Below are 288,358 nucleotides of genomic sequence, written 5' to 3'. Positions count from 1 at the left end.
CATTCACAGTATTGCTGTTTTCTTCACCGTCACTTCGACGGTGAGGTTGCTACTTTGTCTCACATGCTCTTAGAGTGCGGGTCGCTGGGCCCGAAATTCACCATGGAGGAGTGGGACGCGCTCCTGCGAAGTCCTGTCTTTGAGGATCAAATCCTGGCCGTCCAGCGCGCCCGCGATCGGGCCGGCAGACTAGATCTGTCAGTCCCGTCGTGGGATTAGCCGGGTGCGCGTTTTATCGCGTTTTGCTGGACCCAATAAAAGTTTATTCACTCACTCACTCACTTGCACGTGCCAATATCAAGGCATTTGACTGCATATCGTTCAAATCTCGTGCCATCCGCCACTCAGCACCTCTTTTATTTCTCTTTCACGAACGTACCAACACGACATCTGCGGCCTCTCGAACCACCACAGCGCATATCCCAACGGCCACATGAGTTCTCGCTATTTTAGTGCATCTTATCAAAAACACACTCATTCAACTATCTAGTGATGCTATACGCGACTTCATACGGGTTCCGGGAAACAGCTTAATTCTTTTCGCGGCTTGGTAATGAAGCCTGATACGCATTACTGCAGTTCACACTTTATCGCAGCGATATCACAGTGCAGTCGTCAATATTCAGCGTGCGACTAAGGAACGAACAATTAAAATTTTATTCGACAAACCTGCGATCCCTACTACACTTTCGCTCACCGTTGTACGTTTCGTGAGCGTTTGTGCGGGCATTGAAAGACTTCATCCTCTTACATCATTGCATGTTTTGTGTAATCCTGCCCTATCTTTATATCGTTTTCTCGCCGTTCATAAAATGTACATTTCTTGTCTTTAAGCTTTTTTCTAAGCACTGTACAGTAGCCTTTAGCGTGAAATAAACAAATCAGTATATATTACATGCGAAAAGATGCAAAAAATGCAAAAAAGAAATATTCACAATCTGAGGAGTTTATTGCACAGCTCCACAGATGCAAGTGCACACAGCGATTAGTAGGGGAGCCGGGACACAATCCATGTCTTAGATACTCGTGAATCACAGACGGCATTTTCGCATTTTGGAACATAGTCGCGTACAACACTGCAGGGTTAATGTACCGGATACACTAAGCTGGGCAGCATTGTTATCGTTCTTGGCCCATCGGCACTTGTCGCTGACCCGCGCCATGGGGCTCAAATACTCAGCCCCTTTGTGGAACAGCCGAAGCATACGTGTGGTCGACTTTCGTCCTCAGACCACAACAACGAGACGAGAAGATACTAAAAAATGGAGTGTTACAGCGAGATCATACCGCCGTTGCAAGCAGCCCGACCTTAGCGGCAAGAAGAGCCATCGTGATCATCATCAACAGCAACAGCAGCCTGGTTACACCCACTGCAGGGCAAAGGCCTCTCTCATACGTCTCCAACTACCCCGGTCATGTACTAATTGTGGCCGTGTTGTCCTTGCAAACTTCTTAATCTCATCCGCCCACCTAACTTTCTGCCGCCCCCTGCTACGCTTCCCTTCCCTTGGAATCCAGTCCGTAACCCTTAATAACCGTCGGTTATCTTCCCTCCTCATTACATGTCCTGCCCATGCCCATTTCTTTTTCTTGATTTCAACTAAGATGTCATCAACTCGCGTTTGTTCCCTCACCCAATCCGCTCCTTTTTTTTTCCCTTAACGTTACACCCATCATTCTTCTTTCCATAGCTCGTTGCGTTGTCCTCGATTTAAGTAGAACCCTTTTCGTAAGCCTCCATGTTTCTGCTTCATACGTGAGTACTGGTAACACACAGCTCTTATACGTTTTTCTCTTGAGCGATAATGGCAGCCTGCTGTTCATGATCTGAGAATGCCTGACAAACGCACCCCAGCCCATTCTTATTCTTTTGATTATTTCAGTCTCATGATCCGGATCCGCGGTCATTACCTGTCTTAAGTAGATGTATTCCCTTACCACTTTCAGTGCCTCGCTACCTATCGTAAACTGCTGTTCTCTTCCGAGACTGTTAAACATTACTTTAGTTTTCTGCAGATTAATTTTCAGACCCACCCTTCTGCTTTGCCACTCCAGGTCAGTGAGCATGCATTGCAATTACAATCCCCTGAGTTACTAAGCAAGGCAATATCATCAGCGAATCGCAAGTTACTAAGGTATTCTCCATTAACTCTTATCGCCAATACTTCCCAATGCAGGTGTCTGAATATCTCCTGTAAGCACGCTGCGAATAGCATTGGAGAGATCGTATCTCCCTGCCTGACGCCTTTCTTTAATGGGGTTTTGTTGCTTCCTTTATGGAGGACTAGGTCGCTGTGGAGCCGCTATAGATATCTTTCAGTATTTTTGCATGCGGCCCGTCTACACCCTGAGTCCTTAATGCCTCCATGACTGCTGAGGTTTCGACTTAATCAAACGCTTTCTCGTAATCAATGAAAGCTATGTTTAGGGTTCGTTAAATTCCACACATTTCTGTATCACCTGATTGATAGTGTGAATATGGTCTATTGTTGAGTAGCCTTTACAGAATCCTGCCTGGTTCTTTCGTTGACCGAAGTCTAAGGTGTCTCTGATTCTATTTGCGATTACCTTAGTAAATATTTTGAAGGCAACGGACAGTAAGTTGATCGGTCTATAATTTTTCAAGTCTTTGTCGTCCCCTTTCTTATGGATTAGGATTATGTTAGCGTTCTTCCGAGATTCCAGTGCGCTCGAGGTCATAAGTCATTGCGTATACAGGGTGGCCAGTTTTTCCACAACAATCTGCCCACCATCCTTCAACAAAGAGCCAGACTCTCTAAAACAACTCGCGTACACTGGGAGGCGTACGGGTGCTCCAGTCCAATATTCGGTGCCATCAGCCCTCCTTACTAATGGACAGTGTTAAATGTGTGTCATCTGTGTGTGAGCCCTTTCTACTTGCGGCTGAGTGAACGAAGGTGCACGCGTTGTTGCGCTCTCTAGCCACGAAGGCGGAGTCCACTGCGCCTTCGACAACCTCATTCGAAGATAACATCACCGGGAAGACAGACGTGGTTTAAGACCAGACGATCGCTTTCTTAGGAAAAACTACAACTCGAGCTTCACCTGCTCGGAAATCACATCTGGTTACCAAGTATTCCCTGTAAACAATCTAAACATACGTCTGTTTTAAAAAGCCCTCAATGTGACACCAAGGCCTCCGGCCCTTACTCCATCATGGTGCATGAAATTTCACCAAACAACAGCACTACCTGGTTCATACTTCAAGCTGAACGGGCGAAACGATAGAGACGCGATAACACTTTGCAGACATTCGAGTAGACGCCACTTTTCCACGAGGGCTCTCTAGCACCACTAGCGGCCGTAGCAAAGAAACGGACATCAAATGTGAGATTTACTATAACACCCTCGCCCACTGACCAAAGCAACACTCATCCTGGCCACAGTGTTAATGCGATTAGCATTATTTCGATATTTCAAACGTTTTCCGGTCTGCCGGTGTCTAGCTTCTTTCACTGTGATTTTTCATCTTCTGCGAGCGCACTCCACAGATACATGTCCGATTGCAAAAAAAAGTGGAAACGCTTGCTCTTCTAGCTGACGATAAACGAGTTTTACGCCTGCAATAGACGCCTGTGCAATCGCGCCTTTGTTTTTTCGCTGTCAGGTTTCCTGAACCCCAATTCGAAAGTGGGAGCGGGACAAGAGCAGGCTGACATTTGGATGCCGCGTTTATTAAGGCCCTCTCTGTGGCGTCCAAAGGTAGGGCTAAGCGCTGCGGTCTGTGGGGGCAAGCGGGATAAAGGTGCCTGTGGGTGGGTGTCCATCTTTAGTGAAGCGCTTTTTTTCTGGCGCCCGAAGGTGTACACGTCGTGGTATGTGATGGCGCTGTGACGCATGCATGTATTAATGCGACCGACATTCTTAGCCTCCTCCTCTCACTACAGAGTGTATGGAAAAGGGACTTTAGCAATACGGTTTGTCACTACATCGCTGAAATGATAATCGCACTAACGTTAGCGATCATGGTGAGATGCATTGGGCCGGAATTTTTCGTGTTTCCCTCGAGTGGTTTTTCCTTAGTCAAAAGCATCTTTCGCGACAGCCTTTACTCTACCATTTGAATATTCGCGCTATGCTAAGTGCATACCTTCATTAGCAAAATTAGAAGACGAAAAGAAGGCCTTTACGACAATGTATGTTCTCAGGAAAAGTGTTTCCCTACATCATCAGCACCACAAATGTTCCCTGCACTATTCACAGTGTAGGCCGAAAGGCTGTGGCGAGAATAAAAAAACAGTGCGCCAGAGGCATGCGCGGTACATTTTGTCAATAATGCACGCTTAAGAAAAGGCGAGAAGCTTAAAGAATGGCGTACCAACCAGGTGCGAGACCAGGGCGACGATCGTGAGAGGCCACGAGGCAACCTCGTGAGAGGCGCCGTACGCGTCCATGAACCGCACGAAGAAGAAAGGTGCGTTGGTGATGAGCACGGTTGATAGGAACGCCACCACCGTCACCAGGACTGCCATGCCCCACAGGGAGTCCACGTCAGTCACACGGATGCCGTGCTTCGAAGACGTGCCCTTGCGTGATTCAGGCGAAATCTTTGGAAGCGATGCTGTCATGATTGGTGGACTTCAAGGTGCTAGAAACACTGTATGAGTACACACGTCAGTAGGCCAATTTTAGTGGGAGGTGTTGCAACTTTCGACTTATGCCTCGCTTACAGCGAAAGGCTTCAACACACGTTAATTTTTCTTGCAGCTACACGCAAATAAATTCATTCCGTCACATTTCTTTCTTGCACAGTTAGGGTACAGCTCTGAAACCGAATGAGCGCAATAACTGAGCTTGATCCCTCAAACTGATCACTGAATCATCACACGGCAACTACTTAAGTGGTCTCGCCAACACATGGGCATGATAGCATATACTCCGATAATGTTTTGACCAACAGTTTTCACAGTACCCATGCAGTGCCTTTCAGTGTCGCAATAAAGTTTATTTACTGCGCACAGTAGTGTTCTTATGCCAAATTCGCACCATATTAGAGCTTAATGTAGAGAATACTGCGTTCGGTAACGCCTCAGATCTTCTTCCAATAAATAACTGTATTTCTAAAAACGCAACAATTGTCTTTCTGTGTTTCAACCATTTCGACCGATACACACAAGTTGTTCGACCCTATAGCAATCACGGATAGCTAGCGTCCGGTTCATGGGACAAAGTGCAGTTTTCTTCGCAGCATTAGAAGCATATGCAATATGTTGTGTGCGTGTGCGTGTGTTTGTGTGCGTGTGTGTATGTCTATATGCATTCGTGCATCTTTGTCAGTGTTCGCACGTGTGTGTGTGTGTGTGTGTGTGTGTGTGTGTGTGTGTGTGTGTGTGTGTGTGTGTGTGTGTGTGTGTGTGTGTGTGTGTGTGTGTGTGTGCGTGTGTGTGTGTGTGTGTGTGTGTGTGGGTGGGTGGGTGTTTGTATGCGCGTCAATTTGGCAGTTTCGCGGTGTAACTTCTATTACACGCGAAAAAAGATTGTTCAAATTGCGATTTGCTCAATTCTAATGCTCAACGTCATGCAAGATACACATCGAACATCAAAGTAGCGAATGTGTTTAGCTTTCTCACGGTCATGTACATTAAAGAGAGTACACCAGTGTAGACCATGTATGAATTGGATGATCAAATATAGACTGGCTAGTTAGCTGTGTGATGCCTGAAGCGTCTGGATTGCTTGAAAACGTACTAAGGTTGTTCTGTTGTCGTTGTTTCGTTTCCGCTAGAGTACTACTTTTATAGTGTCCTAGCACCCCTTCCAAGGACCAAATACCCACCATCCGGTTGCTTCAAGATTCACTGCAGCATAAAAAATGTAGTCACCTTCTTAACTGAATAGCTATGGTTAAGTCAATTGGAAGAAAGTTGGAGTTTTTAATGGAGAAAAGACGGCTAGTTTTGTGCTCGACATTAATTAATGTTTCCAGCGCTATTATAAAAGTGCCTGGGAGCAGGACAGGACTAACGCCAGCTTTTCTCTCATCCTCGTTTTTTTTTCCATTTTAATGATATATAGCTTTTAACCAGTTGACATAAGTACGCAATCATTCATTACATCAAAAGATTTCCACATCAAAAGATTAGGAGAGACTTGCGTTAGCCATGCATCTTTGTCTCTGTTAGAATGCGAATTTCAGTAACTTCCCAACACGTGTGTTAATCTGAAGTAGTGTCTTTTTGTTCTTTCCCTTTTTTTTACTTCCCTACCTCCTGATACGTTTAGCTGATGTCTTTGTACTTTGCCATGTTCTTATGCTGCGGTCTTTTGCAATCTCACACGCACGCGCGCACGCACGCGCGCACGCGCACGCGCACGCGCACACGCACACGCAGACCCACACGCACACACATATATATATATATATATATATATATATATATATATATTATGTGTGTGTGTGTGTTCTTCGTTTAAGAAAAATTTAGTTTAGAGTTAGCGCTCGTCCTGTCTGCTTCTAGTCTGTGTCCGTGTCACTTCGCGCTACAATCCAAGTTCATGCTTTTTGCTAAACTCTATTTCTCGCCATAAATATCTATATAAATAGGTAGTAAAAGCCTTTACTAGAAAAGGTGCCTGTATTGTGGTGACGCGATGTAAACAGGCTGAACAAATATTAGTTTTTAGTCAACATTTCACGAATTACTTGCATGACTTTGTACATGTATACGCTATCGAGTAGCGAAATTAGATAGAGGTTCAGTGTGATCAGTTCATTTATAAAATGTTGTAGGCCTTGCTGCGAGTCCTTGCAGTAACTAGCGCTTCCAGATAGGTAGGATATTTGCCTCTTCAAAGTTCCATGCCGTAAGTTACATGCGCATGAGCAAATACGAAATCAACTAAAAGCAAAGCAAACGTAGACAAGCACTCACATGCCTTGAACTCACGCCTCATTCTCAGCTTTGTTACTCTTCGCTCGTCGCAGCCAGCGCTAAGAGAATATCGAAGCGCATATTGCAGCTGAGAAACTCGCGAACGCATCTAAAAGCATTGTTGCACCCCATCTCGAGTCGTGAAGGTACGCTGACGAATGAAGGGAGCAATAACGGGTGGCGGCATCTGGTGGAAACAACAGGGACGACCGTATCGCTCGAGGGGGTTTCAACGGCTTGTCACCGCTATTCAGACAGCGTTAACCTTAAGGTGGATAAAACATGGAAGTGGAAGTTAATAGCCGAGAAAAGGTTGAAAAGGCTAGAGGCCCAAGGAGAGGATGAAGAATATATGCCCTTGGAAGCAGAAAGCGCTAGAATACCCCCAGGAGCGGTAGGTGGTACAGTCAAGCGAACAGTGACAGGGGGTAGCAAGTCAGGGGGCAGCGACAATAATAATGGATAATAGAAATAGACTTAGTGTGTGGCAGTGGAACTGCAGAGGATTTCAGCAAAAAAGAGCGTCACTAGCACAGATAATCAAAACGGTTGAAAATAGGCCGAAATTAATAATGTTGCAGGAAACTCTAGCGGAGGAGATCGGGCTGTCCGGCTTCAACTCGGTCTGCAAAGGCAAAGAACCAGGCAGAGGAATTGCCACCCTAATTGACAAGAAAATTCCCTACATAGAGCACGATCTAAAATTAGGGGCGTGTAAAATTGAATACATATTGATAGAAATGGTCCTAAAAAGGCACAGAGGTAAAGCGCAAAGCTTGTTCTGCCTCAACATATATAGCAGTCCCAGAGAGATGAGACAGAGCTTCAGAGCAATTTTTAATAAGGCCATGAGGGTAGCCAAAACTGCGCCACTCATAATAGGAGGGGACTTCAACGCCCCACACCAATCTTGGGGTTACCGCTGGAGTAGTAAAAAAGGGGAAGGAATCTGGCATCTCGCCACAGATTTAGGCCTTTCTCTTATCACGGACCCAGCCTTTCCTACCAGGTGTGGCAGTTCCACGTGTAGGGACACTACCCCGGACTTATCCTTCACTTATAACTTACCCAGGGCAGACTGGATCAACTCTGGTACGGACCTAGGAAGCGACCATTACATACTACACATAATGGTGGAAACGACAGGGGGGGAGGTAAAGCATTTCACTTACATAGACTGGGAGCACTTTAGAAAAATCAGAAAAGACAGAGCAGACACAGATAGAAAGGGGCGCATCACACTACAAGAGTGGGTGGCTCAGCTTAGGGACGACTTGAATGCAGCAACTAAGGCTATAGAGACTGAGGAAGAGGTTGAACAAATTGATAGTAGATTGGCGCATTTGATCGAAGCCAAGCAATCGATTTTACAAAGATGGAAATCACAACGCCTAAACAGGAGACTTAGAAAACGAATTGCTCAGCTCAATAAGAATATAGAGGAACACGCACGATATTTGCAGAAACAAAAATGGGATGAGGTGTGTAAATGTCTAGACGGAAGGATAAAACGTGGAGGCAATTGGAGTCTGCTCAGGCATCTGCTCAACGAAAAAGGCACTAAATCGAATAGACGTACGGCAGTGGCGAAACTGGTACACCAGGAGAGTCAGACTGCAAGCGCAGAGAGCATAATGGAGCGATTGGCTACTAAATACTTGCCTCTCAGGAAAGAAGATCAGGATGTGAGTTATCCCGATTACTTAGGGGTAGAATGCAAATATATGGATCAGGAATTCACCGAAAGTGAGGTACGCACGGCACTGTATGATCTGAATAGTAGGTCAGCAGCTGGCCCGGATGGCATCTCTAACAGATTGCTTAAGAATTTGGACGACGATTCAATAAAATATCTGACCACATACATTAATGACCTATGGAAAAATGGGGTATATCCAGAAGAATGGAGGACGGCCAGTACTATCTTAATACCAAAGCCGGGCAAGCAACTCAACTTGGATAATCTGAGGCCAATTTCGTTAACATCATGTCTAGGGAAGACAATGGAGCATGTCATATTGAACAAGTTAACGAAATATGTGGAGGACAATGACATCCTACCGTACAATCTGATTGGTTTCAGATCAGGCTTGTCCACACAAGATGCCATGTTGTTAATCAAACATCAACTGCTATTAGCTAAACCAAAAAACACTCGAGCTCTCTTGGGGTTGGATGTCGAAAAAGCTTTTGACAGAATTAAGCATAGAGCAATACTTGAAGTGATTTCCGAACTGGGATTGGGGAGAAAACTCTATGAAGTGGTCAAAACCTTTCTTGGCAATCGTTCAGCTCACCTTAGATTCGGGGATATTAAATCAAAGAAGATGGATCTCGGTGACAGAGGGACGCCACAAGGGTCGGTCTTGTCACCTATGCTTTTCAACCTGGCCATGTCAAAAGTGGCAAAGGGACTAAAAGGGATAGAGGGCATTCACTTTACCATTTATGCAGACGATGTGACTATATGGACCGCTGAAGGAAGTATGGGACATGCGGAAAGCAGACTTCAGAAGAGCATTTATGAGGTAGAGTCTATTTTAGAAGGCATGGGACTCAAATGCTCTGCTAATAAGTCTGAACTCCTTGTACTTAAGAACAGAAGAAGGGGTAGAAAACCGAGGGGATACGTTCCCGAGGAAGAACCCAGGTTAGTACTGACCACGAAGGCAGGCGAATCTATTAAGCAAGTAGAATCCATTAGAGTCTTAGGGTTATTCCTGGAGGCAAACGGGGCAAATGGAAGAACAATACGACACATCACAAGCAAGACTGTGGAGGTAATAAGACTGCTAAGGAGAATCACTAACAGACACAGAGGGCTGGGAGAGGAGAGCGCCATGAGACTGGTCCACGCTTTCGCCTTGTGTCACTTCTCATATGTAGCTGGGATGCTCACTTGGACACAGACAGAGATAAACAAGTTGAACAGATTAATTAAAAGGCTAGTCAAAACAACAGTGGGGTTACCGATTAACACTCCGGATAACAAATTAATGAAACTCGGGCTCCACAACACAATAGCCGAGATAATTGAAGCTCAGCAAATTGCCCACAGAGAGAGGCTCTCTGGAACAAGGCCAGGTAGAGCAATACTAGAACAGGTAGGATGGTGCCCAACCGAATCCAAAATTTCAGGTGAAGGCACAGTAGAACTAAAAGATAGCATAAGAAAGGTAATCAAGACGACTCCTTTCCCCAGAAATATGCACCCGGTGCACAACCTGGAAAGACGAAAGGCAAGGGCCAAAGCTCTCCTACAAGAGATAGAACACGACAGAGAACATGCGGCATTTGTAGATGCTGCATGGGTCAGAGGAAAGAAAGCCTTTACGGCAGTAGTAGTAGATGCAGATGGTCTCACTCGGGATGCTATTACAATCATGACTAAAGACACGACAGTCGCGGAGCAAGTAGCCATAGCATTGGCTTTAAGGAATAATAAGTGGACGAAGATTTACAGTGACTCTAAGATGGCTATTAGACACTTTACCAATGGCTTTGTAACCAAAAGGGCTGCCCAGCTGATCGGTGAGTTGGACAGCCAAGAGATCGAAATCCGCTGGTTTCCTGCGCACATGGGGTCTGTCGATCCATCTCGGAAGAATTTAAACGAGATGGCTAACGCAGCTGCACGAGGACTTACTATCCGTGCACTACGCGACCAGGACCTTAATAATATACAGGAGGAGAACAGGGACCAATTACTAACATATAATGAAATCACGAGGCATTATTACATGAACAGAAGGGAATTCCCAGTGCCACACGCTAAGCTCAATAGAGCTCAAGCGGTGACTCTGAGATTGTTGCAAACAAGAACTTATCCAAGTCCAAACTTTATTAACAAGATATATCCTGAAAGAGAGATACCAATCAATTGCGAGAAGTGTAATGGCATCATTACTCTGGATCACATGCTTTGGCAGTGTCCTGTGACTTTCACAGACTGTGACAAGGAGAGAGACTGGTGGCAGCGAGTCCTACACAGTGGAGGTCTTTTCGATCAAGTACAGGCCGTCCAGAAGGCCCATGATACGGCGGTAAGGTTAAACCTTACTGTCCCGACGTGGGAGCCGCCTGCGTCAACCTAAGGGTTGATCTTCAGGACATTAAATAAAGTTCATCATACCATACCATACCGCTATTCATCATTGCCACTCTTCTTCGCATCATATAGCCACTATTTCTTTGAGCAAAATTGAAACGCTCACTGATGCTTAGAAAAGCGAAAACGTGTATTAAAGACCGCCATAATTATTTCTCACCATTGTCGCCATTCGCTCGTGGCTGCTAGCACTTCGGGATAATTGAAACACTCGCGTGACTTAGTCAAGCGGTACTCGACAAGCTGAGCGCAAGTGTGGCACTAAGCAGTGCTTTCATTAGACCGGTTCCCAGAGTGCGTGGACTACACGTCACTTTCTTTCTGAAGAGTTCGTTAGACTGAAAGGAAATCTTATTTATTCTGGAGAAGTGTGTGCACATTGCTGAATTGGCAAGGCACGCGCACAGCGCTTGTCCACCGACCCGGTTGTTGATGCAGCGCGACTTCACATAAACAGCTCTCGTTACAGCATAAAGATTTTGATTTTCTTTTCGGGATCTCTTGAAAGTACACCTCATTTGAGCAAGACGTGTATTTTTAATACTATTTGCATATGTTTTGTGTACTGTAGTACGCTATATATTGCTTTTGGAATACAAACAAGAACTAGCCACAATCAATGATTGCTACACTATGCGCTGACAGACAGCACTTGTTAAATTCTTTTCCTTGCTTCAAAAGAGGCTTGAGCACTAATTTTGTTCGTAACCTTTTAGCTTACCTAGAAATCTGGCCAATCGGGAAGTGCTGAGGAAGGTTAGGATATCCACACATAAAGTAAACTTATAATGAAAGAAACCACCAGTGTCTCCACTCAACCGCGAAGCATACCACGATGCCCTTACCGTTTATTGCACGTATTGAGCGAACAAGGCCGCCGTCTCCCGTGCTCACGTACGCTGCTGTGTTCTCGCTGATGGCATGGTTTCAAGAACCACGCCGCCCAGACCTTTCCACAAGCGCTTGTGTGCGCGTGGCAAGTCGTTCAGCTGGCGACCATGGGGCTGCAGGGGTCGTTGACATCGAACACCATGCGGCGCGGAAGCAAATGAAGCGGGGGGGTGGGGGTTAGTTCGGGGATGACTGCCCGCAACTGCCACCTGGCCCATTCAACCACACGCCGTGTTGTTATAGTGGACAGCTGTTTTAGCACCGCAATCCAGACCTGCTGCAACGGTTGCCCCTTTGGTGCAAGCGCGCGTCATTGCTATTTGCACAACTTAATGATTAGGCTCGAATCATGATCAATGCTGTACTCACCGATATCCATATTTCTCGATAAAATTGCGTATTTTTTTAGCATTCCTCGAATAAGTGATATGTGCAGTCAACTAAGCAAAGACTGGTAGAGCATTGGCCTCTCGTTTGTTTATATATATATGTATCCAACGTTATCAGGCCGAGGTAATGGGAGAAGTTATCCAGCTTTACAGCCAGGATGTTACGCTACTTCTATCGTCACATTTCACTGCTGGAATTGCCTCTCAATAGCACGGAATTCATTGTATACCATCAGTAAGAGAAATTGTAAGCACTCGTTCGTTGCGGAAATTACACGAGATCCTTACCATCTCGGTGAGCCTATATAGCACCTATTAAGACACTGAAATCACCCTGGGCTAGCCGATATTCTAATTGACTTAAGACGAAGAAATGAATCTGGACAGGCCATTCAAAGCGCGAGGCAGATAACCGGTAGACCGGTTATCTCTTTACCGGTTATTATAGTTAAAGAATGGGCGCCAAGAAAAGGGAAGCACAGTCAAGGACGGCAGAAAATTGGGTGGAGTGATTAAATTAGGAAATTTGCAGGCGCAAGTTGAAATCAGCTAGCACAAGACATCGAAGCAATCAATTCCAGATCGCTGGGAGACGTATTCGTCCTGCAGTGGACATAAAAATAAAATGATTATCATGATGATGAAGACTAGATGTTTCATTATTTGTGATAGAGAACTAAAAGTCAAACTAAAGCTTTGCAAGAAGAAAATGAACGTATTACAGAACTGCGAAGTCAACGGAAGAATTTAGAGACATTATTGAAATTACATGATTGTAGCGTGCCTCACAGATCACGGAGAAACGAAAGCAAGAGCATGAAAACTGACTCTCCGATCAGATTGACACTTCGCAGAAATACGGGAAATATTCTTGTGACATTGTATATTACGCTTTATATGCCTTCATGGTCGTAAATTTCAGAGCAAGCCACAGCCATTTTTTGGTCAGGAGGCGTGGAGAGTTGGGGCATCCCGTGACATCACATGGAAGTTGAATTCCCTGCTACTTGCATTTCGTGCTAGTTTCGCGAGCGAGCAAAACCAGCGCAGCACTACGCGGTAACAAAGCTGCTGAAACGCGAAAGCGTGGGCGGCGCGGAGGCGTGCGAAAACAAAACCTTTCGACCGCCGGCGTCTTTGCCAAGGGTAATTGTTCCCTTGCTTCCCGCACACCCAGTGGCATATGCTCAGTAACCCAAGTTGGCGAGAGGCTCATTGAAGGGCGGCGCATGCCCACTGTATTCATGGCGCATCTCGCTGAAGCGTTCGCGTGAAAGGCGTTCGTTGAAAAGCGACACGTCCCGAATGCATTTGTGGCACAGCCACAAATGCATTCGGGGCATTTGTGCATTTGTGGTATTTGTGGCATTTGTGGCACAGCCAGCAGCGAAAACGTTTTTCTTTAAGCTGCACACCTCCACACTGTCAGTGAAAACGTGGCTTCAGGAAAAAGGACTGTATCTACCCTGGAATACAAATTGTAGACTTTGCAATCAACCCGAGACAATAGAACACTGCTTTATATTTTGCCGTGACGCATTTCATTTTTGGGACATATTACAAAGAACTATCAAAAAAGACTTTCCTATCACATATTAGGGTATCCGGCTTTTTTCCTTTCAAAAAGACAGCCAGTAATACACCATACGATTTGTTTATGTTATTAGGATTTTATTCATTATGGAGAAGTCGAATGATCGACAGACATGCCAAGCCACCTCGCTCGACAAGGTCTATCTTCCGAGAAGAGACTGCTCAAGTCTGTAGTGTGGTTGCTACATATTGTCACGTGGTGGTGACGTTGGAGAAAGAACACAGTAGCAATACTGTGAACAAGAAAACTAACTTTTATTGGGCGAACCTGTGCCCACAAAACAGGCTACACTTATAGCGCAACGATAGCGGCGAACACGCTCGGCGATCGTCGAAAATCTGCTCAGCGGGTCAAGCGCGTCGGCTTTTATAGAGCAGTCGTCGAATGTTCCAGACTAATCGTTTGGACCCGCGTGCTTTCCACAAAGTTCTACACCATTCGCGCTACGCGATGAAATCAGATAACACAAGGTTCGGCGACAACAGACAGCCGGGTAGAAGCATCGATAACTTTCCAGAAACGTCGGATACATGCAGGCGCGTCCCGCGCTGTGCGATTGCATTTGTTAAGCGGCGAAACGTGGTCACCCGATAAAGATAAGCACACGTGTCAATACCCCCCTCTTAAAAAGCATCGACCCGATGCTGCAAACAAACGAAGGTAATAAACAAAAGCACTCGTAGCAAAGAAAAGAACAAAATGACGAAGTTCGTCAGCGTCCGTAAAAGGGTTTAAGGCGCACCACGTGGACCACTTCAGATCGTGCGCGGCGCCGCTGTGAATGCGAAATGCCGTCTGGCACGACCTCATAGTCCAGAGCGCCAATACGTCGGATGACCTTGTAGGGTCCGAAATAGCGTCGGAGTAGTTTCTCACTGAGTCCTCGTCGGCGTATCGGGGTCCAAACCCAAACACGGTCGCCGGGCTGGTACTCAACAAAGCGTCGTCGGAGGTTGTAGTGTCGGCTGTCGGTCCTCTGTTGGTTCTTGATCCGTAGGCGGGCGAGCTGTCGGGCTTCTTCGGCTCGCTGGAGATAGCTAGCGACGTCAACATTCTCTTCGTCAGTGACGTGGGGCAGCATGGCGTCGAGCGTCGTCGTCGGGTTCCTGCCGTAAACCAGCTTAAACGGCGTGATCTGTGTTGTTTCTTGCACCGCCGTGTTGTAAGCGAATGTTACGTACGGCAGGACGGCATCCCAGGTCTTGTGTTCGACGTCGACGTACATCGCTAGCATGTCGGCGAGGGTCTTATTCAGCCGCTCCGTAAGACCATTCGTCTGCGGGTGGTAGGCCGTGGTTCTCCTGTGCCTTGTCTGACTGTATTTCAGAATGGCTTGGGTGAGCTCCGCTGTAAAGGCCGTTCCTCTGTCGGCGATGAGGACTTCTGGGGCGCCATGTCGAAGCAGGATGTTTTCGACAAAGAATTTCGCCACTTCGGCTGCGCTACCTTTCGGCAGTGCTTTAGTTTCAGCGAAGCGGGTGAGGTAGTCTGTCGCCACGACGATCCACTTATTTCCGGTTGTTGACGTCGGAAAGGGTCCCAGCAAGTCCATCCCGATCTGCTGGAATGGTCGGCAAGGAGGCTCGATTGGCTGTAGTAATCCGGCTGGCCTTGTCGGCGGTGTCTTGCGTCGCTGACAGTCTCGGCATGTTCTGACATAACGGGCGACGTCGGCGGTCAGGCGCGGCCAATAATACTTTTCTTGTATCCTCGATAGTGTCCGGGAAAAACCGAGGTGTCCAGCGGTCGGATCGTCATGTAGGGCGTGCAATACTTCTGGACGAAGTCCTGACGGGACAACAAGAAGATAGTTGGCGCGGACTGGTGAAAAGTTCTTCTTCACGAGGAGATTGTTTTGAAGCGTGAAGGAAGATAATCCGCGCTTAAATGCCCTGGGGACAACGTCGGTGTGCCCTTCCAAATATTCCACCAGGCCTTTTAGCTCCGGGTCTGCCCGTTGCTGTTCAGCGAAGTCTTGCGCGCTTATCATGCCAAGGAAGGCGTCATCTTCGTCATCTTGCGGCGGCGGGTCAATGGGGGCGCGTGATAGGCAATCCGCATCGGAGTGTTTTCGTCCTGACTTGTAGGTTACAGTGATGTCGTATTCTTGTAGTCTGAGGCTCCACCGTGCCAGTCGTCCTGAAGGATCCTTTATACTCGCTAGCCAACACAACGCGTGATGGTCACTGACGACTTTGAATGGCCTGCCATAAAGATAAGGGCGAAATTTAGCTGTAGCCCAAACGATGGCGAGGCATTCCTTTTCGGTTGTAGAATAGTTGCCTTCCGCTTTTGACAGCGACCGGCTAGCGTAAGCTATCACCTGTTCGACTCCGTTTCTCCTCTGGACTAGAACGGCACCGAGGCCTAGGCTACTGGCGTCAGTATGGATTTCTGTATCGGCGTACTCGTCGAAGTGCGCAAGTACCGGCGGCGACTGCATGCGTCGTTTGAGTTCTTCAAATGCGTCGGCCTGCGGCGCTTCCCACTTGAACTCAACATCACATTTAGTTAGACGTGTCAACGGCTCGGCGATGCGTGAAAAGTCCTTGACAAAGCGCCTGTAGTAGGCACACATGCCAAGGAATCTACGCACTGCCTTCTTGTCGGTGGGCTGCGGGAACTTTGCGATGGCAGCTGTTTTCTGGGGGTCGGGGCGTACTCCGGATTTACTGATGACGTGGCCTAGGAACAGAAGCTCGTCGTAAGCGAAGCGGCATTTTTCTGGCTTCAGAGTGAGCCCTGATGACTTGATGGCCTCTAGTACTGTGGCAAGCCGCCTAAGGTGATCGTCGAAATTTCCGGCGAATACAACGACGTCATCCAAGTAAACGAGACAGGTCTGCCATTTCAATCCCGCTAAAACCGTGTCCATCACGCGCTGGAACGTTGCAGGCGCCGAGCACAGTCCAAATGGCATAACCTTGAACTCGTAGAGGCCGTCTGGGGTGATGAAGGCGGTCTTTTCGCGATCTCTTTCGTCGACTTCTATTTGCCAATAGCCAGACTTGAGGTCCATCGAGGAGAAGTACTTAGCGTTGCAGAGCCGATCCAATGCGTCGTCTATCCGTGGAAGGGGGTATACGTCCTTCTTCGTGATCTTGTTCAGACGACGATAATCGACGCAGAAACGTAGGGATCCGTCCTTTTTCTTCACCAGGACAACAGGGGATGCCCATGGGCTTTTCGACGGCTGGATGATGTCGCCGCGCAGCATTTCGTCGACTTGTTCTCTTATAGCTTCGCGTTCTCGCGGCGAAACTCGGTAAGGGCTTTGGCGGAGTGGTCGAGCGTACTCCTCGGTGATTATGCGATGCTTGGCGACTGGTGTTTGTCGAATCCTCGATGTCGTCGAAAAGCAGCTTTTGTATCGTCGGAGCAGACTTCTGAGCTGCTGTTGCTTAATCACTGGGAGACTTGGATTAATGTCGTAGTCTGGTTCGGGAACCATGGTCGTCGGGGTAGATGCGGCGGAATCCGAGAGGACAAACGCATTACTTGTTTCCAGAATTTCCTCGATGTACGCGATCGTCGTGCCCTTGTTGAGGTGCTTGAACTCCTGGCTGAAGTTTGTCAGCAACACTTCAGTTTTCCCTCCATGCAGTCGAGCGATCCCTCTTGCGACGCAAATTTCACGGTCTAGCAGTAGACGTTGGTCGCCTTCGATGACGCCTTCTACGTCAGCGGGTATTTCGGTGCCGACCGATATAACAATGCTGGAGCGGGGCGGGATGCTCACTTGGTCTTCGAGCACATTCAAGGCGTGGTGACTACGAGGGCTCTCCGGCGGTATCGCTTTATCTTCCGACAGCGTTATTGACTTCGACTTCAGGTTGATGATTGCGCCGTGTTGGTCCAGGAAGTCCATACCGAGAATGACGTCTCGTGAACACTGTTGGAGGATAACGAAGGTGACAGGGTAAGTCCGGTCGTGAATGGTAATTCTTGCCGTGCACATTCCTGTCGGCGTAATCAGGTGTCCTCCAGCGGTCCGAATTTGAGGGCCTTCCCATGCAGTCTTAACCTTCTTCATCTGGACGGCGATGTGTCCACTCATGACTGAGTAATCGGCGCCTGTGTCGATTAAGGCGGTGACTGCGTGGCCGTCTAGAAGCACGTCGAGGTCGGTGGTTCTTTGTCTTGCGTTGCAGTTGGGTCTTGGCGTCGGATCACGGCTGCGTCGTGTTGAATTGAAGCTAGTACGTCGCGTCGTGAAGTCGTCTTTCGTCGGTGCAGTCTTGGCTTCCTGACTTCCTCGGGACGGCGGCGCGTCGTCATTATGTCGTCGAGATGGTTTCTTCGGCGCTTTCGTCGGCGGCGGAGGATCTTCGTCAGTTCGACGAACAGCAACCGCACCTCCATCGGTTGCTGCTTTTAGTTTTCCGGATATGGGCTCGCTGACCGGCCCCGGGCTGGGCCACTGTATGGTCGGCGCTGCGGCGACAGGTAGCGGCCTGGTGATGGCGAACGCGACGGTCGTCGAGAGCTCCATTGAGTAGCGGCGAGGTAGTCGGCGATGTCACGTGGGCGCTCTCCAAACTGTGGACGCGGCGCGTTAACGGCGAAACCTCGCAGTCCCATCTCTCGGTATGGGCATCGTCGGTAGACGTGACCTGCCTCTCCGCAGTGGTAGCAGAGCGGGCGGTGGTCAGGAGCGCGCCGAACGTCAGTCTTCCTCGGGTAGCTTCGCTGGGCGACGGGTGGGCGTGCTGGCGGCGGCGGTGGTGGTCGACGGAATTGCGGCGTTACGGGGCCCTGGCGCGGTAGTGGAAAGGGACCTTGACGGCGGGCGACGGCGGCGTAGCTCATCGCTTGCGGCTGAGGCTGCGGTGGTTCTGGTTGCATCTCAGGAACTCCAAGCGATCGGTGCACCTCTTCTTTTACGATGTCGGCGATCGAAGCCACTTGAGGCTGCGACGAAGGCAAGACCTTGCGCAGTTCTTCGCGCACAATGGCCCTGATGGTCTCGCGCAGATCGTCCGTGGCCAGTGATTGAATTCCTGCGTAGGGGGTAGAGCTTGTACGGCGGTTGAATTGCCGGTTCCGCATTTCGAGTGTCTTCTCGATGTTCGTCGCCTCACGAAGAAACTCTTCGACGGTCTTCGGTGGGCTTCTTACCATCCCGGCGAAAAGTTCCTCCTTCACACCACGCATGAGTAGGCGAACTTTCTTTTCCTCGGCCATATCCGGGTCGGCGTGTCGGAACAGACGGGTCATTTCTTCCGTAAAGATGGCAACGTTCTCGTTTGGTAGCTGCACTCGGGCGTCCAGCATAGCTTCGGCCCTTTCCTTGCGCACGACACTTGTAAAGGTGCACAGGAAGCCGCTACGGAACAGGTCCCACGTAGTCAAGGTGGAGGTGCTGTCACGTGGTGGTGACGTTGGAGAAAGAACACAGTAGCAATACTGTGAACAAGAAAACTAACTTTTATTGGGCGAACCTGTGCCCACAAAACAGGCTACACTTATAGCGCAACGATAGCGGCGAACACGCTCGGCGATCGTCGAAAATCTGCTCAGCGGGTCAAGCGCGTCGGCTTTTAGAGAGCAGTCGTCGAATGTTCCAGACTAATCGTTTGGACCCGCGTGCTTTCCACAAAGTTCTACACCATTCGCGCTACGCGATGAAATCAGATAACACAAGGTTCGGCGACAACAGACAGCCGGGTAGAAGCATCGATAACTTTCCAGAAACGTCGGATACATGCAGGCGCGTCCCGCGCTGTGCGATTGCATTTGTTAAGCGGCGAAACGTGGTCACCCGATAAAGATAAGCACACGTGTGGATTTCGTCCCTGAATGGATTTCGCGTCTGGACGCTTGTGTTTGTTTGCCAGAATTTTGAACTGTCATTGGACTGCATACTATCTGTGAATTTGTTTCTCATATATGTTCATATGTAATGTAACTGCATTGGTTTGACAGTACCGATAATTCCATGCAATAAAGAAAAAAAATGCATTTGTGACACAGCCAGCTAATGCACCGGATTGCTGTCCTTGAGGAATCCGTGTGACGTAGATTCGATTCTGTTCAGCGTCGCATAAATTTAAGGAAGATAGCTTTTTTTTTTTGTCATTGCAGAGCGGTATATTCCCAGTGGAACATAAGTATTCACCCAAATTGTCGTGAGAGGCGTTCATTGAAGAGCGGTTCACACCTACTGGGACATACCCAGTGATCTTGTAACCATAGGAGGCAGGGTGTTTTTCAAGCTGCGTTCGCAGCTTGTTTCTCTGCCTTCACCAACCTGTGGAAACAAAATAAATTTTAAATTAGATCTCTAACGTTTAAGGACTGGATGCACATCTTAAACTGTTCTCTGTGTTTACTTAGGTTTTCATTCAACGTGATGTGTATTGACGTTATCTGTGTAGCGTGTTATTTGCAGTTTGTGTTTCCATTTATTAAAGAAAGGAAAAAAATGGGCTCCAATGCACGCTGTAAGGGTGGTTGGCAAGCGAAGCTGTTGCATCACCTGATTCCACAGAACAATGTGACGTAGCCTTGAACTGGGTCCTGCCGCGCCTGAGCACGACGCCGTTCTGCATACTGAGGTTGCTGTTGCGTTCGTCGCTCATCGTACTCGTGCTGCTCTTCGGGAGTCCTAACTATGCGTGGCCTTTCCATAGCGCTGTCAGAAAACAAATCAGTTCCTAGGGTTCTCTTTTTTCTTTACACATGAAAGTGTAGTTACATCACTACCTGCTTCGTATACTACAGTTGCCGCTTCGCGGCAACTGCAGTTTATGCAACCGCAATATTTACTGGGAAACGCTTGCGGCAAACGTAATGCGCGAAGGCCAGCTTTCTGGTTTTTTCTTTCTTGCTCTCACGGCCGGCGCTGCCTCGTTGGCCAGCGCCATCTGGTGGTGCTGCAAGGAACCCAGGGCGCACGCGGTGCGCACCTGCCGCTGTGATTGGTTGAGCTTTTGCCCACGGATACTACAAATGCATAAAGGAGAATGGGGGGGGGGGGGGGGGTGCGTATACAGCTTCGCCGTAAAGGTTGCGCGCCAGGGCAGTCGTTAGTACGCATCCGGTTGCGAAGGGCCATACTGCTGCAGTGACATCAGTTCCAATCTCCGTGCTGACGGTTGTGGACAAACCTTGCTTTTTCCTAGACCCACGGCGATTGTGAAGTTTGGGATTAGGGCGTGGCCTGACTACGAAAAAATCACGTCGATAACGACAACGGCTGTCAGCGTAACGCAACAGATGCACGGACGGACGAGCGGATAAGGCAAAACCGTTTTCGAGCACTTAACCACTGTCGGAGTAAAGCATTTACTGGGACATTAGCAATGTATTCGGTATATTGCTTGCTATGTATGAGAGTGCTTATTTCCAGCAGTTCTTTATGTTCCGTAAATCTAACCGCGTACACCCACGTGAGCGCTTTATGTGTTAACTCGCACCCTTACCATTCGAAAATTACATTTCGCATGATGTATTGTCCAGTGTGCCTTTTTAAGTTGTGCCTTCGCGTATCCTTATAACTCAAGTTGCGCCACAAATCCTCATCAAAATGTGGCCTTTCAAGAATAGTCGACCTCCTCGCAAATACACTCAAACTAATAAAAATCAATCCTGGGTTTCTACGAGCCAAAACCACGATAATATTATCAGGACAGCTTACACAGTGGAGAAGCTTGAGTTAAGTTTGGCAATATGGGGTTTCTTACTACGCACCAAAATCAGAGTAAACGGACACATTTGCATTTAGCTCCATTCAAAATTAAGCTGAAATTTACTACTGAAGGTATAGTAGATTTTTTAGCAATATTCGTTTAAATATTATCAACTGTAAATGTCCGCAGTGGGAAATATGCGTTAAGCGTTGGCACACGTCAACAGACAACTGTGTGCCACAACACAATGAGGACAAATTCAAGAATACAAGAAATACATTATGCCTCTACATTGCTCACACGCGCGTCAGAACTCCTACAAAAGCACGACCTCGTCATTTTTGCAGCTACGTCAGCCCTTCCGTCATTGTTCCAAAGCCTGATTTGCTCAGAGCTGTGAGAACCTCTATCGAAGAATCTGTTCTCGTATCTTTTTATAAAATGCAGTGGTTTATATTTTGACAGCTTTAAATTAAATTATGGGGTTTTACGTGCCAAAACCACGACATCATTATGAGGCACGCCGTAGTGGGGGACTCTGAAAATTTGGACCCCCTGTGGTTTTTAAACGTGCACCTAAATCTAAGTACATGGGTGCTCTCGCATTTCACCCCCATCGAAATGCGGCCGTCGTGGCAGGGATTCGATCCCGCGACCTCGTGCTCAGCAGCCCAACACCATAGCCACTAAGCAACCACGGCGAGTACTGAGAGCTTCCTTAAGATGCTTAGTTTTTATGTTTCGTCTTTTATAGCGTTTATAACGGGGAATCCTTTCTTCAAAAGAACGGCGTCTGTATTGGCTCCTGTGTTGCGCCGTTTCTATGTGATCTGTATTTAGCTCAATGTGACAAGCGCATAAAATCCCTGTATGATAAATCAAAAGTGGGCAAGAATTGTTAGATATGTTGACGGCTGTCTGTTTCTTAAATCGGAGGCTCCTGAGGAGAGAGAGAAAGAGAGAGAGATGTATTTATTATGATAGAAAAGCTGAGAAGTCGGCCTGAATCAATGTTCTGACCTGCTACTCGGCGTTGGAGGGAGGGGAAAGGTTGTAGGAAGAAAGAATAGAGAAGGCGTTGATTACGAGGATGATTACAGTCTGTTCTTTTCATCATGGCTGCTGTAAATTATTACGATCGGGTCATGCCCTGCGACATCAGCAACAGTGCGAACGCCAACAATTCTTTTTCCGCGGTGCATTTTAATATTCGTTCAATGAAAAATAAGCACGATCAGATTGAAAGTTATTTAGGTAACCTTGCATTGACGTTTGATTGTTTGTTATTCACTGAAACGTGATGTGAGCATGAAGCAGACGTACTCAAATTAACATCGTACGCCACCTTTTTCCTAAATAGGCCTTCCCGCGGAGGCGGAGTAGCTATTTATGTTAGGTCTTCCTTGAAGTGCAACATCATTCCGCAATTTACCGTTATAACCAATGACTATGAAGCTCTCGTGCTACAACACAACACTTACATTCTTTCTGTAATTTACAGGCCCCCTGGTGGAAACCATAACACCTTTTTCAAATTTTTGAATGTTCTTCTTAATTACTGTTCACAAAATAATTACACCCTATTGCTGGGCGGTGACTAATATTAATCTAAACGAAGTGAACGCTGATTCAGTAGAATTTCTTACGGCCATTGGATCCAATGGGTTCACCAACACCATCACATCTCCAACGAGAATCACGGTCTCTTCGTCAAGCATTATTGACTTGTTTATTGTTAATATAGATATCATGGTAAAATCTTCGGGTACACTGTCTTGTAATCTAAGCGATCATTGTCCTATTGTCCTATTTTTATAACAATAGAAAATCATCAACATGCACCTGTTCGAAGCAGACCGGTAACCTTTCGGGCAATTACTGATAACAAACTACAATCATTCAGGCGACTGATAAGTGAGACACCATGGACACAATGTCTCAACTATCGTTCAGTGGATGAGGCTTATAATGCGTTCATTGATAAATTTAAAGTGCTTTATGACTTAAGTTTCCCATTAAAAACGAGACAATCACCCAAAAAATTAAGAAACCATGGGTTTCACCTAGCCTTTTCAAAATGATTAAGAAAAAAAGATCGCCTGTATCACAGTTTTTCGGTAACCAGAAATCCTAATGATTACGTTGTGTTTAAGCAGTTTAGGAATAAATTAAATAATGAGTTGCGCAAAGCCAAGCGTAACTATTACTCGGTAATTTTCGCTGAAAGCAAGAATAATTGAAAGCTTATTTGGCGTGCAATAAATCAGGTAATTAACCATAGAAATGTATCTAATGACGTTGGCGAATTGATTATCGACGGGTCACCAAAAGCAGGCGTACTATTAGCCGATTGCTTTAACAACTTCTTCACCGAGCAAGCAACAGCAAAATATAACGCAGATGCGTGTTCTGTTATTTCAAATAAAACAACCAGCTCAGTATTTCTTAGCCCAACGGATCCATCAGAAGTATTTACCGTTCTCATATCCTTAAGAAATAATTCCAGCTCTGATGTAGAAGGCCGCACAATTAAACCAGTAAAGTTTGTTGCTGACTTTCTTGCACTACCTCTGTGTCATATTATTAACCTTTCAATAGAATCGTGTGTTTTCCCTGCAAGAATGAAACTCGCCAAGGTTGCAGTCATTTTCAAGTCAGGCTCGAAAAACGTCATGAGTAATTATCGCCCTATCTCAATTCTACCTCTTTTTTCGAAAGTGCTAGAAAAAATTCTGCTCAGACGTTTGCAGAACTTCTTTGATGCACATCAGTTAATATCACACTCTCAATTCGGCTTCCGTAAAGGTTTTTCTACAGAATCAGCTTTATTAGTCCAAAAAGAAATTATTTTACAGAATATTGAAAACAAACTCTTAACACTAGGAATCTTTGTGGATTTCAGTAAGGCCTTCGATTGTCTAGACCATAATATTCTCTTAGATAAGTTAAACAAGTACGGCGTTAGGGGAAGGACACTTCAAATTTTTAGTTCATACCTTAAAGACCGTGAACAAATAGTGAACATAGACGGTTTTTGTTCATCCAAACGTTATCTGAAATGCGGCGTCCCTCAGGGCAGCATATTAGGACCTTTTTCTTTTCAATGTCTATATAAACGATGTGATAACAACTTCGACAGAAGCTGATTTTGTAATTTATGCCGATGACGCTTCCCTATTTATCTCTGGTCTTTCGGCTACAGAAATAATTTCAAAAGCAAATAATGCCCTAAACAGCCTTTTAAATTGGTCTAAATTAAACAATCTCAAAATAAATACAACTAAGTCAAAGGCTGTTATTTTCGGCGCTATAAATCGTCACATAGGGACTAACTTAACCATTAACCTAGGCAATAATATTATTGATGTCGTTAGCCACCATAAAACACTGGGTGTTGTATTTGATGAGCACCTTCGATGGACAGAGCACACTAATTACGTATCCCTAAGTTTATCTAAAGCTGTTGGAGCACTTTCCCGGTGTCGTGGCATTCTTCCAGTGCACATTAAAAAACAGATATATGTTTCATTATTTCAATCACACATTGCATATTTTCATCTTGTTTGGGGCACAGCATCACCGACTAACATGAACAGAATTGTGAGCCTGCAAAAGAAAGCGATTCGTGTCATTGCAGACGAAGAGTACTGCGCACACTCCAAACCGCTTTTTATTCGGTTAAAAATTCTGCCCATCAGTGTTATGCTACCGCACATTATTGTTTCTTTATTCACCACTAAAACCACGCTTCGTACTAACTTCCTCATCAGAATATCAGCGCTCAAGGAACGTGTACCGGCAGCCAAACTCGACAATTAGAAAAGTGGTGTCTTCCCAAAACTCGAACGAATTACGGTCAACAAATGTTAAAGTATATAATACCTTACACCCTGAACAATAATACAACCTTAATTGATGGCCTCGCAATAAATAAACGTGCTTTAATTGAGTACTTTTTAAACAGTATAGCTTAATTGGCAACAGATTTATATCATACAGCTTACATTCGGCGTTGTGCGTTCTTTTGTGTGGATTAGTTTTGCAGGCATTGTCTAATTTCACTTTTTTTTTTCTCACTCCGTCTTTGTAACAGTTCATTCTTCATAAAATATTTACCTTAACGTCATACATGTGTGCACTTGAATGGTGTGTGTGTGTATATATGCCATGTACGCGTGTATATGTAAATGTATATGTAGGTGTACATATATGTATATATAGGGGCGTATGCGCGCCACTTCTACGGGTGTTTGCGTGTGTACGTGTGAATATAACATGTCAGTGTACAATATTGGTTTGTTATTGGTGTATGTATATGTAAATATTTTTTTTTCTCGTTCGTCACAGCTTGGTGCGAACAGTTTCTGCGTGGTGCGAACATACACTGCTGTTTTGCCGCTGTTGCCACTGCCTGTAGGGCCTCAGGCCTCGTCAAGCTGCTCAATGAGCAGCTTTTTGTCTGGGGTCCATTTTTTTCTTTCCTTGAGGAAAATAAAACTGGTTCTGATTCTGAAGATGGTGGTGAGAATCTTGCACGCTCCAAGACTCTTCGTAGTCTCTTGTCCAGTCCACTCTCATACAAAAATTGTTGAGAGCCTTCAGACTATTACGATTTAAAATAGCGTTCTTGAAGTGCTCGAGCGATATGCACTAGGTCTCTATTGTACCCATGAGATGACTACCGACGATTGCCCGCAGTTTTTTTACAGCGGAGCTGTATATGGCTCGGGCAGCATAGAATTTTCGTGTCCACACACAAAAACTATCATCATCAATGGCTGATACCCACGTAAGCACTAATGCCCACGTACGAAAGCAAAAAATACAATGACTCAAAGCCCCCTAAGGCAGAGGCTACAAACACTCAGCAAAGTGAAGCGAACAGTGCTTGCTTTCTTTGGAATTAGGCACACCACATACAAAATAGCACGTTGAAAACTGTCATTGGCTGTCTCTGAGAAACCTAGTTTGGTTAGGTAGTGCTGTGCATGAGTTGTGATGGTTAGGACTAGTTATGACCCCATGGTTAGGACTCTAGAAAGGTAGCTCGCTTACGAAGCGCTACGGCGCGAACTTAGACGACAGTAGGACGGCGGCGTCCGGCCAACATCACAGAAGATCGTGTCGAGAGGCTGACCGTAAGACGGGACGACGCATGTCGCGAACCGGAGAATGTGGCGAATGGCGAAGAGACTCAAAAGTATATTCGATATCGACGTGTGATGTCGAAAGGTTCATGGCTACTCACTGTGCGCGGGTTCGTTGCGATGACACTGCCCCTCCGGTGGTTGTCGGAGACCAAAAATGCAGTGCACTGCCGTGTTGGAGACATTTCGCTTGCGATGCCACACCGATCCGGCCCAACCGACCACCCAGCGACGTACATGCGTGGACTTGACGATTTAGAAGAAAGTGTCTGCAGTTTCGAGTATGCTGATTAGTGTATATCATAGCGACCACAAAGCCATTGTGACCGTTGTTACTAAATGACAATAAGTGGTGCAATAAAGTCTCTAGCGCAGGTTTTCTTACCACGATGTTTACAGCTCCGCTGGTCATCCACCTTCACAAGGCGGAATGGGCTTGAATTTATGACTTCAGGCTTTCCCTCGGAGAACGCGTTTGCTGGAAGTATCAACCGGGATCAAAAATTACTATCTTAAATTGCAATTCGGCTCACTCAAAGCTGGTTAAGCGTAGCATAGCTGCTGATTCCTTGCGATCAGCTCTCAATAAAAGTCTGCAAACACCGACTGGAAATGAGCTTGCAAGAGCAAGCCCAACGTCTCAGCAAGGCGGATTTCCCGCAACAGATCATCACCTGTGTGCTATAAGGCCTCCTCATAAAGAGCTCAACTACACAGGATCAAAAGAAAAAGGCGTCCAGACTCGGTCGAATAAACGACCGGTTCTTGGGCCTTGTGTGGACCATCTGTCACACTGATGAAAAGCGCGTCCTCCACGTGTGAACGAATGAGGGCACATTTGGTCCTGCCTGAAAGTAGCAGCACGCTACCCCTTTTGTTACGTGTAGCCCAGGGGTCGCTTACTGCATCCGCATATCATATGGCAAGTGCTACATCGGCCAGACCGGTCGCTGCATTTACGAAAGATGGAGAGAGCACCGTATGCAAATCTGGGTATTAACGGGATCTGGTCAGTCAGCCAATCATTGTAAATGATGCCACTGCACACCTATATTTAACAGCACACGTGTTCTGGGCCGGTAAAAGGACGACAGGTGCCGTCTGATTCATGAGTGTTTTTCGCATTCAAAGTGGAAATGACGTGTCAGCACAGCTTCTACCGCATTTTCAATGAAAGAACGCGATTACCTGTTTTAGAACCTGTTTGCCAAGCATCTGTGGCGAAGTCTGGCCACGGTGTGCGCGGTGCTGCCAAAAGAAGAGGCAGGAGAGGCGCAAGCCCTGCGTTCGAAAGAAATAAAAATCAGGGTGAAGGGTTAGCCTCGCAAGGAGGTCGTGTCCTGGGTCTTTCCTGTTCTCGCTACATTGGCGACCTCGGACCATAGACACAGCAGCACCTGACGCGGCGCCTCGACGGCTCAACTCGCCATCGCTGCTCCTCTTCCTAATCCTGTAGCGCACCACGCTGTCAAGCTGCCGCCGTACAGCCGCCAGCATCCTGACATCTGGTTCCTTTAGGTGGAGGCGAGCTACCAGGCCGCGCACGTCACCTCTCAGCACACCCGCCACGCCGGCATTCTAGCTGCCCTACTTGGTGACGTCGCCCTCCAAGTGCCTGGCCTCCTGACCACACCTCAGTCTCCAACGCCCCTACGACAACGTCAAGGCCGCTATCCTAGAGCGCAGGGCCCTTTCTGAGAGACGTCGCCTGCAACATCTATTCACCATAAAGCTCGGCAGTCGTCAGTCATCCCAGCTTCTTCGACATCTGCAGCATCTACTGGGACCGCAGGCCTCCCCCTTCGATGAGCCACTTCTCAAGCACCTGTTCCTTCAGCGCGTCCCAATTCTCGTCCAAATGCTGCTACTAGGCGCTTTCTGCTCTGGCGTCCTCGGCCGATAAAATCTGCCAGGTGTCATCTCCAAACTTCGTTGCTTCCCAAGTGACTGTGGTCGAAACCGGCAACGCCAGGGTTCAACCACCTACTTCGCAATCGTTTACAAACAAGCATACCATTCTCGATCCTTTGGTCTCACACCACGATGTTTTTTCGGCCCTTCAGAAGGACATTTGACACCTCTCAGATCTCGTCGCTGCTGCACGTAACGGTATGTCCACCGACCCACGTGCCCGCCATACGTTCCCCTATCAGTCATCGTCGCCGACATGCCGTTCCTCTCACGAGCAATCCAGTGGTCAGCTCCCATCACTATGCTGGTACCATCGACATTTTGGCGTTTCGGCACGCCGCTGAAAACAACCTTGTTCCAGGACGGGGAGCGATTTCCCGTTTTCATGAAAACGCGCTAAAGACGAAGACGAAAAGAACACATACGACAGGACTGGCGCTAGCGGAGCACTAGCGGCGACGAGTGACCCCCGAGAAAACTCTAGTCGCCTTCTCGTCCCTGACTCTGTCAATGGACTGAAATATCTCGTTGACACATGTGCTTCGGTGAGCGTGTGGACGGTAGGAGCGGAGAACAAACGCCGCACGCCCATTCTGCAATTGCAAGAATGGGTGTGCGGCCGTGGCCCATGGCGACTCGGCAAGCTGGGTTCACGTCCTCCTAGCAGTAATTTTGGCTCTCCGTGCTGTTTTTAAGGAAGACTTGCAGAGTTCCCTAACCCAGCTTGTTTATGGTACCACCCTGCGTCTTCCAGTCGAATTCATCCAGCGCCCCTCCCTCTTCACTACCTGGGACGCACCTTCATTCCTCCAATGACTGCAACACTCGTTCACCGCACTTCGACCCGTCCGGCCTTGCCACAAGACCCCAGAAGCACCCTTCACCTTCAAGGACATGAATACGACCTCCCATGTTTTTCTGCGGACCGGCGCCACTCGGCGGTCGTTGGAGCTTCCATATACGGGACCGTGTCTTCTCTTTAACCGCAAGCCCAACGCTTCACAGATAACGTCGGTGAGAAGCCAACAGTCGTGTCCACTGACAACACCGCCATTTAGAGTTAGACATTACTCCGTTTTCCCCATTTCCTAGTCCCTCGCCATCACTTTCTCCGGCCCGTCGAGGTTACGCGCTCACTGTCAGACTTCGTCTCTTCCAGGCGGGGGCCCCTGTGACGAAGTCTGGCCACGGAGCGCGCGGTGCCGGCAAAAGAATCGGTAGGAGAGGCGCGATCTCTGCGCTCGAAAGAAAATAAAATCAGTCTGAAGTTAGCCTTGCAAAAATGTCTTTCCTGTTCTCGAGACACGTCAATGATAAATGGCTTATGGCATGTGCTACAATTCATGTTCCGCCGCGATATATGTATATATACCCGCACCTTTTCATGTAATAAAACCAGTTGAAGATCAGCGTCCAACCTGTCCTTTCGCCTTTCTTCTTCTCTTAATGTTTTTCTATTTATTTAGAGCGCTGGAAATGCATGAAATGCCCATATTGGCATGTTTAGCTGTGCTTTCCCGAGCGGTGACACGAACAGTGGGCGGCTGTGCGCTCTCCATAAATACACGGTCATTTCGTAACATTTGAAAAACCTCTCGCACACACTGACATTTAATGGTAGAGAGCAAAAAAAATGTTAACTTACCACAACAAAAACAGCAAAACATTTTTCAACATTAACGCAGTAACACTCATCGGTCCTACTGTAAAGCAAAACGATACAAAGAAACACTCAATAAAGCCAAAAAAGGCGTCGCCTAACTTAACTGTTATTGTTAATTGAAATGTAGAAATAATAATGTAATCGAAAGTGAAATTAGACGAAAACATAACTCACCGCCGGTTGGAGCACAAGTCACATTTCTCGAATCATGCAAGCACTAACTAGGCTTGTTCACTTTCATTGTATTCTATCTTATTACGTCAACATTTTATATAACCACAATAAGCTTTCCCTATACTGCTGTAACTTCATACGCTTGTGACTTAAAAAAAGTTAAGCCCCTCAGATCCGCCTATTGTCCTCGTACATTGCCTTAAAGCAGACCCTTAGCGACGTTGCCACCTTTACTGCCTATATTCTACATAAATATTGTCTGCATGAATATTTTAATAATTTACGCACGCCGCAGTGACGTTTTATTGTGACAGTAAGTATATGGGCACTCCTGGCGCATTTCTTTCGTCGCCTTGATGTGCCGTATGAAGTCCAAAGACGATCACAGGCCTTCCTTCTCTGGACAAATGTTTAGAAGGGGGGTGGGCGGGCTGCTAGCATGAATGCAATAACGCAATTCGCATTATGCACAACATGTGTCACCTATCAACAATATATTCCCACACCATCATTAAATACAGAAATGCCTGCTGGTGCAGAGACATGAATGGCTGCCCTATATTCCCTTGACTTGCGGAAAGAAATGCGTTGGCCAAACAGGCAGCTGTTTTGAGCGATTGAAATGAGCGATTGAAAGAGCATTTCTACAATGTTTATACTGCCGTGCAAGGTCATCTTGGCATTCACTGCAGAGACTGCCATTGTGACCCTGAAGTTGAAAACTCTGCGCCGTAATTTCGAATCATAGAGGCTGACAAGATGCATCGGCTGGGTGACCTTTGCATCAGCATGCCGTCTATTGCCCTCACAAAAAACGAAATCAAGTATCTGGCTGTGATGCAATAGCGGCTCATGTGTGAATTAATGCAAAAGTTGTTTTTTCATTACTTTTGCTCATGGATATAGTTCTGGCGATTTCGGAAATAAAGATAAATAAAGTCAGCGCCTGTGTTGTGTTCTTCCTTCAGTCCTCGTCTTTCGCGCTGTGCAAACATGTCGCTATTGCCCTATATACTTGACATTCATTACATACAGCGTTTCTCTACCCGCAAGTTGAAAACACACTCCGCAGCCATCGGACTCTGCCGAGGTAGGCAGTAGTGCGACAACAATGCAAGTGTTGGGAAACTGTATGGCAAAATCTATGGAAATATAAAGGGTGGTGGGGAGGGTGGATAGCTTTTGATTCCGGTCAAGGTGACGTGACTCAGTGAAATATTCGTGAAACCTATAAATGTCCGTGTTTCTATCCAATATAGATCATTTTAGACAGTGCATTTCTGTCGGCATTGATGTTTGTACTACTGAGCACAAAAGTTTTCTTTTTTTTCCCTCGCCAAACAATTGTACGGATAGTAAAGGAACGAAGGGGGCTAGTTGATGGACGCTCATGATTGTACTGCGCTTTGTATTACACTAAGTGTAATACTAAGCTCAATTGAATCATGATCTATTTGAGTCATCATTATAGAAGTTTAACTCATTAATAGCCTTCTAACTGCCGACCCGAAAGCTGCAGATGTTGAGCTTATCCAAGCCACACATCCTTATTTCCTCACTGTTGCAGCTGTTTCAGGCTTTAGGGCCCAGTTTGCACAGTTCTGCATTTTCGGAGTTGTTTATGACATTTTCAGTATTGTGTGGTACGGCTGCTTTATTTCAACCTTGTGTTTGGAAGGAAAGCCTTTTTTTAATAAATTACGATTATCACTATTTTCTTGTGTTCACGAATTTGAGTTGTTTCGCGCAATCTTTCTGCATCGAGTGCGTGATTCTCTTTCCAAGCAGTCAGGCGCCTTCGCTTCCTCCTTGTACCCTTCTTGACGCCTTCTTTATGATGTCTGTCTCACTGATCACACGCCAAGGAAGGGCAAGGTGTACTTTGGCTTTATCGTTTTGATGCAGGTGGCTTCTCCCAGGGCTTAGTCTCCTTTATATGGAAGGCGGGGGACGGGGCGGCGACCACTACAGCGCGCGCATATATATATATATATATATATACATATATATATATATATATATATATATATATATATATATATATATATATATATATATATATATATATATATATATATATATATATATATATATATATATATATATATATATATTGTAAAGACGTTCATTAGTCACCGGCATTTGGGACCGACTGTTAGAGCAGGCACGGACTCTTAGCACGAGCGGCTTTCCCCGAGAACGGCGCTGGAGAGAATGGACCACTGTAGTGTTCCTCTTCTTCGCTACAGTTACTCCCGGGAATAAATAGGCACCCGTCCGGTGATCCAACAGCTATTCATTATGAATGGATTATAGTACGGCTTGAGGCGTTCGACGTTGACAATGTCTCGCGTCCACGACGCGGCACATGTCCGAACACAGTTCAATGTGTTCGATGACGCAGTTAACGGAAAGTGCACGCTCGACGATACCCTATGGCCGTTCCTACTTCGGCGGTAGTTTTGAAGAGAGCCCAGGTGCAGCGGAAGGAACGGAAAGCCCCACAAGCACTCCAGGAAGACACGTGGTTGCAGAGGTGGTGCTACCACCAGTGCTCCTCTGGCGCTCTTGGACATTGGAGGCAAAGGCCCGTGCGAGATCGCGACACTCTTCAGCATGTCTTGCCGTGGCAGAAATGGGCGCACATTCACATGCATCCGGCCGGTATGGAAGAATTATGTCTGTGGTGTGCGACGGGTGCCTACCGTACAGTAACAAAAAGGGCGAGAAGCCCGGCCTGTCCCAAGTGGAAGCAGGAACGACGGGTGGCCACCATCATGGCGTCCTCCACCACTGCACTGTCCAGGCGTGCGGTGCGGGCAGTGGTCCGCGAGGAGAGCCAGTTAGAGCAGGCCACTACACCCTCGTCGCGCTCCTATGCAAACGCAGTCAAGGGCATCGCTGATTTTCCAAGGCGTCCGGTACCAGCCCCACGCAGCTCCCAACTCCCGGTGTCGCAGGCCACTGCTGTCCTCTCGACCACACCCCCTACCACCCCCCTGGTGCAGACAACTGTGGAACAGCTGGTGGCAAACCTGCTGCTGACTATGCAGGCAGTCAGCACCATGCTTCCTGCTGACCACCCTTTCCACACCATCTGCCTATAGGCATTGGCACTCCAGAACCAGACCATCCAACATGGCTGATTCCTCTGCTACAAGGAAGGGCCGCCGTCGTCCAAGTGTTCTCCAGTGGAACGTCAACTCACTGCGGCGGCTTCATGCGGACCTCTCGCTACATCTCCTGCAGAGTGAATACGATGTGCTTGCTCTGCAGGAGGTGTACGTTGCTGCAGAGAAGCTGCGACTGCCAGGCTACGTGGGCTACAGTGCTCGCACTTCCTGCTCACAGGAATCACGCCAGGCCGCCCCCTGCCTCGATGACACACATCAGCAGGGAGCTCCCCGCTGCGCAGTGTACGTGAGGCGAGAGCTACCTCAGGCGGAGATACAAGTGGCTGACCTGACTGGCGGGCCGTTTGAGTGCTGTGCAGTGCGCGTAAGCATCGGGGGCGTGGACACTTCTATCGCCTGTGTGCATGTCCGACCCTGCCAGCCTTGGGACCCCTCCTGCCTGCTGCGTTTGGCCAGACACCTTGGCAAAGACTTCGTCCTCTGTGGCGATTTCAATGCCCACCACACAGCCTGGGGTGGCCGGCACTGCTGTCCTCGTGGCAAGGCACTACGGGATGCTGCTGACCAACTCGGCCTGCAGATTCTAAACACTGGCGCCCCCACTTTCATCTGGCGCGGAGCTCGTCCAACACAGACGGCGATCGACCTGAGCGTGACCACAGAGGACTGCGGGTACAGCTGGGAGACGCTTCCTGACACCTGGGGTTCCGACCATGTGCCCCTGCTCCTGACTCCTTTTCGAGGCAAGTCCCCCAGGAGCAGAGAGTGCCTCACAGCCAACTGGAAGGCCTTCTGTGAGCTCTGCCGGCAGGCGGACAACGACGGGGATCTGTTGCAGATGACCGTGGAGTGCGCCAATGCCGCTACCATACGCTCTACTGTCCCAGAGGGCAAACCAGTTCCGGATATACGCCATTTAGAACTGCTAGCTGCTCGGCGTCGTGTGGAACGCAGGGCCCGGCGCACCATGCTTCCGGAACAATGAACGGCCTACCGCCGCGTGGATGCTGTCTGCCGCCGCCACGCCCGACGACGCAGACGGCAAAGCTAGGAGAGCCTCTGCTCCACCATCAGTCGCAATCCAGATGGTGCTCGAGCTTGGCGCCTGCTAAGGTCACTGATGGATGCTCCAAGCGCGCAGCGCCAGTCCTTAACCGTGGCCGTCCTCATGGGCACCAGCGAGCGGGCCCTGGTCGAGCGCCTAGCCGACCGGTTGTCTGAGAGATCTCCAGTCCCGCAGATCCTGCCCTCGACGGTCGCCACAAGACGCTGCCTCCCTCCCTGCCACCATCCAGAGTGGGCGGCAGCACAGATCTCCGCCCTATGCAGCGAGCCTCTCCGCATGCACGACCTCGAGTCGGCGCTAGCTCTCACACGACGACGGAGTGCTCCAGGAGCCGACGGGATTACCTGTCAGATGCTGCGTAACCTTGCAGAGCCACAGCGGGTACGACTCCTGGAGCAGTTCAACTCCTACTGGAGCACCGGGGTACTGCCTGAGAGCTGGCTGACGGCTGTGGTGGTGCCTATGCTGAAGCGACGGAAGCCTGCGACTTCGCTCTCCTCCTACAGGCCAGTCTCCCTTACCTCTGCAGCATGCAAGCTGATGTAGAAGATGGCCCTATCACGGCTCGAATGGATAGCTGCCCAGCAGAAGTACTTTGCAGAACAGCAATCTGGCTTCAGGCAAAAGCGCTCAACGGCCGACTCCATCGCAGATGTGGTGGCCACCCTGGAGGATGCCAGGGGCAGTGGGGACGTCGCCATGCTGCTGCTCCTGGACGTCCAGAGTGCCTTTGACCGGCTGCCGCACGAGGTGATCGAGGCTGCACTGGACTGCTTAGGCGTCACCGGACGTCTGCGGGGCTTCATCTCTGCCTTCCTGGTGGGCCGGAGTTTTCGTGTACGGGTAGGCAAGGTGCTCAGCGATCCCAGAGACATCACCTCCGGTGTCCCGCAGGGATCAGTGCTGAGCCCTTTCCTCTTCAACCTGGCACTGGCAGGACTCGCAGCAGCACTACCGGCTGACAGTCGCTACCCAGTCTGCTGCGCTATCTACGCAGATGATGTGGCGCTGTGGATACGAGTACTCATGAGAAGCATCGCTGCCATCCGGGGCTCTCTACAGAGGGCATTAGAAGCGGTCATCTCCTTCCTCGGTGGCATTGGCCTCTCCATGTCCCCGGCAAAGACAGAGGCACTAATTGTACACCCGCTAGCCTCCGCACGCCTCTACGTGAAACAGCTGCGCATTGCAAACACCACCTTCCCATGGAAGCGGCAGGTCACGTATTTAGGCCTAACCATCGATCATCGGCTCTCCTGGATTCCTGCTGTCAAGGCTGTCACCTCCAAAGTCCGAAGAGTCCAGGGGCCAGTGAGCAAGATGCAGCAGCGTGGTCGGGGCTGCACCGTCAAGTGGGCGCTGCGGATGAACCAAGCGGCGGCCACATCCATCCTGCTATATGCCCTGCCGCTGGTTCTACTATCTCCAGCCAGGAAGTAACAACTCGAGAGACTGCACAGGAGTGCAGTTAGGAGCATCCTAGGTCTCCCCAAGCACTCTCGAATTGTTGCCACACTGGCTGAGGCTGGCGAATGGCCACTGTCACTGCACATGCTCCAACGTGCCCTTGGGCACATTGACCGTCTGCACCGTGCTCCAGATGGTGGGGCTCTGCTCTGCCGACTGCGGAGCCAGCCACTATCTCGCATGGGGGGCCTCTGTCAGCTCTACGAGGAGCTGATTGTACAGCGACCAGTGCCCATGGTCACACCTCCGCCACACGAGAAGCCTCCAGAGGTGCACCTATCCCTGAATGGAGCATCAAAGCGCCGGACGCCAGCAGCAGCACTACAACAGGCAGCTACTGGCAAACTCCTGGAAGAGCTGGACGGCAGGCAGCTCGTGTACACGGATGGCTCCGTGCTCTCCAATGGCTCCGCAGCGGCGGCATGTACCATCCCATCTGAGGGCAGGAGCAGGCAGTGCCGACTTCCTTTTCGCGCGAGCTGCACAGCAGCTGAGCTGGCGGGACTCCACCTGGCTGCAGACCTCCTGGCTGAGGACCCCCCGACAAAACCAGCGGCGGTGCTAAGTGACTCGCGACCGGCTCTCCAGGCACTCTCCGATCACCATCGACACGGAGTCACTGAGACCCTCCTGAGAGCAAAAATCTCGGCCCTCTCTGCAGTGGGGGTAGCCATCTCCTTCCACTGGCTGCCTTCCCACGTAGGGATCGCTGGAAACGAGGAGGCGGATGTCCTTGCTAAGGCCGCCCACCACCCGACCGTTCCACTCACCAGAGCAGTCGCAGCATCGGATTTCTCCAGGCAGAGACTCAAGCAGCTGCTCACATCCAGCCATCCGGATAGCAGGGTAGCTACCAACCGCGCCCCAAAACTCCTCCCTGAGAACGGCCTCTCGCGACGGGACCGTTCCACACTCCTTCGTCTGCGCACGGGCTCCGTGTGGACGGCAGCTAGGCTCCATGCCAAGGGACGCATCGCCTCGCCGGCCTGCAGAAGGTGCGGTGACGCCGAGACCCTCGAGCACCTACTCTGCACCTGTCCTGCATTAGCCCAGGAGCGCGATCCAGTCACTGCCACCTACCGACGGTATGGACTCCCGGCTACCTCAGAGACACACCTGCTCTTCCCGGCCCGCTACCACCTCCCAGCACTGGCAAGCCTGCTTGAATATGTGTACACAAACGGGCTCCTAGATCGCCAATAGACTTCGGCCTCGCACGGCCTCTGCCCGAGCGCCGGCCATCGCCCCTGGATGATGCTGACGTCTGCTGCCTGAAACCTACTCTCCCTTTCCGCCTCTATCCTCTCATCTTTCTTTCCCCGCCCCCATTCTCCATTACGCTGTGCCCTGCTCCCATATGGGCAGCAGAACTGAGCGTATTTTCCCTCTCCCAAATCACGAAGAATAAGAGAGAATGGACCACTGTAGTGTTCCTCTTCTTCGCTACAGTTACTCCCGGGAATAAATAGGCACCCGTCCGGTGATCCAACAGCTATTCATTATGAATGGATTATAGTACGGCTTGAGGCGTTCGACGTTGACAATGTCTCGCGTCCACGACGCGGCACATGTCCGAACACAGTTCAATGTGTTCGATGACGCAGTTAACGGAAACTGCACGCTCGACGATACCCTATGGCCGTTCATACTTCGGCGGTAGTTTTGAAGAGAGCTCAGATGCAGCGGAAGGAACGGAAAGCCCCACAAGCGCTCCAGGAAGACACGTGGTTGCAGAGGTGGTGCTACCGCCAGTGCTCCTCTGGCGCTCTTGGACATTGGAGGCAAAGGCCCGTGCGAGATCGCGACACTCTTCAGCATGTCTTGCCGTGGCAGAAATGGGCGCACATTCACATGCATCCGGCCGGTATGGAAGAATTCTGTCTGTGGTGTGTGACGGGTGCCTACCGTACAGTAACAAAAAGGGGCGAGAAGCCCCTGGTGCTCCGAGTAACGGTGTTGTAGGCATAGGCTACGAAGGGCAGAATAACATCCCAGTTTGTGTGGTCGGAGGCGACGTATATGTACACACATTGCAAGCCTGTTGCCGAGCCTACGGTGGAAGCATTCTGTAAGGCCATTGGTTTGAGGATGGTGCGCCGTCGTTGTGCGATAAGCAACGTGATACTCTTTAAGAACGGCTTCAACTACTTCGGATAGGAAGGCACGTCCGCGATGACTGAGCAGTTCATTAAGTGGCACGCAGTGCCAGCAGGATGAATCGATGAAGCATTAAAGAGGCAACATTGCGCGCTGTAGCGGCCGGGAGGGCGGCAGTCTAGGCGTATCGCGTGAGGTAGTCAACCACCACAATGTCCCAGCGGTTTCCAGCCCATGTCAGAGGAAGGGGCCCATATAAATCGATGCTGACGCGCCCAAACAGCCGGGTACAGTAGGGCCCCCTTGCGACATGCTGCAGCGCGTTGTCATTCAGCCTTCTCAAAGTATTTGGTCGTCGATCACCTGTCGTTCTAGTGCTTAAAAAAAGATTGCTCCATTCGATGCTGTATTGATTATTGCCGCCGAAACAGCATTCCGAGAAAAGACGTTTGCCCAGTGACTCGGATCTATGACGCTCTTGATTGTCTAGCACGTGACCAATAGTTCTCGTCTGATCTCCGCTCTGGCTATTGACAGGTTCCCATAGCTAAGGCTGACCGCCGAAAGACAGCTTTATCACTGCTGATGGCCTGTACGCGTTTAACGTATGCCGTTCGGGCTCTGAAATGCGCCCGCTACCTTTTAGCGCATGATTACCACCATCCTTCGCGTACGTACACAACTGGAAGACTTGTTTGTTACCTGCATATGACAGTTTTCTACGATTATTTTCCGACACAGCTCGTCCGTCTCCATGACATCCTAACCTGTCTCACCTCAGCTGGCCTACAGCTCAACATGAAGTACCATTTCGTTGCCCCAAAATCAACTGTCTTGGGTCACGTCTCGAAAGACGGCATCCTTCCCGATCCCGACAAGTTTCGCGCAGTCTCCAATTTTCCAGAGCCCACATCTATCAAGGCCCTGCGAAGTTTCATGGGCCTGTGCTCTTATTTTTGCCGCTTCGTCCGGAACTGCGCCTTTATCATCGCATCCTTGACGACGCTGTTTACCGCAAGCAAAGGCACTTCCCCGTGGTCATCAGCATGCGATGAAGCCTTTGAATGGTTGCACGGGTTGCTGACTTCACCACCGATTCTTCGCCATTACTACCCAACTGCGCCGACATAGGTTCACACGGACGCCAATGGTGTCGGCCTTGATGCGGTCGTGGGTGAACGGAAAGCCACGAATGAAGAATACGTCGAGGTTCATGCGAGCCATACCCTTAACAATAAAGCTGAGTTTAATTACACTGTTACAGAGAAGAAACGCTTAGCCATCATTTGAACATTGGGCAAGTTTCTTCCTTAGCTCTACAGTCGTCCTTTCAGCATCATCACTGACCATCACGCCCTTTGTTGGCTCTCCTCCTTAAAAGATCCGTTGGGCCAACTTGGCCGCTGGGCGCTTCGCCTTCAGGAAGACATTTGTCGTATACCGCTCCCGCCGAAAGCATTCCGACGCTCACGCGCTCTCCCGCTCGCCGATGACAGCTGATGTGACTTCTCTTTCCGTTCCCTTTACGACCTCAGACCCGTCACTACTGACTGCCATTGATATTCTCTCCGAGCAATGCAAGGACTGTGGTTGAATTTGTGGGTGAAGAAAAACCAGACAGAAGCTGGTGCTTGGTGTCCACCAGACAGACAGACAGACAGACAGACAGACAGACAGACAGACAGACAGACAGACAGACAGACAGACAGACAGACAGACAGACAGACAGACAGGCAACGAACTTTATTTAGTCCTGAGGAGCTACTGTCAGGACCTGCTAACGGGAGGCCATTGTAGCCGCTGGCCGCGCCCACGTAAAGGACAGAACGCCGTGACGCTCCGCTCTTTCCTGGGCCCTCTGGATAGCCTGGGCTTGCTTTCGGAGTACCGTGCTTCTGATGGCCTCCTCCCATTCGGCCTCGCTGGAGAGGAAGTCGTTAAGCAACGCGGGACATCGCCAGAGCATGTGAGCCATTGAGCAAAAGGTTTCAGTGCAGTCGGGACAACTAGGGTCCACATCCGAGTACATCCTACTGAGGAATCCCCGCGACGGGAAAGATCCCGTCTGCAGCATTCTAAGTGTAGCTGACTGACCTCTGTTGAGCTTCGGGTGAGGCAGAGGATAAATTCTCCGACCAAGTTGGTAATGTTTAGTAATTTCATTAAATGTGAGGAGTGGATCGTTCTGCTGAGTCCCTTCCTGCCCCTCCGGAGCCTCCAGACCGTCGCGGCGCGTGAGTTCTCGCGCACGGTCGTGGGCAAGCTCGTTGAGGTTTGGGAATCCCTCGAGAACGTTCGTCCCCATATGTGAGGGGAACCACGTGATATAATGAAAACCGGGGCAAGCCCTTTTTCTAAAATAGAGGCCGCTTCTCGTGCGAGGTTACCCGACTCGAAAGCTCTGATTGCGTCTCTCGGGTCGGTGTAAATGTAGGAACGCTCTGGGTCACACAAGGCCAGCGCAACCGCAATTTGCTCTGCTATACTCGCGGTGGCCGCTCTGACCGAGGCCGAGGACCGAAGCACCCCCCGCCCGTCTACAACCGATAGCGCGAACCCTCCTCTTTCCGTACTGCGCCGCATCGACAAAGACCGCGGAGTCTCTGTCATCTCTAACTTTCTTCAACATGGCTCGTGCACGGGCTTTACGTCAACCCTCGTTATGCTGCGGATGTACGTTCCGCGGGAAGCGCCTCATTAGGTAGGTCGCCCTCTTTTCTCGTGTCAATGTTATACGCCGGTCCTCCAATATCCTAGGAGCCATGCCAACCTCGTCGAGAATTCGCCTGCCAGCTTGGGTCGACGATAGCCTAACCACCTGGGCAGTGACCTGTGCCTCTATGATCTCGTCTATGCTATTGTGCATACCGAGTTGATCTAGCCTGTCGGAGCTCGTGGCAATAGGCAAGCCTAGCACTTTCTTGATGCTCTTGCGCATGAGTGTATTTAATTTGGTCTTTTCCGTTTTTGTCCACACTAGAGCTGACGCCACATAGTTAATATGGCTCATGAGGAACGCGTTGTACATCCGAAGGAGGTTGTCTTAACCTAACCCCTTCTTTCGGTTGGACACCCTAGCAATTAGCCGCAACATATTCTCCGTTTTGGCTGTAACGTGGGTAATTATTCTGGCATTACAGCCCCTCGCGTCTATAAGCGGGCCTAGCATCTTAACTGAGTCGACTCTAGGAATTTTCTGCCCATTATTCGCGTATAATACCACGGGTAGCTGGTTAAGGGGTGTCAGACCCCGAACCCCTTGCCTTGCGGGTCTGTAAAGCAACAGCTCCGATTTACTCGTAGACAGCTTGAGACCCGTGTCCGCGAGGTAAGCCTCCGTCTCGTCCAAGGCCGCTTGTAGAGCTTGCTCCATTTCAGCTAGGGAGCCCCCTGGGAACCAGATCGTGATGTCATCTGCGTAAAGTGCGTGACTTATGCCCTGGAGGCCGCCCAGCCTATCTGATAGACTTTTCATGACTATATTGAAGAGCAGTGGCGAGATGACTGATCCCTGAGGCGTACCCCGAGCTCCCAATCCGTACACGCTTGACCGAATCTGCCCCACCTGAATAGTAGCAGTTCTATTCATGAGAAATGACCTGACAAAGGCCTGGAATTTGACTCCCAGGCCTATCCCGGCCGTGGCTTGCAGAATGTATCTATGAAACACTGTGTCGAACGCCTTAGTGAGATCCAGGGCGAGAATCCATCTCACGTCTCGGGTGCCGCTATCAAAGATTTGCTTCCTTAGCATTAGCATAACCTCCTGCGTCGATAGGCCGGGCCGAAAACCAACCATATTATGTGGGAAGAGGTTTCTGCACTCTATGTACCCGGAAACCCTGTTCAAGACCGCGTGCTCCGCTACCTTGCCTATGCACGAGGTTAGTGATATCGGCCTCATGTTGTCCATATGAAGGGGCTTTCCTGGTTTAGGGATGAGTGTCACTATAGCCGACCTCCATCCGTCAGGCACCTGTCCTGTCTCCCATACCCTGTTGACCTCCTTAGTAAGTAGTTCCACTGCTTTATCGTCCAGGTTTCGTAATAGCCCGTTAGAAACTTTATCCGGACCCGGAGCCGATCTGCTGTTTAAATTGTAGATCACCGCCCTGATCTCCGATTCTGTGAAAGGCGCGTCCAGTTCCTCTACCCTCGCGCACTCGATCTGCGGATAATCATCTTCCTGCGTCGGCCCTATAGGAAGGTATCTATCCGCGATCGCATTCAAAAGTGACTCTTCAGTACCTCCCTCCTGTTTGTGCCGGTGTATGACTGTACTAAGTGTTTGCCTTTGATTATGCTTTGTCTGCGCGTCACCCAGGAGGTGCTTGAGGAGGTTCCACTTCCCTCCTGAGCGCATGGACCCGTCTACTGCCGCGCAGACCTCGTCCCATTGTAGCCTATTGAGCTCCGCACAATATCTCTCAATCTCTCTATTAAGCTCCGCAACCTTTTTCCTCAGCCTACGATTTAACCTTTGTGTTTTCCACCTCATCAGAATTGACGATTTCGCCTCCGACAGATGCGCTAGGAGCGGATCCATTCTTAGGACCTCCGCTTCTGTTTGTACTACCTTAGTAGCCCTCTCGACGTCCTCCGTTAGCGATTCGATAGCCTCGTCAAACGAGGAAAATGTGCTCGTTCACTCCTTCCTAAGTTTCCTGAACTCCTCCCAGTCCGTGACTCGAAATACCCTGGCCGGTCGGGCTTCCACCGTTAATGTTACCGCTACTATGAAGTGGTCACTGCCCAGGTTCTCCTGCTTATTGACCCACGTTACGTTACCTACGTTCCTTACACAGGCCAAATCAGGCGTTGTATCTCGCGCAACTGACGTGCCCAGCCTAGTGGGGAACCCTGGGTCAGTAATTACCGAAAACGCAAGATCATCCAGGATCCCCGCCAGGTTCTCTTCTTTTGCAGTCCGTCTGACGTAGCCCCATGCATTATGAGGGGCGTTAAAGTCCCCAGCAACTATCAGAGGAGATTGTTTGGCTATCGAAGCCGCCTTCCTAAGCAGGGAGTTAAACGTCTGTCTCTGGTCCGACGGCGGGCTATAGACATTAAGCACAAAGACGCTCTGCTTGAGACGCCCGTGCGGTATAACCTCCACGAAAAGGGCCTCCATCTTACCCCGTCCAGATTGGATTGGATGTTCAATAAAGGCTAGATTTTTTTTTGATCATCGTAGCTAGTCCTCTGCCTCCCTCGTTCCTGACCGACACAGTGTTGAAGCCAGAGAGGGTAGGATCGTCACATAGTGTCTCCTGTAATAACAAAATATGCGGTTGTTCCACCTCATTCGCCAAAAGTTGCCGTAGCGGAGCCTTGCGCCTTTGAAAACTAGCGCAGTTCCACTGCCATATTACCAGCTCTTTGTGATCGCCCGCCATGATGCTACAACATACCTTGCTCCACAGCGGGAGCAACCTCGGAGTGATTCACTGCCTTGCTTTGCGCTCGGACCTTGGCTTTGGCCTTAATCGCCGCCTATTTTTCTAGTACGGTCACTCTTTGGGCCAAAAGCTTTACGCTTTCCTGATTTTCTCTACTTATCCTAAGTAGTTCCTCCAACATCTTTCTTTGCTGGACCTCTCCCTCAGACGTTTCCGAGTCGCTCTCGTCGTTAGCAAGAGGGGCCTTACGCTTTGCTTTAGTGAGCCCTACGCGGGGTGTATGTTCGACTACCTGTGGCGTCTGGCCGCTCGCCTCTATTTCAATGGACTTTGGATTTGCCTTGGCGGCTTTGAGTCGGCGTACCTCCTCTCTAAATTCCTTAACTTCCTTAAGTAATGCGTCCACGTGCGACCTACTACCATGCTCTGGCGAAGCCGACCGCGTTACCTCCGTGGGTCTCTGTAGCTCCTTCGTCTTCTTCCCGTTGACACGATCCGCCCAGGTAGGCTCCTCCTGGATCCTCACGCTGGACACCGAGCGCCCTCTTGATATGGAGCGCTGCCTGATTGCACCGCGCTTCTGCACAGCTGGCGTACGCGAGCGGCTCCTGCCGCCCGCCGTGATGACGTCGGTTCCCAGCTTCAGCTGCTCGGCGCGTCGACGCCGCTGCCGCCGTCTTCTTCTTACAATATATGGAACTTGAAATTTGGCCCTACACTCTTTGGCCGCAGTGGGGTGCGGGCCACCGCACAACATGCATTGCGGATCGCACTGGTGATCTTCCGCCGGCGATCGTTTGCCGCAGGTGCGGCACCACTTGCTTCCCGGGTTGGGACACATGTCAGCCCGGTGTCCCAGTCCTCCGCAACCGTAGCAGACTTCCGTGTGGCGTCGGTACAGCGTGCAGCGTGCAGCGAAACATGCTCGCGCCGCATGCCACGTAGTTGGGCACCCTCATTCCCTCGAAAAGTACCACCACCGCTGTAGTGTTCTTGATCCGCCTGGCCTCCAAAGCGCCCGGATTCCGATTATTAACAATTCTCGATCTGAGTTGAGCCTCGCTGACTTCCACGTCGACTCCTCTTATGACTCCTCTACACGTATGCTCGGGTGGGACCAGGTACGCCGCCACCGCAAACGTGCCTTCACCGAGCCTGATTTGCTGCACTCGGGTGTACGCGTCCGCGTTTTTCTCGTGGGGAGTACACACGACAAAAATGTTCTGAACTCCATTGGGACACATCGTGTCCTCTTCGATTGCGGCCGGAGCCAAGGATGCCACCATGGCCAAGGCTTGCTCAAAGCGTATTTTACTGACCTTGTTGACATTCAGGCCGTCGCGTGGTCTGACAATAATGCGAAAAGTGTCCCTCGGCAGTCGAGGCAGCGGTGACGCGTCGTGTCGCGTCGCGTGGTGCGGCGGTGCGGCCGCCGTCCTTCCGTCTGCCACTTGTATTTCCACCGTCTTCACCCGAAGAATATTCTTCCCTGTGCCTGCCGGGTCGGCGGCCGTACGCCACCTTCCATCCCGCGTCGCATGCCTCTTCTTGAGTAATCTCTTCTCCTTCCACAACGTCCATCCTGGATTCAAAGTCTCACATGCGCGGGAGTAGGCCTAAGCCTACCCTCGCCGAGTTTCAAACACTCGCAGAACGGCAAAATGTCCTCCCACCGACGAAAATCCGGTATCGGCAGAGTCCTCTTGACGTGCCACGTCGATTAAGGCATAACTCGCCCGGTTTCGCAGGGAGACCCACAGGGAAATATTGATGAAAGCTGGAGCCGATGTCAAAGCGTCCGCACTAGTCGACTTCTTCTTCCTCCTCCTTGGTGTCCACCAATTATATTTTTTTCCAAGCCCGCTCAATAAGGCGAAAGCCTAATGCCACTGCTCGCGCACGGTTAGCGTGCTTGGCATGTGCGCGTCGTCTTTAGTGACCGGACCATCGTGGCACGTAGTAGTGCGCTACAGCCCCCCCCCCCCCCCCCCCCCCTTCAAGCGAGGAAGCCGTGAGCTGGACGAATGGCGGTGGTGCGAAACGCACATGGTGAGTAGTAATGGCCTAGCCCGGAGGGAATGTGGCAGCAGAAGTGCCTAAAGAGGCAGAGTCCAAGTAAGCAGGCTTCAGACGGTCAATGGAGACCGTATCTTCCCTGCCGTTGATGAGCAATAGAAAGTTTTAAGGTGAACGCTTGAGTACTTTGAACGGACCATCATCATACGGGGGCCGAAACGAAGGACGCACAGCATCGTGGCGCACAGCATCGTGGCGCACAAGGGCGTGCATGCAGTTCAAGGCCGGGGTCTTCCCCCCCACACGGCGGGAAGAACGTCGTTGTCGGGGAGAGCGACAGTACGCATAGCGCTGCGTAGACAATAGGCGTAGTTGGAAACGTCGGCAAGTACGGTGAGCGCGTCGTCGAAGAATTTGCCAGGGACTCGTATAATGGTGTATAATAGTGGTGGAAGAGTCACTGCGAAGAGCGGCGCGAATGCCAAGCATAACGAAAGGAAGGCGTTCGATCTATGAGAAGGAAAAGTCAAAGCTATGAGTGAAGCCTTCATTTGGCGGTGAAAACGTTCGGTGATCCCGCTGGATATCGGGTGGTAAGAGGTAGCTTCGATGTGATTGACGCCGAGTAGCCGAGATAAATTGGCGAACAATCTTGAATAGAACTGACGACCATGGTCAGTCGTAATGATGGAAGGGACACCGTATCGGCTAATCCAAAGTGTGATGAGTGCTCGAGCTATCGACTCCACCGCTATTTCCAGGAGGGGCATCGCTTCATGCCATTTGGTGAACCTGTCAATGGAGGTTAACAGGTCTAAAAGGGCCTTTAAGATGGTTATAGGGGCGGTCGACGGGCGGAGAGCGTAGAACATCGCGAACAATCGCAGCAGTAGTAGGTGGAAGAACTCCAACGATGTGGTAGAACATGGTCAACTGCGAACCGAGGGCGGCGGCGACGGAACAAGGATTCGATGGTAAAGAACCAAGGTTCCAAGCCCGACGACCACAACTCCGGGAGCATGAGAGCGGAGACCTCGGGAACGCGGCGTAGTGGCGCTGACGGCAGTACCATGGTTGGGAGAAAACGAGGCCATGACTGATTGGATAGAAGGCGGACTGTGAAGACAGCGGGGCTCGAGCTCCTTGCGGCGGAAGGCCCAGCGAAGCGGCTGAAGCATCCAGAGCTGACAGCGATGACGCGAAGTTGGGAGTCGCCAATCTGTGGGCGAAGAAAAACCAGACAGACGCAGGTGCCTGGTGCCCACAAATTATATTTTAAAGCGAAAGCTTTACTGGCCGCGAACTTGCGATTTCGCCGTTGCGGTGCTCCGAGGAGGCACATGACGTCACAACGCGCGCCTCGCAGCGGATATTTCTCTCTCTCGCTCGCTCCCTAGTCATTACTGCGCATGCGCCACTAGTAGCACCGAGCCACAGGTGTTCCGCCGTTGCGCAGCGCCGCGCTTTTCCGCCGCCGCCGTCGTTTGGTGTGACGTCCCACCGCGTTCCTCGTCGTTCGCTCGCCTCCGCTCTCGTGCCTGATAACATGTCGGAGGATTGAAAAGGAGAGCTTATGCTCCACAAGGTAATTAACTAATTGTGGAGCATAAACTTAGACCAGTAATATCTGACAATGAAGGTTATTTCGTAATTATGCCAGATGGCATGTTTTCAGAAAAAACGATTTCAGCCATAGAAAAGAATTTAAGCTAGTAAAACTCAAGCGTCGGCAGTTAAGCAACGTGCGGTTGACCTCCTGCCAAGACTTATCTTGATAGGGTTGTCTCTAATGTCAAGAAAGCAAAATCCCTCACTTTAGACCTATTTTTCTCGGCGAAGACCCATAAGCAAGAAATTCCTTTTCGTGCTATAGTGTCAGAGAAAGGGACGTGGCAGGTCTGTGTCGCTAGTTACCTACAGAACTACTTAGCTTCACTAGTTTTTTCAGACCCCTTTTGCTTGCGTAATTCTCAGGCACTAGTTTAGTATTTGAGAGAGGAAAATCCGGGTGCTTGTACAGCTTTTGGTATGGATATCGAAGACCTGTATTATTCCTTGCCGCATGACGGGTTGCTAAATTCCGTAAACGAGTGCATTAAAGAACAAGTGCAAGAGTTGGATTTTATTGACAGATGCGGTGTTTCCACGGGAGCTTTTCTAGAAATTCTTTTCATGTACTTGAAGTCGACGCTTATTGGGTGGAGAGATGGCGTTTTTCTGCAGAAATCAGGCATTTGTATTGGCTCAGATGTTGCCCCTATTCTTAGCCATATTTCTGAGTAAGGTTGACAGCTGCGTATAGAAAGCCTTAGGTGATAGCGTTATCAAGATTTCCGCTGCTACCTCACTAGCAATTTAAACTTTATGGAGGGCGGTTAAAGTTTACCAAGGAATTTCCCCAGCGACGCGTAATTCAGTTTCTTGACATTTCCTTGGTCTTTGAACAAAATCATGTTTGTTGGCAGTATTCCCCAAGATCTTCGAAGCCGTTGCTCAACTTTCAATCCAAGCATTCCAAAGTACTAAAAAACGGAATTGCCATGTCGTGCCTTAAGCCTTCTCTCACCAGATCCTGCATCCATAAAATGAGCGCGTTTTAATGCGCAGGTCTGGCGCCTATTATAAGCAGGTTATCCTAGTGTAGCAGTGGCCACTGTGGCTGAGCGCCTAAAGAAGTCGGTTTCGAGGGGGACGGACGTGATTACAGAAAGCAGTAATATCAAAAAAAGAGTAGTGGCTATTCCATACATTCATTCAGTGTCGCACAGGCTTAAAAAAGTTGCAAGTAGATATGATGTTAATGTTGCTTTCACTACTCCCAATAAGCTAGGTAAGGTATGCGCTGTCGTACAGAGGAAAAATGAGCAGGTAAAAGGCAAAAAAAGAACAGATATTTGTCCAGTGAACCACAATAAGAACAACAGTTTTACTGACTGTCGTATGGGTGTGGTTTATAAATTTCCCCTTAGCTGTGGCCAGTTCTACGTAGGGCAAACGGGACGGTGTATGAATCAGAGGCTAATGGAACATAAAAGGTCGTTAACCGGTGTATCGCTTTGTAATCTTTCCCTACATTGCCAAGATTGTAACTGCACGCCAGAAGATGAATGCGCGATATTGTACAGGCATAAGAACGAAGATACGCGTCTTATGGTAGAGGCATGGCATATTTATAATGGTGGAAGTGCATAGGCGAGTCAGCCTTCGATTACTTTACATAAGGAAGAGACTAAGTGCCCAGTTATCTCTCACGTATACCGGCACACGTACCCGATGAGTTTTGTGTCTTCTTTCTTTTTTCGCCTCAGTGCTCCCTTCAGTTGATAGTCGGCGGTCGTGTTGTCCATTTTTCTACTCTTGTGTCCTGTCTGCACGCCTCACCTCTTTTTTGCATTATGAATCCTGGGCGTGTCGTCGTCGTCTTTTGTGACCGGGCCATTGTGGCACGTAGTACGCGTAGTGCGCTACAGGCCCATCGCTGGCCCTGCTGCTCGACTACCTCGGTCATTCCTTAAATGCAGACGCAGCGCCGTCAAGCAGCCCACTTTGCTGTGTGAGGCAACACCCTATACCGCTGTAATTATGTGCCCGCCGGTCGGAAATTGCTTCTGGCTATCCCTCGTCCCATGCGCTCCGATATCTGCGCATACTTCCTTGCCGACCTTCAAAGCGCCCGCGCTGGCGTCCTACACACCTTCACAAGGCTGCGTCAACGATATTACTGGCGTGGAATGTACCGGTTTGTCCAGCAGTACGTTCGATCATGTACCGCATACTAACGAAGCAAGACCCCTCCACAGCGCCCTCCTCGCCTACTACAGCCGCTACCGTATCCCAGCTGGTCGACCGCGTCGGCTCGACCTCTATGGCCCGCTGCATGTGGACTCTGCTGGATTACTGCTGGCATCGATCGCGTCCTCGCCGGACCTGCAATAAAGATTATTCACTCACTCCCTCATCGATCACCTGATGCGCTACGCTGAGAGCGCGGCTCTTCCCGCCGCGACCGCGCGCGACGTTCATTCTTCGCAACTCCGTCCTTCTTCACGGTGCTTTTCGAGAACTATTGTCAGAAACATTACAATCCCTCCTTCACGTCTGCAAGATCATTTACCGGAATTAGACTGCGTATCACCCGCAAATGAACAGTCCTTCGGAGCGGTTCAACCGCACACTCGGCGACATGTTGAGGATCTACAGTCGGCTTCACACTTGAGTAGAGCACGGCAACGGCAGCCTCAGGGGCGCTCCTTAGGCAGCCAGCGCCGTCTAACGCTAGTTGCTGGGCCTGATGTCTAACAATAGCTGCTGGGAACGTGTGTACACATCAGCTACCATTAGACGCTGCTGGCTGGCTCCTGATCGTAAGGGCCCTGGAAAAAAAAATGATGTAACACCAAGTGTGCAGAAACCTCCTCTTCCGTGCGTTTTGTAGATTGTAAATCAAGTTAGTTGAGGTGCAAAGCCCGTGGAGCATGATCCTTGGCCGCAAAGATGGGCTTATGTGCAATTATCCCACTAGGGCACACCTGGGGCAATGTGGTTCGGAGTAGTGTAGTGGGAGAGGTTCGAGGGAAGGAAAAGTGTGAAAAATTAACATTGAGTACAACAATATAATGTATGTAGAAGCAAGTGGCATTTTTGTCGTGTCTCAATGTGTAAAAATATGCGGTATACAATTGGTCAATATACAGTAGTGCTCGTAGTGGGTTAAGATGCATGAGATAAAGCCCATTAAAAAGAATACTTTTTTAGGGGTTTTATACTGACAGGTTTATGCCAATGGTGCGGTTACCACTTGTTCACTATTTCAGGCATACACCGTGCCATGGAAGTGATTTATAGAAGATTTAAGTCAGCGAAACGTTTTTACTGGCAAAAACCATCCCTGCAAGCAAGGCCGGATGCAAGTGCGTTTGCATGCAAACATGCTCAGCGTTGACGCTCCCGAAGACGGTGCCACTGCGCTGGCAATGGGCATCCGGGTAGCGTATAAGAAAAACATATCCCACAATCCAGTGTAGGCTCGGTGGCGCTTAAAAATCGCAGGTTTTCAAATGTGACACACTATATTTTTAGAAGGTCAAGCAAGCGCCCTTTTAAATGCCCACTCGCTTTTGCGCCGAAGACGCAGCTCCAGCGACAGCGAGCGTGCAACAGTTGAGCCCTGCCTTTAGCCTGGCCAGGAACCTAGCCCAGCCGTGCTCGTGGCTCTCACGTCCGTAGCTTTCTTGTGGACACCATAGAGGTGCTAATGCAGCTGCTAGGAGAGAGGAGGCAAAGGGATGCACTTGGCACTACTTTAGTTTTTTTCCAGGGGCTTTACCTGTGCTTGGTGTTCCTGTATGTGAAAGAGGAGTCCCGCAGCAATACACGCCTCATACATAACTCGTTTTGACGGTGGCAATATGTAGTGTCGCTATATTGATTCACTGTTAACAGATTACTGTCGACAGTCATCATGAGATGCATTCTGCTGCATTTTTTTTTTGTCCTCCAAATGCAAGCTGGTACTCCAGAGGCAAGATTTCAGTGATGCAACAATTCAAAAGGAAGCAACATTATTGCTGCAGTGCCCAACAGAAAACTTCCAAGGATGCTTCGAGCAATGGAAAGGCAGAAACACTGGATTGTGCCTAACAGGGAGTATTTTGAAGGTTACCACATTGATGTATTTCAGAGCTTGTGAAATCAATTTTCATTAAATGTACTGCTCAAACTTTTGGGACAGACCTTGTATGCATGGGTACAAAGGTAGGACAGTGCACTAAGAAGTGAAAAGAACAAACTAAGAAATGGATACAAGAAACAATGTCATGAACATTAACCCCTTGACACCCTAACTTATTTAGATGTGATCAAGGAATTTTAAACTTTATGATTAGGCTTTTGCCCACAGACTAAAAAAGCTACGCTGTAAAATGTCATTAAACTGCTGTTTTTCTGAAAATTGGTATGTCGCTACTTTGGGACACTGGTCATTTGGTCTATCTCCGGCAAATGCAAAAAAATGTATGCAGAAGGGCACATACTTGGGGAATGCCTGTTTTTTTTTTCTTCTGAAATGCTTTTAATTTTAAGAAAACTTCTCATTTCACTCTTGCTGGCTCAAATGCCGATTGAAATTGAAAATGCAGTTTATGTATCTTTGTGGGGCAGAGATGAACATCACACTTGGAGCACATGAAAACTGCCTCTTCTTTAAAGTTAGGATGTTCGTCCCTTTGTCGCATGTCTTTTACAAGTAATCAGTGCCACACGCTCCCATCTTGACACCCGTAGTTGGAAATGGTTTCACAAGACCGCTCCTCTTCAGCACTAGGAATGTTTTAATGGACGATGACAACTTACCAGTCTGCTTTGGAATAGTGTCTATTTCCTATTATACAGCAAACTGCTTCACAGAAAAAGATTCAAAATATCACGTTACAGTGTTCACCGTCCGGCTCTCAGGCAGGTTATTGGCATCGCAGCATTTTGCATTTCTCAATGCAGGATGTGTTCGTCCATTCCACCCTTTCTATTGCTAAGAGGCGCGTGTTCGGAGCCACAGTATGTGAATATTGAAATTAGATAGTTATAATCCCGGGTAGTAAAGAGTTTCAAAAGTTGGTTTTTAGCATAGGTAGTAATTTTTATTTATTTTACCTGAAGGGCCCAATGCAATGGCGGATGGGTGGTCTTCTGGTCGTACAAATAATTTACACTTCAACAGTTGTGGATGTGTCATATTGAAAGCTTTAAGCATGGAACACAAAGAATGGCACCAAAAACTTTCAAAAGCAATTTATTTCCCTAAGAAACTTTCATTTTGTTGTTTCCAGCATTATATTATGTACAAAGCTTCTGGAATTAAGCTATAATGTATCTTCTGGTCATTACTAGCTCATACCCATTGCTTCACAGGGTGTTAAGGTCTTGGCCTGGGGCTGCAATAGTAGAAAAAGAGCAAAAAAAGCAGTCAGTGCCAATAGTCGCAGGGGAGATTTGACAGCAATAGTACCAGGCAGCAATGTTACTCTAGAGGTTAAATGGCGAGCCATAGTTGCACAGATATTTACATGTCAGTACTTACCTTTAAAAATGCCTCCCCCCTCTTAAAATATGGGTGAGTTATAACGACATACATGCAGTACTTGAGTGCACAACAATGAGCGATTATTGTATGTGCATTGTTTCTCTGGCGAGATTTTTTTTTAACTTTAGCAGCATAGTACCAAACACCAACAGATGTGGCTTGGCATTTGCATAGTTTCGCACAAATATACTAGAAAGAAATCTGGTGGTAATGGGCCTCTTCGATTTGTCATCTCAGAAAAATGCTGCTTTAAGTCGATAAGAGGATAGTCAGCAGATAGTCTTGGGCAGCCCAGGATAACAAATCAAAGAGGATTATTGTCTATGCATGCAGCTGGTACAGCGGCTCGACCAGTGTGGGAATAATAAGTTGTACATGGATTTCTCTAAGCTGTGTCTTTTTGGCTTCAGATAGCCTTCTGGCGTATAACCTTCTAACCTTCGTATAGCCTTCTGGCGTAAGCGTATAACAGCTGTGTCTTACCAGTACTCACGTACGGAGCAGAAACCTGGAGGCTTACGAAAAGGGTTCTACTTAAATTGAGGACTACGCAATGAGCTATGGAAAGAAGAATGATGGGTACTATAACATTAAGGGATAAGAAAAGAGCAGATTGGGCGAGGGAACAAATGCGAGTAAATGACATCTTAGTTGAAATAAAAAAAAAAGAAATGGGCATGGGCAGAACATGTAATGAGGAGGGAAGTTAACCGATGGTCATTAAGGGTTACAGACTGGATTCCAAGGGAAGGGAAGCGTAGCAGGGGGTGGCAGAAAGTTAGGTGGGCGGATGAGATTAAGAAGTTTGCAGGGACAACATAGCCACAACTAGTGCATGACCGGGGTAGTTGGAGAAGTATGGGAGAGGCCTTTGCCCTGCAGTGGGCGTAACCAGGCTGATGATGATGATGATGACGACACCCTCAAGTACAACACCCCAGAAAAAAAAACATTCACACATATTACCCGCACAAGTAAGAGCATACAACGCCCAAATCCCTGTAAAGACCGTCTACGGTTGTGAATGGAACCAAGTGAAAGCGAAAATGAAAGACCATCACAATGGAACAGAAGGCAACCATCTAAAGGCTGTCGCATCAGGTAAAGAAGTCACATGCTGCACAAGCCGCAGATTCCCTTCCTGTTTTATGAAAATGTCATCGCATTCATGGCCGTGTAGTTGCTCCACAGGTCGTAATGCCGTCTTATTTCCATGTTTGCAATTGTGCACCCCATTGGGCACATATTGTATTGTAGTAACTGGCAATTAATATAACGAAGGAATGGATGTAACAAAGTAATTTTGGCTCCCCCTTTAAGTTCGCTATAATGAGGTTTGAGTGTAATCCGCAGGCTGATTATACGTATCGCTAAATTTTCTTAAAAAGTTTCTCTGTGTTTGCAGAATGGAATACGTTAAGCTTACATGTAAATGGAACGCATCAACCTGAATTTATGCAATGCAGCATAAACTGCTGGTGTCATGCAGTCAGGGTCGCACTCCATAGCATTGCGACGATGCACCACACGTGAAAGGGAAATGCTATCTGCGGCCTCAACAACCACAAAACTATAATTAGACTGAAACACAACAGTGAGAAAGGGCCTGTAAACAAATTTTCTGTGCAACTGGAGTCGTAAGAAATGTTGAACTTGCATTTTGGCATGAGAATATTTGAATAACTATGCTTCGAAAACAAACCAACTCCAGAGATGAACACGTTTCGATTTTTATAGACAAGGAACCCACTTTTCTTAGATTTGTCTATATCTGTCTCCAATGTCAAAGCTTTATGCAAATCCCGCAACTACATGAAGTATTGACTTCAACTTTGCTTAGAACCAAGAAGTTTATATTCGCTCAAGCCTAGAACGGTTGAAACCAGCAAATAAGAAGCACAAAAGGCAAATTAAGGCACTGTAGCATGAAGTTTGGTGGACAGCAACTTGTCCTTTCACTAATGAAAGGAGTGCTGTCTTGTGTTATGTAAGCGCTTATGATTCACTATGCCCGGCAGGCAATGCTTCTTGCTAATGGTGAGCAGCCAGCAGTGGGTGATGCATGTTGCAATGTATGCAAATGGCATGGAATGCAAGGCCTCGAGTGGAAGTGTCTCAGCTCTTTATATTTTATTTACAATTGATTTCGGCACAAATGCAGTCTTGGATAGTCAGGCTAAAGACAGAAATTCATTGACCTACATCAGCCCTATCACTCACATACTGTTAAAGAGAAATTCGGCGCTAATAAAGTGAATAAAAATACATAGGGTGGTTGCTTGGGCTAGTTGGTAATTCATGATCAAAAATAACGTACAGCGCGAAGGACAAGGACTGCGAGAGATGACATACACAGCGCTGACTTCCAACAATATTTTATTGCGTTGCCACATCATGAGTACATAAATATACAAGAGGGGGCATGCGCAGAAAATGAAAAGCAGTCACAAGGGGTGTTCTAACAGCAAGTCACTGTACTAAGAGCATGGTTACTTGAAAAAAAAGAAGAAAACGAACATTACAATTTCTATCTGTTTAGATACCTGACTTCACTAGGGGTCAGCGCGATAGAGGGGGCACTAACGCGTATACTACCAAGTTTTCTGATGAAATCAGCTTCCACAATTTCCCAGGTGAGCTGTGAGCTGTGTCTCGCTGTGAGCTGTGTCATGCCTGTATGACACCTGGGAAATTGTGAAGCTGATTTCATCAGAAAACTTGGTAGTATGGGCGTTAGTGCCCCTCTATTGCGCTGACCCCTAGTGAAGTCACGTATCTAAACAGATAGAAATTGTAATGTTCGTTTTCTTTTTTTTCAAGTGACCATGCTCTTAGTACAGTGACTTGCTGTTAGAACACCCCTTGTAACTGCCTTTCATTTTCTGCGCATGCCCCCTCTTGTATATTTATATACACATGATGTGGCAACGCAATAAAATATTGTTGGAAGTCAGCGCTGTGTATGTCATCTCTCGCAGTCCTTGTCCTTCATGCTGTACGTTATTTTTGAAAAGTACACAAATACTTTAATGATGTGCAATACCAATACAAAAAAAAGTAAAGAAAAAATAATGGCAGTACTCATCTAACAGTGACAGTCAATAGTATAATGCGATTAGCATATGAGCAATGTAGCGACACATCATATTTCTGAAGTCACAGTTATTTAACATCTGTAGTGGTCATTCTGACACTTACGTTGCCTTGGCTGTGTGAGACATACTGTGGTATCATCCCACTTCACTAAGGCACTTGCTTGCCAAGGTCACCCATGAGCATGGCGCCATGACGATGCCTGTATGACACCGACACAGTGACAAGGATGGAATGATGAAGAAGGAATTACGTCAATGAACGACAAAGGTGATATGATGATGACAGCATAACGACAATGGTATGAAAATTCTTGAATTGAGTACAGCACTGCAGAACTAAGACAGACACACAACATGAACACGAGCACAGACATTTTATGCTGTGTATCTGTCTTGACTCTACGGAGCTGCACTCTAAGTTATTTAAACTAGCCCCAATGCAAGCCTTAATCGACAATTCTTAAATGATGATGATGGTATACCGATGACAGCATGATAACAGCATGATAACGAAATGAGGACAATGGGTTGATGACGAGTGTATGACCATGATAGTTAAGATGACAACCTGATAGCTAAGCTGGAATGAGAACGATAGCACAACTATGACAAGGTCTGTCTGATGACAATGCAATGATGGCGATGGCTTGACAACAGTGGTGTAATCAGGATTGAAGGATGACAGCGTGATTATGATAGACTGGCAGACAAGAAATGACGTCAATTGATTGATGAAGTTATGACGACGACGCTATGAAGACAGTGGGATGACGTTACTGAGGTGACAACGATGGTAACACGACAGTGTGACGACGACGGCATGATAAGATTTCGATGTTGAAGTCAGAATGACGACAAGGGAACCAATGACCGGCATGGTATCAAGATGACAGTATCATGACAACCGGATGATTAGGCTTGAATGACGACAATGGCATCACCCCAAATGCATGACAATGACCGTCTGAGGACGACACAATGACAACGATGGCTTTAAAATCATAATCATGATTGAATGATGACAACGTAATCATGATAAATGACAAGGAAAAAATGATTTCGATGGATAGATGAAGGCGGTATGACGACGCCGGCATGACAACAATGGTGTGACCCCGACAGCATGATGAGAGTCGGATATTAAAGTTAGGCGGCATGACGAAAGTCAAATCATGAAGCTAGAATGACGACAATGGAACAGCCATGATGCCATTACAAGCATGAGCACATACCTAGTGACCCAAGCTGGTAGATAATTTGGGCCACTCGACTGGCGCAAGAGGCTAGATAGATAAATAGATAGGCTCAAAATGGCTGAAGTAGGCAAAGAATGCTAATCGCATTAACAATAGTGGCTCATATACGAATAACATATGCAACAGGAATCTTCAGAATTACCAGAAATAAAAAGAGAGAAATAAAAATACTACTCCGAGAATACTACAAGAATGCAGCAGCAGCCTAGAATTCTATAGCAATATATAAGCTACTTGACAATTGACATTATTTTTTTCCAATATCAGTAGCATATTCACTGGCAGCATGATGAAGATGTGTGAGGGGCCTTTAGGGTATTCAAGATAAATAAATAAATATTGATGCCTTTTAATGTTTGGCATTAAATGATCGCTTAGTAAAGTGATACCTCGATATAATGAACATAGACATAACAAAGTAAATAAAAAATTTGCTCACCAATATCAGCATGTAAGGAATACATTCTTATAACAAACATGAGACATAATGAAGGCTTTTTCGTGTTCAGTGTGACTTTGTTATAATGAGGTTTAACTTTACCATAGCTTTTTCAGCAAAGGAGAATTTTAAAGCAGCCGCATCTGAGCAGGTGAACACTGTCTGACACCAGAGGGATAAGTTTTAAGAAGAGTGGCACTCATCTTTACCTACTTTACTGCATATGCAGTGGCGGGCTTCAACTCAATCGTGGGTAAATGGTGAGGGATTGTAGTATGCGAGACAAGAAAGAGCAATTCTTGGAGCAGCAGGACAAGGCCTCGTGTACACTACGAAAGCTGCCTGTAAGATTATGAGGTCAGCCTAGGCAGTGCAACTCACCATGATGAAGATGTGTGAGGGCAGCATCTCGTTGAGGAGGCCGTCGAGGGTGGAGGCAGCTGCAGTGCCTGGCCCCAGCACCAGGTGCATCCGGGGCAGAGGCACATATCCCGGCAGCAAGGGGTACAGGTTGTACGTCAGGGTCTGGCACTCTCGTGGGAGGATGCGGAAGTGCAGCTGCGCACACGGAAGCCAAGGACAAACAAGTCCAGAGAGAACATAAAATTTCACCACATTGCAGGTATTTTCAGTTGTAAGTGTAGTGATCGCGTTTGTCTCCTCTTGTGCTCTGCCTTCTTGCAGTACAGCTCAATATGATCAAGCTATACCATGTGCCCAATATTCTGTTTTGCTGCAGTGCAAGTATTTTACTATTTGCAAGCTTAAATTGAGGCAGTAATGCAAAGGACTTAGCAGCACTGACAGGTGTAACTGCTCAACTATCCTGCCCAAACAGTACTGTCACTAACCAATAATTCAGACATGCTCAGTTATTTGGACAACCTTATGGCACAGCCACTGACTCTGTAGACTTAATCTATTATGGGATGCTTAAATTTTAGACACCTTACAGCTTGTTCAATAATTCGAATTTCGCCTGCACGATCAAGTGCTTTAGCCACGAAATCTAGCAGAAAGGGTGATTTTTGTTAGCTACATCACCTGCATGGTCGCCGGCCATGATGCTGGCCATGATGCCGGTTGAAACTAGTGAAGCTTAATCGATCCAGCAGTTGTCGACAGTGCACAAACCACAGGACAAGCTGAGCCAAGCCACAAAATTGTAAAGGCTGTATTTACGGTTTTTCACATCTGTCGAATTTGTTCCCCTGTCAAAATGCGACACAGTCCAAGGCAACTTCCTTGATTTTTGTCACGCAGAATCTAAAGTGGCGGCATCTCTACTCTTGATGCTGGCGTCAACGAGAGCAGCAGTGAAGCGATAGAAGTGCTGAACAGTGACGGTTGTGAACAAGCTCACGATCATTCAGCTATCAGAGTTCTTCAGCAGCGGGCACTGCAGCAGCACAACTGGCATGATGCTAAAAAACCCATTCTGCTTTTTGCACTACAGTTAGTAACTAGTATTCGTGTTCTAAATGCTTCCGCAGTGATGACCATTGCTTGCTGCTGCTGCCCTGCCCACTGTGTGTCAAGCGTATTTTTAGCTGGGTGCCTTGTTTTCCTGGCGACCTCTTACTCTGCGGCGATATCGAGGAAAACCCTGGGCCAACCGAAACAGAAATGCTGCATAAATTACTGGATGGCCAGGGCAAGCTGCAGTCCACTATTGAAGAGATCAAGACATATCAAGTAAGCATGGAACAAAAAATTTCTGTCCTAACAAGTAGAATCGAGCTCTTTGAGAAGCAATTATTAACTGTGGCTGTGCTGGACAGCAAGGTAATGACATTGAGACCCCAGTATCAATATTGAACAAACAACTAACTTCCATCGTCGAAAAGGTTGACGACATCGAAAACTGGGGAAGGAGGAAGGAGGAAGAACTTGATCGTTTTCAGCGTAGACGAGTCTGACATCAGATTACCAAGGTGCTTGAAGGGTAGTGACAGAAGAACTTAGCAGGATATTGCGTGTAAACATTGCTAGTATCAAAAGGATACATAGATTAGGTCGAAAGATAGAAAATAAAATACGTCCAGTTACTTTACAATTCTTGGACTACCGCGACTTAGCATCCATACTGAATGCCTGTAGCAAACTAAAAGGCAGTAGATATTCTGTGTCAGAAGACTTTTCCATAAAGTGCATGAAATACACAAACAGTTATGGAAAAGCACCTCGGAGGAAAAAGCAAACGGAGTGAAAGTTCAGCTACTGTGTGATAAGTTAAGCATTGATGGTGTCGTGTGTGGATGGGATGAGCAAAAGGGTTTTCATTATCATCTCAATAAAAAAAAAAACGAAATTGACAATGCAGTCCAAAGCGTCGCTTGCTTATAATTCTCAGTGTTAACTGCAGGAGCATAGTAAACAAGGCTACTGGGTTTGAGGGACTTTTACTGGTACATAATCCAGATATTGCTATTCTAATGGAAATGTGGTTGACCGATGCAATATACAACAGTGAATTTGTCCTGCTGGGTTTTAGTGTGCTTAGAAAAGATTGCGGCACTAAAGGTGGTGGTTTGTGTATCATTTTCAAGGCGTCTTCAAATGTGCATAAAATGCCTGATGTACCTAATATGCAATGTGTCTTTGCAAGGTTTATTGTGCTAATGTTGGATATGTTTTGGGAGCAGTGTACAGACCCCCTGCGTCTACCATAACCGATCTAGAGGAATTACAGGAATGCATGAACACATATGTCAAGTCCGGTGATCGAATCATTTGGCAGAAGATTTTAGTTTACCTAACGTGAACTGGTCCTCCATGTCATAAGCACATGTGTAAACACAGCGATACCACAGCTGATGCACTCTTGGATATCGCCTTTGAATTTGATCTTTCGCAGGTAGTTGAAGAGCGTACGAGGGTGCAGGGTATGTCTAAAATGATTCTTTTTTTGTTAACAGAGACATTTTTCCTAAAGCGCACTGTGATGTAGCTCCTGGCATTTCTGATCGCCGTGCTGTATTACTTCATGTATCTTCTGCCTCTACAAAGGAAATCCGAAAAACTTCTATTTCCTAACTTTTCTAAAGCAGATGACCTGTCAACAATTGAGGCCCTTTCTTTTCATTCTGATGACTTTGCCAATAGTACTGATAACATACACATTCTAAGGCACCAGCTTAAGCATATTGTGAACTATATGCGTTTTGTGCTAAACATTGGTAAGAAAACAAAAAGTAAGAATCCGTGGATTTCCAGGGAGACAAATTATGGAGGCGGCTAAAGAGACTTAAAAAAGGAAAATCTTGCTCCTACGCATCATATCGTGATAACCTAATTTCAGATTTGTCCTCTGAAGTTGAAAACCAAGTGGCCATAGACAAAACAGGTTACTGCGGGGAATCACTACCTAGTTCTATTACAGTGTCATCAGAAAAGTTTTGGAGAACTGTTTCGCCTAAATCCTTGGACTGCGATACCTTCGAAATTATTGGGGAACAGGTAACTGATTTTGAATTAATATCTAATTCATTTAACGACCACTACAAATCTGTTTTTACTAAAGCTGATAATATCCTACCTTTTTTTGTTTTCTCCTTGGCACGTATGCCAGACCTCATAATCTCAGAACAAGGTATCTTCAACATGCTGTTAAAGCTGAATATAGAATTCACCAGGGCCAGACAACATCCCAAATTCGTTTCTTCGAAAATATGCTGAGTGGGTGTGTAAGTATTTGCGTGTTTTATTTAATAAATCATTACGCGACGGTGAACTACTGAATGACTGGGTGACAGCCACAATGCAGAGCAGCAGGACATGCAGCTGCATTTCTCCGGCGCACGCTGTTGCCCGTAGGCGGCGACACGTCCGGTGCCGAGCGCAAAAGTGATCATACCTCGTGTACCCGAAGGGTAAATGATCAAGATAACAGCCCTTTTGCATAAATCTACGTCCAGCACCGAATCCGCAAGCGATGCTTATCGGGTGGCACCAAAACCAGCATTCTTGAAGCAAGGTATGCGTATTCCCAGATGATCGCTCAATCATGACCCAATGTGTGACACTCCATATGCTGCAATCGCCATCTCAAGAGCCATAAACAACTCCGTGTCGGTGGGGTGTGGATTTCCTTGATTTTGCTGCATTTTTCTTGCTGAGGTGCACATTAGACAGTGCACTGCTGCTATTGGCGAGTGTTGTTCGAAACGCACGTTCAGTTTGCATTCAGTTTCACCTTATGTGATTAGCCTAGGCCTCACTAAGTCATCAGCCGCGGGAAACGCAAACTGAATGCGCGTTTCGTACAACGCTCTATGATCTCACCTAATAGGCTTGCAAAAGCTGTCATCAGATGTCGGTAGCAACATGCCTGCCGCTTCAAACGGGCGATCAACAAACAAGATGGCGGCCATGCCATGTTTCCAGTGCACTGATCGCTCTGGGCGCTTGGTTGTTTTTGTGAACAAAAATGGCAGCGCCCGCACAAGTGTAATGTGGAGATATTTTAGGCAATATTAGTGCAAAACAATCGCATTTGAGCGCATTTTGGAGCCTGCTAGCCTTACGCGAGTAGGTATTATGCGGAGTTACATTCCGGCGAATTTCGTTGATGTGGGATTGCAGTACAGCGACATTTCGTTGCCGGAAGGTACAAAATGCATTGAATTCTATGGCCGTTCGCTGGGGATACGAAAATGTTTTGTTGTCGTGAGAATTTTGTTGTTGCGGGATTTCGTTATCGCGGGTCTCGACTGTAGTACTTTTACCGGCCGTATCAACTTGTAAACATTACCTTGCTAACTAAAATACTAAGCATGGTGCCAGCGCGCACAGCGAACATGAACACATCCCACCCAATTACTATGGACACTCGCTGTCAAAACGCTGGCGTGAGAAAACGCAGCAACAGCAGCGAGCAAAGCGACAATCGTGCTGTCTATTGCTTCAATGCAAAGTGAGCGCCGAGAACACACAGCACGCGCAAAGCTACGAGTCGCCAATGCAACTAGACTCTGCCCCCAATGCAGAGCATATGCACAGTTGCAGCCGAAGAGAACAAACCCCCCCCCCCCCCCCCCCCCAGGTGCTTCGCAACGTTGGGTGCCCAACCTGCGAGAGAAGTCAGCGCACTTCCTCTTTGCGTTCATCTCTTTCGTGTGGGTGAGATTGAGCCCCGATCGTCTGCTCTCCTCGCACACTTTCACTCGAACCTACAGCGTAGTGCGTGCGGCGACGGTGACGCTGACAACAGAAATGCGCTTGGAGTGTCCATATAGTTGCTCTAGCAATTAAAAAATAAATAAATAAAAGACGCAGCACCACGTTCGTGTTTTTATCTTGAAGGTCTTGATAGAGGGAGAGAACCGATCTGCAGCAGACGGCCGCAGATGGAAAGGGCAAAGCTGCACGGCGACGATCGTCACCAATGTGCTCCCACACACTAGCACTCTCCCCATCTACGATGGCGCAGGGTTCGAATTATCGGTGGCGGTGCGGATTTCAGTGTGAATTAGCGGGGTGCATTACATATTTCTTTCAATACAGTGTTGGACGGACTGCGGCGGCTACTTCTTCGAATTATACAAAATTTCAAATTAACGAGTTGCAAATTAACGAGCTTTTACTGTAGCAGAGTCCTCCTGTGGGTGACACTATCAGCTGTGGGGGTACAGTGGATGCAAAAGTGTTGCTGGCTTCACTTCGTACCACCGATGTGGAGATATCAACACGGAATGAAACCGTATCTTTCATCGCCGACTCTGAAATTCAACAAAATGAACTTTTTTCTCATTGAAGTTTGCTTTTTGCGTCTGCCAGATAATTAAGAAGATATTAGGGCTCCTTCCGTGTAAGAAAAATCAATTGGTGACTGTACTTATCTGCATAAAAGGACAAATTTCAATATAACGAAATTTCGATATAGCAAAGCAAATTGCCAATTTTACTGAGTTGGTTATGTCAAAGTATAAGTATACATGTAGTGCAGCACCATGTAGTGGGATTTCCAAGGAGATGTTATGACTATCCGATATAGAGAATAATTCTGAATTTGATATATCCAGGATATATCCGAGTTCCGTATACATCCGGGATTGACTGTGCCTCCAATATGATAAGCCACGTGGGCCACGTATGCACATGTGGACAGCCATGCGCAGCCAAGGGCAGCAGTGTAAAGATGTGCGCTTGCTTGTCTCTCTCCGCCCAGCACAGGCTTGGTCACATGACCCCAACATTGGACACACAGGAGGACAGCATGCACCAAGCCACCATCCTTCTCGGCTCACCCACACATGCTTTGCCTCACAATGACAGCAAATGGTGCAAGATGTTATCACACTTGGACTTTACAACGAACCTGAGCTTTCTTCGGCACATGTAAGCGTGCGCTGATGGAGGAAAGATAAGACCTTTTTAAATGCGATCCAGGAACGGTTCTGGATTTGCAAGCTGTACCTCACAATTGATTGGGCGCTATATTCGAGGAGACTCTCCTTAGTTAGAACTCCGTTTCATTCAATAAATTGTCTTTTTGGTGTTCGAATTAAGGAGGTTCTACTGTACTTCCCTCTTTGGCATTTTTCCTGCATTATTTATTGTCCACTGCAAGCGAAAGCTATCTGTAATGGCTGGTCCTCGAGCACTAAGCTTTCAATGTTCACTACTTTAAAAGGGCAGAAAACTCCCAGTCATATTCTTTTATTGTCAAATGTGCGCACCTGTGCGGTCTATGTGTTTAGGCACATGTTGCAGATGTTGAAAATTGTTGTTTGGTTATAGTGCAGTACTGCTTATACTGCAAATATTTGTGACTCTGGTGATTTGTGTTATAAGCGGTATACACTGCAGTGCATCCTCTTTAATGGTGCGATAACAGAAACAACACAGAGAACATGACAAACATGAAAACAGCCACATGTCATGTCTGTTTTATCACCGTTAAAAAGAATGTACAGTAAACTGCACTAACTTGACCAGCAACAGTCCTTTTAGTTAGTAGTTAAACTACAGCTACTACCTAATCTCTCTTAAGCCTCAGCAAGCAATCGACCAATCAAACCAGATGGCCACACAAGCCCACTCTCACCAGTTTGTTGCCGGAGTACATGAAGGCATCGCTGGAGTCCATAACCAGCTCGACATCCTGCATGAGCAGGGTGCGGTTATGCAGCAAGTAGCTGACGGTCAGTGGGGTGCGCACCCGGCCATGCGCAGGCGCCACCAGCTCCAGCAGGAGTGGGCATGCTTGCACTGGCACTGCTGGGAGTGACACCGTGTGGGTTGCCATTGCGGGAGCGCCTTCCCTGTAAGGACAAGCCGCCGGCAAAATGCCATGAGAGTCCTCCTCTGACCCGTGGTTCCCCATACAATAGAACCTCGTTCATACGATCCCATTACGTACAATTTGCCGGCACCAACGTTCATGATCGAGAACAGAAAGAAATGACCCAGTACAGTTACGCTTCTGTTTACAGATTCATACATTCCCAGAAAACACAATCTTTTGGCAGCAACGTTCACTACAGTGCCAAACTGCCATCCTATGATATGTTTTCTGGCCGCTAGATCCCATGTAAACAAGAAAAGGCGCAAGGCATGTGTGATCTAGAACAGTACTGGCCTGCTGCAACAGCTTCCCTGCAGCCCACGCCCGCCTGTCTCATGTGAGAATGCCGGCGTGCACTCAGTTTCCTATTCTCATATCAGCAAATCTTTTCCCCGGTCATTGCATGCCTCATTCACACCTATTGCTACCAACCTTATTGCAATAAGCATATTCACCTATCTCTTCTACAGCACGTGCGAAGCATACTGAACGCCTTTAACAGGCAATAACCCAAATGCACTGTCATTGCTGGCTGCAGGAAGCGCTAAGTGAGTGTCATGTTTCACTCAGGCAGCATCGCAGACATTGTATTCCGGCATCACCCACAGGTTCCGTTTCATTTTGGTTTCGCAAAGGAAAATGACAATGTGCGATTGAACGACAATGGTTGCTCAGGCGCCACCAGCTACATGTGCATTGGCGTCTCGTGCCTCAACGACTCGCACTGGGTGGGCTCATCAAAACTTTCCGTCAAAAAGCCCCGCTCAACAAAGCTGCTGACTGAGGTTGAATTTGAGGAACACAAACATAAGCTTTGCTGAAGCCACGAAAACAACAATGCGCATCTCAGAAAGCTGAGCCCCCACCAAGTTGGGGCGAGTCCACGTCTTGTGCTGCAATGATTCATGCAACACTTTGCATTACGTAGATGTCAAATAAGTCTGTAAAATTTTTTTACGACTTTGGATCGTGTGCTTTCCTGTTTAGTCAGTTCTTTCTCGCGTTTTTCCCCAAAATGTATGAACAAGCTTCTACTGTATTCACGGACAACTTTCTGTGACAATGCAGGCAAAGTTATGAAGGCAGAGCTTCTGCATGTATTAGAACACCAATTAGTCTAGACCAGTTTGATAGTGCTTTCAGTTTTGCGCTCCAAATCTAGAGTACCACTGTTGCCCAAACTGAACTTAACATTTTTTTTATTATTTCCATTGTTTCATATTGCAACAACCAAATAAAACAATAAACAACAAAATGCAATACAGTCAACTCCTGATACGACGAATCCTGATAATTTGACAAAAAATTCCGTTTTATCCGAAGTCCATAATATCCGTAATGCCTCATTTCCGAAACTTTGGTCGCGATGTATAACAACATTATTGCAAAGAGTGAGTGATGAATGTCCAAAGTAAAAAGCAAAAAAAAAATTTGCAACTTCACCCAAGAGGTAAAGCATCGATTGCAAAGCAAATTAGTAGACAGCCATGCGAAGTAAGGATAGTAGTTTTATCGGCCGTATAAAGTTATAAACATTCACTTACTAACTAAATTAACAAGCACAGTGTCACACGCACACAGGTAAACATGAACAAATCCTGCTCGATGATTGCGGAAAATTGCTGTGAAAATGTTACGAGTGAGGAAGCGCGGTAGCAGCAGCGAGCGAATTGACCTTCGTGCTGTCTCTGGCTTCAATGCGAACTAAACGTCGAAAGCACAGCGCATATGAAGATACTAGCACTGGGTGCACTTTGTCCACATCGCAGATTGCTTTCAATATATGGCACCTGCATGGCTACACTGCAGGCAGCAGCTGCCAGAGTAGAACCCCCTCTCTCAAGCGCACAAGAGAAGATGGCACGTTTCTGCCCCGCCCTTCCTCCCTCGCACACGCGATACTGAGCTGCAATTGTTGGCTGACCCTCCCAAGTCAGTTGTCAGCCCATGTCGACACGGCAGCAGTCCGTTTTATACGCATGATTTTGACAAAAATTGCCGCAAATTTCATCTGCTGTAGCCGATAGTCCGTTGTATCGCGGTCCCATTAAAAGTAAACTTCGCTGCATTAATAAAATTCGTAGAGCAAACTAAAGTTAAAATATGGTCCATCACGTCCGAAAGTCTCTTGTACGAGGGTCCGTTGTAATGAGCATACACTCTATATTACTATTTCGATCTTGCAGTTTCTAGACAAAAGAAATTGCACATCTGCATGTTTCACTTTTTCTGATATGATGCTTCTATAGCAATGAGCCCTGTTAGGTTTTGAGATGCCGGAAATCATTATGCAATATTAAAAACAAAAATGTTTTATCAGACAGGCTTCATGATTGAGGTAGGATAGAAAATAGAGGCACCTGTGGCACCGTTCATTTGTTGCAAGTTACCACAGCCTGAGAATGACACCAAATTAATGGTTACGCAGGAGATACTGGTGCTGTAGCGAAGAATAGTAGCCGGTGCCTAAGCAGCCTCGCCACGTGCATGAGCTCGTGGTTGTTGTGCTTGGCTGAACATCTCCGACTGCAACCCGTTCGCCCGTGTCCCATTGCAATAAACCTCATTTCAAGTGGTGGAGGTGCTCCGCCTCATCCAATCTGAAACACCGAAGTTGCACGCTAACCCCCGTATCATGACCGACAACACAAGTGCCGTTCCTCCGCCAACCTCGTCCACTCTGTTATGTGCCGGCACATTGCATCAGCACATAACATCCATCCTCCATCCTCAGTGGCACAGATGACAAAGATGTTTAAGATTGGATCTCCTCCTAAAGTGTGTGAGTGCCCATAATAAATGGGACGACAATACCAAGCCGAAGAATGCCATTTTTTACTTATCGGACATTGCCAAGCTCTGGTTGCTTAACCATGAAGCTGACCTTACTACATGGGCTGTCTTTAGCCCTTTGAAGGTTTTTGCCGTACATGTACGGTGGCAGTTTTCTGTCCCGCAAGGTCTTCGCCGTACGGGTATGGTTCCAACCCTCCATTTGAAATTTCGCGCCATAATGACGATGCGTGCTCACCGGGAGGTGCTGCCGCCTCTTAGCCCTTACAAGATGCGTTTGAAATTGGTGCTACCTTCTTGGGAAAATAAACAGAGCTGATTGCTAGCTTCAGCGCGTTGTTCAGGCTGCGGCAACGCCCCTTTGGTGGTTTCGGTTCTGCCGTGTGATCGCGACGGAAGTGCGCGAAATGTGGTTTTTCTCTTTGTCGGCACGCTCTTGCAGGGGCGGCGGAAGTTGATTTCTATCTTGATTGGCACTGCTCTTAGCTTGTTTATCACCACCGCTCACGAGGTATTCTCGCTCTCTGCGGCAACGCGCTTAAGAGGGTGCCTCAGACTTCTGCCCAAGGCAGCCACACGAAGAGATGTGATGTGTGCGCCAACACAACTCCTCGCTCCAAGAGAATAGACATGCATTTTAGGTGTGCAGACTGCGATAAGGCGCTGTGCGTAGACCCGTGTTTCAAGGAGTACCATGCTCGGAAATACTATTGAACATTTTGCAGTTCTGAGTGATGCCGACACCAAAATACTGTTCCTAATTATTTTTTACTATTTATTCCCGACTTTATACATCTTGTACATTCAATATCCGCAATAAAGTAATTTGACCACCTGGGAAAGTTTTTTTCAAAATAATTCGACCCTCAAAGGGTTAAAACCAGCTTCACCCAAGTTTTTGGTTGCCCAGTGGTACAAAAGCTTCACGCGAGCATTGCTTGTGCACAAGATCCGAGCAGGTCGGTGAAAATTTTACAAGTTACATAAAAGAGATTGTTGACCTTTGCAAACGTGTGAACACGTCGATGGCCGAAGAGCACAAAATCAAACTTATCATGAAACGTAATGAAGACAATGCATTCCAAACGTTGCTGTCACAGAGTTCTCGCACAATCATCAAGGTAATTGGCCTTTGTCAAAGTTTTAATGAGTTGGACAGGCAACGCCTCCAAACCAGACACTGTCCTGCTCTAGACGATACCCTACTAAGCCTCATCCACCTCCAAACCAGACGCCCTTCTGCTCCAGACGATACCCTATCCAGCCTCATCATCACAGATGACTACGCCCCTCTGCTTTCGAAGATCCAGGAGTTTGCTTGTGCAGAGGTCGCTCGTCAGCTGTTTTTGGTCTCTTGCATGCTGCTGCCATCACCCTCACTCACACCTACGCTCTGCAACATCATCCTAAGTCTCTCAAGCGACCCCTCAAGCCCATGATCTACCATCAGTGACTGCACCTCTCATGTACGCAGAAACAGTTGCCCGACCTCAACTGCTGTCTTTCTCGTTGCCATGTATGCCGCTGCAAGAACGGTTGCATTTTCCAACCTTCCAGCAGTGACTTGGAGCATACCCTGCAGTGGAGAATCTCAGATGATCATCCGATATGTTTTGCTTGTGGTGATGCTGGTCACATGGCATGTCACTGTAGTCGTCGCATGCTTTCTTAATTGAACATCTGGCATTTGAACACGATATTCTCTGAGATGCTCTTCTTTGAGCACACCTATTATTTTGTCATCTTCAGGTTTTATCAAAAGGCAAAAATGTTCTGAGAAAACTGGAAGACACCAAGTACCATACGTTTGCTTACCATGCTTTCCTTGATCATAAAAGGAAATTAAAAGCATGAAACAACACAGACAAAAGGAAGCAGAAAAGGCATGAAAACATCCTATTTGCTTCAATTTGACAGTCCATGTCATTTCACACCTCCAATTTTCCAGTACAAACGTGCCCGAAATGACCCACCTGTCATTGCTGCAGTGGCCACAGAATCCACAGGAAGCACAGGGCAATAAAATTGTGTCTGATTTGGTTCTCCTTTTCTTTTTTTCTTTATGATACAGTAGAATTATGTGGAAGACTACACACCCCCTTCAGATTGGGAAAACAGCCAAGACACCTACACGGTCTAAGGGGTAATACTGGAAGAAGCCTTTTCCACACTACTAGATTGCCCTGCATGAGAGGGTTGACCTCCCGCTCATGGCACTAATGAGTCGAGGGTAGGCTTGCGAACAGCGAGGATGTAGGAAGGAAGAGATAGTGGCGTGGACAGTGGCACTTGCTTTATTTCTGCTTCTAAGACAATGTCTGCCATCTTGTGTGGGCCGAGCGAGATGTGCAGGGAAGCGCCCTTGCGGAATTTCGTATATCCCCTCATCATGCTGCCTTTGTTTTGTCCTCAGCAAAACGAGCACAGGGTGAAAGACAAGAACACACAAAGACATACATGGCACTGTGTGTTTCTGTTTTGTAACTTGCAATGCTTGGACCTGAGGGTCTCCAGTATGTATATTAAATAGAAGTGCTACAGCAGGATGACAACCGACTACGACAGTGTGAATCGAGCAGCTTACCTCTTCCACTGCAGGGTGTACTGTCCGAGGCAACTGAGTGCATCCACAGGGTTGGGAGCCACCAGGCACAATAGGTCCCGCACCACTTCACCACTGTTCAGTTTCACTGCAACACAAAGGAGCAGCAACGTTAGGCGCAGCAACAATACCACACTTCTACACAAACTTCGCAGAATTCTAAAGATACTAAAATCTTTCTTTCTTTCTTTTCCACACAATGTGGATACTGAAAGAGGCCTCGACATGTTTTATACCTCTGTCTGTGTGCTGCGTACATTTCGCTCGTGCACCACACATAAGCGGTTTAATAGAATGAAGCATAACCTGACAGTATCTTAGGTTTGGCTTAGCTTGCATTTATTTCATCCCAATAGATTATTGAGAAGAGGAGATAGCATGTAAGGAGCTTACAAGTGAGGTCAGGTTGGGGATCAGGCAAGGCTGCAGAACACACAGCTAACTAAAATTTTAATTACCTACAGCTAACAGCCACTCATCTCCAAGTGCAGAGAATGAGAACAACATCCTGTTTTAAAGGGACACTAAAGACCACAATAAGTTGCTCCGTATAACTATATTTTCCGGTGTATAAGTCGTGTTTTTTTTTTTTCTGAATTTTTTGTCGGTGCGTCCTATAACCTCTTATTTTTTTTTCAGAAAAAACTGCCGTCATAATTAGACTGGATGCTGTGGCCACGCGAAGCGCACTGGGTTGACCTCCTCTGGCAGTTGCCACGGGTTGTGTGCATGCTATGGAAGTACGAGGTCCTTCTCGTCCAAGTGCCATGCAAGAAGGACGGAGCAGCAACGCAAGTGGCTGCAGGCTGACCGCGAGTCGACCGGCTCCGAAGTCGTTGAATCTGCAGATCTGTTGTAGCGGGTGTGGTCTGTATACAGCAGTTCAGATTATCCGCAATTCACATTCCTCAAATTTATATCTTTCATAGAATTATTTTGTTGATTAGCATACAATCAAGATTCAAAAATCAAAACTTGCACACTCCCAGCATCACAAAGAGTAAGATTAACATTTATGCTGTAATGTGTAGTAGATATAGCAGCAAGTTTGGCCAAAAGATTTCATGTCAACTCAATCTAGTAATGGGAATGGGTATTCTAGGAAACAGCCATTATTCAGCCTCAGGGGCACAACGTGTGAAAAAAGAAATGAAGAACGATGACGCTTTCACTGGGATAATGACTTGTCACAACACAATGCATGTATGACTTGCACTTTTCACACCAGCTTACCAGGCCAATGTGGAACCTATGGACCACACCTGTCTTGCACTCTAGTGGAGAGCTATTTGTTATTAATATCTGTCATGCCTACAGTTGCTATTAATTGGATTCTCAATACTCATCCTTCTTTATTTATGCAGTTGTGACCAAGGGGGTGCTCTTGATTAGCATAAAACAAGGTCCCTAGCTATCTTTCAAGGTAGTGCCATTCCCCCATTCCAACTTCCCCTCTTCTCTAATCCTCCTCCTACACGAAGCACCACCAGAGCATCCAAAAGGTTCCAAACCTCTCCACATGCCTGCCAAAGCAAATAGCTTCCAGCTTGTGTTGTACTACATTTATTATCAACACTCATTTTGAAGCTATACCGTGCATTAAATATTTATTCATGCACATGTTGTCTTAAACCATGCTACAATAAAAAACGAACTTTTTGGGGATGATAGCGATCAGTTAGCGGCCAGTCAGCCAATGGATATGAAGAACTAAATTCGTCTCCGAAGCCAAAAAATACCCGACCGTTGCGTGCCGAGTACGTCACTTTCCCTGGGATTTGGCGCTCGTTCACAACAGCAGCTCATACCTCCCACATACCTGTGTAGAATACATTGTCGAGCGGCACTGATCTTTCTCAATGCCACTCGTAACTGTGCACCTGCGCACACGCAGCAGCCTGCTATCGTACTTCTCCAGTGACCTTTCTTTCTTGCGCGTGCCTCGCTGTGTGGCTATGCGTGGCAATGCAAAAGATTTGTGCATTCACTTCTGCGCGGTGCCCCACACAAGCAGGCGCAGCTTGGTGCGGCCTCCGAGATCTCCATGGCGCAATTTAGAGGGTCACGCGCAAGCTTGCATGAGTCGCGCCATGCTTCGTGGCTATGTGCAGCAGTGCAAAACATTAGTGCATTCACTTCTCTATTTCTCTACTGTGCACCATGCAGTCAGCTGCAGCTGGGCTGGCCTCAGAGACCACCCCGGCTCCTTCTCGGGGGTCACGCCCAGGCCGTGCATTCACTTCCCCTCTCTGCAGCATGCACCACACAGGCTGGCGGCTGGGTATGGCCTCCGAGATCGCATTGGCATCTGTGCAATCTCGGAGGCTACAAGCAGACCGAGTCAAGCTGGCATGGCGAAATTCGTTTACCTCTTCGATTACACAGAGGGGCGCTGTGTTGTGTGCCACGTGCTGCTGGACCCTGACAAGCCAAGTGGAAAGCGGGTGCGAAAGACCATCAAAATAGGAAAGAAGGCAGCCATCCAAAGGCTGTCGTGTCAGGTGCTAACAAGTCGCGTGACACGCCGACAATTTTTTATTTAAATTTCATTGCATGCGTGGCCATGTAGCTAGCGGCTCCGCGTACCGCAAGGCTGTCTACTTATTCACATGTTTACAATTGTGCACCCCATTGGGCATATATTCCAGTAACTGGCAACAATGGATATAATGAAGGAACGGATTTAAAGAAGTAATTTCAGCTCCCCCTCAACTTCGTTACCAGGTTGGAGTGTATTCATGCCACTCGATGGCATAATTGATGAGACCCGATGTCAGGAAGAAAAAAGGTAGGTATGTTCTTAGAGATGCCGCAGTAAAGGGCCTTCAGTTTAACTAGTTTAGCTTTGAACAGCTAGCTTCTTTATTGTCCACCTGCTTATAATTACAAAGGTGCTTGTGCATTCTGTCCCCATTGGAAGATGGTAGGCTTGTGCAAATATCAATCTTCTGGTTTGAAGCAAAGTCAAGGCAAATAGTAATAAGTGTAAAATCATTTCAAAGCAAATCATTCGAAAAGCAGTATTTGCATAAAAGCTTGACACAGGTGTCACATGTTGCCAAATCTAAAAAAAAGATAAATGGTTTTTTACTTGCAAAGAATAAAACAGTTTCACCCCTGGAATCACTGTAGTTTCAAAGTATTGTTATTCAGGTATATTCATGGAATAATACAAGTTGAATAATATTTTGCAACCCAATAGCACAAAAATTTCATTTACAGGCTTTTGTTCGGTGCTTTTCAGTCTACTTGATGCATTGTGATGGTCGAGGCCGCAGCAACATTTTGCATTAGCCCATTGCAATGTAGCTGATGGCACATCCTTAAAAAGCGTGACCGTAAATGCCGACGCCAACAGATTATGCTGCGTTACACTATTTCCTCGGGCCTTTCTGGCTACACACAAGATTAACCTATTCTGTTCAGTAAGCGTGCAGATGAACTAGGTAGCAAGGCATGTTCGCTGTCTCTCGGTCTAGACCGTGCTCATGATCTCAGGCCCGGTCACAGATGAGTTCCAAACTTACCACAACAGTTTGCTACCCACTGCCACACTTGTCTCGGCTTTTATGCTTTACAATAACTGCTCTGCTTAGTGTCAGCGACCAAGGTTACAGTTTCGTGCCGGGACAACTTATATTAACTCTCAGCAACTGTACAGGCTAGGCTGTGCGGCTCTCACGAGGCTGAGAAATGTTTTCACAAGTGAAAGTGAGGGTATGGGGGACAATCTGAATGGTGCGAACTTTCTTCACTGCTGACATTTTTAACGACATTGTGCGCGTGTATGATGTCCAGAAAAATTAAGCCAGACAACTTTTGGCATCCGGAACTTAGGTCACCGTTAGGCACTGGTTCAAGAAGGCAGCGGTGCGTGAAATCAATATTAGAATAATCGAGCAGGTGCAGAAGTCAGTCAGCAACTGTAAACGAATTCTCGTCTTTGGCTTGTCTTGGCTATGAACCACTTTATGGCATTGAAACTTGGTGACCAATACCAAAACTGTCAATTTTACAGATTTTTTAATTTATATTTGTTTGTTTCAAATGCATTGAAAACATTAAATTCCGAAATTTGAGCCAAACCAAATATTGACCGGCTTAATATTCCATCAAGTATTTGAAAATATAGAATATTTGCACATTGCAGCTGGGAATAAAAGCCATGGCCTTCTACTTTACAATGGAACACTACAGCTGCAGAGTGATGCAGCAGTAATGGCCAAACCTTGGCAAGTTGGACGCTTGGCCATGCACCTATCAAGAGTACGCACCTCCTTCAATGAGCGACTGGAACTCCTTGTCCACCGTGTTCACATGAGGACTCTGCAAGACAAGTTCACAATCTCTTTTGCCATTGACATCACAAGGCAGCAGGCAGGCACCAAAGCAGCGACGCTGCATAACGCGGGTGAATGACACATGCTGTGGAAAATCTGCCCCAATCTGGCATTGCCACGACACTTGGCCCAACTCCTTAGGCACTACAAAGCTTCATGCTTATCACCACAGCATTCCCTAAGTTTGGTGGCAAGGTGGCTACCTGTGCCCTCTTTATCTGTCTGATTACAAAAAGGTATAACAGAGCTAGAATGGGCACAGCTGTAACAACGCAAAAAAATAAAATAAAGAAGTGAAGTGAGAGGGTGCTAGATTCATTGCAAGAAGGTACCATGCATTCAAATAGAAGATACAGTAAAACCTCGTTAAACCATACCCGCTTAAACAGTAGTTTCGTTTGAAAGTAGTAAAGTCAAATCCCCAACTCAGCGGCTATTGAACACAACATGTTTTGTATCCGCATAAACCGTACCAGCTTATTGCATATGCATCAGTTAAAACGTAGCATTACCCCTTTTCGTCGTGCAAACACGGCGGTGCGTCGTCTCCATCGGGCAGCCCGGCAGAACAACAAGCCTCAGAGATCAGAACGACAGCCTCCAAGCGCCCTGTGCGTTCGTGCGTGAAGCCACATCAACATCAACATCATTTCAGCGCCGTGCCAGAGAGCGTTGTGGCGTCGTGCAACCAAGGACTCGTGTCATGCCGAAGCTCGGATAAAAAGGACGGCAGGTGCTCAGCATAGTAGAAAAATGAGACATTGTTCGTGCCATGTTCGTGTTATTGAACGCGACACTAAGAAGTCGGCGCTGGCACGTGTGGGGCTGCGCAACTCTCACGCGTCCTGATATGCTGTTTTCCCGCATAGCTCCCATCTCCTGCAATCCGGCTTCGCCGCGTGGCCTGCGTGATGCCCGCGGCAGTTGGTCTGGTTGAGGCGCAGTACGAGAGATGGCGCGAGTGTTGCACTGCTAACGCTGCCTACCGGCGGGGTTAGTTCGGCGCGGAAAGGACAAGGCGCTTCAAGTGGCTCGTCAAGTGGCGCGGACGTTCCGCGCGTGCGCCGATCCATGGTCTGTGAGACCATCTCATGAGGCCTCGTTCGAACGCGCCACCGTTCGCGTGACTGTACGCGCGAACAACCAGGCGATGGGATCCGGCATGGGGTGAACATATTCGCTCGTTATCCGGTCACAGTGAGTCGGACTTCTTAGATTTGTCGCGCACCCATCAGCATGTTTTGTGGATAGCAACTCAGCGAGCAGGCACTGATCTATGAAAGGTGCAATAAATACCCTCGTGATTGTTTGCACTGCTGTGTTGTCGTTCCTTTGTCCCAAGAGCACGGTTGAGAACCCCACACACGCAACAGGGATCTGCTGTTGACTACGGGGTGTGGCATTTGGAATGCAAAGAAGTTGCTCGGCAGCACTGCTGCGACCGCGAAGAGATGGCGGCTACGAGGTTCGACTTTTTGCCATCGTTGCCTGTGTCGTTGCCGAACTGTTGACTAGCGACAGTGATGAGGACGACACAGAAAGCGAAAACACGGTCCGACACGGCCCGACAGTGGCAGAAGCTACGCGTTACGTGAGCCTCACAAATGCAATCGTCGCAACGAGAACAGCGCCCCGCAATGAAAACGGCGCCCTGCGACTTCTGCAGCGCTACCGCGCGCATGCACGGAGATTGCATAACACCAACGACGAGTCTGCCATACGAGTGCTTGCAGAGAAGAAGGGGCTGGCTGAAAAGCTGGCTTGCAGCTTCAGTAAGTTTGAGGCTGCCGTCGTTGCTGCTAGGCTGCCGCGGCATCAAACGAAAATAACACTTTTGTGGCATGAAGTGAATAAATACTGCATGTTTTTTTCCCCTTTCATCGCACTCTCTCCGAGTTCCGTTTTTGACAGGTAAGTGGGCGATCTCATGCTATTCCGGTCAAGCAGTACTACCGTTTAGTACGTACTTTTTCCGAGCTCCGGTCAACTACGGTTTAACGAGGTTTCACTGTGATCTCATTGTCGCCATGCCGTCGTCATCACACCATCTTCGTCAATGCGTAGACGTCATTTCTTGTTCATCATTCTATCATAATCATGCTGCCGTCTTATTGGTTCGTAGCGCAAAGTGACGCAGACAAACACAAGAAAAACACAGCGTCACTTTGTCGACGACACTTCGCACTACAAACTAATACAGTAAAACCTCGTTAAACTATACCCACTTAAACAGTAGTTTCGTTTTAAAAGTAGTAAAGTCAAATCCCCGACTTGGCGGCCGTTGAACATAATGTGTTTTGTATCCGCATAAACTGCACCACTTTTCGTCGCGCAAGCATGGCGGTGCTTCGTCTCCATTGGGTGGCCCGGCAGAACAACAAGCCTCAGAGATCTGGACAATGTTTCCAAGCGCCCTGTGCGTTTGGAGGCCACATCAACATAATTTCGGCGCCATACCAGTGAGCGTTGTGACGTTGTGTAAGCGAGGAATCGTGCCACGCTGAAGCTGGGATAAAAAAGACGCCGGGTGCTCAGCATAGAATAGAAAAATAAGACATTGTTCGTGCTGTCGAACATCACATGAAGAAGTCGGCGCTGGCACGCGACATGGGTCTACTGTTGACTACGGTGTGTGGCATTTGGAATGTGAAGAAGTTGCTCGGCAGCGCTGCTCCAACTGCAAAGAGATGTCGGCTACGAGGTTCGACTTTTTGCCATCGTTGCCTGTGTCGTTGCCGAAGTGTTGACTAGCGACAGCGATGAGGACGACACAGAAAGTGACAGCACGGTCGATTCAGGCCCGACAGTGGCAGATGCTGTGTTACGTCAGCCTCACGAATGCAATCGTCGCGACGAGAACAGCACCCCACAATGAAAAGGTGCCCCGCGACTTCTGCAATGCTGCTGCACCTGCGCACGGAGAATATGCAACACTAATGAGGAATCTGCAATGCGAGTGTTAGCCAAGAAGAGGGGGCTGGTTGAAAAGCTGGCTCACAGCTTCAGTAAGTTTGAGGCTGCTGTCGCGTGAAGTAAATAAATACAGCATGTTTTCTCCCCTTTCATCACACTCTCTCTTCCATTTTTCACAGGTAAGTGGGCGATCTCATGCTATTTTGGTTAAGCAGTACTACCGTTTAGTACACACTTTTTGCAAGCTCTGGCCAACTACGGTTTAACCCTTTCGCTGTCGGACCTTTCTGGCCGTGACGCACCCCCAGTGTCGGCTTGGTTTCAGGGAACGAGCATAACAGGGAATGAACACAGCAATTTATTTTTGATTATGATTGGTATACAAATAACATAGTCAATGCTATATGCACATTTCAGTGTTCTGCAGCTGCTGTTAGTAAACATCATCATCATCATCAGCCTGACTATAAAATCCGTTCAACATCCGAATCTGACGATGCGCAACCCTCTTCCTCGCATGCGACTCTGTCCGAGTCCGAATCCGAGCTCGGCTCGTATTCTAAATCGGAATTGAGCCACCGCTCCAATGAGCAGACGAAGGTCCCGCGCGCTCAGCCATCCGAAAGTAACCGCGCGCAGGGAGGATGCGCTTTCAGTCGCCCGCACAACGGAGAGAAATGGGACGTTGCATGATCAAGAAGACAGAGGGAGATGGAAAAAGGCTAAACAAAGTTCGAAGGGCTTTACGTTACTGCTGCAAGTCGGAAGCGAGGGTGCGGCGAGAGAGCGAAAGCAGCAATCGAGTCACTCTTTTCGGAGAGGCAACGGCATGTGCGCCTGAACTTGACACGCCGTAGCAGACACACCAACAGAAGAAAAATAAAAATCTTCAAACCAGCGGAGATGGCAGAACAACCCTTGAACCTATAACCACACGCGCGCAAAGCATGATCCAGCAAACGCGGAGCCACCGCGCCACTCAGCAAAGAGAAAGTGGGGAGTGGCAGTCGCACCGTACTCTTCAATACATGGGTTAACACAGGTCGGGGAGAATATACGAAATTGTAGAAAGAGTCAACAGACGGCGTGGCCAATTCAGGAGCGCCAGCTTTGCCCTCAGGCGCGAAATTTTGAACGCACGATAGAGAACGTACCGGTACGTCAGTGACACTGTGGGGGGGAAGCACGATGACGTACCGGTACGTCCGTGACAGCGAAAGGGTTAACGAGGTTTCACTGTAATATGTTACCGTAACAACTTGCCTAACCATCCATCCTTTTGCATGTTGTCGCCATTAAATTGTGACTATGCCGTTGTCATTGCGTCGTCGTCACGCAGATACTATTCTGCATCTGTTGTCATACTGTCATCACCACGCTGTCTTGGACGTGCGATCGTCGCCATTCTCACTTCTACATCTGGTTGCTGTCATACAGTTGTCACCACACTATCGCTGTCATCTAACTGTCCTCATGTCATTGTCATCACATTGTTTTCATTTCACCATTGTCATAATTTAAGAATCGACATGTCATTGTCATCACGCCATCGTCTGTATAGGCCTTTGCCGTTATATCAATAACATTCCTTCTTCCTCATTCAACCCTCACTGCGTCAGCGTCACACAGTCGTCATCATGCCTCCATGCTCATGGGTGACCTGGGCAAGTGAGTGGCATAGCAGGGGCGTTAGCAAAGTCGGACGATATCTGGGTATCCTGTACATAGCCGAAGCAGCGGAATTCTCAGAATTGCCACTACACTTGTTAAATAAATGGGACTTCAGCGTTACAGTCTATCGCTACATTGCTCGACTGCTATTTGCATTACCATTGACAGTCATTGTGAGATAAGTGGTTCCGTAATTTTGTAATTTCTTTTCGTCCATGTTCATATGCCATCTGTGTAAATGCATCTGCAGCCGGGGGTCAGGGTGCTGTCCCATGATATTTTCGAGCCCACCATATAAATCCAAAGCTAGCGTTTTGACGAGTCGCTGGAAGCTATGAAAAGAGACTGTTGCATGCTTACAAATGGCATTCGGAACGGGGAGTCACCTTATCGTATTTTGCAAAGATGGTGGCCGTGAATATGCAACGGTCATGCCATGCACTCACTTACGCTGGGGAGGCAGTTTGTCGGCTTTCTGTGACTACCCGCTGTGATTAAAACTAACCGCTGTGACTAGATCTGTTTCGGTAATCGCACACCGCCGGTTAGGCCCAGTGAACTGGACAGTGTGGCCAATGGTGTGGCCGTGATGAAAATTCGCCGCCAGCCGATGTGATAATCGGCTGCAAACTGTCACAGAAAGCTTGTTGCTATTATGTTCCTACAGATGTCTCATCAGTGATTGGTTGTTAAATCACGCATATTGGTTTGGTTGACAGCCGCTGAAGCAGCATTCGGGTCCACGGTTGACCAGCCGGCAACTACCGTGGGCAGACATGACAAGTTGGTCTGTGTGCTCGAATCTGTGTGCGAGAACACTGAACTTACGTATTCAATGCGACTAGTGTGCCTTCCGGTGGCTAATCAGCCTGATCTTCACAAGTGCCTCTGTGCTTAGCATACGCGCTGCTTTTGTTGTTCCCTCTCTTCGAGTAGCGTTAATCGTTTTTATCGGTATCATTGACCTGGTCGAACCTTGCACGCATAGAGATTGCACGCTGTGGAACGTTGTGCCTGTCAAGGCATCAACTACAGCCAAGTCATTCACCGAAGGTACCGATATTTCGAAAATCGAATTATTTGGACTTTGCTATTCGATACGAAATTTAATATTTGAGTATTCACACACCTCAAGAATAAATGCTTCCCTTTAAACAAGAAAAAAAAAAGAAGTTGAGGTTTTGCAGTTTCAGTAAGCCACATTAAAAGCATGAGACAACATCAAAGCCAAATATACATGCAAATACATTATCAGACTTGAACAACCTCAAAAACAGGGAGCTGCCAATAAAACATTACAAATAATAATAATAATAATAATAATAAGGAAAGAAAAGGCTAGACCTCTCTGTATGTAAATAATTTGGCACTACATGTATGTCACTCTCTCTTAGGAATGCTACTGAAGCCAACCAGACTCAGTCCTGGTTAACCTCCCTGCCTTTCATTTATCATTTGCTCTCTCTCTCTCTCTCTCAAGAGAGAAAGCAGCTTTGCTGCACTGATGGATTACTGCTTGAAGACGACGCATTAGGCCACCAAGCTGTGCAGCTATACACACTTTTTCAAAGCGTGCTCACCAGCTTGACTGCACCCGAGATGAGTTCCAGGGGCAGTGGGCAGCATGACTCCATGTCCACCTGCACCACGAATTGCTCCTCCGCTCGCACCACCTCCACGGGCTCAAACTGGCACCACATGGAAACATGGGACAAGGAAGTGATTCTATATTTTAGGCATTCTTAATGCATAATCAAATGCCTCATGCATTGCATTAGACATTGAGAATACTGCAAATATGCGTTGCACTAGACTGCATTATGCAATGCATAATGACTCACTCGCATGGTTTGCCCACTTACATTGTGCTTAATGCACAATGAAAGTATGCAAGTCACGAGTACAAGTCTCAACATTTGAAGACATATAACTTACCTAATTACCTCAAGCTGATACAATGGTGTCGTCCTGACACTTTGTGTACAGAAGACATGCTCAGCCCATCTAAAAGAGGTTTGAGTGCCTATACTGGAAACAACGTGAGCTCATCAACTACTCTGTGCTTTTCCATAACGCTACCAGTAGTGCAAGGAAAATTTCTTGCCATCAGTGCGCAATGGCCTGATGCACTCCTTTCTATTGTTGTGTGTGCTAAACTTGACCTTGAAAACTGCCCTAAGGTTCTCTCCCGCAATAGCGCTGCCGTTGAGCCAAAGCTTTCTTTTACATTTATGTGAGATGCAATTGCTACATTTCTTTATTGCAAAATGCAAGTTACAAAAGTTACATATGTACAATGAAGCAAGTTTTATATTTTTGCAAGCCTTTGCAATCTTTGACCCGCCCTTAAAGGATTATAGCAAAGAGAAGCCTGTCCAAGGTGTCAGTAGTGCATACCTGCAAATGAGAGTTTAAGCAATACTCTGCAAACAGACCTTCCTGTTTGTGCAGGTTGTGCACGTGGGATGTGTTTTTATTAATTTCATTTTATGTGCAGCAAATCTTCGATTTTCTGATACTGTTTTCATGTGTTCAACCATTTCAAACCTATATAACTGAATGTTATGTGACTGCTAATTGGACGGTAATTTTATATGAATGTGTTATAGCATTGCTTCACTTTGACTGTTGGCTGCATCTTTTGTTTCTCTGACATGTGACATTTACTTACGTTAGGCCTCAAGTATGCTCAAGCTACAGTTTTAAAGCTTTTAGTCTGCAGACTTGCACGTTTTCACCGTACGATAAAAATAAAGACAATTTTCAACTGCCTTAGGCTCACCTTGAGGTTGAGCAGCCTGGCAGAGAAGCTCAACGGCTCGATGCACTCCAGGTCGAGGAAGATCTCGCGGCAGCAGCTGCAGCACAGCACACGACTGTCCACCTCCACCTCGGTCTTGTACTCGACCTGCGCTGACAAGGCAGCCGTTTGTGGCACTTGCCTGCCTGCTTAGGACAGTGCGTGCAGATTTGGCCCTTCCAGCTTCCTGCTAGCAGCCCTGCTCTTCGAGGCTTCTTTGTGCGAAAGCAGTATGTCCCTCTGTGCCCGAATGTTATCCCGTGAGCCAGGATAATGAGCCTGCTAGCTCAGGACCCCCAAACAATGGTCTACACTTTACAAGCAATAAAAATTATCTTCACTGCTCAAAGCATCACCAAGGGCTGTAGAGGGCGCAATAACTGTAAAGGGGTGACCCATACAGTGATAAGTTCATGCATTTTGCTGTGAAGACATTCAAATGGTCCAAACATATTGAAGCAACTTGTTCTAAAGCTCTAGCACGTCTAGGTTACCTAAAGCGTTCTCTGCGTTCAGCCCCTATAAAAACGAAATTGCTCACTTATAAAACCCTAGTGCGGCCCATCTTGGATTATGGGTGGGCCATTTTGAATCCATATCTAAAATCTTGCATAAAAAAACTCAAATCCGTCCAAAAAACAAAGCAATTCAATCTATATACCGGCGTTACGACAAGGACTTTTCCCCCTCTTCTAACCTTCCCTCCTTGAACTTCTCTTCGCTAGTAGAGCGGCGTCGTATAGAAAGCCTTAAACTGTTCTACACCACTGTTAACTCTGAATGTTGCTCATCTTTGGAATACATTGAGTTTGCTAAAGCGTCTAACACACCGAATTTTCACCCTCTAAATATAACACCCCTGTGTGCCCGGACTGATAAATTCAAATAGTTTTTTTTCCCAGATCCATTGAAATGTGGAACCAGCTTCCCCCTAACATACGAAAATTGACACTTGATAATTTTGTTAAGGAGATTCCTAGGGCATACCCGTGATTTCTAGGACCATGTATTATATACATGTACTATGTTTATATACATATACGTATGTACTGAGACCATTTTTTAAAACATATTTCTAGCACTAGTGCTTTCCTGTGTGCGTGGCACCTTTGGTTTTGTACCCCACTCCTGCAATAACCCTTTTGGGGTTGCAGTATGCATAAATAAATAAAACAAAATAAACTTAATCAGGACATTAATGTATATCAAAATATAGATTTATCAAATTATCTTGGAAATCACTTGAAATCCACATACTTGAGTTCAACAAAATGTGAAGTCCTATCAAGTGCAGTCTTTAAAAACTGTACACCCTTTTGTGAGAAAACTTGCAAGTCAAGAGTAATCGCCATCAAATTTACATGCAACTCTGTGCACTCGGTGCTTTCCTGCCAGGGACACCGTGCATGTGTCAGCATGTCATTGCCTTCCTGACAGGAAATTCCCCAGTCCAGATCATTAAATAGAGGGAATGCACAAGACTGATTACAATTACTGCTGCTGGGCAAATTTAAATCCTCAAAGCTGCAAACATTTTTTTTAGAGTGAACTCCACCAAATGTTTCGTTCCTTTGTAGGGATCATTTGCATATCTTAAGATTCACTAATGGCAGTGTTAAACTTTACTGCTCCTGCAGCAACATTCTTATCCAAAGTCCTCAAATGATCTTAAACCAGGCAGTAAGCTTTTTTGAAGGAGCTCATCTTATGAAAAGCTTTTAACTGTTCCAGGTTCACTGATGTACCAGTACATTTCCACATTTCTGTCCCGCAATATTCCTCTTGACATTCCTTTTGTCAGATAAAAATGTGAGGCCCATACCAAGAAAGCATTTCCTATTATTTGTGTTGTTTTTCATTGTTTTGTTTTTTCATTTCTGCACAACCAGAAATAAATCATGTTCATTTAATAATATTTGCGAAAAACCCTCCGCTGGGGGTTGCGTCACCTCCAAAAAACCAGACACTGAAAGGGTTAACAATATATAACTTGTTGTGAGGCTACTGCGACCATCTCACCTTGACAAAAACCCTCCGTGTGCCAACTTCTGAGTTCCTCAGCAGGACAGTCTGCTTTTTCTGTTGGGGCAAAAAAGAGCACAAGTGCATTAGGACATGGAGCAAACAGCTAGAGCACAGGCTCACATACCACTATGTTGCAGTACAATGGCTATCACATTCCCAAGCTGCATTGACTATGACAGCATGAAACCAACTGTCACATGCTGTCCATTTGCTCTTGCATGATCACGTTGCCATTCTAGTACGAGTCATGCATACTTTTGATCTTTGTGTTTGCCATGATGCATGTGGCACATTGTGGTGCTACTAAGACAACCAATGATCGCCCCACCGGCATGTACTGTCAAGAGCCAGCATGACTGCAGTGCAGTGACTCACTGGCATTGCCATCATCAGCCTATTTTACGTCCACTGCAACACAAAAGGCCTTTCTCTGTAATCGCCAATTGCCCATGTCCTGCGTTACCTTGTCTCATCATCCCCTCCGAATCCTTTGTCCTCCTCGATCGCACTACCCGTCCCTCTGCCGCAATAATAGACCACTGGTTCTCTCCTCTCGTGTTACAATGGCATCAAAACCTGCAATGATGTGTGACATCAAAATAGCTGTAATGTTTATGCAAAAGCTTTGCGACTTTCTCATGATGCTGCGTTCATTTGGTGATGCTGTTAAGATGTCGGCATTCCTCTTCATTAATTCAGTTCCCGTGGCCAACCAGCTGCTCCCCAATGACCTCCAAATAATTCAGCAACACAGAAGACTGATGCAAGATGTTTCGAACAGCTCTTCTGTTATATGGACTGTGGTTGCGGTATACGTCATCGAGTACTAGCTGTCAATAAATGCAATGGAAGATGACAGGTGACTCGGTGATGGCTCCTGGACAAACCATTTTATAAGTCGCTGTTGCAGTATCTCATGAAACTAGCCTCCATGCTTACAATAATTTCATTCCCACATTATGACGCATGGCAAAACACAGGCAAATAAAGAAATGGAATGTGAACATGCACTCGCAAAGGAAGTTTTTGCATGCGTGACCTAATTTAATGCAAGACGCAAGCTTTTGGCAATGAGGCCAGGCTGCCATACAAGGCCTGACAAATGGGTAATGCCGCACAGAACTTAGTACTTTTTCTAAAGAAAAATCAAGAGATATAAGAGGTTCATCATTTAGTGAGGTGAGATGCATAATAAGGCAGATACTGATGCCTAGAAAAACGCAAGAGATACAAACTTCTTTCATTAAATTACATGTATGTTGCTAGTGTAGTTATTACGCAGCAGGGATTAATCTACAGTAAAGGTTTGCTAATTCACGTCTCATTAATTCAAAACTATGAATAATTCAAACTGGCACAGCCTGACCAAGCTTTATAGTACTCCTTGTACTAAAGAAGTTCACCAACGATTACGATACTCCTAAATGCGAAATTTGAGCGCAGCTCTATATGTGTTTCATTTTGTAATATAGTGACTGGCGCAGACAATCTGTCCCATGTGGCACACTGCAAACGGAGCGAAGTGTGGTGCAACTGCCAGGATAACGGGAAGATCACGAGAGGCAGCGCGTGGGTGACGTGTGAGCGCGATTCACAGCAGGCGCCACAGACAGACCTCCGCTCATGCAGCGCTTCGTTTCCATATAGGGTATTGGTGGCGTCATTGGTGAACGGACGAAAAATGCTACTCTGGTGCCATCTCGTAGCCATCGTCGCCACAAAGCCTGTCTTGCGCAGTACTACACTTTTCTTCTCATGCCTTTGCCATACCCTCCTCCTCCACTTTCCTCCTCGCACTCTATTTGGCATCACTATCTTTCATCCCACACTGCGCTCTGCATTTTCTCTTTCATCCTTCGTTGTGCCGAGGACGCTGACGCTCGCTGCGCCAACAAGCACCTAGGAGCTGCCCTCTAAAAGCTCGTTAATTTGCATGCAAATTGGGTCTGCCATGGAGAATTCAAACTGCCCACTGCCGTGGCCTGCTCTTGGCTCGCGCTGGTGATCCCTATCCCAGCTCAGCAGCAGGTGGCGCGATGTGCTTATCACCATCGTGGTTGATATACGCCCCAGCGACAGCTCCCTCAGATCTCAAAGGCTACGATTTTTGTAGACCGCAGATATCAGAAAAAAATTTAGGGAGGCCGGAATCACGTCATGGCTGCCATGCTCTTACGTTTATTTTTGCAAATGGCTAGATGCATTAGCGTCAACAGTGGAGCATGCAGCTGATATGGCCTGTTGGGCAACCAGACAACAAGACAAGCAGATAGGCTGCGCTATTTCTTATCATCTTTATAGTGTCAGAGCGCCATTGTGCGTGTTGTGGGATGTTTATGTCGCGGCAACCAGACCTATACTGTATGCATGCCACCGTTTGTCGCGTGGCAAATAGCGGAGGCTAGTGGACCTGACAAGAACAATCACGTTCCTGTTCATGTGCAACAATGCGCAAGCACGTCGCCAGAAATATCATTCATGGACAGACTTCAGGTCTGTACAACAGCTTGAACTTGACCACGCAAACGACATCAACAGCTGCACCATGGTCTGCCGTGCCTTCATAGAGGATTACACCATCGCCCAACCAGTCAGTGATGACCACGCAGTGGAAGATGACAAGAATGATGCAGATGAGGCATATGAAGCACAGGAGCGGCCTTTGTTGTCACAGGTGATGCAAGAACTGAATCACCCATGGCTGTTCTTCAGTTTTGAAGAGGATGAGAAAGCTCCTTTCTGACACATTCGAGCTCTCGAAGATAAGCTTAGCAATCATTTTCAGAGAAAAAAAAAGTCTAAAAACGATCACGGATTTCTTTAGTAAATTAAAGGTGATGGTTCCAGAGGTGCTCCCACTCCTTTCATCATCATATGAAGCCTTTGGCTTATCGCTTTCATTAGTTGGAATTTAATTCAAATTCAGTGAGCGTCCTCGTGAAATTCAAATGAATGAGCTTTTACTTTAACCCTTTCGCTGTCATGGACGTACCGGTACATCATCGCGCTTCCCTCCCACAGTGTCACTGACGTACCGGTACGTTCTCTATCGCGCGTTCAAAATTTCGCCCCTGAGTGCAAAGCTGGCGCTCCTGGATTGGCCACGCCATCTGTTGACTCTTTCTACAAGTTCGTATATTCGCCTCGACCTGTGTTAATCCATGTATTGAAGAGTACGGTGCGACTGCCACTCCCCACTTTCTCTTTGCTGAGTGGCGCGGTGGCTCCGCGTTCGCTGGATCATGCGTCGTGCGCGTGTGGTTATGGGTTCAAAGGTTGTTCTGCCATCTCCGCTGGTTTGAAGGTTTTTATTTTTCTTCTGTTGGTGTTCCTGCTACCGCGTGTCAAGTTCAGGCGCACGTGCCGTTGCCTCTCCGAAAAGAGTGACTCGATTGCTGCTTTCGCTCTCTCGCCGCACCCTCGCTTCCGACTCGCAGCAGTAAACGTAAAGCCCTTCGAACTTTGTTTAGCCTTTTTCCATCTCCCTCTGTCTTCTTGATCACGCAACGTCCCATTTCTCTCCGTTGTGCGGGCGACTGAAAGCGCATCCTTCCTGCGCGCGGTTACTTTCGGATGGCTCAGCGCGCGGGGCCTTCGTCTGCTCATTGGAGCGGTGGCTCAATTCCGATTCAGAATACGAGCCGAGCTCGGATTCGGACTCGGACAGAGTCGCATGCGAGGAAGAGGGTTCCGCATCGTCAGATTCGGATGTTGAACGAATTTTATAGTCAGGCTGATGATGATGATGATGTTTACTAACAACAGCTGCAGAACACTGAAATGTGCATATTGCATTGACTATGTTATTTGTATACCAATCATAATCAAAAATAAATTGCTATGTACATTCCCTGTTATGCTCGTTCCCTGAAACCAAGCCGACACTGGGGGTGCGTCACGGCCAGAAAGGTCCGACAGCGAAAGGGTTAAATATTACCCCCTCCCAAATGACTCCAACAACTAAACCATAGCCTCAATTTAGTTTAACTCAAATTCAGTGAGCGTCCTCGTGAAATTCAAATGAATGAGCGTTTACTTTAACTATTACCCCCTCCCAAATGACTCCAACAACTAAACCATGGCCCTCAGTCCCCAGCAGCTGCGGAGCACCTGACCAAGGTGGTGGTCAGACCTGTAACACAGCAGAGGGTGATAAGAATCTCTGGGTCTGGACAGGCCGCCAATGAAAGCTGACCCTGTCAACCTTTAACGCCCGAACTCTGTCGAGTGAGGCTAGCTTAGCAGGACTGTTTGAGGAACTATCAGACATTATTTGGGATATCGTCAGCCTTAGTGAGATTAGAAATGGCGAGGCTTATACGTTGCTGAATAACAGCCATGTCCTCTGCTATAGAGGTCTCCCTAATAAGAAGCTATACGGAGTAGGATTCTTAATACATAAGGACATAGCGAGCAACATTGACGAATTCTGCAGCACTAATGAGAGGGTAGCAGTAGTCGTAATCAAACTTAATAAGAGGTATAGATTAAAGGTAGTACAAGCCTACACTCTAACATCCAGTCACGATGATGAGGAAGTAGATGAGTTTTATGAAGATGTTGAATTAGTGATGAGAAAAGTGGAAACTCGGTATACAGTAGTAATGGGTGACTTCAATGCAAAAGTGGGGAAAAAGCAGGCGGGTGAACAGGTAATTGGCAATATGGCGTCGATTCCAGAAATGCTAGGGGTGAGGTGCTGGTAGAATTCACAGAAAGGAAGAAGCTGAGAATAATGGATACCTTTTTCAGGAAGCGTAGCAACCGAAAGTGGACCTGGAAAAGCCCTAATGGTGAAACAAGAAATGAAATTGATTTCATGCTTTCTGCTGATCTCAGCATAGTGCAGGATGTAGAAGTGATAAGTAGGGTAAAGTGCAGTTATCATAGATTAGTGAGGGCTAGGATTCACCGCAATTTGAAGAGAGAAAGAGTAAAATTGGTCATAAAGAAACAGGTCAACCTAGAGGCAGTAAGGGTAAAAGGAGACAAATTCAGGCTGGTACTTATCAACAAATATGCAGCCTTAGAACAGAGAGATGAAAATGACATAGAGGTAATGAATGATACCGTTACTAGACTGGCTTCAGAGGCAGCAACTGGAGTGGGAGGCAAGGCACCAAGGCAACCAGTAGGCAAGCTCTCCCAAGTAACAAAGGACATAATAAAGAAATGACACAGAATGAAAGTGTCCAACTCAAGAGATAAGATAGAATATATGGAACTGTTAAAACTGTTAAAAAGAAATACCCTCGAGGATTCGAACTTCTGACAAAGACAACCGAGCATACAAGCTAGTTCAGTCAGATATTCCTGCAGGCTGTGAGGCTGTCTTATGGCGGAGAGTTTCAGTCAATTTCGTAAATCTTACATGCCTAAAAACTTCCTTGATTTATCCGCGATAGATGTGTTTTGCTGATCAGGATAGGTAACTCAATATAGAATGATTTCTAAACGGTTCTGACCTCATAGTTCCGGAATCTTACATACGCAGGTGGCCGTGAACTCAGCTAGGTAAACCAGGTGCTTCGACAACCTGTGAAAGCACTTAAAACGAGAAGGGGCAAAATAATGGTGGAACTGGTCGCTTCCCTCACCTCAGTTCAGCACTTCCATATTGTGCTGCGTCGAAGGACGAGCCGTCGAGAATGGATAAGCTGCACTTTCATATACACATACGTATATGTATGTGGAAACTTTCGCTCACGAACAAATCAGAAGACTCCGACAGCGGATTTTCTGCGACACAGAGCCCATAACACTACTCACGTTTAAAATGATAACAAAAATAATGACTTGCAAGATGCACTCGCTTCTACCACAAAAGGGGGTCATCTCAGTAGGCACGCCTCGGTAGTGCACTTTGGAAGTTACTGCAGCCCATTTCAAAACTTTTGCATGCCTAAAAACTTCGCTGATTTATCTGCGATAGATGTGTATTGCTGATCACGATCGGTAACTCAATATAGAATGATTTCTAAACGGTTCTGACCCTGTAGTTCCGGAATCTCACGTATGCAGGCGGCCGTGAACTCGGCTAGGACAACAAGGCATTTCGACGACATCTGACAGCACTTAAAATGAGAAAGGGGCAAAATAATGGTGGAACTGGTTGCTTCTCTCATCGAAAGGCGACGAGACACCGGTACTTCCATCTCGTGCTGCGTCGAAGGCCGAGTCATCGACAATGGATAGGCTACACTGTCATATACATATACGTATACCGTATTTACTCGCATAATGATCGCACTTGCGTAATGATCGCACCCTGAACTTGTCGCAGTGATATGTCGTGTGCCAAGTCTAGCTAATGATGATCGTGCTTACCATCTGTCGAATGCTATGCGAACAACTCTTGAAAACATACCAAGCGGTTTGCACGCACTCAGCATTCTTAAGCAGATGCACCATTTCATTCCTCTCATCACTTTCCGCACTTCCATGAAAAAAAAAATAGCTACAACCAAACTTGCCTCGGCTTTATCATTTGTAGGCTTCATAATGGTTTTTGTCAACAACAACAACATAAAGGGCGCCTTTGAATTCTTCTTGACTGCACTCGTGGGCACGCAACAAATCACGAGCGGCAACGATAGTGGCCTCGTTTACACCGATACGTTAAAAGTGTACCCTATTAATACGCCAACGCTTGTAATGCTGCTAAGATATTCGCCCACCCTTAGCAGAAACGTGCTGTATTAGGATAGCAGTGAAGACAAATGCCGCAGTTTCCGCAGCGTGCCCGCCATGTGTTTCTAGGTCACTGGCAGCTAAGCGTGCCCATCTCTGTTTCTGTCCCCTCAAAGTGTACATGGCTATGTTATTGTCGCAAACTTGCCGATATTAATGATATTATTCATTACTGATATTGGAAGAAACCGTTTCAATGCGCGGAATGTCTCACTAGAAGAAAAATAATCGCTTTCGGTGCGTTCGGCTTGCTCCGCCGGCTGCCATTTTTGTTTTGGTGTCCCGCACTGACAGCAGCAGCCACCTACCTGCTTGTCATCCCGCAGCAAATGCAGGACGAAAAAAGAAAATGTTTCTTTTCATGGGAAATTTAACCCACGTAATGATCGCAACCCTGAATTTGCGTAAATTTTTTTGACAAAAAAGTGCTATCATTATACGAGTAAGTACGGTATATATGTGGAAACTTTTGCTCATGAACGAATCAGAAGACTCCGACACCGGATTTTCTGCGACACAGAGCCCATAATGCTACTCGCATTTAAAATAATAATAAAAATAATAATAACGTGCACGATGCACTCGCTTCGACCACAAAAGAGAGGCATCTAAGTAGGCACGCCTTGGCAGCGCGCTTCGAAAGTTACTGCAGCCCATTTTGGAAATCTTATGCGTCTAAAGACTTCCTTGATTTATCTGCGATAGATGTGTATTGCTGATCGCGATCAGTAACTCAATATAGAATGATTTCTAAACGGTTCTGACCATGTAGTTCCGGAATCTCACGTTCTGGAATCTCACAGAATCTCGGGGCACAATATTTGCGTAAACAAAATTTTTATGAGCCATAAATCCTAGCAGAAAGAAATCTTCAATCAACACTGCTCTTAGGCACAGCAGACCAATATTTATTGCACCTTACTTGAAGCCACAGAAGGGCTCGTCCTCCAATGCACTATCAAAAACTTCTGCCACTTCAACCGGTAACATTGCAGGGTAATTGTCACTGGTCTTTGGATAACTGGATAACTTCTATGTGATGTTGTAGGAACATCACTGGCATTGTCTCTACAGTTTGACGTGCTTGGGACAAGCATGCGAAAGGTCCCAGCATGCTTGAAACATCTTGACTATGCGCTTGCAAAAAGCGGAATGAAGAAAGAAAGCCGGAAGTACTGAGACATTTCATGGGGGCAAGTGAAGATGATGATAACCAAGTGGCGCTTTTTATTGCGAAAGCAATTATATGGATACTCCAGGGCAATTTCCACTGCTGCTGCTGTCAGCATCAGTGTGATGTTCCGTATAAAGTCCAAGCGCAACAACCGCATGGCAGCGCACTGCATGCTGTAGGTGTGAGTGAAAGCGGGCGAGGGAAAAAGGTGGAGAGAGGAAGCATGCTGTCTTCCACCGCGTGCAAGGCACTGGGGAAAGGGGGGGGCTATTCTACACTGGTGACGGCTGCATATGGTGCGGCTGAGCACGGGGCTTGAAAGCAGTCTGCAATGAGAGCAGCGGAGGTGCGCTGTGTTCTCACTGCTTAGCAATTTGCTCGTTGCTGCTGCCGCTTTTGCTCATGCTAACATTTTGACAGCAGGTGTCGACGCTCACTGAGTGAGATGTGCTTGTGTTTGCCTGTGCGCACGTGACACCATGCTTGTCGACTTAGTTTGTAAGGAAATGTCTACGAGCTTATGCAGCTGATAAAACTACTATCTTTACTTTGTATAACTGTCTACTCATTTGTTATCACAATCTACACTTCACCTTTCAGGTGAAACTGCGACCTTTGTAATGGGTATACCTCAGGCACCACAATGCAGCAGTAAAATATTGTGGCACCATTTTATAGTGCAAGTTTCGTGAGCCTTTTCTTTTTTTTTTACTTCAAATCTTGGAGGCAACTATATCACGTAGCAGTAGCAGCCTTCACTGCTGCTACTCTACGAATGTCACTGTGCTGCCTGCACGACGAGCCTTAAGAGCTCACATCTGTACCAATGGTCACTCCACTGTTGATAGGTTCTTTTTTTTTTCCAGAATGCTGCAGCGCACAGTTTCTTGTAGTTGGCAAAAAAGAAAGAAAGCACATATAGGTCATGCGAGCATACACGGTATTATGCACATATAAGTCGCACCGTTGTATAAGATGCACCAACAAATATTTAGTATTTAGTGAAACAATGTGACCTGTACACCAGAATATAAAGTAACAACTTAAGATTGCAATTGGACACTACTACATATCCAGTCACAAAAAAACAATGCACGGTTGACTCTCTAAGTGGAACCTCAAGGGACCAGAGGAATTGGTTCCGTTTATCAGGAGTTGCATTTATTGAGAGACAAAGCTATACACAATTGCATGAATACAAAATCAACCAACCATGAGGATGGCATTCCGTTTAAGAGGCAGTTTCGTTTAAGCAGTTTCCATTTATCGATGTTCCGCTGTATGTACGAAACTAAGCCCACAAGCCAAACAAAATATAGTGACACATTACCTAACTTGGTTATGCATCATTTCCTTATAAAAGCAGCATTGGTGTGTCTAAATTTATGGACTGCAGGATCAGAGAAAACGTCAAGTTCCTGAGCAGTTTGTGATCACAACCAGTAAAGCAGTACAAGAGCATGTTGTTCACATAAGCTAGTACAGGTTGGAAATCTGTATACCAAGTTGCATGCTCAGAGTGTGAAAGCACTCAGCTTATCAAATTCTGCATTCTGCATACTTTTTACATTGGTTGTACAAAGAAAACTGTGCCGACTTAGGCTCATCTTATTTGGCTTCTGTATACCTTAGGGCCTTGTGTAATGGTTAGACCATTACATCTATAGAAGAAGTACAAAACCCAGAAAAAAGTTGCAGTCCTGATGACAACCATCACTGCTCTGTCAACAGCAGACAGCAATTGGGCCAGCCTACTGAATGCTTGGCTCGAGACCAAGATGTGCTTATATCTCAAGGATGCTGCATGCTTGCCCCCAGCACCAGCGCAGTGCCCTCCCCTGGGTGGGTAGCAGGCCGTGCAACTCACCCGACCTCCTGCAGGAATGTTGTCAATGTGAAAACCTCGAATCTTGCTGGCTGGCTGCTTGGGTACCACAGGTGTTGGCTCACACGTGAAGTGGGCTGCAGCACAGAAAGGATTTTTCTTCTTGGATGGCGACAACAGCAACTTGAGCAGACAAAGTTTAATAGCTTATGCCACCTTAAGAGTGGTAGCCAATACACATCCACGACACTACAGGACAGCCAAAAAGTCTTTTTCGAACACTCCATTATACACATATTTTTTAAATATTAAAGGGACACTAAGAATAATTTTGTGTGTCCTCGAAAAATTTCACTCTCGAACCTCTATACCAGATTTTATGGGCTTTGGCTTCTTCTGCACTTTAAAGCATACAATTTTCAGTCCATTATTTCAGGCACGTCAATTCAGTATTGTTTGCTGCACAAGTTGTAGATGATTGCTTCTAATGCTAAGGGAAGCTCATGGTCCACTCACTACTCTTGGCACACCGTAAATACTGCAAGGTCCAAGGAAGCAAGACTATCTTGTACTTAGGCAATCAACATGCAATTTTTGTAGCTTTTGAAATGCCACAAATGCTATTCTGACAAACTTTATATGTTAAAGGGGCAATGACACGATCGTTTGGCTATTCTCGGTCTATCATCGTAACTGAGAGTAGAGGACCTAATATGGTTATAAACTAGGGCTGTGCGAATGTTCAGAAATTTCGAATATGAATGGAATAGTCTTGGCTATTCCAGTCATATTCAATTTAATTTTTTGATGTTCGGAGTTGTCAAATATTCACTCAGTTCAAATAACATAAGGGACAACAGCAGCTGTTAGAGTCTGCAGGAAGAAAAATCAATACACATGGAGACAGTTCCAAATCATTCTGCTGCACGAGAGCTACAGTAGTTGCATAAGCAAACCAATTCATTAGCGAATGCGTGGAAATCATTTCTGCACATTAGTTTCTAGTCATTAAATAAACATGCCTGCCCCTAAGCTGCCTATGAATTTGTTATGATTTTAGCAAAAGAATTTTTTGGCCAATTTCCCAAATTTTAATACCTTTCAAACCGTGTGCATTACTGTAATATGACGGCTAGCTCCTTCAATGAGCACCCCACTCCGCTATGTGCATGTGGTGACGTGCTGTTCCTTTGCTTCATTACTGCCATTGTCATGCTATACCAGACGAACCACTATTCCTTTATTTCTCGTTTACAAGCTTCTCAGTTGAAAGGACTTTCAATTGTTGACATTAGTGGTATCAAATATAATGCAAATGAGCCTTTTGTTGCAGGCAGAGTGCATACAACCACTATATTTCCCTTTGTTTAGATATTCCAAATATTCAATATTCGATTTGATATTTGACACCCGTTCTTTTCGTATATTCATATTCAATATGATTTGAAAGTTTCACTTTCACTATTCACACATCTCCATTATACACACAAAAACTGCGCTCTCAGTACACATCTTAACTCAAAATATTAATTTGAAATCGCTGCCTCTATGCTCTTCTGAGTGACAGCCTGCCATTTTTCCATAAGCTGTGTGACATTGGGAAGTGAGGGGCCAATACTGTGTTGTCTGCTAAAAAACAATCTGAAACCATATTGGACATATTGCTGCAGGCTCTGGTGCCCAACAGCAGAGCAGGAGCGCTCGCAATTAGTTTCCTTATGCAGTAAAAAGCAGAGCAGAGTGCCAAGACGCACATTAAAAAAAATGAAACGATGCACAGTGGCTTTAATGTATTTCCAGCTCCTGTCAATTGCTTCCAATGCTTGCAGTACACGAAAGCATGGCCTTTAAGATCATATTCCGTTACTCTTGAGTGAACAGTTTCCAGGCATGCAATTTAATTTAGACACGACTCAGTGTTGCCAGACTGCTGTAGGTTAAACTGTGATATAAAAGAATCCAAAATGTAAATTTACTACAACACGGAATGCATTCAAATTTTGCCAGCTTCCGGTGGGACTTGTAAGGCTTAACGTGCAACACATAATACAAGCTTGAAAGTTTAATGTCATAGCCCCATAAACGCAAAACTTCACATCACTTGACGTCACATCCGACGTCTGACACGGCGCAATGATTTGAGCCAACCGTCACGCTCTGCAGAGCCAGGCTGCTACTTACTGGTGGTGTAGTACTTGGGGTCCAGGTCTTCAACCAGTCCAATGCTGAGGCAGACATCAGTGAGTGGTGCAATCTCCTCGCTCACGATCGTGATCGCCAGTTGGTAGAACTCATGCAGCAGCACAGGTGGCTTGTGGTCCAACACCAGTGACACCTGGGGGCGCCTTGGGTGAATCCTGTGGCCCACACCAGAAAGTTCCCTCTCAAACATTGTTGCTGTTTTGTTATTTGTAAAAGTGCGTTGTCGCTTTTGCTGCTAGCCTTCCTACTCCCGAAGCCCAGTCGTGCAAGGTGATCACTAAGGAGTTGGCCGTCAAGCTTAGGATTTTAAGCGCAAAGGCGGCTTAGTGAGAACTCTGTCCGAAAGCAAAACATGGTGGTAAAGGAACCACACTGTGATATGCTGCTCTGTCACAAATTTTGAATGCAACCAGGCCAATGAAGTAGTGTCATTTATATCCATGTCCTTTTTTTATACAACATTTCAGCATGCTCGTGTAGGTTTGTCACTTGAATGACTGGGCATAGCGCAGCGGCCAGACGAAGCGCAGCGAACCCTTTATTTCTCTGGGCAAAAGGTCCACGCAGCTAGAGCTGGAATGTGCCATAAAAGACTATGTGAAGGTAATATAATGCCACGAGTCTACCAATTGTGCAGACAACTGGGAGTGAAGCTCAAGTACTGAGTGATGTATTTAACTTAACTCACTTAACTTAACTCGCATACTTAAATCACTTAACATTAGAAAATAATGCAGCAATAATAATACTGCCCTGTAATGCACAAAACACAGCCTCCAAGTTGTTTTGCTGATAAGAGTAATGTACCAAGCCTAACACAACTGTACCAAATAACAATTTCTTATGTGATTTCTTCGTTACATTCTGCGTACGAGTCGTATCGCGTTGTCCATCTTTGTTTTCAGCTTGTGGAACATTTGAATGCTTGACCCGGCCACCTCGATTATCATTCCCAGGACTCGGATGGAGTCGACCCTGGGGATGGGGCGACCGTCTCTGGTGCAGACGGTGATGTTGTGCTCGGTCGAGGGTTTCCACCCCTTGGTCGAATATGAAATCTCAGAAAATGTTTCACAAGATATGATGCTTACAAACTTTGGACAAGAAAACACGGTGCTGCACATACTTGGGAATCTCCTAGCATTGCATAACAAGAATCTTGCAAGCTATTAGTAACTTGGGTAGTACATAGAAAGCAAGATACGGTATAGTCTTATTAAAGGAAACTACAAGTTAGTGTGCCAGCACTGATCACAGCTCTCAGTTCTATTTTACGAAGTTCTGGAAATTATGTATATTTATCAATGTCTGATGAGTAGAATTAAGTGCTTTTCTCCCCCTGAATTTAAAGAATTAGTGGTGCTATGCTGTACTAAATGCCCATGGGACTCTCAGATTAATAAAAAACCTGTGTTTTGTGGCAACCTTCTAGTGCATGAAAAGTTTTCCTTTCCAGTTTTCCTCAAAAATACCCAAGAGCTTCACCATTCTTGCGGCAGGTGGGTTATCATAAGGCCAATATGCACGACAGATAAAAGTGCTGACTGTGCATCATGCAACTCGATCACTGCTCCACACGTTGCCATCTTTGGCACTGTGCGAGTCAACTGCGGTCAGTGCCAATGGTAAAGAGCAGACACCATTTCATTGTCAGGCTCAGTGTGATTTGCCACCTGTGAAAGATTGTGAATTTTGGAGGGTCACGGCATGTTCGTGTGACACCCCCATTCATCCACCATCCACTCAAATGTATGCAGCGTGCTATAGTAACACTATACTTTTGCACCCACCATTTAAATCCAGATATAGCCGTGATAGTGAGCTTGAAGCTACAAAAAGAGACCAACGTGTGCCTACAAAAAGCATTGGGAACGAGAGGTCGCCACTCAGAGTGTCACAAAGCTGACGGCAGTGGACAACCTTGTCGCCATCCTGTACATTTGCTTTTGTTTGCGAGGCGGTTTGTTAACTTTCCAAGTGTAACACGACTGCTGTGAACAGATCTGCATTTATTCGCCACTAAACTGTTTAAGCCACCGACACACTGTAAATTAGTGCTGATTAGGCTTAATGGTCTAGGAAGTGTGGCCGTGACAAAAGTGAGCAGCTAGCTGATGTGGTAATGGGCTGCAAGCTGCCGCGGAATGCTTGACGCTATTATGTGTGCATACAGGTGGCTCATCAGTGATCGGTCCCGAGATTGCACATACAAGTTTGATTGACACCTGTTGCAGCGTCGTTCAGTTTGTCACTGCATATTCAATACGATCTACGTGCTTTCAGGCAAGTAGATCTTTGGGTTTTGAATAGATTGCTTGTCACTTATTTCTTCCCCCCTCCCCCTCCTCCTCCCCTAGTGCAATAACACCTAATTGTGCCCCACCTGGCAGCAGCCATCTGTGGCAGCTGGTGGAAGGCCACCTCCTCGCCGTGGCCAAAGGGCTTGCGAGGGATTGGGTCCCACGCCAGGCCCGGCCTTGCACTGCTGCCGCCAGAGCTGCTCGAAGTGCCCTCCCAGTTCCAGGCTAGCGTCAGACCAGTGGACGATTCGGACGAAGGAGGAGAACCCAGCCGCAGGTGCACCGAGCTCACCTGCCAACACACACACACACACACACTGCTGGAACAACCAATCACAACAGTACTCGCTGTAGCAGCCCAATGGCTATGGCATCATGCTGAGCACAAGGCAACAGGTTCGACTGCAAATACTGGTGGCTGCATTATGATGAGGGCACAATGAAAGACTTCATCTTAGATGGGTACTGCAGATGACAGAACAAAGAAAGGTGTTTTCCTCATGCCTGTCTTGTTAGAACTGTGCAGTGCAACTACGAATGCATGATCAAGAGCTAACTAGCATACACACAACCATTTACTGTGAACTGAGAGAACCGTTTATTGTGAAGTTAGAGATTGGAAATGCTTCTTGAGAGAAAGAACTCTCATCTACCGCAATAGTGCAGCCCAAAGCTGTGCAGGGATCCCACACAATTTTTTGGGGAAAGGAGCCTTTGAAGGTGACAACAACAAAACAAAAAAAGACCTGGTCAGGGGACTGAACTCGGAACCTACACCTTTTCAGAGCTGTCGCCATGCTGTCACAGCTGTCCACAAGGCTAGCAGATGACAATGTAATACCCAACTATAGATGCCACAGGAAATTTCAGGGTTTGTGTTCATTTTCGTGTGATGTGTATTTCAAACATGTGGTGCATGCTACCACCAACTAGACCATTTCATCACTCTACAATGAAACAATCCTCCTGTACCTCACTGCAATGCTTACATTCCTGTGTGGTTATTGTTATTTTGTTTATTTATTGATGCAGTCGCTGACCGATAATTCAGACTCAACGGGTACCGTCGAATATTCCAAAGATCAGGTTTTTCAGAAAATAAGTGAGCTTATTTCACCAACTGCAAAGAAGCTTCTCAACGCATTGCTGCACACGTACACTTGCCTATGACCTGGGGCGGCATTTTCGAGCTATCATTTCGGGGATAAGATCACTTTCACGAGATTTCAGACAACTCGGCACTGAATGCGTCAGCACTAGGCTGACTACCAAAGAAAATTATTTAATATCTTGAACTCAATCAAGCAAACAAAAAAGACAGGTGATAGTTTTGTGACCACTCATGTCCTTTCAATGTACTGTCTAAAGGACAAGTGCACGCAAGGTCAACAAGAGTAGTAGTCCAAGGGCTTCTCTTCTGTTTTTGGCAGCCATGTGCCATTTCTACATGGCAGGAGCTTTAAACTGAATCACATACGTAACACAAGAAGTACAAGCCACATTCTGTGTGCGATTCCCCTGCACATGTCTCCAAGAATTTGTTTTAGCAGAACAAAGCAGGGAGTCAATTCAATCATCGATGGCTTGAACTATCTTTCCTCTAAAGGGACAGACAAATGCTCCGAACATGAATCGAGATAACCTCACTGACGGAAAGATTGCCCATCGTATTAGCTAAAATGAGCCCCGTTTCTCTATCATAAATTCTTCACAAAATGTAGTGAGAAATGACCTTTGACGCCCCACGTGGCAAGAACATGAAGATGAATAAGTGACCTACTGCATGACCTTCTACTAGTACATGCAGTTCCTGGTCTTCTTATTAGTATTGAAATACAGTACCTTTTTTTCTATTTTAAGTATTTTCTAACTTTCATTTGCACATAAGCCTTCAATTGTAGCGAACAGAAAAGTGGAGCTGCTTTTGCCTTCGTTTTTGATGAGATGGCTTGGCTCGTCTATCGACAGAATAACGAAGCCAGGGGCCAGCCAGCCATGACGTAGGTGTGTACTTGGGGAAAAACACTGCACAAATATAAGAAAGGTCTGTACAGCAATGCAAAGCTTATTGCATTAGCTTTTTATTTTGAAAAGTGGTTGAAAAGCTCAAAATATAAGTGGTTGACCACAGTTTCACTGACTCCTGTGAAAGCAGAATAATGGGCAGCTTTCTCCATTTGCAAGACGGGCTATCGGCATCGCTCTCACTTCTGAACATTGCTGGAGGAGGGACTCTTACTTTTTTAGAGGTTTGTTCAGAAAAAAAATTATCCCTACAAAATATCTATGCACCTTTGGAAGTAACTGCTGCAGGTGTAAACACTATCGAAGGTGAGCTTTTAATTGCGCCATAAAAAACTGTGTCCTTAAAAATCGGTTGTCAGTCCTTTAAAGGCAGCAGTTGTAAGGCTAACATGATAGACAGGGAAAGGTGACAGGATGAACATTACACTCACGAGTGGTTTATTTCAGGAAGGAAGATGGCAATACAAATACTTGTACAAAAGTTCATGCACCAACTTAATGGCAGTTGTAAACAGCAGTCTCTCTGATTTTCATCAGGTTTTTCATTGATGAGAAGTTGTAACATTGCACATGGAATTAATAACAAACTGCTATTAAGCTGGCACACAATCCTTGATACGTTAACAGTAAAACCCACTTATAACAATATTCAAAGGCCAAGAAAATCCCACTGTTATAACCGGCCAGAGGACACAAATATCCAAACCTTTAATTTGACACGGAGAAGTACAATTGAACCCACTTATAGCATCACCAGTTTTGAAATTATTTGAATGTAACAATGAGCAGCCCTGGCACTGTGGACCTTTGTGAGTGTTCTATGGTAAAATAAACCATTTACTACAATGTTCCCATGCCTCATTACAGGCTACAATTGAATCTGGCTACCGGGTGTTTGTGGGGAAAGAAAAAGGAATCTGAAATCCAGGAGAAGAAAAAAAAATTACAGCAGAACTCATCTCACGATGACTGTCAACGGTAATACGAATAGCATTTGAGCAATGTAGCGACAGACCATATTCCTTAAAGGCAAACTGCAACGAAATTCTGGACCACGTAAAAATCCCCTTTTCAGATAATTTAGACATACAGTAGCCTCAGTGGAAAATTTTACGCTTGCAATGTGAGTAGGTGCATCAGAAAATCCTCACAAAAATCAGTGTTTTTATACTGAAAATCGAAGTTTCATACTGAAACGACATCCTATTTAGATGTAGAGAACCAGTGCCTGGGTCGTCTGCTTCCCTTGCTTGCACACTGTTCTTGTGTATCAGCGAACAGGTGCCATATGCCTGCTAGCCACAGAGTTAGTCTACTCCGCTAGCTGACGCACAGCATAGTTGCACTACACTGGCGAAAATTGCATGCTCTGCAGTCTAGCGTGGATAGTGCAGGAATAGAACATGTCCTATCTCATGCCCGAGCCACTGAAGCAGAGTGCATCATTCACTAGCCTGGCGGACCAGCAGCAAGCTGACCCATATACAGTTTCGTTTAACTGATGAGAGCACCTTCGACAAACAACAAAGTGCCCCCTTGTCACACACTTGTGTGCTTGTGCTGCAGCCACAACTGCTTGTCTCGCTGCTGTGGGTCACATTTAAAGCACAGGGTAAAATTTTTGCGATCTTAGCGTCTTGGGCACAACACATCCAACATCTCCGGCCACTGCTTGGCCCACTGAAAACGCTGGACTCGTCGACGGCTCAAACAACTACCACCATCTGGAGTAAAGGATGATCAGCAGCTGAGACTCGACATGGCTGGGCTAGAGGAGTCTACCCTCTAGCTCGGCTGTGGGCTCAGCACGAAGTGCGCGTGGAGCCATGGCCGGACAGGGTAGATAGCCGGCCGTGGTAAAGTTTTGCTCATTGCGCTCTGGTGACATCGTATCCCTGCATAACTTGCCGCTGCATCTACACAATGACCACTGCGTTGCATCCACCTTTGTGACAAATGCAACATGCAGTTCCTGCTGACAGCGTTTCTGGCGCTGTGTCAGAAAGGCTTTTGTTCATCCACTTTGATGTGTGCGATATAGAGATGCACGAAATGTATAATAGATGATGCACTACTGTAAATAATCGCTGGAGAACATTGCCCCTGAATACAACTTAAATTTACTTTTTTGTGCACCATCATGGCTTGTAGCACCCGAAAAAGTCAACCCGAAACCCGAAAGTCAACCCGAAACCCGAAAAAGCGTGTGGCAAGCAGAGCTTGCATGGGTAAGTGAGTGTGCTCATGAAATCTAGCTTGTGCAGCTTTGTCAAGTGCAGTTTACATGCTTTGTGAGTGTTGGCTGGTCCACGTCGCACTTGACTGCTGCAGCGTGGCACAGGCTTGCAACCTGAAAAAACTGAGACAGCAAGGTTGTGTTCTGCCTTCCTCTATGCAACGTTGTGTACTGGATAGCCATCGCTCATGTTCAAGCATTGTTCGAGCACCCAAGGACCATGGAAAAAGTAGGCATCTTTGCAACAGCTCAAATCACATACACTACGAGAAAGCGTGCCCATCAACTTGCAAATGTTGAGCAAGCGATGCACGTTGGCGTTTAGACGCACCTGAGAGATAAGCAGTCGTGGTTCTGAAACTTTTGCTATATCCGCATCCACGGTGTAAGAAGAAGCTTAGGTGAGAGGGTGTCGACGCAAGGCACACAGCGGTAAAGCTCTGCTTCTAGAGAGCGGCGACAGATGGCGCAAGAAACTGACATACTTTTGGCTATGGCTACCGCATGTCCCGTCACTGCGCCCCGCTCGCTGAGTAAAAGATGCAATTTGCTGAGGGCCTAGAAATTTCATTTTAACACGGCGCTTTCAATGACCTTCGAGCGGTTTGTACATATTGTGAGGTCTGGTCGTTTAATCATTGTTCATAATGAGTTGCAGGGTGCCTATAAGGTCCGACACCTAAATTGCAATCCACGTGCAGTATGAAGCAATTCAGGCCAAGGAACGGTTGTCGGCGTGTGGTTGTTTCGCTGGAGTCAGCATATAAGTCATTTACCTTTTCTTAATGACGTAAGCCAAGGCTTGAGCAATATGTTGATATTGACATGATGTTATAGGATTATGCAACAGCTACGGGTGCGACCGTGCGGGCTGTCGCAATTGTGTAATGATACAAGCTAGAACCGTTTTCTTTAATGATGAATGTAATATTTTAATCAACTTGATCCGGCGTCACTGGTTAAAAAGCCGTCAGCCTATCTCTTTGCTATTTCTCGCATACGTAGCATAACATCACATTGACACACTTTTTTTTTCTTGTCGTTTATTTACTGAATTTTAGAATCTTCAGGTAAGAAAGCAATCACACAAGAGGTCACATAACATGCTCTATAAAAGAAGTGTATGAAATGCATATAAGCAAGGAAAGCCATCTTCAGTTTGTTTATGTAGTCGCGCTTACACAAGCTTTGACAATTTGTGCGTGGCTTTTTTTTTCATGCTTGTTCTTCAGTTGCCTACAGCACTGACGCATGCGTAGGCAGATATAGTAATGTAGCAACTTGGCAAGCATTTCTTCTTTGTTCGTACTACAAGGGAACGAGAAGTGGAAATTCTTCAGCAGGGCATCAGCAGTTCTGTCGTATGCATCCCTGTCACCTGCATGCTTAGCAAACTTTTCCTCAGTGTATTTGAAGAAGTCAAAGAGGTGCATATTTGGATGCATTAGCCAGCCCGTGATTTTACATTTTACAAGATCAGCCTCGGGCACACTTGAGATACCTTTTTTTTTCCTTCAAGAGCATCCTTGCAAGTGGTGCAGGTTGTTCCATTGCGAAGTTTTCTAGACACGAACCCTGTAACGTAGTAGACAATGCAGTCAACTACAGCTGCATCTGCGTCAGGGTCGTCGAAATCGAAGACGTCGCACTCCAAGCTTCCTTCACTGATGCGCCCATCAACCCTTTGTTTCAGTTCATGCAACTTTCCTGCGCGTGGCACGGCTGAAACCTTGTATATTTCTCTGATGTCAGCCAAAGTCAGCCTGCAATGTGTTCCTACGGCCTCCACCAAAGTTGTCTGCTACAGCATCTGCCATTCACGTGCCCAACGCCATAGTAAATGGCGCAACTCTATACGAAGCGGTGGGCGAGGAGGACATCGAGGCACCCTAGCAGGCGCAAGTTTCTAGCGCCCTCTTTTGACACGTGGAGAAAAGAGAACTCCAAGCCTTCCCCTCCACTTTGCGCCCAGCCCGCGCCGCTCAGTCACCCAAGCTATTTCTTACACCGTGTCCGCATCACTACAGCTCACCGCCAGGTGCATGCATAATCTGCTTAGGCACTATTTAAAGGCTGCTAATAAGAAGATTGGGCAATTACCAGTCTTGCACATTTGTGATGATTACATTGATAGTATATGCCAAGCATTTATGTGCAAGTGAGCTCAAGTGAAATTTCATTGCAGCTGGCCTTTAAGTGAAGTTTATTTAACACACAGGTTGAATAAATGTGACTCAAAATTACCAATAGATGTAGTGGTAATTGTCATCCTTTCATTGCATCAGCTATATGACACAGGCTCCGTCATATAGCTGCGGCATGTCGTCGACTGTATGATGCTGATGCAGTGATGACGGAATGAAGAAGAAATCATATATATGGAATGACAAAGGCGGTATAGTGAGGAGAGCATGAGAACAATGAGATGTTGATATTTAAATTACTACGAAGTTATAACAATGACAGTGTGACGATGACGGCACGACGTAAATGAGAAGAAGTGACTGTCGCATCACTACGGCTGTGGATAGCATAGCCTGTGGATAACCACAGGCTATGCATGTAGCCTACATGGAAGAGATATGCTATGTATGCAGCCCATGAAAAGCCACGTGTTGCATATGTGGCCCGTGAAAAAGCCACATGCTATGTGAGTGGTTAGTGACAAAGACGCACGCCATGTATGTGACCCTGCATTCAACTGTAGTTTGTGACTTCTGCTAGTAAAATTTATTTAATTAATTAATTAAATTAATTTATTTATTTAATTAAATCTGAACATAGTTGTTAGATATAACGAGGTGAATCTAAAACATTTCTTGCTGATATTGATGTGTAACAAGTATCTGACTTAACGAAGGTATTTCAGTGTCAGATGTGGCTTTGTTATATAATGAGGTTCACTTGCACATCTAACCATTAGAAGCCCAAGGACTGCAAATTCCAGACCTGGATGTCGCTGTTGATGTCACATGACCGTGGCAGGAATGCAAAGGAGAAGGACTGTGTCCTCCGTGGCACCAAGTGTAGGCTGCCAATGGCTGCAGCTGGGTCACCATCCTCGACGATGCAGAAGTTGTTGTAGTGCTGTCAGCAGAAACCGATATACATGTATACATGCTGCTAGATGCATCGTGCACTAACTACAAAAAAAGCAACTGAAACAACTACAACAAGCACAAAAAAGGGTGACTAGGTATCCACTCATACGCATCTTAATGTAGTATTACCAGCATTACAGACTGCTACAAATCGACACAAGATAGCTGAATAAATTTCACCTCAGCAACGTTCCTAATACTGACTTCAATTAAAGAGTACTGATATTACATTTATGACCTTTCATTTTCTGTGCCAAATGAAGGTTGGGGAGCCTCAAAACACTAGAAAAAATACTGGGGAGCCACAAAATGCCTTGAATAATTTAATATGCTAATAGCTTTCCTATGAAACAGCTTCAGTTTTGCTTCCCAGCAGTTGTATGTGTGATGATGCCATTACGCAAATGGATTGTGACATGGTAACAGGACATCACAACATTTTGGTATTCACTCCGGCTCACTTGGCAGTCGGCTATGCTACTACTCAGTGCATGGCCCAATGTAGCAGGATGCCAGACCAGTGAGCAGATTGCAGTGAATCCCAAGAGGTTGTAATGTCCTGTTACCATGTGACCACTTTTCGCGTTATGACATCACGACACATACATCTGCTGGGAAACAAAACTGCAGCTTTTTCGTAGAAAAGCTATCAGCATAGTAAATTATTTAGGGTATTCTGAGGCTTGCCAGTATTTCTTTGTGTTTTGAGGCCTCGAACCTTCACTTAGCGCAGAAAATGGAAGGTCCAAAATGTAATGTTTATACTTTTTTTTAACATAGCAATGCCCCTCTGTCACATATATTATGCCACACTGTGAACTTCAGTGAACTTTGAGCCCTGAACTACACTTCAAAAAAAAAAAAAAAATGTGAAGCTGAAGCACTGAACATTCAAGTCAACAATACCTGGTTGTTGAAGTGCACCTTCAGCCCACTGGCCTTGATTGGAAGAGGACAGTTGGACCTGATCGCAAGGAAATGTGACGGCATGAGATCACACAGTCCTGACTTCAGATGCAAAAGTGCGAGTGACAACAAAGCGTTGCAGCTTTGCTTCTTAAAGGTCACCACATGATGTACAAATGTGTGCGCAATCATACGCACATGTGCCAGTGAAGTTCAGCATGCAGACATACTACATGCAATTCAGCGACAACTGTCTCCAATTATTTAACCAATAGAAGGGGGGCTCAAAATGAAAGGATAATGCAGCAGAACCTGGTTCATACATTTTGGAAAAAGCACGAGGAAAAGTGTACTAACCAGGAAAGCTTACAGCCCGAAGTCGTTAAAAATTTGGCAGACTCAACTGCATTGTCATTATTGCAGCTCTTATCAAGTTTACGTTTGCACGCCTTGAATTTGGCCTGGGTCAGCAGCTTCTTCGGGCAGGGCATTTTGGTGGTAAGTAAGTTCTGAAGGAGAATTACTGCAGCACAAGACAAGCTTTGAAGTTTTACTATTGCGTAGTGCTTTAGGACAGCCACGAAAAACCAAGCGAAAGCGAGCTGGCGGGGGAATATAATGACGCCAAAGCAAAACATGACACCCACTTTGCAATGCCTGCAGCAGCATCGGCAAGCGCATATGAGTTATCGCCTATGAAAAGCGAACCTATGCTTCCAATGGCACAATGCCATACGTGCTGTGAAACAAGTATGTGAAGGTGCCTATCGCAATAATGTTGGCGGCGATAGCTGTGAATGTGACGTGCGATGACTCACAGGGAGCTCTACCAGTACCAGAAGAGGAAACTAAGCACAGGGCGGAATTTTCACATGGCACGGGCAGACGAGTACTGCAGGGAAGCTGCCGTGGCAGCTGCCTGCAGTACTCGTCTGAATCACGCATGCAGTACTCGTCACTGAATCACGCATGCCTCACACCTTGTCTTCTTCATGAGGGATCTAGTGGCCAGAAAACGTATCGTACGATTGCAGTTTGATGATGTAATGACTGATGCCAGAAGATTATGTTTTCTGGAAACATATTAACGAGTAGAAAAGAAGCATAACTGTATTGGGTCATTTCCTGTGTTCTCAATCTCAAACTTTCGTGCCTGTAAATCAAACGAAACATGATTGTATCAACAAGGTTGTGCTGTATTTGCTGACCAAGGTTCATTGCAGTGGCAGACAATAGAAAAAGTGTGATTATTGAATTTGTAAGTTGATTTTTACAAATTAAATTCAGTTACTTTAGGGCATATGTTTCAATTAAGAAACCGAAACTGGACAAAGCTCAAGGTATGCCATCTCTGTATGACATCCCGATACGACTGTCAGCTTTGAACAGATGCTCGACTGTATTGTGTTAGCCCATTTTCGGCTATCCCATGTGGCTCTCACATCTTCTGATGTTCAGCTTCCCCGCATCGCACGTACACCATGGCAGCAACATTTTAGTGCTATCCCCACTTGACAGCGGGGATAACTTGGGCTCAGAAAGAACTTGCTTCAGGCTTTTTGGCTGTGGCACATCAGCCCACATAGACAGATTGTGCGCTCGTTAGTGCTTTTTATGCTACTTTATTTTCAACTGCAGTCGCTGTTTTTATTACCAGAAAGAAAATTACTACACCCAATGTAATGAAAGAATTGCACAGCCTTTGAAAACAACAGCAACAGAAGGCCAGTAAACAAGTGGACAAAACTGTTTGGGGCTGTTTCTGTTTAAAAGCACGTTGTGGCAAGCTAGACAATGAGTTTGCCTACTAAGTTAGCATAGTCAGAAGCACCAATAAGATGGCACTAATCATTACTTTCCGCTGAGTCTTCCATAATTTTTTCAGATCACTGGCACTGCAGAAGAGAATTTACCTGATGAAGACCTTGAGGCAGACACGCTGGTCGGCATAGAATGCGCTGTGCCCGAACTGGACCTTGCATTCAACTGGTGGAAGAAAAATAAAAGAAAGAAATAATGCAGAAACCATTCAGAATGATTGTCAACGTAAGCAAATAGCTGAACGGTCCTAAAAAAACTCTGATTTATTAAAGGAATGACGTGCTTAAAGGCTCATATTTGTTGCAGTGAAGATGTTCATTTCATAATGTAATTCTGCAGAGAACAAAACCATTAATCAACACATCTGCAGTGGTAGCATAGGTACACAGCCTGTGAGCTAAAGCACAGACCACTTATAAAGTAATTGCTTGTAGTGCAGTACTGGCTATAATGCGGTCTTTTCTGACTCCCATTTATGTTCCCATAGAAGTCAATGCATATGCGTAACGCTTATGGTGCAGCCATGCGACATGGAATACCGGTTATAATGCAGTTGTTAAAAATCTGGCATACAAGTGAGGCAGCAAGTGTGCTTCTTAACGAGGTGTGCCAGTCGAGGAGAGAGTGACGAGAACGATGCTGAGGAGGAAGAGGAGATGTGGAGTGAGTGAGCAAACAAGAAACACAAGATAAAAAGAGGAAAATGTGGCGGCAGCATGATGACTCAACGAGCAAGTGGGGCTTGCCTATGCAACGGAGAAGCCTCTCGCCTTTTGGCTCGTCAGTTTTTGTGCGGAAAGTAAATACTGTTGCCAATTGATGTTTTAGGACATGCATGCGGTTGCAAAAATGTCTGAGTTACAGAGCAGGCCTGAAAAAGAAACTTCGACAACAAAATTAATCTGTTGTTTTTTACAACTCCGGCACTCTGAAAAAAATCTGTTGAGCCTCTGAGCGCGTTTTGCGCTTGCCTGTCACAATGTGCATTGCCGTGAAGTGCAGATGTCGCACGTGCGGCCTTGGCTACCTTGACTCCGCAATGCTGTCGGTTTCAACTGGGTTCCACAAATTCAGCAGTTCGGAATGTTTTCCACATGCGAGCAACATACAACCACGAAATTGGGCAAAAGAGCCAAAGAAAGCTATTCGATTGAAAGTACGAGGCAGGTGGCCTCGCGTGATGAAAAACTTGAGCCACTTCAAAAAAATACCTTCCCCTGTATACTCGTCTGTGAGTGACGTGCCCCTCACCCCCTTTACTCTTGTGTCTTCATCCAATGATGTGGATGCACCTGCTCGCGAATCACAAAAGTGGTCGTGAGTCAACCATAAGATCTTGTACAAAAACTACTGGAGGTCAGTAGGGCACTGGCACTTGTTCAGCTATACCGTGAACGATGAGTAACACATGGACTTGTCTAATCTTTGGGCTTGTGGCTTCTAATATTCTTGCGGCATTACTTATTGCTGTTAATACCAAGACATGACCAGCACAAAGAACATTTACTGCCAGACCAGGCATGTCTATGAGTGCTTGGCCTTAAAAGGGAAAGGGGTAAAGGTAGAAGGAAAGAGGTGAGTGATAAAACAATTACGCAAGGATGCACAATTCAACTATTGACACGTGATCAGTGTTTCAATGTAGGTACAAACACCTCTGACAGCAGATTATAGTAGTCACATGTCACTGGCAAAAATGCAAGTTAGAATGCAGCACACGCTCTGCATTTGTAGTATTTGTTCGGTGGGCTTCAGGTCTGTGTAAGAATAGCTTTTGTTTTCTTTTCGAAAATTCTGCGATTATGATGGTTCGAAGAAAGTTAGGTGCCACATGACTAGTCATTCTTTTATCATGTGCGTACACCATAGGTGGACAGTTTTCATGTTCCTGGGGGGGGGGGGGCCGGGGCCCGCCCAGCTTTCCAATCCCCATATATATATATTTCTTGCACTTGAAGAAACTTCTTGTGACCTCCAAGAATTGAGCGCTGAAGTAACGGCATTATACGAGTATATACAAGACCTCATAGTAGGAGACAGTTCAATTTCACAGCCTGAGTCCTCGCGATGGGTAATCTTTCTTCGTGTAATTGTCGCATACCTGGCTCTCACTTACGCTGCTTTGCTTTTCCAGCAAAACTGCAGCCTCTCTCTCTCTTTCTTTGTGAGTTCGAGTATAGGCGCTGCTGCACATGACTGCTGTTGATTCTGATTTCGAGTGAATGTGGCTTGGCCTCATTTCGGCTACTGAAGGAATTATACAGTGCTCCCCAATTACCATGTACCAAGACTTAAAAAAAGACCAGTTGCATTACTCGAAGGAAACCTAATGCATCTTGTTTCCAGTACAGTGGAGTAGCCACCAGTAATTGTTTAGTTGTTGAGATTTAATTCAGTAATTGCAATTAATTATCTAACTCAAGAAGTACTGCACTAATTTTCGAAGTGTCAATGAGACATTTGTAGGCGCCTCAAAATGACATCTAAATGCAGTGTTTTCAGTGACGTACTAATTGCGTAAAATTTTTTCTGACTGGCAAAGAAACCTCACAAAGTATGAAAAATACCATGTGAGTGTGTTCCCACCCGCATGATAAAGCAGCACCCTCAAATAAGCTGATTGAAAGCAACTGCATTGCCTGTCGCGAACCGGAAGAGACAGCGCATCACCTTGATAATGAATGGCACGGAAGGAGCCCCAACAGCAGGTTTCGCGGCTTCGCAGCTATTTCTTCCCCTCATTTCTACGTCACACTTATTATCCGTCTCTCAAGGTCGATTGATCCAATCGATAACAATATCCCCTTGATAACGCAGCCGAAGCGCCTCTCTGACCACGCACAAAATGCGAGAAGCAATGGAATAGGCATAGAATTCCAGCATTGCTCGCACCGCATCAAAAGAGTGCACGCGAAGCTATATTTCGCACCAGAAACTTGCTTCGGACCAAAGCCAAATTAAATTTACCATATTATTTTTCATGATAGTGTATATGTGCTGCAAAAACAGGTTCGTGTCAAAAAATAAAAGCGAAATAAACGGACCCAGAAGCGACCAGCGTATAAAGAAAAAGCAACACCGATGCGTTCAAGAAAGTAAATATACCACTTCTAAATAAGCCAAATAGGCAAACAGGATGTCTGCAAAAGAAAAAAGAAGAAACGTCAGATTTCAGTGTGCCCTTGTCATCTGTGAATTCGTAAGCTCCGTTAAACACCAGCCTAGAGTATGTGTTCGAATAGGTCTCCTTTTGCAGCTACACAGTACTGTGTCCATTTTATCACATCTTCTGTGGCTTTCTTGATGACCGACGCCAGAAAAAAAGAGACATCCGTGCACTTTAGCTACGCTAAGACAACAACTACTCCCGCTTGTTTCCAACTAACACCAGTAGGGACGTGTTACCTCGGCCGGGGCGCAGCAGGTAAGGCACCAGCTTGATCACGATGTTTTTGTTTATTTGCTTTATTTCGTTCTGGATAACTCGGAGGGAGCCTGTTCGAGGGCGCTGCTCTATGATTAGGATGGAAGCGCAGTCACGTGGTATTCTCCATTATTCGTGGGGTTTATTTATCAACTGGGAAGAAATTACTCCGCAATTAGTATGTCATTTAATATACCGCAGTTGTATGTCCCTTGGTTGTTGACACCTTCATAATTAGGATAGTATGTCTTGAGTTAGATAATTAATTACAATTACCTAATTAAATCTCAGCAACGAAAAATTACTGGCAGTTACTTCATTGCACTGTAAACAACATGCACTAGGTTTTCTTCGCGTAATACATTGCACTTCTTTTAAAATCTTGGTGCATGATAGTTGATTGGAACGCCCTGTATATATTTATGACATTTGAATGCAACTGACAATGTTTCCACCCCTAATAAATGTTGTAAATTATTAGTGTAATGAAGAAGAAGCGCTGGTTTACCCAGCACATCTCCAGCGTATGAAATGTAAAGGAAAAGTGCTGGTCAGTCAGGTGCGCCCCCAGCGCTTTACACGCGGGGCCGGTTCTGACTGCTCGCAGGGTTTAGGACTACTGCACCGAGTTCGACCTCTCACTCCTTGCGAACTCTGTCAATAAACACCTTGACATTAGAAATATATATTTTTTTTTCATGAGTCATTAGCATTGCTTACTTGGAAGAGAAGAAATACTGGGACACAGAACATTCACGTACATTTCACACACAATTGATAAAAGACTGCTGAAGGGGTCACTGAAGTCTATAGATTTCTTTCACGGTCAAAAAAGCCAGCAAAGTAATTTGAAGCGTGGTGAACATACAACAACATATTCATTCTCTAGGCATAGGTTATCCATACCTTTAGAAATAATTTTTAACTGGCTACCTCCATCTCCTTCAAAAATATAATAAACATTGTTCTGTGTGTATATTAAAATATATTGTGTATGTGCGTGGTGTTTACAGTGGAAATTTAAAACAATGCTGAAGTGAGAAAATACGGATGAGGCAGCCGCCGCTAGTGCTTCTAATGCGCTTGTCCTAAGATTTGCAGAAATAAAGTGAAAGTACTAATTAAAAGCCGTGCACGTCCGCACCAACAATGATGCCGTAAGCTATTAGCCCCAGTAATATTTCAAGTGAAAAGGTCGAAGAAAGTCAAAAGAAACCCCAGACAATGTGGGTGGCAAATATCTAGTAATGGCACTTTAGGCGTGTAGGGCAGGGGGGGGGGGGGGGGGGGGAGCCCCTCTGGAGTCGGCACCTATGCCGTACACTATTCTGCACACTTTGCCAATTTTTAAATGTTTCAATTTGCTCAAAATAAAAGTTCCTTGAAGACAGTGTCAATACCATGGATGTTAAATCAAAATAAAATTAAATCCAAGTTTATTTATGTTGGAAAGTTTATTTATGTTGGAAATAAATAGTCGCATAAGCATTAATGAATGAAGGAGCCCCACAGCGTATAGCTTAAATAATATGCCAATAATGCATATTATTTAGGCATATTTTAAAATAAATATACAAATAATAATATGAAAGTCATGCAATATAATTAAATAACCATGTAAACTCAAACAAAAGATAATGTAAACAATAAAAATATAAATGCAACAAAATATAGCAATACAGATTAATTAATACTGGCTATTTAAGAGTACTAAAGGGGGAAAGGTTCAACTTAAGTGCCCCTAATGACAATAATTGCTTAGTACTTAATGGCATGTTATTAAAAAAACTTAACAGCAATGAATGTAGCAGTGTGTTTGCTGTAATTGGAGGGTACAAGTAGCAACAAAATATTGTTGTATCAGGCAAGCCTGGTCGAGTTAGAGCTTAATAATTGTGACTTTATAACAAATTTATTGATAGGGTGCCATTTTTTGGTTTGCGAACAAGAATTCATAATTAATGTTTGAATAAATTCTTCTTTCTCCCCTTGATGCCTGTGTTGCAGTTTGCGTTAATCATTCTTTCGTCAAGAGACTGTTCAGTTAAATTATGTGTTGCGCAGCCCACCTGACTGGATGATGTGGTCCATGTCCAAATTTTGCAATGGCTGCCCTGGCTGCTCCGACAGTGCCTCCTTCCAGGCGGCGTCAGCAACAGCGATGCTGGACGGTGACATGCCAGGAAATGCCACTGGATGGTTACCCTAGGTACGAAAAATGAGAGGAGGAGGAAAAGAAACGGATTTTTCTTGACAAAACTTGTGCGTTATTACAGTTGAACGGCAATATATCAAACCCACGTATAACAAATTATTGTATACATCAAACAGCTGTAAAATTCCCATGAAAATATTACTAAAAAAATTTATTTTATATATCGAATTACCTAGCTATATATCAAACTTTTTTGCGATTTCCTTCAGATTTGACACATCCGGGTTCGACTGTATACGACAGCTCTTGTAAGTCAGTTTCGGCTCCCTTTCCCAGGCAGTTCCTAGCTGTGTTGTGATGCAATGAGACACAAAGCGGTCACGTGAGAGCAGGACATAGCACTCGCTACGGCTCGTTCAGTCACCGCCTACTATGCCACTACTCTTTGTGAGAACCGGTGTAGCAGTATGGCAGAGAGTCGAGCTAGCCAGAGAGAGTGTCAAAGCGTTGCAACGTCCTGCTCTCACCACTCCAGGTGCACCGCTCCATGTACACTGTCCAGGACCACTTTGTGCATCCTGATGTCACAACATAGTAGAAACAAAACTGAAACTGGTTGTAGACAAGCTATTATATTGAAGTACTTAGAATGCTCCAAGGCTTGCAAATCCAAAATCAAGAAAGGGGCTGACAGATGGAATGGCACACTGTGGTATAAAGGTTATAAACCGAAATAAAGTGCCTCAGAAAGGCACTTTATCCTTGTTTATAACCTTTATACCAAGGCTTGCAAGTATTCCTTATGGGGTTAAGAGGTCCCGGACCTTTATTTAATGCCAGGAATGAAGTTGAAAATATTGTGTAGGTACGTCTTTAAATGGCGATGTTGTCTACTGCAGACCCCATTCATGCCAGGCATACCCTTGAGCTTTTCCTTTTTTCGAAGGATTACCACAGATAAGAATGAAGAATGGTAAAATGGCATAGATTGTAAAAGAGAGCCAACCTCAATGACATTGAAGACACTGGTCTGGATGGAGCTCTTCTCCTCCTGCGTCCCTAGGATCCCTGGTGAGCAACTTGTCAAGGTAGAGAGCGCAACGCCCCTCAACATGTAGCGCAAAGAAACACTCCAGCATCACTGGTGCCTATGCCAGGAAACGCACGTAGTAATAACACAGTGATCATTCCCACAGAGTAGAAATACCTGCTTGGAAATTCCAAATGGGACTGTTTCCGCATGGCGCCTTAACAGATGAAGACATTATCGTCCAAGTAGGAGGTAAGCAGTCTGTCACTGGATAGACAGGAGGCAAAGACAATGACGACAATGAGGAGGAGGTGGCACCTGTGCGTTGGCATCAGTGTGTGTGGGCATCGAAAGTCACTGAAACACCTAATGGCTTTAGAGCTCACTGGCAGCACAAAGGAAGAGCCGACAACCAGTGGAGGAAACGTTTATTTCAGCAATACTCGTCTGCCCAGACTGTGCCCAGACTTCTGCCACTGTCTCACCCAAAGACTGTTTTCAAAAACTCAGTCTAACTAGGTCAATCACCTAGCCAATCTTTACACCCCCCTGCGGAGTCACACAACAGCCACAACACAAAACAAGGATGCATACATTTTTTTGTTGTGCCTCCTTCCTCCCGCTCCTATGAGAGCCACACAACATTCTGTCAAACCCCACATGCATTTTAATTTGCTCGCTGCCAGTAGCCACCGGTCATCTCACTCTTGTGCAAGCAATTATCGGTCGTTGGTCCTCTGCAGCAGCAGGTTGACAGCGGCACCTAGTGGGAATTCCTCTCCTCCTTCACCAAGATCCCGCCGGCGTGGCTCGCCTCTACGAAGCGCACTCTGCATGCATGCTTTGTAATTTCCCTGCACAATGGTTTGGGGAATGCTGTTGCAGCTTTAAACATGATTTCTTCGATGACCCTCATACACATTGCTGAATGACCTTGGTGCCACTGCCGCCACATTCAGTACGAAGAACCTGTTTCCATAAAGACTGCTTAGGAAAACATGACGAACCGCAGTAGAGGCCCAATTCCTGAACTCCGAAACAGAATGTCGCAAGCCTAGTTCTAAGCTTTTAGTAGGAATAAGAGGACTCCCTGCATCAAGGTTGTGCGCCACAGCAGAGTGTGGCCCCTATAGCCTTCCAAGAAGAAAAAGAAAAGTAGAAAGTCATCACCGATATCTTTTAAATTTTTTTTTCAATAAATGTTTTTCATGCCCTCTGGGTCAAAAAAACGTGTCCGTTTGTGTTACTTTTGTTAGTTAAAAATTTTGTTTCGTTCGAACTGGCTTCACGGTCCCATGAAATTCAAATTAGCTAGCTTTTACTGTATAATTTTCGTGAGATTCTGAGATATTAAGTATGTGGCCGACAGTGTTCCTGGCACCGTGTGTAGATATCAAGCTTTGCACAGCCATATAGATGTGTGAAAAGCTGTAGAGCAGTGTAGCTCTTGTGGGAGATAAGGGGTGGTTCTCCTCCGTACTCTTGGGACAAAGGAACGACAACACACAGTAGTGCAAACAGTCACAAGGGCATTTATTGCACCTTTCATACCATGCCTGCTAGCCGAGTTGATATCCCCAAAACATGCCGATGGGCGCGCGACAAATCTAGAAATCCGACTTACCGCGACCGCATTGCGAGCGAATATGTTCGCCCCATGCTGGATCCCAACGCCTGGTCGTCCGCGTGTACAGTCACGCCAACGGTGTCCAAGGCGGCCACGCGAGACAGTCTCGCAGAAGCATGGTCGGCGCGCGCGTGCGGTACGTCCGGCGCTGTTCGCCGACCTGCCGGGAAAAACCAGCCCCTTGTCCCTCGGCGCCCGAGTAACCCCGCCGCGGCGCGACGGTCGCGACATCTCTCGCACCGCGCTTGTACCACGCCGCGGGCGCCAGGCCACGCGAGCCGTGCGGGAAAACAGCATATCAGGGGATGCGCTATGCGGGAAAAACATCAGGGGACGCGCGAGAGTCGCGCATCCCCACACTCTGTAGCCAAGAGCTGCGTAGAGATGTCGGCCGTATATGCCAACACGTCTGGCGCATAGTCGTGCAAAATCTTGCGAAAGTGAGATTTCACACCTCCACCAAACTGATGCGGGGATTATGCATATGTGAAGGAAAAGCAAAAGTGTGTATTCATACAATATATACAATGGTAAAAACAGTTGGCTTCATGCAGTGCTTCTTCACCACCTCGTCTTCTTTGTGCTCAAGGCATTGTTGTCATGTTCATGTGCAAGTGCCGCAAAATAGCACCTCCTAAATTGATTGGCCGAGAGTATTGCTCCAGACTGTAGTCGAACATGTGAACCCACATCAACCTTCACGAAAATGTGACTTTGTGATGGTGATGACACTGCCTCAGACAGCTGTGATGGTGGGCTGTTGCCTACACCACAAACACACATTTTGGTTTCATGTTCAGTTGTAACACGCAGACAATCTTAAGATTCACTTTCTTTGGAAAACGGTGCAAGTTAGATTCGGGTAAATATGATAACCATTAACACTATCACATAATTCGTTTCCCAGCACCTAGCAGTTTATGCCATCCCATTCACCGGCCGCACCATCTTTTGTACACAGCTGTGCACTCGTGCATGTGCACAACGTGCGTGGAAAAACTTCCGTGCTTCACACATCACTCCCATGCTGCCTGAAAAGTACGCCGGTGCTTCAATGCAACATTGCGTTCCCGTTTCGCTGAAAACCTACCACACAACCTTACAGCAGCACAAATTTCGAGGATGGCTTCACCATTGAAAACAAGTTATAGAGGCGCATAGGGGCATATTGCACTGCCCATCAGTCTCCTCTTCAGCTGTCTCTGCAGTTATCGACTAAGACCCTGCAAAATCGACAATCCTGGCAAAAGGCACCCCGAGGCTTGTCCTGCAGCAGTGTGCATATGCATCCAAGTAACATATGTAAGCCACTTGAAGTCGACCACTGGGTACACGCCATTCATCAATGAATCTCTTTCACGCCAGCTTGGGTCACTGGATATGTGCACCCTTAAAGGATAAAAAAAATTAAGGCAGAACCCATCTCACAACGGCTGTGGACGCTTGCCAAGGTTGGTCATGAGCACGACATGACAATGTGCAACAATGGCTGCATGACAGACACTTTCTGATGATGACGCAATGATGATGTTGGCATGACAGCAGTGGCATGATCACAATTGAATGACGACAGCAAGATTACAATATAATTACGAAGAAGGAATTGTGCCAACGGAACAATGAACGTGGTATGACGGTGATGGCGTGACGACAATGGGATGATGTTTCTGAAGTGATGATGGTATATGACAGCGTGACGACGATGGTCTGATGACCATTGGATGACCAAGTTGGAATGGTAACAATGGAACGATGTCAACTGCATGGCGAAGAAAGTATGACAATGAATGCATGATGACTATATTAATATGATGCAATGACAAAGATGGCATGACAACATTTTAGGCACAATGGGATTACGACTGTATGATGACAATGATGTGACAATGATTGTATCAAGAAGACTATGACAATGATAGCGTGACAACGACGGCATGATGACAACAGCATGACGAGTCTGATGAGGAAGCTGGAGTGCCGACAACATAATGAGTATGACAACATTATGATGACGGTATGACAACGTATGCATGACAACTGTTTGATAATGGTGCGACAACGACAGCATCACAAGTGACCCAAGCTGTTATAGAGAACTTCTGCCACTCGGTCAGCGTAAAAGGTGTGACGACGATAGTTGGAGGACGAAGGTGGAGTGACAACGATGGAACGACCGCGACGGAACATCGACGGTGGTATGACAACGAACGCACAACGACGACGGCACGACGAGAGTCGAGTGGATGACAAATCTGGAACGATGATGCAATGACCACGAGCACATGCATAGTGACCCAAGCTATTGGACAACTTGGGCCACTGGATCGACACAGAAGGCGAATGATGAAGCTGGAATGACTACAATAGAACGACTACAACAGCATCACGAAGACAACCACATACCTAGTGGTTCAAGCTGGTAGACAACTTGGGTCACTGGGTCAGCGTAAGAGGATGGATGGACGGACGGACAGACAGATAGACAGACAGATGGATAGATCAGCTCAAGATGTCTGAAGTAGGCAAACAATGTGAATCGCATCAAAGTAAATGGTTTAAAATTTTCCCAGTGCTGGCCAGAATCGAACCCATGTCATATTGTATGTAATCTCGAGCGAGGGCTGCACATGTGCATGGGCCACATGCCCAAGTTGGCAGTAAAAAATGTGGAAAAATAAATTACAACCACGAAAAAAAATTGCGTTTGGTGCCCTGATGCCACACATGCACATCAGTTAATTTCTCTGCCCAGCGTAAATTCCTGTGTTGCTACTAGACGGCAGGAGCTACACTCTGACCTCCATCAGCATGGGTGTGGCCATGATCGGCTCCTCTGTGTTCTTTCGTGGCAGCACGCGAGTCACCAGCACTATCTTGTTATCTTGTTGTTCTGCAGTTAGTCTTTGTAGCTAGCTAAGCCAGCTCCTTCAGCTCATCTGTCAGCTGCCAGGAATCCAGAATGAAGAGGAAGTGCTTGATGGCATACAACACTACATTTAAGCTCCGGGTTCTAACATACACTGAGGAGCATGGCAAGTGAGCAGCTGGTCGCAACTTCGGTGCCGACAACAGGTGCACGTGTCGGTGGCAGGAGCAGAAAGAGGAGCTCGCCACAATGAACAAATTGAGAAAGCATTCCGTGGGAAAATGTGCAAGTTTGTGAAACTTGTAGTTGGAAAAATTAGACCAAGTGGTGCGGTCCCATGTAAGTGCCACGCCTCATCAAAATCAAGAGAAAAAAAAGTGCAGCGCTTATACGAGTCTATATGGTATGTATGGTAGAACCTCACTGATATGTTCCCGTTACGTACATATTCACAGCGCCAACATTTGCAATCGAGAACAAAAAAAATTAGCCAATAAGGTTACGCTCATTTTTTACCAGTTCATACATTCCCAGAAAACACAATTTTTCGGCACCAACATTCAGTACGCCGCCAAATTGCAATCATATGATACATTTTCCAGTCACTAGATACCATGTAAACAAGAAAATGCGCTAGGCGTGTGCGATCGAGAACACTATATAGCTGCTCGCCACGGCAGCTTCACCACAATAGCCGCCCGCCCGTCTCAGGAGAAAACGCCGGCACGCGCTTGGTTTCTCATTTCGGTACCAGCAAATCTTCTCCAGGGTCATCGCACGCAGCATTCCCAGCTGTCACTGATCCTACTGCGACAAGCATCTTTACTATCCATTTCACGGCCTGCGGTGCCGTCGGCAGTGGAGCTCATGCTTTAAGAGGCGATAACCAAAACGCACTGCCGTTCCTTGCAGCAGACTGCGATCGTATACATTTTCCAGCCACTAGATCCCATCTGGACTAGAAAAGGCAGAAGGTGCGTGACCGAGAACAGAATATAGCCGCCCGTCTTATGTGAAAACGATGGCGCACCCAGTTTCTTATTCCGATAACAGCGAACCTCCGCCCTGGTCGTCGCACACCGCATTCACAGCTATCGTCGCCAAACCTATTACGACAAGCATCTTCATCGATCTGTTCTACAGGACATGATGCGTAGTGCCATTGGTAGCATAGTGCATGCTTTTAGCAGACAATAATCCAAACACACCGCCGCTCCCTGCTGCAGGTGGCACAATGTGGGCATCACACTTCACTTCTGTGGCATCCGGCATTGCCCCCCAGCTCGATTTCGTCTCGGTTTCCTGTCTCCCTCTTAAAACACTATGCAATAGGAAAACAACGAAATGCGCCTCAGCCGCCAGAGCACTACCAGCTCGATGCACGCCGGCATCTCCTGCTGCAACGATCCGCGTGATGCTTTGCCTTATGTAGATGTGAACAATAGTTGAGTCTGTCAATTTTTTTTTATATGGATCGTATGTTTTCCCTTAGTGTGTTTTTTTTTTTCTGAGACGTATCAACGAGGTTCTACTGTATTTAAACAATGCTGCCTAAATATATATTCACACACGCACCATGCGCGAACTTCGCAGAAGCGTTGTAGATGGCGCAGTGTGTGCAGAAGGGTGTGCAAGACTGGCCGCATACACGCCACATGCACAACACGTTTCAGCAGCGACACTAGTGTGTTGCTACGTTGCTTCAATGCTAACTGCATTCATGTTGGCATTCATCATGACAGGGGTTTTGTCGGAATCTTTTTACCTAAGATACAATTTATTTAATTTTTTACTCCTGTATGAGCCAAACCCAATAAAATTTCGGTCTTAAATTAATTTTTTTTAAAACTTACACAGGAATACTTGGTACATACATTGTTAAGCGACTGCATTATACAGTAAAATCTCATTATTACGAACACCGCATTAAAAACTTTTCAGATTTACAAACTTTTTTAAATCCCCGCCATACTGCCTATATTTTCAATGTAAACAACTTTCAGTACAGTGCAGTCCACTTATAACGATATCGAGAAAGACGAAAAATATGATCGTTATAACCGATGATCGCTATATCTGGACTGCAGTTATTAAAAAAAAAAAAAAACGCGAACATACCTTTGCAGCTTCGAATTCGCTACTTGCTCTAAAGAATAGATGATGTAGAAAGTAGGCCGTGAAAAACAAACTTTATTTCTAGCGCCAATGACCGTGTCAAGGGTTAGGCGCGCCGAAATAGTCCGAAATCGCACTTGCTGTTGCGGCTGCTTCAACTTTACAACCGCGGTGTGCATGGATTCCAGCTGCTGGGCGAACACTGGCGGCAATCGTTTAGCATGCATAAAATCAATTAAGGTGTCGATCGACGACAGTGCACTTTGCGTGGACATCGAGGTCGGGTCAAGGAGCCACTGTCAATCTCGTTGTCACTGTCGCTGCTGCCGTCGCCACCGTCGCACAACTTTGCCGTCTGTCAAGACAGCACATCGGCGATCGCCTCGTCGGTGACCTCATCGCAGAACGAGGCAGCACTGTCTGCAGTCAAAAACTCCACCATCGACGCACCACCTGTGTCACCAGTAGGAACGAGCTCCCAGAGCTCGGTTATGTCAGCGGCTTCCACCGTGTTGGTCTCAGTGGGTTGGGGAAGTTCGTCCTTACGCACAAAGCCCGCATTTTTGATGAAATTGGTGATGAACCACTGGTAAAGCGCCTCTTCAACATTGGCGTACAAAGGGTCTCTAACCCCTTTTCCGCTGATCGGCATGGCCGCTGATAGCTCCTGCCTTCACAATCGCGATGCTCCCGGCTTTCAAGATGGTTGATATCGTTAACTGGGCGAGCTCATACTTCTTCACAAGGGCGCTCACCTGAAGCCGCATCGAGAGTCCTGCAAAATATCCATCTTCATGTCAAGCGACACAGCTTTGCGCTTTGTCGGCGCCATCTTCGAACTGGGTTGAACCGTTGGTTGCCCGCTGAATCGGTGGCGTCAGCCTCCTATCGCGAGAGAGAGAGACGCGGGACGGGCGCCACCGCTTTGCTTTGCTTGTCGCCTTTTTTTTTTTCTCTATCTTTCGGAGCGACTGTGGCCGACGCGCATGTAAAAGGGGCTTTACGCGCATGAAGCAGCTAGCGCCATCTTGTGGCGCGCTGCGCCTACTCAGCTATTCTCCGGTGCGCGGGGGCGGGGCGGGACGCGCTACGCGGTAATGGCGGCAGATACGAACTTACGGAGGTAAACATCGCCTCGTCTCAACATCGTTCGTTTCAGGGAACTAAGCAACGCAAATGTTACGATTATTTGGCATGAAAAACGCCGTCCAGACGGCAAAATTTTGATCGTTATATCCGATATGCGGCGAATAACCTATCATTATAAATGGTTTTTTCCCCCATAGACCTAATGCATAAAATAACACTCTCATGTCGACCCATCGTTATAACCGATTTATCGTTATATGTGGTATCGTTATAAGTGGACTGCACTATACTACAAATTTCAGATTACCGAATATTTCAGAATAATGTACGTAATTTAATGCCATAATCACCAAAATGCTTCATTATTACGAAGTTCCGTTGAAGTTTCGGTACCAAATTCCTGAGGCTTACACCTATCATCATCATCTGCAGCAGCAGCAGCCATGCACTGGGGAACCCATTGCAACGGGTACAGCCCCAGCAGCATCGGCATCAGTGTGAGCGTCGCACATGGTCTTGTTTGGACTCTCCTACTACGTCGTAGGCCTAGTGTTCCTACGTTGATAGCGATCGGCAGGAGCTGCAAAGTTATCGGTGCTGTGATTGTGCTGTGCATACGCTTTTTGACAATGAGTTCTCCGCATTAAAAAGAAACGACGCCAGTTTTCGCTCAAAGAAAAAGTGGGCATTTTGACGCAGCTGAATGCTGGAAAAAGGCAAGCCGACCTGTGCAGAGAGTGTGATATTCCCCCGTCAACAATGGCAACAATGCTCAGATCGGGAAAAGATCAAGAAATTGCATCGAGAGTCACAGCTGGTTCCCTCAAGAAAATGCTTGCAGCTTGGCAACTACCAGAACATTGAAAACGCCGTCCTCACATTGTTTAAGGATGCTAGACAAAAATTGGAGGGCGCTTAAGCTTCGCCTTTAAGAGTGGAATGTGATAGTGTTATCGCACCCCGTTCGCGCCGCCCACTCATTCGCTCAGCATGCTCTTGAGTCACACAAAGACATAGTTTTCATATACAACACTTGTAAGTAAACAGCACAACTTTTTCTAATTATTTGTTCTAACAAGTGCTTCTCACAATCTACATTTCCGCACTGTGTTATGCACACTACAACGTTTCTTGCTCCCCTCCTGTTCCTTTAGCGTTCACATGCATTGAGTATCTTGGTCACTCAGCACACACATACACCACGCAGACGCATGACTCCTCACCAGCAGCACAGCACACATCGCAGGGGACGCTTTCCCACCAGATGCGCTACGGCGCAGCGATCACGTCAGTGGCGTCCCGCATCGGACGCTGCACCTAGCAATCGCGCTGTGAGCGGAAAGAGAAGCCGCGTCACCTAAACAAGAGGGTTCGAGTGATGCACACTGGAAGTTGGAAGGGGAGAGAGCAAGAAAACTTATTAAACGCAAGGGTATCGGGGCATCTTCGCACCGGTCCCCGCACGGCCCCAATGCGCTCAAACGAGACGAAGCGGAGAAGCGGGCGAGTGGCGCGCCACCTGTCAGGGCGGAGGGGGGTCTTGGATCTTGTACATTGTGAGGAGGGGGGTCTTCTGTGTTTGCCGCAAGATGGCTCTGCGTGTGCAAAGCGCAGAAGAAATGTAGCGGAAACGTACTTCGCTACTCGTTTAACTGCGACTTCTGTAATTTACATGCTCATAATTACTGATATACACCACAGTATAACTTTTTACAGCATGTTTCTAAGACAACACCGCATTCACTAGGGGCGCTTTTGTCCCGCTTTGAACCATCGAACTCATGGCTGAGCGGTAACGTCTCCGTCGGAGACCCTGGTTCGATTTCCACCCAGCCCATCTTGCGAGTTGTTTTATTTATGAATTGCCTTCCGGGATTTTTCGCTCACGGTCAACGCCGCCGACGCCGACGACACCAGCTTTTCTGCGACACGAGCTCCTTAACGCTGTCGCGTTAAAACGATGTACCCTTGTCAGGCTCGATTATCCAAGAGGAGTCACTACAGTTCGCGACCGCCTTGGACATCTCCGGTTTCGATGCAAGTGCCGGATGGCTTTTACTGCTTCCGGCAAAGGAATGGCATTGCATGGCAGGTTGCTTGTGGCGAAGAAAAGGCAGCAGATGCTGAGAGTGCGGTTCCCTGGTGAAACGAGCACTTTCAATAGATCATCGAGTCTAGCTCTGCAGATGACGTTTTCAACAGCGATGAAACGGCATTCTTGTATCAGTTGTTGCCTGATAAAACAATGAACTTCAAAGGTGACAGGTGCAAGGGCGGAAAGAAATCATGTCTCCGCGTATCAGTTCTGTCCTGCTGCAACTACACGGGCACGGAAAAACTCAAGCCGCTAGTTGTTGGCAAGTCTGCTAAGCCGCGCTGCTTGAAAAATGTTGTCTCATTGCCTTGCGACTACCGAGCCAACAAAAAAGTGTGGATGACGCGAGAATTGTTCACTCAGTGGCTGCTGCAGCTCGACAACACAATGAAAAAGAAAGACGGAAAAATTCTCCTCATCGTTGATAACTGCTCGGCGCATATCGTGAATGTGCGATTGAGCAATGTGCAACTTGAACTTATGCCCCCGAATTGTACTTCTTCGCTCTAACCTTTGCACCAGGGCGTCATCAGATGTGTGAAGGCCGAATTTCGGAAGCGTCTTGTGCGGCGCCTCCTGATCAATATTCGACTGAAGCTGCCCACACAGGTAAACATCCGTCAAGCTACAGAAATGCTTACAGGATCGTGGTGGAACGTGAAGGCAAGCACAATCAGCAACTGCTGGCGAAAGGCAGGCCTTTTAAAGGCTTCACCTATGCCACAAGACTGTGAGGACACAGAGGAGCTCCACACAGAACTGGAATGAGCTTACCGAGAAGCTCCCCGTCGACACCGCAGTGACCTTCGATAATTACATTGACAGCGACAGCATGGCGGCTACATCCGCGGAGCTCACGAACGAAGACATCATGAATAAAGTGCGTGAACAAGAAGATTGCAGTAGTGAAGAAAACGATGCCGACACTGGATCAATACGAAGAGGAAGAGACAGTTTTCAGCTTGGATGCTTTAGTTTTTCTAAAAAAGATGCGATCATTCCTCGGGTGCTGTAAATATGTCCCCGATGACGTTCAGAAAAAAGTCAAGGATGTGGAGGCGTTCATCCTACAGTGCTTGCTGTCTACTCACCAGAAGAAGATTACAGACTTCCTCAAGCAATAAATTGTAGTTAAACTGTGCCCAGTGTTCTCGTTTATTATTTACACATGGACACGACATCTGCTGCAAAGGTATGAAATTTCCGTTGTTGTTACATTATTAACATGAAAATATTGATTTTTCAGTACTACGATAAATCAAATTAACGAATTAAATTTGGCGGTCCCGCGAAGTTTGTTGTAATGAGATTCTACTGTGCTGGATGCGTTGGACTTCGTACAGGTCCTCCAGTTTTAAGCACATGGACAACAAGGCAATCGCATCTGGTGAAGAAGGTAATCAAAAAAGAACTGTGACTGCTCCCCAAGAGATGCGCAGTGGCATGTGATCTAGGCACACATGAGATTAGGATGCATCCAAAGAAAAAGTCACACTACAACAATAGCCCAAATGTCTAGCCAGGAATACAAAAATTCCCACGCAAGGATACAACTGGAGGTGAACTCCAGGCCCAGCATGAGGAAGGTCGGCACGCTGGCCGAGAGGTAGGCACACTTGAGGGCAGTGGTCAGGATGTTGGAAACCAAGGGTCGCCAGCGCTCAGCACGGTAGTCCCAGAGCACGTGTGTCAGGATGCTGCAAGCAGGGGAAGAGCACAGGGTAATGGCACCACATTGCAAGTTCCGTGATTTGTGCGGTCTTCCTAGCAGCATGATACAAGGCAGCAATAAGATCCTGCCATCATGCCATACAAAGAGTGGAGAATCAAGCAGAACAACATGTCAATTTGTTCAGTGGCACGCATTGTACTAAAAACACCGCAGGGAAGCTCCTATCTAAGTACATCAAAATGGAGAAATCGTTTTGCTCTATATCTACTACACCAATTTTGATGTGGTTTACTGCGTCTGAAACAAGTTGAAATGTAATGACTGTAGGCAGTACAGTTTTTATTTAGGCCATGAATATGTGGTGCAAAAACTCGTAAAAGAAAAAGTTAGAAACAAGGAGTCAAGCCTACAACTTTGTAACTGAGCCATAAAAAAGAATGTCAGAAATCTAAAGCCCACAAAGCCCACATCCATCTAAAGCCCACAATATTGTATAGCACGTTATGAAATTTACCAATAATTTGCGAGTTGGAACTTTTTCAACACTGTTGTAAGTACTGTACAATTCAACATAAACTGCAAACATACATCACATCTTTATGCTTTAGGTGTTCCAGCAGATGCAGAAGATGCATCTTACAGAACTGCATTAACTGTTTTTACTGCAGAGCTAACAATTTGTTAACTTTGCACTTTAGTTTTTTTAGCTTACCGATTTACCAATTCGTTTTAAAGTTTGAATAACAGAGCAAGGATAGCAGAGGGGACGGAAGAGAGAACAAAGCGCTCTGTTCTTCTCTGTCCCCTCTTCTGTTCTTGTGCGGTTATTCAAACTTTAAAGCATGTTTTACCAACAAGCCCAATCCTACACCCTTCTTACCAATTTTCAAAACATTTTGTAAAACATTTTATGTTCTAAATGAAAATACTACTTCTACAGTCAGCATAATTCAGCTTTCTTAAATGCAACATAATTCATTTAAGCTGGTTCAGCACTTGTGTAAAAGAGTGAAATTCTCTCATTAGTCATCTAGTCAAACCTTCTTATAATAATAATCAAGAGCCAAGAAAACTCAATTGTTATAACTGATAATTGTAACCGGGTTGCGTTAAAAAGGCAGAGTTGACAAATGCCAAAACATTTTAATTAAGCTTTAAAAAATTATGGGGTTTTACGTGCCAAAACTACTTTCTGATTATGAGGCACGCCGTAGTAGAGGACTCCGGAAATTTCAACCACTTGGGGTTTTTTAACGTGCACCTAAATCTAAGTACACGGGTGTTTTTGCATTTCGCCCCCATCGAAATGCGGCTGCCATGGCCGGGATTAAATCACGCGACCTCGTGCTCAGCAGCCCAACACCATAGCCACTGAGCAACCATGGCGGGTTTTAATTAAACTTTAATGTTAATTTAAACACAAGTGAAGTCAAGCCCACTTATAACATTACCGGTTTTAACAATATTTGGATGTAACAATCGTAAAGTTTTGTGTGTGTTCTATGGTAAAATAAACCGCTTACTACAGTGTTCCCACACCACATTATTGCTTATAAATATTAAATCTGCCTACTGGGTGTCTGCACCGAAATGAAAAGGAATGCAAAATCCCACAAAAGAAAAAAATTCCAGGAGAACCCATCTCACAACGACTGTCAATAGTAATGCAATTAGCATTCAAGCGATGTAGTGACACATCAAATTGCTAAATACACATTTTTTTAACAATCTGTAGGGGTCATTCTGTGACTTTCGTTGCTTCGACCATATGCGACCTACATTCTTTCCAGTATTGGCCCACAGCGACACAGTGTCAAGGAAAGAATTATGTCGATAAAACGAAGTCAGAGAACCTATAGAATCTGCAAAAAAGGACCTTTCGCAAGCGTGCCTGCAACAGCTTGTGTCCCCCAAAGGAACAGTTATAGCCCGCAAGGAAACTTCATGTCTTCTATCGCATTGTTGAGAGACTGGTTTGATGAACATGTGGTGAAGCACCGTAGTGATATTGTAAGAGAAGCTCGGGTGGAGCAATTGCCAGCCTTGATCACCAGGCTAAACCCGCCTGTTGCTAAAACCCACCACCATCACCAAGTTGGTAGTATGATGATGACGACATTTCAGTGACAATTCTAAAATATTGGGGATGACATAGCAATGATAGAGACATGGCAACGGTATGAGGACAATGGTATAACGACAACTGTGTGACAACGATGACGTGACGAAAACGCTATGACAAGAGTCAGATGACAAAGTTTGAACGATAACAATGGAGCACCCAGAATGGCGTCATGACGACGAACGTTTGACAATGAGTGTTTGGTGCATGAAGGCATAATGATGACTAAGGTTGAACATTAGGCTTGTTGATATGACACACTGCTGACGTCAGCAGTGATGATGGCTGTTTGACGACAGCACAGTGACGACAATAAAATGACAAAAAAACAAAGCATGTCCCTCATTTAACAATGAAATCAGTATTATGACGACGGCATGATGGCAATTAGATGACGATGCTATCATGACAACTGAATGATTGCAATAGCATGACTATGGTATGGCAAGAGTTGGATGACGAAGTCATGTTACCACAACAGCACCAAAGGAAGCATGACAACGAATGCATGATGACAAATGTCTGACGATGACGCAATTACGATGATGGCATAACAGCAGCAAAATCCTGAGTGAACGATGACAGCTTGATTGCAATAGAACGGTATAGAAGGAATGATGTCAATGGAACGATGAAGGCATTATGACGCCAACGGCATGACTACAGTAGTTTAACGACGACTGTGTTACAACAACATGACAACAATGGACTGGCAAGAGTGGGATGACGAAGTTACAATGACATCGAAGGAACGACCACAATAGCATCACAACAATGAATCACAGTGACTGCATGATGGGGACTGCATGATGACGACGAAATGATTACGATGGCATAACAGTAGGAGAACAATAAGATGACTATGAGAGTATGACAATGATGGAACAAGTGTGCGATGGTAATTGTATGTAGAGGACATGAAAATGACAGCATGACGAGAATTGAATGACAAAGCAGGAGAGACAACGATGGAGATACCACAATGGCATCACGAAGACGATATATATGACAATGGATGCATAACGACTGTGTGATGACGATGGTGTGACAGCGACAGCGTGACAAGAGTGGTAAGACTAAGCTAGAATGGTGAAGATGCAACACCCAGGATTGCATCATGACCATCAGCACATTCGTAGTGGCCCAAGCTATCAGACAACTGGGCCATTGGGTCAGCATTGGAGGGGTGACAACAACATGAAGAGTCAGATAACGAAGCTGAGATAAAGAGAATGGAACCATGACAGCATCACGACCCTGTGCACATACTTGTTGCTCATGTTAACAAAAACAGGCCATCTCATCTACATTGAATACATAAACTGCAGCGTAAGACTCAACCATTTCCTGGAAATGCTCCTCCCACCTCGTGGCTGCTGCTTCTTCATCTGCAGCCTTCTCCTGGCCAGACACAGTCTGCCAGGTTACTTCACTGTGCTGTCAAAAACAGTGGAGCTAGCCAGAAGACACATTGAAGCCAGTGATGTGCAGGATTGCAGCAAACTTCTGTGTCTTCCCCTGCAGCATGGGGTCTGACAAGGGCACATTCTGGGCTCTCACGTTTTTAAACCAAGTTAGCACAGCTGTGCCAATATTTTGGAAATCGCTGAACTGCAATCGTTTCCCTAATGGGGCAAGCCGAGATTCACCCTGATGCTTGAGTATTTTATCTTTATCCTCGACAATCATGGCGATCGTCAACCATGCCAATCCATGCTCTTTGGCCATGACAGCTTGTTTTCCCCTTGTATTTCACGAAGAATGTACACTTTCTCGCTCAAAGAAACTGCTTTCAGCCATAGGAAGAGTTCAACTCATGGTAACAAGAATGCCAAACGCACTTGCAACACAATAAAATACCAAGAAGAAAAATAAGATGGAGACATCTGATATAGCTGACAGAAGAACATGGACTGAGAAGGAAAGCAAGCAAGAAAAATGCGATGTGTCGCCTCCACAACAGAAAGAAAAAAGAACAAGCGAAACAAAAGGTCCCCTTTCAGCATTTGTTTTTCTGTGTGTCGTCTCAGGTTTCCAGAGCCCAGGCTTCCTGCCTCTCAGCTCACAAAACTTGTTGCATCATTGCATCCACAACAGCAAAAAAAAATATGCAGATCCCACTTACCGTAGGGATTGCATTCTGCAGGTGGCTGGCTATGGCATCAACCCTGCGGGGGCACGCCTCGACCGACTATTTGAGTGTCTCGATGATTTCAAGCAGGTGCTCATTGTGGAGCTCGGACATGCTGAGCGTCAGAAAGAATGTAGGCTTGCCTAGCCACTTGTTCCCCTTCCTTTGTGCCAAGTAAGCACCCCAGCGGTATGCCAATCTCCAGCTGCTCAAGTAAACCTCCGAAGAATGCATTGTCTGAGTCGATGCATTTCTTGACGATGCTGCGGTCTTCCAAGAGCTTCTTTGTGAGCACCAGGAGCCAGTTGGCTCTTGATAAACTTGCTTTTGAATCACTGTTTGTGCAAAGGCAACCACCACCCGGTGTTCCGCAGCCGACATGTCCAGAGCTTCTTACACGTGCCAGCTGGCTCAGCCCAGGTTAGTTTGTGAGAATCAGAGGCAAGAGATGGATGGTAGAGCTCAAATGATGATGATGCCGCAACCACGCCGGCAGAACATGAGCATATACCTAGCAGCTCAATCTGGTAGGCACTGCCAATCCTGCCGGTGTAAGAGGGTAGGTAAATAGATAGCTATATAGACACACTCAAAATGATTAAAGTTCGCAGAGGATTGTTCACATTAAAAAAAAGTCCCCCGTGCACATTTTTTCTCCTCCAGTACCGTCCCAGACTTTCTGCAGGAAGCAAGCTGCAAGACGGCCATTCGTGGCGCCATGTTGTCTGCCAGCTTACAGCTAGGAGCTGCGGGAGACTGCCCTGCGCAGCTCCGATCCCACCCTACAGGACCGAGTCCCGAGGTGGGTTGAGGAGGTAGCGGAGGCCTACCATGACTAGTAGACGGACTTCTAGCCACATAATGTGGTGACGGACGCCTGCTGGGACTGGAGTACTTAGACCTCCCACTCTCCCCCCGGCCCCTCCCCTCTCTTAAAATGGGAATAAAGTTCATTCATTCATTCATTCATACAGCTCTGGCTACCGTTACGAATACATAAAAATCTAAGAACTCTCGCATTGCAGAATATGAGTTCATAGTACTGAGGTGTTCTAACATGACACAAAAATTATATAACAATCATTATTCCGAAAAGTTGGTTATTCTGAAGTTCGTAGTACCAAAATATTTTTACATAACACTATAGGCAGTCGGCACAAGATTTCTCAAATGTTCATTAATCTGAAATGTTCATTAATGTGGTGTTCGTTGTAATGAGGCCTTACTGTATTTGAGTAGTAAAACCAGGGTTGGCCCGAGGTAATACTTCCTCTTAAGAATTACACACCGTGAAGGCTCAGTGTTTGTCATTCTGCTGCAGGTCACAAGGTTGTGGGTTCAACTCCAGGTTATACCAGCAGTGTTCCGATGAAGATATGATTAAAAAGCCATTGAGCAAAAAATTTTGGCGCTCATCTAGATTATGAGGTGGTCAAAATTTACCCGCCGTCCTCCAGTATGCCACCTACCATAGCAATCTCCTGCACATATGTTACATAAATTGTCCTAACAGTGGAAGCAGAGCTTTGCTGAAATAACATTACTATCTTTTGGTTTCTTCATGAGTAGCTAATATTTGCAGCAGATACCCAGTGCTTTGCATTTGACAACACAGCACCAACTCCACATAAGGTGCAGGCAATGCGACAGTCTCACCTGAGAGCCTTGTCGTAGTCCGAACTGGAGTAGTACTCCTCGGCTATCTGCACCACTGGGGAATGGGGCAAGGTGGTGGCGGGACACAAAAATAAGTAACAGCTTCGTCCCCGCAAGAGTCAAATGAATGAGATCAATTCATTATTTCGCCAATCTTTTACTCCATCAAAATAAAAAGCTCAGCTTTGCCATTTCCACAAAATATGACCTTTCAGCTTTCTTTCTATGTGACACTCTCGGTACTATCTCTATGTTTCTTCTCACAATGGCCACCGGTCTAAGGTTTTCACATTTTTATTCATTTCATCAGAATTATTTTTCTTCAGAATTAGAAGCCATAAGCATGGAGTGGGAGCAGCGTCCTGCCTTCATAAACACCCATCATTGCTACTATCACTTTCAAAATTGGCATCCACAGTTATTGCATAAGATTCTGCTATGCTGCACTTTCACAGCTTTTGTTTGTATGTACTATCCATTTCTCTGTAATGTTATGGCACTGAGAGCAAGCAAATGTAATCAAATCAATCAAATCAGTTTATTATTATTACATCATATGTTAATTACAGGAATTAAGATATACAGGCACGGGTCCCAAAGTATGAGACTACAATGGGACCCTCGTTGAAGATTATATTTAAATAATACAATGATAAGCAGCAGTGCGAACAATAGAATAGATACAGTATATCCAATAAGAAATAACAGTAAGTGTAATGGAATAGAAAACATAAAAACGCATGAAAGCAAAAAATGAACATATTTCGAAATAAATACTGTATATAAGAACACAAATCTACAGCAACTCAAACAACCAAGAACATCAAAAGTTTAATAAATATTCTTTTAATGAATTCTTGTAATTAGAGTGAAATAAAGGTTGCCCTAAGAAACTGGAGGGCAGAAGCAACTGGTGCTCATCTTTGACAATCTTACCCATCCTACCATTGAGGCCACTGCCTTAGAGGGGCCTAGCTTAAGAATAACAGTAGACACAAAGATAAGGAATGCAGCATGCAACAATACAACACAAAAATTTGTACTGGTATACAGCGAAATGGTTCCCAGCTGAGTTAGCTGGCTCTAACTATCTGGGAATTCTCCAGCCACTCGACAATATGGAAAGGAGACTACACACTGCTGAACTACCAACTAAATCTTCAATTACGTTCATAGGGTGTATATATAGTAACACAACAAGTACATGCACAAAAATGTGGCTCATACATGTACTAGTCTCTTTATTTATGGTTGTCCAATTTCGGCTGTGAATACATGTACATTCTTTTTCCTTCTCATTAAGGGTGATGCTTTGCTGCAAAGAATATATTCACAAGATTGGAAAGTAAATAATGCCGAACCCACTTATAACAGTATTCATGTGCCACGAAAATTCCATTGTTATAACTGATAATAGTTATAACTGGGTTGCATGAAAAAACACAAAATAGAGGGATGGCAGAGCTGTTGCGAGAAAGCTATAATGACAGGGTGGCCAGTGCCCCTCTACACCATCTTCCTCCATCTGGCTGCTGATTGTGTTGACTCATTTAACTGATTCACTCTGCTTCCTGCATGCTCTGATCACATGTAACAAGCCATGGCTGTCAGTGTTCAAGAATGGCACTGCAATAACAATTGCAAAGAGGGGTTACGCGCAGCAAGTGATGCGAGCTTCACCAAGGTATCATTTTGGCGACCAAAAAAGGGGCATATTAAATATTGAGAGGAGGTTGCCGCAGCAGCCTCTCAGCTTGAGAAATCCAGAAGAAACTCTGAGATGAGATTGCCACAAGCATCTTATCACGTATTTCTCATTGGCTTACTGAGAAAACCTCATGTCCATCAACCTTGCTTTCTTTATGCAAAGCTTGCCGACATCATTCTCTAAGGCATCCGGTGCTCCACATAGCGCAGCAGAAGGTCCCTCAAGAGAACGAAGTCCCAGAGGGACTGATCATCTGCAGGGCCTCCTTCGAGGACAACATTGAAGCAGCCTGCTCTAGCACGCCATCGCCGTCACCGTCCAATGCAAGCACATTCACAATGATTGCCTTATGGATTAGAAGTTCCGATGTTTCTAATGTGCCATGCACATGTGAAACTTCAAGTCCTGAAGCATCCTCATCAACTGCAAGACAAAGTTCAGGCATCACTTCGTCGGTGGGAGCTTTGCAGATTTTGTTAAAGTAACTGCTGCCTCGAACAAGGCATGCTTTCCTAAAGCAGTCCCTACTATAGAACTGCTTTTTTCGGACCACACAGCAAAGATAAACTGCACGGCCATCAATAGATTGATCTTCCAGTCTGGTTGCTCCATATTTGTCTTCGTGGCTATGTCCATTGACAATAACTTGTTCGGGACGTGGCGATGATACCTTAAAATTGACTATCATGAGAGCGTTCATGGGCTGCAAGCCTGCCATCATGTTCGGCGGCAGGAAAAAAAACTTCCACACTTGAAAGCTTAGGCATGGAATGATGGGCGCTACAATTATCTAGGATGAGTGCTACACCTTCCTCTTAGATCGCCCAATACATCGATAGAACTCGAAGAGCCACCACTCACAAAAAAGTTCTTGCGTCATCCGTGCCTTACAGTTGTGACGGTAGCTTACCAGTATCTTGGCAGCACCATGAAAGCAGTGGGGATATTTTTATTTCCAGATGACATATGCAGGGCATTTGTCACTCCTGACCATGTCGGAGCACAAGAACACTCCGAGGCACAGCTTGCTGTTTTTGCAGCCCTTACACGTGTCCCCTTTGAGTGCGTGCATCTTGGACAGCAACATCCAGAACAGTCCTGTTTCGTCACCCTTATATACGTCGGCGTCAACGTCGTTAAGAATATGGGCAGCGTTTCCTCGACCCACTTCTGCTTCGTGTCCACGTCAAGCGAAGCTCCCTCGTCAGTGACAGCTTTGCAAACAATGCCTCGCCTCTTCTTGAAGTGCGGTACCCAACCATCACTTGGTTGGAAGTCAACATTGTTGATGAGTAGGGCAAGCTTCTTTCCCTTTGTGGCCAGCATTGGCCTGGTGAAGGGCAAGTTTATGGCACAGCACCGAGAAACCATTCATCGAAGGCCCCTTTATACCTCCTTATAGGCCCTTTGCCGAACGCATTTGTGTCCGTTATCTACCTACCAGTTTGTTCTTTTTGTCGAACTTCTCTGCCGAGTGGATGACTGTCGACACTATCGTTTGTGGTAGTCCACACTTCTTCACCAAATCACTCACTTTTCTTTACCATCTTTCTTTTCACTGGCATCATCGGGCATTGCCGATGATCAGCGGGCGGATATGCCATCTTCCGTTTTGGCGGTGAGTCAAACGACGTGGACAAACCACATGGCCAGGCACAACCTGACAGCAACCAACAAAGACGAGCACGAGCGACTTAATCCGTTGGTAGAACTGCGCAGAATCAGGGGCCAGCGAGCAATCTGGGAGTAGCGTAGTTGGCGCAGCCCATTTGTGTTCAGAAGGGAGGAAGGGCAGCGGCAGAGTACAGCATGCAAGAATGGCGATACGAAGGCTGGAAAACAGATTGTATTGTACGAGCGTGCAGCAGCTGTTGGGGCGGTGGGCAGTCATGCAACGGCTCGACTTAATTTTTTTTTTTTTTCAAGGATTTTGCATTCCATTAACTTTTGGCATGGACATCCAGCAGCTAGACTTCATCGTTACAACCGATAATGCAACATGGGAGCATTGCAGTAAGCGGATTATTTCACCATAGAAAACATACAAAAGTTAACGGTGCAGCAGCTTCTCATTGTTGTAACCGATATATTGCTAGAACTGGTATTGTTATAAGTGGTTTAGGCAGTGTAGATAGAGCAGACTTCTGTTAATTTGGCTCTGCTTAATTCTATTGTTCAGTTAGTTTGATTCTCACCAAAGGTTATATCCGGCATCCATACATTTCTATTGGACGAAACTTTCATTATTTAGATCCTGAAATTAGCTAATTTGAAATTAGATAATTTGAAATTGGCTGGCCATCAAACACGCCTCTGACCCTAATAGTGACCGCAGAGGTCACTCCAATAGCAGCAACCTTCGTCATGGCAGCACTTAGGGTTCAGGTTATAGGGTGCAAGGTGCACGTTGTGGGGATGCGCGACTCTCACGCGTCCCCTGATATGTTGTTTTCCCGCACGGCTCGCGTGGCCTGGCGCCCGCGGCGGTCGGAGTGGTTGAGGCGCAGTACGAGAGATGGCGCGAGTGTTGCGCTGCTAACGCCGCCGACAGGCGCCGGAAGACAAGGCGCTTTCTCTTGGGTTCGGGAGAGCAAGCAGTGCAGACGTGCCGTGCCGCGCGTGCGCCGATCCATGCTTCTGCCGATCCATGCTCGCGTGGCCTGCCTTCGAACGCGCCACCGTTCGCGTGACCGTACGCACGAACGACCAGGCGTTGGGACCCAGCATGGGGCAAACATATTCGCTCGCTATCTGGTCGCGGTGAGTCGGACTTCCTAGATTTGTCGCGCGCCCATCGGCATGTTTTGGGGATAGCAACTCGGCTAGCAGGCATTGATCTATGAAAGGTGCAATAAATGCCCTTGTGATTGTTTGCACTACTGTGTTGTCGTTCCTTTGTCCCAAGAGCACGGAGGAGAACCCCACAACGTAACACCTGTGCCACCTTCAATAGTGCAAGCCAGCATATTGAGACACATATTGAGACACGTTAAGTCACTGGCATACACCACAGAACTCTAAGTGTCGTTTATACAGCCTCGACCCATCACTGAAACTTAAATTACCAGCAAACCTTTCACGGCCTGACGCAACACTGCTGTGTCAGCTATGGGTAGGAGTAGCATTCACCAACTCCTACACCTATCGTATTGGAATGGCGGACTCACCAATGTGCGCTAAGTGCAAGTGTGAAGAGACAATCAGTCATCTTCTGTGCCACTGTTCTCGCTTCGATAATCAACGTCAGATTTTCCAGTGTGCCTTGAATAGACTGGATGACAGGCTATTTACGGAAGCGAAGATCTTGGGAGCCTGGCATCACAGTTCATTAGCCCAGAAAGCAGTTAGAGCGCTTTTTCACTACCTGAAGGCAACAGACTTGAGTTCCCGACTATAGACATCCTACACCCAAGCTTCACACGTGTAGGGTAGCAAACTGGACTCAGTCTGGTTAACCTCCCTGCGTTTCCTTCTTCCCTTCTCTCTCTCTCTCTCTCGTGAGACACTTGGCATGCGAGTTGCATCACATGCCAATAATTTACCGATAAAAGTAAGAATGTGCTTTCTTCTATCAGAAAATTAACATTAAAGTATTATGCCTGAAAAAGAAGGCTGGAAAATCGGGCGAGTTAGTATAGCTTCATGGTTTCAATAACGCAACTGGACACTGACTGAGTAAAAGGAGGGGACACTACACGGCACTGACTACTAACTGAGGTTTATTTTTAAAAAACATCCCATATATGAAGCATAACAGACGAATGATGTTCAACTAGCCTCTTGGCAAAATGAAAGATGACTATCGAAAAACAACTTTCATCTTAAAAGTGTACAGCTTTCGAAGGTGCCACATCCTACGAAAAGGGGGGGAAAAGGCACTGAAAGAGCTTTATGCTTTATACAGTAAACTACCAATTTTTCAGAAGCCTTCGCGGCACCATCACATATACCAGAGAGCCAATGTATAAGGATGTTTGAAATTTCGGACGCTGAAACCCTTCGCCGTCCAATTTTCAAGACTTTTTCCCATGATCCAATAGAATATATCTATTCTATTGTTCGATGTATGCGTATGCACTACGATGCCAGTATAATGATAGCCCATCGTATCTCTGCAATGCTTTTGCAGGGAAATTGTGTGGCACGGGCGTAGGACTGATACCTATACCAGCGCCAGAACATCTGCTTAACCATAGAATAAATTCCGTCTCTGTCTTGTCTTGTACTGTCACAGCAGAGGCGTTGGCATCTGTGGTTGTGATGAATTGGAATGCATCATGAAACCGCGCAAACAACAAAGGACAAAGAAGGAAACACACAGGACAGGCGCGGAACTTTAACTGGGCTGAAGTTCTCAGTTAAAGTTCCACGCCTTTCCTGTGTGTTTCCTTCTTTGTCCTTTGTTGTTTGCGCGGTTACATGATGCATTCCAATATCGACCACCAACTAGCCCGCCTATCTCTGTTAAAAAAGTTGTGATGAAACCTTCCTCTGTCCTTGTCATCACTTTGAAAGAGACTCTATATAGGGCACACCACATCGGTGGCCTAGCTTGTGTAGTGAATAGTGTATAGTCCGAGAGCTGTTATTTGCGTTGGCCAAATATGACGACTGAAATGACTGTTGCGTGCTCTCTTTTTACAGTTCTCTCCTCTCTTCTATTTGTTTTGTTATTGTTTTCTCATATACCCTTTTTGTTATTCCTGTTCCAATTTTCAACATTTAGAATCACCAGCCGGCGCCACAAGGGTGTATTAATTTCTTTTGTGTGTAATCTAGCGTGTCCTTACCAAAGTTGGAATTGACATGCACACTGCTTAGAGGCATTAGTTCTCTCTCCTGTTGTGAAATATGCTCTTTTGAAGGTATATTGCGATCTAGTTAATTGATGTTACATTGTTGCTGCTGGGTATCTGTTTTCTTCTTCTTTTTATTTAATGCTGTTTTTTATGTATGTGCTTTACCAAGTATTATATAAATTATCATTTTCTTAGCAGAAGCACTGCTGTGTAAATGTGCTAAATAATTGATTTATATTTTAGTGCTATGCTAGAATAGCTTATTCACACTGATGTGTTTAGAAGGCCTTCAGCCCAGTTAAACATAGCCGAAACACAACTCATAAGTTGCCCGCCTCCCTGCTCCCCCGAAGGAACTCGCCTGTCGTCGGTGCCCACCCAGTAAAAAAATCCTCGCACCGTCCCTGCCTCACACACTGATCTGGTCGCAGCAGTAGCAATTGTAGCAATGCTAGGCCTAGCTGCTTCAATGTTCGCTACTAAATGCTCTCTCACACCTATCTGCCGGCAGCCATTGCCACCACGGCAACATAGGCCTAGCTGCTTTAACATTCACTACCAAGCACTTTTGCATGCTGATTCGTTTGCAGCCGTAGCTGCCACGGCAACGCTAAGCCTAACTGCTTCGACGTTTCGCAACCAAGCTACTCAATGCACTGTTTTTTATTGAAACACTTCGCCATTGTCAGCAATGGTGCTGACTCCGCCTTTGCCACCCTCACCGATAGCTTCAAAGCACAGAAAGTATGGCAAGAGTCAAGCATTGGATAACGTCAGTTCCTAAACGCCAGCTTTGCTGCAATACAAGGACTTGGTAAAGCAAATGCAATGTATTGCGGTGAAGCACAACAGAAATGGAAAGCAGCAACTGTCATGGGACAGAGTATGTATTCTTTAATTATGCACGCATGCATTTGCTATCTGCTGTTACATTACGAGCACTGATACGCCTAATAAGCGTACTGACAGGCCGTTAGAGTTATTCTGGACTTGTCTGTAGTGATTTCAGCCCTTGGAGGCAGTAAAAAGCATGCATTCATTCATTTTTTTTTTTCAGACTACCCATATTTTTGGATGCACTGGCAGCACCTAGGGAGTTCGAAAAGTCAGACGTCGACTGCATACTGGATGCTTTCCTTAAATAAACTTCAGTTGATAGTCAGCGCTGTGTGGTGTCCTCTCCTTTTACTCAGTCTGCGCCCAGCCACAGTGTTGCAACCATGAAGCTAAAAAGAAAGTATATATGCAATTGCACATAATTCAGATATGCTGAAACTCAGTTGCAAACACTACCAGCGAGACCAAAATGGCAGCATCAAGAGGGGGAGTCGCATTTCATGAAGCTTTTTTTTTTGCCATTAACATGAAGCAATGGAAATCTCCGAATGACCACCACAGATTGTAAAGACAGTGTCTTCAGAAATACAGTGTGTTGCCAGATTGCTTGAATACTAATCGGATTAATGTAGACAGTCACTGTGAGATGGGTTTGGCCAGAATTGTTTTGTCCATCATTGTATGCACTTGTTTCAAAAAGAACCGACACCAACTGGCTCAGCTCGCTGCTGTTCTCAGCTTCCTTGCTAGTTCATCCATCGGAAGAGGCACAACATGCAGCAACAGTGTCCACTCACTGAGGTGCCTCTTCATGCGGGGGCAGCGGTACTTCTTGAACTGAGCCACTGCACTGCTCAACAGGGGCACCACCAGACCCTGCAGGGATTTAACAGAACATTGACCCCTCGCGCACACAACACCGGAAAGCATTTGTAGGAACAGCCCAGGGCTGCCCCTGTGCTGTCCCTACAAATGTTTCTCCTTTTTAAGAAAAAAAGGGGGAATTGACTTACACGGATGCTAAAGAGAAATATTGAATCTATTTTTCAGAAACCTCACCTACATTTCCTTGGTGCAAAATTTACACTGCCATTTCTTTGTAATGGCACAACAAGAAAAAGAAAATCACGACATGGAAAGGTAGCAGTGTCAACATGAGCGCCAATATTTACATTTTCTCTGTGGCACTGTGGCCGCAGCTGAAAATGCAAGAAATGTCTAGAAGATTCCTAGACTTTGTTCATGCTATGGGAGCACGACTCCGTCAGAAAGTTAGAGAAATGCCGGCAGAAGCTATAAAAGCGCCGTGCTGTAATCAGGCAGAACATAACTGCCTTATTTGAAGAATATATTTTGTTGTGTTTTGGCAATTTGGGTTCTGACTCTGTCTTTGGACCACAACCGGTGTTCGGTGGCACACCAGAAGGCCCTTATTAATTGTCCGCGCTTTTGTGGGGTTATTTTCGGAAGTTGATAAGTCATCTTTGAATTTAGCTCGGTGTTGGCGCCTCGTTCATGGGGGTGTGACAATGACATAGTCAAGTGCTGAGTGTCTCTAAGTGACCTTGAAGGCCTAAGGACACAAGTGGCAAAGATGCGAATGTGAAAGCCACATCATGCCTTGCTCAAATGTTCTAGCAGACGACAAAAGAAGGACACAAACCGAGTGGTCCACTTCTTTCTTTTCCCTGAACTGGAGCGCTTGGATTCCAAGGTCCTCCGTCTGTGGATCCAGTGCTTCACTCCTTCCTGCGAACAAATGAAAGGAGCCAAGGAAGATGTCAGTCAAGACGAGGACAAGGACACCATGTCGTGAGTGCAAGCCTGTAAAAAACAACAACAAAACAAGCTACTCGATAGGCTTTGATGTCTCGGAGCTGTACAAATGTATGAAGCTGCGATAGTTCCAGTTCCATGTCACACAAATGCGACAGAGGACACGACAAAGCAAGTTGGATAACAGTAGCTCTGTGTTGTTCACCTTTATGATATTTCATGCACTGTTTGTATAAGCAGGCAATGAAGCTGCCCAGCGAGCTATGAGCAATGCTCTAGTGCAGCGCAGCCGACTAGTTATAAACACCTGAACATTTTGAACACCACTCTCGAGATAACTCGGCTCTCGAGTACAATAATTTTCTGTTTTCAGCAAGCTGCCTGCCTTTCCTGAAGCCACTTGTGCAAAAGAGTACATTGCGTACCCGTTGTGCCACCTATGGAGAGGCCATCTAAACACACACAAAACTTGTAAGTCACATTTCTCACAGCAAATGGAAAACATGTCTCTGTGCTCTGTCGCTTGGTCTTGGCAGCGTACCCATGGTGAGCCAGTGGGGCAGGTCCATCCGCACTTTCAAAAACGAAAGCTTTTATTAAATGTTTATGAATTCTCCATTGGGAGAATGTGATGATGAGGACCAGTTTCTTCGTGGCATGAAATGTCCACTGAACCAACATGCAAAAAAAAAAAAAGAAAAACCCAGCAGGCACCGAGGAGCAGTTGGACAAAAACGGCAGTCAAAGGGTAAAAAAGGGGCACTAGAAAAAAACAAGTTTAACTTTGTTAGCAAATCATGTTTCTGGAATATCAAAAATGCCACTCTTACTCTGAGAGGAGGCACAATAAGCTAGAAAAGGGTAAAAAATGAAAGATGGGCAATGACGTTGCCTTAAAGTTTCTGAACCAGGTTTGCTATTTTGTAGCATTGCCTTTTCTGATGTTAATGCCCTTTTGTGCTCTTCACGTTTGTGAATGGTCGCTCTGACCACTCAAGAACACAACACGCACAAAAAGGCATTAGCATCGAAGAAAGCATTGGTACAAAATAATGCCCAGCTTGGCTTCAAATAATGAATTTCAATGGCATCTACTAAGGCTCGGTCAGCTTTTTATCAGTAAAGATGAACTAATATTATGCTCTGAAAGAGCCAAAGACTAAGCTTTCCAAGTTTTGACAACCTTTACCGCACAACAACCAATCGCCCTATCCCCCCAAAATACCTTGGAATTTGTAATGTCACAGTGAAATACTGGTGCAGGGGAATCAGCAAAAATTTAAAATATGGTAATCTGGCCATCATTTTTCTCCTCTAGAATTCAACCTCTAATAGCGAATTTAGCAAAAGTAGTTATGGAAGTTCACCTTGCTTGTGTAAATTTATTCAGAGTTTCTCTTAAGTGGCCCCCTTTGATGCACAACAAAATCTAAGTACACTCGAACCTCATTATAACGAAATGGGATATAACGAAATTATGGATATAACAAAGTAAATTAAATTCCCCCTGACATCGCCATAGAGATCCATCTTTTTAACAAAGTGGAATTGTCCTGCCAATGGACATAACGAACTAGATTCACCTCCAAAGCCAAAAAATACCGTACCGTGGCATGCCGAGTACATTGCTTTCCACAGGCTTCAGCACTCAATTGCCATGGCAGCTCAATACTTTGGCATGCCCTTGTCGAATACACTGTCGAGCACTACTGGTCTTTCTCACAGCTGTGCGCACCTGCGCACAAGCAGCAACTCACTGTCGCACTTCTCCCCCGAGCTCTCTCTCTTGTATGTGCCTGGCTGTGTGAGATGTGCGGTGGTGTGACACATTAGTGCAATCACTTCTACTACACAGCGGGCTGCCCAGGTAAGCATAGCTGGGCATGGCCTCCGAGATCTCCCCGGCACAATCTCGGGGTTTACGTGCAAGCCTGTGTGAGTCGCACCATGCTGCGTGGCTACGTGTGATGGTGCAGAAGATTAGCGCATTCCCTAATCGTGCAGGCAGCCACAGCTGGGCCTGGCCTCCCAGATCTCCCTGGCGCAATCTCATGGGTAACACCCAGGCCATGCATCCACTTCTCCTTCTCCCTGTGACGTGCCGTGCCAGCTGAAAGCTGGGCATGGCCTCCGAGGTCACATTGGTATCGGTGCAATCACAGAGGCCACAAGCCGGCGGAGCCAAGCTGGCGCATCACAGTTCGCTTGCCTCCTCCATCACACAGCGCAGCGCTGCGTTGTGTGCTATGCGCTGGTCAGCCATGACGAGCCAAGTGGAAAGCGGATGCAAAAGACCATCAAAATAAAGCAAAAGGCCGCTAGCTACAGGCTGTTGTGTCAGGTGTTAAGTCAGATGTTGCGGACACTGAAGATTCTTTTGTTGTTTTTTACATATTTCATTGCATGCATGGCCATGCAGCGGTTCCACGGGTCGCAAAGCCATCTTCTTATTTCTATGTTTACAATTGTGCACCCCAATAGGCACATATTGCCTTAAATGGCAATAATGGATATAACGGAGTAATTTCGGTTCCTTCTTCAACTTCGTTTTAACAAGGTTCAAGTTGTGTCTGTATCCTGTCTACACAAGTTATGTCTCCATTGTGTCCGCTTTTGTTTGAAAAGAAAATTGAATACAGTGAAAGCCAGACACATAGAGCAGTCACCATCACAATTGCTGACAGAATCAAGGCTGAAGTTAGCTTTAATGAGGCAACCCTTTGCACTGCAATATGTTGTGCATTAAAGAAGGAAATAAGCTTCCTCTGTGCATCTCTGCCAATACATCCACGCTTTATGCGAATGGGCCACATTCGTGATTTTAATCGCTGCAATATCTTATGCCCAACTGCCTGCAAACATGGCAATGAAACATGCCATGCCATGCCATGTTGCAAACATGGCACGGCATTGCCTGCAACATGGCAATGAAATACTTATCAATGAAATTGATAAGTATTTAGTCTGTGTGGCAAAAGTTCTGTCCATAAACTTCAGGAGTCTTCAGCTGAGTTGCAAGCCATGCAAGTAAAACTTCGTAATGACATGAAAACAAAGACTCAGCGCTGCTGGCTTGATCTACAGCCATGCTTTCGTTACGTGTCAAGTGCACATTAGCACTGCCTTTTGGGCTACAAAATACCTTGCAGCATCCTTCGTGATTGTCACTTCCTATCAATCCTCTTGTGGAACGAAATGGACGACCTACTGAGGACCAAGACTGAGCAGCAGTTTCATTCAAAAGCTTCTATGGAGCCCATGACGCATGAGGGGCATGCAACGAAAATTCACAGATTCAGCTTGTATCTGCGTGACAAAAGAAGCCTCTCTACATTTGGCACTCATGCATTCCAATCTTGCAATATCTTTATGTGCGCAGAACTCCTATCATGCATGTAAAATTAAGAACCTGGTCGGTGAACCTCAATGGAAATGGACACGCACTCTTCCAAAAATAGCGGAGGAACACATTCCACTGAGACAATCTTGGAAAGGGTGCTTTGCGCACTGCAATGCAAGACAAGCAACCATTACCCAAGTCATGTAATAAAAATGCAGTAATTCAACTGCAGTGTCATTACTTTTTAAAGCAATGTCCAGATAAACTACTACACAATGATAATTTCCTAAGGAATTATTCTGCTCATTATAAATAGTGTGGGGATGCACAACTTTCACGCGTGCCTTGATATGTTGTTTTCTCGCATAGCTCCTGTCTCCTGGTGTCCCGTCTCCTGTAATCCGGCTTCGCCGCGTGGCTTTGCTGCAGTGGTCGGTATGCTTGCAGGGTAGTACGAGAGATGGCGCGAGTGTTGCTCTGCTAACGGCGGGGCCACTTGGGCGCAAAAAGGAGAAGGCTTTTCCTCTTTGGCTCGGGATCAGCAAGCGGCACGGACGTTCTGCGTGTGCGCCGATCCATACTTCTGCGAGACCCGTCTCGCGAGGCCTACCTCGGAATGGACAAACACGATAGTTTGAACGCGCCACCATTCGCGTGACCATACGTGCGAACGACCAGGCATTGGTGTCCAGCATGGGACGAACATATTCGTTCGTTATTCGGTCGCGGTGAGTCAGACTTTCGCGATTAGTTGCACACCCATCAGCATGTTTTGTGCATAGCAACTCGGCTAGCAGGCATTGATCTATGAAAGGTGCAATAAATGCCCTTGTGATTGTTTGCACTACTGTGTTGTCGTTCCTTTGACCCAAGAGCACGGGTGAATCTGGCACCCAACGTGGGGCTCTTGGGACATAGGACGATAGTTTTAACAGTTTTGCTTCGTTTGAGACTTCTGTTTCTTCTGTTTTGTCTATAGCGCTGTAGAACATTTGCGTACCTGTGGGGAACACCGATCTTTCTTCGTGGCCCGTTCAAGTATAATCTCAGGCCAGGGCATTTGCCATTGCATTCCCTTCATGCCCCGGGGTCCAGATAATCTATATTTATGGTAGTTTCTTGATGTTTACTAGTATGTGTATCAATTGCTTGACGATTCTTCCTTTATGGTAGTTTCTGCCCGCAATCTGTGAGTCAGTAAGTATTGTTGCTCTTTCGCTGCGGGCTGTTGCGCAGAGGGGCATGATTACTGATTTCACTGCGTCTACAACCTTTGTAAGTGCTGTTTCCACAGTTCTTTTGGTGCCATTGCAAATGCTGACAATGTGTTCTGCACTTCCTGAGTCTGTGTATTTTACGTGCGGGTTCTTTTTTGTATTCTTGTCCATCGTCAAGGCTTTGTAACGCGACACCATTGGCTATATTGAAGCTTTTCATGATTTGTGTGCTAAGCTTCTCTACTTCGGCCTTTTTGTGTCCCAGGTAGAGTGTCCTGGAGGTTACAGTGATGACAAGCAGTTTGACTATTTTGATGGCGTCCTGCTCTTCTAACCTGTGTCTCTTGCTTGCAACCCGTCTTTCATCGTGTTTCAAAAGCACAATCAGTTACTTCTTTGCACAGGACGCGGTGCCATTGGCAGATGCTGCTGTTATTGAAAACGCACTTGTCCATGTGACACAGCAAATTAAAGGGCACACGCTTGACTACACCGGGAAAGGAGTTGGGGAGCAGGGCACGCTGGGCACATGGCATCATGGTGCAGAGAAATTTCGGAGGGTGAAATGTGCCCAGTGTGCCCCCCCTCCCCCCCTTTCCAGACTATGTCTCAGCAAATACGTAAATCCTTGTATCGTCAATGTCAATTAAGCTTTGCAGACATGTTGCCATCTACCCGACAATGGTAGCAATGCCAGAAAAAGAAAATATCTGTTGCACCGCCAGGCGGGCACTTGGGACAAAACGTAGCATTTTGAGAAACCTGTACTATACAGACTGTAGCTTGGAAATATTGTTGATTGTACATTGTGCCATGGATGTGTTAGGGGGGAAGCTTGCAAAGTCCGCTGGAAGAAATGTCGACTGTAGTTATGCGGTCCTCTTTCCGTCGCCTTCGCTCCTTTTGTGGTTGTGCGTGCACAGAAGCTTATAGTGGCTTATATACATTCCGTAACAGGTGAGTAACAAATTCTGTTCCTCAATCGACCTTCCCCCGCTGTATTTATTTACATAAGTGTAAGTCACAAGGTACTTATTCCTGTGCTTCAAGGTGCGGTAAAAATCATGCGTTACTGTTGTTCTAAATTTAACAATGTCTTGTAAACATACACTATTCAGTGCTTGTTTTCTTACTGGAAGATCCATTCAATCCATTAGGCATACAATATAGCTACTCTTAGTAACCCTTTACTAGTGGCACATATAAATATGGGAAAAAATGTTTATTTTCTATCTAAATGTGCAAAACACATTGGGGATAAGCCCAATCAATGAAAAGAAAAAGATATTTTGCAGGAGCGTTTTTAGAAATAGAGGGGAAACACCGGGCAAAAAGCTTTACGTCAGCTTTACGCCAAGCCAACTACAGCGTCGTTTGGAATCTGTACAGACAGCTCTCGGCATAGGCGAACATTAGGTGCATATTTTATTTGCTTTACATCACGTGTTTGACACCACTGCAGACGGAGATGTTGCATCAGCCTGTCTCCTCAACTGTGCTTTCAAAAGAAAGAGAGTCACACGGCAAATTTCTTCGTCGTTGAGTGTTCCCGCTTTAAACTAACAAATTACGTTTGCTGCCTGTCAGTGAGCATTCGCCAAAGACATTGAGGAAGATACTTAGTACTCAATCTCGGAATTCCGCAAGAAAAAAAAAATTTTTTTTGGTATGTTGCCTGTAGGCAACACTTGTGAATAAAGAGGCAGCTTTGCTGGCGTATTTTGTGTTTTTCATGCTTGCTCCACCTGAAGCACCATTATAAGTGGGAAAGTTTGGCTATCGACCCTTTAAGGAAGTAAGATGAGTCAAGATCATCAAGCTCATTCTTGCTAAAAAGATGAACAACAAGACCACTCATCCACCACTTCTTGCTTTTCATGCAGGCCAGAAAACGATTTGAGATATTGCGTTGCTTCACATTTCTTCCAGATGGCAGGCGTTTATTTTGCATTCTTTATAAACAACATCAGGTGATGGAGGGAACTGTTGAAGAGTGAAATTGGGAACATAATAGACTCGCTTATGTGTAGTGGAGCCCGCTTTCATTATAGTGTAAAGTTCTTTTTTGTTTCATGGAAATGTTTTGCATGGTCTTGCTTCACATGGTCATCAGAAACCCTTGTGCATGAAGTTAGGAGCATAGGCTCACTTGTGTGCACTGAAGCCCACTTTGGAAAAAAAGTATTTTTTTTTCCTTGTAAAAGTGACCTTTGAGAGAGAACTCTTTTTTACATGGTTTTGCTTTATATGATCATAATAATCGCTTGAATGCAAAAACCAATTCCATCTTCTTGGCAAGTCTTCTAATTTTTTTGCCATCCTTAACGAGGCCCTGAATTACTTTTTATCAAAGTGTAGAAATGCATTTGAAGTTAAAATAGGCTATTTAAGTAATATTTTGTCACTAAAAGCAGTTTAAATGTTGAGCAACAGTCAACAAGCAAGCGAAGCCTCAGCCTCGAGAAAATATTTTAACGAGGACAGTTGTCATTGCTGCAACAGATGAGCCTGTTCCCTTGTCGAAATGTCGGTTCCAGCAAACTGAAGTTTCCCCTGTTTACCAACTGCTGATCACTCCAAGTCTCCATCTTCTTGCAATCCCTTTTGCCTTGCTTGGGTTTAACATGAGTGGCTCAACTGCATCTCATAGAGTGTCCAATAGGCACAAATAACCTCACGCTGCCTGCAAGCATACACACCCTTCAACTCTACGCTGAAGCAGTGCACCCACACTCCAAGAATCAGTGCGCATAAATCTGAGCACAAAAAGAAAGAAAGGGGGGGGGGGGCAAGGAATAGCTACTCAATCAAATTAGCTTCAATACAATTAGTTATAGTCTACAGCAGCACAATATTCGGAGAGCAATTAACTGCATTCACTTGGTTATGAGCATGGAAAGCTCTTCAGCACCTTTCTAGTTACGGTTTGTTCAGCACTGAAAAATCTTGAATGCATCTGCAATCACTACACTGCAAGAACTCCAAGATAACCATTGCAGACGTACCCTGTACTTTGGCCTGCCACGGCCTCTGACCGTAGAACTCGAGGGATTCTTCACCTTCAAGCATGTTGACGTCTGGAGGAGATGTCACATCCTGGAGGAGGAAGACATTCATTGCAAGTCATGGGGGAATGATAACATTTGCAGAAAACCTTTTGCTCTTCATTTTTCTGTAATGTAGAAACACGATAACCAGAAGAGCAATGCAATTTATAGTGCATTTAGAGTCTATATTTCTCCAACTTGATACTAAACACAGAGCTTCTACTGAATGGTTACTCTTTGTGCACTGGCCTAGTTCAATTCTGCAATTATTACAATGTGCAGAACAGAGCCATTAGTTGAAGTCAGTTGCTTAGTGGCTATGGTGTTCGGCTGCTAAGCACGAGGTCGGGGGATTGAAGCCCAGCCACGGCAGCTGCATTTAAATGGGGGCAAAATGCGAAAACACCTGTGTACTTAGATTCAGGTGCACGCTAAAGAACCCCTGGTGCTCCAAATTTCCATAGTCCCCACTACGGCGTGCCTTATAATCAGAAATTGGTTTCGGCACGTAAAACCCCATAATTTAATTTTTTTTAGTGAAGTCAATTTGAAAAATCTAGTTAATCATTGTATCAAATTTTATCACACAAATTCTGATGTCTGCTATTAATATAAGCTTTGGTCAGTAAAAGTAATCGCTTTGTCTAGAATCCCACACATTCAATAACCAGGAAGGATTGTAGATGACACAGCCCATATTATATATAATATACGAAAAAAAAAAAGAACGAACAAGGAAAGACACAGGATGGGTCCAACTATGTTCACACTGAAAGTCAAGCTTTTCTCCATCTGAGCAAATGGTTTGCTGAAGTTTCTTTTTGTTGGGGGGGGGAGGCAGATTTTATTTGGCTGATGCGATGAGGCATGTGCACTCTGTCCGGGAATGTGTCTGGTCACATTTTCACCCTGCAGTACTTGCAACAAACCTTCCAACTGATAAGTCACAGCACATCACAGGTCATTTCTGTTCCTGTCCTTGCACCACTTGTTCCCAACCAGCAGATGTCAAGTTCAATTGCCTTCTAATGAAGCGTGGCATGTAGGATACCAATCGAAGCTTGTTTATTATAACTAAGTCGTATCCAACATGATCCAAGATCGTTACATCCAATGTTCATTCTTTGTATATATTCAGTGCACATCTATATCAGCTGGAAACATTTTAAATGTATAATTTGTTACATCTGACAACTTGTTATTCAGTCAAAGTCCGATTTTTCAGACTCCCTAGAGACAGCCCTAGAGACTCCCTAGAGACTCCCTAGAGACGGACCCCCTAGAGACTCCCTAGAAATACTGGACAATCTGAAAAAACAAATGCTTGCCTTTTACAGCCTTAGCGACTTGAAAAATTACTTGATTCGGTTTTGCACAGCGTCCCACTTGCATGCGATGTCTGCTTGAATTTCAGCTAGGGTCGTGTCCCATACGTACACTGATGACAGCATCACCAGCGATCATGTCAATTCAGAGCTCGTTCCCAGCACAGGCACTGGCCCTTCAATTTCAGTTCTGAAGTCATCCTATTAGGACAACTTGGCAAACAATTCTATCATTGGGTAATTAATTGTGCAAAGAGGTTGAGCTCATTGTCAGTGTAAGCGAATCGTTGAAGTGTTATTTCAGTGGGAATTTCAACACCAGTGGGGCACAGGTCGCCAATCACAAAGTCCATGGAAGGAAATTGATCTGGCATGCTGTTGTTATCTTCAGATTAGGTCACAGTCTCAGTATTGAGTGTGAAGTCCACATGGGGAAAACATCTGTGAAACGTGTCTTGTCAACCCCTTCCACATGTCCAAAAGCATGCCACCAGCAGACCTGAAATCAATGCAACATATAACGCTTCTAGGATCTTCACCTTATTTTTGAGAAGATTTGAAATCATCTGGAAGTTTCGCACTTCTCGCTCACGTTAGCTTGTGATTGGCCGCTCTCAACTTGCTTGATGATGCCAGCTTCCTTTTTTTGGGTTTTCATTGGTTTCAGCATCCAAAACATCAAACATCCTGATACATTGGCTCTTGGAGTATGTGGCGGCGCCGCGACGGCGTACAAATTATCAGGCATGTCTGAAGAATCAGTCATTGACTGTATTTTTGTTTGTTATAACAAGGTTCAACTGCATTTGGTTCTTTATCATCAATGGGAAGTTGTGCTGCATTGCCTGTTGCAAAACACAAAGAAACAAAATCGCACACACAGGATGATCTGCAAGCTAACAGCTCTTTCATTTGCATTAAGGAGCTAAAATTAGAGATACGTAGCAAGAAAACAATCAGTTCAACTGGTGTATTAACCCTTTGAGGGTCGATTTTTTTTGCTATTTGCGACCACCCAGGGTCGATTATTTATGGCAGCTTCTAATTTTTCTGAGAAGCCTATTTCGAAAAAGATTTACCGTAATTTTTCTAGGGTGACTGTAAAGTGAGAAAAAGTATTTTGCATTAGTATATATGTGCTCTTTATTCACGAATAACAAGAATAAAAAAAAGAAATAAACTTATAAGAATTCAAAATTCGATGCATTGTTATATGCTTAGAATACGGGCACACAAGTATATTTCACAAGCCTCAAATGTTGCTGCTCTTACACTAATATTTACGTCCATAGTGTAATCGAACAGGGTAGGTGACTGCACTAAAGAAAACAGCGTGGTTGTGTGCCCGTCAAAAAAGCAAAACGTGGGACAAATTTCCGCTAATCATCTTATCCCCAACCAAAGGCAATTAGATATTGCGAGTGTCCCAGAAAGAAAGAAAAGAAAAGGAAACGCATGCCCAGTGGTATCCTTCCTATGCTCACCCCTGTGAGCACTAAACGAGCGATAAACGGGCAGCCGCCCTTTGAGCGATTAGTAACGAAATAGCCATCAGTTTTGCCAGCACAAGAAGACGAAACTGCCCGCAGAACAAAACCCAAACCGCCGCCTGCCTGCACGCGCGCGCCAATGAGCGAGTGGTACAGTAGTACATAGATGTGCCAGAGCAAACTAGCTCTAAAACAAACCGTGCAACGAAAACCGAGAGAGGGAGGCACGAGAAAAAAAGTTCCCTGTATTTCCACATAGTGGCAGCACATGCCAGGAAAGAAAAACATTAAGAAATTGGTGCGCTTCTTTAAACGTACAGACGGCTCCGTAAATATACGGCATCTACCATTTTGGACTCGTTTGCGGCGCCATATATTGTCATTGACCCTGAAAGGGTTAAGCCCCATCAAAACTGACATCCTTGTGCAAGAAGGCCACCAGCCACATACCTCGTACACAGGTGGAAAAACACTCGTGCGGTGTAAAATGCGGACAACTCCCGTTAATTCATCCCTTGCAGGACCACAAGATTTGGCCAGATTATTTGAAAGGTTGAAAACGAACAATCTTTTCATCTTTTTATTGTTTCATGTAAACTGTCAGATCGGAAGCGCAGGTACACCCCAAGGTTCCGTAATATCACCAATGCTGTTTAACCTGGCTCTTATTGGATTACCAGCAAAGCTACAGGAAATCGATGGCCTCAATCATACCATCTACGCTGACGATATCACCCTCTGGGTAAGCGATGGCAACGATGGACACGTTGAAAACACATTACAATGTGCCATAGAAGCAGTTGAACAATACCTAGCAGGAACCGGACTGGCGTGTCTGGCAGAGAAATTCGAGCTCCTCATTTATGTACCGTCGCGACGTGGCCGAAAACCCCGCAACTATGAGGAACAAAACAATCCGGAAATTCACCTAACTGCGGCAGAAGGTACGCCCATACCCAAGGTTGACAAGATCAGAGTATTGGGCCTCATCATTGAAAGTAACGGCTACAATGGAGAGACCATACGCAAATTAGACAATATAACATCTCAAATCATGCGGCTACTTAAACGAATAGCCAACAAACATAGTGGAATGAAAGAAGGCAATCTGATTCAGCAAGTCCAAGCGTTCGTAATAAGCAGAATAGTATACATGGCACCGTACCTACGATGGTACTCGTCAGAAAAATACAAATTAGACTGTTTAATCAGAAAAATCTACAAGCAAGCAATCGGACTCTCCATCACCACCAGCAACGATAGACTACTGCAGCTAGGTCTCCACAATACACTAGATGAGCTAATCGAGGCACAACGAATAGGACAATACGAACGCCTGTCCAAAACTAAAACAGGTAGGCAAATATTGAATCGCTTAGGTATAAGGTATCATGCCCAACATGGTGTCAAAGTAGATATGCCCAGACACATCAGAGACATGATAACCATCCCTCCAATACCCAAGAATATGCATCCTACCCACCATCAGGGTAGATGGGAAAGCAGAGCACGCAATATACAGAAGAAATTCGGTAACAGCAAGGATACCACATTTGTAGACGCAGCTAGATACAGACACAAGTGCACCTACGCAGCAGTGGTGATAAATTCCGAGGGAAAATGCACGACGAGCGCTACAGTCAACACGCTACATGCAGAAACCGCAGAGGACATAGCTATTGCGCTAGCCAAAGCACAGACACTAGCGGGTGTAATCATCAGTGATTCCCGGACGGCCATACGAAACTTCGCCAACGGTCGACTCTCCCCAGAGGCACTACGACTCCTAAAATTAGCTAATAACCGCGACAAAATTGTCGATCTCATCTGGACACCCGCTCACACACTACCAGACGGTAGCAATGAGGTGGCGCACCGCATGGCTCGAGAACTTACGGACCGAGCCTCGATTAACCCCGTCTCACGGACTACCGATGAGTGGGAGTGGGAAGATCGAATGACCAGATTTCACGAAATTACACAACACCATAGATTGCAGAGGCGTACATTCTCGCCGCCACACCCAAAATTAAGCAAAAACCAGTCTGTAGAATGGCGGCAGTTACAGACCAGATCCTATCCAAGTCCAGCTATTATGCACCTAATACATCCAGATTTATACCCAAAGAACAAGTGCAGACATTGCAACTATAGAGCCACCCTGGAGCATATCTTATGGGAATGTACAGCTGTAATACAGGGTAACGGTGATGCAGCCTCAAACAGCGACAGCCTCCGTGCATGCTGGGAGTCTGCGTTGCTCAGCTCGGACCTGCAGCACCAACTCTGGGCCGTCCAGCGAGCCGAGGAAGCTGCCAAGGTCCAACAACCCTTGGCTGAAACCTAGGCGGGGTCCAGGCACACCCCACCAAATCGCAGGGCACTGAATAAAGTTATTTGAATGAATGAATGTAATCTGTCAATGTCCGCAGACCATGTCAATACAGTATTACAGTAGAATCTCGCTGATATGATCACACCTGATACAAATTTTGGGATGATACAAATTTTTCGAAATTCCCGGCCCAAGTCCATTAGCTTACATGCTCAAGTTCACATGCTGCAAACTGCTTTTTGGGTCATGGCAGATGATACGAACAACCGAGCCACTTCATGATCTGCGGCCAAGCCTATGTCACTCTGCTTCTGCACGACCACTCGCACCCCCCCTTCCCTTCAAGTAAGCCAACAATTTTTCTCTTTTTTTGTTCTTTTTACGAAGCTTTCTTTGTTTTCTTTACATTTCTATGCAATGCTTGGGCTTCTTTAGCAGTATCATGCAGCTTGTCGGCCGTTTTCAAAAGCCTTGCAAGTTTAACAGGAGCTAGGAATCCCATGCAACCCCCTCTGGACACATCCGCAAGATCAGCCCCATTCGCTTCCATGGGTATTTATTTTATTTATTCCACTCCTTCTGTCGTCTTCAGTGCCCAATGACAAATCGAAACTTCCCTACCTCTGCATCTGTCAGACCGCAAGACACAAAGTAGCTTTGCCACTACAAAAAAAAAGTAAACATGTTCCCCTATCTTGCGCAAATAATGTCCTTATCAACATCAGGCTACACCGACGACGCAGCAACAAGCAAAACTCAAGATAATCAGGCAGACCTTTAATTGCTGGCCTTGGAACATGAAAAGTGCGCAGCCTGCTGCTGCCAGAATGAGCATGAAACAAGCACCCCAGTTATTCAGATACACGTCGGCCAATAGAGCGCTCCCTGCACGCCATGTGACTATAGTAACGAGTCGAGAACGCCAAATTTCCATTCTCGTGCCCCCCCTTCCCTTTTTTTATTTTAGTTTTGCATGGAGAAATATGGTGCTGCAGTTAGCTAAAGCTCCAATCTCTTGTGTCTACAGCGATATCAAGATGGCAGCACTGCGTGAATGGAAAGCTGCACGGTCATCAATGCAAAGCCAGATTTTCTTTCCAATTTTGAAGACAACGCACTACAAAAGTGACATTTTCACAAATTCTGCTGTGTAATATTCAATTCTTCATAATATTTCGCCATGAGATAAAGTAAGATCTAAGGATTCCAGAAAAATACTAATGAAAATATTGAAAATTAGACCAAGTCAGCAATTTCCCAAGTTTTTTATGCTTTTTGGGTGATACGAATTTTAGGTGATAGAAATCTTTTACACCGTCCCAAGATATTTGTATCATCAAGATTCTACTGCATAACTATATTATGTCGACAACGGTCAGTAGCCCACAAACCTCGCCACTGTCTTTGGCACTCTCCTTGGGACTCTCCTTCTACAGTGGTGGGCAACCAGAAAATAATGTTGACTAATCTAGACAAAGCCAAGAAGCAGCCACGACTGTGAACGTGCACGCTTGCTTCACATTATTTTCCTTCTAAAGTGACAGCTTTCTTTGGCTGCTTGCTCAGGTTTTCAAGGTTGGTGGATGGTGATCTAACACAGTAGAGGGCAGGAGGAGAAGGGTAAAGAGTGCAGAGGGAAGCATGGGCTTTGTTGGTGCAGGCAATGCTGTCATGCACACAGGACATGGGCAAGGAGGACGAGTACCTAGCTGCATCACCACCACATAAGAAATGCAGCAGGGTAATGAAATCAATGGTTTAACGATAATTCACCTGGTTGGGGGGAGGCATAATGAAAAGGAAAACAAAAAAATGCTAACCAAAAATGAATTGGTTTAAAAGATGTTTAATACGTTTCCCCTATGGAAGCCTCGTACAGAAGCTTTCCATATGAAAGCCGAAACATTTGAAAGTATTTTTTTTTTCTGGTCATTTAATTTTTGGTTGGCGTTTCTGTTTTCCTTTTCATTATGCAGCAGGGTAACCAGAGAGGCATCACTGACATTGATAATCAACCTTGACATTGTGGGTGAAGAAAAACCCGACAGACGCTGATGCCAGGCGTCCACAAATTACATCTTCAGCCGAGCCTGCTCAATCGGGCTTCCACCTGATTGAGCAGGCTGCTCGCACAACGTCAGCGTGTTGGGCATGTCCTCGTCGCCTTTTGTGAACAGGCCATTCTGGTACGTTGTAGTGCACTACCACAGTTTCTGCTGAATGTTTTGTTGTTTGTTACTTTTTTTTTCAACATGTACACTGTATATTTTATAGCCTTTTTGCAAATATAAATTTTTTTATTCGAAGCAAGGTTATACTAATAGTAATTAGTGTCGAATAAATTTTGAAGTGAACAGTTTGAATAGTTGTGGGATTTACATAAAGCCTGACACAAGTGCCAGATGTTGATAAAATCTAAAAAAAATATGGGTTCTTTACTTGCAAAGAAGAAAATAGATTCGTTCCTGGAATTGGCTTATCTTTAAAGTGCTGTTACAGTGAAACCTTGTTACTACTCACACCATTTAATGAACTTTTCAGATTAACTAGCTTTTTTAGAAATCCCCGGCCGACTTCTTGTAGATTGAAACTAAAAATATTTCAGTATTACGAACTTCAGAATAAAGATCATTATTCAGTTTCCCTGTGACATTAAGAATGCCTCGGTACTACGAACTAATATTCCAAAATCTGGGGATTCTTAGATTTCCACATATCCTTCACGGCAGCCGAAACAGTAGGCTAGCAGACGACAACATGCAGAGAGTGGATGTCGTGGCGCATGGTTCCAAAAACCTGAGATGGTGCCTGAACAAGAAAGAATGCAGGCAAGCAGAAGCGACGACAAATCAGGCTTTGCGAACACATGCTCTGCCCAGAAGTGTCACCTAGCATCAGAGGCACATCTCTTCCTTCTCTCCCCCTTCTTTCTGCACACGCCTCTTTCTTTCGCACTTCTTTCTGCGGCCGTACTAGCTACGCACACGGTGAAGTGTAACCTGCGTACTCGCGGGGATGCCACACGGTCGCAATTTGGCACTTTCCAGATGGTGTCGTTTACGAGTGCTTGCGCTTTGACATAGTTCTGGCGCCCGCCTCGAGCGAGACAGTTGCGGTGTCCATGGCAAGAAATGTGAAAAACAAACAAAACGCAAGAAACACTGCACTTTGGAGGCGACATGAAGCTACCTTTCTTGCCGGTAGTTTTCTCACCGTCAGCATCTGTTTAGTGCACGTCAGTCTTACTATACGGAGTTCCAGTGGTGCATGGTGGCGAAATCTATAAAAATATAGCAACAGCGCATGTCTAGAGTGAACAACGACGTTTTCGTGGATGGCTTATACAACTTATGAACGGGTTGATAGCATAACGGGTTGATAGGCAGAGCGGCTAATTTTGGGGCTTTTACTATAACAATTTTTCAGAATAACGAACAATTTACCGCAGTTCCTTGAAGGTTGTTATATGAAGACTTCACTGTATTCAGATATTTTCATGCAAACATAAAAGTTAAACATTTTCTGCCAACGGCACAGATAATTTGTCTACAGGTTTTTTTCTCACTGTTGTCCTTCGGTCTAATTAAAATTTTGTGATGATCGAGGCCAAAGGAGCGTTCAACCGTCGTGCATCGTGATAGCACAAGGTGTGACCTTGATAGCACGACGCTGGCAGTTTAGGCTGTGTTGTGCAAATTTAACTGAGTGCTTTTCATCTACTTGTGAGCATAACCCATTCTGTCCAGTAAGCACACAAACTTGGTGGGCATGCTCGCTGCTTCTGTGGCCCTCAGTCTAGCCTGTGCACATGATCTTGAGCCTACCACCGATAAGTAGCAAACTTCCAGTGATGCCTCGACACCTACTGCTATGCCTGGCTTGGCTGTTAGGCCTAATCAATGCTGCTTGACCGGATGTTGGCTACGAAATTTCAGGTCAGTGCGAGTCAATGCAAATCTATTTGCAGCAGACATCCATCTCTCGGGAAGCCAGAAACAATCTTGCCATCAAAAGAGGGTGTAAGGGGGGCAATCTGAATGGTGTTAACCGTATTAACAACTGCTATTTTTAAACACATTGTGCACATGAATCATGTCCGAAAAATTCAGCCTGAAAACTTATGGTGTCCGAAAGTTTGGTAACCATTATACAGTCGTTCAAAGAGAAGCTGGTAGTGCCATAGATTAAATATTAGAATTATTGAGCAAAAATTTGTCTGCAACTGTAAATGAATTCGTCGTTGATTTGTCTTGGTTATGACCCACGCGATGCGAGTTGCGAACCAAAACAAAAACTGCCGATTAAACATCTTTAAAATTTATATTAGTTCATTTTGAATACTTCAAACACTTCGAATACTGAAATTCGACCCGCAGCAAACATTGATTAGCATAATATTCTATTGAACATTCAGAAATATTGAATATTCACACAAGCCTAATATTCTGCCTGCTGAAAGCAAATAAAACAGCTTTAATTTGTGCATCATCCTGTGTGTGCAATTGTTTTTTTCGTTTGTGTCCTGTTGCAACCAGACGTGGGCACCCTCACCAGGGCCTTCCTCACCCTCCTCTGCCATCACCCACACGTGATGAGGCGAGAGTGAGAATCGCCTTAGGGAAGATTGGTGAGGGTGAGGTGAGGGCAAAGGAAGGTGCGGTGACATTGTGAGGTTGAATGAGGAAAAGGTGCTTTATATTGTTAAAGTACAGAAAGATCACTCGGATTGTATGCGTGATGTGTTTAAAGTCTAAGGTTTTAAAGTGCACTGACAGGAAGTCTCTCTAGCGCAGATGTGCATCGAAGCCCACTTTTAATTGACTAAAGTCATGTGACTGCACTGCAACTGCGATTTCTCCCTCCCCTTCCCGAATGCGCATCTTCACTTTTACCTGCACCTTTCGTGGAGCTCCGGTAGCGAATGTCGGCGCCATTGCATACCGACTACTGCTAATGCCCTTCCACTCCCCCCCCCCCCCCTCAACTTCTTCAACTCCCCACTCTTCCATGTATTTCCTCTACTTGGCATTAAGCAGGCTTGGAAGTGGGAGAAGGATTGCTGAAAAGCACAAAGCATCTGGGCACTTGCGAGAACAGTGCGTGCCGTGTAAGCATTCTCTTTTTCTCTTGCGGCCAAGGTCAAAGAAAGTGCACTGTAGGCTGCATTGTTATGACAAGTGAGCAAGTTCGATGCTGCCAGAATTTCTCCAGTTTACTAGGTTGCATCAGCGCAGTTACCATTCCTGTTCAGCATTCATTCAAACCCTCCCCTGCTTTACTTGGGTGCTCTATCGAGCCTTTGTGCTTAAGCAATGGTGGCTGCCACTCAGCATGACTTGACATCATGGCACTGCTCATTCGCTGGTCGTGCTGCTAAACTACGTTTGTGGCATTGCCTATGAAGAGTGGTACTACTGTTGCCTCTGTGGAATGACCGGTCATTCGAAATGCTCAATGTCCAGCGCAACCTTCGAGAAGAACAAGGTGAGGGGGACTTTCACCATTGCTCTCCTGAATTTTAGTTCGATTGAACCGTCGCTGATGTAGCTTTCATGCACACACTTGGTGCCTTGACGGATGGAATATGCAAATAGCAGGGAGCATGGAACCAGGCAGCTAGCCTCAGCAAGCCAGCCCCCTATAATGCCACCCCATGACATTCTCTCCAAAGCCAATCTGTGCAATGAGTCTTCCGGAGCAAGCCCTGCATTGTCATTGGGCTTTTTAAAACACTGTTTGGTCCATGGTAGGTTTCAGTGGCGCCCTCGTCATGCATTCTCCATTCCACGAGCTCAGTGGATAAAAATTATTGCTTCCGCATCATGTGGTGAGGGCCTCTATTTTTATAACTATGCTCCAAGATAATCACATGACGCTCCCCCTTAGATCTTTTCCACCCTCCGTGATTGATGCTCGCGGTCAGTGTGACTGACAGCAAATACAGTGAAACCTCGGCGATACAATCATGGCTGGTACGAATTTCGGGGTGATACGAATTCGTACTACTCCCCGGCCAAAGTGCACTGTACACTATTAGCCACATTTCAGATGTCCCGAACGCTCCTCCACGCCGGTTCGGGTGATACGAATGAGAGAGCTGCAACTGCCGTGACCGCCGACAGCAAAGTGGCGAGGAGGCTGCACCGAGCACGCCAAGACTAGTCAGCAGGTGGGTTGTTTCTGTGTTTGCAGGGCAGGGGGAGGCCAGCAGAAGGCAGCCGATAACACAGCGGCAACTGTATGCACTGTACAGAGTGGAAACGGTCCGGCACTGGCAGTCTCTCCCACGTCGTCTCACCGCTCGTGAGGCTCGCCCTCTGTGCTGCATCCAACGTTCTCGCGAAGCCGGTTTTGTGAAGTTTGCACACAACTTACAGAATTAGCTGCTAGTTGACCTGGCAAAGATGAAAACCCAGAAAAACATCCGGGACTTCTTCGATCATGAATAAATTTCAAGAAATTAGTTTCTGGCTCTTTAACATGCCGATGTCATTTGTTTTTTGGTGATACGAATTTCGGGTGATACGAATATCTTATGCTACCCCTTGAGATTCGTATCACCGAGGTTTTACTGTATAGTTGTCAGCAGTGTCCCTGCTAGAATTGTGCATCTACACTTATGGTACAGATGTAGTGTCAAAGACCAAACTACGGTTGATTTTATGGACCAATGAAGACGTACGAAATTCTCAGCGCCTAGTGTTCTGTCAGACACCTTAAAAAGCTACAGAAATTCTGAGAATTGTCAACTAATGCATAAGCATTCTTTGGCTCAGCTGTGACTTCGCTCTTGCTTAGTTTTGCTTACTTGCTTTTCCTAGCTTGTGCACATCTACCCATGGCCTTTCTGGTGGCAAAGAATGCTCAGGCTTTAGTAGACAATAGTAGGATTTTCTCACCACATCTGGCCCTTTTGATGCAATCGTACCAATTTAGCCGGAATGCCGAGCACGAGCGTGCCTCGATGGAGCAGAGCGGTGGAAAGGGATCGAACACCGGCTGCCGCAATAGTGCGTGAGGCATCGCGTGCGGGAAGAGTGCATCGCTGTGATGGCATGTCACCCTTGCTGTCGTTCTCGCAAGGCTGTGCTATGCACGCATTTCTCGTCCACGCAAGCTCTCGCCTGCATTCTGAATGCAGCTCAGTAAGGCCCAACAAAAACGCACCAAGCGCCTCAACACACTCGCTTGCCGCGAGGTGTTCATAACTCGAACGGCACCCAGCAGCGTCCAATTGGACATCGGGCCACCCCAAAATTCAAGTTGGCCCTATCCCAAATTTCATTTGGCTCACGTTCAAATTGCAAGTTGACCCACCCCAAAATTTAATGTGGCCCATGCCTAAATTTCAAGTTGGCCCACCTCCTAATTTAGGTCGGTCCACCCCAAATTTCAGTTGGCCCACCCCTACTAGAAGTTCCCCCATGCATTTTCCAAGAAGCCCTATGTATCTCTATGGGTATTCTCTTTCTTTTTTTTTTCTTTTTTTTTGCTTCAAGTTGTTCTTTATTGCTTAAAAGCTACAAATCATCTACATTTAGACTACCATAACAAGCAAATGTTTTAACTTTACAAATTATGCATTTTTGTGCAGGTACACCTTTAGCGTCTGGGGAGTTTGGCAAAGAATGCTTATACATTAAAAGCATTACAGCAAGATGGACCTCCTGTGGTTCTATAGTAAACTGCAGATAAGTGGCATTACGTATAGTCAAGCTTCCTTGTGCACAATTCCAGTAGGAAAAGGTTTAGGAGGCAAGCCTTCATTTAGCACAGTGCTAGAAAGAACTGTGATCTATCCCGAACTGCCAGAAATGCACCTCAAAAACAAAAGCATGTGCCCACCACATGCATGTACAAACCCATAAGAATTTGCACATTTTGTAAAAATCCATTTTGCACATTTCATCTTCAGGCGAAATAAATCTGGCACTACCAAGGTCGAATGTCGCGCTTATTTAGTTCTTACAAGACATCGGGATTAACAATAAATAAGAAAATTTCTTGTACATTAACGAATCTCATGCAGAGTCTTTTTCAAATTATTAGTGTTTGTAATTCCTCTGCATTCTCTATATGTTAGCCTGGTATGAAGGTAATTTTGTCATCGATATGTTCAATTCAAGAGAAGGTCTGGGTTCGTGAGAGCTGCCGATATCTCTCTGGGTCTGGTTGAATGAGCCCAAGTGAGACCAACGGAGTAAAGTTTTCGTGAATCTGAGTCCAAGTAAGCCCGGCCGAGTAGAATTTTGGCAAGTCTCACTCTGAGTGAGCTCTAAACAAAAAATATAGTTTGTGAGTGAGTCTGAGTGAGCTCCGTTTATTTTGCTGACCTATGGTCGAACACCTAAAAGCAAAGCAGTGTGGCGTGCTTTGACAATACAAATGGCACTAGGCTATCGGTGCTGTACATTAAGCTCGTAGGTCGTGCAAATGGTTTATTTGAAACTGTAGAAAACAGAAGGTAAGAGGAGGATGGTAGCCTTTTCAGCATGAGGGTGAGGGAGGGCGGGTAAAGCATACTGTGCTGAGGGTGAGCGTGAGGGAGGACAGATAGTTTTTTTTTGGTGAGGATGAGGGTGAGGGATGGCAGTAAAAATTTTCAACATGAGGGCAAGGTGAGAAAAACGAAAAACGAGGGCATTTGCCCACCTCAGCAGGCACTGTTCAGACGAACAGCACACACCTTGCACAGCCGGGCCGCTTGCTCCTTGCGTGCCATGGCGTGGTTGGCCGCCTGTTGGTAGTAGAAGCCCGGGTGCTGTGTCTGGATTGCAGTCAGGCCAAAGCTCACCGCTTCCTCAAACAGGTCACCGAAGTGGCTGAACCTGGACACCACAAAACACCGCCCACCGGAAATGCCGAGACTGCAAGGTGTTCCATGGAGCCATCTTCAGAAATATCATTGGCCTAGCTTAAGAGATGTGTTATTGGGCAAGTTGGTTCATTGTACAAAATAAATTGAAAGAGCACAAAAAGAAAACAAGGGACGCTGACAAGACAAGGAACAGTACAGGCACTCCACGAACAAGTAATGTACAGTAGTCCCTCATTATAACAAAATCACTTTGCTTGAAGTATCACGCTATTCGAAATTTCTCCCAGTGCCAACCAAAACGGATTACTTGAAGCATGATGATAGGCTACTCCGCTTTGAGCTAACTGTCAAGGGGTGTGAGTGCACTCACGATGGCCCTCGGTGCCTTTCGCACCGAGCAAGCGAGTGACCCTCTCACTTGCCAGCTATGTCATCACGTCGCCTGCGCACCCTTTCCCTCCATGCCGCGCCCACATGTTATCAGCAGTGAGCGGGTATGCTCTCACGATGGTGCTCATGGCCTCTCCTTCTCGTTGCACTGGCCTTCCTTCACTGCTCCCCCTCTCCGTTTGTTCTTTTTGATCGTGGAGATTGCGCTGCGTCACATGCCAATCGTCACAATCACCTGATCCACAATCACTGTGATTACGGGGCTGCGCACCGCAATCACGGGGCTGCACACTATGATCAAGAACAACTGTCATGATGCCAGCGCAAGTCAAAACAAAAAACCGAGAAAAAAAAATCGCAGCTGGCAGCACATAGACCGCTTGCATGCTTGTTTCCGTGCAAATGGCGTGTGCATAACCACCCTATTCCACTGCACCAACAGGAAGACGCGGATAAGCCCCAAACTTCCTCACCTGCCCTCGCTTGCTGGCTCGGGCAGCAAGATAAAAGAATTTTGCTACCTTTAGTTTTACTCAGGCGGCTTACTCGTACCGAGCAAGCGAGTGACTTGCTCCATAGTTGCACCCTTTTTTCTCCATGCTGCACCTGTGTATTAACAGCAGCTTGCAGCGATGCTGTTGAAGTAGTGCGCAATGGAACAGACACATGTTACTCTGCACCACCTTCCGCAAGCCCGGTGTGCCCAAAGGCACCAGAACCAAGACCCCATTGGCTCTCTCCCACAGCTTGCACAAAGGAACCAATCACAACCGAGAAATTTAATCCCGATTGGACTTGATAGCGATCAAAAATGCTCCATGTGACATCTGCATTAGGCTTGCACGGAGTTGTCCTATTTCAGCTCTACTTTTTTCTTCTATCATGTCGTTGCTTTTATTGAAATTACTGCTCATGTCAAATTTGATTGCCATCCTGCTCACTTCGTTAAAATGAGTACTGTATTTCAAAAAGCTGTAAAACGACAGTTGGTTGTCTGGATATGTACGGAAGAGAAGTGCCACCAGGGGTTATAAAACAAGAAAGCTAAGCCAGTTCTTTATCAGTAATAAGGACCCTGTATTTAAGACTTTCAAGAATTGACACTTGAAAGCAGCCAGATGATGTATTTCTTCGTGAAGTACATCAGTTGCTAGTGAGTGCCTTTGTGGTTGCCTGTCTTGTCTAGTGCGGTTTGTTTTTCAGTTTTTTTTTTTTTTTTAAGTTTGCAGTCTTCTGGCTCTTTCTGTCCAACAGGAAGTGATGAACAGTGCACCAAATTTCCCTGCAATTTCTAGGAATGTGGCCTCATGATGACTGCACTCGTCGACCGTAGAGGAAAGGTTCACTTATTGCACACTGGCCACGCTACCTGGTTTTTCCGGAAAGAAGGACAGAAGCTCGACAGTAAAAGAAAAAGTCATCAGTCCGATGATCGACCTTGGCCCTCTACAGCCCAGCTAACCAAGAGGTTAGAAGACCAGAGTGCGAGGGTGATTTCATGATTATTCAATTTTCTCTTTCCACTTTATTGGTGTAACTCAAGTGTCATGGCAGGGATGTAGAAAATGTAGAGCTGGTATCGAATACAAGGGCTGTGCGTTCTGAGGCTAGTAATTCAGAAAACTACAAAAGTGCTAATATCTGTGCAAGAAGCAGTGAGCTGTTGCCCTAGCTGTAATACTGCATTGAATGGTAGCGAGCCCAAATCCAAACTGAAACTCTGTGCTACTGCTTATAAGTTACTGTATAGCGCATGTGCCAATGAGAAACAATGCAGGATGGCGTACGCACTGCTTGGACAGCCAGGCACTGTGCTCGAAGGCAAGTCGGGGGTTGCCGATGCGGTCCTTGAAGATGTCCACATGCCGTCGAAACTGGTGGATAGCATCCAGCGGAATGTTTTGCATGAACGCCAGCTGGCACAACTGAAAGAGAGGCAAGGCGCAAGGTGATCATACACATCTTTGTGTGAACGCAGCTTGCAAGTGTGAGTGACATGCTTGCAACGCACAGCAGCTCGACGGTTCACCGTGAACAAGAGATAAAGACTACATTCTGTAGTTCGAAGAAGTTCTTGGCACAGAAGCCACAGTAGTCACCGCGACTAGCCCCTCAATGAACAAAAGTGGTGGTACATATTTCGAAGTCTGCCACCCCCATACTGGCCTCTCAACTGTTCTTCCTTCTTCACGCATCGAGCTGCGTGCGACAGATGCCAACCAAGGAATACAGAAGTACTAGTGTCTTAACTTTTGTGGGTTAGATCCAAGTTGCAAAAATTTTTTATCGCCTCTCGTACTGCACAAAACATCTCCAGCTGCTTTAGGTTATAGAAGGCACCGGCAACTCATATACGAAGCTCCACCATTCTTCTGGTTTGCCACAGCAGCCAAGTGTGCCCGCTGAAGTGCACGCAAAGTCTAAAAAATCGAACAATGTGCTACAATATTAGAAACATTTAGAGCGCTATAAACACACAGGACATTAGAAAAGCAACGCATATCACATACATTTTCTTTCTTCAAGTTTTTCTAATAATGCATCAGCAACTAGCCCACCTATCCATCCTTTCGCAATGTACTACAAGGCATCTGAAATATTGGTTATCCTTGCACCCTATCTCCATGAGGTGAATGATCCTGCTGCAAATACGATTGAATAGCTGAACATGTCCAAATTTTTGGTATCCAAAAAAAAAAGATCAGTCAATAACTTCTTGGACAACATTATAAAGCAGACTTATTTGCAACAAAGTACATGCAATTACTTACAATCAATCATGTTTACAGTAGTTTTATAATTTACAAATTACTTTTTTACTTGCTAGCACTCACTGTAGTTCAACTGCTTTTTTTTCAGTAACCGATTCCTTGTAAACAGTTTACTTCATATGAAATACAAGCTGCAACAGGCAACGCAGCTTTGAGCCCGGGAACTAGTGCAGCAGCCTCACGGATGCTGCACAGACAGGCAAACCTAGTCGCACAGTGTTTGTCCATTCGGCTAAACGACAGGTCACGCAGCCTGTAATGTTGGCAGCATACTGCATCTCCTGATGGTTCGACGTTTCCATGAAGCACGAGCGGCACCATGTCCAAACATTCATGTTTAGCGAGTTCAGACTTTGCTTTTTCCATTCTGAATGGACAGTTCTCAAACTATGTTCACTAATTTCCCCATCTCGTGTTTGTACCTTACAACACTACCCTTTCGTCCAGTGCACACCCGAGCAAGTATATTTAGTGTTGCTGCCTGATTTACTCACAAGAAAACAAGTGAAGGTGACGGACGAATATTCTGAAAAGCAATTTTTTTTTTAATATAAACAATGTGTGAACGGCTGCAGAGAACTAATAAAAATAGTGAAGCCAACTTTTTTTTTTGTGCAATACAAATACAAGGTTTGTCTGCAAGGTAAGGCAATAGAAGGGTGTAAACCTCCTGACTAAGGCCTTTACCTTGCTGGAGCAGCAGAAGTAGCAGCTTACAAGTATCAATACTAATAAAACCAAATACAATGACGGACAAAAGAGAAAACATCAAAACTATTCAGAGCACAATTTTTAAACATACTGCAAAGTGTCAACTGTTTGCAAAAGAGCAAGTAAATAAATTAATACAGCACTGCAAAAAAGAAGAAACATTCTGTTACAGGCATAAGTTATACATTTTAGAATGTAAGATTCACAACATCACTATTAACATCAAACAGTTGAAAACTCCATTAACATTCATTAAACACGTTGCGATAAAAAAAAAAAAACATGTTTAGTACTGCATATTTAAGTTTTCAATTGTTCTAGAATTTGCAGCTTCATCAATATAGTTAGGGCACATATAGCATAAACACAATTTCATATTCGATAGCTTACGTGCCATATTTTGTCCTTGTTTCCTTCATTACTATGGAAGTGCAACGTAGGCTGTACCCTGTGTGTCTACTCAGGTAGTGATAAGAAAATTGTTCAAAGTTCCTGGAGACCTCTTTAAATAGTCATACACAGATCTTTGTCTTGCAAGAGTCTCTAATACAGTTAAACCTCAATATAACGAACTTCAATATAACGAAATTATTGATATAATGAAGTATTTAACTTTTCATAACCGCTTGTCCATAGAACACCGTGTAATTAAGGCCTCAATATAATGAAGTGTGTCTGTATGCGATTTCAATAAAGTCGAATCTCGATACAGCCGAACCCACTTATAACAATATTCAAGTGCCACTAAAGTTCCATTGCTATAACCGAACAGCTCATCATTACAATACTGCCAGTTTTATTACCATTTCCCTATAACATGAGACAGTAGCTAAGATGTGAGTGTATAAGCAAAAAGTTCAGTTGTCTGAGAAGCCTAACATCGAATCTATTGTAGCAAGCCAACAAATCGTGCAACCTTTTGCATACCTTATATATGTGCTCTGACCAGCTTAGGTTTTTATGAAATGTAACACCTAGAAATGAATGGCTTGAGACATGTTCAAGTTGTGATCCACAATAGAAAATTCTTACATTGTAATTTATTTCCTTATTCTACGAATAAAGAACTGTAAACTTAAGTCTTTCTATGTTTAAGTCATGCTTATTTAGATATAGCCACTTGCTCAGTTCCTGTAACCAATGAGTTGCAGTAACTTCTAGTTCCTGAAGTCCCTAAACTCTGGAAAAAAAGAAATTAGTGTCATCAGCGTACAGTATTATTTCCTCTGTTAGTGGAACGTTTGCTATGTCATTTAAGTATATAATAAACAATCACTTGTTCTAGTTACTGCAGTTGTTCAATGTAACTAAATGTGAAGAGGAAAGTCATGTAAAAGTAAGATTACTTTTTAGTAATTGCTCCATTTCTTTTGTGGAGTAAATTGGCCACGGTAATCAATTACATGTTTGAATGACATAATTTTAATGGTAATCAGTCACTTTTTTTTTTCAACCTACACGAGTCCGTTACAAAGAAGCATTTGCAGTAGATTTCCATTAATTTGACTTTTATTTCACTCTCGACCGAAGGTCTCGGCCGGTGCCCCTAGATTTCTATGGAACCAAACTTCTGTTATTTCGATCCTGAATTTAACCTTCGCTGGATAATTTGAACTTGGCTGGCCATCACACACATGCCCATCTCTAATAGTGATCACAGTGACGACTCCGATAGCGACAGCTTCTGTTTTGGGTGGTGCTTAGGGTACAGAGAGTGCATCGAACACATGTCACCTACCGCCAAGAACACCTATGTTCAGCCTGCCCCAGGAAGGTCTTAAAGCAAGAACAGTAGCTCACAATTAATTATTAAAGCATTTACCCAGTTCTAATGCACACCTTTTTTCCCAAGATAATTCGTCCAAAAATTCTTTTGACGGCACAATCCGACACAGAAACAAAACTGCATTCGCATGTCAGAGCGAGCCTAGCTAATGCCATTGCCATTACCATTACAAGATGGTCGCCATAGGAGTCAACAGAACAAGTTCTCGTATAGCATGATGACACCGATGTGCTCCTTTCGGTGTGATTACAAAAGCACATTCAAACGATAAGTTATTTCACATGTTAAGCTAACAGCAACAGGTCGCGTCACGTGTTCGTGGTGCTCCAGCAAGCTGCATGAATCGCACGATGAACTAGCGAAGTGGTTAGTGTAAGCGTGGGCCACCACCCTGTTTGTCATTGTTGCAGAGTCATTTGATAAATGAAGAATATCAAACGCGCTACGGACCACACGGAAGATGACATTTTGTGGTTCTTCATAGACAGCGATAAAGCGTTGTCCGAGTGCAATGACGATGGCCATTGAGTAAATTAACTTTCATCCCGTGAAGGCAAAGTTCGCTGGTCTTGCCTTTTTTTTTTTTTCTGTCGGAGTAGGAGGCATACTACATTTTTCTTGCAAGAAAATTGGGAGCAGGTTCCATTTCTACATTGTTTAAGAGCTCTAGTGTCATTTTTATACTAGTCTTCTACTTTCAACCTATAAAACGTGTGTGTTCAATTCGCGGATCTGTTATAATTGGGGCAAATACTGCCAGTGTGTTTTGGTGTTTCTTATGCCTCTTGTTAAAGGGGGGAGGATACCCTTGAAAACCAACTAATGCAAAGCATTCTTTGCCTCAATCTTGGCACTTTGTGGTAGGTAATCAGGTAGGTAGGTGGGTTCCTGTGTAGCCTCGCTTTAATAAAATAAACACACATGTACACTCACGACCCACGCGACAAATACTGAGTTTGCACAAACACGATGGTTCATCTGGCAGCAGTTTGCAGATGCTAGAAAGCCAAACACCTGCAAAATGCTTCACACAACATCAATCTCCACAGTGCAAGAGATCTACACAATTTTCGTTCCTTGAGATATCTCAGTGAAATTTTCAGGGTAACGCAACACGCTAGTTTTGACTTTACAGGAGCACATCAAAATATTTAACACATGGGCCCCTAGACAAGGCCAGCAGAATTCCGGCACTGTGAAATTTGTTACGATGATCCCTAGATTTACCTAGATGATCCCTAGATTTAAATCTTTGTAGAAAAATTTCAGTGCACCATTGAATTTAGTGTTGTTGATTAAACTTGCATTTGCCAAATTTTAGTTGTTTATTACAATTTCCTGAAACAAAATCTGAGGGCTTATCTTCCCTCAGGAATTTATTTATGAACAAACCTGATAAAAATCCGATAAACAGTTCCTGAGATATTGCTGGTGCGAGCCGCCACACCAGGAAAAGAAAAGACATTTTGAGGAAACAGCCCTTCAAAGTTGTGTGCACAGTTCCAGGCCTAAAATGGCTTCACAGAATACCTAGAGCTGCCTGCACGCTTCTTTCCTCGGCTGCTTCTACTGCCGCCATTTTCCAGCCTAGCCCATGCACAGGCTGCGATCACCAATGCTGAGCTTGAGACTCCAGGCATACTTGCAATGATGCATTCCTGTACCAATGGTGCAGTAGATAAGTTGCTGGAAGTTTTGACGCAATCGCTATCCTGTACCGATATAACAGAAGCTGTGTCCCCAGGAAGGTTTACTTAATAGTAGTTATTGGTGGCCCGGATCTCCTAAACTTCGCTTTGAGGACAAACTTCACGCATCGCTTCCACACACCAAACCAATGACCAAACACGTGTAGCTTTGTTCCAGGCATCGAGTCCGACAACGCAACAATCAGGTTACATGAAACTATTAAAGTAGAAGGCAAGGTGAGGGATAGTAAAGACGGTGAAGACTTGAGAAAGTGTAGTGAGTGATTGTCATACTTTCTCACAGCACATGAAGAAAAGCAGCAACAAAGCAAGCAAACAGCCACAGCAGACAACGCACAGCGTGGCTGTCAGAGGAGACAACCACGTCATCTCACGCAGCAGCTAAAAGCAGCTGTGTGTTACCCAACTTGGTTGAGGAGTGTCCGCTTCGTCCAATCACAGCTTCACATTCAAGACACAGGAAACACAAAAGCCCCTGTAAGCCTCTGCAAACCCCACATCACATGCAAATGATTGTACCACGTAGCCACCAAAGATGGCAAAAAAACAACAAGAAATTCACCAACAAAACAAGACCAAGATGGCGCAAGAACGGCGCTCACCCATAGTTCGGGTTGTTCCAGTGGTCGCTTGTCGCTACCGCGACTCGTAATATATTTGGTTTGTATTAGTTTCATGATGAATTAGGCGCTGATAATTACAGAGCGCATAGTGTATGACGTATACAGACCAAGTATGACATTTTCCAAGCATCCAGCTTTTCATGAATTTTTGGCTTTTAGTGGCCGCATCACCCCCCCTTAATTTGACCCACCGGATAGGTATAGGTGTGTGTGTGTGTGTGTGTGTGTGTGTGCGTGTGTGTGTGTGTTTTGTGATGCACCCCACCACAATATACGAACTTACCTTGTAGTTAAGAATGCCTGCGACGGTTTTGACCTCAAGAATGTTGGCATCTGTGGTTTTCAGCTCCAGCAAGTCGACATAAGCTTGTTTGTAGTGGCTGCACAGAAGATTAAGACGCAAGTCTCAATATCTTGAAGAGCTATTCTCAACATCAAAGCTGAAAGCTGAACCCATCTAAAATAAGAATTATGAAATGACAGATTGAAAGGACCCTTGCTTAGCAAAAATTTGCCACATGCAAAGTTATGCTTCCTTGCACATCAGCTTCACTCACCTGAAAAGCAAGATCCACCTAAGTACTACACACACCAATGAAGACGACATATCTGCCGACAGCTCTGAGAGCCTGCGGGCAGTCCGGTACTTCCGGTCTGGAAAATGAATGCGATTCCGGCAGCTCTCCGACGGGCGGACTGAACTTCCAAAGCTGCCCAAGGAAATCGAATGCATGGCAGCAATCCCAAGCAGTTCGGGACTGTCAGGAACGGATAATCACTGGAGACTGGGCCGTGCAAGGGAAACCTCCGCATGAATACAATATGAACTGAGAGGCTTCAGCAGTTCTTCCATATCGAAATTAATCTATTGTGACAGCAGAGAGCTGTCAAGGTGACAGCACGATCTTGTCAAGAACGACCACCTCTATGTGATACAGACATCATTCTTGCACACATCACAGTTTGCCTGCTGTGGCTTTCAAAATACACTTGAACCTCGTTATAACGAAATGGGATGTAACGAAATAATGGATATAACACAGAAAATGAAATTTCATAGAGGTCCACGTATTTCAAAGCTCGTCTTAATCAAGTAAAATCATCCTGTCAACGGATACAATGGACTAGATTCGTATCCAAAACCAAAAAATACCCAACCCTTGTGCGCCGAGCATATCGCTTTCCGCAGGCTTCGGCACTTGTACACCGAGGCAGTTCAAAACTCCCTTATCCCCACGTTGAATACGCCATCAAGCCGCACTGGTCTTTCTCGTCAACATGCTTGGCTGTGCACAAGCAGTGGCTCACAATTACACTTCTTCACTGACCTCTCTCCATAGCGTTAATATAACGAACTTTAGAGGAAAGACTCGACATAGCGCCCATGCATTTAAATAGGCAACAGCAAGGGTGCTGCCATGTTGCTACAATGTGCAGACATGCAGGCGCAAACGACAAGTTGCGATTCAGATTAGATGCACAATCAACGTCACCCTCAGCCTCCCTCAGTATGGCGGTACCATCAAGTTCAAGCTCCTGCAAACACATCTTTTCAGGCACCATAAATTTTACATCTAAATTTTATAAATAGCCATTGAATCTTCCTGAAAAAGTATACAGAATGAACTCTAAACGTGGTCCAGGTGTACGCGCAGCGTGTAAAAGCTTGTTTTTGCATAATATCTTGAATATTCTTAGCGCTACAAAAATAAGTCAGAGCAAAATTGCAGCTGCCGCTTTTATCACCCTGCTTTTCCTCTAGAGTTAGTATACTGGCATGGCACACCACGCAGGCAGGCAGGAGCAGCTGGGTGTGGCGTCTGAGATCGCCGTGGCACAATCTCAGGGGTTGAAAGGGAAAAATTGGCATCCACCTGAATTTTAGCACGGAGCTACAGAGGAAAACCATAAGCGTTTCTCATAATCAAAGTCTCACAGTTGAAGAAAAATTCATCCTGATCGCAGACTCGAACCTGTGTAACGCCTGTCTGGGGCGGTCGCTCTACCATCTGAGCAAACCAGGAGGCAAGCCGATCACAGAGCGAGGGAGATTTAATCAACAATTTGAGGCACTGGGCCAATGAAGATGGCAAATCAGTTCTGTGGAAGCCCGCAAGGTGGAGGAAAGCACATGAAAGGGAAAATTGGGATCCACCCGAATTGTAGCATGGGGCTACAAAGGAAGCCCATATGCATTTCTCAGAAAGAGTCTCACAGTTAAAGAAAATTCATCCTGGTCCCGGACTCGAGCCTGCGACTAACGCCTTTCTGGGGCGGTTGCTCTACCATCTGAGCTAACCAGGAGGCTAGCCGATCGCAGAGCGAGGGCGAATTATTTCGGGTGGATGCCAATTTCTCCCTTTCATGTATTTTCCTCCATCTTGCGGGCTTCTGTAGAACTGATTTGCCAATCTCGGGGGTTACATCCACACTGTGCCAGCCTGCGCAGCTGTGCATGGTAGTGTGAAAGATTAGTTGCATTCACTTCTCTCTTTATCTGTGACAGACTGTACAGCCAAGCGTAGCTGGGCATAGCCTTTGAGATCTTCCCAGTGCAGTGAATCTCTGGGGCCATGTCCAGATCACGGTGGAAGAACAGGTAAGGTGTCTGAACGGCAGCGTCTGTCTGCAGAGAGAGACGACTATAACTCTGGTCAGGCTTCATCCATTTGCCAGCAGGAACGTTGCAGTGTTGCGGGGTCATGATTTCCTGTCGTCTGCTACCCTAGCCCATCATACGATCATACATCTGCCTAGTATCTGCACAAAAATGCATGATTTACGAAGTTGAGACATTTAATCGTCATAATACAGCATAGACCACTTACAGCGTAAGTCACTGGAGTCACGAATATCCACACTGTATGTGGTACTGCACTATAAGAAGAACATTTTTCTACGGGTGCAACGCGTGCAGAACATGTAGACCAAGCAGCCATGCATGTCCAAGAATTGAAGCATGCAACCGGGATGCTTGCCTCCGTTTAAATTCACAAACATTGAAAGGTTAATGTCCGAGAACCCGCAGTTTTCGCATGAAGCATTTCAGGCCTGCTCATTTATTCGAAATTCCATGCAGCATTGCCACCAACTCCACAGAACTGATGTAGAATGTCGAATGAAATTTTGGATGCTGTACAGAGCCTAGTTCAATTTCTCAGGCTAATCTGCGGTGTTGAAATCATGGCGACTGTGAACAAAGTTGCTGCCATTCAGGTGCTGTTCGTGCCATCTGTGTGCTCATTTTTGTTGTCGTAGTTTCTACACTTTCAACGTGCCGTACATCCACTGCGATGCTATGTCGTTGACTCGGCACCAAACCGCAACTTTGGTGGCTACTCCCGACAAGGCACGCTGTAGTCGGCAGCGGTGCCGAACCACATGCTGTCGCGAGAAGCTTGCCCTTGATACGCAACATGGGTACCATAGGGGATTGGGCATGTGATTACGCACATGGACTAAACTGACAGCAGTGGCGTTTGGTTTCTGGGGCAATCAGCCGCGGCTACTGCGAATGCCTGCCAAGCGTGTGTATGTGCACATACTGGTACAAACGGCTGAAACCCGCATGGGGGCACATAAAGCGTAAAAGATCCGTACTGAATTTGTGGAATGCACCTTAAACTGACAGCAGTCCAGTTTGCACGGCCGATATCTGCACTTCATGATGATGCGCATCACAAACTGAATGAAGAACAAAAGCCACCAATGAGCAACAATGTGCATGGGTCCAGTGCAGAGCGTGCCGATGATAAGCGGCCGACCAAAGGCTTCTCTGTTGTTGAGCTACCCCTGCATGGGCACATCACGCTGCAACCACTTTATTTTTATTTTTATTTTTCATTCCTTGTTCTCCTCTTCCTCTGCATTGCCCTCGTCACTCTCCCTTACCATCGGCAGGTGTATCTTGCTGAGAAGGCACTTGTTACCACACTTATGTGCGAGATTTTTCCGCAGAAGCAGCATTATAACTTGCATTTCGTATTGCCCGGCTGCACTATAAATAGTATGCGCATACGTGGTATTCTATGGCAAGGTAAACGGGAGTAAAAAAAGGCTGCATCATAGCCGGTTCTGCATAAGTAGTTACGTTATAAGTGGTCTAAGCTGTAGTGTAAATGTAGATGATTGCTAGCTTTATAGCGATAAAGAACAATTGAAACCAAAAAGAATAAAAATTGATCAGAGGTAATACCCATAGGGATACAAAGGCTCCATAGAAAATGCATGGGGAAGCTTATAGTAGAGGTGGGTCAACTTAGATTTGGAGGTGGCCCAACTTGAAACTTGGAGGTGGGCCAACCTAAATTTGGGGATGGGCCAACTTGAAATTTCGGTGTGGGCCACCCTAAATTTTGGGGCGGGCCAACTGAAATTTGAGGATGTGCTTACGAATACTTTGACAACTCCAGTGGGGTTTCTGCATACTTTTAAACATTGTTTTGGTCACAAACAATCGTTATCACATTATTCTAGCTATCACTTGCATCATCCTGACATTAATACATATCCCATTGGGAAATGCCTGTACAGCTGTGCATTTGTGTATCCTGAATTTTTTTTGTATTTCCTGAGTGTGCCGTGCTAACACTGTATAAATTAGGTGGACACTACTTCGTATAAATAAAAGGTTAGATGTAACTTGCACGGTTAGCAGCAATGTCTGTGCTTGGCATGCATGCTAATTACGAACACCACTGCAACTGGCAAGCCATGGCTTGTTGCCTTATATGTGCCCAACTTGCAAAACTTTACACTCAGCAATAGCTGGATGGTGTTGCATTAGTACCAAAGTTGAGCACAAGTAAACATGCCATCTCTGCAGTGGACTTCAACAATTTGCGAACCACAATAAAGTCTCGATAGCACTACTAAGAAGCTTAGATATTTAGGAGGGTGTACCCAAGCTCGCTTCTCAAAGGCTTGCCCGGCGCCTACACTGGTGCATAGGCATATATGGGACAATTTACCAGTGATTCCATTGAGGAGGAACCCCATGTTAGAGGAGCGCTGCACCAACTTGTGTGGTTGACCCCCGAAAGATCCACACCATCTGCCGAGACAGACATAACCCATGTCCAAAACAAATTTTTGGTGTGGCAGCCTCGTTCAGACACCTTATCAATTCTTTCACCGTGGTTCACACGGCGCATATGCCTGAATGTGCGAGCCATGCCACGCTGGGGGGCTAGGCACAGGTGCTAAATATTAGTGCATTCACTTCTCCCTCTCTCTACGGTTTGCCGCACGGGCTGGCAGCTGGGTGTGGCCTCAGAGACCGCATTGACCACGAGCCAGCCGAGTTAAGCCAGCGCGACAAAATTCGCTTGCCTCCTCGAACACACAGTGGAGCACTGCTCGACCCTGAAGTGCCAACTGGAAAGTGGAAGCGAAAGACCACCACATTGAAAACGAAGGCAGATATCCACAGGCTGTTGCATCAGAAGCTAAAAAAGTCACGTGTTACACACGTCTAAAATTCTTTTCTTGTTTTATTCAAGTTTCATCACACACGTGGCCATGTAGCGGTGCACACGCCTAAAATTCTTTTGTTGTTTTATTCAAGTTTCATCGCACACATGGCCATGCAGTGGTACTGCGGGCCACAAAGTAGTCTTCTTGTTTCCACATTTACAATTGGGCACCCTATTGGGCATATATTGCAGTAAATGGCAATAATGGATATAACGAAGCAGCGAAGTGATCTCAGCTCCCCCCTCAACTTTGTTATAATGAGGTTAGAGTGTACATGCACAGGCATCAGCCCTCTCAATGTCGGTGTGGGGCACAAAGCCCTATACACATTGCCAAGCGGAAAAGCTGCGCAACAGCACAGTGTTTACAGCACCAAGGTCCCAACTGCGTATTGCGACAAGAGCATGAGTTCGGCACAGCGGGCTAAGTTTTTTTTCCTTCAAGGGTAAAGCCAGGGTTTGAGGAAGTAGTGCTGCAATGGAAGATGCCGAGAAATCGAGGAAGTCCACTCTCATGCAAGGTTACTGAGTGATTGTTCACCCATACCCAACACTCAATCCCAAGTTGTTCGTGGGTGCGGTCTTGCGAGCAGAAGCACATCTGAACAATCATGCTAGCCCATGCCGGTGCCACTCTCCAAACCTGAACGAGAACCCTTTTGTGGGACAGTCCAACTAAAAGAACACCAATAAGCACGTGGTTCATCCATGCACTTATTCCTCTTTCGCCCATGTTATCCACGCCATCAGGCGTCACTTGTATTGGGATACACGCACCATCTCTCATCACGACTGTATAACTAGCGCACTGACTTCCAACATCATGAACCTGTCACACAGGGAAGCTAAACTTCAGGAGGTATGAACACCATGCAGGAAACACAAATGTCAGCAAGAAATATGCAAGGGACTCGAGCTCCCCGACAGTGCGCACACAAATGGCTTCACAGCAGCTATTTTTGAACTTCTAAATCAAGAAATGTTAAAGTAAAGCTGAAGACAAAAGGCTTTGGCAGAGACTATGTGCACAGAGAAACCCGCGACTTTTATCATCGATGGTTGTAGATTCAGCATCTCCGTAGCCCTTGTGAATGAGCAAAACAATTGCCTACCAAGTCAAAAAGCAAGAGCTATATCTTGTCTCTTTTTTGTAAGGTGGTGACCAGAGCAAATTGAGATGATGTTCCTCACCGAATAGCAACACCTGGGTCCTGTTTCAGTTCGTGCAGGAATGCAATCTTGAACTGGTGACGAATCAGGAGTTGCTGCACGAGACAAACATGGTAACAGAAGTGTAAAAAATGTGCTCACCAAATCAGTAATTAATGTTGGTGTGTTGAGCACCAACCCATAGAGTAACAGGCTCAGAAAAAGTGGAAAATAAGTGGTAGTGCTTAAAATTCTGTGTGGAAAACTTTAGACCTTTTTCCAGCTTAGTTATCATAAATCTTTTAAGCCTTTCTTTTTTCTGGTTCTATTCATTCATGTGATTGCCAGATTCAAAGTGTCTGACTAGATCATTATCATCATAAAGTAGTATGGGATGTCTAAAGGGGACATGAAACATGAGAAGTGCAGCATTACAGGAGTTTTGTTAAAGCTAATTAAGGCATAAAAAAATGTTCAAGAAATGGCTGTGTTTTATAGGCAAAGTGTGACCATGCATCCCTAGCTTTCATGTTGAGGCATGGTGGCTGGTCCATAATTAGGCGAGACAGTGCGAAAGAATGAAATGTGAGAAGGCAGTGCCAGCAACAGAGCCGTCATTTGTGAGGCAGCAGTGCTTGAGTATACAGTACTAGAATGGCGGAGTGGGTCCATTGGAAGCTGCAGTTAGTTCCGAAAGTAATACAAAAAATGGTAATATTGCGGCCGTCACCTTATCCTGAAGTTCCAGTGACTTCGGCTGTCCCCATTGTCTGTGCCAAGCTCATGGGCTCAGCCACTGTCTGCTCCACGTGCCACCGTGCTTGAATTGTTCTCGCTGTTCTCCCTCCCCTATTTTTACAGCACATTGGTGGGGAATAAAATCACACGCTGCTTGTGCCCTGATGCGTACTTCTCAGGAGAGCGAATATTCTACATGGTGCAGGCAAGATGCTTGTCACTACCATTCAATGATGCCGTCTGCATGATATTTGGGCAATATTTTCTCTGGTAACACGGACAGATGCGTAAACCCCAGCAAAGGAACTACTGTTTAGCCCCAAGTAGCAAAACTAGATATAGGAAAGAAAAATGCCTATACCAGGCTAAATGCAGCTGCGGTAGGATCTCTGATGTGCCACGGATCCGGCCAGCGTGCGGGGCCATTCACTTAGATGAAGGTAACAGTGGCACCACTAACATTTCAATAAAAAATGCATCAGCGTGGTGCTCGCTCTAAACCCACTCCATCCATCTAGTACACTCTAGCAATGCTTTCTCTTTTGTTTTTTACACACCCTTTTACGCACTCTTCTGTCTGATGAAGGACTTTGGCTAGCATTGACTTGTTTCGCTGTTACATGCTTCTCCTTTCCTATCCTGAACTGAGCATGCAAAACGAACTCTCAGGTTTGTATGAGTGTGTCCCCACCACACAAGTACATTTAAGTTCAACTGAAATGTTTTGTTCAGGCAAAAAAAAAAAAGTTGCAGTGACGCAATAGCTGGCACAATGCTAGGTGCAGAAAGTCTTGCAATGTTTCATTCAGTATCAGTTAGAGTAAATATCTGCAGATCCATGCAACCAATAACCTTCAAAGAGAAAAAGTTCATCCAGCGATGTCTACAACGTGCCTCCCTACCTCACACAGCCGTCGCAAGCCCAACCTTCGATGCATTCCCCACCTCAGCCAGGACCAGTGGGAGGCAGCACTGGTCAGCTCAGACTAACGCTGGAAACTCCAGCTGGTAAGGCGCGCACAGCAGGCGGTTGCTGCTGGAGGGCTTCTCAACTATGGAGCCTACTCACCGGCGAGCAAAGAAGCTCAAGCAGCTTCGACGCTCATTCTCTTTTCTGGCACAGCAAATGTTTTGCACTACACAACTAGGACAACTTACAGCTATCACTGTGAAATTCAGGCAATGAGGGCTTAACAGTGCTAAGGACTGTGCCACGGAAGAATAGCCTATTCTGGGGCGAGTTGGTGTTTTCTATACTGCATGATTTTGTAGCACAGAAATTCAAGAAAGGAAAAAAGAAACTGGCCAATAAAATTAGTAGTGCCTGTCTTTTTTTTTTCACTGTTTTCATATTTCTTTTCTTTTCCCTAATCTTTGCACAACTAAAATCATGTCAAATACTGTACCATGGGAAGACCTAGACAATAAGTGCAGATAAAACACAAGGGTCTTTGGGGTTGTGCTTTCATGCATATTGTTACAAGGCCTTGTGACACGCTTTTTAACAATATGACTGAAGCCTCTCATAGCCACTGCCATACTTTTCACGACGTGCCGTCAAACCTGACAGATATGCTAGCGGCAAGTAGCAGACATTGGTAGCCAGACCCCCTCACCTGGTGTGTGTTCTTGTTGGCAAAGTCCTTGTGAGCCTTGACCCGCTTGCACTCATTGAGGTAGTAGCCCTGGGTGATCTCCAAGAAGGCTGTCTCCAGCCTTGGTTGGCAACAAAAAACAGAGGGCAAGGCACTCTCAACATGTGTATCCGATATCAACAGCACGTGTCCTCCCACAAACTCATTTAGTGACAGTTAAATATAAATTTCAAATTCATCATCATCATTGTTGTCGTCGTTGTTGTTGTTGCTGCTGTTGTTGTTACTTTAAAGACATCTGTAGACCAGCTCCTGAAGCACTAGCCTGCTCCATAGAGAACAAATGACAATGCTCCAAATCTTCGTGTGAACAATGACAATGTTGTCTAGAGTGACATAAAACATTGAACTTGACGTTAAGCTTGCAACGCCTACTATATCCCATGCCAAGGACTCAAGCTAAGGAGACACCAAAGGCAAAAACTGAGTCAGCCTAAATTGATGGATTAATGTGACAATCAAGAAGGATGCCATTGTTGCCAAGTGCTATGCCAACATAAGGGGAGATGTGGGTCTGAGACCACAAATTTCAAAAGTCTTTATTCGTCAAGGTATGGCTCTGAAAACTTGCACATATATGCAATCGTGCATGCTTATTTTTATTTTTGTTTATTTTTGTTTATCTCCTTTGGTTCTAATTTTATGCAAGCTTCTATTTAATTACATAAAGATACCTGTTCCTTAGATTTCACTAACTAGGGTATCAATGGCTTTTATATGACTCAACGAATGTAGTAATACCAACCTTATTGCTCTACCTTACTAAGAACACAAGTTGCAAGATTTTGAAGTTTAAACTCGAAAGAATGCTTCTTTGTTCTTAATTTTGAAGTCTCGCACCCCTTGTTCTAGGTAAGGCAAAGCAAATAAGGTTGGTCTTACTAGTTTTGCAGAGTCATACAGAAGTCACTGACACCCTGTTTAGAGAAATTGGAGGAAGTGATTGTTTGCAAATCTTTGCAAAATAGTATTTCAAGGAAGCATACATAAAATCAGAACCAAAGGAGATAAACAAAAATGGAATGTATATTCAGAACAAGCATGTAATATTACATAAGTATATGTACAAGTTCTCAGCACCATACTTCGACGAATAAAAATTGTTTTTCTAAAACTCACTTCCCCCCCACATCCTCACTTTTGAAACATACTAGTAACCAGCTCCCATGAATGTGCACTCCCAGGTAACAACAATTTGTTAACAGAAATAAAGAATTATTAATATAAGGCACACTATGCTGGCCAGATTTTTCTTTATATTTTTAAACTTTCCTGCAACGAAACCACACTGGCGCCCTTTTTCCCCACTGATCTGTCAACACTATTTGCCAGTTTAACAACAACCGCCCTGTAACGCCCTCTGATTCAACATGGGAAAGAGCATGACCTCCCACAGGTGCACAAAAAAAGGGTTCCTCACTTGCAGCAACAACCAGAGGTCATTGATACTGCACAGATTATATACATGCTCTTGCACATGCGATTTCAATAACAGTAAGACTCTTCTAAAACCAATTTATAGTCACGCCTTGGTCAAGAACACTCAAGAGGTTTTTAGGACATACCTTATCATGCTAGCTAGTCTTAAAGGCACACTTATAAAATGAAATGAAGTAGAATCTTGGTGACACAATCCCGCCTAATACAAATTTTGGAATATTACCAATTTTACAAAAGTCCCGGCCCAAGTCTATCAGCTTACATTGTACAAAATTTGAACTGCTACAAATCCCTTTTCACACAGCAGCAGATGACACAAACAATGTAGCCGCCGTGCAATCCCCAGCGGAGCCGTTGAGGAGGCCCCAATGCGCCAGTAGCACCAGACACTGGCTGTTAGTTAGGCTGGAAAAGCGGCTGCGCTGATGTGCCAGTTGCATTCCTGTTGCCAAGGCGACCTTCGTCAATCCACCTAGACTTCACCAATGACTCCACTCCACATGTCCTCCCCACTCCCCAAAAAAGTTACTCAAGAACGTTTGCTTTCTGCAGTATTATGCAACTTGTGGCCTGTTTTCAAACTTCTTCCAACTTTATCAGGAGGCGGCAACAACACGCAACAAAATCTTCTCGTCAGCAGGATCGGCAGCATTCAATTCCAAGAGTAGCCTTATCTATTTATTCCACGCCTTCTGTCGTCTTCGGTGCCCAATCGCAATTCAAACTTTTCTACCTTTGTGCCCGTCAGATCGCACGATACAAAGTAGCTTCGCTGTCGCAAAGAAATGTAGATTCCCTTATCTTGGTCAAATCATGTCCTTATCACCATCAAGCAGCAGCTGGGACACAGCAACGAAAGAAACTCGGGATAACCCGGCGGACCTTTAAATGCCTGCTTCGAAACACGCTAAGCTTACAGCTGCCAAAATTTGTGCGAAACAATAGTAACAGTGGTTCAAAGTCACATCAGCCAATAGAAGCACTTCCTGTACGCACAAGACTACAGTAATGAATCACGATGTTAGTCACCCAAGTTTTCACATTTGCTTTATTTTTTCACAGTGCTGTATTTCTGCATGTAGAAATGTAGCTCTGTGGCTATCTGAATCTCCAATCTCATGTTTAAGGCAATACCAATATGGCAGCGCTGTGTCAATGGAAAGTCGTGCTCGCACGATCAGCGGTGTGGAGGTAGCACCTCCCAAAGCCCGAATTTCATGTCAATTTCAAAGACAACACTAAAGAAGTGTAACTACCCCATTCTGCTGCCTATTCCTTTCTAATATATCACCATGAAATAAAGGAAGGTCTTAAAGTGGCACAAAAAAAAATTGACAATTTTGAGCATTGCGGTCAATTTATTGAAGTGTTCCCCCCTCAATTTTAAGATTTTATTGTTTACCATCGCAAGACATTGGTATCATCGAGATTCTGCTGTATACTACTAAGTTTAGGCTGTTGGTTATTCTTTCAAAACTACATAAGAATTTATGGAATATTGTTCATACATTCTAAATAAGAAAATGCCAGGAAAACATTAATTAAGAAAATGCATTATCAGAGTCAGTACAGACACAAAACGAACGATGTACAAATGTGAGCATAGTGTGCAAATGTATATTTATAGGCACCTTACATTCTTGAAGATGTTTCTGGACAATGTCACACAAGCTGTGGGCGGTAAGTCGGCTCTAAATTGACGTGTTTCATTCCGTAAGCATTGTACATACAGAAATGGTTCATTACTCTCAAGCATAGGTCCAGCTGAATATCCAGATAGATAAGTGTTACCACAGCAGAACAGCTACTTCCAATGATCAAGGGTTGACAGGAAGATGAACAGTCGACGAACAAGGAAAGCCTTCGTTTGTAGTTAACGCATCGAAAAGGGGGACCTGCCTTCATCAAAGCAATGAGTGGTCGAATGACTGCAACCAAAGAGCAGCCCACCGGACAGGTGGCTCACCTCAGGATGAAGCCAAACAGGTGGTCAGAGTAGGGCAGAACAAACAGGGCCTTTGGCGGGAGCTCACAGGCATTGCACAGGGCGTGCGCCCGCTCCGTGGCCAGCACATTGTCTCCTGGTGCGGTGTGTGCACATCGCAAAAACGAGAGAACAAGACAACCAGGGAGAAGTGGTTCACCACACCGCTCGGTGACACAACATGCATCAGCTACTCAGGCAGTGAGTCAGCAAAATCATATTTTGATTGATTGATTGATTGATTGATTGATTGATTGATTGATTGATTGATTGATTGATTGATTGATTTTAACCTCTCAAATCAACACCATGGCTATGAAAGACACTGTAACGGAAGGCTACGGATTAGTTTCAAGCTCCCAAGATTATTCAATCCTTCGCTATCGTGCGGCAGGCCCTTCCCGACAAGCAGAAGTATTGATTCCAGTCAAATGTTGGCAAGTACTCGACACGCGCATAATTGCGTGCCCTGACTTCTGTGTGTTTGTTGCAGCACCTGATGGGCCCTTTTTCAACTATATTGATAATTGTTTTCCTTTGAGTGACCCTTGCCTTATTTTAATGGTGACTGTCATTCTACAGATCATAAATGGGTCTTTGCATAGTCTTTCCTTTGGCCAGTTTGTCGGGTGCTCAATTTAACAAAAAAAAAGTGTTTGTTTGTGAGGGAAACATTGTCTCAAAAAGTGAAAAAGTAAGGTCATTGACCGAGTTAGGATATCTTTTGACATTTTGGAACTGCTACAGGTTATTGCTCATAATGCAGTGGACACAGTGTTCTAGTCAGTTCATATTCACAGCACATGACCTAGTCAGCAGAGATAAGCTTGGGGTATGGTATTTTAATAAAACTTGTTGTTGGGATAGTTGGCACATGGTTTATAAACCAAAAAAGAGGCAAAACATCAAGGACACCCTTTCCTTTCGCCTATCTTTTCCTTCGTGTTTTACATCTTTTTCGGTGTATAGGGTATGATATTATTGGCCCTGTTGATGGTGTTAGGTGTCACCTGTATAAGTAATGATTTCAGCATAGATCGCACCATGACATTACTTTATTTGTGAGAATTATTTCTGATAATTATTTCTTTTCTTTTTCAACCTTTGTATGAGATTGTGTCCACTCCATTGCGAACAAAAAGCCCCGTATGGTTTCCAACACATTAACTATGTTTTTGAATAGGTCAGTGACCCTAATTTTTCAACATTGTAACACGCTACCTGACAAGACAAGCTTCTGGCAAACTTTTACTAAAGCCCCATCTCCAGGTAGCTCAAGCTTTTTCAGTTGTGAGCCCAGCATCCCAATTACTGTGCCACAGCAGTCCCGTAGAAGCAGCCGGTTAGCAGGAGCATGTTACCCAGCCTGTCACACGACAAGACAGGCAAGGAGGCACATCACACCTGGTGCCCGCCTTGTGGAGGATTAGAGTCTCCGCATCTTGTAAGTTCCGAGTGAGTGTTTGTATCATACTGCTTTGTTCTTTCCTTGCTACTAGTTCTATAGTCGCACTGTTTTTGGCAGTAACAATAACTTTATAACCAACTAGTCCCAGCCTGTTTTACTGAAGTCTTGCAGACCTACTGCCAACCTATTGCTGGCATCTGTTGTACCTCCAATGCCCTTTGCAAAGCTAAGTGGTTCGCCACTGGCTCGAGGAGACAGGCACCGTCAAGAGATGTAAGAAAATTCACATCTGACACTTCCAGGCCCATTCAGGAAAACTATGGATAGATACAAAGGGCAATGCCACTCACCAACGGGTATGGAGAGGTTGTTCTGCACCAGGACCAAGGCCACCTTGGTGTTTCTGCCCTGTAGGCTAGCTCTGGTACAAACAAAAAGAAAAAGGAAGGGGAGAGAAGAAGCACCACACCAATAAATTTGCATTTGTCAATCACAAGAACTTGTGATCAACGTTCCTTGGATGTTGGCTTTTGTCTGAATACTGGCCAGCAATATGAATCTGCCACCATGATTACAACCATAGAGTTTATTACAATCGCCCAGTGAAAAGACTTGCGCCATTGTACTGTTGAATGCATCAAGGCTTTGAATAGCCATCTGTCCCAGAGAACCAGGACATGTTCACGATACGCCTGGCGGCTAGCATTCAGTCTGTTAGACGGTTTGGCCTCAACTACAATGCACGTAAAAGCTATTTCTGGCTTATTATTACGAAATAAGTTTTTTTTATTATTAGATACTATAAGCACTTGCACAACAGTATGCCATTACAATGAACATGAACAGTACTCACAGTTCATTAAAGTAGAAAAAAAACTTGAGAAGTCCACACTCACTGTTTGTCAAGTTTCAATTGTACATTAATTATTCCAACCAGACAGTAACTCTGCCAAAATATCTAGCTTCCATAATTACAAGAAGTACTAGGGGACAATCGAGACTTTTTATGAAAATCTAATTCCAAGAAAGCTTAGCATTTGAGACGCCGAGCCACATTCAAAGGCCGTGCTACAGTGCTGTCACATGCATGGGAATACCAGGAAATGAGCATTTCAGAGAGGCATTTTGGGGGGGAGGAGAGAAGGGGACAGTGAGAACACCTTGAAGGCGAGTGTCTGGAGACCGGTGTTCCTTCTGTGCCAATGTGTTTTGGTCTGTACTAGACCAGCACCTAGGATGGTGTTTCTGCTGCCGTAGTATACAGGAATTCTTTCTTAAAACATCAGTACTAGCATTACAGTGTACAGTTCTACTGAATGTGAATGCTATCACCTGCACCACTACCTGTTTGCCTTGTGGAGAGGAGGAGGGCAGCGAGTGCTGCATGGTTGATTATATAGACGGAGGTATGAGCACTACCTACGTTGGACGGCAACTCATTGCGCTGTTATTGGCTCCGTCTTCTATATGCATAAGTGCACTCCTCAATGCCCTCTACACCCCTGTGCACCCCAACACCTCCTCCTATTCAAAAGCTGTGTTGCGATGAAAATGGCAACTCTGTAAGTATGCAATGTGCCACTGCGAGTAGATGTGCGATTTCGTCATTCTACAAGGCCTATAGTGCATGCAGTTCCTTCAGTGCTGTCAGGTTCCTGGTAGTTGCACATCAGCATGCCACGTGCCATCACAATGCCTTCCGCTCCAAAGCACGTGTGACATGATGGTGTTTACTAAGCACAGTGTATAATGAGTGCGCAGACACAGTACACAGTGCTGCCACCAAAGGCTTTGCAGTGTGGAGAGCTTAAAGGGACACTAAAGACAAAAAGCAGGCACAACAATGCATCCCTCCAAGATGATTATCCCCATTATAGCAGATTAACATTTAAGTGGTGACAAATATGCAATTTGGTGATGGGAAACTTATTATTGGTAGAGATTTTAATGGTTATGTTTATGCTATGCAATTATAGAGTGTAAGCTGCATGTCTGGGCACACACCCACCTTACTGCGAAATTGCTGTGACCTCTTACTGTGAAATTAACAAAAATATAGCTCTAAAAGAATACCTTATCAGTATAAACCGATTTAGTGTTTTCCTTTAGTGTCCTTTAAAAGCTAGGCCAGGTGGTTTTCATTTGCGGCATACAGCATAGGCAATGGGACATAACCAAGCTGGTACCTTGCTTGTAATGCTTCTACCTTGTTCCATTGTCTGCTGTTTGCCAAGTTTTGGAATAAGTCTAAATGCAACCACCTTGTACAGTTGAAACCACTTATAACCATGCTGGCTTTAACAATATATAAGTTATAACAATGAGAAGCTGCTGCACCAACAACTTTTTTATGTTTTCGATGGTGAAATAACCCACTTACTATGATGCCCCCAAGCCACATTATCAATTACAACGAAGTCTGGCTGCTGGGTGTTCATGCCGAAAGGTAATGAAATGTGAAATCCTTCGAAAGAAAAAAAAAAAAAAGAAATTCAAGCCCAGTGCACGATCAGCCGCCATTCCAACAGCTGCTGCACACTTATGTGACATAACCTGTTTTCCAGCCCCAACAGCCACATGCACCTGCTCTGTTGGCCTTCCACTCCTCCAAACACGAATGCGCTGCACCCGTAGCTCTGCACTGCATCGTCATCCGAAACAAGAATGGATCGCACCAACTGCACTGACAGCGCTGCTCCCTGATTGCTCGCTAGCCCATTATTCTGCGCAGGTCTGCCAACGGGTTAAATTGTTCGTGCTCATCTTTGTTGGCTGCGTCGAAGTCGTACCTGGGCACGTGGTTTTCTCCACCTCATTTGACTTGCTGCCGAAATGGAAGATGGCTGATCTGCCCACTGATCATCATGAATGCGTGACGTTGCCGGTGAAATGAAAGTGCACTGCTACAGATTTGGAAGTGAAATGCCCTATCGTAAAGGACTACAAACATGGTAAAAAGAGTGCGTGGCTTGGTGAAGAAGTATAGACTATTGCAACCGACAGTGTTGACACATCTGCTCTGCAGACAAGTTCAACAAAGAAAACTGCTAGGTTGACAACAGGTGCAACTGCGTTTGACAAGGTGACTGTGACTATAAGGAGGTTGAAGAGGCCCTCAACGAGTAGTTTCTCGGTGCATGTGCCATGAACTTGCCCATCACTGCGCCAATAATGGCCACAAAGGCAAAGCAGTTTGCCTTACACATGAACAAATTGGACTTCCAGGCACGTGGTGGCAGCGCTTCAAAGAGAGGTGCGGCATTGTTTACAAAGCCATCACTGATGAGGGAGCTTCGCTTGACATGGAGGCGAAGCAGAAGTGGGTGGAGGAAATGCTCCCTGCATCCTCGACAACTACACTGACACCGACGTAGGTAGTGGCAATGAAACAAGACTGTTCTTCCAGATGTTGCCGTCCAAGATGCATGCACTCAAAGGGGACACATGTAAGGGCTGCAAAAACAGCAAGCCATGCCTCACTATGTTTTTGTGCGCCAGCATGCACAGGAGCGACAAATGCCCCGCATATGTCATTTGCAAATCAAAAAATCCCCACCGCTTCTGCGGTGCTACCAGGATACCAGTAAGCTACCATCACAACTGCAAGGCACAGATGACACGAGAACTTTTTCGTGAGTGGCGGCTCTTCGAGTTCGATCAACGTATTGGCTGTTCTAAGAGGAAGGTGGCGCTCATCCTAGATAATTGTAGTGCCCACTACTCCATGCCTAAGCTCTCAAGGATGGAAGTTTCTTCCTGCTGCTGAACAAGATGGCAGGCTTCCAGCCCATGGTCGCTGACATGATCGGCAATTTTAAGGTATGTATCATCACCACGTCCCGAACAAGTTGGTCTTGTCGATGAACATGGCCACGAGGAAAAGCAGGAAACAACCTGACTGGAAGATCAATCTATTCATGGCCGTGCAGTTTATCTTTCATGTGTGGTTCGAAGAAAGCGCTTCTACAGTACGGAACTGCTTTAGCAAAGCGTGCTTTGTTCGAGGCAGCAGTGACTTATACAAAGCTTGCAAAACTCCCACCGACGAAGTGATGCCCGAACTTTGGTCCGCAGTCAACAGGGATGCTTCAGGACTTGAAGTTTCTACGTGTGGACGACACATTAGAAACACCAGGACTTCTAACCGATCGCGCGATCATTGTGAACGCGCTGGCTTCGGATAGTGACGGCAACGATGGCAGCGATAATGAGGCTGCTTTAACGTTGTCCTCGAAGGATGCCCTGCAGATGATTCAGTCCCTCTGAGGGTTCGTTCTCGCAAGGGACCTTCCGCTGCCCTACGTGGAGCACCTGGATGCCTTGGAGAAGATTGTCGGCAAGCTTCACATAAAGCAAGCAAGGCTGACGAACACGAGGTTTTCCTGTGCAAGCCAGTGAGAAGTATGCGGCGAGATGCATGTGGCGATCTCGCCTCAGCGTTTATTCTGAATTTCTCAAGTTGAGAGGCTGCCATGGTAACATTCTCGCATTATTTAAAAAGCCCCTTTTGGGGCCACCAAAGCCATGCCTCAACGTAGCTCGCATGTCACCTGTCGCCTGTGACCCCTCTTAGCGGTTGTTATAGTAGTTCCGTTCTTAAACGCCCACAGCCGCGGCTTGTCACATGCGGTCGGAGTACACAGGAAGCAGAGTTAAACAGTTCAATAAGTCAACACAATCAGCAGCCGGATGGAGAAAGGTAATGGGAAAGGGCGCTGGCCTCCCTGCCATTATAGTTTTCTCACAACAGCTCTGTCATCCCCCTATATTGCTTTTTTTTTTTTATGCAACCCAGTAATAATTTTTGGTTATAACAATGGAATTTGCGTGGTACATGAATGTTGTCATAAATGGATTTGACTGTATATGCGCTACATACATTTCACGCACAATGCTCATTGTTGTACACGAGCACATGTATTTCTGAACAACAAAAAAAGCATTTCTTTATACTGGCATTTGACAAGTCTTGGACGAAATGAGTAAAGAAATTGGAAACTTGCAACACGCCAGTGGCATGATACCACAAGAGCTCCCACGCAACCTTCATGAAATGCTGATAAGCCGGACAATCTCTGAGGACATGAGAGCATATTCTGTAACGACCCACTTCGCTTTCAATTCTTATCATTCATTTCACCGAGGGCCAGTCCTAGTAATAAAACAGCAACACAGCTTCGTTTGAATCAATGACAAGGGGCAAAAAGAAACAAAAAGATCAAATGAAAAACAAAATGGATCGGTGGAAATTACAATCTCAGAATGCAAAAAATTATTTGACTGCACATGTGAAGCAGTTTATCATGGCCACAGTTAAACCACGAAACACTGTGGTTAGTTGAGCCGCACGCTAGCACTGTTTGCGCTTCACACAACCATTAACCAAAACCAAGTACGCTCTGTGCCCAGAGTCAGCGGTGTTGGTAGAGTGCAGGCATGGCTGCCAATACAGCAGTGCAGCCACTTTGGTGACAGACAAGGTGGGCGACAGATCGCATAAGTTTTGAAATGATGCATCAGACGAGTTATTAGCAGTGTCATGCAATCCCAGATTATTGGCTAACTGGCATAAAAATATCGACAGATTTTCATTACGAACTACACAAAGGTTCGTTATACACACTTATAGTAAATTATCACTCCATTAAAACAACATCTTGAATGCATGGTTTTCTGTGGGAACTGTAAGGAAAATTACAATTGCGTTATTACATCAATTGGTGCTTTACAACCTATTTTGTTATAAGGAGTTCTGACAATTTATTGCTCATACCCTCCAACTTTCAAAGCATTGAAGAAAAAGGTGGGTATATTGTTACGGGTAGAAGAGCAGGGATGCCTACAACAAAGATGCATACGGGAAAACAAAACAGCATTAAATATATATTAACTGCACAAACATAGCCCTTTGATGCTTGTACAAGGGAACGCATCACCTTGTGTATAAAGTCTTCCTGATCAAGTATTGCTCAGGAAAAGTAAAATCTGAAAGCTGACAAGCATTTTTTACGGGAGAAATATAATGGGATGTACACATCTTACCATCAACCAAGGTGATTTTCATCAAGGATGCTACATGGCCTTGTCACTCACTTCTGGCTCCTTCCTCATCACAGCCCGTAAAACGACCAGGAGCAGCTGTGCACAATGTGCTAGTACACTGCAGTACAGCACAAGCAGCACGTGCATGATACAGTTGCACTTACTGTGCATCCTTTGTGCCAGCAATGCCTTTCAGGACTTCCCAGTATCACAGTAGTCTCAGAAAATTCATGCGGAAAACAGTGCTGTGAAATCCTGAGCAAGCAAAAGCTAATCTTGGGCTAGAGCTAATCAAAGAATGGTTGGGTAAGAGGCACTTGCTCGGTCGTGGGCAAATTTCAAGTTGGTGGCAGAACAGTCGTGACAAAAAAAAAAAAAAAGAAACAGCACAGCCATCTTTTCACTCAAAAGCTTTATCTAATATGCATTTGCTGCCTTACTCTGAGTCATCGCTCTGAAATCCATCAAATGACTCCACTGGGATCGAGCCAAAATTAGGCTCCTGCACTCGGCCTGAAGAGGCCCGCAATCTTCTGGTTGTACACCACCAACAGCAGAACTCAAATCTCTAATTTCATTAGTGCCACTCAACAACCTCAACACTTTGCTTTCTGTTTTTTCACTGTAGGCTCCTGCACTCAGCCTGAAGAGGCCCGCAATCATCTGGTTGTACACCATCAACAGCAGAGCTCAAATCTCTCATTTCATTAGTGCCACTCAACAACCTCAACATTTTGCTTTCTGTATTTTCACTGTAGGCTCCTGCACTCAGCCTGAAGAGGCCCGCAATCGTCTGGTTGTACACCACCAACAGCAGAGCTCAAATCTCTCATTTCATTAGTGCCACTCAACAACCTCAACACTTTGCTTTGTTTTTTCACTGTAGGCTCCTGCACTCAGCATGAAGAGGTCCGCAATCTTCTGGTTGTACACCACCAACAGCAGAGCTCAAATCTCTAATTTCATTAGTGCCACTCAACAACCTCAACACTTTGCTTTCTGTTTTTTCACTGTGGGCTCCTGCACTCAGCATGAAGAGGTCCGCAATCTTCTGGTTGTACACCACCAACAACCTCAACACTTTGCTTTCTGTTTTTTTACTGTAGGCTCCTGCACTCAGCATGAAGAGGCCCGCAATCGTCTGGTTGTACACCACCAACAGCAGAGCTCAAATCTCTAATTTCATTAGTGCCACTCAACAACCTCAACACTTTGCTTTCTGTTTTTTCACTGTAGGCTCCTGCACTCAGCATGAAGAGGTCCGCAATCTTCTGGTTGTACACCAGCAACAACCTCAACACTTTGCTTTCTGTTTTTTCACTGTAGGCTCCTGCACTCAGCATGAAGAGGTCCGCAATCTTCTGGTTGTACACTACCAACAACCTTAACACTTTGCTTTCTGTTTTTTCACTGTAGGCTCCTGCACTCAGCATGAAGAGGTCCGCAATCTTCTGGTTGTACACCACCAACAAGCTCAACACTTTGCTTTCTGTTTTTTCACTGTAGGCTCCTGCACTCAGCATGAAGAGGTCCGCAATCTTCTGGTTGTACACCACCAACAGCAGAACTCAAATCTCTAATTTCATTAGTGCCACTCAACAACCTCAACACCTTGCTTTCTGTTTTTTCACTGTAGGCTCCTACACTCAGCATGAAGAGGTCCGCAATCTTCTGGTTGTACACCACCAACAACCTCAACACTTTGCTTTCTGTTTTTTCACTGTAGGCTCCTGCACTCAGCATGAAGAGGTCCGCAATCTTCTGGTTGTACACCACCAACAACCTCAACACTTTCCTTTCTGTTTTTTCACTGTAGGCTCCTGCACTCAGCATGAAGAGGCCCACAATCGTCTGGTTGTACACCACTAACAGCAGAGCTCAATAATTTCATTAGTGCCACTCAACAACCTCAACACTTTGCTTTCTGTTTTTTCACTGTAGGCTCCTGCACTCAGCATGAAGAGGTCCGCAATCTTCTGGTTGTACACCACCAACAACCTCAACACTTTGCTTTCTGTTTTTTCACTGTAGGCTCCTCCACTCAGCATGAAGAGGTTTGCAATCTTCCGGTTGTACACCACCAACAACCTCAACACCTTGCTTTCTGTTTTTTCACTGTAGGCTCCTGCACTCAGCATGAAGAGGTCCGCAATCTTCTGGTTGTACACCACCAACAACCTCAACACTTTGCTTTCTGTTTTTTCCCTGTAGGCTCCTGCACTCAGCATGAAGAGGTCTGCAATCTTCTGGTTGTACACCACCAACAGCAGAGCTCAAATCTCTAATTTTATTAGTACCACTCAACAACCTCAACACTTTGCTTTCTGTTTTTTCACTGTAGGCTCCTGCACTCAGCATGAAGAGGTCCGCAATCTTCTGGTTGTACACCACCAACAGCAGAGCTCAAATCTCTAATTTCATTAGTGCCACTCAACAACCTCAACACTTTGCTTTCTGTTTTTTCACTGTAGGCTCCTGCACTCAGCATGAAGAGGTCCGCAATCTTCTGGTTGTACACCACCAACAACCTCAACACTTTGCTTTCTGTTTTTTCACTGTAGGCTCCTGCACTCAGCATGAAGAGGCCCGCAATCGTCTGGTTGTACACCACCAACAGCAGAGCTCAAATCTCTCATTTCATTAGTGCCACTCAACAACCTCAACATTTTGCTTTCTGTATTTTCACTGTAGGCTCCTGCACTCAGCCTGAAGAGGCCCGCAATCGTCTGGTTGTACACCACCAACAGCAGAGCTCAAATTTCTCATTTCATTAGTGCCACTCAACAACCTCAACATATTGCTTTCTGTACTTTCACTGTAGGCTCCTGCACTCAGCCTGAAGAGGTCCACAATCATCTGGTTGTACACCACCAACAGCAGAGCTAAAATCTCTAATTTCATTAGTGCCACTCAACAACCTCAACACTTTGTTTTCCGTTTTTTCACTGTACATATGAATACGTGCTAGATGGTTGTCGCATCGCATGACGCTGGTAACGTCAAAGCATTGCACACCAAATTCACATCAGTGACCGACACTTCTCACAAGTGACGCATCTGATGAAAATGGCAACTGGCTAAAGCTAAACAAAAAGACACCTGGCTATGGTGGGCTCCTTCCCTCACCCCCCCCCCCCAATGGGGGAGGAGAAGGAGAATAAGCCAGTGCATATATAAGAGTGAGGGAACTCAAAGTGAGGTGAGAGAAGGAAGGTTAGTGTTCAGCTGTGACAGGTAGGGAACAGGTAGAGGTACTGCTGTTGGTTCTTCCAAGAAGTAGGGGTGACCCAAATGGAAAAGGGTCGACACATGTAAGCAGGTGTTATCAATATTGCTACGGAACAGTATTTGCGATGACGAAGAGGTGCGCAGTGTGAAGACGACGACGATTAGAGGCTAGCGCGGGCTGTTGCCTCTTGGCTAAGTGCGCCGTATTTCCTTGTAAATATACTTGTATATAGCTTTTCGTCCGTGTCTTCCTACGTAACATATCTGGTGGAGGTGGACGTTCCCTGTACCTTGTCATGGAGCTTCGCAGTGGATGGTACGTCGAGCCTTCCTTCATGGCTCCCAGCGACGACAACTCGACTCAGCCGCCTCCGACACCTGCTGCCACTTAGATGACCTACATCCCTCTCCCTGCTCCCCGTGATCCTGGCGTATTCTTGGGCAAAGATGGGGAAGACGTCGAGGACTGGATCAGCCTGTACGTACACGCCAGCCGCAATAACCAGTGGGACCCTACTATCATGCTCGCCAACGTAGTCTTTTACCTCGGCGGCACACCTCAAGTTTGGTTTCAGACACACAAAGATGAGCTCACCAGTTGGGATTCACTTAAGCAAAAGCTCAGAGACTTGTTCAGCAACCCCTACGGTCACCAACTTGCCACGCAGAAGGCGTTATCCGGCCATGTGCAGACGTCTACAGAGCCCTACGTCACGTACATTCAGGACGTCTTGGCTCTGTGGGGCAAAGTTGACGCACACATGACCGAGTCAGACAAGGTTTCCCACATCCTCAAAGGCATTGCCGATGAAGCCTGTGACGTACGAAATTGCTCCTGTGAGTTCAACCACGTCCTCTACTCTAGGATCTAGTAATGTTGTGCACGTCAGTAGGCTCAAGGCCTACTACACTGCTTCCGAGTCCGGCCTTTACTCACTCCAGGACGGCGCTTTTGCCGCCGGGGGTAGTGCTATGGAAAAGTATTGGCAATGACGAAGAGGCGAGCAGTGTGAAGACGACGACGACGATTTGAGGCTAGAGCGGGCTGTTGCCTCTTGGCCAAGTGCGGCATATTTCCTTGTAAATATACTTGTATATAGCGTTTCGTCTGCGTCTTACTACGTAACAACATGGTGGGCCCAGTTTTCTCAGAAAGCAGGAACTACCATGGGGACACTTAAAAGTTAAGCAATAAAAAATAAGTACATTTGAGCTTTGTTGATATGTCTGAGAAAAAAAAATTTAAGAAAAAATGTGCTAAATGAGAAAATACACAATCCGAGACCACTAAAAGATTTGCAGACTCAACTGCAATTATCGCATGCGCAAGGCAAAACATTGCACTAATCGCTGCAACACAATACATGCGCGGAGCTGGTGGAGCCCGATACGAGCATTGTCGTTTTTGTGGCTTCGGCAAGCTTAGGTTAGCATGTCTTGAATTCAGCCTCGTGGCCCACTTGGCTCAAATCGTTGTGGCACGAGAAGGCAATGCTGCGCATCAACCTGGTGGGGCCCAAGCAACCGGAGGCACATATTGTCATTTTCCTGTTCCGTAGTTTACAAGACCGCAACAAGAACCCTAAATGAAATCGAACTCTTGGACAACACTGGAATACTATGCCACCAGAACGAAACATGACGCTCTCTTCGCACCACCTGCAGTAGGGAACGGCACCACATTTGGGTTATCACCTATTAAAAGCGTGCAGTATGCTTCTAATGGCACTATGCTCAACGCATTGTGAAACAGATAGGTGAAGATGCTTATAGCGGAAGGGTTGGCTGCAATAGCTGTGAATGTAACGTGTGATGACCCAGGAGGAGATTTGCTTGTACCAGAATAGGAAACCAAACACGCCCTGGCGTTTTCACATGGGACAGGTGGTGAGTATGGCAGGGAAGCTGCTGCGGCAGGCAGCGACTGTTTTCAATCGAACGCGCCTCAGGCCTTTTTTTGTTAACATGGGATCTAGCGGCCTGAAAACATGTCATACAATCACAGTCTGCCAATGTATCAAATGTTGGTCCCAAAAGATTGCGTTTTCTAAGAACATATAAACTGGTAACATTCTTCGTTCTTTGCGCGGTCCTTAACTTGTTGTCGAGTTTCTTTGTCAAGCTCCAAGTTTCTGCCCCATATGTTACCCCCGGTAGAATGGATTGATTGTACACCTCTCTTTTGAATGATAGTGGTAGGCTTCCAGTCAGGATCTGACAATGTCTGCCATATGCACTACAACCCATTTTTATTCTTCCGTAAATTTGTATCTCATGATCAGGGTAACGTGTGAGTAATTGACCTAGGTAAATGTAGCTTCACAGACTCTAGAGCCTGACTGACGACCCCGAACTCTTGTTCGCTTGCCAGGCTATTGAGCATTATCTTTAGCTTCTGCATATTGATCTTCAATCCCACTCTCACACACCTCTGTTAAGGTCCTCAATCATTTGTTGTAACTTGTCCCCAGTGTTGCTGAACAGGACAATGTCACCTGCAAACCGAAGGTTGTTGAGATATTCGCTGTTTATCCTCACTCCTAAGCCTTCCCAGTTTAATAGCTTGAATACTCCTTCCAAGCACGCAGTGAATAGCATTGGAGAGATTGTGTCTCCATGCCTGACCCCTTTCGTTATAGGTATGTTTCTAGTTCTGGAAAATTAAGGTAGCAGCGAAATGCCTGTAGATATTTTCCAAGATATTTACGTAAGCCCCCTGTACTCCTTGATTACATAATGCTTCTATGAATGCTGGTATCTCTACTGAATGAAATGCCTTTTCGTAATCTATAAAAGCCATATAGAGAGGCTGATTCTATTGTGCGGATTTTTCGATTACCTGATTAATGACATGGATGTGATCCAATGTAGAGTACCCCTTACTGAAGCCAGCCTATTCTCTTGGTTGACTGAAGTCCAGTGTTGCCCTTATTCTACTGGAAATTATCTGGGTGAATATTTTATACAATACTGAAAGTAAGCTAACGGGCCTATAATTTTTAAATTCTTTAGTCTCCCTTTTCGTGCATTAGTATAACATTGGCATTCTTCCAGTTCTCTGGAACCCTGGAACTCGTGAGACATTTCGTATAATGAGCTGTAAACTTTTCAAGCATACTATCTCCTCCATCTTTGATTAAACCAAGTGTTACAAAAAATGTTAGGCGTAACGTTAAGTGACAGGAAGAGAGTAGTATGGATACCCAATATTGAAATTGACATTAAGAGAAAAAAGTGGAGCTGGGTAGGTCATGTAATGTATAGGTTAGATAACCGGTGGACCATCAGGGTAACAGAATGGGTGCCAAGAGAAGGGAAGCACAGTCAAGGATGGCAGAAGACTAGGTGGGGCGATGAAATTAGGAAATGCGCGGGCGCCAGTTGGAATCTGTTGGCACAGGATAGGGGTACATGGAAATTGCAGTGAGAGGCCTTTGTCCTGCAGTGGAATTAAAATAGACTGATAATGATGATAAACGGGTAAAACGTAAGCATGACTGTAGTGGGTCTTTTTTTTTGTGTGTGTGTTCTCGATCACGAACGGTGATGCCAGGAAATAGTACATAATGGGATTGTATCAACAAAGTTCTACTGTAATAAAAAATCAGGTGAAAGAAGAATTGTATCAAGACGAGTTCAGTTAAGAGTATAAGCGTGAATACACATCTAGTTGAAAGCAGCAGGAGACTGACCAAAAACTTAAGCTCGCCCCAGCAACATTCCTTTTTCGATTACTGTACACCATTTTACTACGGAAGTATTCACTGCAGGAATGACTCAATATACCAATTGATTTTATTCCTTCAAAGAAACATATATGCAAGGAAACAGCCAGAAATTTCACTGAATACCTTCGTTTCAGAAAAGGGCTTTAAAAATATATGTTGAAAAAAATAATAAACAGGTTTTTAACCCGAGTACCATAATAGCTTTATTATAATGTTTCAAAACTCTAAGGTTAGCTGATAAAGGCGTATTCTTTGCACTAAGGTAGAGCGGTACTATCCCTTTGATGAAGGTCTGTATAACTTATGGCCGAGGAAGCTGAACCTGTGCTTGTAGCTTTTTGTATAGACGAACCCGGCATGTCTTAGGGTTGGAGTGGTACAATTTTTAATGACCAGCTCGGCTCGTCCTTGGTAGGGAAGGGGTTAATCACATGCAACTAAGATGCTTTTCCATAAAGTTCTGGACACTAACGACGTGCCAAATTACTGCAGTCCTCACCAGGCAGCCCACAACACATTCTGCATGGGCCTGCAAATTGTACAGAACAAGCGAGCCGCAAGTTGGTTGTTACTTCCTCTACCACACTCTCTGTACTGTTCTGTCATTACCATAAGAAGTCACAAACAGGATCTAGCCTTGTTGACTTCGCTGCTACTTGACCCCATAAGTAAAAATGCAAAGCCGCATTCATAAAGAATGCATCTCCAGAAAGATAATTTCAGCATGTAAAATGAATAGATGAAGTGAACTGTGTCACAAGAAAAGGCACTGCTTCCCCACCTATGCAGGGGCAAGTGAGCAGGGAACAAGAGGATTGCACGCAAACCTGAGGCTGCGTATCTTGGTTGAGCAGTCATTGCGCTTGTCAGCCCAGCTGGGGTCGTCCCAGTCCATGTCGAAGAAGAGGATGGCCACTGCAGGGACTTGGGCAAGGTGCTTGTGCAGCCAGTTGCTCTTGAGCAGACCCCTCTCCTCGTACCACTCGTACGATGGGTGCTGCACCCCATCAACAAAACATGGTCAGGGCACAGCGCCACCACGGTGGCCACAAGTTCCAAAAAGAGAGATACTGGGGTTCTGTTTCCAGTACTCAACCTGCAGGTTACAGCCTCATTTGCAATGGTGAGACAGGAATCATTCAAAGGTGTCCGTGAGAATGCTAAAGGAAAACAAAAAAGTCACAGGCATGTACGGCACAGTCACAGCACAGTCACAGCACAGCATAAGCTGGAGGGGCAAGCTGTGGCTTGTGCTGCTCTCTGTACAGCGGTCTGCTGAGTCCGAAACTGCCTGGTTGCAGCCACGTGCGTAATTCTACAATTTGCTCCTTCAACAGCTGTTCAGGTGTCGACGCTACGCAGCGCAATCTGCGTAGCGTCACATTGCACACTGACCTCACATTGCATAACTCCTCTCATGCTGCGACACCTGTATAGGGCATGCTTCCGCAGCAACTAGCACGCACTGGCCTGGCACAGCAGTAGAGTAGCTGACTCGTGCACAGAGGTCCCGGGTTCAATCCCGGCGAGAACTGGATTTTTTTTTTTTCATTCCTGGCGATAGCTGTGACTTGCACTGACAGTGGCGGACAACATTGCCAACCGAAACGAGTATTGGATTGAACCCACAACAGCACTAACACTGAAAAAAAAAAACGCCTCCTAGCAGCATCACCAAATATGCTGCACTGATGGGGCATGATAGTCGCCGAAAAAGGGCACATGTGACACGCACCAAATGAAACTCAGCCTTGCACCTTCAACATACAATCATGCAGACAACCAGTTCAATAGAACTCTTTGCTTCTGTTCATACACTATGTAGCATCACCTATTAGTAAACCGTATTCAACCTCCCAGTCATCCCACTATGAACAAGGCTCCCACATGGAAGTGGAGACTCATGTCTTCCTTTTATATGGTCAGCATCACCATTTTACTTCACAACAGCAGCACCAAAGGGGCAGCTTCTTGTCTCCAAAGCAGTTCACATCTGACACCATGTACGAGCACTGCCTTTAGCACACATGCACCCATTCAATTGTCAGCTTTTCATTATGACCGGGCACTCAACAAGATACTACTACATAATGAAGAGCTCTGTGTGACTATGCATGTTTTTTTTTTTCTCGTAACATTGCTTGCTTTTTTGCCGATGATACTTGAAACAGTAACGTTGGGCTTAACATGGTTTGCACTTTCCACATTTTGTTTCTCTCTGTGCTTTTACATGAGTGTAATTTCTGCCTAATCCAAGCCACACTGTAAGCTGTCATATTAGTACTACAATTTCTTCATTCCATTCTCATTCTAGAGTAATATTATGATGTGTGCTTTCTGTTCTTTCAATAGTGAACTCATTGCTTTGTAGAATGTGCCTTTTCCTTATGCACACACTTTATGTATACAGATTATCATGGTGTAATTTCTTCTTATTTTGTTTATCACGCACCGTAAAAGTAATATTTACACAAGTGAATGTCTTGTAGTGCCGTTCCTAATCTGCTTACTCTGTATATATGGTCCTTGTTGTGGACCTGAACTTCACTACAGGACACTAGTTTGTCCTTTGATTTATGTACTCACTCCTGCCTTGGCTGCCAAAGGGTAGTCAGAAGTATGACAAAATTACAAATATAAAATAAATACACAAACCCAGTGGCGTTTGCAGGTGCGCTGTAATAATAATAATAATAATAATAATAATAATATGCTGTGAATAAATAAGTGCTGGCATAATTAGCTATTCGTTAATTGACTGTTGTGGTTTAATGGCTCGAAGCAACACAGGAACTTTGACAGAAGCTGTTGTGGAGAGTTCCCTGTTAATTCTGACTACCTGGAGTTTTGATGTGTAGCCAAGGCTCGACAGACATGCTTTCTTTTTAGGATTCTGACGATATCAGAATGCAGCTGCCATAGCCGGGAATTGAACCCGTGACCTTGTCCACAGTACCAGAATGCTGTAGCCACTGGCCTACTGTGACGGGCAACGTTAATTCACAAGCAAGACAAGAGATAATCTTCTGTGAGACGGTACAAATGCTGCGGGTTCCTACGTTTTATACCCCAGTCACACTCGCAGCTTTCAATCGGGATCGAATTTCTCGATCGCTATTGCTTCCCTTCCACAGTTTGCGCAAATAAGCCAGTAACGGTCAAAAAATTAGATCCTAATCACCCTCGGAAGTGCCCAGTATGGCGTCGGTATTACCTGCTCATTTGTAGCCCAGCTTTGTCAGCGGCTTGTGAATGCCTACCAAATTAGGCTATAGCCTTTCCCAATAGAAGCGCCCTAGACCTCACCATAATGGCTTCTGGACTGTCGCAATCACGCATTCCCCCATAACAATTCGTACTCCCATGTAACAGTCCAGAGTGAAGATACTTTCTTCTCTTGATCGAAAGGCCTACAAGGCTGACTAGTGGTCATCTGCATGGCCCAGCTTAGCAAAAGTTTGCATGACGTTTTAGTTCAACAATGAAGGAAATGATTGGCCAACTGATCCCCAGCCAAGCAAAACTGATGATTGGGGTAGAAAACAACTGCTCTAAATATAACAAAGGGTGTAGAATAAAAATTTTACTTGGCACATAGCAATATCGCTATGCTATACACTCATGCAAACTGATGGAACATAAAGTGACAAGAGATTAACGAGTGTGAGTGTTATTAATTGAAACAATGTTTTTGCACTGAAATATGCAATGCACCAAGGCTCACTCATGCTACCTGCTCACGATTAGTATTGTGAATTCTGTAGAACACATTTTGGGGCCAGCATTTGGGGCCAGCACGTGCTAGAGCCTGCCTAACGGAGAACGGAGCCTGCCACAGCGAAACCTTCACCGCAGGTATATTACCATTTTTTCAAGTGAAGATTTGGCAAGTGAATAATTCTTCAGCAGTTGCTCCTCTTTGTACTACCTGCTGTGGTGGCTCAGCACTTATGGCATTCTGCTGCCAAGTTCGAGGATGCATGTTTGACTCCCAGTTGCAGTGCCCACATTCCAATGATGGCCGAATGTGAGAAAGTGTGTTTGCAATAATAAAGCCTGCATGGTCAAAATTAATCTGGAGCGCTCGACAACACCACTTCGAATAGTTGTTGTGTTCCTCTGGGACATTAAGCTCCATCCCTTAATCTGGCTTTGTGTGTATGCAACACGATAAAGTTACTCCTACCACCGGGGTCCTATGTAACTAGAGCTAGAGTGAAAATGTGGAATAACAACATTTGTAAATTTATGTGCAAAGTAAATATACTCAGTGGAGAGGCTTCCGTCTGTCACATAGCATGGGGCCCTATAACTTAAAGCTATTCCAATATGTTTTTATTCCAATCTCCTGACGTCAAACTCGCGTAACCGCCGACGCAAGCATCGGGCGGTCTCCCGCAGGGTTGTCTGAACCAACCAATCAAACGCTCTCCTCGTTCATAGGAGCTTACTTTTGTTTGCTTGAAAAACGAATAACATTGCCTACACTGAGCGGCTTGTTTTATCTAATTGGCTGACAAGAGGCAAAGAGCAGGCTCAAGTGGAGAGGGATTCGGTGGGGCCGAGCCACTGCACTGAAAATCGATAACCGGATGAAAAGGGTGGGGACGGCATCTGCGATTAGTCCGCTTTCCTTTACTTAGCTTGCGGTGGCTGGTCAAGAACTGCGACGGCATGCAACAGAAGCTTAAGAATTACGCTAAAATAGATCCTCAGCAAAGAAGAGTTGCCAGAACGAAGTAAACGTGCTGAAATTGCTCGAAAATGTTGCACGACCACGCAGAAAGTTTGATCACATGCGAATAGACCCATGCTCACAGGCAGGCGCGAGTAGCCAGTGCATGAGCGATCGGCGGCCGCCATCTTTTATTCCTTTCGGAACGGGGCAGCCTGCGGCTATTCAGAAGAAAATTTAGTTTTGTATGGCACATTAATGCGTCTTTAACGCGTACATGTCACTTTGACACGGTGAGCTTTTGAAGTTTTGTGACGTCGCATGACAGGCAGGTGAAGTGGGTGCAGCCCGAAAACTCTTGACCAACAGCCGAAGGCTAAGGGCGAAGAGGCGTCGAATCAGAAATAACTGTTTTTCTTTTGTTCGGTCAAATCATGCATAATCAGTGTGTGTATGCCATATCATATGGGGAGCTATTGCGGTTTTCATGACGTCGCGTGACAGAGGTGAAGCGGGGGTGGTCTAAAAAAGTTTTTGACCAATCGCGGAAAGCTGATTGCAGAATTGGAATAGAAAAGTTTGGAATAGTTTTACATTATAGCGCCCACGGACTATGTGATAATCAGCAAAAAACTGCATTCGTGTTGTCCTTCCCGTTACATACCTTTCCCTGTGTTTTGTATGCCTGCTTTTCCGTACCATGGATTTTCGCAGCGTTGCCCGAGTAATGTATATATAACACTGGTTTCGGCCATGGTGTAAGATGCCACTTCCAATAGTTATGTTCCTCTGGGACATAAAGCTCCATCCCTTAATTTGGCTTTGGGTAAATGTAACAATAAAGTTACTCCTACCACGGTCCTATGTAACTTAAGCAAAGCTCGAGTGAAAGTGTGGAATAACAACAAGTCTAGATTTTCCGCGCATCTGCAATACAGTTGGCGCTAAATGCTCACTAACCGCGATAAAAATTTGCGTATATGTAAATGCACATAACATTTGCAAGCATGCGCCGGTCTCTGCAGGTAGAGCACTACACGTATGGAGAGCACAGCTTATTAGTTAGAAACACCTTTTCTTTCTTTTTCTTTCCACGAGCCTCTCACTTATGGGTACGGCGTAGCATGTGAAATGCGACAGTAGTCACCAACGCCTCAGCGTTCATGCAAGGAATAATGAAGGCTTATCCGCAGGTGGCATGACCCGCATGAGCCGAGCTCTGTAGTGTGTCGCACACCCCCGACGCGAACCAACAGGCATCGAACACACCTGCAACGCAGTGGCACGTACAAGTCGCTGAACCGAAGCTCCATGAGCATGTGTCCACAGCATACCTTGGGTTTGGGTTTCGGAAATACATGTTTGTCAGGCAGCATCACGAAGTTCAGCGGCGACCGGTCTGGTCCGCGGTTGTTAGAAAAGGCGTCCCAAATCGCGGCATGGATGTTGTTGGCCTGCGGTTCTAAACCGATGAAGGCGACGAATGCTTTGGGGCGAGTTTTGAGCTCTACAGGTACCTCGCCGATATCCAGGGGCTTCATAGTTCGATTTTGTCGCTGCTGCAGCGGCCGTGGTTACAGGCGATGGACGACGTCTTCAACTACAAAAGCTTCACAAACTACTGGGCCGCATCGGCAAGGCGCTAACTTGCAGCGCTTTCGGTACGCCAAAAGCCGGCAGTCCGGTAGCACGCCTCGTTAATGCACGACCGCGCACAACAAACGTGTGACACAACAACGGCAACGGGCGAACACCGTCGCCAGATGCTACAGGCTCTGCAGGCACGCCTTCACACCTGTCGCGTAAACCACAAGTCCGGAACAGTTCCAAAGGCTGACTCTAAACTCGTCATACGGTGGCTATAACTCGTCACCTGTGGACTTCATATCGAAGGGACCCACACTCCGGCTCAACCGCGAAAACGCACACCCATCCCGTCACGAAACCACGTTCACAGCCAATTACAAAAAAAGAAGAAAATTTAGCAAACTCTCGTTCTCAGTTGTCCCGCTCAAGTCAGCTGACCACAATTAAAACGAAGAAAAAAACAAGCAAAACAAACGTTCTTTAACCTCGACACCCATTCCTTGTAGTGGTCATGGCCGCTGTCATCTGTATTTTCGGGCGTTCGAAGGAAGGCGTTACCGCGTCGTCGTCGCATCAGGTAATTTAGAGCGCGGGCGGCTGGATCCGTTAATTGAGTCAGGCTGCGGAATCGCCGAAGCGAACATGACACGACGACATCGTCCCTGACTGCGGCGTCGATCGGCCGAATGCCATTGGAACGCTATGCCACTCTTCAGAAGGAAGCCAGGTAGGAAGTTGCCCCGAGACCTTCCCGAGCGGATTCGAAATTGTGAAACTTGTGTGATTGTGTCATGTATTTACCAGCTCGTGACCGTGGTAGTTCTTGCATATCGCACGCAAAGGGGGCCGGCGAGCCTTTCACCTTGTCAGTTATCATATCCCCGTAATTTTCTCTTCCGTGAAACAATGTATAAACTGCCTCCCGTGTGCGATGTTTCAAAGTCACGACTTCGCCAACCGTCTCGTCACGAGCGACCAAGTTGTGTGGTAGCCGCTAATAGAAAGTCCCCGGGTTCTCGGATTTTTTCTCAGGATCTGTGTACCCGTTGAAGTAAAAGGAACGCATAACTTGTCCTTTCCCAGCAGAAAATGTTTTTTGACTGGCCAGTCTCGGCTTGCTTGTTGGCGTGCGTGTTTCGAAGCATTTAATTTCTGCGTTCGCGTCCCATTCCGAAGTCCGACCGCTTAAATTACAACCCTGCGCAAGCGGGCATGTAGCAGATAGCCGCATTGTCCAATGACAGCACTTTTGTTTTGACGGCTGAATGTTTGCATCGCGCGTCGCGTTGTGTGGCAGGTGTATACATTTCCTTCAAGCATCCGCCGCTAACCTTGTGACACACATCGCGATGTTGCGTGCTCGCCGCATGTTTTTCCTTCGTTTTGCGAGGACGTTCACCGATCGGCCCGAATCTCTTGACATACCGTGCACTTGTCGGGCCGTCCTACGTACTATATATGAATGGAGTGTCTCCGTCCATTAATGTGCTCTGATATGGATCCGCACTTATCGCCTTTAATTGCGGTATTATCTGCTCTTGTCTTTCCGCGTCATCTCTAGAGCGCGCCGCTGTCAAGGCCTCAGGCACTTTGCTCGGACAAGAGTTAGAGCAGTGCCTGACATCACGAGTGCCTTTTATATTCGCGTTCCGAGTGTCGGATTCCTTTTGCTTGTCAGCTGCGCAGCATCAAAAACGGGAACTTAACGCCGGCCATTTTTAGTGGAGAACATATTTAGCTGTCTTCTGTTAATTGCGTGTCTTGGATGAAGTCATGAGAGGTAACTTGACATCTGGCATGATTAACAAACAGCCGTTTGTAGACGGTGGTAAAAGCCCATTGAACAGAGAGGAGAAGCACGCACCGGAAGGGTTGTGCTTCCTGTTGTCCCATGCTTTTTTGCTAATTTGCAACACCTTACGTTACATGGTGTTTATTGCCTGTAGAAGGTCATAAAGTTTAGACAAGTGTGCAGATGCCAAGCCATATAACTTGATACATCTGCAAGTACCACTAAAGTTCCACAATCACAAGGCAGTGTGTGGCTCTTCGTGCAAGCTGCATTGGGACCTGTACGATACCAAAGTTGAGCGGTGTGAGCAGAGAGACAGGATGTACCTCTTGATCCTGCCTTTGAGTATGAAATTGGCAAGCATCAACATTGTGTGTAGTGGTGTCTTGTCTTACGCTGATGTCACACAGTGCATTTATATGAGTCACCATGTGACACCCATATAAAACAAGCCGAGTCTGACCTGGCAAAGCAAAGCAGGAAAGTACACACCTGAGACTGAATTAGCACATTATTTTCCCAAGTGATAGTTATCTTTCCATTATAATGGAAAAACAAGCATAAAAGAAATGCATTGTGAAATGAGAATGTGGGCCTTTATTCACAAAATAATTTGTGCACTTTAGCTGTTAGTAAGGACAGGAGCCAGCTAATTGTGACAGCACACATACTGTTAGCAAAGACAGCCACCCAATGACAGGCAGTTATAATAATTGAATAGCTCTGGGCATTATGCTTTTAGTTCACACTGCTAGTGCTCCAGTCTGTATATCTTATGGCTGAGCTATGGCCCTGATCATGTAACAATAGTATCACCTGCTTGGAAAACTTCTCTCATTTGGTCAGCGGTGTTTAATTTGCAGAGATTACTGACTGTGAAGGCAGTGTCGAGTCATACTTATTTGCATCTAATCTCTTGCCATGTTTGATATGACCTCCAGTTTGCTTCTTGGAACTATAAGAAAAATCATTGGTTCTGAATTTGAACTCGGGAGCAGAGTTTCACACAATTGAGTAGTGTGAGATTAGCTTGTCCACTGAACCACTCACAGTTGTGGACAATTGGAACAGTTTGTTTTAGCCTTGTTTGAGTAGTTGGCGACAAACAGACACAACTGAATCGTTTTGAATCAAGGATGCAAGCCCTTTGTTCGTGGATTTTGTTAGCAGAGCACTTTGATCTTTTCTACAAGGAACATTGTGGCACCCATTGAAGTTCTAACCAAGCAAAAATGTTTACTTTTGATGTCCTGGTTCAGATTTTCCTTTAAGGCTCCATTTTTCCATAATATTAACACAATGTATATCTGTGTATAATAGCAGAACAAGATTGGCACTAGGATGTGTTGCATCTTGTGCTGTCCTTGTTCAGTGTAGTCAGTGGCAAGAGTTCGGTGCTAAATTCCCTTAAAAGGCAACATGATGCTCCTATGAATCACTGACCTATTTAAATTGTGCCTCTTCTCGTATCTGCAAGCACATAGCATGAAGGGTGCACACAAATAAGAACATGCAGGCTAGTTCATTTGTCTTCATTCCGTGTGTTTTTCAGTTGTTTCTGTTGATTGAAAATTAGTTTCCCTGTATTTATTGCATTTTCATAATTCCTAAATGTATGCAGCTGCAGAAGGAATTAAGAATTTTATATTCTTAATTGGGTGCACACAATGCAAGAAGTATCGAGCGGTGCTGCCGCCATCCCGCAAAACATAGCGCGGGATGGTGGCGCAATCTCTCGACCCTTCTTGTAATGTTCCCTGTCTGCCCTTGTCTCTAAAATTACACTACCCATCCAAGTTGCTTTAGATTGCATTCTTGCACTAGACGCCTACAGTGCTTCACTAACTTGCCCAAGCACGTGTTTTGTTCAACAAACTGTGCTGCAAATTTGCAAAGTGGTGGTGATGGCTGACCAGTGTTCCTGTTGTGTTCCTGAATGCAGACAAACCACAAGACCCGGGTGAGCTTGGGGGTGAGGTGTCCGGTCGGCAGGTGTCGAGACATGGCTCCCAGGCCAGCCTCCATGCCCCCAATGGCGCTGTTCCTGCCGATGCGAGCATGCTCGAGGATGCCGATCCCCCGCCACCGTCTCCCCTGCAGTCTGGTGAGTGGCAGACACTGCCTGTGCGCACCATCAGCCTTTCTTCGGGGGAGCTCGCACCCCCGCTTTTGGAGGAAAACAATGCTATATTAATTCAACCAGACAATATTGCAGAAACAAACATGTTTCCTTTGCACTCACGCCATGCAGTGAGGTGTGGTGATTTTAGCCAGGTGAGATACTACATACTTTGGAGTAAGTCTGCAATTGTTACTTTGTGTGTGTGTGTTATATTTACGAGGCGCGGCTTTGTATGGGAGCAGGCCATTTCAGTCCAAGTTTTGTTACCGTTTGTAATCCGGATCATCCCTTTTCATGAAACGAGCAAACACAGTTGCTTTCATAATGCATTTATATCTGCCCAGGCATGTACTCTACACAGCTGGTGACTGTCTAGTACTGCCATTGCTGTTGCCACAGCTCAGTTTTTGTTCGGAAGCACACTGATGGATACAGCGGTCTTCCGTGCCATCCATGGTGTTGCCCTGTGACTAGTTTCATTTAATGCGAATGATTTTTTTCGAGAAATTTAGCATTTGTTTGCTTTTTATTGTTTGTGTTTTGAAGTGTTGTAGGCTGGTCATCTCTCTGCAGCCTGGCTGTGTACTAAGCTCGTGCAAGATGGCCTTCAAGCTGTGTCACACGAAATGCTGGGTCTCGTATCAATAACCTGGCTTTGTTATCGTCTTTGGATTTTCACAATAGAGCTATGTGTAGTATTAGTATTTAATTAATTTTTTTTATTTAGTTGTCCTACAAGATTTGCAAATGTTTCTCTTGGTTCAGCTAAAGGCAATTGATTCGCCTGGAAAAAGCTATAGCATCAAAGGTGGCAACCACACACTGTGCAGGATGATCAAACAGCAATATACATCAGAATAGTGTAATCATAAACCACCATGTCATTACCTAGCACACACTCAGTGAAAAAATGAAAAAGCAAAGCGCTTGGGACACTATATATGTATTTTGACTTTGACATTTTCTGTGACGTGTCGTCTTTACAGAGAGCACATAAAGCTGCGGTGACCTTTCATATTCTACTTATCTGCTGGCGTAAAGCATTCATTAGTGACATATTCATTAACGTGCAATCCTCTCACGATTTTTCTTCTATGAGAAAACTTGTGCAGGCTAAAAATATTTCATACATATCGTAGTGGCACAAAGCGTCACAGTATACCGCCACTATTCACACTACTGCCACTTGTAGCTCCGATTACCTGGTGATTTGTTACAAGAAATTTAAGGGTAGGCTAGAAAATAAAGGAAAATATATGCAAGTAAAATATAAAGGTGGTTCCGTATCACACAATCACAATGAACACTTAGAAACATGATAGAAGTGGCACCACTAACAGCTATGACATTTAAGCATAAAGTATTCATGTATTACAAATGCAGGTTCTGATACACGTCTTGCCATAACACAGGTACAAGATACCCAAAGAGTGTCTAATATACATGTACCTTCAATGCGGCCCAGCACTGGTCATAACTGGTTTGACCTCAACTGCTTCTTTTTCCCCCTTTTTTTAAATTTTATTTTCTTTTTCCTTTTTTGTTACGACTTGATGCGAAGACATCACAATTTTCTTTTTAATTTTTTAATGCCACCAATCATTTATTATTATTATTGAACTATTATCATATGTACTAATCAATTATTTTTATACTCAGCAGCCCCATAACAGGCTTTTCTGCGCACATATGCATAATGCAGGAAAGTAAGCTTTTAAGGCGGCCTGACGAGAACAGTTTTCTCTCTCATGAATTGTATATATATCTTTTGCAGTTGTTCCTTATCACTTATAAAGCTATCATTTGTCTACATTTACACTATTATAATGATTAAATGTCTTAACTTCTCAAATTACGCATTTCTGTGCAGGTTCAAGGCATTGCACTTTTTGCGTCAGATTTTGCTGGGGCGCTCACCAGTGAATGCTTGCGCATTAATAATTAAAAGATGCTCTCCTTGGAAGCACTCCCAGTTGGGCTAGTCTCATTCAGCTTGGTGTGATACTCCGTGCAAGAACTGTAGGTGGGGAGGACAGCACGAGCATTTATTTGCTGCCCTTCTTAACCTTTTAAGCAGTGTTGGAGCATTCTGAAATGATGGTTTACAGTGGCCACTTGGGTGTTGTCAACCTTCCTACAAAGTCAAACCTTATTACCAAAATGCTTAAAGGGACCCTAAATAAAAAAATAAGTTTAGCTGTATTAGTAAATTACGCTTATCCAATACCAAGAGACCGACTCTTGCCATGAGAGGACACTTGGTAAGCTGAAAAAGATGCAGAAACAAAAAAAAAAGGACTAGTAACACTGTCACCTTGAACTTCACGCAACAGCTCACCGTGACATTGTTGATTTTGACAGTGCCTTATCAGGCTTAGTTAATTGTTTATTGGTAAAGACAGACAACATATTCTGAAGGAGCCAGAGACTGAACTTGGAGAGTTTAGAGACTGCACCACAACAACACAAACATGGAAAAAAATTATTTGAAATCTATGAGCTTTGCATAGACGTGCTGATGCCGAGGTTGTGGCACAAAATTCAAAAGCTCAATGTTTGGCTTTAATTTTGTCTTCTTGTACTTACCCTGCTACCACAAACTTAACCAAAATGGAGTTTTTACAAGAGTACTTCATCAGTCTAATGGGATTTGTTCTGTCTACTTGGTGTCCCTTTGAAACCGGTGTTCAAACTGTGCAGCGGAGGAAGAGTACGAGCCAAACCTGTGCGTCCGGACCAAGTCTCGCCTCTCGAAGACCCTCGACGAGGTACTGCAGGACGCCGGGGCACTGGCCTACTTCATCCAGTTTGCCGAGGAGCAAGGAGCCCGACCTCTGGTCAAATTCTGGATGGAGGCCCAGAGCTTCCATGCCTCGTGCCTTCTCCGCCGGTCCTCGGCGTCGTGCCGAGCCTCGGACAAGGACTCTCCGCTGCCCAACGGGACACCAGCGAACGGAGAGAAGATCGGAAGGGAACCAGACGGAGAGCAGCATTCGGCAGGCGACTGCCAGCCCGTGGGTCGCTGCGATGCAGACAAGTGCCTCAAAGCGACGGAATGCGGGATTCCTCGCTCGCAGGCTGCGGCCAGCCCTTTCGGTAATGGGCTCGATGAGGAGGTGGCTCGCTGCCCGAGTAACAAGCAGCAGACGTGTGAAAGTTCCCCGATGCCTGGACTCCCGTGCCTAGGTTCCCGAAAGAACCCGTGCAAAAGTTCGCATAGCCAGTGTCTTTCGTCGAGTCCACGTTTGGGTGCAATGGCAGCACTGGTGCCGTGTGGAACGGACCCTTTGCAAGCGGCAAACTCCTTACCTGAGGATTCGCCACAAGCCGTCACAGGAGGGTCCGTTGTGCATCCGTCATCTGTGCATTGCACCTGCCGCCAGGAGCAGGACTGTGCACCGAGTGTTGCCACAAAGGGGGGAAGTGCGGGTGTAATGCCCTGTGGGTCAGTAGTGCAACCGGCAGGTGGTGAAGGGGGTGAAGCTGGTGGTCACAGGAGCAGTGCGGGTGGGACAAACTTGAGGACAATGTTCACATGCAATCTGAATGGTGCACCGCCAGTGGTACAGACGTCGTCTTCGCAGGAAGGCAACAAAGTTGACATAACAGGGGAGACCCTTGATGGCCCGGACATCTCAACGAGGCCAGTGGCAGGACGGCGGGACAGTGAGTTTCACTCTTAAGTCACTTCTTTTTCGCTGCTCAGTTCAGTAAATGTTCACGAAGCAAAAAGCTAGAAGTATTAGAAACAAGAACACTAAATTGGTACCAGAATCTTCATATAGGAGAAGGAAAAAATTTGTGTTTCAGAACTATGGCAGCTTTCATGACCATCTAACCTGGATTAGCTTGTTTTCCTCTGACACATTTGAATTTATGAAATCCCAGCACTTGCTCGAGGATTCAGGCGACTGCTTCGTGTCAACCACAGAATGTGCTGCCAGCTCCCATTCCTTCAATTTAAGTGGGGTCTGTAGCTTTTTGCTGCACTGTAGTACTGGGTTGCTGAGGTGGAATTGCGGACTGGGAACACAAGTGTGCTAGTTGTCAAGACAGTAGCACTCGTGCAGATGTTTGTCAACAGCCACCTTAAAGTTCCTGTGTGGAGTGGGCTGATGAATTCAGCACCCAAGATATTCAGAGCTTTGACACCAATTACTTTGCAATAGAACAAGTTCAACACTGAGGCATGTTTTTATTTATTTCATAATACCCCTAAAGGCCCCCGAAGGGGTATTACATAGGGGGAACCGATACATGAAGAAATGCGAGCTTTGCGCGTTATGGAAAAAAAACAACTTAAGTACACAAAAGTTATACAAAATTTTTACAAAAGAAAACACAAAAGTTATACAAAAGTACGATACCTAGAAAAATACACAAGTAAAACAATATACTAAATACATTAGTCAAGTGAAATGGCATGTAGAAATTGATATACGCAGGCACCAACTTCTGAGTGTTTTATTTTCAGAAGAGTTTACCTTAAATATGTACTGCAATTGACAAAGCAAAAACACAAAAAGAGACACCCAAAAATGTCGGGGAAAATGGGATACTGCAGCAAGAAATCTGCAGCAAAATCTCAATGATACGATCCCACTTGTACAATTTTCCGGTGCCATCATTCGCGATTGAGAACCCAATAAATTACCTGGTACAGTTAAACTTCTTTTTTGCCAGTTAATACGTTCCCAGAAAATTTTTCGACGCCAATGTTCAGTGCATCGCCAAACTGCGATCGTATGACACTTTTTCTGACTGCTAGATACCATGCAAGCAAGAAAAAGCACGAGGCGCACACGATCCTGAGCACTAGGCACCCGCCAGGGCATCTTCCCCGCAGCGCAGTACTCAACCGCCCATGTCGCGTGAACATGCTGGCGTGCACCCAGTTTCCTGTTCTGGTACCATCAAAGCTCCTCACAAGTTGTCACGTGTTGCATTCACAGCTATTGTCACCAGCACTATTGCAATAAGCATCTACACCTGTTTCAGAGCATGTGTAACATAGTGCCGTTAGAAGCATAGCGTACACTTTTGATGGGCGATAACCCAAACGCACTGCTGTTACCTGCTACAAGCAGCACTAAGTCAACATCATGTTTTGCTCTGGTGGCATTGTATCCTTTGTCTCATTATGGCCTGCCAACTCAATTTTGTTTTGTTTTTCTGTCGCTGGCTTAACACACTACAATATAGGAACATGACAAAATACACCTCAGGCCACTCAGATTCTTAACGAGTGGGCACGTCAAAACATCCCGCAAAAATGTCCTCTCTGAATAAGCCGCTGACTAAGGCCAAATTCGAGGAGTGCAAACAAAAGCTTGCCGAAGCCGTAAAAATGACAATGCGTGTCTTCCAAGATGCTCGGCGCCCGCAGGTGTGGCATGCGACGCCACCTCTTGTGCTGCAACGATTCGTGCAATGCTACACATTACGTAGATTTTAATTACGGTTGAGTTTGCCGAATTTTTTAGTTACTTCAGATTGTGCATTTTCCCAGTTAGTACGGTATGTTCTTTCTTTCATTTTTTCCGAAAACGCATGATTGAGGTTCTACTGTACATGTGCTCTCTAGTTGTCAAATTGTGGCCGACAGATGGGCAAGCCTGGTGTAGACAGAAGTGATGTTCCTTGAGCTTTGCTTTAAAATTATACTTGACTTAATTGGCCCAGGCAGACACTGTCATAGGATGTATTATTGAGTTGTTCAGCCTTGTCCAACTTCACTATCTGCACGATGCATTTGTCCTCCTCCTCATTTTTCTTGACACGTTCTGCATTTGTTCTTCCTCTATGTTGAAATTTAGCTTATGCAAGGTATAGACAGGCACAGGCACAGGCCTTGATTCTTGCATCCCCTCCTGCCACAGGCATACTTGCTCACCTGACGTTTGCATAAATAAATACCATACTGTTTCGTTCAGTCATGCACTGCATCCACTTTCATGAGCATGCAGTGGCTAAGATGTTTCGAGTGCTGCGTAGCTTGAGGTTCAATTTCCGGCTGTATTGGCTTCATTCTGATGGCTGCCCCAAAATAAATCAGTGGCAATTCTGCGGTAAATGCGAGAGAAATGTCTGGCTTTATGTTGTACCTCTTTTAGGTCCCACATTCATGACTTAAACTGCGTTCACCACATTGCAAAGTGTCGTTCAGGAGGTCATTCGACACACATGCTGTCTATTCGAAGAATGAAGTGCGACTGATGGTATCCGGAGCAGACCAACATCAGTTGCGCTCCATATGTGCACATATATGCAGTCGAACCCGCTTATAACAATATTCAAGTCCCACGAACATTCCATTGTTATAATCGATAATTCTCATAACAGGTTTCCATGAAAAAAATCAAAATAAGGGGATGGCAGAGCTGTTGTGAGAAAACTGTAATGGCGGGGAGGCCAGTGCCCCTCCCCACCACCTTTCTCCATCTGGCTGCTGATTGTACTTACTCATTTAACTGCTTCCTGGGCGCTCTGATCGCATGTAAGAAGCCATGGCTGTTGGCGTTAAAGAATGGTACTGATATAACAACTGCAAAGAGGTGTCACAGGGGGCAAGCGATATGCGAGCTCTGCCAAGGCATTGCTTTGGTGGCCCCAAAAGGGGCCTTTTAAAAAATGCGAGAAGGTCGCCGTGGCAACCTGTCAGCTTGAGAAATCCAGAAGAAACACTGAGGCGAGATCGCCACAAGCATCTCGCCACATACTTCTCACTGGCTTGCACGAGAAAACCCTATGTCTGTCAACTTTGCATTCTTTATGTGAAGCTTGCCGACATCCTTCTCCAAGGCATGCAGGTGCTCCACATAGTGCAGCGGGAGATTCTGCAGTGGGAGAAAGTTAGGTGGGCAGATGAGATTAAGAAGTTTGCAGGGACAACATGGCCACAATTAGCACATAACGGGGGTAGTCGAAGAAGTATGGGAGAGGCCTTTTCCCTGCAGTGGGCGTAACCAGGCTGATGATGATGATGCTGACATCCTTCTCCAAGGCATCCAAGCGCTCCACCTAGTGCAGTGGAAGGTCCCTCACGAAAACGATACCTTGGAAGGACTGAATCATCTGGCAGGCCTCCTTTGAGGACAATGTTGAAGCAGCCTGCCCTACGACGTCATCACTGCCGTAGTCGCCGTCGCTATCCGATGCAAGCATGTTCGCGATGATCGCCTCATCGTTAGAAGCACTTAGTTTCCAAATCTGTAGCTGTGCACTTTCTTTTCACCGGCAACATCATGCATTGCTGATGATCAGCGGGCAGATCAGCCATCTTTCGTTTCGGTGGTGAGTCAAATGAGGCTGGGAAACCACGTGGCCGGGAACTATTTCAACGAAACCAACAAAGACGAACATGAGCAATTAAGCTGTTTGCAGAACTGTACTGAACGAGGAGCTAGCGAGCAATCTGGGAGTAGTGCAGTTGGCACGGTCCATTCGTGTTTCAGCGGGTGGCATGGCGTAGAGCTATGGGCACAGCCCATTCGTGTTCGGAGGGGTGGAAGGGCGATGGGAGAGAGGCGTGCGGAGAAGGCTGGAAAATGAGCACGTGGCAGCTGTCAGGGCCTGCGTTCAGCGGTTTGAATTTCTCGTTTTCTTTTTTTTTCAGGGATATTGCATTTCACTACTTTTCGGCACGGACATTCAGCAGCCAGACTTCATCGTTATAACCAATCATGCAGCATCAGGGCATTATAGTAAGCAGGTTATTTCACCATGGAAAGCACAAAAGTTGATTGTGCAGCAGCTTCTCATTGTTATAGCCAAAATATTCTTAAAACTGGAATCGTTATAAGTGAGTTTGACTGCATACACTGTCACATCTCGTTATAGTGAAACAGGATGTGGTAACATAACAGATACAGGGAACTTTCATTAAGACGAACTCAGTTAAGTCGAATTCTCGCATATATCGAACAACATGGGAACGTTAGTTTGGTTTTCCATAGACGCAACGGAAAAAAAAAATTGCTTAAGACCAACCGCCTCAGACGTGCTCTTCGGCTTAGACGAACATTCAGAGTGACTGCCACAGCTACCGATCCTGTAGGCTAGGGTGCCTCGATGCGATACGCACCGCCTGTGGACAGAGGCGAAAATAAGAGGAGGAGACAAAACGAGACAATGACATTTCACTTCGTGAATGCGGGGGCCACGCAAGTGTATGAGTGCTATAGCGCATATAAAGCTATCGGCCCTTGGTGCGTCTAGACTGTCGGCATCACAGATCATGTGCAAGGTAGGGCTCATGTAGCTGCACCAGGTGCAGCAGCCGCTGGAGTAGAACGCCCCATTGTAAGCATTCACTTACTAAGTAAATTAAAAATAATGGTGTTAGCACACACAGGCAAACATGACCACATCACACTTGATGACCGCAGGCCCTCGCTGTCAAAACGCTGGCATGAGGAATCGCAGCAGCAGCAGCGAGTGAAGTTACCTTCTCGCTGTCTATTGCTTCAACGCAAACTGAGTGGCGAGAGCACAGTGTACGCAAAGCTACAAGCCATCGGCCAACTTAGACTGTGCCTCCAAAGCAGATCGTGTTCATGATAAAGCCCGTGCAACCGCACGCAGTTGAAGTACAGCACCCCCCTCCCTCCCCTTCCTGATACCATGCACGTGACAGAAGGTGGCACACTTCGCCCTTTCCTCCTTTGCATATGTCAGGTTGAGCCGCCATCATCGGCTCACCGTCGCATGCCTTCACTTGCACACACAGCATACAGCGGGCAAGGACGATGTTATCACGAGACGAATCCGGCACGTCCATATCGCAAACGAAACCTCTAGCAACTGCCAGAGGAGGCCAACCCAGCGCGCCTCTGCCTGCCTTTCTCCTCCACGACGTTTCACCTCGCTTCTCCTTCCCCACTTCACTCAATGTCACCTAGACTTCCCTCCAGGTTGCGTTGATTTGCCGCACGCTCAGCGCGCTCCTTCATACTTTCACTAGCTTGGAGCCTGCACTGATGACCTGTGAGACGGCAGATGCCTGTTTAAACTCCCTAGTGAATTTTTTCCAGCAGCACGAAGACACAGAAAAATTTTTAAGGTCAATAGGTTAGATGACATTGTTTGTAGCTGCTCATCGATTTGCATAGAAGTGCCAAACATCCATCACGGTCTGGATGAACCAATCAAGAGTACCACTTGAAAACGGTTTTCTTTTAGTTCAGCTAAATAACTGCTTTTTATGTCATTTTCCCCCCACTTTTAGTCTAAATCATTTACCATATTGAAGTAAGATATTTGTACCTACCAGGTCGTGTTGCCAATTATTCTTCTGATAAGATGAACAAATTTTTATGGTTCCTTCGAGGTCGTCTTAAAGGGAGTCTATGTATAACCAAGTAATTCTGGCTCCCATTCAACTTCGTTATAAGACGGTTTTACTGTGCACTATGCCATGTGACCTACCTACCAGCTTCCCATGCTACACATACAAATTTTTCAAGTTTGACACTCCTGATGCTAATGCATTAAGAGCCTCGGCTGCACGATAAATAAGCAAGAGCCAAATTAATCTAGAGCATTCTACTATGGTATCTCTCGCAGTCCCAGTGTTGCTTTGGGACATTAAAGGGGCAACAAAGAGTGAAATTATTTTAGCTGTAGTATTATTTAATTGCCCTGTGACAATACCAAAAAAGCCACTCCTACCGGTAAAAGGAAGCGTGGAAAGTTGCAAGAACAAAAGACGGGTGGCGTCCTCACCTTAGAGTTTCTCCACCATCTTTCTGGTGACGTCATAGATTTGGATGGTATCTGCTCGCTCCTATTTAACTTCTTGTCAGTAAATATGGATTATATTGTATTTTAGAAGAGCCAAATACTGACCGAGGCAAGATTTAAAGCTTTTACTGAGCCACAGAGGCCTAAAATAAAAAAAAAATAAAATACTTCAAGACATCACACTGGAGTTTCGAAGTGAAATTCAAGAAATTGAACTTTGGCCTTCATTTTTCTCTTCTGATAATCAACCTATTACATGAAATTAATAAAAGTACAGATTTGAAAGAATACCTTATCAGTCTAACCTTAGGTAGTGTTTCTTTTCAGTGTCCCCAAAACCACCACCAGTAAATAAATTTCGGGTTGAAGGCACAACTCAACTTTGCCTGCTGCAGCAACGTTTACACTGGATGCAATGTGAAAATGGGCTGCACATGCACATTTGCACTTTAGTGTGAAATTGTGATCACTCTAGTTGTGGAGCTTATGACCACTCACTGCATTCACTTGCTTAGGGTTAAGGCTGTCAGACATTGCTACATTTCACAAAGTAGTACAAGAAAAGCAGTTCGTTCTTTGTCAATTTGTTTGGTTCTCTATATTGTCGTGGCAGTAAGTACCAACACTTGTTGAAACAATACTCGAAAGGTTGAATGGGAGATAAATCGTTACGAAATACAGTCCCTGGAGCAGGTTTAAGGTTCCACTGGTTGTATCAGACCAAATCTCTCTGTAGCAAAACACCTTGCTCTCAAACACCAATTCAGCCTGAAATTCAAGCGTGGGCCACTATACTTATGCCTCTTGATGGTACTGTAGTGTGTCTGGCTTTAGCACTCTATGTAGGCAACATCCTACAATGCATCCGTTTTGCATTTTGCATGCTGCTACACGTTACGTCATCACTATTAGTACCTCAAGCACCACAACTATAAACCGTAATGACACTGAAATAAGCCTGCCACCTTAATAATCACACAAAGTTGGACTCATACCAAATTAAAGCTTCTGGAACTAGCCACACACACTTTATAACGTCCCCAATGATCCAGCAGGTTGTTTTCTGCTGGCAAATTCGGGTCTATGAAATTCAAATCTTGAACTTGGGCGACCTTGAGGAGGACTGCTCCAGATGTGCCAGTTTAATTCATTAGTGATTGCCTAATGAAAATATTTCATGGGCAAACTTAGTTGCAGGGGTTATAGTAAAGAAAAGTTCGAAGAAAACAGTAAAGCACTAAAGTGCACAATTGAATTAACAGGTAAAATACTAAACGTAGAAATACTAAAAAATGCAGCACTCCTCAAAACCTATTACAGTAAATGCAGACAATATAAAGTTGTTCACAGAATTAACGATGGTATAGACCACAACACATTGATGCAATTATCGAAACTCTTTCTTGCAGCCTGAATAAAAGTAAATTTTTTTTAAATTTTAGGTAGTAACCTATTGTTTCATGTTTTATTGATTTGACTCTCGCTGTCTTTTATTTTTTACTGTAGGAATATGGTTACAGTCAAATTGATATTGGTTTTAATTTTTCCCGCCTGTAGTAAGACCGTAATTTTCTAATCAGGATTCCTTTTCTGTCACAAGAAGTTAGTATTTGGGCTGTCTTGATGTCGCAACGTATTTAAACAAATGTGCTTTTCTACAATGTTGGTATCAAGTCGCATATTTTCTATAAAAGCAAATAAAGTTGCCAACATGTAAAAATAGCTAGGCAGTAATAAAATATGCTCGGAAGTTAGTGTACTTCATAATCGGGCAACAACAATCTTTTATGGGAAAATTGTAGGCAATGCTACTGGTAAGAAGTCCTCTCACTACAAGAGTCCTAAGTAAAAATGTTTTCCCCTTACAAGTACGAATGTTGGCTTTTTTGATCAGTGTGCCAATTTGTGAAACACTTCCTTAAGGTTAGAAGGCAGAGGTACACAATGCAGGTGGTAAAATGTTTTTTTTCTTTTGAGTCTTCTATTTAATGAATTTTACAATTTCCATCTAGCGCATCTCACAGATTTCATGCAGATTGCAGGGGATTATGTTTTTTTTTGCTTTTTTTTCTATCTTTATAAAACACTCAGGAGCACAAAAATAGGTTTTGAAGCATCTCCTTGTCGTTCTATTGAGAGCACAAACCTTCGTGTAACAAGTTTCTCAGGCGACGACAAGATTTCCAATTTATGGTCCACCAAGAGCTCTATCTCTTTCCATAATGCGTCCTATTAACCCATCATCAATTTTCAAGAATGTTTATCCAGGCATGCTTGTCGGTTTTCTTGCATTCAAGGGTTTTACTTGTGCCATAAATAACAGCATAAGAAAAGAAATAGATATGCTCTAACAGAATGCCTCACTCTCCTGCATTCCACTGATGGCTTCCTGCACTACAAATCAAAACTTTGTGCTGTGGGTGGCAAATGATGGCCTGGGTATTTCGACACATGGACGATGACAGATAAGAACACAAACGATCTTGTGATATCTGTAAAACACCCACTGCCTTAGCTTGTGGCTGTAGCATTGCAGGGCAGAGCTCGAGATCGTGGGTTTGATCCCGGCCGTGGCAAGCTGCATTATGATAGCAAAATGCAAACATGCTCATGCTTTTAGATTTGGGTGCACAGTTTCGGGAACCCCAGCTGGCCAAAAATTAATGCGGAGTTGCCCGCTATGGTGTGTCTCGTAATCATATCATGGTTTTGGCACATGAAGCCTCAGAATTTAAATTACATGTTGTGAAACAGCAATAAGTCTGCCCAGCGCTACACTTGCCACCTGGCTCTTGCCACATATGTTGCAGTCAGTGTTCTCAATGATCATCTTTGAGGTCAAGGCAGCTGTTTTAGTGCATTTAAAACCCCTTCAGGCACCACTAAATTTTATCCATTGAAGATTCAGTTTCACCAAGTTTCTGTTATATTCAGAATTATGAAAAGCAGAACAGATTAAGATTTTTGAGTTCTTGAGTGAGTTTTGTCAAGTTTACGGAGTGTGGACTCCACGCAAGAATTCTCTGTGGGAACGTCAAAACGTGAGAACATCAACTATTTCACACTTAGCATACTTGGAAAGCAACTGTCCACCCACATTAAAAATTTATGCCCAATGTAAATTTATTGTGAACAACAATTACGACACCCTGGCACCAAGAGCAAACAACCTGCTGTCTACCTTCCAACTCGTTTTACTAAAAAAATCTTTGCGCATATAATTTTGCTTGCAGCACAGGCCTAAGCAGCAGTGTTCCAAGACGTATGCAACACATCGTAAATATCATTGTTCTCACCAGTTCTGTTGCTTCTTTTGATGCACTAACCTTGTCGTGCGCGGTTGTGCACAGGGCACACCTGCAGGGAATAAAATTGTGGTAGCAGCCTCGCGCACACGTATAAGACACTGAAACGGCATTAATTCTGTGGGCATTGCAAAGTTCTCAAGGATTTATGTCCAGCAACAATGAACTGTGGTCAGCGACCTTCTTAAAAAAAAGGGGAAAAAAATTCGGGATGGGCCCACGTATGGGGAGTGGTTAACGCCTACTTCACCTCCGCCGCGGGTCGGCCCGGGATTGCACTATCTCCGGGATCGGCCCACGTATGGGGAGTTTCTTGCTTACCACGCCAACACGAAAATTTCCTTGGGCGGTAGAGGTGTACAGCTTCGCTGTAAAAAAGCACTAGCAACTTTACGTCTTGGATATCTACAGGGAAGCAGTGGTTGTGAAGTACTTGGAATCATTAGCCACAGGTGACCGAGATAGACAGGCATGCTAGATCAACAAGAATGCAGCACTTTTAGATGCAGGTTAAGGTTGACCTTACAGGAAAGAGTTTTGGCCTTGTAATTTTCCCTGCATGGCATATTTTCCTCTGTTCGAGGCACTACGTCTATAGATTCGAAGGCAATTCATTCCATTCTAAGAAAGCTTTATTATAATAATAAAAACGTACAAGCATCTGTCTTATGTATGTCTAACATTAATGAGAAATACAACAGCTTCAGTAGTTGAACCTGAGGTACCGCTCTTGCAATAGACAACTCATCACTGTTGGGGTCACATGAAAAAAGAAACCGCATGATTTATGAAAAGCAGAAAATAGCTTACATGAATTCACCTTGTGAGAATGCATAAATAGTGAAGTTTCGTCAGAATCCGTAAATCACATAGTTTGCGTGGCAGAGTTCCCCCTCAACTGGCATGGGAAGCCGTAGCACCTTCAAGCTTCCAGTGTAACAGGGTAACTAGATTGCGTTTAATAGATGTGTTCAACTCTTCTGTTCATTTTTCCTACTTTTATATAAGTATGGGCAATTGATTCATCTAAAAGTATTTTTACGAATGCTGCAAAATCTATATAATCTGTGACCATTGTTTATTAAACTTCTTGGTTTTGCCTGCATGGAAACTATGGGCAGTTCTCATTACACTGTTATTAGCTTCTGTGTTAACTTTTTGTCATACTTCTGTCGAGATGTCTGTACATAATCTCATGTTGAAAATTCAACATGGCTTATGAATAAAAATGGAGAAAGGGACATGTTGACACTGCACCGATGTCAACATATCCACTTCCTCTTCTGTAAGCCATGCTGAATTTTCAACGTGAACCCATACCAACCACCTCAGTTTACCCTACTCGTGTACATGACCTGTCTTGTTCTGACCAGTGCTGTCTTGTCACGGGATACCTTTGTCGAGCTACAATTTATAACTGCTTTCCATAGTTACTTCTTTCTTTTTCATGAAAGAAGATCAAATTGAAAAACTGAAATCGCCATCATGTTTCATCATGTCCTCCCTCTGTAGGTCTGAGTCAAGATGCCATGCACATATACAACACGTACATTGCTCAAAACGCACCACTTCCAATCGGGGTTCCGGACGACCTGCGGAACTGCATTCAAGGTAAGACAGGGAACTGAACACTAATTTGTATAAGTTCTCTCTATAAGACATTGTATGATTAACAGTTGAAATATTGTCTACATTGCTTTTCGTAGAGCATTCTGCAGCAATAAGTTTGGTCATTTTTGATCAGAATTCAAGGTAGTAACATGGCACAGAAAGGGTTAAGCAAGGCAAAGGGATTACTGCCCACTGTTGATTACTTTAGAACAGTGTTTGTGTGTGTGTTTCGGCTTAGATTATATAACATTTTTCAAACTGACTGAGCATACTGAAATGAGCAAGTTGCAAGAAACACAATACAGCTGTTACACCAGAATATTTTTAAAAACCTTGAACTTGGCCTTTAGTTACCCCAAGCTGCATTTGAACATGCTCAGGAGCAGTTATTGCTGTGCACAGAAAACATCTGTATTGTAGTGAACCTGTATAATTAGACTTTATTTTTTTTTGTGTGACTTCCTCAGTTGACCAGGTAGGCCTGTAACAGCCAATGTACAGTGGTGAACAAAAATACAATTTGCAGTAAACAACTTGCAGATGCAGTTTTCAGCATGCGCTGTTTCGTTTTCATCCTTTTCGTATTCTAGAGCTACGGTGAAAAATATTTGTGGCATGAAAACATCATCAGTATTCTTTGCTGTGATAAAATATTTAAAATGCATTAGAACCACTGCAGGCTTGCTGATAACTGCGGTGCTATTTATCCAATGTAGAATTGTTCTTGCAGAAAGATATTGTAGAGTACGTGTGTCAGCTTCTTGGACTGCTTTGATATTCATTTACTTTGATTAATGGCAGAACCTTTAAAACCATTTTTGGCCATTGAATCAGTTTTGCCCAGGGATGAACTAGGTCTAATTTCATTTCCCTATGGCTTTCCAGATTCTGTGTCTCGAAATCCAGTTGAGCCAGAATGCTTCTTTGAGGCACAGCAGTTTGCAGTAACCCAAATGGAGAAAGAGTAAGTGCGAAAGTTTGTTGGCCTTAGTGTCTTTTTTGCTTGCTTGTTTCTTCGTTTGCTTGTTTAACTTGTGTTTATTGCTTGCAGACAAGAATGTTTGTACCGCTATACAGGCTTAAAAATTTTTTTAGTAGCATGTCTGTTTGAATTTGTACTTATATATGATGGTTTATAAGAGTTGTGCATACTAGCCAGATTATGAACAGAGGGAGCTGTGTTACAGCAAATTATTGCATATAATGGTAGTTTTTTTTTTCTGCTATTCAGCTCATCAAATTTTCTCTCATAGTTGGGTGTCAAGGCCTGTAAGAACTAAGATACACTTTGTACCAAAGGCTAAGTGTTCTTGGTCATACCTCAAATAATTTTCAGCTTTGTTTTTATTTCTGTTTGACAGGGCAAAACTTATATCTCCTACTGTATTCAAGCTTATGTTAGGCAGGATTTTACAGCACTTATGCTTGTATGTGTATGTGGATACGTCTGACATGAAAGTGCTGTGTCTACATTGCTTGCAGTGGAAATAGCTTCTGTCTGTACACCATAAAAAATTAATATTTCCATGGCTGGCAGGATGAGCTATGTGTTCTAAGGAACCAACTACTGAAGAGTGAGGCTGTGCTTAACTCATCGTAGCTGAGTACCAAACTGTTAGAATGCCCTCCATTCATTTTTTGCCTTGTTTTCTCGTACTTCAGATTTTTAAGGTATTGCTTGTATCAGGTAGCACAGTTTAGTCTGTTCATGCTGATAACCTGAAGAGCTAGGCATAATTGAATGAATTTCACTGTTCAGCTTGTTCAGAAAGAGTTCTCACATTCGATAGCAAAGATGGTCCAATGTGAGAAATCTTTGAACAAACAAAGCAAAAGAACGGCTATGTTTGCTGCACTCTGTGCCAATCCTATCCACTATTCACTCATGCCTTGAAACCTTGTATTTTAACGCTGTGGTGCGTGAAGCAGTTATAAACGGAAACATGATGAAAGAAGTTACTTGGTGCGTATTAGCACAATACAAAAAATGGCACGTAGAAGTAGACAGGACAGCAGTCAAGCTTCATCTGGTTTGTTTACTTCTAGGCATTAGTCTGACAGATGTGCACAGGCATGCACATCTGCTCAGCATTGCCATAGTATCATTATTTCCTCTCCTGTCCTCTTCTACATCCTGCACGTTTACGTATAGTAGCAAGTTATGCAGAGTTCAGCAGCATTTCCAGTGGTCCTGTTGGTTGTTCACCGTACAGGAGAACGGTGTATAAATCTGACAGAAGATGAGGAGAGGCACCAAAGATACACCTCCTGTGTGTGTGTTGCTGTGTTATGCATGTCTTCTTTGTGGCTCTCTTCATTTTGTCAGATTTCTCTGCTTTCCCCCTATATGTTATAATGATTGTTCACACTGGCTCGTGTAATCTTATCTGAAGCCTCTTGTGTGTCACATGTCTAATCACACATGTACTGTGCATTGAGTACACATTAAAGCACCTCATGTGGTTAAAATTAATACTAAGTCCCTCACTATGGCATGCCTCGTGATCAAACCGTGGTTTTGGCACGTAAAACCTTTTTTTTTTTTTACTGTCTACTCGGGAAAACAGTGGGAAAAGGGATACAAAAAGGCTTACACTGAAATCTCAGAGGCAACAACTATCATTCGCCAAATGCATGCTGGATGGCACCAGAGTACGGCACTGCAGCACACATTGTGGTTTCACCAAGGCACATAGCACTTCACCTGCACCTTACTAGCACAAGTTTATTAGCATGCACCTGAAGTGGCGCCTGTTAGGCAAAAGTGCAAGCATCAGTGGCATCTTGTGACAGTGAGACCTGAGCTTGCTATCAAGAGCCTTTGCAGTTGCTGTTTTATGCAAAGGGCCCTTAGGATTTTACTTTAATTAATATTTGGTGCGTAATATACGTCAAGCAAAAGCCTGTTCTTCAACCAGTTCTTGTGATCGAATTTAAGTGATGCTGGCATCTATTCCCTGTCTATGACATGGAGCTGCTGATATTTGCCTGCGTGGCTACCTGGATCAGCTTATTTTATTTTTTCTTTAGGATTCAGAAAGTATTTGCATGAAGCCTTCTGCACCAGGCACGTGCTGGCTTCACATGGAGAATTAACATGGTAGAAGGTGGTGCACAACTCATCCTCTTATTCTGTGGCACTTGCCTGCACCACCCTGTGCAATCTTACATTGCAAATGGGATCACACCTTGACAGCTGCTGAAGTGCTGAAGAAGGTTGCCTGTTCGTGCAGCACCGTATTGAGGAATTTGCATAGCAGTGTTTCCTACAGAAATGGAAAGGTGGGAATTCTCATGAAAATGGATCATTCTTTCGCACGGTGCTAGCTTTTAAAGCAAAGCTTTTTCTACGGTTTCTGACGGCTTGAGATGCTGCGGTCAGGGGTGGTCGTGGTTGGCTTGCGGAGAGGAGGGTGCCTAGAGAAGGAAGGTGACAGGAGAGGTGATGAAGCACATTGATTGGTTTATGCAAGCATTGACATCATCAGGCCCCGGCGAGGCAGCACATGCACCTGGGATGGTGTGACGCACCAGCATTCAGCCAGCTGCAGCAGCAGAGTGAATGCAAATGCTTCACTTGCACTGATTTCCACAATGCATGGGAATTGCACGAGTTTTTGGGGTCTGCTGACACGAAAGTGCTTTTGTCTTGTCTGCCATGCAGCTTGTACCCAAACTTCCTGCGGAGCCCATACCTCTGTAAGCACCAGGTGGATGTGCTCACAAGTGGCAACGTGTCGCTGGCCGACATCCTGTACAATGACTCAGCGCTTTTCTACTTCATGGAGGTGTGTACATACAGATAAGCTTTTGGAGAACAACACTCCCATGTTTTTCTTTCTGTGCTGCCGAGCCACGGGTCACTATGGCCGGAGGCAGCGCTTGAGCCTCAGTCATACAAAAGCCAAAGAAACTGTTGCACCTTTATCAGAGTTAACTGCGTAAATGGGCAGAGTAAAAGAGTCTTTGTTTGTTTGTTTGTTTGTTTGTGATAACCTCGAAGCCAAATTATATAGTATAGGAGAGCGGTTACACAAAAGCAGTACAGTAAAACCTCGTGAATAGGTTTGCTTAATAAGTAATCCAGTTTAAGTATAGTCACGCTGAATTCCCCACCCTGGTCACCACTAAACCTTATGCATTATTCGTTAACCACTTAACCCTTAGAAGGTCAATTTTTTTTGCCATATGCGACTGCCCAGGGTCGATTTCTTTTATTGGAGATTCCAATTCATCTTAAGGACTTATTTCGAAAAAAAGTTGCCATAATTTTTTTTAGGGTGACCGTAAAGCGAGATAAAAAATATTTTGCATTGGTATATAGCTACTTTTCATTCATGAATCACAACAATAAAAAAAGGAAATAAACTTAAAGGAATAAAAAATTTAATGCATTGTTATAGTTCAAAGCTTTGAAAATGTGCACACGAGAAAACTGTGCGGTTGTGGGCCTGTCAAAAAAGCGAAACGTGTGACAAACTTCCACTAATCTTCATCTTATCACCAAGCAGAGGCAATTAGTTTTCACGAGTCTCAAAAAAAAAGGCAATGGAAATGCATGCACGGCAGCATCCTTCCTTTGCGCACCCCTGTGAACACTAAACGAGCGAGAAACAAGCAGTCGCCTTTGGAGTGATTAGTAACGAGATAGGCATCAGTTTTGCAAGCGCAAGAAGCCGAAACCACCCGTGAAAAGGAAACCCAAACCGCCACCCGCCCGCCCGCGCGCCAATGCGCGAGCGGTAGTATAGACGCGCGGGAGCGAACTAGTGCTAAAACAAACCATGCAACGAAAACCAAAAGAGGGACGCGCGCAAAAAAAATCACCTGTATTCCCACATAGTGGCAGCACATGACAGAAAAGAAAAAGTTAGAAAACTGGCGCGCTTTTTAAACATACAGCCGGCTCCGTAAATATATGGCATTGACCATTTTTCGACTTGTTCACGGCGCCGTATATTTACGTCATTGACCCTCAAAGGGTTAAGCTGTTGTTGCTTAACACATCCCAGACGGTTAGTGAAAAGTGTTTACTTGAATTTTCAACGCATACAGGCGCGGAATCGGCAAAATGTTGTGCAGGCAGACAATAGACAGCAAAATTTCGGCACGCGGACCTTTCCCAGACTGCAGCCGCCATTGATAGTGACATCAAAACATGGTAACCGTGATTTGCTTTCTTCTCCCATAGCTTCTAGCGCTTCCACATCATCATCATGGATGACGACGTGGATGATAGCTCTCTCGTATCCAACATGGCTAGTGCTTTGACCGTGATGGGGGTGTACACAGAGAAGTGGGCCCTGATGGAGAAACTGGCTCACGACCTCGCTGAGTTTGAGTATGCCGTCGTCGCTGCAGAGCCGTCATGGCGGGTAGTTCACTTATGATAACAGATTTTTTGGCTCACTGATTTTTTTTGCCTTCTCACAAATAAAGCTTCTCTGCATGTGTGTTTGAGTGAAAATTAAAGGTTTTTTTTTTTTTTTTCTTTTTTTTTTTTGACTGGCAAGTCTATAGCTGCTCATTCGCAATTGTCAGTTAATTAGTACGTCGCTTAGTGCATACATGATCCATGTTCCCCACCAACTACGTATTAACGAGGTTTTACTGTACCTGATCATGCAGTATTTTTGGGAAAGAAATTTCATTATGCTAGTAAATACGGTATATCATATTATTCATATAATGCATATATGAAACATGGCATTTGCCTTTTTTTTTCATTTAACATGCAAGCAAGAGCCGGTAAGTGTACTATATATAGAGTACCTGCAGACCTTGGGTGAACGAAAGAACTTTGTTTTCTAGTAGCCAAATTTACATGAATTCAACAATGGTGCATTGCATTGCATTTCCTGCAAGTCACATACATGTAAATGGTGGTAATGCACTTGGAAGTGAAATAACGCAGCGCTGATGTTTCTCCATTTTGACTGGTAGCTGTGACGTGCAGAGGGTGTTTACTTCAACTACGTTTTAATCAAAGAGCGGTAGCTGATACAGTCTAGCTGGTATTCCATTCATTTTGTTGCAAGGAAGTATGGCGGGAACGAGAACCAGTAAAACATACAGGAACGTAACGCCCCACAGGTCTAGAATGAACACAGATATGCTCAAAATTCATAGGATGACGTATGTCAATAAGGGCTTGTAATATAAGAAAATGGGTCACGCCTCTTGCGACACATGCCCTTGTACTCTACTATTCATTTTTTTTCCTTCGTTTAAAAAAGTGCAAAAACGAAGTAAAGAAGGGATATAGCCAAACATGTCTCAGTTGTTGTTTTTGTTCATGTGGTTTCATTAAAAAGTAATAATGATGCCTGCCTGCCAGGGAAGGTTTTTGTAGGTTAGTTCGTCACATGCAGCAGCTCTTTCTTCATTATATGTCTCTGTGAATGATTTTGCTTGTTTAAAGAACATTTGTGTCCCTAGAAGGCCATTGCCTCTATCCATCATGTGTGAAAAATGTCACAAGGTTCGAAAAGTGGTCTGCCAGGCAGAGAAGCCTATGTTTATTTCTCAGGTTTTTCTCTTGAATGATAACACCTAATTTTTTTGCCCCTTTGAATTTCAAAAAATATAACATCCGTAAAGAAAGGATCTGCACTGACAATTCATGAGAGAGAAGGAACAAAAATTAATTTGTCTCCTGTGAACAGTTGCACGTAAAAGCATCCAAATCTTTGTATATAACCTTTATACATCACCATGGCACCCCATATTATTAAGTCTATGTTGGTTGCCCTCTCCATCTCCCCCCCCCCTCTTTGACAGAGGGCCTTTAGGGTACAATGCAGTAAGTACATCTGTCAGCATGAAGCAGAGCCCAAATGACAAACTAGCTTTGTATCTGACTCATCATAAAGGCATGCGAAGATAGTAGCACCATCGACTGAACCGTGCCATTGCTTACAGAAAGTCTGCCAGTGGGTCACACGTTGCAACCCCATTCTTGAGTCACCTGCAGTAGTGCAATCAAAACCACTTATAACAATATTCAAGTGCCACAAAAATTCCATTGTTATAGCCGAAAATTGTTATAACTGGGGTGCATGAAAAAAAGCGATATAAGGGGATGGCAGAGCCGTTGTGAGAAAACTGTAATGGCGGGGAGGCCAGTGCCCCTCCCTACCACCTTCCTCCATCCAGCTGCTGATTGTGTTGACTTTAACTGCTTAACTCTGCTTCCTGTGTGCTCCGATTGCGTGTAACATGCTGCAGCTTTCGGCATTTTAAGAATGGCACTGCTATAACAACCACAAAGATGGGTCACAGGCGGCAAGTGACATGCAAGCTATGTTGAGGCATGGCTTTGGTGGCCCCAAAAGGGGCCTTTTAAAAAATGCGAGAAGGTTATTGTGGCAGCCTCTCAGCTTGAGAAATTCAGAATAAACACACAGACAAGATCACCACATGCATCTCGCTGCGTACTTCTCACCAGTTTGCACGAGAAAACCTCCTGTTCGTCAGCCTTGCTTGCTTTACTCGAAGCTTGCTGACAATTTTCTCCAAGGCATCCAGGTTCTCCACATAGTGCATCGGAAGGTCCCTTGCGGGAACGAAGCCCCAGAGGGACTGAGTCATCTGCAGGGCGTCCTTCGAGGACAACGTTGAGGCAGCCTCATCATCGCTTCCGTTGTCGCCGTCACTGTTCGCTGCAAGCACATTCACAATGATTGTCTTATGGAATAGAAGTTTCATTGTTTCTAATGTGCCATGCACATGTGAAACTCTTCCAAGTCCTGAAGCATCCTCATCAACTGCAGGCCAAAGTTCAGGCGTCACTTCATTGGTGGGAGCTTCGCAGACTTCATTTAAGTCACTACTGCCTCAAACAAAGCATGCTTTCCTAAAGCAGTTTCATACGTAGAAGCGCTTTCTTCGGACTATGCACCAAAAATAAACTGCACGGCCATCAATAGATTGATCTTGCAGTCTGGTTGCTGCCTGCTTGTCCTCGACAAGACTAACTTGTTCAGGACGTGATGATGATACATACCTTAAAATTGATGATCATGTCAGCGTCCATAGGCTGCAAGCCTACCATCATGTTCGGCGGCAGGAAAGAAACTTCCACGCATGAGAGCTTAGGCATGGAGTGGTGGGCACTGCAATTATCTAGGATGAGCGCCACCTTCCTCTTAGAACAGCCAATACGCTGATCGAACTCGAAGAGCCGCCACTCACGAAAAAGTTCTCGTGTCATCCGTGCCTTGCAGTTGTGACGGTAGCTTACTGGTATCCTGGTAGCACCGCAGAAGCGGTGGGGATTTCTTTATTTGCAAATGACATATACAGGGCATTTGTTGCTCCTGTGCATGCTGGCGCGCAAAAACATAGTGAGGCATGGCTTGCTGTTTTTGCAGCCCTTACATGTGTCCCCTTTGAGTGCATGCATCTTGGACGGCAACATCTGGAGGAACAGTCCTGTTTCATTGCCATTACCTACGTCGGTGTCAGTGTAGTTGTCGAGGATGCAGGGAGCATTTCCTCCACCCACTTCTGCTTCGCCTCCATGTCAAGTGAAGCTCCCTCGTCAGTGATGGCTTTGTAAACAATGCCGTGCCTCTCTTTGCAGCACTGTACCCTGCCGCCACATGGCTGGAAGTCCACTTTGTTGATGTGTAAGGCAAACTGCTTTGCCTTTGTGGCCATTATTGGCCCAGTGATGGGCAAGTTCATGGCACATGCACCGAGAAACCATTCATAGAAGGCCTGTTCCACCTCCTTATAGGCACTTTGCCAAACGCGTTTGTGCCCGTTGTCTACCTAGCAGCTTTTTTTTTTTTTTTCGGACTTCTCTGCCAAGCGGATAACTGTAGACACTATCAGTTGCGGTAGTCCGCACTTCTTCACCAAGTCACTCACTTTTTTTTACCGTCTTTCTTTTCACCAGCAACATCGGCCGTTGCCAATGATCAGCGGGTGGCTCAGCCATTTTCCGTTTCGGCAGTGAGTCAAATGAGGCGGAGAAACCACGTGGCCAAGAACAGCTTCAACGCAACCAACAAAGACCAGCATGAGCGACTTAATCCGTTGGCAGAACTGCGCAGAATGAGGGGCTAGCGAATAATCTGGGAGCAGTGCAGTTGGCGCGCGGTCTATTTGTGTTTTGAAGGGTGGCGTGCCTTAGAGCTATGGGGGCAGCCCACGCTTGTTCAGAGGGGTGGGAGGGTGATGGTAGAGAGGCACGCGAGGCTGACGATGCGGGGAAAGCTCTAAAGCAGGTTTTATTCTATGAGCGCACGGTGACCATTGGGGCAGTAAGTGACCATGCGTCGGCTCAAAGTTCTCTTTTTCTTTTCAAGGATTTTGTATTCCCTTAACTTTCGGCGCGGACATCCAGCAGCCAGACTTCATTGTTATAACCAATAATGCGGCATGGGGGCACTGTAGTAAGGGGGTTATTTCACCATAGAAAGCATACAAAAGTTGACAGTGCAGCAGCTTTTTATTGTTACAGTCAAACCTTGACATAACAAAATTTGTGATGTTAGTTGCTGATCTTAGTTGCGTTGAAAACTGCATATTTATTTTTTACGATTTAATGAACTAACTTCGTGACATAGTTTAGATTTAACGAAGTTTTCGGCCATTTCAATCATATACGTGGAGCCTGTATGGCTTGTAAATCTAGCAAAAAGAACTAATGTTGGCCAAGGCAAAAGTTACATTAAGTTTCTTCTGCATGAAAAGCTTGAGTGGCAAAACTGCTGTCAAAGTGCATGCGCCGGGGTGCAATAGGCAGGAAACGCCACTGCGCCATTTGTTGCATTGGTAAATAACTCGGAGAAACACGAGAGCTGGCAAATCCTTCTGCACAAAAGGGATGAGGAGGGAGTGAACGCACGGTAACGTGATCAAGCATGCGCTGTAAGGGCAGGAATGTGCGCCTATCTGCCTTCTCCTCCTCCTATCTGCCACGTGCTGTATTGGTCTTGGAGGTAATCTCTCCACGGCAAGCTGAAATGGATGGCGCCTTCAGGTGCATTTTGTTGTGCCTGCGCGTCTAGTGTTGGCGGTCGCGTAATCTCAAGTTTCCAAGACGTGGTACGAAGCGCTCGCTCGCATTGCGACTGTGAGTCCATGGTCATCGAGTGAGATCTGTTAATATTTGCCTGAGCACGCATGACACCAATAAAACTATGAACATTACTTCGTGTAGTCTCTTTGCTATCGCCATCAAATGCAACCTTTCTTGCGAAACTGGCTTTTCTTTGTTTCTTTTGGCTCAGGACCATTACCCGTATCTTTTTACACTCTTGTTTTTAATTAGTGGGCGCCGGCTGCGGGAAGCGCGGTCAGCTATGGCGTCCGAGATTTACCGCGCTGCTCTACTCAACACACACAAATCTCGAATGCCATGAGCCACGTCGATGCATTACTCTCAGTGCGATCTGCACCGCACGCATTGGTGCTCATAACCACGTTATTATGACCCGACCTTCTTGCAATTTGTTTATAAGTGCTTACTAACAAGATATTATCCATTCAGAATGGTCTGGGAATTTGTGAAGTTGTTTTTAGTGCTGAAACTTTAAAACGTCAAATGAACTAAATTCACGATTTAACGAAGTTTTTCGCTGCACGTACAACTTCGTTATAACGAGTTTCGACTGTATAACCGGTACAGTCAAACCCACTTATAACAATGCCAGTTTAATAATATATCGGTTATAACAGTGACAAGCAGCTGTACCGTCAGCTTTTGTGTGCTTTCTATGGCAAAATAACCCACTTACTAGAATGCCCCCAGGCCACATTATCGGCTATAACGACCAAGTCTGGCTGCTGGGTGTCTGTGCCGAAAAGTAATGAAATGTGAACTCCTTGAAAAGAAAGAAAGAAAAAAATTCCAGCTGCTGCACGATCTTCCATTGCTCTTCCACTCCTCTGAACACAAATGGGCTGCACCCATAGCTCTACACCTTGCCACCCTCCAAAACACGAATGGACTACACCAGCTGTGCTCTACTGCTCCCATATTGCACACTGACCCCTCATACTGCGCACTTCTGCCAATGAATTAAGTCACTCGTGCTCGTATTTGTTGGTTGCGTTGAAGTCTTACCTGGCCACGTGGTTTCTCAGCCTCGTTTGACTCACTACTGAAACAAATGATAGCTGATCCGCCCACTGATCGTTGGAAATTCATGACATTGTCAGTGAAAAGACACACTGCTATAGATTTGGAAAGGAAGTGCTTCTAACCTATGAGGCGATCGTCGCAAACGTGCTTGCTTCGAATAGCAACAGCGATAGTGACGGCGACGACGGCAGCGGTGACACGGTAGGGCAGGCTGCCTCAACGTTGTCCTCTAAGGAGGCCCTGCAGATGATTCAGTCCCTCTGGGGCTTTGTTCTCACAAGGGACCTTCCACTGCACTATGTGGATCAACTGGATGCCTTGGAGAAGGATGTCGGCAAGCTTTGTGTAAAGAAAGCAAGGCTGATGGACATGGGTTTTCTCGTGCATTCCAGTGAGAAGTACGTGGCAAAATGCATGTGGTGATCTCGCCCCAGTGTTTCTTCTAAAGTTCTCAAGCTGAGAGGCTGCCACGGCAACCTTCTCGCATTCTTTAGAAGGCCTCTTTTCTAAAACCATGCCTCAGTGTAGCTCACATGTCACTTTGCCACCCATGACCCCTCTGTGTTTGTTATAGCAGTGCCATTCTTGAATGCTGACAGCTGCAGCTTGTTACATATAATCGGAGCACACAGGGAGCAGAGTTAAACAGTTAAACAAGTCAACATGATCAGCAGCCGGATGGAGGAAGGTGGGGGGGGAGGGGCACTGGCCTCCCTGCCAGTATAGGTTTTTCACAGCAACTCTGCCATCCCCTTATTTTGCTTTCTTTTAGGCAACCCAGTTATAATGATTATTGGTTATAACAATAGAATATTTGTTAAAACAGGTATCGTTATAAGTAGGTTCAACTGTGTATCTCTTTTGGCTGCTTTAAACACCAGCAGATGACAGGTACATAATTACAATGCCTGTTTTCTTTGCAGCATTGTCAGTGATGTTCCTTATGCTTGAAGCTTTTTAAAACCTTGCTATTTTTGTTGATATCTGAAACAAAGAAAATTTAGAACATAAATGAGAAATATGCTTCCAACATTTGCTGTTATTCAACAGCCCTTTTTTTTTTTCTTTTTGAATACACTAGATTGAATTCAAATTTATTCAGATTCAGTTCCCAGCTATCGTGGCCACATTCTTATGGCAATGGAACACAAGAATGTTCATGAACCTTGCTGTGAGTGCATGTTAAGGCTTAACTCCGGGTGGTAACACGTAATCTGGAGCCTTTCACTACACTTTCCCTCATAACCCACGGTCCATTTCTGGGATGTGTAATCTCCACAATCTAATTTTCAAGTTGGTTCATTAACTTCCCAAGTCTGCTTTGCACTTGCATCTTGTGGGAAGCAAGAGGTAAGAGTTCAGCATTAAAGAAAGCTGGAATTGTTTCCATAGACAATGCATTATGCAAAGTGGTATGCGCAGGGATAAGGTGCAACAGCATTGCTATGAGAGTTGTAAAGCTTGAGCAAGGATGCCCTTCCCAGATGCACCTGAGCTGGGCCTAACCTGAAATGCAGCTCGAATGACTGCCACAATGCACTGGAACAATGCTGGTAGTCTCAGCTCTCAGGCAATTGCATTTGGAATGCCCCCTTGTTCAGTTCATGGAGCAGGAGCAGAGCCGACACCTGGTGGACTTTCTGCTCATGGCGGACAACTTTCGTAACCATCTGCTGGCTGAGGGGAGCTGCAACCCGACGCAGGCCCAGGACGATGCCATGGTCATCTACGACAAGTGAGTTACTGCAGCTTGCCAAGATCAGACTGCTTGGTAACACGCATAAGTCAAGCCTACTTGCCATAATTCAAATTTGGATCATGCAATATTCTTGTTAGCTTAACTAGCATCAAAATTTGGTTTTGCACACTATATCTTCTATATGTTTTGGAGATGCCTAATCCAAGCGAGGCTTCTTTGGTAGCTTTGCTGCATCAAACTTTTCAGTTTCCTGGAGGAAATCAGTTCAGTCAAAGACAGTTGATGAGAAAGGAAGGCATAAGGCACAAGCAGTCATGTACAGTGGAACTTTATTAATGTGAACTTGACGGGGGACTGGAAAATTAAAACAGAGATTAAACTAAGGTGATCCCCTTTGAATATCACACTTGTTAACATGTGTAGTGTAGCACAAAATAATGTAGTTGACCGATAATTTGGACTTGGTGGGGACTGCGCACAGGTACAAATAAACAGAAGACATGAATATTAAATTTTCCAGAAGATAAGTTTCTATTCTGCAAGCATCCAAAAAAAAGCTGATCAACAGGTTGCTCCATGCGACCTAGCCAGTCTATATTTTGAGCATTGTCATGTTCTCGCTACAGATAGACGAAAGCATGGTCAGTGAGCAAGTCACCAAGTCTCTATCCCCTTCAACTTAGGCAAAGGTTGACAGTGCTCCAGTAGTCGTATGATTGCAGATTTCTTCGCTAAAGTCACTGTCTACCACTTCCTTCGCTTAGGCATTACAGCAGTAACCATAGTTCAAAGCTAACAACTACAAATGAGAGGAACTTGGCAAACATAACATTGAGTTTGTCCACGTCCTTCTTCATTTGTCCTGAGGGCAGAAGAGAAAGCTGGTGTTAAACGGTGTGAAGTTAGAGGAACTATTTTTGTTCTTTGTAGGAATGCTCTGTATGTAGTTCACCAACCGTGTTTTTCTACACCACAGTATGTTGCGCCTAGCGCAATATGGAGAACACGATTATTTCAAATCGGGCGGAGGGCATGTGAAAACCATAGCTGCAAGAGCCATCTGCTTGCCACTGAACCCGAGACTGCTGTGGCCCTGTCTGTGCAGGTACTTCTCGCTGCAGGCGACCAGCCCCCTGGGCTTCAGTGATGCGGTGCGTCTGGAGGTGGAGCAGAATATCTGCCGTGAGGAGGGTCCTCTGCCCTCGTGCTTCGAGAAGCCTGTCATGGTGCTTCTGCAGTACCTCGAGAAGGTGTGTGCACTCTGCTATTTAAAACACACACGGTGCTTGATGTACTGGCCACCTTTAAAGAGTGGCTCTAAAGGCTCACATTAAGAACAGTCTTGCATGTTAATTGCATCATACACTAATATGTGGGGTCTTGAGCTTCTATGTTGCACTTGGCATTTTTTGCAGGAATGAATTGTGGTACAGTAAAACCTTGTTGATTCTTGGCTTAGGCAATGCAAAATAACTTAGATGGGAGGCAAGAAAAAACAGACACAGTGCAGTGTTTTCTTCTCCTACGTCCATGTTGTTTCGCACTGCTAAAGTCAAGGATTCATTACCAATTCGCGCAGCAAACCACCCTTCTTGGTAATTGAGATTTCACAGCACCAAGATAAAGGGCCAAGTTAACCAAATGTCAAATTATTGAGGGCATCAAGGAAATAATAAATACTGTATACACTTGCATAATGAACACAGCTTTCTCTCTTGAAACCGAAGCAAAGCTGGGTGTTGCATTTATTATGCAAGGTAAATTTTATGGGAACCTTTTTCGAAACAGCAAAGCTTGAAAAGTAGGAGGGTAATGATTTGCAAAATGCGTTAGATAACTTACCTTTGCATTAAAAATACACGTGTACTATTTGCAAACCGTAAGCGTGTCTTTATTGGACTTCACTCCACATCAGAGTGAAGTGCAACACTTCCATGTTTTTCATGTTCGTAAACTACTGTGTTACGGGGCCATGGGTCTCTATAGCCGCAGACAGCACTTGAGCCTCAGTCATACAAAAGCCAAAGAGACTATTGCCACCTTTATCAGAGTTAACTGCATAAAGCAGCAGGGTAAACGAGTGTTTATTTGTTTACCTATTTGTTTAGAATACTCGCAAAGGTAAATTATATAATATAAGGGAGAGGTTACACAAAGCAGTATAGTAAAACCTCCTTAACTCGGCATCATTAACTCCATAAACTCTGTATCAGGGTGCAGTGCAATTCGACATTTTGCCCGACTATGCCCACCGTGCTGACCAAGTGCCGGCCTCCTCCTTCTTCACCTGAACTCTCTTGTGTGCCGTGTCTGGCTGCAGATCATGCGCTCTTCTATTGCATCAGAGTAAAGTTGCTGTTACAGAGAGCACATGCGCGTTTTTTGCTCTCTCGAGCTTGTGAGCTGCCTTTGCAGCTGCTCTGACGGCAAGCATGCGATAAGAACAAGTTGAGCATTATCGCGGTCACTCTTTTCATCAAGTCCCAAGCGACCGTGATAACACGCAGCCTGTTCTTACCACATGCTTGCCGCCAGTGTTCTCTCATCCTGGCTTTGCGGTCATCTTCTTCGTCATCTTCTTCGTGTGCCGCCACAGCACGTTGGCCACCAGCATCGATGTGCAACGTGCATGAGGCAGCTGCATAATTTCGTTTGCCTGATCTCGGCATTTCTCACGTGGCGTTACAGTCGACTCTCATTACAACGAACCCTGATAATCTGACGAAAGATGTCCGTTTTATCCGAAATCTGTAATATCCAAAATGCCTCGCTTCTGAAACTTTTGTTGCGATGTCTCACAACTTTATTGCAAAGAGTGAGTGACAAACGATCAAAGGAAAAAACAAACAAGAAAGTTGTAGATTCGTCCGAAAGGCGAAGCATCAATTGCAATAGCAAATTAAGGAAGATAAGAGCAGCAGCAGCAACAAGCAAATTGACCTTCATGCTGTCCATCGCTTCAACGCGAACTAAACGTTGAAAGCACAGCACATATGAAGCTACCGGCACTGGGCGCACTTGGTTCACATCGCAAATCGCTTTAAAATATGGTGCGTTTCTGCCCCATCTTCCTCCCTCGTGCGCACGATATTGGGCTGCGGTCGTCAGTAGAAAGCCTGCGTCAATACGGCCAAAGTACATTTTATATGTCCGATTTTCAAAAAATCTGCCGCTAATTTTGTCTCCAGTAGTAGCCAATAGTCCGTTGTAGCGTGGTCCAATAAATGCGAACTTTGTTGCATTCGTAAAATAGGTAGAACAAACTAAGGCTGAAATATAGTCCATTATATCCGAAAGTCTGTTGTTTGTGGGTCCTCTGTAACGAGCGTACACTGTATTAAGAAATTCCAACACAGCGACGGACAATGACATTGTGTGCAATTGCTCTAAACAGATGTGTGAGAGTAAAAAATTCTATTCTTCCAGAAAAACTGCAGCACAGCCGTTCGATCGTGGGACTTCACTGTAGCAAAGTTGTGGGTGCTATTATGACGCGGGGGGGGGGGGGGGGGGGGGGGGGGAACAACAATACAAATTTGCAAGAGCAAGGTTTGCAGTATGTTTATGCGTGTGTGTTCATTATGCAAGTACAATAGAAACCCGGTTATACAGCTTTGAGGGGGCAACACAAAACTGTCGTACAATCGAAAAACTAAGAATATAGGCAGTAACGCTCAGTCTTGCCAAAAAACGGGTACAGACCCCGTGAACAAGACCGCGACACGAACCTGCACCGCTCCAAGGAAGGTAGATTAAATTATTTGTTAAAAATAACAACCAAGTACTTAATTGGAGGACGTGTGAGCGAATCTTTATTATCACCTTTAAGAAAAATTGGTGATCTTTTTCTACACGTTTTCCCAGCTGCAACGCATCAGCTCCATCTTGAGAGTTGCAACATCAGGCTGCAAGATGCCGACATTGTCGCGTGCACAAACTAACCACCACATCTTGTCGATGCGGTGCAGCCAACCGCGTAAGTCGGAACCAAGGCGGTTAAAGAAAAACTGCTGGAGTGGAAGTCGCCTATACCGGCCTCTGGGCTCGGCTGAAGACAGTGGCAGCCATCTCAGGGGTGCAAGAAGCGGCCTGCCAAGAGCTCGCAGCGTTGTTTGCCGACTCTCCCAGCGGTTTTTAGTTGCTTAACGGATTTTCAAGTGCTAATGAAACACTGTGGGCTATGAGGTGAGCCATATTGGAGGTCTCTGGATTGCAGACGTCTGAGTACTGGGGCATATTTTTCCATTTTATCAGCATGAACATGCAGCTGCCACGATATAGAAAAAAATTCACGCAATAATTAGCATTTACTCGCCTTCTTTAATGCAATGTAGAAATTGATCAATCATGAATGCTGTCGGAACAAAAAGCAACACTCTTAAAACAATTTACACCTTTTGGGGCTTATCTTGTCCCACGACAATAATCGTCATCTATCTTGCCCGCATTTCTTTTCTTTTATGTTGCGAGCCCGGTACTTCCAAGCCACGAACAGCTTGCATGTTATCAGCGTGACACAGCATTCTCGACAGGAAAGTAGCGAGCACCGAGCTTTCAAGAAAAGAAACGCAAGCAAGGCAGATGACGATTATTGTTGCAGGACAAATATACACCCCAAAGGGTGCAATCGTTTTAAGAGTGAACTACAGTAAAACCTGGTTAGTTTGCTTTGATTAGTTTGCGGGCAACTTTACACTGACTGGACTCGAGACCGTTCACCGAGTCAAAGATACTCGGACCTTGGCCACACCCGTCACTGGCTTGAAAAGCGATTCGTGCACTAGTGCAATACTTGAAGTGCACCGGCTCAAAAGACCGTTTATAGTGTCCCTGTATATAGCGTCCCTTCCACACGCACTCAGTGCTTACTCTCTCCCTTTCTTCCTCTTTCTATTCTCCTTTCCACCACCCCCAGTGTAGGGTAGCGAACCGGATGCTCTTCTGGTTGACCTCTCTGCCTTTCCTATCCTTGTTTTCTCTCTCTCTCGCATTTCACAGGATCGAAAAAAATATTTGAATTAACCGATTGTCAAATTATCAAGGGTATCAAGAAAACAGTAAACAAATGCTATCCACACAGCACTGCGCACGGCAAGATACAATGTCCAAAAACACATAAGCTACAGCAAGTGGCTTGCTTTTGCCCCCCCACCCCCGCAAGATGGTGACACGGCGGCTTCACTTGACGGGCTCTCGCTCCACTCAAGCAGCTTTTTTTTAAAAGGCCCCTGAAATGGTTCAGACAATTTTGTAGACACGTAGGGTACAGCTACAGTTAATCATTCGCACCACAATTTGTGTGAAGCCTCTCATATTAAGAGAGCTACGGACAATTACAAGTTACCCTCCTCCATAGCCATGTGTTTTCTCCTCAACTTGTTCACCAAGTGATGTGGTTAAAGGGACACTAAGGAGAAAGATTATTTTTTCTGCATCAGTAAATTACCTTTCTAAAACACCGAAAACACCACTCTTACCACAATAAGACTCTTGGTAAGCCAGAAAAAGCGCAAGGATGAAAAATGGGTGGCAACGCTTCCTTGAAGTTCCTGCACCTGCTCGCTGTGATGTCATGGATATTGATGGCATCTTCTAGGGCCTACTTAATTATATAGTGGTACAGACTGACTACATTATGTTCTAAAGGAACCGAATATTAAGCATGGCTAGTTTCGGGAACCTTTACTCAGCCAACGCAGTCCAAATGCGAAAACATACTTTAGAATCTCTGACGTCACACTGACGTACCGGCATCAAGGTTTCGGCACAAAATTCATATATTGATACTTCGACCTTCATTTTCTCATCTAATAAAGCTATTATCTTGAAATGACTGTCTGCAGGGTTCTCAAACAGTGATTTATTAGTCTAAACTGATTTATTGTTTCGCTTTATTGTCCCTTTAAGCTCCGTTTTCACTGGCTCTGCGTCATGATGGCACGTTATGATGGCACATCATGTCGGCTACTTCCGGTTGCCTAGGAGCAAGCGCGCGAAGCCTCTCCACTCTGCCAGCAGCTTGGCAGTCGAACCCAAACAAGAGCTATTAAAGCAGCGAAGCATTGTGAGCATTCTGTTGCAGTGCCGAGCGTGTCTGGTATTCCGGTAACCACAGGCAAAACAAGCATTTCGACGGATGGGTGGAGGCATAAACTCAAGCTGATGAAGGAGCTTTAGTGTAGACGTACGTGAGCGGCCTGATTGGTCTGCATGGTTCAGCCACCTGGTGGCACAGAGCTTGACCAGCCAAACAAAGAGTTGATGTTGCTCTAACCAACTGTAAAACATTTCAAACATTTACAAAAACAATGTGCTAACGATTACACTTCTGCGAAAAATTCACACCAGCTGTAAAGAATACATTTCGTTACTGTACTACTGTGTGTGGTTGAGCTCTGTGCTGGTTGAGCTCTGTGTCACAAGGTGGCTGTACCGTGCAGACCATTCATATTTGCACTTGTGCTCGTCCAGTGAAACGGCACGGTCAAACGGCCAGGCCCTGTCCCTTTGCGCTTGCGTTTGCCTGAATACCGGACTTGCAAAGCGCTGTTACGGTAGTAATCCTCCAGTGTAAAGTTACGGCTGCAAACGCGTAAATCCTGGCGCTGATCGGATAGTGACAGTCCAATGTGCTGCAGCCAGTCCGCTCGTCTGCTGCCTTGCAGAGGGGCACGATGTCGCAGCTTGACATATTGTTGGTCGCTATGTTTGCAGCCCACAACGCAACAAAGGCGAATCATGGTGCCCACTAAAAGAAAGATCAAGATCAACACTGACCACAGAGCTCTCGTCAACACGGAGCACGTTGTAACGGAGGCGGAAAACACTTGCTTTGTGCGAGAAGTGCTTAAGTGTAGTGAGAAATTGTCCTTGTGCATTCTCTTTCTGTTACTTGCCTTTTATGGAAACAAATTAACTAACATTCCAACTATTACGAACAACATTTGTTCACTATAAAGTTGGAAAAATTATCGATGAGGTGCCCTGGACAGCCAATCGCATAGCTTGCCCTACTAGCGTCATTAGGACAATTTACGTCAAATGGCTAGGGGTGGCTGAAAGTTCCGCCGAGCGGTGTGTTGCGATAAAACTTTAACACCTTATAATCAATTACGCGCTTTGGACAGAGCACTTAGATTCTTCAATCAGAAGGACCTACTCTAACGACTCAGTACGTTTGTACAAAATCGTCAAAATCGTTTCAGTCAGAATGAATGGAAAGAAGTTATCCTCACTTATCATCATCGTCTGAGGTGTAGATAGCTTTTCTTAGGCAGCATTCTTGGGTGATCCCTTTCGGAGATAATTATGCTTTGTGAAATTTCACGTGACCCTGCACCAAAAGCATCCCCAACAAGTGTTATTGGCACTGTGGCAAGCTCGTTATCGGTGCCAAGAGCACCATCGGCCATATACTTCAAGTAGTTCGATACCGGGACGAGCCGAGTCTCACGAAAGCGAAACTATCTTCGTAAGTGATCGCACAAGATTACATCACCTTCAAGGTTATTTGAGGTGGAGTACTTCTTAAGAGCCCGCACAACCATTTGATTCGGGGATGGTACCAGGCCACTACGAGGTCCACAGAGCCCTTGCGACTGATCTTGCATTTAAGAAGGGCCTCCCGCTGGTCCTGACATCTGCGAATCATAGACATCAAGCCGCTGAGTCATGGCAGAGTTTCCCTCCTCCTTGCCCGTCAAAATTGCTCATCTCTCGAAGCGGCTGTCTTATCGAGTGCACTATGTCGCCATAACATCACGAATAAGCAGAGTTGAAGTGGGAGAGACAACAGGGTACTGCAGCACCGTAACCACAACATAAGTACAGCAAAAATGTCCATTTCGACCAAGAACAAGTTTTGACTTCGGTCTACTTGTCTGTGGATTTGTTCGAGACGTAAAGGCACAGGTTGCCAACGTAATGCTAAAAAGCACAGAATTTACTATATTTGTTCTAAATTGCTAATTTTGTCGTTATTCTAATGTAACTTAAATGTAACCCGTTATCAGCCGGCTGCAGTGCGCTCACGTGCGAGCCTGCGTCTACTCAGTGTTTTTTTTTTTTTTTCCTCTCATATGCTCCCACAGAGTTGTCGTATGAGGCAGGGTCAGCATAATCTTTTGTTGTATAATCAAGGTTTTTAATACATCATTTCTGTGGGGGATTTTGCTTGGACCAAACCAATTCGTTGTAAAATGCTGGTCATCACATGACCGGCGGATGTATAATCGAGGATCTACTGTATATATGGTAAATGCTTGCTATATCAATCCACCTTATTTTGCTCAATGAATTCGCAACCCTGGCTTCTGTTTCACACCAAAGCAACACAGAAGCAACAATTCTCGTCATCCTTCGCAGTGCAGCCTGTTTGGCTGTGGTGAAAGGCCCATGTCTTCATCCTTGTGGACATGCGTGCCATGCGTGGACATGCGTTCACTATTGCGTGCACATCCCGCATACTTTTTCGCCACTTACAGCTAGTTGGCAACAGAACGTCTGTCCATTACGGTGTAGCCGCGGGTTTGATGCCATTGTGAGGGCTCTGGTACAATCGGTCTTTGTCCTCGACAGCTTCCGCCCCTTTTCTTACATGCACACACATTACAATGAGTTAAAATGAAACTACTGCTCACCATGACCACTGCGGACAAAAACATGGCCACTATCAACATGATAATGTATGGCAACCATGCAGTGCAGTTCTGAAGGCACACGACCAACACGCATCAAGCAAAAACAGAACTACTTCTTTCCGCAACCATTACGAATGAAACCGGGGTCATTATCGATGCAATCAAGCATGGCAGCCACACAGTTCTGAAGACATGCGGCAAACAACTGTACTTAGTTAAACCTTTGTTTGCCACAACCACTGTGGACGAAAGCAGGGTCACTATCAACACAGCCAACGCACGCACTGAGCCAAAACAAAACCACTGTTTGCCTCAACTGCTGCAGATCAAACCAGTCATTATCAACGCGGCTAACACGTGCACTGAGTCAAAGCAAACTTGTTTACCGCAACCACTGTATACAAAACCACAGCCATTACCGACGCGACCAACACATGCACGGAGTCATAATGAAACTAGTGTTTGCCGCAACAGCTGCAGACAAAACCACAATCTTTGTCGATGCAATCATGGAAACGCGATGCAATAGACACTCATGCAATGGAAATAGACACGAAGCATTCGGCGTTCTCATAGTTTCCGCTGACAACTGTGGCGAAGCAGACAATGCCGCTTTATTTCAGTTGACTGCTAGCACCGTCTTTGCTCTTTTGGGTCATAAATTTGCATTGCTCGGCGCTTGCCGCACTCTGAGGGTTGTCTGAATTAACCGGTGTGTAGCCAAATGCATCAGAATTAACGAGAGTTCGATGCCATTAAATAATGTACATGCCTGTCTGGATGAAAGGGCGAGTCTGAATTATCCAATTTTCCTAATTAGCGAGGGCCGAATTAACCAGGTTTTAATGTACCACCAGTAGCGCGTATTTCTCAAGTGGGCGTTTCTTCGGCTGCACAGAGGCAATCATGGCTCAGTGACTACTGTCGCTGATGTGATCTCGTGCCTTTGTGTCTGCTTTCCAGAACCACCTGAAGGCCTTCCTGTCGAGCCAGCTGTACGTGAAGTACATCTCCGAGTGCATTGTCACCATTCAGACGGCACAGAGTGACACAGATTCCTTGCGGCGAAAGAAACGCTCAGGTGAACATTGTCAACCTTCTGCTGATACTCTAAAGCCGACTTGAGGTGGACGCACCCCCTCATACGCGTCTTGCTTAATCTTCAGAGACCATAAATGTAGGCTTTTACTGTTTTCAGAATTACAGCAGAAGCGATAATAGCATACATTCAAACTTGAAGCCACATGCATGCACCGTCTTATACATGCACCAATTGTTTAGTCATCTTGTTGCGAGCAGTTCTTTGAGAAACTGGATACTACTCTTTTTGGTTAGACTTATGTACCATAGGTTCAGTCGAAACCTCAGCAGTCACGGAGGCATTACGGAGTCAGGGTGTAGACAAGCCGTATGTAAAAATACTGAAAGATATCTATAGCGGCTCCACAGCCACCGTAGTACTCCATAAAGAAAGCAACAAAATCCCAATAAAGAAAGGCGTCAGGCAGGGAGATACGATCTCTCCAATGCTATTCACAGCTTGTTTACAGGAGGCATTCAGAGACCTGCATTGGGAAGACTTGGGGATAAGAGTTAATGGAGAATACCTTAGTAACTTGCGATTCGCTGATGATATTGCCTGGCTTAGTAACTCAGGGAACCAATTTCAATGCATGCTCACTGACCTGAAGAGCCAAAGCAGAAGGGTGGGTCTAAGAAAGGCGTCAGGCAGGGACATACGATCTCTCCAATGCTATTCACAGCGTGTTTACAGGAGGTATTCACAGGCCTGGATTGGGAAGAATTGTGGATAAGAGTTAATGGAGAATACCTTAGTAACTTGCGATTCGCTGATGATATTGCCTTGCTTAGTAACTCAGGGGACCAATTTCAATGCGTGCTCACTGACCTGGAGAGCCAAAGCAGAAGGGTGGGTCTAAAAATTAATCTGCAGAAAACTAAAGTAATGTTTAACAGTCTCGGAAGATAACAGCAGTTTACGATAGGTAGCGAGACACTGGAAGTGGTAAGGGAATACATGTATATCTACTTAGGGCAGGTAGTGACTGCGGATCCGGATCATGAGTGAAATAATCAGAAGAATAAGAATGGGCTGGGGTGCGTTTGGCAGGCATTCTCAGATCATGAACAGCAGGTTGCCATTATCCCTCAAAAGAAAAGTGTATAGCAGCTGTGTCTTACCAGTACTCACGTACGGGGCAGAAACCTGGAGGCTTACGAAAAGGGTTCTACTTAAATTGAGGTCGACGCAACGAGCTATGGAAAGAAGAATGATGGGTGTAATGTTAAGGGATAAGAAAAGAGCAGATTTGGTGAGGGAACAAATGCAAGTTAATGACATCTTAGTTGAAATCAAGAAAAAGAAATGGGCATGGGCAGGACGTGTAATGAGGAGGGAAGATAACCGATGCTCATTAAGTGTTACGGAGTGGATTGGACTGGATTAAGAAGTTTGCAGGGACAACATGGCCACAATTAGTACATGACCGGGATAGTTGGAGAAGTATGGGAGAGGCCTTTGCCCTGCAGTGGGTGTAACCAGGCTGATGATGATGATGATGTACCATTGGAAATGACAATAAAAGCCTGTGCACTACAGTGCTCAGCAATTTAAATCCTATACTCGGAGCGTGGCGCTGCCAGCGCTTGTTGTGCAGTTGGTGGGCGCTGGGAGCACAGAGCTGATGCGTGGTGGTGTACGATGAGGCCCAAAGCCTTTGTGACATATTGTGAGTGCATTTGGCCCCCTCACTCGCCAACGGCACAAAAAGCACCAGCCACCATGTCGCCCAAGTATCACTGAGCACTGTACATTCTAATGCCACAATGTTCTGCTGCTATTCTGGATGTACAATCAACACAACAAACTGCCACATAATACTGTACCTTTATCTATGTGTTGGGTGAACAAAATAGGTTTTTATCTGAACAATCCTGATGCATCATCACTTTGTCACAACACTTATATAGAAGTGCTGCTATGCATTTTTACCTGTGCATAAAAATGGTTCATAAAAGGTGAGTTGGGTATGAGATATGACTGTGGTCTCGGGAGGGCAACCGTTTAAGCATATGGCATAAAAATACCTGAAGAAAATGATTTTTTATCGAAGTCTACAATATACACTAAGAATACAATTGCGCTCACTGATAATGACATCGGTTTTAACGATATATCAGATATAACAATGAGCAACTGATGCACTATGTGTGTTCTGTGGTGAAATGGACTGCTTACTACAACGCCTCCACACTGCGTTAGCGGTTATAACAATTAACCCTTTCGCTGTCACGGACGTACCGGTACGTCATTGCGCTTCCCCCCCCACAGTGTCACTGACGTACTGGTACGTTCTCTATCGTGCATTCAAAATTTCGCGCCTGACCGCAAAGCTGGCGTTCCTAAACTGGCCACACCATCTGTTGACTCTTTCTATAAGTTCGTATTTTCGTCCCGACCTGTGTTAGTACATGTATTGAAGAGTACGGTGCGACTGCCACTCCCCCCTTTCTCTTCGCTGAGTGGCGCGGTGGCTCCGCGTTCGCTGGATCATGCGTCGCGCGCGTGTAGTAATGGGTTCAAGGGTTGTTCTGCCATCTCCGCTGGTTTGAAGGTTTTTATTTTTCTTCTGTTGGTATGTTTGCTACGGCACGTCAAGTTCAGGCGCACGCGCCGTTGCCTCTCCGAAAAGAGTGACTCGATTGCTGCTTTCCCTCTCTCGCCGCACTGTCGCTTCCGACTTGCAGAAGTAAACGTAAAGCCCTTCGAACTTTGTTTTAGCCTTTTTCCATCTCCCTCTGTCTTCTTGATCACACAACGTCCCATTTCTCTCCGCTGTGCTGGCGACTGAAAGCGCATCCTTCTTGCGCGCGGTTACTTTCGGATAGCTGAGGCGCGCGGGACCTTCGTCTGCTCATTGGAGCGGTGGCTCTTCCGATTCAGAATACGAGCCAAGCTCGGATTTGGACTCGGACAGCGTCTCATGCGAGGAAGAGATGAGTTCCGCATCGTCAGATTCAGATGTTGAATGGATGTTAGTCAGGCTGATGATGATGATGATGTTTACTAACAACAGCTGCAGAACACTGAAATGTGCACATTGAATCGACTATGTTATTTGTATACCAATCATAATCAAAAATAAATTGCTATGTTCATTCCCTGTTATACTCGTTCCCTGAAACCAAGCCGACACTGGGGGTGCGTCAAGGCCAGAAAGGTCCGACAGCGAAAGGGTTAAATAGGCCTACTGGATGTGCACGCCTGAAGGCAAAAACGCAAAATCCTTAAAGAAGAGAAAAAATCCTGGGCACTTTGTCACACTCGCCTTTGTGCTGCAGGCCTGCCACCCTTGTGCTGTCTCCCTTCCACCCCTCCGACATCGGCACAGTTAACTCATGTATCGAAGGGGTGGAAGGTTGACGGTAGTGCCGCACGCGAGGCCTATGATCACGGAGGAAGGTAACAAGTGGAGGGAGCATACCGCAATGTGATTGAAGCCGCAATCTGCTGGACGAGTGGTGGCCCAACACGTGATCGCACGTCAAATTGCGGGTTGATTTTAGTGTTCCCGTTCTGCAGGCAGAGCCACAGCATGGCAACTGAACAAGCACGCACCGAATAAAAACTACTGGCATAGCTACTGGAAACCAAACATCTCAGCAAATCTCGATTCTTGCTCCGTGATCTCAACGCAAGAGGTTAACGTGGTGGGCCACCACTGTGGCTTCATGAAGCGTTTGCTTGCCAAGATTGGCTGCTTGACATAATGCTCCCTCCTATATTTTTTCCTTCCTCCATGCCTGGTGATGCATGAGGCTATGTGACAAACACGTGCTGTGCGGGGCATGCAGCACAGGGGCAGGTGTGGCAAAGGTGTGCAGCACACTGGCAAATGCGGTGGCACATGCTGTTTTGTTTTGTTGCTGGAATTTGTGTTCCTTTCTTTTTTGGGGCAGGGACCCTGTAGCCAGATTTAATTGTCGTAGCAAATAACACGGCATGAGAACATTGTAGTGAAAGGTTTATTTTATCATAGCGCACACACAAAAATTCACGGTGGGGCAGCTTCTCATTGTTACATCTGACCATTGTGAAAACTGGTAATGCTATAAGTGGGTTCAACTGTACTTCTTTCTGTCTAATTAAACCATTTGAAATGTTTTCCCCTCTGCCTTTTCCCTGCAGCCAGTTAAAGCGATTATCGATTATAACAATGGCATTTTCTTGGCAATTGATTATTGTTACACATAAGTGTGTTCGACTGTACCGTGTTTCTACCTGTGTATGTGTGTGTGTGGCAAGTGCTAGCGCAAGAAGAAAACTATCCATATTTGGCAATCCATAATGTACGGAAATCGGGCAGCAGTTAGGCACGTTATGATAGAAAGAAAATTAGAGTATTGTGAGGTGTAGGTGTTTACTGAAGCCTTGATTTATTAGTAGATTAACGATACCCTTAGGTGTCCTACCACATACAATCCTTATTCTTGGCTGGTATTTTTGTTCTGGTACACCTAGCGCTGAATTACTGGCATTTCCCATGGGGGCTTCCGTTTTCAAGTTGAGCGTAGCCAGCACAACAAAAAACCTCCGCTCAAAGAACCTTTGTTTGCTGGTCTTTGTGCACCGTATGGCACTGTTTTCTACAAACGCAGTACAATGGGCGAGCCAGAGCCATCTCCAGGACTCTGTCATAAGACAAAGCACCTTTGGATGTGCTTGGCTTGTCTTCCGTATTTTCTGCAAGTAAACCCTTCAAGTACTGAGCTTGTCTTCTGTATGAAAATAGTTAATTGGCTCAGAAAAGCTTTATGATAGGCTTGTGAGAACATAATTTTTTTGGTTTAAACCAAAGTCAAAGCAAATAGTAATAACTCCTAAATACACAAAGCAAATACAGTCGATGACCGATAATTCGGACTCCACGGGGAATGTAAATAAATCTGAACTATCGAATGTCCAAAAAAACCAAATGTATCCAAAAAAGAAAAGACCATTTTATTTGGTTTTAAGGCCCCTGTGCACGGAACAAGTGGTTGATGCATTGCTGCATGCACTTCCGCTTACGTGCAACCAAGTTCGCCTGTATTTCTGCCAGTTTTTAGTTTCACTGTACGTCAATGCAAGCACTGCAAAGGTTTCAGTCAGATACGCATGTGGAAGACTCCGGAGCACACAGCACACCATCATCCAAGTGAGAATCGCTGTTTGATGATTGGAGAACTTGCTCAGTTATTTCGTCATCGTTCAGTTCAGCACCCGACGAAACCGCACTGTCAACGTCCACGAAGTCTTCGAAGCTATCGACAGCAGGAATCGGCACACCGCTGCCCAGCAGGTCTGTCCGCATTTGAGCTCATTGTCGTTGGCAGCAGTTCAGTTCAACCTCTTCAGTTGCGGAGTCCGGCTCATTCGGACTGCAACTCGAGACTCGTTTGGAGTCGTGACTGCAATTTGGTGCCATTTGACGCAGCCTATCTATAACTTCACGAGAAAGACTTGTTGGAGCCAGCAGAACGCTGTGCGCAGGGCAAACTCAACAAACAGAATGGCGATAGGAGGCCATGCATGTGCGTGCCGGAAAAAGATGTGATAATCGCGATGTTCATGCAACCTCACAATTCAGGCAAAGCCTCCAAGATAGGCAGTTGCAGTTAAATCTCTGAGGCATAGAGGGGCGATCAAGGCAAGGCCTCAGAGATTACCATCTAGTGTGTAATCTCTGAAGCCATGCTTGATGTCTCGTTGAGGTTGCCAGAGGAGGTAATGGCAGCAGAGTTGACGTACGGCATAGCCATGGACGGAGTCTGGATGATCGAATGTAGAGTTGGCGGCTGTCCGAAATATTGGTCGTTTTACACATTAAGTCTATGGGGCCATTGGCAGTGCCGAGAAGCTGTCCGAATTACCGAGCATGTCCGGATTATCCATGCCCGATTTATCGGTCGGCAGCTGTGGTTTGAATAGTGGAATTCGCATAAAACCTTGACACAATGCCACATGCTGACAAATCTAAGAAAGAAAAATGCCTCTTTACTTTCAAAGAATGAAACAGTTTCATCTCTGGAATCAGTGTAGTTTAAAAGTACTGTTATTCAGACATTTTCATGAAAACGTGCAAATTCAATACTTTTTTACAACCCAACAGCACAGAATATATGTTTACATACTTCCGCAAATGGCAAATTCAACAAATAGCACTGATGCGCGCCAGGACACCCTAAGGCAATGATGTTTGGATGAAACGACACCCTGGGGTGCGCCGGTGTGATTTGCCAAATTCACTAAATGCAGTCCCTTCGGTCTACTTGAAGTTCACGATAGTCCAGGCCGCAAGAGCGCTTCGGGTTCGCCCTTCGCAATGCAGGCGATGGTGCAAAGTGTGACCTTCACTGTGCGACGCAACAGTTTCAGCCATATTGCCGAAATTAAGGGGTGATATACTTGCGCGATCACTTTAGGAGATACTAACGCTTCTTCGCAATTTCGTGGACTCAGCACTGGACACATTGAAGCATACAGCTGATGCCGTTTGCCTCCTAGTGCAGGTAGCAACCTTGGCAAAGTGGCAGAAACGCTGTTCGTCGTTCACAGCAATACGTCTGGTGCCGAGTCGCATGAAATATGTGGAAGTTATAGCATCTCCGAGTGTGATCGTCCGAGAGTACCATTCCAGCTCGGTGCTCTCCGTCTACACCCCTTTCATTGAGGAAGTGTGCAGACAAACTTAAATGCTTGGCACGCTTGCCGCTTATCAGTCTATCCCATGCATATGATCTCAGGCCTGATCACTAATGAGCGGCAAACTTCCCACTACAATTTGCCGCCCACTGCCATGCCTGCCTTAACAGTTAGGCCTAATCAGCTCTGCTTCGCCAGGTGTCGGCAAACGAGATTACGATTTCATGCCAAGTTGATGCAGTCTATTTGCAGTGGCCATACGGCTCTCGGGAAACTACAAAATCACACCACTAGTTGCCATTAAGAGTATGAGGGACAAAGTGAATGGCGCAAACATAGTTGGCGACCACCATTTTCAACATCCTCGTGCACAAGGGTCATGTTCGAAAAATCGAGCCAGAAGACTTCGGCATCCGGAACTGCGGCAGCCATCATCGTGATGATGGACGGCGATCATGCAATTCTGAAGGCACGCGGCCGCCCTGCGTTCCGAGTCGAATTGGAACTGCCGTTTTCCACAACCTCTGTGCGGATGGTGCGGCCGATGCGTGCACCAAGTCAAAACAAAGCTATTCTTTGCCAGAATCACTGCGGACGAAACTGCGGTCGCTATTTACACAATCATGGACTGCAACTACGCGCTTAAGAAGATGCATGACCAGTGCATTCTTACATGTGCCAGTAAACACTAGAATGAAGGTACAAATAGGCATGAAACATTCCGGCATTCCTGTCGTTCACACACGATTTCCACTGATGACTATGACAGTGGGTACTCCGCCTCTTCGTTTCAGTTGCACGCTAGCACTGTTTTTATTTTGTTTTGTTCTTGCGTCACACATTTGCATTGCTACACACTTGCAGAGTAGTCTGAATTGACCGTTGTGCTGCCAACTACATATGAATTAACACGAGTTTGATTCCAGTAAGTAATGCATACGCCTCCCAGGACCAGAGGATGCATCCTAATTATCCCATTTTCTGCATTAACGATGGTTGAATCAATAGGGTTTTACACTACACACTATGTCACTGACATTGACAAGTTCCATCGTTTAATGTGAAAAGCTGCAGCTAGAAGCAAGCTGACTGTATGCAGGAAAACGCTATTGCTATGGTTCATATGGAGGACACAGGACGAAAACACATGATCTTGTAAAATATAACATTTGGTAATGCTTGCATCAGCACTACAGATGAAGCAAGTTACTCTAACACGAAACTTCATTTGAAAGGGAAGAGAAAGATGACAAACTAGTGAAAATCCATTAAATAAAGCTTATCATATAGGTACCTGAAAGTTAGGTTGAACATTGAAGCACTTTTTGGAGCTGTCAGTGACATGACTCACACCAATTGTGATTTTCATCTGGCAGATGCGCCAAATGTTCGATAATGGGAGCGTCTCTTCAAGCACTCGCAGCTGTGTTCATGCAAGTACCTAGATGCACCAGGTATCTAAGGTCACGACAGCATCCACGGGCGGATTTGGGGCTATCACTGGTGCCTTTGTCAACGTCTACCTCACTTTCAATGTCGTGAGCCATGTTGAGATCAGGATTGGTGCCGATCTCGACACAGTAATGGTAATCCTCCTGCGTCACACATCAGGTGCTAGGTGATCGTTTTCATTGGCAACACGTTGCGGTCAACGTAAATGCCACTGAAGAACAACCACGCCTCGGTGGTGCTCTGTCACTTTTATTCAATGTACGTAACAACCAGGAAAAAAGCCTAATAAATGGAACACTAATACATGTGACTTAAGACTAGTGCATGTGAACATAAGAAAAAGGAACATATCAATGCAGGTGTACTGTACTTATTGTCAATTCGCTCTATCCTGGACAGACACTTTACGTACAGATGGGACACCCATTGGACCCGGTTCTTTACCCCTTTATCTACCACTGATGAATATTGTTCTAATCAGAATCGGTACCAGTATCGTCTATTGCAATTATAGACGACTTTATATATGCTTCATGGGCGCCACCATCTTGGACTGTTTCCATGTTTCACCAGACATAAAGTGATGCAACATGGTCGTGAAACGCTCAACGCATTTATACAACTATTTTCATGCTTGCGAATCGACTGTAGTAGTGCACACTTCGTCGTTAAAGACAGACAACAGCAGCGTTAACAGCCCAAGTTGGCAGCACCTAAAAGCTTCCCTTAAATAGTCTATAGCTGCCATGAGGTGGAATAGCTTGCAGTTACTGCAAGCTATTCCTCCTGGTGACAGCTATATTCAAGCAGACAATTACCGCATCAAAATTTCGTATAAAAATGTACTACTATTTGTGCTGACTTCGTGGATTTGGCTGTTTAGTGATCATACTTCTTTATAAACCATCGTCCTTAGCAATGCAATGTTTGGTACGAAACTTGGCAGAGCTCTTATCATGGATAGGTGCAGATTATGACCAGCACTGCTTAACTACATATGGTGGGGCTGAAGGGGCGTCCTAATGTGCTCGGCAAATAAGTAAGCATGGAAAAACAGTGATTTTATGATGGAAGTGATGTACAAATGAACCCAGTGAATGTAGGCCATGAGGAACTTGAGCTAGTTAAGGCAACGATCTGAGTCTAGCATACACTTGCACAAACAACGAAGTGCACAAGAAAGTAGAAACATGAACAACCATTCTGCAGTTGCAATTGAAGCTTTTTTTGGGGGAAAGCAAACGCTTAGGTAGGCTGCAGGATTTGTTACGGCAGTAATTGGCACACCCATCATTCCAGCACCATACTCGAGTGTTTGTTGTCTTTGGAGTGCTTAACCAAGTGAAATAACCGCCGCGCATGGATGTAAAATAAACACAGGCAGTGACAGCAGCAGCAGCGACCTGTCATCACTGGCCTCCCAGCCGTCCGCGGCGCCCACGACCAACACGCTGCTGGCCGTGGATGGCAGTGGCAAGTGGCTGCCGGGCACCCCGAGCACCCGCCGCATATTGCGCCATATCGAGGGCAGCGACATGAAGATAGACTCGGGCCAGTTCAACCCGGACGCCCTCTGGAAGCGCAGTCTGGCTGGGTGAGGAGGACGGTCTCTCTCCCCACTCTTATCACCGCGACCACTTGCTTGTCAACACTGCCAACCGGTTGGTCTTGGCACGCCAGCTCACTGCATGCTTTGCAGAAGCAATGCAAGTTGCTCAGCTTGTTCGAATAGCAGGGGAATGCTCTTTCATGTCCCTGTCTACTTCCGGCTGCTGTCTCCTTTCTGAAGATTTTTTCCCCCGAACCATAGAACTATGTCATTGAATGCCTGACCATATCCTGTCATTACCCAAACAAAATTTTTAAATGGATAGATGATCTTTTTGTGTACCTTGATTACATTACTTTATATTACATTTTCTTTTATAATATTACATTACTTTCTTGTGCATTCGTATTTACTATACTGTTTCTTTGCTTACTTGTATTTGTTTGTTTCTCCCTAAAACTGCTTTTTTTTTTGCCATGTTTACTTGCTTTGACACTGTTCATTTCTACCATGTACTCACTGCTGTTATAGCCTTGCTAAAGGGCTATGTAAAGATAAACAAATAAATAAGTAAACATGCCATTATTGTGGGTGGGGGCCAGTTTAGCCAAGCACATAGAAGTGCCATATACAAGTGCTACATTGTCATACTAGGCACTGTACATATTAGCACACAATTGTTTTTTTTTTATTTGAGAATTCAAGTTTCTGTACATGAATTGGTTAAACACTAATGACAGCACTTTTTGAAGTGCTCCCACATGCACGCCTGAAGTTCTTCACCATGTGTTTGTGTGTTCTGACTCACTAGGGTGATGGTGCAAGTACGGCTTCCTTTCCATTGTTGGAATTTTGCTTTGGTGTCTGCACTCTTCTATGGTATCCTTGTTGCCATCGCAGTGCACTTTATAATGTTGCTTCATAGGCTAATACTTGCGTGGCCAGGTCTAAAACTGAAAGCACAGAGGAACAGAATTAACATGAGCGTTGTGTAGCATTGGTGGCTCCTAGAATAGGCCGAGGTCAAATTGGTATCATTTTTACCTTCTGAACAGTTAATGATATAAAAGTGATTCAGGTATCTCTAGGTCTACGCTGTGTTCAGAAGCCAGCTGGACAGTAACTACACACCACACTTAAACAGTCCTGTGTAACGGGCATTTTCCTGTTTGCACTTGAATGTACACTGATAGTGCGAAGCAGCAGTTAAACACTTGATTCAGTATCAAGATTTCAAATTAGTTCATTACTACATGTCGGTGGCTCCATGGCTATGGGCTTGTGCAGTTGAGCACATGGTCCTGGGTTTGATTCCCAGCCACATGGGCCATGCAAGAAGTTATTGGGTAACATACTTTGTATATACTTTAAATAAACTCAGGGGGTTAAAATTGGTCCATTGAGGCTGCTCTCATAGACCCTGCTTCACTATGGTAAACACCGTCAGTCAATCAAGCTGCTTGTCTGATCAATCCCTGGCCTTGGATGTTTGCAGAAAGCTCCAGATGGCACACGTCAACCACTTGGGCAAGCTCACAACGGAGTTCGAGCCAGAGCCAGACAAAAAGACAGGTTTGTTCAACTTGGATTTGCTTGTTCTGGTCTGAGCAAAATAGGGAATATAAGCTAACTACAGTTCTGGCTGAGCTGCCCAGCAGCACATGAATGTGGGCTTTGTGTGATTGAATGAAATGTCACTGTGGCTGATAATTTGAGTCATGAGGTGCTCTGCAAGCAATATGAGCACATGCATTTAGCAGTTGTGCTTTGGTTCCATGATTGTGTCATGCCAGGCAGGTTATACTGCTGCTCATAGAGTGGAGCTTACATTGTCATCACATTGCGTATGAACCTTTGACAGTCGTGCTCTACGATTGTGGTGGTGCATATTTGTCCAAAATAGTTACTGGTATAAAATGTGCAGCATCAATGACAGATTCAATATTTTGCATCATGTGGAAACTAGGCATTGTTCAGGAGCATAAGTGGCTGTGTTCATGTGCGATTGTTGCTGTGTAAGTGTCATAAAACATCACTTATGCATATAACATGGGACTTCGAGGGTTTCAGGATTGTTTAGGTAGGCAAATGCAGCAACTGTTCAGATGTTTCACACAGTTTTTTCTAAGAGTGGTTCTTGCAGAACTATACACTGAAACTTGTATCAAGTAACTAAGGCCAAACTGTACAGAGAACTTTATGGCAGTATCTTGGTTTTACAGAGGAGGTGTATATGTCTACGTTCCCATATATTTTTCAATGTCCATGCCTCAAAACTCCCACGCTCTCTGTGAGGAGGCAAAGCAAACCAGTAAGGCATGTGCTGATACCTGGCGTAGCAAGAGGAAAGCTAAGAAACAGTTGGCGAGAGGCTGCCTGCAAATGGCGGGATCGACAGGTACACGGGTGCCGCAAAGCAGGGAATACGGTGTAGCAATGCAGGTACCACACCAGCGCTGTGTCATCGTTTTATACCTTCTTTTGTCCATGTGTTGTGTCGCACTGTAACGAACCTTACTATAAACCACACCAGTAAATTGGATGAGATGCACACAAGGGTGCGTATGCGAAATTTCAGAGGGATTTCTGGACAGACATTTCGGATTCAGTTGTGCGGTGTGCGATAGGCTGGTTCGAGAACTATTCAGTGGTGATTGGTAACGTTCGAGATGTCGCGAACCGGGAATGTGATGCAGTTTTCACAGCTATGCCAGCTCCTGACTTACCCAGTTGTTCGGTTTGGCTGCGCCGAGGGAGCGCTAATGGCCGTAGCGCTCATCGATCATTTGATGTGACAAGTAGTTGCTAATAGGCCACCTGCTGCATTTCCGTACTTGTGCAAAGAACCGAATAGGCATTTAGTATGTTGTGTGCGCTGGTATGGGGAGGCGGCGTGCAGTGCATACTACGGAAGAACAAGCTGCTCACGGGGCCCAACTTCGGGACCGCACACATGAGCATGAGCGAGAGCGGCGGCAGCATGAACCAGCGAGGAGCATGCCGAAGGCGCTGCCCGTAAGCGGCGGACTCCAGCGGAAAGCCACCCAGATTGAGAAGCAATTAATGCGGCACAACGACAGAGGTACCACGCTCAGAAGGCTCATACTTCAGTGGTGCGGATGCGCAGTTCAGCCGAGACTTCGTGGACAATATGTCTCGCTCAAGTTGTCATGTGTATGACTGACCATGCTTTTAAAACGACATATTGGTGATTTCGAAGATTTCTTACCATGATGTTTACAGCTCCGCTGGTCATCCACCTTCACATGAGGGAATGGCCTTAAATTTTTCTGATTTTAAGTGGCCTTGAACCACTCCTCTGGCTTGGTGAAAATAACATAGTCCGTGGGTAGCATACGTTGCTGTCATACGCGGTGCATGGAGCGAAGTCACCTTTCTGTCAAATGCTCTCTTTTCAACAGAAAGCCCTGTCCTCACTCTCTTCTGGACGCTTTATTTCATCAGTTTTTTTTTTATTTCATTTCGGCTGCTATTGGCCAATAGTTGGCATCAAGCTGCGGTCGGCTACATGGCACAGATACCGTAGCCACCGCGGGGTGCCGCCGCAAGTCCACTGGCTAAGCGCACTACGGCTCGCTGAGGACAACCACATTTGGCTTATGTTTAGCACGTCGCAAGCACCAAAAGCAGAAGTCGTGGTGCCTACGTTAACATCCAAAATGAAATTTGAACTGCGCACCACGGTGACATTTAGAAGGCGGAGCGTTGTAGGCATACCCCACTGCGCCGTAGCGGTCGCCGTGCAAGGCATTGTGGAAGGAACGGGAGCACAGTGGAGGCCATGTTTGATTGCCAATAACTCCACTTCTGATGTACGCATTGAAGTACTTTTTGCAGCAATGTATTTCTGAAATAGCCTATTATTACTTCAAATACCTTTCCCCACTTTAATAAAAAAGTGTTTCAGTGATTGAATGATCCGGTAGGTCAAATTTAAAAAATGACACAAAGAAAACATAGCAATATGCCTGCTTCATTTACCTTGATGACTTCGTCTTGTCACCAATGTTCAGTACTCACCTTCAGCATCTAGCGACTCTACTTGATGATTTTCGAAAGGTGAAGCTGCACTTCAACTTGTCAAAATGTCATTTTAGCCACTACCAAATTACTGTCCTGGGCCATCTCATCGATGCTTCCAGAGTACAGCCTGATTCTGACAAAACTTCACTGTCTGAGACTTTCCAGTTCCGAAGACAGCTGCAGACGTTTTTATTCAAGATTTTGCGGCAGTTGCTTGACCCCTCACTAATCTTTTGAAAAAAAGGCATGCAATTCTTATAAGGTACTTCCGAAGATGCCACTTTCTCTGCTCTCGTCACTCTTATCACCTCGCCAGCCATCCTCGTCCACTTCAACCCTGATGCCCCTACAGAATTACATACATTGTGGGAGATACGGGGTTCTCCTCCGTACTCTTGGGACAAAGGAACGACAACACAGTAGTGCAAACAATCACAAGGGCATTTATTGCACCTTTCATAGATCAATGCCTGCTAGCCGAGTTGCTATCCCCAAAACATGCCGATGGGCGCGCGACAAATCTAGAAGTCCGACTTACCGTGACCGCATTGCGAGCGAATATGTTCGCCCCATGCTGGATCCCAACGCCTGGTCGTTCGCATGTACAGTCACGCCAACGGTGTCCAAGGCGGCCACGCGAGACGGTCTCGCAGAAGCATGGTCGGCGCGGCACGTCCGTCGCGCTCGCTTCCCGAACCCAAAGAGGCCAAGCGCCTTCCCTTCCGGCGCCCAAGTAACCCCGCAGCAGCGCGACAGTCGCGCCATCTCTCGCACCGCGCTTGTTTCTCTCGCACCGCGCTCCGACCGCCAGGCCACGCGAGCCGTGCGGGAAAACAGCATATCAGGGGATGCGCTATGCGGGAAAAACATCAGGGGACGCGCGAGAGTCGCGCATCCCCACAACATATGCCAGCGGTCATGGCGTAGGTGATGTCCTAGCCCAACATCAGCATGGCCAGGATCGTGTTATTGCTTATGCAAGCCACCTCCTATCACCGTCGGAGCGCAACTTTTAATTATGGAAAAGGAATGCCTTGCTGTTGTCTGGGTGGTTGCGAAGTTCCGTTCCGTATGTGTACAGGTGACCTTTCTCTGTAGTCGCTGGTCATCATGCTCTCTGCTGGATCTCATCCCTAAAGAATCCTACAGGCTGGCTTAGTCGATTGGCTTTGAAGCTCCAAGAGTTTTCATGTTCCATGGTTTACAAGTCGGGCCTGGCCACCTGCACCAAGACGCTGACAGCTTGTCACGTTAGCCTGTTGACGACTCTGACCCCTTAAATACTGACAGTGCTGCTTGCGTTTTCTCAGTATCACCGCTCATTCATACTGCTGACAAGCAACGTCGCGGCGCCTATATCAAAGCACTCAACAACCATTTTGAGCATTCTCCGGCCGATGCTACTCTACACCTCTTTGTCCCCTTGACGGTACTCTGTACTGTCGTAATCTTCATCCGGAGGGCTCTCCTTTCCTACTTGTAATACCTAAACACCTCCACTCAACTGTTCTAGAAGAGCTTCACAATGCACCAGCAGTGTAACACCTCAATGTATCTCGAACCTATGACCAAGTACACCGCTGTTTTTTCTGGCCGGGCCTTGCCCGTTCCGTACGACATTACGTTGCCGCTTGTGACCTAATCTAACGATGCAAGAAGCCATCCCAGCTTTCCGCTGGTTGCCTGCAGCCACTTGACATCCCAGCCAAGCCCTTCCGTCGCGTCACCTTGCACCTTCTCTGCCCCTTTCCGGTATCTCCATCACGAAACAGGTGGATTGCCTTTGCTGCTGACTATGCGACCCACTACGCCATACATAACATGCACTCTTCCGACCAGGTGCACAACTGCTGTTGCGTACTTCCTCGTCCATGATATCATTTTGATGCATGGTGCTCCATGGCAGATGCTCACAGACTGTGGCCATATTTTTTTTTCCAAAGTCATTGATGACATCATGCAGGTCTGCTCTGTACAGCATAAAATTGCCACCTCTTACCATCCACAAACAAACGGCCTCACTGAGCATTTGAACTGAACCCTTACAGACATGTTATTGAAATACGTTTCAGCCGACCACCATCACTGGGACGTTGCTCTACCTTAAGTTACCTTTGTTTACAACTCTTGCCATCACGAAACTGCTGGCTTTTCCCCGTTTTTACCTCTGGTATGCCTGGTAAGTTGGCCTTTGTAAAAAACTCCTCTCTTGTTACAGAGGTCCATAATGTATGCACCGCCAAGTGACCAATGTCACCTATGAAATCGTTCTAGCCACACCAACTACATCCTCCGCTGTGACAACCAGTGACATCGTCCACATAGCCAGACTCGGGCCTTACAATTCTCCATGCGCCTTAGATATTTGGCAGCACTGGGACCGTGCGCTTGCTGCTAAGGCGTGGGGGGGGTAGCATTACAATACCCTCGACAGATGCTCAGGAGATGAGATGCCGCGAGAAAGACGAAGTATCTGGACTTTTGGCCTGAGCAAGTGTCTGCTGTGCAGTCTGGCTCCAGTGTAAATACCGTGTGAATAGACTTTCTTGTCTGCTTCTTTTCACACATAACAATATTTACCCACTTCTTTTGCAGCCCGAATATAATAGGCACCTAGGTATTATAGGTTCATTGTAGAAAACAATGTTCACCCAAATGTGACACGAACAGTTCTACAACACGTGGGCACAAGAAACATGTAAGATCCCTTTGATTCTGACAGTCAGAAATAAGATGAACGCTGTTGTGTTTACCTTAACAGAATGGAAATTTATTTTTCACTTAATCTATTGTTGGTCAGTCTGACGTTTTACACTGTCTATAGACTAGAACATGGCTGCCTCCCTTGCAATGCATTGCATTTGATGTTGTGGCTATGGTGTTGGGCTGCTAAGTACGAAATTGCGGGATCGAATCCCAACCACAGCGGCCACATTTCAATGGGGGTGAAATGTTAAAATGCCCATGTGCTTAGATTTAGGTGCACGTTAAAGAACCCCAGGTGGTGCGAATTTCCCAAGTCCCCCACTTCAGCGTGCCTCATAATCAAGAAGTGGTCTTGGGATGTAAAAGCCCGTAATTTAGTTTTTTTTTTATCTTCTGCACTTCTCAAATCACCCCATTAGTCACAAACAAAATGGTTGCCCACACCTAGACTAACCGCTTTGCAATGCCTACAATCCATGCAGTTCTCAGCAAAACTGAAAAAACAGCTGATGCAACATTGTCACCTTATCATTTAAAATAACATATCTCTTTAAGGAGCTCTTAAAATCAGTCTGAGAGTGCCACATTGTCGTTGCCATCCTAGGCAAAAAACTTGGTCTACTGCCATATTGTGATGACAATAACGATGCTGCTGGCTTAACAGTGTCTTGTTAACTTGGTTTTGTGTGTGATTATAACTTGCGGGCCATTTTCAGCCAAATCGGAAAATAGAAGGCATGCGTTAGAATCGAGCAAATATGGTGATCATGCATTGTGAGCTGCCGTTCACACATTGAAATCTGCTGAAGGCACGCTGTAAGTCAGCGTTTTTGGCAGGCGATAATGTGTCTGATTCATTAATTGTCCCCTATGTGCTGCTTAAAGAGGCTCTGCAGTCCTTGTGCTCATGAATGAAGTCCAGGGGTGTGAATGTGAGCAGCCAAGTTCGAAAAATCTGGCAAGGTCCACTTTCAGGTTCGAAATAATGAAAGTTTTGGCCCAGAGAAATGTATAGACACCAGCGAGGATGAACTTACCGAAAAGTTTAGTTAACCGAAATTGAATTAGCAGACGTCTGCTGTTATAACTTGATTAGCGAACTTGTGCCCAGCTCAAACTTGTCACTCATCACAGCTGTTATTCAATTGCATTTTCTCTGTTCACGTTGAAAATGTAGAACACTCGATGGGGGAAGCACAGTGATGCTGTGCCAATTGTGCCAAACTGTGCCGAGAGGCGAACCCTGCTACAGATCGCCACATATCAGCACAATATGAGAAATCTGTGCCCATTCTGCACCAACAGGGTTGCTCGAACTTTCAAAAAACAGAACTAAAATCCTCAAGGGCCATTTTACCGCGCCATCGAAAGTGGCGTGGTATGCACCAGCAGCTGCATTAGCTCTGTTGTGGACCGAGTCAAGCCTCTCCAATTAAGACTGGATTGTACTGCTCTTTCTTCCATGGGCTGTTGTCCATATTCAATACTTCCACACCGCAACACATGCAGGTTGCTTAGGCAACGAGACAGCCTTGCATTTCAGGCGGCAGCGGGCAACCACGCTGGCACCGTGCCAGACGCTGCACTCCTCTTCTGTATGACCACTATAAAACGGTGACTAAAGTTTGGGACACTGTATGGTGTCTCATTCGATTTCTCTAGCATAACACGCACATTGGCATAGACAAGGCAGCCGTGAACAATTTTTCTGCTATTCAATTTATCGCATATCCCCCAGTTTTCTTGGCATTGCCATTTCACTGAGTAAGAATGACGCACGGCCACTACTAAGATTTTGGTCGACTTAGCACCAAAGAGTTAACTTTCGCCGCTGGTCAGGCCTTGCTCTATTGGTCAGGTCTTGCTGAAGGTTCTTAAAATGTTTTTACATTCTGCATGTAGCACATCCAAATGCTTCCATGCTTTTTAAGCACATCGTAGGATACCACCGCTTCATTGCAGTTCACAGAAAGGACTGCAATGAAGGGGAGGAAGGGTCATTTTTAGTGTTTGGATTGATTTTATAAATCAGTGACCACTTACTGCTTTCACATGCATTGCCCACTGTAAAAGCTGCTCCAAAATGGCATGGGCCAGTATTATCAATGTTAAGCAGTCTCTCAAGTTTTCTTCTTTCTGGTCTAGGTTCTAACCTCACCAAAGCATTCAGAAAGCTAGTCAACTGGGAAGCAGACAAGGTAAGTGGACACACAATCTTTTGGGCATGTTTTGGTGGCACGCAAAGTGATGTATAAAGAATGCTAGTGGATTTCACCCCAAGTTCATGAAAGGATATCTTGTAATTAATGCTGATCTGGTGATAGCTAGTAAATGGATGTGCCTTCTGCACTGGCAGATTTCAACTCGGCAATTGCAGCACTTTCACAAAATTTAGTAAAAATTTAGTATTCTGTAATTTAGTTCCTCAAAGAGCTTATCATTTATTATCATGCATTTTTGTTGTCTGGCACTGCTAATGGATTCAGGCCTGAAATAACTATCATTATGCCTCAAATTTTGTGTTAGTTACAATTAGAGTTGGTCATCGCTGACTTGCCTTTATACATAAGGTCAATAATTGGGGGTTCCATTGTCATCATCTCTGAAAATTGCACTTAGTGTAACTGAAGCCGCAAAGTATTTGCTCTCACACGTGTGAAAACTGTGGAGAAAAAAAACATCTGTTATGAATTCTGCATTCTTTCATCATCTAACTGACCATGGTCAAAATGAAATGTTATATTACAAGATCTTTGAAATGGAAAGCCGGTTAAGCACTAGCCTTGGGGCTTCTTCGCCACTCCCTCATAGTGGGTGAGCATGTTTATTTGAGGAACAATCAAGCAAAAACAAGATGGCGGTCTTCACTATGGGAAAATGCTGCTGTGATGGTAAGCGAGTTCAGGAAATGAGTATTATTCTGTGTGTGGTTTGAGCGACTAATGCCTCAAGTTAAAGCCTTGTTATCAAGTTGTTTCTTCTCTGTTGGTGCAATATGCATGTTGTTGTCCCAGTGCATCTTGCGACCGATATTTTTAGGTATGCTGTGTGCGGTGGCATTTGTAAATGGGTGGCGTTTAGCTACGTCATTTCCCTGGCGTTTGAGATGACCGCCGAAGTTGACTGTTGCCAAAAATACGTGGATATGAAAGTTGAATCGCTTACCATGCTTACTCAGATCTAATCGGGCCTCGATTCTAAGCTGACCTCCGAAAGTCCGAAGAAAAAAGCAAAAAGGAACTTACCTCGAATGTACGCCGAACAAAAAGGCAAGGACAGCGTTCACAAAATGAAAAACGCATTTATTGAATGTGAACATGCCGAGCTCATTCTACATCACCATCTTCCTTATCGCTGTCATCTCCTCTTTGCGGCCGGCACATGCAAGAAGTATCTCCCGTTTCCCCTCTCCAACAAAGGGCATTTTTCTCATCGATGCCAAAGTCTTGCCCGCCTTGAACGTTTCACAATGCCTCTGCGGCCGCCGCAACTTTTGGTTTGAAAGTGACAGTACAGTGGCATCGCCTGTTTGGTGCCAATAAGATAATGCCACGCCACACGCCGGTGCAACACAGGTCAAAATGGCGACGTTGCTCGCGTACTTCATTTGGCTACTGGTGTAGCTAGCAGCAGCCACGATACTGATTTTTCTAGATGGCGCTGGGTATGCACCATGTTTATCAATTTCAATTAAGAACTGCCACATTTTTCTTTAAATCCTCCAATCTAAGTCGACCCTAGTGTTTGGTATACGATTAGTATTCGAAAAAGACCATTGGCCGAGATTCGAATAGATACGGTAGATGTGCACCATTCCTAAATATGATTTTACCTCTTGGTGCTCCATCAAGTTCTTGACTACGTCGCCATTCCTGAATTAATGTGCCCCTACCCGCAACAGTGGCTCAGTGGAAGTGTCTAACAACATTCATACGCCGAGCTCTGGTTGCATGTTCGAGAATTTTAATGGTAAAAATTCATCCATAGCCCTCCACATGGGCAAACTGTAGGTTTGGGACATGAAATTGTTATAAATAGTGTTTTTCTTCCCTTTCTTTTCAGTGGGTGTTTCCTTTTGGAGTTACACTTTTCTTGCTTGCAGACATTTGAATTGATCAGCTTTGCAGGCATGTCATAACTTGATGCTTTTACAGTTTTTTTGAAGTGGAGCAGGTGTTTTGGAAGTGAACACCATTTTGCACTGTGTGTGTTGTTGTTGTGCAGACTGAAGAAGACATGGCATGGCAGGTTGCCGAGATGATAGTCAAGGACATCTGCAGCGTCACGCTGTGTCCCGACGCCACCTCGCAGGACGTCGGATAGGTCACACTTTGTCACATTATGCAAGTAGTAAGGCATCCCTTCCCTTACATTTCTTTTGGCTGTATGTGCTGTGCCAGGTTTAGGTTACTGCTTTAACCTCAGAACATGGTTGTGCATTTCATCCATCGGTTACGTAACCTGCTTATTTAGGCCCAAGGTTGCATGGCCGCTTATTCATTAAATTTATGTGTTTGTAAGTGGATATTATGAAACATACAAATTGTCGTCCACCCAAGAGTATCGTGAAGCTTGCTACATGCGACTCTTCGGTAGATGGCAACTTTGTCCTCTCGTACTTCCTCCACTTTGCGGACTTCCACAAAACTGATTTGCTTACAGAGTAAAACCTCGTTAGCTCGGGAAATTTTGTAAGTAGGATTCACCCTCTAGTCCCAGTTAGCTCAGATGGTAGAGAAACTGCCCCAGAAAGGCATTGGTCCCAATTTCAATCCCTGGACCAGAACGAACCTTTCTACGGCTGCAAAGCTTTCTTTTTGAGAAACCCGTATGAGTTTCTTCGTAGGTTCGTGCTACTATACGGGTGGATGACAATTGCCCCCTTTCATGAAGCTTCCTCCACCTAGTGGACTTTTGCAGAACTGATTTGATGTATGCATTATTAAATGGCATCACACACTCATTAATTCTGACGTATTTGGCACACACCGGTTAATTTGGATAACCCCCAGAACATGCCAAGCACAGAACACCTCAGATATGAAACACAGAAGAGCAATAACAGCACTGATAACTAAATGGCAAAGTCCACATCACCATTTGGTGAACTCAAACGGTGGATTCGGAACACTTTCAGTAATTTCGGCTCCTTGCGAAGTAAGTCTATTCCATTGGGAGATTGAGAGCACCTCCGGTATCTTTCATTGGCGGGTTGGGAGCAGCTCTGCCGCTAGATACACTACACGGAGCAGTGCTCTCTACTCTGCAAAAATTGACAAAGTAGACTGGAAGTCGCTTGGTGTCAGCCCACCCACAGCCAACGTAGCGCAATGGCACGTGCACTTGTGAACACGAATCGCAATCTCTTAGAAGCAAAGAGTGGTGCTTCGCATCGTCAACTTCCGCTTTTACTGCTGCGGTGAGGGATGATTCATCTAGCTGAAGTTCCGAATCAACCAGCGGGGACTCAAGCGACGAAGCTTCAGAAGCTATTGGAGGTGAGCTCCACCCCTGGGAAAGCTGGCACCACTGTCGGCGTGACGTGGCATGAGGGATCATGTGGACACAGCGGCCGCGTCTGCTGCTTCAGAAGCACCGAAGCGAGCTGAAAATGAAAGTTTAAAGTCTCAGCTGTGCTGCAGTTCTGATTAAGTGGTGAGGCTTTATCGCCTTGGGTGTCTGCTTGACAACGTTTGTAAGTAGTACTATAATAGGTGGTGGCTGCCTTTGGAGGCGTGCAGCATGGTAGGCTACTGTTTGGTGCCGCAGTGCCGGACGTACGCAATGGAGCCCGATGTCAGCCTTATTCACATGTAGCCGCTGGACAAGGGGCTGTGTGAAGCTTGGCTCACACAACTTAGAACCGACAGACAGCCATCAGCTGTAACTCAGGTATGCAGCGAGGAAGGTTTCTGCTACGGCGTTCGAACTGCGATGTTCGGTCAGTAGCAGAAAACGCGTACTGAGATGCTCGCCCGCGCCCGCTGCCTGGCTAATGCCATGACGGTTTGGTCTATGAACTTGTTGATGCTGGATACTGGCAAGTTTACTGGAACGGAAAGGGAGCAGTAAGATGCACATTAAAAAATGGCATGGCATATGGTCATGTTTGTGTTATGAATTAATGCACTGGATTACGAAAAAGAAGCAGAGGGAAATCGCACGCTAAGAAGACCGATAAACATACAGTGCAATGCAACTTGAGAAATAATATTGAAATGTCCAAGAATTTAGAAGACAAAAAAAAAGATTGAATCGTCGCGATGGCACATCACAGTCGCCGTAGGCGTCGAAGTCTCTATAACGAAATTATTTTTGAATAGCTCTGATAGCGTCCACACAACAATGGTTGCTAGTGTACTCTCACATGCTCATATGCTGCTGCCTAAAGCCCACGGCACAGTGCGAAAACGCGCTCACAGCGAAAGCAAAACATTGTGCGCGGACATGCATGCAGACGCACACTCGTTCTCTGTGAACCCATGCGATCGCTGCATTGAGGCTTCATTCTGTTATGTTCCATTTGATTATACAGACAACCCACTATAAGAACATATTTAACATAGTTTACTCTCAGCGTTTGCCTACCTTTCATGCTAGAAGCTGGTTTGGGAGACTCCATCACGGCGACCGCACGCAGTGGTGACCACTTTACGTATTCGATAAAGAGATAGCGTCTGTAAATGATTCTGTGCTTTCAGTTTGCCCAAGATTATTATATAGACAGTCAAAATCTTCCCTCGTTTTGAGAGTGCTTACATAAATGTCCAGGAGGGCTGCCGTGTCGTGTTTTTATTGAGCGCCATAAACCAAACCTATGAGGAGTGCGCCGCGTGATCCCTCATACTACGCAAGGGAGGCGCTTCCGACAGATAGCAACTCCGTAAGTCATCCCCCCCAATAGTGTATTCAAGCAAGCTTTTGACATGTTTCGGCTGCCGGGCAAGAGGCCGAAAGCTGTGCATTTCGTCGTTGATGACGTTTGCCAGTATTCGGATGAAGAGGTCGCAAGGGCTCCTTTTCAGAATTTGGCATTTCAACAGCCTTTACTTTTGTTGATGAAATGCAGTTTTGAAGGTACTTCACGCTGTCTCGGTGTGTGGCCACCGAATTGATCGCGGGCTTCGCTGCGTCTCCTTTGTTTCCTACACACAAGCACAGTGGACAAGAGAAGCAGACTTACGTGCATTGTGACTTCCATTAGAATGGAGGAGGCTAAAAAGAAACATGAAACTTCTAAACACAATGCGCGTGCAAGTTCAAGCCGAAAATGCTGAAAATGAGGGGAATGCTGGGCACTTTCGGAAGCGGATGTGCACTAGCACGCCGTGCCAATTGCCCTGGTGGGAGTGCCTGTGTTTCATTCTGTTGCCCTCTGCCGTAGCGCAGTGCTCTGGTGCAGAGTTCGTTGGCCACTCCGAATCTGCCATTGGAATTCACCAATAGTCCCCGGCGAGAACCATACAACACAAACATGGGGAATTGGCTTATGTGTACAGTTGAGCCCACTTACTATAACGATCCCAGACATAACGATTTATTGGTTACAACAACATTTCACTGCATTTGTGATTTTCTGATCCTGCCTATTAAACCTACATCAATATATAAAGAATGTTTTCAATGCGCTGTGCTGTTACAACAAACAATTCAAACATGCTCGTGGTAATAGGAGGGCGACCATTAACTTGCAAAATATAGAAGCACAGCCGAACTGGTTACACGGAAGTGCACTCCTGGCTCCAATCCAACCGCAATGAAGATAGGAGGGAAGTCACTCACTTTCCACCATGCTAGGGTATCATGCTTTCAAGGCATGTCCCCGTCGTATTCTGGGCAAAGCAGTACAGCGTACGGTGACCTCAGAGATGGCACTACCACGTACGCTGTTGCCATCTCTGAGGTCACGGCAGTGGCACTGTTCACACAGATCTCTGTACAGCATCATGTGCGCTGATTCACTTTGGACAATTTGGACCAACAGCCGCTGAAGCGTTGCTACCTTACCGTTGTTTTCAGTATTCACGCAGCCCGAGGCAACGTGAACACGGCACGATGCACCGCTGCCACGCAATGTTATAGAGTCTGTGATTACTATGCTGTTAGCCGTTATCAAGAGATCACAGTTTGTTGATGCTTAATTCACAATGGTGTTGTACACGATGGCGCTCTACCAAGGTTCTACCACTGTGGTTCCATCTTTCAAACTTCGGTTCATACTTTTTCAACTGAAGTAACAGAAAGCGTAACTTTGCGGCTCCGGGCCCGCGTGTGGCTTATGCTGCAGCTGTAATGGCAAGACCTTTGCAATATATCACCATGCCGAAGTAGTTTAATTCCACTTCCAACCAGCTAGAATGCTTAGTTATCGTGTGCAGAATCCATTCGTGTCCTGCTGATAGTAAGATAATACACCATATACCGCTCATAGCATAAGGCGCTGGAATCGTGAATGTCTGCACTATAAGCAGTGCCACACTATAACCAAAAGAAGTTTTCAAAGGCTGCACAAGTGCAAAACATGTACACCAAGCTGCTACATGTATCCGAAAATCGGAAGCGTGCGACCGGGAGATTTCCATCTGTTAAAGAGCAATAAAAGATTAACTATGTCCAAGCACCTGTGGTCGTCGCATGAAGCAGACAAATAATAATTTAAAAAAGAAACAGTGACAGAAATTTCAGATGCAGTACAGTGTCTTGGACTGATCACCGTATGTGCGGTGTCGAAAACATGGCGACGGCAGACCGAATTGGCGCCACTGAAGTGTTGCCCGTGCCTTCACTTTCGCTACTGGGACGGTTTCTCTGCTTTCCAAGTGTCATAAAGTCATAGTAATGCGTTTCATTGACTCGGCCCCAAACCATAACTGAGGTCGCCGACTCATGACAAGGCGCGCTGGTTAGGCATAGCTAGCGGCAGTGTCAAGTGACATGCCATCACAGGAAGCTCGCCCTTGATATGTTTGTAGCCTTAGACGATTACGTATAGATTAGGCATGTAGTGACACACATGGGCTGAACTGATGGCAGCATGTGCAAAGTGGAGTTTGGTTTCTCGGGCAAGCAGCCGCGCCAACCAACTACTGTGAATGCCTACCAAGTTTGTATGTTCGCGCACTGGTAGGAATGGGAAGCTCACAAGGGCACATAAAGGCTAACAGCTCCGAACCCTGCTCCCAACTAGATTTGCAGAACGCCATGTAAACAGACAGCAGTCAGGGTGGCATGTGTGATATCTGCCCGTCACGATGACGCGCATCGCAATGGATGCACAGAAACTGAAGCCACATTCAGTGCAGAGCCCACAGCTGATAAGCACCCGAGCAAAGGCTTCTTCATCAAATGGGCAATTACCACACATCCGCATCGCACAGCCGCCGCTTTTCAAATAAAGCTTGTATTGACTCACAAGTTTCGTTTTCGGTCTGCTCACGCAAAAATCCAGTTGCTTCCAGAGCAGGGCAGCTTGATGAGCTGGCAGCTGCGCCGGTGTCGAAGTATATGTCATTAGCAAGGATTCTGCAACCAATCGGAGCCATTTCACTTCTGCTGGGGAGGAAAAGGGCAGGAAAGGGTTTCGTGTGCGCTGCACCGGTTTTGTTTCCATTCAATTCATTCTCGCAGAACGGATGGGACGGCCACGCATTGTGCGCTCCCCTGAGGAACTGGCAGCATTCGACGAGTGATGGTGAGAACTTGCCCGTGAGAGGGCTCGCTGCCGGCGCGCCGATCCAGCTGTTAAGGCCTAAATATATCCCGACATAATGTGAGTGCATGCACACGTTACGTCACGTTGGCGAGAACAACAGCATCTATAGTTCAACCAATGGTTCGACGCACTGGTGCCGCCAACGTAACCAGACGCGGCCAACATGCTCCAGTGCGCGGGCAAGCGTCGTTAGACGCAGGGTGAGTCTAATGGGAGCACCCAGCATCTAACGATGCTCGCCCACATGACGATAACGTCTAACTATAAACATGCTTTTAGAGCCGCCCGAGCCCAGACATTCGGACAGCAACGAGAAGATCCCGAGCTGAAGGAGAGGGAGGCCAAAGCAATCAGGCGCTGTTACCTATGGGTTATTTAACCCTGACTAAGGTCAGGTGCACGCAGGACAAGCTTCGCTTGCCCCCATTTTCTGGTAGGGGAAGGGTTTGTAATTTTCTTTTTTTTTTTTTTTCATTTGCTCTGGATCCCCCCTCTTATCGGCCGGCCACCTCATTGAGAAGCATGCTCGCTACTGCGCTTGTCTGGAGGATACTCCTGCAGAAGCCACAATATGTCTCATGCAATTCTTCTGCAAGTGGTATGCGTGTGCATGGAGTTTTATGGGCCGATAAAGGAGTCAGAAGAGGCCATGTTATAGCTGGTTCTGCACCATAAATGGTTATGTTGTGAAATTGTCCAAGCTGTATGTCGCAAGCTGTCACAGAAACAATGACGGCGATTGTGCTTGTAGTTTCAATATAGCCGTTGATCAGAACCAGCTGAGTGCCATATTGAAATACCTATGCCGACGCATATTGTGCTTTAGAGAATGTTTTTCACAAAAACTTTCAGTTACGGGAAAGCACCAAGCACAGAAATTAGGTACTGAAAGGTAGACTTTTCACAAAAGTGGTGTCAAATCGTAACTGCTGATGCCAGCTTGAAGGGCGAGTTTACATAAAATTAGCTACTGATACAACAACTACTTTTCAAGGAACTGTCAAGTGTGTTATAGATTGGTTCGACTGTATAGCCACCGATACTACTGCTACAAATGTTCTGGTTAATGCCTCTGGCTCTTTTCTCCACTGAATTATGCAAAGAAACAACGAACACAAACTAAATATTCTCACTCCAACAAATACATGCCTTCAAGAGCATCATTCTTCGAAGAAAGTGAATAGCTTAGTACTAGAAGGGTTTAGCTATTTGCTTACACTGACAATTACTGCCGATGGTTTCTGTATAGTTTTCTCTGTGCAAGGCATTGGTGCTTAGTTTTTATCGGTGACGTTTCTCACAGGTCCTGCCCGTTTCTTCTTGATCTCTCTCCCTGCAGGGCTTTGTTGTTTTTCTCCCTCTACCTCGGTGCTTCCACACAGCGTCGACGTTGATCAAAGAGTGCCAAGACCAGGGTGGACCTCAGTGAGCAGCCCTTCGGTGGGGAAAGAACCCTGGTGTGTGCAGTCCCAGCCCCGAAAGAGCGGATGGCCCCTGCAATGATGCAGGAAAGACTCGCAGGGCTTAGGCGAGGGACAGCCCGGCCACCAACACAGTAAGGGACACACGTGCCTGGCGCCACCAGCCTGCGCTGCCTGTCGATGTGATAACGAGCTGGCGCTCGGCCACAATGAGGACGGCGGATCAAGATTGTTTTGTCCCGCCAGCTTACCTCGACAGCAGACTGGCTTGCGTGCTTCAATAAACTCCCGCCTCTCTCCCTTTTTTTTTACTGTTAGCACTCGTGTGTGAGGTATCTTATTTTGGGCACACAGTAGCGCACTCGACAGAACACGACATGACCAGGAAAATAACCTGGCCATGGGGGTAGACATATTCAAGGTCTGGAAAAATTGTTAGTTCAAACTCTGGTTAACCAGTGCCTTGTTAATTCTAAGGGGGCCTAAAAATGGTGCGTATGAATCAAAGTTACGAGAGCCCCTCATACAAAGCTATGCTTGCAATTAGAGATCTTGTGGAAAAAGTTTAACCTTAGAGCATTACTTGGCTCATTGTGCAACCCTGCTGTCATCATAGAGCGATAGCAGAAAGACTGAACACAAATTAAGTAGTCTTCATTTTTTAAAAATGCGGCCACAATGAGGATTTGATCATCTGCCCCACTGTCACTGCTGCCACTTCATAGCCAAGCGCACTAACCACTGCACCACTGTTGGAACTTTTCTTGTGTGTGTGGGAAACAAAACTGAAGACATACTACAGAGTGGACACGCTCAAAACTCTGGCAAACACACACATGCCTCCAACACGTGCATCCAGTCTGGAGGAAGTTCCTGCGCAGTGTACACACTTCTCATATAAGCTGCACTTCGGCAAAAGAAGGATCTTTTAGACTGCGGGCTTTTGGCATGGCGATCACACAGTCTACATCTCTATAGGCTGTATAAACCCAGTACTATGAGCATGTCGTAGGGAAGAGCGCCAGTAAGCTTAAACGATAGAAACCTAATTGAGTATGGAGTGATGTCAATGTCCTTTCTAAGCATTCGTTGGAGAATGTCTAAAAAAAATGCAGCATCCCTACAATCTATGAAAGGGTGATCTATAATCTCGGCACGTGGACGGAGTCGACAGTTCGTTGACCACGACACAAAGCAGCCCCTCGAATTTAACCAAGTTTTAACACGGAGTGTTTCCGAATGCAATGTAAAGAAAAACGTTTTTACTCCAGGAGGTGTTGAGTGGCCCATGGTACTTTGGCAGGCCACTGTTGCAACAGTCAACAGCGATGAATATCTTCGAGGTTGTGCACATGGTTGGACTCTGCCTGGCGGGCGATTCACTAGATGGTGCATGACAGAAGGGGCGCCACTGTTGGCGCTATGGAGTCCTCATCACCTGCAACCACTCGCTGTGCCTTTCGCATTCTCAGGGGCTTGGGCGGTGAACATTGTTTCGCTGCAGCAGCTCGCCTCGCGCATTTCACTGTGTTGTGATGGTCTCATACTTCATCGCACGTCATTGGCAACATAACTCAGCGACACACTCAGCGACAAGTAGTGCTCTCACATTTACACATAAGAATTTCCCCCATAGTTTTTTGCCAATTCTGCTGCACACTGTGTGTGATTCACTCTCAAGAAATGTTTTGCATGGAAAGAAAAATTAATGCAGTTCCCATTTTTATCACCCGAAATGGAATGCTGGATTGTATCATTCAATTAACTTCCACAAAATGTTGACCATGAGTGAACCTACCTATTTTTGGCCTCCGCCTTAGCACAACAAAGGGTCTGCACTGTTCTGCACTATGGATGCCTGACCAACGAACAAGAGAGCATTGCGAGCATTCCAGCAGCCTGTTCCTGTGTTGCCTCGGAAATGGTCGCCTACTTGCGAGGCATGTCGGTGACCGCCGCAATCTACTCTATGGACACCTTATAGTGCAGTAGGCTTCCCTAAATTCAACTTAGGTTAATTCAATTCCAGCCATAGGCCAGCACCCATACTTGTCTATGGGCCCAGACTTCAATTATTTTGATCCTAAAATTGGAGTTCACGGATAATTCGAACTTGACCAGTCAACACGCATGCATGCTACCCCTATGGTGACCCCAGTGGCGACCCCTTTAGTGGCAGCACGTGTCTTGATAGGGCTTAGGGTTTTGTGAATGCGTTGAACTCGCGTCATCTCTCGTAAAAGACTCCTATTTTTGGCCATCCGTAGGAAGATTTTCGCATGATAAAGATAGCTCAACATATTTAATAAGGTCCGATTCTAAAGCGTGCCTTTCTTAAAAAAAGGAAACTGGGCCAAAATTTTTCTGCGCAACGCAATTGGCCGTGAAACCAAAACTGTTCCACATGCACACACAACAATTGGGGCAAAGCTACCTTAATAAACAGTAATTAATGCAGAAAGTTAGGGCTAGTTGGTGTTGATGCAGTTGCCGAGACACAGTTACTAGCGCAAACAAGACTAACAGAAAAAAGTGGGACAGGCACTAGCACTCTATCCTGCACACTAGCGCCCTGTCCTGTCCCACTTTTTTCTGTTAGTCTTATTCGCGCTACTAACTATATATGTTTCAGTAACTCAACAAAACTGGCCGCCTTTGTATAACAATTCTTAAAAAATTGGGTGTGCATTAAACTTCTACTTTGTTTAGGAGCTTTAATGTCATTTCTACCCAAGTTTATATCTATGAATACATACTATGAACATTTAGACAGTGGGTGTGCATTTGATTCAGGGGCATGTTAGAATCGGGGGAAATACTGCCAAACAAATCGGCAGTGTGTTTTGCCTTTTTTCCTGCATCGTTTAATTCTATCAATTTTGTCGGTACCATCATCATCATCAGCCTAGTTACGCCCACTGCAGGGCAAAGGCCTCTCCCATACTTCTCCAACTACCCCAGTCATGTACTAATTGTGGCCATGTTGTCCCTGCAAACTTCTTAATCTCATCCGCCCACCTAACTTTCTGCCGCCCCCTGCTACGCTTCCCTTCCCTTGGAATCCAGTCCGTAACTCTTAGTGACCATCGGTTATCTTCCCTCCTCATTACATGTCCGGCCCATGCCCATTTCTTTTTCTTGATTTCAACTAAGATGTCGTTTACCCGCGTTTGTTGCCGAACCCAATCTGCTCTTTTCTTATCCCTTAACGTTACACCCATCATTCTTCTTTCCATAGCTCGTTGCGTCGTCCTCAATTTCAGCAGAACCCTTTTCGTAAGCCTCCAGGTTTCTGCCCCATACGTGAGTACTGGTAACACACAGCTGTTGTACACTTTCCTTTTGAGGGATAGTGGCAACCTGCTGTTCATGATTTGAGAATGCCTGCCAAACGCACCCCAACCCATTCTTATTCTTCTGGTTATTTCAGTCTCATGATCCGGATCCGTGGTCACTACCTGCCCTAAGTAGATGTATTCCCTTACCACTTCCAGTGCTTCGCTACCTATCGTAAACTGCTGTTCTCTTCCGAGACTGTTAAACAATACTTTAGTTTTCTGCAGATTAATTTTCAGACCCACCCTTCTGCTTTGCCTCTCCAGGTCAGTGAGCATGCATTGCAATTGGTCTCCTGAGTTACTAAGCAAGCAATATCATCAGCGAATCGCAAGTTGCTAAGGTATTCTCCATCAACTTTTATCCCCAATTCTTCCCACTCCAGGCCTCTGAATACCTCCTGTAAACATGCTGTGAATAGCATTGGAGATATCGTATCTCCCTGTCTGACGCCTTTCTTTATAGGGATTTTGTTGCTTTCTTTGTGGAGGACTACGGTGGCTGTGGAGCCGCTATAGATATCTTCCAGTATTTTTACATATGGCTCATCTACACCCTGATTCCGTAATGCCTCCATGACTGCTGAGGTTTCGACTGAATCAAACGCTTTCTCGTAATCAATGAAAGCTATATATAAGGGTTGGTTATATTCTGCACATTTCTCTATCACTTGATTGATAGTGTGAATATGGTCTATTGTTGAGTAGCATTTACGGAATCCTGCCTGGTCCTTTGGTTGACAGAAGTCTAAGGTGTTCCTGATTCTATTTGCGATTACCTTAGTAAATACTTTGTAGGCAACGGACAGTAAGCTGATCGGTCTATAATTTTTCAAGTCTTTGGCGTCCCCTTTCTTATGGATTAGGATTATGTTAGCGTTCTTCCAAGATTCCGGTACGCTCGAGGTTATGAGGCATCGCGTATACAGGGTGGCCAGTTTCTCTAGAACAATCTGACCACCATCCTTCAACAAATCTGCTGTTACCTGATCCTCCCCAGCTGCCTTCCCCCTTTGCAAAGCTCCTAAGGCTTTCTTTACTTCTGGCGTTACCTGTGGGATTTCGAATTCCTCTAGGCTATTCTCTCTTCCACTATCGTCGTGGGTGCCACTGGTACTGTATAAATCTCTATAGAACTCCTCAGCCACTTGAACTATCTCATCCATATTAGTAACGATATTGCCGGCTTTGTCTCTTAACGCACACATCTGATTCTTGCCTATTCCTAGTTTCTTCTTCACTGTTTTTAGGCTTCCTCCGTTCCTGAGAGCCTGTTCAATTCTATCCATATTATAGTTCCTGATGTCCGCTGTCTTACGCTTGTTGATTAACTTAGAAAGTTCTGCCAGTTCTATTCTAGCTGTAGGATTAGAGGCTTTCATACATTGGCGTTTCTTGATCAGATCTTTTGTCTCCTGCGATAGCTTACTGGTTTCCTGTCTAACGGTGTTACCACCGACTTCTATTGCGCACTCCTTAATGATGCCCATGAGATTGTCGTTCATTGCTTCAACGCTAAGGTCCTCTTCCTGAGTTAAAGCCGAATACCTGTTCTGTAGTTTGATCCGGAATTCCTCTAGTTTCCCTCTTACCGCTAACTCATTGATTGGCTTCTTGTGTATCAGTTTCTTTCGTTCCCTCCTCAAGTCTAGGCTAATTCGAGTTCTTACCATCCTGTGGTCACTGCAGCGCACCTTGCCGAGCACGTCTACATCTTGTATGATGCCAGGGTTCGCGCAGAGTATGAAGTCTATTTCATTTCTAGTCTCACCATTCGGGCTCCTCCATGTCCACTTTCGGCTAACCCGCTTGCGGAAAAAGGTATTCATTATCCGCATATTATTCTGTTCTGCAAACTCTACTAATAATTCTCCTCTGCTATTCCTAGAGCCTATGCCATATTCCCCCACTGACTTGTCTCCAGCCTGCTTCTTGCCTACTCTGGCATTGAAGTCGCCCATCAGTATACTGTATTTTGTTTTGACTTTACCCATCGCCGATTCTACGTCTTCATAAAAGCTTTCGACTTCCTGGTCATCATGACTAGATGTAGGAGCGTAGACCTGTACAACCTTCATTTTGTACCTCTTATTAAGTTTCACAACAAGACATGCCACCCTCTCGTTAATGCTATAGAATTCCTGTATGTTACCAGCTATTTCCTGATTAATCAGGAATCCGACTCCTAGTTCTCGTCTCTCCGCTAAGCCCCGGTAACACAGTACATGCCCGCTTTTTAGCACTGTATATGCTTCTTTTGTCCTCCTAACCTCACTGATCCCTATTATATCCCATTTACTACCCTCTAATTCCTCCAATAACACTGCTAGACTCGCCTCACTAGATAACGTTCTAGCGTTAAACGTTGCCAGGTTCATATTCCAATGGCGGCCTGTCCGGAGCCAGGCATTCTTAGCACCCTCTGCAGCGTCGCAGGTCTGACCGCCGCCGTGGTCAGTTGCTTCGCAGCTGCTGGGGACTGAGGGCCGGGGTTTGATTGTTGTGTTCATATAGGAGGTTGTGGCCAAGTACTGCACCAGGGTGGCCAATCCTGCTCTGGTGAGAGAGTGCGTTACCGGTTCTGGTCACCGGGATCAGGCCGCACTCCAGGCCTGTTTGTGCAATTTTCTCAACACACGGTTTTTTTTTTTTTTTGTATTTTCCGGTGGAGAATTGCGCGGCACCGGGATTTGGATCACGGTCCTCTTGCACTGGAGACGGATACTCTACCGTCCCCGTAGGAGTTAAATTAAAAATTTATTTATGGGGTTTTACGTGACAAAACCACTTTCTGATTAGGCACGCCGTAGTGGAGGACTCCGAAAATTTCGACCACCTGGGATTCTTTAACGTGCACGTAAATCTAAGTACACGGGTGTTTTCGCATTTCGCCCCCATCGAAATGCGGCCGCCGTGGTCGGGGTCCGATCCCGCGACCTCGTGCTCAGCAGTCTAACACCGTAACCACTGAGCAACCACGGCGGGTCCCGCAGGAGTTGTACGCCTCATTTAACCTACAGTGGTGCCCTATTTGATCAGTCAAGGTGGACCAATCTGAGCTCGGTTATACCGCATGGATGGCACTCGGCTAGAGAACCTGGTATTTATGACCTGCACATGTGAGGCCATACATGCCATACATACCATCAGTGAGGGTCAAATTGATGGAAGCCAACTGTATAACTATAGTGGAGAGAGTGACGTGCCCGGCGTAACACGGTGACGCAATCACTAGAGTTACTGTACACGGGAACATTAGCAATCGCCTAAGGCACTTCTTCCACTTTCTGTCTCGACACCCCTCTCTTTCCCAGCTCTTTCTGATAATAACGCATAACATTAAGTACCCTTGAATGGTCCGTACTATAAGGCCAGTATTGCATAGGATGTGCATGAACGTTCGATTCGCTGTTCGGGCCAATCGAGACCGGCATGTGTGAAAGGGCACTCATGCTAGAAGTGGGGATGCATTGATAGCATACTACTGCCGTGCACGATTGTAGGTGCGCAATGTGAGGCGTGGACGCCTACGAGAGCACCTTGGGCGGAGGGCGCCAGCATGAAGTCTCGAGCACTCAACATATTCGCTAATAATCAACAATGACTTGCTGCCGTTTTACAGCGCTGATAAAACATCCGGCTACCGAAATGGGTGAGTAAAGTCGCTGCTCTTCGTGCCTCGAAGCGCACAACTCTATAGCAATGGTGCAGGCGGCATTAGAGCTGCAGCAGTAATAAGCAGCGAGCCTCCCCTCCTAGTAAGATGGTGCAATCTAGCTCAGGCACATGCTACCGCATTCTTTTTTTTTGAATTCACAGACCGTAAATATATAATGACCTCAAAATTTTATTAATAGCCATTGGACTTCTGAAATTAGAATGACTAAGCTTTGTAGATTTCCCATGCATATGTGCTACATGTAACTGCTTTCTTTTTCATCATATTTTGAATATTTTTATCGTTGCAGAAATGAGAGGTAAAACGTGGCAGTGCCTTTGCAGTTGCCACTTTTTTTGCCCAGCTTTTTCTCTAGAGTTAGTACACTAACCAGCGGCACGGTCGCCGGATAAAAAAAGGTGTGGCTTTCCGCGTGCTTCAAAAACAGTGTCATCCACCCCGGAGCCACCAGTCGGAGAGTGTCGTCCGGAATCGGCACAGAAAATGCGTCGGGAACGCGCTTGCGAACGCCGCCGCCCGTAGAAGCCCATTCCCAACAGCTAGTGCCATTCAGTCCAGCCAAGCGGCCAAGAATCTGCTCCCATTGCGGCCCGCCTGAAGCAGCAGGCCACACCTTTTTTTTTTCTTTCTTTTTTTTTTACCAGCAGCCATGCCAGTGGTGTAGCGAAAAATTTATTTCATCGGGTTTCTCCGCCGACCACTGCCACTCCTCTGAGAGAGATAAGGGGGAGGACTCAGAGAGAGAGAAATGAAGGAGGGGGAGGAGTGGTAGTGGTAGGCGGACACTTTGCTTAACTTCTGACAAACATTTTTCATTGCTAAGGCGTGCAGCCACTTCACATCAAATTATGCTATCATCCTTATGCTACCTTTAAAAATGATGATATCAAAAGAACTAACATTTCATTTACAAATTGATGCATTTGCAAATGGATGTTGATGACCTAGTTGGTACATATGACTTGGAAAAATGAACAGCACTAAAAACGAGGCGAAACAAAAACGACAGTGCACTGTCGTGTGTCGTCTTGTTTGCAGCCCAGACATGTCCCAGGTAGCACAAAAGAAATACAGAACATTTTTATAACGTTTAACTGAGACAATAAAAATGATTTGAAGAAGACACGAGTAAGACAACTTCGTCGTTAAAATGTTGTATATGTCTGCTAATGTTCAGCTTAATTGCTTTTTTCAGACGATCTAAAACAGCTCTTCAAAACGTATTTGAAAAGCTGATCTTGAAATAGGATTGAGAACAACACAATTAATCCCTTTGCCAGGCCTCTCCATATGATTTCTAAATGCTTTAAGACGTCAAAAAGCTGGTCTAGAAGCAGTCTTGAAAGGTTTACGATAATCTGAAGCTTGTTTTCGCGGTTTCTAAATGAGTCGAAGCGTCGGTCTCTAGTGCTACTGAGCTCCTGGCGCAGTACCAAGCACTGTAGCCCTCGACCAAGTCACAAGAAAAGGAACATGTCCACAAAAATGAATCCGCAATGCCGCCTTTGGTATGCAGCAACGATATTTACAACCAAAATGGGAATGACATTCCCACTGAGAAATGGGCGCGTCTTGAAAATTGGCCAGGCCAGGGCTTTTGTGCCGAGGGCGCATGGAATGAGCATATCACAAAGCAACACTTTATTGCAAAAATATTGCTTAGGCAAGGTTTGAGCAAAATATGTGAGAAATACAAAGTAAACCAAATTAAAAGCACATCAAAAATGACTAAAACTCCCAGAAACAATTCTTAATAGACTAAATTGATCAACAATGACTAGAACATGCATAAACGAAATTTGTAAGTACACATACAATGATGAACATCAAGAACGCGAAGTGTGCTAAAGTTTCTTGTTTTGCACAGCAAAGAGCACATGCTATCAGATGAAAAGACTATGGTTAGTATTTGGAAATTGATGTCACAGCAACTGGAAGAAGCAGAATGAAAATGTAATATTGAATCGCATGGTAGTGGCATACAAGCAATGTTAGCAATAATCTAGAAGCTTGAAAAGAACACAAAAAGGAATAACACATACCACCAAAAATCAATCCTGTGATAAAAAACCAAACAACGGGAAGTTAAAATCGAAAAAAATTGCCTGTATGCATGGTACATCAAATATAGTAATCGTGAAAGAACTAAAAGAACCATAAAACTAAAAAACAACAATCAAGTAAAAGATAGTATAGAATGCTCAAACGAGAAAATCTGTGTAACAAGTGAGGACCACTATAATGCAGAGTACGATGAGACTGAGTAACGCTACAAAACTAAAACAACCTTAGTACTCTAGTTCATGAGAAATGTATGTGCAAGCATCATTATTAGAAACTTGTCTAAACCTGGAAATTAACTGGGATGCAGAGGAAGCTGCGTTTCAGTAACGAAGGGAGCAACGGTCATAATATATACGAACCGGTTTATAGAAACAGCATTGTGCAAAAGGCAGATATGTATAACTCTCGCAAAAACAGGCATAAGGTCGCAATGAATCATTTGCAAACCCATGAATACATTAGTACACTTTGCACGCATCTCCAGTCTCCTAAAGTAAATAAAAGAAATTGGCTCGCCATCCCAGCCCAGCGAAAGTGGATGTCCAGCGAAGCTGTTTAATACTTCCACTACAACTGCTGTGGGGGTATGCAATGCTTTACTGCTTTAGAGTGATATGGTAATTTTGACAGCACGCCGCCGCCCGTAGCGGGGCTGCAACAACGCTGAAATCAGGTGCTAGGCTGATTATTCCATACACAGAGCTAGAGACGTCACTTTCCACGTTGCAAGCTGCCATCGCCGCGGCTGCTTGCGCAGCAGTAATCGCTACCAGGGGAGGCATGCGGGTAGCACTACGTGCTTCGCATTGTTACCAGGCGCACCTCATCATCAATTATGTGGCTCGGATGCTTGCTTTGCATTTGTTTTTTACTGAAAAGTATGCTGTTCTGTATGCTCTATCTGTGATTCCAAAGAATGTATGCATTGTGCGCTTCACTTTGCTGACGCCTCTGCCATATGGGCTTACGAGCCATCACTTTTGGCCAGGCACGTACGCAGGATTTTTTTCGGGGTGGGGGGGAGTACCTCTTACTACCAGCTCCAAAGTAACATTTCTATGCAAATGAGGGGGAGGGTACTTTTACTACTACAAATGTGAATAATCATTTGGCCATGCACTGCCGCCGCGATCGGCCCACATTTTTGGCAACGGACATGGACACAAAAAATTCCAACCAAGTTGGGGCTAACAGCTTCACTGTAAAAAGCACCCTGAATGACAAAAAGCTTTCACGCATGCAGCCCCGAGCAAATGCTTTACCAGTTCACCCCCACTTTCACATTAAAAAATGTTTGGCACACAGATCCAGGCAGAGTTCCATTGATGAACAGCTTGGGAGCACACCACTTTGTACTCTACAGTTCCACTGGCAATGGCACTGCCGTACATGCTGGTCCTTCAAATGTTTTCAATGTAGACACACTTGCTGCCCTGGACAGGTATGCCCAGATATTTGCAGTGGTGCTCCATTTCGTCATAGTGGACCCGAAATCTTGCACTACGCTGGTAGTTGAAATGTTTTGAATGCAGATGCAGTGGCTTCACAAGAACGACTTGCCCACATACCATCTCTGACACATGTATGCACTCACTCTTCACTTGGTAGCACTGAACTTTGTGTTCCCTCTCGGTGCGCTTGCCAGATAAGTGGGCAGGCCTCACACTCAAATTTTTGCAGCTTCTAAAGAAGCATACAGCGGCACACTTAAGCTACAATGTGAAAGATATGCTAGATTTTATGACTTATGAAAGTGGAATGAACATAAAATATGCAGCAACACTGTATCCAGATCATAAACATAAACATAACCAATGCTAACTATAAAAATGCATTGCGGAAATTGTTTTGAACAGGCTGTTCAATGAAATGGGCACATAATATGTAGATCCCACATGAAGTATACTAAGCATTTCAACTATGTAATGACAATGTAAATTGCCCTTCCTGTGCTAGAAGTCTCATTGCTTGCATTTCTTAAAATGATTTGGAGGACGTCCTTTAAAGCAGATGAGGGAAGATGCCCCAATGTATATATAGCCACATAGTCTCCCGCCTTTGACCAGGAGCCACTGTGTTTATGCCAGTGGACTGAATGAGAACGATCAGTTGGCACATTGCAATGAACTATGTACTTAAGGGATTATCATGTTTTATGTCACCTGCTTACGACCGCTCAAGACACCACGCTAAGTCACCAAGCATTAATCTGATAATGCTGTATTTATTGGCACACTGTAGCCTTGTAATCACATTTTCTACTAAGACCTCCAGGTAGGGGCCAATATATGCAATTAATCATGCACAACATCCACAACCACACGGCTAAAACTGCTGTGCAAATAACCCATATTACATGGACTCTAAGCAGCAAATGCTATGCACTTTTACCCATCAACTTACTTAATGAACTGCCATGCCTAATTAGAGGCTCCTCCGTTTGACGTATGCGTGGAAAACTGCTGCACAAGGATCAAGAACAGTGGCTGCCCTGTTGCACGGAGTGCACGAACAGCGCACAAATCGAAAAAACCGCGCGAGTGCTTCCGAACTACGAGTGTACACATGGCGCACACACAAACTCAGCAGCTGGCTGAAGCGAAGGCCGCGCAGCGTGGAGACCGGCACCAGTCACAAATAGCAAAATATAGTGATTACCTGGAGTAACAGGATAATTACCCCACGGGTATTCACGGCTCACGAATGCAGTATCCACTAGCGAGTTATACACAGAGTATATGCGGTATCCGATCGCGAACTGCAAAAACGATAACAATAACAAAGCTAGAAGCACCGCAATTTATTGCTAGCATTCAAAGGCACCGAAGAAAATAGAATTCAGCCGTCTCATTATGCTCATATCGCATGTATTAATTGCCAGCGCGAGTTAAATGCCTCTAATAAACTGTATATTATTGGCCTGGAAATGCACCACGCAGCAAAAAAGAATAACCTGATGTGTGTTTCTTTTTTAATATTGCTACGGAACAGTATTTGCGATCACGAAGAGGCGAGCAGTGTGATGACGACGACAATTAAAGGCTAGCGCGGGCTGTTGCCTCTCGGCCAAGCGTGGCGTATTTTCTTGTAAATTACTTGTATATGGCTTTTCGTCTGCGTCTTCCTACGTAACATATCTGGTGGAGGTGGACGTTCTCTGTACCTTGTCACGGAGCTTCGCAGTGGATGTTACGTCGAGCCTTCCTTCATGGCTCCCGGCGTCGACAACTCGACTCCACTGGTTCCGACACCTGCTGCCACTTCGACGACCTACATCACTCTCCCCGCTCCCCGTGATCCTGGCGTATTCTCGGGCAAAGATGGCGAAGACGTCGATGACTGGATCAGCCTGTATGAACATGTCAGCCGCAATAACCGGTGGGACCCTACTATCCTGCTAGCCAACGTAGTCTTTTACCTCGGTGGCACACCTCGAGTTTGGTTTCGGACACACGAAGATGAGCTCACCAGTTGGGATTCACTCAAGCAAAAGCTTCGAGACTTGTTCGGCAACCCCTACGGTCACCAACTTGCCGCGCAGAAGGCGCTTTCTGGCCATGTGCAGACGTCAGCAGAGCCCTATAGCTATGTTACGTACATTCAGGACGTCTTGGCTCTGTGCCGCAAAGTTGACGCACACATGACTGAGTCAGACAAGGTTTCCCACATCCTCAAAGGCATTGCCGATGACGCCTTCAACTTGCTCGTTTGCAACAACGTGGCGACGGTGGATGCAGTTATAAAAGAGTGCCGCCGCCTGGAACTCGCTAAAAGCCGACATATTTACCAACAGTTTGCCCGTCTGCCGAACACCCCAGCGACATCTTCCTGTGCCGACGCTCTTCGTCCCAACAACACTGCCGATGTTACCAGGATTGTCCGGCGTGAGATCGAGGCTGCCTATCCGGCTGCCTTCGACTCCAGTCCCACCAACCCATCTACAGTCATGGTTCCCCTGATGCAGGCAGTTTTTGTCCGCCAGGAGTTCGAAAACATGGGTTTTCACAATATCTGCTCGGCCCATAGCCACGATACCCGCCCGGCTTCTTCGATTCCGACCCGTCCCGCATCTTCTTACCCAGCACGTTTCCGCAACCCATCTGAATGGCGCAATGCTGACGACAAGCCCATTTGTTTTCACTGCCATCGAATCGGGCACATTTCTCGGCACTGTGGCAGTCGCTGGAGTTCCCCGACCCGGTCTACTTATACTGCCTACTCTCGCCCCCCAGGTGGCCCTTCTCGTCCCTATGCCGCACGCTCCGATAATGCCGCCGCTGGTTCTCCTGCACCGAACCGCCCCTATTGTCGTTCGCCTTCGCCCCAACGACGACAACCTCGCTCTCCCCAGCCCCGTCGCTCCTATTCGCCGACTCCCTTCGGACGCCGCTCCCAGCCGGAAAACTAGACGATGCAGCGCCTCGAGGTGACGCTGCATTGCTCCATACGCCGCCAAATCCTCTACTGACGTTGCCCACTCATCTGAACCTTCTTGACGTGCGAGTCGACGGTGTTCCTTATCTGTTCTTATAGACACTGGTGCGCATTTGTCGGTAATGAGCGCTGACCTTCGTAACCGGCTCAAGAAAATTATCACGCCCGCCACGACGCCTGTTGTCCGTGTCGCCGATGGCGGAACAGCCCCCGTAATTGGTATGTGTACCGCCCGCGTCTCCTTCGCCGATCGCTCAACAATCGTGCTATTCACAGTCATTGCCCACTGCCCCCACGACATCATCCTCGGCTTAGACTTCCTCTCCGCACATTCTGCTCTCATCGATTGCTCCGCCAGTACTCTCCGCTTTGACCTACCCGTTCTGGATCCCGCTGAATTAACCACACCCCAGTCGCCTCAGTTCCGTCGACTTCGTTCGCTTGCGACCTTCGGCACTGACTTACGTTGACTTAGTGTCATCCCTACCAGTCCCCGATGGTCTCTACATCGCGGCTCCTATGCAAGATGTCCTCCTTACACACGGGATATCAGTACCTCATACAGTTTTATCTATTACCGCGAATTGCGTCTGCCTGCCAGTGGTCAATTTTGGCTTGACGACACAAGTGCTGCCCCGCGGAATGTCTCTGGCCCAGCTTTGCTCATTCGAGGATCACTCAGTAGCATCTATTGCAGTAGACGACAATTCAGCCGATCCTCCTCTACCATCGCAGTCGGCAACTTGTACCATCGCCGACTTACAGAAAATGATTGCGCCCGACTTGCTGCCCGAGCGCGCTCATGAGCTCTACCGCGTTCTGTTTTCCTACCACGATATTTTTGACTTTAACGACCGTCCTTTGGCCCAAAATACAGCTGTTAAACATCGCATTAATACCGGCGATGCCCCTCCTATTTCATCGCCGCCCGTATCGAGTGTCACCGGCTGAGCGTCAAGTTATTCAAGCAGAAGTTCGCAAAATGCTTGCCAAGAACATTATTGAACCGTCATGTAGTCCATGGGCGTCACCTGTTGTACTGGTCAAAAAGAAGAATGGCTCATGGCGCTTTTGCGTGGACTATCGGCACCTTAACAGGGTTACCAAAGAGGACGTGTATCCCCTACCTCGGACTGATGACGCCCTTGACTGCCTCCACGGTGCTCGCTATTTCTCCTCTATTGACCTTCGCTCCAGCTACTGGCAGATTGCCGTGGACGATCTCGACCACGAGAAGACTTCTTTGTAGCACCCGACGGTCTTTATCAATTCAAAGTGATGTCGTTCGGTCTATTTAACGCTCCTGCCACTTTTTAACGCATGATAGACTCCCTTCTTCACGGTTTCAAATGGTCCACGTGCCTGTGCTACTTGGACGACGTTATAGTATTCTCCCCAACGTTCGCTACGCACCTCGAGCGCCTCTCAGCAGTCCTGGACGTTTTTCGTCGAGCCGGTCTGCAACTGAACGCATCGAAGTGCCAATTCGGCCATCGCCAGATTACCGTCCTTGAACATCTCGTTGACGCGAACGGAGTGCAACCGGACCCAGGCAAGATTCATGCTGTTACGCACTTCCCTGTTCCGAAGTGTGTCAAGGATGTGCGCAGCTTCATTGGCCTTTGTTCGTACTTCCGCCGTTTCGTGAGAAATTTCGCCGCCATAGCACGACCACTACCCGAGCTTTTGAAAAAAGACGCCCCTTTCCAGTGGGGCGATAACGAGGCCTCTGCATTCTCGCATCTAATCGACCTTCTCACAACGCCTCCCGTTCTGGCCCATTTCGATCCTTCTGCGCCTACCGAAGTCCGTACTGATGTCAGCGGTCACGGAATTGGCGCAGTACTGGCACAACGCCAGCGCGGCCACGTCCGTGTTATCGCTTACGCCAGCAGGCTCCTCTCACCCGCGGAGCACAACTATTCCATCACTGAGCGTGAGTGTCTGGCCCTAGTTTGGGTGGTTGCGAAATTCCGCCCATACTTATATGGCCGACCCTTTTCCGTTGTCACAGACCATCACGCGCTTTGCTGGTTATGCTCACTGAAAGATCCTACAGGAAGACTTAGTCGCTGGGCCTTACGCCTCCAAGAATATTCGCATACTGTCACCTATAAATCTGGCCGACTACACAAGGACGCTGACTTCCTGTCTCGCTACCCGGTAGACGAGCCTGACGACGCCGAAAGTAGTAGCGCCAACGGCATTTTCGCTGTGTCTGCCTTCGCTAACATCGCCGATGAGCAGTACCGAGACCTATCGCTGCGAGCACTCATCGAGCGTCTGCGCTCGATCTACACCTACCGACGCGTCCGTTCGCC

General features: G+C 45.7%; 2 protein-coding genes across 4 annotated transcripts; one reads left to right on the top strand and one right to left on the bottom strand.

The window, feature by feature from the left end:
• Nucleotides 1–52,351: 52,351 nt before the first annotated feature.
• Nucleotides 52,352–204,283, bottom strand: gry (trafficking protein particle complex subunit 11 gry). Of its 2 annotated transcripts, XR_007597898.3 has the most exons (31): nt 203,680–204,283; nt 198,498–198,667; nt 185,023–185,093; nt 183,247–183,361; nt 179,802–179,901; nt 177,490–177,563; nt 171,108–171,204; nt 165,016–165,149; nt 162,703–162,844; nt 148,825–148,915; nt 141,150–141,235; nt 140,284–140,362; nt 132,143–132,197; nt 126,113–126,258; nt 114,746–114,807; nt 113,654–113,789; nt 108,253–108,325; nt 106,340–106,397; nt 105,282–105,419; nt 98,155–98,363; nt 95,751–95,926; nt 93,612–93,706; nt 83,875–83,934; nt 81,838–81,963; nt 80,636–80,743; nt 74,406–74,457; nt 70,114–70,219; nt 64,497–64,713; nt 57,830–58,006; nt 55,857–55,953; nt 52,352–52,509 (listed from the first exon to the last, which is right to left on the bottom strand). XR_007597898.3 is itself a non-coding variant. In XM_050172604.3 (30 exons), the coding sequence occupies exons 1-30, from the start codon at nt 203,884–203,886 to the stop codon at nt 52,462–52,464; spliced, it is 3,408 nt and encodes a 1,135-aa protein (XP_050028561.2). In that variant the 5' UTR covers nt 203,887–204,282; the 3' UTR covers nt 52,352–52,461. The 2 variants fall into 2 exon arrangements, 1 of the variants encoding a protein (XP_050028561.2); XM_050172604.3 differs by lacking the exon at nt 55,857–55,953 and having other exon boundaries at nt 203,680–204,282.
• A 157-nt stretch (nt 204,284–204,440) lies between these two features.
• On the top strand, nt 204,441–272,842 carry pkaap (A-kinase anchoring protein pkaap). 2 transcript variants are annotated; one of them, XM_050172749.3, is made up of 14 exons: nt 204,441–204,659; nt 207,667–207,828; nt 210,547–211,512; nt 222,405–222,503; nt 223,389–223,467; nt 226,168–226,291; nt 235,200–235,333; nt 236,403–236,547; nt 244,900–245,017; nt 254,474–254,687; nt 256,138–256,214; nt 263,538–263,590; nt 265,617–265,735; nt 272,444–272,842. In XM_050172749.3, exons 1-13 carry the CDS (start codon nt 204,635–204,637, stop codon nt 265,713–265,715), a joined length of 2,295 nt encoding a protein of 764 aa, XP_050028706.1. In that variant the 5' UTR covers nt 204,441–204,634; the 3' UTR covers nt 265,716–265,735; nt 272,444–272,842. The 2 variants fall into 2 exon arrangements, with proteins under 2 accessions (XP_050028706.1, XP_050028705.1); XM_050172748.3 differs by having other exon boundaries at nt 204,442–204,659; nt 265,617–265,742.
• Nucleotides 272,843–288,358: the final 15,516 nt, after the last annotated feature.

This window comes from Dermacentor andersoni, chromosome 3 (genome assembly GCF_023375885.2).
Source record: "Dermacentor andersoni chromosome 3, qqDerAnde1_hic_scaffold, whole genome shotgun sequence".
NCBI classification, from domain to species: Eukaryota; Metazoa; Arthropoda; class Arachnida; order Ixodida; family Ixodidae; genus Dermacentor; species Dermacentor andersoni.
Note: the sequence above shows the minus strand (reverse complement) of the source record. Positions and strands in the feature narration are given on the sequence as shown.

What these genes read in the sequence shown, in the direction of transcription:
- gry (XM_050172604.3), bottom strand. Translation starts at nt 203,886, where the DNA reads ATGAAGCCCCTGGATATCGGCGAGGTACCTGTAGAGCTCAAAACTCGC. An exon ending in CCTGGAGTTCACCTCCAGTT is followed by an intron (nt 114,808 to 126,112) that starts GTATCCTTGCGT and finishes GTTGCTCACCAG; the next exon opens with GGATCCTAGGGACGCAGGAG. An exon ending in TCTCGGGTGCAGTCAAGCTG is followed by an intron (nt 74,458 to 80,635) that starts GTGAGCACGCTT and finishes CTTGTCTTGCAG; the next exon opens with AGTCCTCATGTGAACACGGT.
- pkaap (XM_050172749.3), top strand. Translation starts at nt 204,635, where the DNA reads ATGCCACTCTTCAGAAGGAAGCCAG. An exon ending in ACCGTCTCCCCTGCAGTCTG is followed by an intron (nt 207,829 to 210,546) that starts GTGAGTGGCAGA and finishes CAAACTGTGCAG; the next exon opens with CGGAGGAAGAGTACGAGCCA. An exon ending in GCGGCGAAAGAAACGCTCAG is followed by an intron (nt 245,018 to 254,473) that starts GTGAACATTGTC and finishes AAATAAACACAG; the next exon opens with GCAGTGACAGCAGCAGCAGC.